The sequence below is a fragment of the Eretmochelys imbricata genome, chromosome 4 (assembly GCF_965152235.1).
Source record: "Eretmochelys imbricata isolate rEreImb1 chromosome 4, rEreImb1.hap1, whole genome shotgun sequence".
NCBI classification, from domain to species: domain Eukaryota; kingdom Metazoa; phylum Chordata; order Testudines; family Cheloniidae; genus Eretmochelys; species Eretmochelys imbricata.
In genome coordinates, this window is record NC_135575.1 from 69097284 (window position 1) to 69385641 (window position 288358).

The window sequence follows — 288358 nt, forward strand, 5'->3', positions numbered from 1 at the left end:
AATGTGATGGGGGGGGGGGGTAAGGGGGATTTTCTTGGTAGTGCCCATTCATTGGATGATGATAATGAGAACATAAATGTAATTTAATTTTGATAAGTAGGTAAGATACTGTTATACAGCAGACTGCCTTTACCCATAACTTGGTCCATTACCTGAGGCCTTTAAGTTAAGATAAAATGGTACTAAATAGGTGACTTAAATCTATCCCCATAGCCACCATCTCCAGATTTTCTTTACTGAGCCAGCAACCAGCCCTCAGCAAATTGTGCATTGGCAGATGATGGCTGAAGCTTGGGTAATGGCTTAGAGAAGCAGGCTTTCATACAGTCTCATGTTAGCACACTTGAAAAGAGCGTCAAAAATTGGAGGAAGGCTTTTGGAGCCTCCTGTAAAGCATCCCTCTACCTCCCTTTGTGCCTAATTTGGACCCATCTTTCAGAAAAGCCCTTGTCAGACTTTAGAAAAAGCCAAGGAGAGAACAGTAGGAAGAATTTCCTTCTCTACCCACTTCCTTTAAGGGCACAGGCCCTGGCCTGTAACTAAGAAATGTATGCCAAAGTAGAAGCATAGTGTCCCATTTAGTGATAGGGGATATCCATAACTTGATTATCAAAAGGGTTCCTAGGTCTACAACTGCATGAACTCAAGAAAAGCCTTTTACTCTAGGGCTGTAGAGGCAGAATGTATTTCTGCCACTAAAAGCTATGTGCACAGATTGACTGACTGTTTTCTGATGCCAGTGGTAACCAGTTAACCCTTTTACGGAAGAGATTTTATTGCCTTCATTACGAAGACTGAGTTGACTGCTAAACTGAGACACTGTTGGTTATTTGGTGTGGCTTAGTGGATAGAATACTGGACTGGGGTTCAGGACACCTGGGTTCTCTTCCCAGCTCTCCCACTGGTCTACTGGGTGACCCTAGTAAGTCACTTTCCTGTGTTTGCGTATTTGTAAAATGAAGATGATGATGCTTATTTCCTTTGTAAAGCACTTTGAGATTGACAGATGAAAAGTGGTGTGTACGAGGTAAGTGATAGTATTTGTACCATTGCTAGCACATTTACACAGGGATGCTCTTGTGGCACTGTCAAATGATTCATAAAGTGGGTGGGCTTCCCCAGGGTTTAGTCTTAAGGGATGCTGCTGGGTCTGGCAGAGACTTGCCAAACAGGCAATAGTTTGCAGGTGGGCAGTTTAACATCTTCAGGTTAAGGGAATTTATATGGATCAGGTATTCAGCCCATCCCTCACTCATAGGGAAATACATAACAATTGAGCTCAAGGCTATTGGAAAAAACCTGACAATCTCATTTTGCTGCATCCTCCCATCCCTGTGGAAGGGACTGGGGACTCTGGATACTTTCATGGAACCTGCTGTGAGGCCCAAGCGTGTCTCTTTTTTAGCGAGTAAGGTCAGACAGTGGATAAAGTACATGGACCTGACTGATATGAAGTGTAGCGATGGTAAATGCTTTGTGTTCTACTGAGCCAAATTGCCAATTCTAATATCTGTAGAAAAAAACCTGCCACGCTGTCACAGTTGTGTGGGATGTTTTCAGGGGCATAGATTTGTTGGTGCAGAAACTCAAGGTAAGATTACTTTATAGAATCCAGAATTCATTTTTCTCTTGGGCTTAGTGGATATCATGTGTGATTTGGGGCTGAGTGGGTTCTTGATTTAATATATAAAAAAGGCTTTCTTGGGTTCAGTGGTATGACCATTAGGCTACAGAAGAGAAGAATGAGGGGGGATTTGAGAGCTGCTTTCAACTACCTGAAAGGGGGATTCCAAAGAAGATGGATCTAGACTGTTCTCAGTGGTAGCAGATGACAGAACAAGGAGTAATGGTCTCAAGTTGCAGTGTGGGAGGTTTAAGTTGGATATTAGGAAAAACTTTTTCACTAGGAGGGTGGTGAAGCACTGGAATGGGTTACCTAGGGAGGTGGCGGAATCTCCTTCCTTAGAGGTTTTTAAGGTCAGGCCTGACAAAGCCCTGGCTGGGATGATTTAGTTGGGGATTGGCCCTGCTTTGAGCAGGGGGTTGGAGTAGATGACCTCCTGAGGTCCCTTCCAACCCTAATATTCTATGATTCTATGACCAAAACCTCCTTGTTGTGCTCAAGGCTAAGTTTTAAGGATCTGTAGTGTTAAGCATGTCTCTAGGATGTGGGGTTTGATTTGCCCTCTGTGTGAGACTCAGCGGGAGGACCAGCCTTCACCAGACTCCTCTGTTACTGCTGTTAGGAGATGTAATTCAAAACTAAACCTCTTGCTGTCAGGATTCCCTAATTACAGGGTATCACTCCTTTCCTTATGACTGAAATGGGAGGCAATGTTGGATACCACGCTAGAAGTTAGTTAGTGGAGGGCACAACTGGCATAGTTTGAAACTGTTGTGCCTCTCTTTTTCAGTGATGGATACATCTTGCAATTCTGTGTTAGTTCTGTTAGGCCCCTCCTAGCCTATTCTTAGCAAATTTCATTCAGTTACTTACCAGCTTTTTTTTGGTATGTAGTCTGGATAGGGGATTTCCTGCCCTGGACAGTGAACTACATTGCATAACAGTAAGTTTCTATTATTAACCAAAACCAAAAAAACTCCCTTCTTGCCAGACAGAAGGCACATGCACTGTTATGGTTTGAACTAAACTGGATTAGCCAGTAATACAGAATTAACCACTCTGTTTCTTAAACTCAAATGAAACAATGCTACAAGGAAGCGAGCTGGAGAAATTAGAGAGGCCTGGAAGATGTTTGAGTGACCTTTCTCTTGTAAGCTGCATCCGTGGCCATCCAGCAGTCTGGTAGCTAGTGCGCATCTCATGTGGCTGGGAGCACAGCTGGCACCTGGGCTCTTAATCAGCCGGAATCTGTGGCAGCTCCTCTCAGAGCTGGGGACCAGGAGGAACCCGAGAATCAGCAAGGAGGAGGGGTGAGTAGTGAGGTGAGGGAGGCAGGGGCTCTGGAGAGAGCACGGCTGGCACCCATGTCCCACTCTGCCTGTCAGGCCCTCCTGGCGGAACCCATGGAAGCTCCTCTCATTGCCACAGGAAGTTGTGAGCCAGCAAAGAGAGGGAGCTGTTCATGGTGCCATCCCAGGGCATGTGGACCCAGCTGTGGGTAGACCCTGAGGCTGGCAGCAGCATCGAAGGCTGGCAGTGCTAAAATGAGCCCCCAGCATCCCATCCAGTACAGAGTAGTGGTGGGGGGAGAGCCTATACTGCCGTTGTGGCTGGGACATAGGTGCCCGGTCTGTGAGTTCCTCTCCACTCCGGGCTCTGATTGCAACTCCCTCCCAGGGACTTGGGGTAGGGGTTGGGAGTAGGGCTGGCTTTGAGGCAGGGTTGGGGAGACCCTAAAATCCTTTCCCCAAGGAAGTCTTGAGCTAGCAGGGAGGGATAAGGGGAGGCAAGGTGCACCTGGGAAGGAACAGTCTGGGGTGGGGTGTCCCCTCAAGGGCTGTCTTTCACATCTTTGCTCAGTTAACCCATCATTCCCTAAGGCTGAGCATCTGAGCATTCTCATTCGTCCCTGCTAAAGGTTTTGTTGCCTGCTCTACACACCCTGCATTGGTTTAACTAGAGATGTGATGATAACTGATCTAGTTAAACTGGTGCAATGTGATGTATAATTGCTCTTAACTCTATTTAAATCTGTCTCATCTGCTTAGCTTGCCTTGGTAAAGGTCCAAACAAAACCTGAACTGATATCATTGATCTGAATCACCAATTGACCTGTGTCCACAGAGCAGGTGTGGAGGTTTTTTGGTTTGTTTTTTTAAACCCAATTTTAGCTGAATTGGTGTAACTTCCATATATAGACAAGTTCTGTGTTTCACTTTGGTGATAGAATCACTGCAAGAAGTTTTTTTTTTTCTACATTTTCTTTTAATGGGATGAATAAAAGGGGCAATAAGCCTTATTCTTCCTGGAAGGACTCGAAAGGCTAGTTTGTCATTGTAAAAGATGTGATGTCCTTAATAGCACTGTGTTTAAACTGACATTTGTGTAAACATTTTTTAAATAATGTATGCTATTTAGAGTCATGGAGAATGTTAGATTAGCTAAGTTTTTCCATGAACAGTTCCATTAAAACAAAAGGCAATATATAAAGCAAATGTATAATCTGTAAAGTTAACTAACTTGACAAAAATCGAGCAGTCTTGAAATAATTTGTAATACTTGCTGCTCACGTTATGCATTTTCAAATAAAAGCGAAACTAGATAGAGAAATAAAAATTTTAATTGTAATCTCATGTACCCTGTGTTCCTTTTTGCTATCGTGTAGACTTCAGCTTTTTAGACTATTATGTAGGTTACACAGGGAAACGGAAATGTCTCCAGCTAATGAAGAGAAAAATGTTTTTTATATTGATTGTAGCCAGAAAAATTACTATAAAAATGGCAAGATCTTACATAGGGAACAGATAGGATGACTATCTGACTCATGCTGACAAACGCAAATTGGTATCAAGTGTCAGTATAGAAAAATGAGCTGGATTTTATTCTGTCTTGCACATCATCAATTTGTCGAGTAAGTTTTGACTGCAGAATCTTTATATGGTAATGATAGAAGAGAGAAACTCATGTTGACTTTAAATTTCCAGGTTGAGAATGTTATTGAGAGAGAAAATGAATATGGAATCCCATGATGTCATTTTTATAGTAATCTTTCTGACAATTACTGTGCTTTACAGCCAGCTGGTGTGTTTACTGGATTGAAGAGCCTATTCCTTCTCCGAATGCTATAAGGATGCTTTGATGATCTGTTGCACTTACATTCTCTTTTAAATGTGACTGCCATTAACATGAAAAGTTTGCCTTCTAATTACTCCAGTGTTTTTCTATGTTTAGACATAGATTGCTTTAATATAGGAAATACCGTGGAAATGTTACTTGCAGAAAGTGGTTATAAACATTGTAATGTTAACCACTGTAGATGGGAGGTGCTCTGTGTTTATAACTAAACTTTATCATGCTCTTTTAATTAGAAAATTCAAAAGAAGTTCTTTTTTTCAGAATGCTGTGGGCTAATTTTCCCCCCGCCCAAACGTCTACGGTTTTTTTTAGTTAGCTTTAGGTAATTGATTTTAATGGTGTTTAACTGCAAAGTTTTAAGTGCTAGAAGCAGTCTTTGTTTTAGCTAGAGGGACTCAAAACAAGTTGTGTACAAAACTTCAAACTAGCATAAGGGCTGGTCTTCAAATTAATATAGCTCAAATAAGACAGGATGTGAACTTAAATCAAATGAATGATGCCTCATTAATTTCACATGTAGACAATTTTATTTCCAAATAAGAGTGCCTTATTCAGAATTAATTTAATCAAAGAGGATTAAGCTAATTCTGGAATAAGAGCGTCCACCCATGGGGTTAATCAGGGGAAAAGAAACTGCTGTTATTGCATCAGTTAGTTGATGACTAAATTGGTATATTTCAGAAGCTTTCGAAGATAGGGGCCTTTCTTCCCCCCATTCCTGCTCATTCATTCAGAGGCATGGAAGCTTCCTGAGGGATCATATCTAATATACAAACAGGAGATGGAGGAGGGGCCACCTGGTCATGTTTTTTCACATCTTCACTAAATTTTACCAATTAAATGTGAAGGCCTCCTCTGCCATTGGAGGAAGAGACCTGTCTGCTAGTATTCACCCTGTAACAGTGTCTTTTTTTATTTTTTAATACATCAATCTCATCATTTGTCCTTTGTTTCTCTTGCTGGTGACACACTCTTTTTGGACATCCCATTGTAATGGATCTGCAGATTTTTCGCTGTGAAGAAGAGGAACATTTGCCTTAGCTGAGAATCACCTTTCTTCTAGCATGGAAGTCAGCAGATCCAGCCCACCCACCACAAGGTTATAGTTCTGAGCGAGACTTCAACTGTTGCCCTCTCCTCCATTTTCTTTTTTGGGCACATATGCACATATTGTATATATCCGCTGTTAATTGGGGTGGAATTTGAAGTTACTCTCATCTAGGAAGGGTTTATATAAATTTGTTGTTATACCTAATAACCTGTGAATTAAGGTTTAAAGGAATTAGCTCTACAAAGCAGGTCTAGAAGGATCTTGAACTGGCTTACTAGATGCATGTTCAAGAGTGTGGCCTCTCCCAGCCTGCTTTGACTGACTGATCTGGTGTCTGCCTCCAAGGAGCTGCAACTATGAGTAAGATCCATTATAATGGAGCTGCAGAGTGTCACTGTAAAGAAAATGTTCAGGTAGGTTTTTTTTAAAAAAAGGTTCCTAATAGGGAGCCTCAGAATACCATTTTAGTAAGCTGTTCTACAGAGTAGAACTGTTCTTTAAGCACCTACACTTAAACTGTTACCTTGAAAATGTGTGTATAGTGGCATGAAAATACCCTGTGCAAAGTGTCATGAGGCATATAATAAAACTCTGCTTACAACTTTAACTATGGATTTGCTACGGAGTAGTTTTGTAATCAGGGTAACTCTTAATTACCATAATTCAAATACACTGACCAATTTTTGACATAAATGGAACAGCTGTGTCAGTCTGTAACTAGTTCATTATTAGAAATGAACAAATAGAATTACTAAACCAACATTTACGTAGAGAGCCTGGACTAAAATACTGGTCTCTCATTCACTGCTCTAAAAACACGGGCTTTTTCCAGTTGAGGTAAAAGAAGCTCTCTGTCATGCTGTCAGCCCTGATTTATATTCTTGAAGCTACATCCAATCAAGAAGGACAGCATGCTCATTGAGAATGACTGGGTCACTATGCTATTCCCTAGCCTACTACACATCGAATGTGATCTTGTCCAAAATTCTTATTTATTTTGCAGCTTTAGAAAGATAAGCAGCAAATCTCAAGGTGAGATTGCTAACAGTTCTCAATAAAACCTTGCCTGAGCTTCCCCTCAGACTGGTTTATGCCCAGAGCTGCTCTCTGCAGGGCTTCCTGTACCTAGCTGTTTTACCTCTGAGAGCCACCGAGCTTTTATTGGTTGCTGAACTGGTTCAAGTGAAACCCACCTAATTTTGTTACTACAGGTGGTCTTTCTTCAAAGAGAGATTTACAGACAACATGTCTGGCTTTAGGAACCTCTTACTTTGCTACAACAATTCCTGTGTAAATTTGCTTAAGAACAACCTAATTTTTTCAAATTATAGACTGTGTGTACTAGCTCTTAAGGAATTTTAACTATATGGCAAGTTTGAAGGAGTAATAAGCTAGTTTTTGCTTTCTCCAAGAGCTTCAAACTGTATGCAAAGCACCAATTGGAATAAACAAAAAAGTGCTGTTTTAATTCCCATTTCCTCAGTGTAACTAGAAAAGAGGATACTCCATGCTGTCCTGCATACATCTTACCAAAAGATATGTGAATTCTCAGGCAAAGTGATAAACCGCACACTCCTAAGATCAAGTAGAACGGTGCATCAGGAAGTACCTACTGCTGTGGAGGGTAGGGTGGAGTCCCAGTCATCTCTAAGGTTGCAACCAAGGTCCAACATAAGCTTTATTTTAGCTGCCCAGCTTTAGCAAAGGACAGTTTTTTTCCCAGAAAAGGTAGGAAAAAAATTGGCCATAAGGTTACCATTCATGGACACTAGTCAAACATTACTTCAGGTTACCCACAATTCCCTACTTTTAAAATAAATGTAGCTCTGTATTTGTATACAATGGATAGAAATGAACATGTCTAATAAAAGCAGTTCAGTCATTTTTATTTTAATGCACTTTCTGTTTTTACTGGCAAAGTTGGGCATGTAGATCTGTTTAAACTATAAAATTTTCTTTACACTTTGGCAAGGCTGGCTTAGATGATTTCTACTGCAACTCTTAAAACATGTTCTCTCAAGGAGCACTGTGATCCGTTGGTCTTGGAGGCAATGGATACCATTTGATAATGTCAGACTGCTACAACTATGCTCTGGATAATCTATTTAAAACAAAGCAGACTATCATATAAAAATGGTGGGGCCCATACTTGCTGGAATTCTGTGCAAAGGGGCTTTTAAAACTTAACCAAAATCTTTTCCTGGGTGCATAGCTTGAGACTATGGGGAGGGGTCAGAAAGATGGAATCCTCCCAACAAATTCAGTTATAATTATGCTCGGAGGTCTGCCTCTGGGGAGAAATGGGATGTCAAAATGTTTTGTCCTGTTGAAGGAATGTCACACTTAAAGCAAACATAAATTTTGCATTTTTGCTTTAACAAACCAAAATGTTTTTTCTTTTGGAAACTCAAATATAGTATATGGTGGTAACATCATTTCTACCACTTAAAATACAGAAAACTGCAGTGGTTTGGGTCATTTGTTTAATACAAATACAAATTTGTTCTACAACAATTAGAAGTTATATTAATTTTGTTTCCCTTTAAAACCCCCCCTCCCCCTTCTTTCAGTACATATTCACTCACAAAAACCAACCGTTTTTGGAAAAGAGAATGGGGTTAAAGAAGTAACAACTCTTAGTTCCAGGTATTACACAGTGTAAAATATTTTCTTCATAGATTGTGTAAATTATAAAAAAGGGCTTGATCTGATGATGGGGAATGTATAGTTATGGACAGGCCAGGAAAATAACCACTTGCTTTCAGCTATAATGCTATGTGAAATAGTACCATTAGACTGGGTAAAAATCCTCATCATACTAACACAAAGGTAAGTGGTGCATTGTCACTGTTTTAAAATGAGTAATTGAAAATGTTAGTTCTGGAAATGGAAACAGATTTTAAGAAACCAGGAAAGAAGAGATCCATGTCCACATAGGGGACAGAAGCATTTTGTTTGTTCCACAATTTCTCACTAATATCTAGTAATTCTGCAATCCTTATCCAAGCAAAACTGCCACTGAAGTTAAAGGGAGTGTTGCTCAAGCAAGAAGGCAGAATTTGGCTTCATATCCATGCAGTCTACCTGGGACTGACCACATCTACAAAAGGGCAGCTCACAATGAGTGTTCGTCCCAGAGATGATCCTGCAGTTCTTAGCCAGTCCAAATTCCACTGAGGTGAGAGGTGTTTTGCCTGAATAAGGACTGCATTTGATTACTGGGCCTAGGCCACTGTGGTTTAGCTACTTATGTATATGTAGGTTTTTACTGATCTTTAACTTCTTCTCAAAATAACATTAAAAGAAAAGCATTAAATTACTACTTGCCAATGAAAAAGGGTGGGTTTTGTGGCACAGAATCCTCACGTGGACTACACTGATTGATTGGGTTCCTACAGAACATTATACTCTCTGATAGACAAGGATGGCAGATGTCCAGTACTTACAGTCTTGACCCATTTTCATGTGAAGTTATTTATGCAAGCCTGTATCCATAACACCTCCGTGTAAATAACCTTTTTTGCTGGAGACAAGTCTTATACTACTAGGTAAATGTGGCTTTGAGTATATAGCTAAATTTCTACCCCAGACCAGAAGAAAGAGCTTTGTGTAAGCTCTAAAGTTTCTTATATCAGTAGAAAGATATAAGATATCTCTTGTCTCTCTAAAAACCATCAAGTCAACTGTAACTGACAGAGGGGATGAAGGGGGGAGAAAGGACTTTAACAATGCTTAAGGCCCTTCAGTTTTTACCAGTTTAACTGATAAATTCCTGAGTTTTACAAAACAATTTTTTTTGTAAGAAGTAGAAGAGACAAGGGCATCTTCTCCTTATGCTGCTGCCTCCGTCTCTTCCACTTCTGGGCCCTGCCCAGAAGGAGAGATGGTGTCTGGGTAGCCCAGTTTGTGAAGCCACTATCTCTGCTTCCAGAGTGGTGAGCCAGGTCAGAAGTATGGGAATGACCTAAATCTCATGCCCACTAAATACATATTTCCAGCGAACGTAGATAAAAGTTAAGGAATTACTTTTCACACTAAATAGGTTGAAAATAAAAAACTGTATCTGACTATCTTTCGGACCACTAGGAGCTTTCTGAAAGTTAAACAAAACAAAACAGGAGCAGTGATATTTACCCAATATTTACTCAGAAAAGTGCAGTTAATTTTTTTCTGCAGATTTTCATCCTTTTTAAATTTTTGTATCAAACTGATAAATTCCCAAAAAAACATTAAACTAAATAAAAACTGAAAGGAAAGAGCCTCAATAAGCTGTAAGGGATTAAAGGCCTAGTCCAAGCCTCCTTAGTCAGTGGGAGAATTACAGTTGTGTTCAATAGGCTTTGGAGTAGACATTAACTACTTCCCTATCTCCTTTCTTAAATTCTCTTTAGGGGACAAGTTCTGTTGAACTATATCTCCTAATATCTCATTCTGAACTGAGACTAAGCCTCAATTACGGAGTACTTGCAAGACAACTGCCATTTAAGGTTAGAAAACTCAGGATAATTACATTCTGCAGGGTAAGTTCTGCTTGGTCATTATATCCACAAAAGGATTTGTTTGATTTCCTGTCCTTCCCCCCACATGCACACGCCAGTTTCCTAAACATGAGATCAAAGAGGGCCCTAGTTTACTGTGGTCCCCAGACTTACCCAAACCAATGCACAGGTACGTCTGGCTACTTTGGCTCTCCTGTCCCAATAATAAACACCACAGCAAGTGGAAGTGAATCATAAAATTCTTTGACAGGTTTCAGAGTAGCAGCTGTGTTAGTCTGTATCCGCAAAAAGAAAAGGAGGACTTGTGGCACCTTAGAACTGTAGCTCATGAAAGCTTATGTTCAAATAAATTTGTTAGTCTCTAAGGTGCCAAAAATTCTTTATATAACTCACCTCTGGACATCATTTTATCTACATTCATTTATCTATTGCACTCTTTAATGTTATTAACACTTCAGTTTTACATGAAAATGCTCAAAACACAAAATTAACAACTGAACTGTTGAATCCCTAATTGCTCAGTCTTATCCTGAACAGAGGATAACTATCCAGTCAAGTCAGAACAGGACGATACTGGCATCTTTTAATAGGTCCACGTATGCTCTTTTGTGATTACCTGAATTACTGAAGCATGAACTCTTAAAAAATTCCACCTTCCACTTTAGCTGTCATTCCTAGGGGGTGTGAGGGTCTAAATTCATTTCATATTCTTTTGTAATGGACTGCATGCTTCAACCTGTAATGCCTCTGACTATACTTTGTCTTTTTCCATTTTGGAGAAAAACTTTCTATATATCCTTTCTACATATATTGGCAGAGAGTTCATGTTAATTCACCACTTAACAAGTATCATTTATTTTACTTTAAGATAAGCAGAACTAAAAGTGTTGTTCCAGATGTAGAGCTAATAATTTGAGCCTTGTGGCGAAATAATACTTGTATTTCATGGGACCAAGGAAGCATTAGAGGCAATTAGAGGACTTGAAGATTACTTGTTGAAATTGCTTATTTTGCAAAAAATATAAACACATATCCAAAAGCATTAAATATGTGCTTCACGTATCCTCAGCTCACATGGCTCCCAAAACATTCAGGCTCCAATGTAGCCATACAACTATGTAATGATTACTTTACGAGATTTAGAAAGTGAGTGACATGGTGCAGGTCTGTTTACTTTGTTGATTTAAGTTTAATGCAAATGACTTTTTAGTGGTGTCACTTTAAGATGATCAGCAAATAGGATGCCTAGTAGTAACAAAGAGATGGAAAGTTGTTGATGTTTTCTGTAACAGAACAGTTATAGCAGGTCTATTTCCAATTCCTCCTGGTCATCCAGTTTAAAAAGGTCATTTTGTCATGTCTGTTTGACACTGTTAGAATTGTTCTCTGTTGTGCTTTCTACACTTCCACTACACCTGGCTGACTAATTGAGAAACTATTTCACAAACGGTCACATTCCATAAGTAATGCATGTTACTTCACTATATCCATTTCCCTGGTCAGGGTTTTTTGTTCTTTTATTTCAAATGCATGATTTGTTTCTGCTTCCTGTAGGGGCTGTGGTGTAAAATGCACACACACCTTCTTCAGTGAAGAAACAATGCCACCTCTGTCAAACTGGCATGACCTCAGAGGTCATTTCTTCAGCCGCTTGCTGTGAGTTTGTACCTGTCTGGGATACTGGCACTACTGCAGCATCCTTGATTTCAGCGCTCTGAATGCAGGAAGGGTTCTTCTCCATTTTTTTGGCAGTGTCCGGGCAGTTTTGAACAAAGATCACTCGATTGTAAGCCTTCAGTCTGCGCCACAACTGAATGTAGACTTTGCACTGGACGTACATGAAGACTAGGCCTCCAGTGAACCCAATTGCTACCACAACCAGTTTTGTCCAAAATGGCCATTCAAGGACACCTTTCAAAGAAACAAGTTACAATTAGTTTCATCATCATTTCATAATGTCTTGCTGATGGCTTGTCTCTTCTGTCGCCTGTATATTCCAGTATTACATAAAACTGCCAAAACATTATTCTTTTCAAAGGATCCCTAATGCTATTTGTACTGTATGTACACAGTCACACACATGAAGTGCAGCTGTTCCCTAGATCACAGAAACAAGATCAGATCCCTAAACATCTAGTACAATAGGGGATTTCTGGTTTAACAAGGAATGCAGGATCAGGTCTTAAGACAGAAAGATAACCGTCCTTACTAGAAACAGATGACATTTTTATGTCCCTTGATTGTACCCATGCCTATAGTACCTCTTTTAAGTAGGCAGAATGTAGTTATCTAGACTGGAATGGCCAGATCACTGGGCTTTGGGCCCTACTACTGAAAAAAATAAATAAAAAGCTTTTCTTTTTTTTTTCTTTTTTTTTTTAAAGTTTGATGGCTGGTCTATAAGGAGACTCAAGCTAGAGTATGTACAGTGTACTGGTCTGCTACACAGTAAGGTGCTGCGTGGACCCTGCTACCATGCACAAAGTTTCATAATGAGCAGTAGCAAGGTCCACATGGCTACTTGGTGCACTGTAGTTTACACCCTAGTTTGCTGCATGCTATGGGTCTGTAAATATACCTGGCACACCCTATTTTATACCTCATTGAACAGTGGCACCTACAATACCAATGTGTTCCCCTGGTATGGGGCTGTAGCATTGGTTCAGTAGCAAATTAGTGGGAAGAAATCACCTTGTGAATAAAACAGCACCATAGCTTTTTTTTGTTCTTTATGCCTCTCTCGTGTATGCTTTTTCCTTCTGCTAAATCAACACATTGCTATTTTCCTACTTAGTTATATAAGAACTTTACAGTTCCTGATACTGTTTTTGCTCATTGCACCCTTTGCTCTCAGTTTAAAAACCAGGAAAAACTCTTGAAAGGTCTTTCTTACTGTAACTGTAGAAAAAAGTCTCCATGGGTGATGACACTAAGGCTACAGAACAGAGAATTTGAACTCCGTAATGATATGAGTAATGCTAAGATGATTCACTTTAGCCTAGAACTAGTCTTAGAACTTTACAAAATCAATTATTGCTATACTGGGAACAGCTTTATAATCACAGGATAATTAACAACACTGCAGCTGCTTCTTCATATGTTTAGCAGTATGACTAAAATGGGGGAAAAACCCTCAGTTGTGCATTACTGCATCAGATCTAATGATGACAGTGTTGGCATTAATACATAATATGCAAGTGTGTGGTTTTGAGATTGCATGTCATATGCCTCTGTGTCAATGCTGCTTTCTCGATATTTTACTTAAAATAAATTTATTAGTCACATATGGAAGATCTTTAAAAATCCTTAGAACATATAGAGTGCAAATCACGATCGAGGTGCTTTAGAAACAGGATAATTAAACTTCAAAGCAATGCTTGGGAGGCATTAGAGAGAGGCACTCCAAGATGGATATGGTGTCAGCTGGAGGATTAGAATCCACAGGTGGTCATCCGCCAGGCTTAGCTGCAACCAGTAGAGCAGTAATTTGAGTTTAATTGTGTTGTTAAACAATAATAGAATACCATTTATTTAAATATTTTGGGTATTTTCTACATTTTCAAATATATTGATTTCAATTACAACACAGAATACAGTGTACAGTACTTTAATTATAAATATTTGCACTGTAAAAAACAAAAGAAATAGTATTTTTTCAGTTCACCTAATACAAGTACTGTAGTGCAATCTCTTTATCATGAAAGTTGAACTTACAAATGTAGAATTATGTACAAAAAACCAATTGCATTCAAAATAAAACATTGTAAAAAACTTTAGATCCTACAAGTCCACTCCATCCTACTTCAGCCAGGTTTCAGAGTAACAGCCGTGTTAGTCTGTATTCGCAAAAATAAAAGGAGTACTTGTGGCACCTTAGAGCCTAACCAATTTATTTGAGCATGAGCTTTCGTGAGCTACAGCTCACTTCATCGGATGCATCAGCCAATCGCTCAGACAAACAAATTTGGTTACAATTTGCAGGAGATAATGCTGCCTGCTTCTTGTTTACAATGTCACCTGAAAGTGAGAACAGATGTTCTCATGGCACTGTTGTAGCCGGTGTTGCAAGATATTTACCTGCCAGATGCGCTAAAGATGCATATGTCCATTCATGCTTCAACCACCATTCCAGAGGACACCTTCCATGCTGATGACGTGTTCTGCTCGATAACCATCAAAAGCAGTACAGACCGACACCTGTTCATTTTCATCAGCTGAGTCAGATACCACCAGCAGAAGGTTGATTTTCTTTTTTGGTGGTTTGGATTCTGTAGTTTCTGCATATGAGTGTTGCTCTTTTAAGACTTCCGAAAGCATGCTCCACACCTCGTCCCTCTTAGATTTTGGAAGGCACTTCAGATTCTTAAACCTTGGGTCGAGTGCTGTAGCTATTTTTAGATATCTCACATTGGTACCTTCTTTGCCAAATTGCAATGCCACAGTGCCCAGCGAATGCCTTTTCTCACTTTCAGGTGACATTGTAAATAAGAAGCAGGCAGCAGTATCTCCCGTAAATGTAAACAAACTTGTTTGTCTTAGTGATTGGCTGAACAAGAAGTAGGACTGAGTGGACTTGTAGGCTCTAAAGTTTTACACTGAGTGCACTTATGTAACAAAAAAAATCCCAAACCTACATTTATAAGTTATACTTCGACGCTAAAGAGATTTCACTACAGTACTTGAATGAGGTGAACTGAAAAATACTATTTCTTTTGTTTATCATTTTTACAGTGCAAATATTTGTAATAAAAATAATATAAAGTGAGCACTATACACTTTTTATTCTGTGTTGTAATAAAAATAGTTGAAAATGTAGAAAACAAGAAAAACAAGAAATTTTAAAAACAAGAAAAGGAGTACTTGTGGCACCTTAGAGACGAACAAATTTATTTGAGCATAAGCTTTCGTGAGCTACAGCTCACTTCATCAGGTGCATTCAGTGGAAAATACAGTGGGGAGATTTATATACATAGAGAACATGAAACAATGGGTGTTACCATACACATTGTAATGAGAGTGATCACTTAAGGTGAGCTATTACCAGCAGGGGGTGGGGGAGGGAAAGAGAGGGGAACCTTTTGTAGTGATAATCAAGGTGGGCCATTTCCAGCAGTTGACAAGAACCTCTGAGGAACAGTGGGGGGGGGGGTGGGCAGAATAAACAAGGGGAAATAGTTTTACTTTGTGTAATGACCCATCCACTCCCAGTCTCTATTCAAGCCTAAGTTAATTGTATCCAGTCTACTCTGAAACCTGTCAAAATATTTAATACATTTCAATTGGTATTCTATTGTTTAACAGTGCGATTAATTTTTGAGTTAATTGCATGAGTTAACTGCAATTAATCAACAGCCCTAGTTTAACCATCTGTTTTTGCTGCTTATGCAACTGGCTTGCCTTAGAAAAGTCTTTGTAAGTGAGAAATCATTGAAATAATCACTACAGAATGGTGTTTAATTACCACAGATTTCCCTGTCATGGAAACTGCTAGTAAGTGCTAACTTTTTCAGGGTGGCACTTTTGAAAGTCAAAGTGACTTTAGCACATGTTCCAGTGAAAGTCAGTTGGACTCCTACTCTTAAGTGACAGGGATGGTCTCCTTATTAAGGAAATGACAGCTACTCCACACACTGACTTAGGAGCTTCTGAAAATCCTACCTACCAGTGATCACTATTGAATGTGGTGTTAGTTTTGAAAAATTACACACCAGGCAATAGCCTCAGCTGCAGTAAATCACTGTAACTCTGCTGAAGGCAGTGGAGCGATGCTGATTTACACGAGCTAGTTTGATTAGATATTTCTGTCATCTCACCAGACCCTGGAGTACGTACGCCAAGAAGAAATAGGGAAAAATACTTTTAATGATTTCCCCCATCTTCCCACTTTATTGGGCTAGCGTGTAACTTTTTGGGTAGTAAATCCGAGTTCTGAATTTCAATATGAAAAAGAGTGGGCCTGCTGTTGCATCACTGTAGGGGATGGGAGCTTTGCAGTTGTCTGTAGTAATCAAATAAATGCTACTATGTGTGGATCAAATTCTGTTTTTGAATGTGCTAATCTATTTCCTCATTGACTTCACTGAGCGCCAAGGGGTGTATCCATAGCCAGGATTTGCTCCCATGTGTTACTATTTCCTTAATGATTCTTGTAACTAAAGGTAGCATAGCATTTGCAACTCTACTAAAGTAGTATACTATACGCATGTTGGCAATATCTGCTTAGTTCAGTAATCCACTGCAGTCTGTTGTAAAACAAATCAGCTATGTAAATCCAGTCCTGTATTTAAATGCCCTCTAGCACAACGAGGCCACAATCCTGACTGGCATACTACTAGTACTGAAATAATAACCAAAACTTTTGTTAAGGTTCTAAATCAGGGGTAGTCAATAGGTGGAGCACGGGCCAAATCTGGACTGCCATATGCTTTTGAACAGACCCCCAAATCTTTTTATTTACTTATTATTTTCTCTGGATCCTGGAGATTGACTATACCTTGATGAAGAAATGTGGACCTTGACAAAAATAGACTACCCCTGTTCTAAACTGTTCCAGTAACTCCTCCCTCTCCCTCACTTTTCCCAGTCTTTGCTTGCCTGGATTCCCACTAGAACTGAAAGTGCTAAAATATCACAATAAAGGCTGCTGTTAGAGGATGAAATCCAGCTGTGTGTAGAGAATGCAGGAAAGGACCTCTGTGACATTTAATTCCCACATTAAGGGCTGCACAGGACTTTCTACACTAGGGTGAATTTCATGCAGCGTTTCCTGCTGGGTCTGGAAGTTTTAACTTGCTTGAAATCTTCTAAGAAAGCCTTTTGCAAGATTTCTACCCCAGTTTTGTAGAAGAGAGGTTTCAATAGGTCAGATGGGCAGCTTAAATCTTTTGGATGCTCTGAACTGAACTTGCACTGAACTTTTTAAGTTTCACTCATCAATTTTTAAATAGTAGCTTTAAAAAAGTCCAGCTATTGAAGTAAAATGAAAAGAATGAACTGAATGGTTTAGTTGTTGTGATGGGTGCATTGAACTGTGATCTCTTTGCACTGCAGGAAAGAAAATATATTCAGCAAAAAACAGGTTTGTAAACTGAATTGTGTGTCCTTTGCTTTGTCATCAAACAAATTCCCTATAATCCTGTTATATATTTACAAATAAAAAGTGCCTTGCTATCTATCTGTATTTCTAATGTTTCCCTCGCCATGTTAGCAATGAAGGAGATAAAGTCACTTACCATTGTCATTGCCTTGCTTAATTTCCTCAGCAGTTCGATCTATTAAAACATACAATGACCAAACAACGCAGGTAATAGCAATAATATGGAATGTAACTGAACAGACTATCTTCCTCCTTTCATTTGTTGTCATCTGTAGTTTCTCCCACTGTAATCAGAAAAGAATTAGAAATTAAGTGGGCTTGTAAAGAAAGCCTCCTTGTCATTCTAGTTGTTCCTGTTTGAAACGAGAAGAAAGACAGGTTAATTACAAAATATTTTTCTTATAACTTATGTCCCTAAGATAGCATTGTAAGCTTCACAAACTTACCTGATGCATTATATACAAATCTACATCAATTCATAAGAACGTAGGATCCTGTGGAAGGAGTCTCACCTCTGATCTCTTACCGCCTTCCTATGAGTTACACCTAATCCTGTGTCTCTGCAGCAATGGCAGATTAACAGTGAGAGGGAAGTCAAAAAGCAAATATTAGTTTTAACTGCAGCAAGCACCCCAAATCTAGAGCTATGAAGAAAAATTCACATCTTCCAGAACTCCAAATGTGCTTGGTTGCTTAAAAACCTGTCACTTAATCCTGGGTAAGACTCTGGATAGATTTCATACAACAGGCCAAAGTCTCTCTTCAGTTGCACCCATGCAACTCAGCTGACTTCAAACTCTGACTTTTCCTTTTGTTAATACTGTATAATTTTTTTGTTTTTTGCCACAGTTCCTCCTCTCAATCATAACAAATTCTACTAAAAAAACCCACCCTACCCTTTTGTCTAACAAACATGTATTTAAAAACAGATTGCCTCTAACTTTGATGAATACTTTTGAAATCCACAGACACCACCCTCATGAATATTAGTAAAGTAGGTGGAAAACATAGTACAACAGTGCCACCTTTCGGATGGTCATATTACTACATGACTGAACTCTAGAGATAATGAGACTTTTCTAGTTGTAGCTCTTTCACATAAAGTATCTAAGCAATGGCACTAACCAGAGGGTAAGTTCAACTGCACAAATTGGGAGGCACGGGGTAGAACTGAAGTGAAAAATAAATATAGAGTAAGATGAGCGGGAAAGGAAATTTAAAGACTTAGAATTTTTCTCTGACAGACATACATGCTCTCTCTCTCTCCAGCTCATGCAAGAAGGCAATTGCTATACCAGTAATAGTTCCTATTTAAACCCATGTCGGGACTGGCACACAAATGGTCATGTTGGTGTCCTTTGCAGGATAGTAATTCCTATATGATGCTGCAACTTCAGTAAATGTGCCAAAAGCACCACTTTCCAAGTGAAGCAATTCTGAATGTGGAAACAGTTATGGTTCTGGGGACGGTGCTCTATATAGGTACAGTGTAAGGCCAGACCTTTGGGGCTGAAGCTTAGGGTGTTAGTGGGTAGGTCAAAGGATGATACAAAAGCGTTCCTCACTCTTAAGGCTTCATACCACAGTTTTACAAGTCAGTGATCTCAGCGGGTTGATGTAACAAAACAACAGTTACAACAATTAAAAACAAATAAAAGCAGAATACTCCCGAGACAAGGAGGTGGAGGAAAAGTCAGGATAGTGTGAGATACAGGCAAGAGAAGGAACCCAGACTCTTGCATCACAGAAGAAAACTAAATAGCCATGGCTTATATTGGTTAAAAATAACAGGTGTTAAAACCACTAGAGCCAACCTTCAAGAATCGATTTAACATAGAAAATAGTTTCTTTTCCCTATTTTCTGTCTGCATTAGGTTTCCTAAGTTATTAGTTCTAGAGTTATTTAAACTAAATCTAGGCTAATAGTGTCTGTTGTTAACAGCCATCAAGTTCAAAGGCATTGAGTGTCCTCCCCCATTAACCTGATTCCATGCTAACTGAAGTAGCTGATAACCACTACTACATAATCCCATATCAAATATCTAGTTCAACTACAGCTGGCTGAAGAAAACACGTGAACAGTTTTGCCAATGCATAACTTTATTTTTAGTCAAAAAAACCCCACCACCCTACCAAAACAAGACACTCCACTGCACACGCTTCTCCCTGTGGGGAGAGGGTGAGAGAATAAACAAGTGACAGATGTTGCTTCATGCACTACTGGCAAGCACTCAGATACTACTGTGATGAGCAAGGTATGAAAACCTGTATGGAATAGAACTTTTAATAGTGAAGAAAACTCCACAGATTTCATTTAATTTATTGCTAGCATCTAGTAGCCTCCACCAGGTCATGGCCCCATTGTGCTAGGCACTGTGTAAAAACAATAAATGATCATCCCTGACCCAAAGAGCTTACAATATAACACTTACCAACAAACAGAACTTCCTTTAACACTGGGCTTTCATTGATAACACGTAGGAGAAACAAACACTCCAATTAGTCTTTTCTCAAAGTTAAACTGGGTATGTAATGTTGTTGATGCCTGAAGCACAAAAGACTTTTGAATCTAACTAGGGAGGCATAAGGGGACAGGAAGAGGGCGAGCAGTGAGACCTTGGGGAAGGGAATGAGGAAGCAGTCAGCCGAAGAGACTAAAATGGATAAAAGTGAGGGGCTCCCTTCAAAGTCAATCTACAACTAGGAGCAGAATTTGGCCTAAGAGGGGGGTGCTGTACTGAGGCTGGTGGAGAAAAAGAGACAGCAGCAGGAAGCAGGACAGGCCAGAGAAACAGCAAGAGAAGTCTAAGGAGGGGGGGAGAGGGAGGGGTTGGGAAAGGCATATTATGTAAAACAAACAAACAAAAATAATAATTGCACCCCTGAGTGTCAATATGGGTGGTGATGGTATGTGCTCCAGTTTCACTCTTGGAGAGATGTTTATACTGTGATTTCACAGTGCTGTATAAGAAGACAGTAAGCTCTTCAGGGCAGAGATCTAAAAGACTACAGAGTGAGTGAAGACAAATGGATAACGGAAGAATGTGGGGAAAGAATGAGGGGTACAACAAATAAATATTATGGTTCTAATCCAGTCCTGCCACAACTCCAGTAAACTCACTGGGGATGTACTTGTTTATACCAAGGATGCTTTGTGTCTTGTGGAATTTTGTGTTACAAGCTTCATAGGCATCTCTCAATTCTCTCTCTCCTTTTCATTTTGGGCAGAGGGTCAAGCGGAGGTGAGTGACAGAAGGCTAACCAATAGAGGAGTGCTATGATGAGGGATTTAGAACTACTCAGGATATTTATCTCCTTGTATTGTTAGACTGATAGGGTACAGCATTTTTCATTTTAACAAATCCACTAGAATATTACATTTTTACTGTGAAAGACAAGATGGGTGTGGTAATAACTTTTATTGGACCCGCTTCTGCTGGTGACCAGCTTCTACACAGAGCTCTTCTTCAGGTCTGGGAAAGGTACTCAGAAAGTCACAGCTAAATACAAGATCAAACAGATAGTTTAGCATAAGTAGTTAGCACACACTCTAAGGGACCATTCATAGGACAAAGTGGTGGTGGTGGTGGGAGGAGGGGTGTTAGTGGGTTATAGAGAGTTGTAATAAGCCATAAATCCAGAGTCTTTATTAAGACCAGTGCTTAATTTGTGCCAGGGCTGAGCCCCGGGCACCTCTGGGCTTGCCACATCAGTTACGACAGTTAAAAAATTGCTCAAGCCCTTGCGCCTCCTTCATTACAAATTAAGCACTGATTAAGACCATGATTTTTAGTGACTAGCTAGGTTATGAATTCAAGCTCCAGCACTTGTCTTTTGAAAGTGGTGTGCAGGTTTCCTTCAAGAATGAGGCCTGCTAGCCACTAGAGGGTGCAATAAGACTGTACTGAGTTCATAAAGTTCATAACAATGTATTGTGAAGAGCATTCAAAGGCACAAAGAAATGAAAGCAAGATTTTGTAACTTTGCACAAAAATAAAATCAACCATAAAAAAGTGTATTGGACTAAATATAGAAGTAGAAACAATGTGCACTGTAGATTTTATGCACACATCCCAAAACCTTTGAAAAAGAAAGAGAACATTTTGTTATTAGCTCATGCCATAGAAAGGTTGTAATAATCTTAGTTAACAGTACACATAGCTCTTTGTTCAAGCTTTTTGCTTCCTCTGTGTTATAAAGACATGATCTTCCTCTGAAAACTAAAAGCTGTTACTGAAGTTCATAATCATTTTTTTTGTAATTGCAAACTAAATCATCATGAGTCATCACAGAAATAGGAATCTAAACAGTCTGCCTACACTGAGTGAGGAAAGGGTATCTAAATAAGACTATGATAGCCAATGTAGTTAACAAGTTCCTTATCCCTGCTGGCTAATCTACAGGAATCCATAGTACTTGTGGGGGCTGGCTATAGGTCAAAAGGCAGCAGGATCAAAACTGCCTCTTTTTATGTCTTTTTGAGGTGATACTGGTTAATCAAAATCACTATGCTAGTTTTATTCAAGCAATTGCTCAAAGACAGGTTTTCTGAAGTATCTAGGGATGCAGTCCCATTTTCTAGAGCAGAGGTGGGCAAACTATGGCCCACAGGCCGCATCTGGCCCGTGGATCGTTCTGCCAGGCCCCTGAGCTCCTGGCCCGGGAAGCTAGCTCCCGGCCCCTCCCCTGCTGTTCCCCCCTCAGCCTCAGCTGACTGCGCTGCCGGCGCAATGCTCTGGGCGACAAGCTCCTGGGGCAGTGCAGCTGCGAGCCCGGCCTGACCCGGTGCACTGAGCTGCGTGGCATGGCTGCCTGTCCTTGTGCAGCCATGCTGCCAATCAACGGTGCTCCAGACAGCACGGTAAGGGAGCGGAGGGTGGGGGGTGTTGAATAGAGGGCAGGGGAGTTCGGGGGGTGGTCAGGGGCTGGGGGTGTGGATAGGGGTTGGGGCGGTCAGAGGGCAGGGAACAGGGGGCTTGAATGGGAGCAGGGGTCCCGGGGGGGCAGTCAGGAAGGAGAGTGGGGTTGGATAGGGTGGCGGGGGGCAGTTAGGGGCGGTGGGTCCGAGGGCGGTCAGGGAGAAGGGGTGGGTGGATGGGGCAGGGGTTGCCGGGGCACTGTCAGGGGGCGAGAAGCAGGGGGGTTCAGATAGGGGTCAGGGGCCAGACCATGCCTGGCTGTTTGGGGAGGCACAGCCTCCCCTAACTGGCCCTCCATGCAATTTCAGAAACCCAATGCGGCCCTCAGGCCAAAAAGTTTGCCCTCCCCTGTTCTAGAGACTGCTTACTATAGACATTTTGGATCAAATTTTCAAAGGGGCCTTAACTCAGTCTATAAAAGTATGGCGGCAATTCAAATTCCCTCCCCTGCACACAACATGTAGGTAAACAGACTTTATGCAAAACAGTTCCATGATCGAGACAAAAGTCTCTCCAAAAGGGCTGCACCCTTAGGATTATAGTTACCATTGGCTCACATTTCCCCATTCCCCTGCAACAGAGACACAGATTCACTGTTCAGAAAGCCACACAGTCCTCATCTAGCCTATCCTGTAGCTCAAGCATTAGCCATAGTATGGAAGATAGAGCCCTGAAAGGGCATATTTCTGCAGCATGCTAAAGGTGCAGTTCTCTGCATCCTTCCACCCCCTCTCTGCATTCAGGGTTTCCCACAATCTTCACTTGGGCCAAAAGGCTTGGCCCACAATAATTTATTCCTACAATTTTGTATTTAGCTACCCACATTTGTAAATTAATGTGCTATTTACATACACAAATGTTTCTCTTGCAAGGGGCAAATAGCTGTACATACAAAATTGAAGTTACAAGTTTGGGGAAAGGTGTCTCTCCTTTGAATGCTTGGAGCAGGAGGAAACTAACCTTCTGTACTGTGTAACAAACTTCAAAAGAAAAGAAGATAAAAAAGAGCTCAGAACACAAGAAATTCAGGTATCGCCAGCAAAGAAATGATAGCGGCTCAAAGACTAGGTCAGTCAGTGTCCTGAGTATGTCATAGCAGCCACTCAGAGGGCTGTGCCACTTCAAAGAGGCAGCTCAGAGACTGTCTGAAGTAGAGAAAGATGGCTGATGCTGCTGAGAAAGGGCTTCTGTAGAATTAATTAATTGTAACTCCTGTATCTTTTTCTGGATCTTTGTTTTCTAGGTTTGGTTAGAGCAGCCCTGGAAAGGGAAATTCTATAGTGATCGAGCATTAAATCTTTTGTGTTTGATGTGTTTTCCTGTTGCATCAATCCTTCTTGCTATATATAATTCTGCAAATAAACATAATAGCAGAATACAAGAAGCAGCACACACCTGCATGGAGCTGCTTCTGTTCACATCTAGAGACAAGGCTATTTTATTACATAGTTTCTGTTCTTTTTTCAAGAAGGTAAATAATTGGGGGGTGGGAGGGAGAGAGTATGTATCCTTCTCCCTGCTCCCACCCAATAATCTCTGCAAAAGGGAGTCTGAAATGATGATTTTATGATGGCACCTAAAATGTGCTATTTCAAATGCTCTACAAACACAAAGAAGCGTGGCCCCTTTCCCAAAAGAAGCCTAATATGATTAGCAGATCATGGATGATCTTTTGGAAAAGACAGGGCAAAAGACCATAAGGACTTTAGCGAGTATATGATGCAGTGAACTGAGCACTCAAGATATTTCAGTGTGATCTGAGTACATAACTTGGGGGCATTTATTTTCTATTTTTTTGGTCAGTTGTCAAAGTGCTAATTGTTTCTGACTCCACAGTAAACCACTCACTAATATCAAACTACCAGCTGGAGGAAAGAATCAGACTGTTTTCAGGAATGGAATGGGTTCACTAGGCAATCCGTGTGGGGAGGAAGAAGAAAGACAAACTAATACTAATAAAAGACAATAGGGGTTCCACACAGGGAGAGCAGAAGAGCTCTGAAGAAATCAGAAGTGTGGCTCAGAGAGGAGAGTTTAGCCTTTGTAGTATGTGAAGCAAAACCAAAGAGGAACTAGAGGTTAGATCTGAAGCAAAGACTACCTTATACCCTAATGCAGCACAAAATACCCTGCTGTACATCACAGAATACTGAGTGTGTCTCTGGCACCTCCCCTTAGGATAATGCAGCATTTGCCAGGTCTAGTGGGTGGGAAGAACAAGGGATAGGTCCATGGCCTTCCCTGTGAGATAAACAGGACCCAAGAGGCACCAGTGCTCAGTAAAGTGTAGGGAGTATATTTGTGCCTGGTTGCTATAAGACAGAGGTGGGCAAACTACGGCCTGCGGGCCACATCCAGCCTGCAGGACTGTCCTGCCTGGCCCCTGAGCTCCCAGCCAGGGAGGCTAGCCCCCAGCCCCTCCCCCGCAGCCTCAGCTCGCCATGCCGCCAGTGCTCTGGGCAGCGCGGTGGCGTAGCTGGCTGCGGCCAGGTGGCGCGGCTGCAAGTCCTGCTGCTCTGAGCAGCATGCTAAAGGTGTGGGGAGCGGGGGGGTTAGATAAGGGGCAGGGACTCCTGGGGGGCAGTCAGGAGACAGGGAACAGGAGCGGTTGGCTAGGCATGGGAGTCCTGGGGGGCCTGTCAGGGGGCGGGGGTGTGGATCGGGGTCAGGGCAGTAAGGACAGGGAGCAGGGACGGTTGAATAGGGGGTGGGGTTCCAGAGGGGTGGATAGGGGTCAGGACCGTCCGGGGACAGGGAGCAGGGAGGGTTGAATAAGGGGTGGGGTCCCGGGGGTGGGGAGGTTGGGGCAGGGCGTTCTGGGAGGGAGCGGTCAGGGAGCGGGGGGGTTGGACAGGTCGGAGGTTCTGAGGGGAGCAGTCAGAGGGTGGGAAGTGGGAGGGGGCGGGGGCCAGGCAGTTTGGGGAGGCACAGCCTTCTCTACCCGGCCCTCCATACCGTTTTGCAACACTGATGTGGCCCTCAAGCCAAAAATTTTGCCCACCCCCTGCTGTAAGATGTGTGTTAGGCTCATCATACCCCCTTCTCTTAACTGTGCATCCAGAATCAGGTCTCTATTGTGCTAGGCACTGTAGACACATACAGAAAGACATGGTCCATAGACTGTATACTCTAAGGCCTGGCCTACACACAGATTTGCACCAGTTAGGCTGTGTCTACACTGCGACTTTCAGCTCTAAAACTTTAGTCGTTCAGGTGTGTGAAAAAACACTCCTCTGAGCAACAAAAGTTTGAGTGCTGAAAAGCACCAGTGTAGACAGTATTTTATTGCCGGGAGCCGTGCTCCTGGCAATAAATCTACCACTGCTCGTTCAGGGTGGTTTTTTTTGTTGTTTTTTTTTTCAATCACTGGGAGAGCTCTCCCCTGGTGATAAAGCGTGTGTACACTGCCCATGTCACAGAGCTGCTGCGGCCGCGCAGGAACGTGGGCAGTGTAGACATACCCTTAGCTAAGCTGATTTAGTTAAAACTGGTACAAATCCCTTTGTAGGCACTCATTTCAGTTAAACAGTGACTTCTTTCACTGTTCCTCATCAACATAACCTAAAATATGCTGGTTTAAACTGAAATCAGTGTCTACACAGACTTACATCTGTTTAACTAAAGAAATGTTAAAATCACACACATTAAATTGGTGCAGCTCTGCTTGTAGAAAAGCCCTAAGATTCTACAGCTTCTGCAGTAATGGTCGCATAGATTATTGAAGAACTATGTTATTAAAATACCTCACTTTGCTAAACACCTTAGTAATGAGATTTTTATCTTCACAGAATTCAGAATGCAGCCTTTTCAAAATAAAGAGCAGTACATTTCTCTTTAAAAATGACAGTGAACTGAAAGAGTTGTACTCGGTTGGTACAATCAGTGCACACCACTTATTAAGCTTAAGAATTTGTAACTTTGTATGTCATCAGTTAGCAGGCCCTTAAATGTGCAAAGTAGGGATATTAAGTAATTGGAACAGATCATCTCTAAAATGCAAAATGAAGTAGCTGTTTCTGTAAGCTGTATCATCAAGAATAATCATAATTCAGTAACTATCCTCACCCCAGTACCTATATTCTAGCACAGACCTAAAAGCAGGAATGTGGAACATTAATATAAGAATGGCCATACTAGGTCAGACCAGTGGTCCATTCAGCCCAGTATCCTGTTTCAGAGTGGCCAGCAACGGATGCTTCAGAGGAAAGTGCAAGAAATGCCACGGTGGATAATTATAGCATCCTCTGCCCATAGCAGGGCCTTCTTCCAAACCAACATCATCATCACCTCCTCATCTATTAGGGATATGCTCATGTCACATTATGGTTGTTTATTTAGAAAGCAATATTAACAGCTTTCTACAATGCATAAACCCTTCTCCCTAAAAAGCCTTTAAGGATCCTCTTCACATGTTGAAACAGCAGTTAATACAGTCTTTGTTCAGTGTGATGTTGCATGATCTAGTGGACAGGGCACTAGTTTTAGCTCTGCCACTGAGCTCCTAAGGGCTAGATTCACATAAGGCCTGAGGCATTTAGCTGCCACTTTAGGTGCCTAAAATCCCAGAATCAGGCCCACTGGGATTCACAAAACTCCTGATCAGTCCTTGTCCTTGAATCCTTTAGGTACATAAAATCACGCAGAGCCTACATTTATTGCAGTAAAATTTCCCTTAGGTGCCTATGTTTCTGCCTCTGAGCGTGTGCACTGCAACCTTACACCAAGGGTCCAGCTGCCTAAGCCCCTGTGTGATTCATGACTGGGGGAAGAGAGGTGTTTGGCCACCTAACTCAGTCCTTGCCTACTGGATCAGCCCCTGATAAGTGAGTTTACCAAAAAATAGCCCAGTGGTTACGATACTCACCGGGAATGTAGGAAGACCTCCAGGTCAAGTCTCACTCCACCTGAAAGGGAGAAGAGATTTGAAGTGGGATTTGCCACTTCTCATGTGAGGGCCCTAACCACTGGCTCATTCAGTATTCTGATGTGGGGCTCCCTCAGATTCTCCCATTGAAGCTGTTCCACTTTGGATAAATTATGAGAAAATCACAGGAGAGGTGCGGAAGGAAAGAACAAAAGACTATAGCTGATGGTTGCAGCACTAGCTTAGAAAGTCGAAGACCTATAGTCCCTCTGTTCCAAATAATTTTATAGGCATCTAACTCCAAGAGAGGGGTAGTTCTGAGCACACAGCGCTTGGCTTAATGTCTCCCATTGACTACCTGACGGGAGGAGCTGCCTAGCATGCTGGCTTTTGTGAATCCCACAGGAAGGGTCCTAAGAAGCTAGGTGCTAACCAGGTGTTTTTTCTAGGCATGTAAAAGTTAAGCAGGGTGACACTCAGCATTGCCATGCCCAAGTTCCTTTGTGAATCTAGCCCCATGTGACCTTGTGCAAGTCACTTCTCGTTTCTGTGAATCAGTTTCCCTTCTGAATCTTTATTTGTCTTGTCCACTTGGCCTGCAAGAAATCTGGGGAATACAGTCTCTCACTATGTGTTTGGACATGCCTAGCACAATGAGTCTCCAGCTGTGGCCGCTTAGTGCTAATGCAATCCAAAAGACGGTCATAATAGGGACTGTGCTGCACTACAGGCCAGTACTGAAGCTCCCGCTATCACGGGGAGCTCAGTGCCACCACAGAGAATAGCTTGGGTGAAATCCAAGATGGATAAGGCTTTCCTCCACATCAGTAGGGAGTGATCTTTTCTGACAAACAGCTAGAAGATGGCCACGTCTATCTCATTACGATATCCAGAAAGGACGTACTCTGGCTGCAGACAAATCCATCGTTCATGCAAAGTCAGAGAGGACAGGCTATATGTGGATAATCCACACAGGAGCGAAGGGAAATGAAATCTAGCCCTGACCCTCTGCCAAGAACCTTCACTCAAGAGCTGCTGCTACCACCCGCTCTTGCTCAACCAGACTCTTGGGCAATCCTTTTTTATATTCCATTGGTTTGTTGCTCACATCTTTGGCTCTTCCCCAGCCAGCCAATTCCTTTCCCTGTCCACTCTGCCATAAAGAAATTACGGCACATCTTTGTGGCAAGATCCCCTATAAGATGTCTCTACAGCATATATCTTTAGGTAAAATGTCTTGCTCCAGCTATCAAATGGAATAACCTAAATTTGTATAGTAGGTCAAACTAACTCGGGCTAAAACTACATAAGTCACAGTTACATTTGTGCTGGAAAGCCAGGCTCACAACAGTTAATCCAAGATTTTAGAGTCCCAAACAAAGCAATAGGGACTTCTGCATTTTATGGCACGTACTGTATGTTAGTGGAATGTTAGTGGTATATCTAATGGCATGTATTATGTCTTGGTATGGGACATATCCAGGTTTTTGGCTGTGATACGCCATTAAGGCTGAACATGTTGTGAAAACCACTTTCAGAGATAGGACCAGCCATGAAGCCCCCTTCCTTCACCTCCTCTAGAACCATGCCAGAGCAAGTCTTTCCACTCTATGGCAATACATCTATCTGCCTCTCAACACCAAGTAATATGGGCACCATCTGCATGGCTGATTATTTTTATGTTGGCATTGGTCTTAAATCTATAATGGTGCAGAGAGCATGGAACAAAGGCATAGTTAGCATGGAGGGCAATGGGAAAGAGGGAGGATGAGTCACTTGCACCGACAAGAGGAATGAGGGGAAAGGGGGGATGGAACTAACAAGATGAATGTTTAACATTGTGACCCAAGGACCTCTTGATGCTAGCTGGCAGAAGGGTGCATTAGGGTTACAGGGATCCTCTGGGTCTGGTATTTACATACTAGTTCCCTCAAAGAGTGTTATGTAAGATCTCTACTGAAAGCCTGTGTCACACTGGTCATCATAGTCTTTATGAAGTGTATGTGCAAATAATATGTAAGGCGGTGTGTGTGTGTAGGAAATTATATTCCTTTAAATCCTTGAAGATAAAGACAAGTCACCTAGCAGTAATGTGCCTCAAGACAGATTGCTGTACTATATATTTCTTCTTTAAACTGAGTCTGGTCTTGCAGGTAACTATTTCAAATATTTCCAATTTAATCTACATACTTGACCATTATTAGTCATGGCATCGTAAGATTACAATTTCTAAGCCCAATTTCTACATTAGTGTACATTTGATTTCAAACAAGGTAGTTGATGTGATCCTCTATCACAATAATTCATTTGATAGAAACTTGACCGATATTTACAGTTAATCCTTTCCTTATAATCTTGAAAAAACCTAGGTAATCTGTTGCTAAGCTTTCTGTTACAGGAAAAATTTATTTAAAATATATCATCTTCAATTACATTGGTTACTTCATAAACTCTAGAAAGTTGATATTCTAATTTTAAATCATATAAATACAACTGAAGCGCTGTATTACTTATTCGGTATCCTCTTTGAGACTTTTGAATTTTGAACTAAACGTATATTTCTAAGTGTTTCAAGACTTCTCTGTTTGCAAACTTTTGCAACATGATTCTATTTCTTGCAGATATGGCAGGTTTGACATACGTTGGACATTGTCTAGGTTTGTGCCTCTTTCCATAACTAGAACATTCTTTCATATGCTCATACATTTTAACTATAATACTTTCACTCTGTTTTCCTCCCTAGACTTGTTCTTTACTTTTTCTTATTAAGTCTGTATTCACATCTATTTGTTTTCTTTCTGAAATGTGCAATCATTGTTGATTAAGTTCAGCAGTTTGGCAAATTCTCCTTTTTTCCCCAGATTTAGATCAGGCTCTTCTAACAGGCTTTTTCTTACATTGATACCTTTTATACCCATCTATATGTGTCTCTCTCTTCCTCTGTCTTGTCTAATTAGATTGAAAGCTCCCTGAGGCAAAGACTATGTCTTTATTATGTTTTATACAGTGCTTATAGCACTTTTGGGTGCTTATTAACAAATTATCATAGTTTTGTTAGCAAGAGACCTCTCATGGATCACCTTCCCCTCTCTACTCACGACACAGCTTGGTTCCCAAAATATTTAATTATGAGACCTGGAACCACCTTGAGATACATGTGCCAAAATTAGAACTGATCAAATCATATTAATTAGATAATTTATTCAAAATTGCAGACATTTTAAATAAAATACTAAAAAAATTATATTTTTCTATTATTTACTAAGTCCCAGTCAAAATTCATGCATCCAGCCATCATCCTGGTGGCTCCAGATCTCCTGTGGCTACTGTGTAATATTAGTAATTCCCTGTAAAGTCTGGAAAATATTTTCACTTGCATTTGCTTTGTGTTAAGCCAATATAAGGGAAAAGGATTGCACTTAGTACTGTATTATGCTAAAAATGTCCTGTTCTCTTCAAATCATACACTTCCCCCCTCCTTTGTTCCATTTGCTCTAGCATCAGAGTAAAACCACTCTTTAGAGAGAGAGAATCCCCTATGCTCGCTTATTTGTTACAGACAAAACTATAAGTAACTTATTTGAGATTTGCTGGAGATCTTATGGTGTAATTTGACCTGAAGGTATTATATTTTCTATCATCAATATAATCCATGCGCACAACTCCCCTTCACATCAATGTATGTTCCATAATATGGATTGAGAGAAGTATTCCTTTGTATGTTGGAAGCAACAATACACAGATAAATACACACACAACAACGAAAGACTATATCTCAAAGAAAGCTTCTACAGAATCCTGACACAAAAGGGAAGTAACTTCATTAGAAACTTTAGTACTCATTCAGGAAGAAGACAGAGTTAAAACCCTCAAATATTTCTGAAAAATATATTTAGCTGAAGCCAATCATTCTTCCCCTCAGTATAAGCCTTACATTTTGCTGAAATACATTCTTCAGGCCTCTTTCTAAATATGCTGAAGTGTCACTGTCCATAATTTCATGACTGCATATTAGGAAACCACGTACAAATCTTTTTTGGGCATGTCTACATGGTGCCTTAGGATGCACCAGAAAGGATGTAAATTCTAATGTGCACCAGCGCGTTGCACACTAAATGGCCCATGTGAATCCTGCTGGCATGCACTAAAAATTCCCTAGAGCACATTAGCGTAGTTCTGAATGAAATGGGACTACATTAACGTGCAGTTGGGAACCTTTAGTTCAGGCATAATTTGATAAGAGTTGGATGAACCTCTAAAAGTTGTCACCCAAACCCCCATCTGCGTCCCTGTTTTTATTTTCATTTTCTGTTCTTTCTGTTAGATGCAAACAACATTGCCCCCAGCCAATTCTGCTCCTTCCTACTCATCCAGTAAATAGTACAGGTGATCCTGAAAATAGCCATTTTTTATGTGGGCATTATTGTCTTCCTGAAGAATAATCTAACCTTATTTGGGTGGGGAAATAGAACCCAGTATTTGATATTCACTTATTCAAATCAGTCTGATTCACAAGAAAGGTGTTGTTTGGGCTGCGTGACTGTATAGGCCAAAGGTCTGTCAGTCTGACATTTTCTCATGCATTTCAGCTTGATCAGGTCAGTACACTTGACTGTTCAAGTACAAGTGTAATATATATATGTTAGATTCAAATGCATGACTTGCCACATCCCAGTGATTGAAAGAGGGGAGGTGCTTTATTTTCTTTAAATTTGACCTTTGCAAAAAATCTGCCAATTTGTCAATAAATAGCTACTCCTAACTCATTGTCTTTTATACTTTTCTCCATGGAAATGATTATCTGATACAATGAAACAAAAACAGCTAAGTGGGACCAATCTGTTCTGAATAATCCAGGGGAGTCCCTCACAAAAGTACACAATTGAGTCCTTCACAAAAGTACAGCCATAACACACAGATGAAGAGTTGAGGTAAGCTTTACATTCTCAAAGTCCTCTAGCAAAGATCTAATATTGTGCTTTTACTTTTCACATAGCCAACTTCTGAACATCATGTGGCAGGAGAGCGAGGTACATATAGAAAATTTTACATCCTTGTAGTGAAAGACTATATTTTTAAACTTAAAAGAAAAAGGAGTTCAATACTGAAAGTTGTAAAATATAGGAAATTAAATATATTATTTTCCCTAATTTAATATAATTTAGACCTAGTGCTGCGAAAATAGCAGTTGATTACAAGAGAAGAGCCATGATATATATTGTAAATGAAATAGTTACATTTATTCCACCAATAACAAGCAAAGCAGATCCAGGCAGACTCTATATATAATCTGCTTCTTAGCTAAGGAAGCCCTCCATTCAGAACTACTCACATGATTTGGAAGTTTAGTTTAAATAATCTCAGTAAAGTTTGGATATTTTCATTTGATTAATTTGTCATTTATTACATTATTAATCAGTATTAGGGTGGCGAACAGCCCTCTCCCATTAAAGCCAATGGCAAAATTGCCATCAGCTTCAAAATCAAGCTCTAAAAACGGAATGTTTCAAGTATTTTTGGAACCATCTAAGAGTCAACAAATAACTAACAGCTTCAGATTTGTTTTAGGTCAAAATTGGGACTGAGAATTGAAAAACTGATGTTTTCTGCTTCTTATGTTTTTACATTTTCTAGTATGGCTCAGTAAATTCTAAAGACCCATGTTTAATATATGACTATTAGGAAATGCTTGACTGGACTCTCCAGCAAAAAGGATGGGGATAAAAGGTCTAGATTCATTCTGAGTTCCACAGGCCACACAACTGAGTAGAGCAGAATTGTAATAATCTCAGCTCCTGCTGAAATGCAACATTTCTGTGGGGAGCACAGTTGGGACTCTGGGCTTACCCACAGCCCCCAAGTGTTTGTTAACTGTGTCACACAATGAGAGTTAGGACTGTACAAAAGGCATTTTACCTAGCCAGATTCAGGTTCAGGTTTCTGTGCAGCAGTGGCTGACATCACAAACATCTAAAGCTGAGCAATGTCCTGAATTCCTTACACTTCCATGAGCATTACTGAGATCAGCCACTGTAGCAGGAGAAATACAGAACTTGGGAATGGCTGATGAGTAAAAGAGGAAATGATTTTTAGGAGCTGATTTTTAAGAAGCTTTATATTATGATAACCAAAGCTTTGGTTGTTTATCTTAAAATAGAGCCCAAATCTCCATGAACAACAAAACAATATTAGAAACAATAAAAGCCAGCTTGTCTTCTCTTCAGGAAGGCTGCTGCACTGGGGTGTCACAGCACAATGTTATGATGTGATGACATTTTGCTAGCATGAAGATATCCTGGGGATGTTTCTAGGCCATGAAAGGTTGAGGGGTCAGATTCTCAGCTGGTGTAAGGCACTGTAAATTGGGAGAGGAGCAGCAGAACTGCCACTGAATAGAACAAAAAGAAATATTGGGATAGGTCGCTAGAGCAGACTTCCCACTGTGAAATATTTATGACCTATTGTTTTTGTTGTGGCACAAGTCATGAGAAGGTTGCACCACAAGAACAAGCATATGTGTGAACTGTTTACATACAAATTAGCAGTAGAGCACAACTGTAATTGCTAAAACACTAGAAGTATAACAACTGTCTGTACAAAACAGTCCCTTGTAACCTTGAGGCATCACAACCGGACATAAATGCTATAGAATTATTTTAACTTTAAAAGCTTTGATATACACATTCTCCCTTGTGCACAGAGTTGTTCCCTATAATGACATGATAGCCAATAAAAAAGTAATAGCTTTGTGCCTTTGTGCATACTGGTGAATTACATATTACAAGAAATGAGTGAGATTTAAGGCTTACAATGTTTGAGCCTCAGTTTACTGTAGGAAAGAAAACACTGATGCTGGTTGCCTTGACAACACTGGGTAGCTGCACCAGAAATCAAAGGAAAATGCAGGACCTTCTGCTATGTCAAGGATTGAAACGTATCCAGCAAATTAGGTTAAAAGGAAACGAATCCCACAGCAAGTCAGTGTTACCAGACCTACACAATATTAGCTATCACTTCTGATCATGGACCTTGTTATAAAGATAATGAAAAGGCCAGGTGGTTTCTACATTACAGCTCAGAGTAATAGGAAGAAAACAGCAAGGGATGCAGTAGTGACTGCTCAAAAGTTTCCTTTTTTCCTAGGAGATACTGCAAGTCAATTCAGGTTCTGAGAGAATCTCTTCTAGTGGGAGGAGTGTTTAGTAATGGACTAGCTTGATTTCACAGCAGGAGCTCACACCGCTCTCTCTGCAGGGAATATCAGTTTCAGCAGTGAATACCACATGGCATGTTCTTAAATAATGAGTGTAAATAGGAATGATCAAAGCGAAGCTATCTTTTAAACAAAAAGAAATCAACATCTTTCAGCATATTTTGCCTTTATTTCAATTATTATATCACCCAATAAAGATTTATTCTCAGATCATCACATCTTGAATGAATCCCTCCAGTAAAATACTATTTCTGTTCTCAGACAGATTCACTTCCTAAAGGTTATTCCTTCTCTGGCTTTCTACTGACCACACAATTTCAAGGCTCCATCACAAAGAAAACATTTTTGCTAATGAAACCTAAATCATTCTCTTCTAACTCTGTGCCCCATGTAAAGGGCTGGCTTGAAACCATATGAGAAGAATGTATTATATAGAATACAAAGATTTTGAGGACACTCATAATGTCACTTTGATATGCTAGATTCTGCACTGTTTCCTGCCTCTATAGAGTCTATGGGTAAGATGAAAAGGAGGACTTGTGGCACCTTAGAGACTAACCAATTTATTTGAGCATAAGCTTTCGTGAGCTACAGCTCACTTCATCGGATGCTGTAGCTCACGAAAGCTTATGCTCAAATAAATTGGTTAGTCTCTAAGGTTCCACAAGTACTCCTTTTCTTTTTGCGAATACAGACTAACACAGCTGCTACTCTGAAACCTATGGGTAAGATGAGACTGCAAATTTTGCCAAACACCTGGAGCAAAATTGTTGTACCCATGAAGGTGAAACAACACAAGGAGTAGTGTGAGAATCTTTCCCTAAGTGTTCGTGGAATGGACTCAGTGAGAGAGACTGGATTATTATTATTAGCAAACATAACATACTGTATACAAAATCTGTAACAGAGTTTTGCCTTAAGATATTTTGAGGGAACTCATTTGTGACCGGAATTATGGCTTTTTATTCTTGCCTCTTATAGAGAGCAATACTAAGTAGATCTTAATCAGTCACCAGCCCCTTCTCTAGGACCCAACAAGCCCTGCTGCAGACAAGGGTAATAATTTGTTACCTATTGCATTAAAACGGAATATCTGCATTTTGACCCAATAGTGAATCTCTGTGTTGAATAACTTAATTCTCCACTAACCTGCCTCAACCACTGAGTCACTCACTAATCTACCCCGTCGGTTCACTGGGAGGACAGCAGTGACTTTAAATTCTTCTTTGGAGAGTCTTGAATGTGAGCTAACCCATTTAAATGAGTTGATTTCTTCTATATATTTTATTATTCTTATTATGGGTTGAAGTTATCATCTGGGGAGAGACCTTTTCTTCTTCTGTCCCAGTACGGGTATCAGTGGGCTACCTAAGGTAATCCCATGGAGTCCACTGATATATGAAAATCAGTAGCCCAAGGAGAACTGTCTAATAGTAATGCTTGATTTGGTATACAATATTAGTATATAAACAAACACAGGCTGCAAAACTAGTGAATGCTTGGAAGAGCTACATCCACAATCTCTAATGGATAAACAAAAACGATCACATTTGTTTGAATATTAATAGTTCTAGACTTGCATTTAATTTGTTAATATGAGTAATGACAGAATTGTCATTCAATTTAAGAAAACCCAGAAACATGCCTTACGTTTTGTAAGGAGGATCATCCTGTAACTTCTATTACCCTTCCAAATAGAAATAAAATGCTGCCTGAATTATTGCATAAACAAAGTTGATAAATTCATTTTTAATGGTTAATGGTAATTACATGATAACGATTGCTCATACTTCCTAAATACAGTAAAAGCTTTGTTATCTGGCATGTTCAGGGAATCGGGGGGTTCCAGTAAGTAAAAATTTCCAGTTAACTAAGAGGGAGGGAGTTTGGGTGCAGGAGGGGGCTTGGGGCAGGGAGTGGGGTGCCTGTGGGTGGAGGCAGCAGGAAGAGCCGCCTAGCCGCACCTCCACCTAGGAGCAGCAGGGACATGTCACCGCTTGTGGGGAGCTGCTCCAGATGAGCGTTGCCCAGATCCAGCACCCTGAACCCCCTCCCGTACCTGAACCCCCACCCTGAGCCCCCTCCCGCCCAAATTCTCTCCCAGAGCCTGTGCCCCACACCCCTTCCCACACTCTCAACCCCCTGTGTCCTTCCATCAGCCTAAGAGCAGTAGGGACATGTTGCTGCTTCTGGGGTGCCATGCAGAGCCAGGTAGGGAGCCTGCCAGGCCCGCACCAACTGGACTATAAACCAGGCTTTCAATGAAGATCAGAAATGCCAGTTTATAGAGTTTTCCGGTTGGTAAAGTGCTGGATAACACAGATTTTACTGTAAATGATTATTTAAAAAGTTTCCAAAGCTAAATCAAAACCAGGAGAGAAAGAAAGTCATATTTGATGCTACAGAATAATCAGTTGGGATAATACATTAAGGGAAAATATCTCATCAGAGAGCAAAAAACTTTAACTAGACAGCAAGATTTAAATATGAGAAGTAATTTGAAATATAATCACAGTGAGAGGCTTTGGGGAAAATCTCCATTTGAAGATATATCTCTGTGTTATGCACATTTTAATTTGATGCTTTCATCCATTCCATATGGATTATTGTAATATGTTGATTCAGTTTATGTTTTTTACTATGCTTCACGCTTCAAATATTGGATTGAGTATATCTGAACTGTAGCTGCTACTTTACCAAGATTCCATCCTTTTTAAAGGAGAATTGAGTTTCTCAAGGGTGGAGCTGTGTAACCTGATAGACTTCAGTAAGGAACACTAAAACAGGTTAATTCTCTCTCTTTAATGCTCAACATGATAAAAAAGGTGAGTTCCTAAATGGGAAACTGAGGGATACAAAGTGGAGATGCTGAATGGAAAATCATCAAGTGAAACAAAAATTGCCTTATAAATTTAAGCAGATATAATGCACATCAGTGGAAATAAACCTGACTAGAAAGAAATAAACCTGACTAGTATTTCAAACTTAACCACCTCTAGGATTCTATAGGTTACTTCAATATAAATGACCAAAATGACAAATCTAAGTTTTATTTTATAGCATATGAGGCCTAGAAGAGACTGGGATAGGCAAACTGGTATAAATTGGCATATGGCCTTTGATTTCAATGGGACTATCAAGTTTGCATCAACTGAGAATCTGGCCCATGGTCCCGTCTGACTCAGACATAACTACTGAAAATCCCCCAAGGTAAGTGCCAATCTGACCTAGGGGGAAATTAATTCTTGACCACACATACAATGATCAGTTAGCCCCTGAGCATGTGACCAAGAACCAGCCAGCCAAGCACCTGAGAGAGAGAATTTTCAGTGCCACCTCAGAGCCCTGACCCTCCCCATCCTATGTGCCATCTCTAGCTGTGACCATCCCTCATTCTTCAGAGAAAGGAGATTAAAAGAAACCCAACAGAATACACTGGGGGAGGGAAGGGGGAGATAAAATCCATTCCTGACCCCTGGAGATGGCTAGATGAAATACCAAAGTATGAGCTTTTAGGACATATGACATAAACCAAAAGTGAACTCCAACACAGTTGAGCCTTGTCCCCCCTTACCACCACAAGCAAGCCCATGATACAATCACACTCATAAATTTGTCCAGCTCTCTTAAAACTAAATAAATTGTTTTCCCTCACAACTCCTATAGGGAGACTGTTCCAGAATCTCATCCTTCTGATGGTTAGAAACCTTCTTCTAATTGTCAGCCTGAATTTGTTTGTGGCTAGTTTATATCTAGTTTTGCTTGTGCCAGCATTCTCCGTGAACTTTAATAGCTCTTCACCCTCCCTGCTATTTACCCAACTGATGCATTTATAGAGAGCAATCATATCCCCTCTCAGATGCCTTTTTGCTAGACTAAACAAGCCAAGCTCTTCCAGTCTCCTCTCTTAACACAGACCCTCCTTATCATCCAATAAGCTGTTCGCTGTACCTCTTTCATTTTGAATTCACCTTTCTTGAACACAGGTAATGAAACTGTACACAGTATTCCAAATTAAGTCTTACCAGTGCCTTGTTCAATAGGACTAATACTGCTCTCTACTGGAAATGACTCACCTGATACATCCTAGGATCGCATTTGCCTTTTTCACAAGTGTTTGACCTTGAACTTTGTACCATTGAATTTCATCCCATTTCTGTCATGGGAGTCTTCAAGGTCATCCAGCTCTTCCTGCATAATATTCTGATCTTCCTCTGTACTGACAATGTGCCCCAACTTTGTATCAGCAGCAAATTTTATTAGCACACTCCTGTTTGTGGCAAGGTAATGAACAATTATATTGAATAAGATTGGTCCCGAGGAGGAGGAGGAGGAGCTCCACTAGCAATCTCCGTCTAGTCAATAATTCACTTTTTAGCACAAGCTATTGCTTCCTCCCCTTGAGCCAGTTCCTTGTCCACCTTATAATGCTTGTACTGATCCCCTTCTTTCCTAATTTAACGAATAATTTCCCACATGGTACCATGTCAAATGCTTTACTGAAGTTCAAGTACTTAAATGTGAGTTTATCACACAACCTTAGACTGTGTTGTAAACAACATTAATGGCACATGGACGTCTGAGGCATAAACCCTCTGAATAAATATGGTACTTCACCAGTCAAGTTAAAGCAATGTTCTTTTAATGCCAATCCTGTTTCATGGTATCGTAGGAATAGAAATGTAGATAAACTGTAAATAGGTTCAGTTCCGATCCTTACAAGCCTGGCATTTGAAATGTTCCAAAGATGCTATTATGAAAACAATTGTAATGGAACATACTGCAATCAAGAGCCAAACCTCCATAGTCTGGTGTCAACCAGGGGTTTGTGAGAATTAGTGGCAAGACTGGTAATAGAATATTGAGCCTTTCACCTTTAGATTGCCACTTCAAATCTAGCCCTAATGGAAGTAGTGAAAATAACTGTTTTAAGCTGACAGGTGTTTGGTGGGGTTAGTAGAGCTGGTGGAATACTTTAAAAAAGCGGATTCATTAATAATGTTTTATTAAACTTGTGTAGTTCAGTTTACTATGACTCATAGACTCACATTATTCATTGTTTGTGAATCCAGTTTCATGCATTTTAGCACATAATGTTTATTCATACGAGAAGCTGGTTCTTCATTATTCACTATTCCCCTATTCAACAAGCTTTAGTCATCCAACAGGGAGCAGAAACAATATTTAGGTGACTGACCACACAATGTGAATAGTAAAGAGCCAAAGAGAACAGCTGTCAAATAATCCATATGCTGAACATTATTCATCAAAACTATTCAGCAAATACTTACAAAGAACAAATACATTCAAAGAAAAATGAAGATGGAGTCATGAATTGCTTCCTAGTCAAAAAAAGGCTAAATAGATACTGAATAGTCCAGCTCTAATAATTAGTTCTCAGATTGTAGTCCATGGAGTTCCCAGGGTTTGCAGAGCCCTTATTAGGGATGAGCAGAACAAAATGTTTTTCAAAAACAAGAAAAGAGGGTTTTATAGCATGTCTTCACCTCTATGGCACTCTCTCGCTCCTGGATATGGCATTGCAGGGGATTTTGCTTCTAGTGCCCGTGGTGGCCACTTTCTCAGCCACACTAGGTCTGCTTTCTCTGGGTCTTCTGTGGCCAATTAGACCTCGTCAAAGGCTTTCTGAAAGTACAAGTACATCATACCCGCTGGATTGTCCTTGTCCACATGCTTGTTGATACCGTGAAAGAATTCTAATAGATTGGTGAGGCATCATGTCCCTTTACAAACGCCATGTTGACTCTACCCCAACATATCGTGTTTAGCTATGTGTCTGATAATTCTGTTCTTCACTATAGTTTCAATCAATTTTCTTGAAGTTAGGTTTACCAGCCTGTAATTGCCAGAATTGCCTTTGGAGCCTTATTTAAAATTGGCATTACACTACCTATCCTCCAGTGATCTGGTACGATGGCTGATTTAAGAGATAGGTTACATACCACAGTTAGTCATGGGAGTCAGCTAACAGTATCCATGAAACAGCATCTCTCTCAGCTAACTGTTCAGTGCCTCATATGCCATCTACTGTGTTCTTGCTGGTCCATTCATCAGTAGAGCTCACTTTTATTTCACCTTATTGGACTGTGTATATCAAACCCCTACCCTACCAGTGGGCCTGATTTTGCCTGGCTTTGAGCACTTCTCTCATCTGCACCTACCACTGTACTGTCTTTCAAGTATTCTCAGGTCCCATGAAATCAATGACTAAGTCACCAGTGGACATAACATACAGTAGAGATTGGATGTAAGTGTGATCTACTGGAAGCTGATGGCACTCAGCAACACTTTGCAAGAGATGATCAAACCCTCATTTGCATGGCTGCAAGACTGAGTCATAAGGATCTGATCCTAAAAGTTGCTAAGCACCTCAGTTTCCAAAGGGAGCTCAACCCAAGATCAGGTTACAATCATGGCTCAGTGTTCTCGGTCACCACAAAACCTGTCAAATAATTGCCTTCTCTTCTCAGTTGCTGAACATTTCCTTGTGTGCACCTCAGAAATCTACCATTTTGCTGGCACTTCTATGCTTTATAATTTGCCTTCCTTAGTGAAGTTCAACAGCTCCGTAGAGCAAGAGGTTGTGTGGGGATCTGGGGGAGCTGACAGTGGCCTAACAGGCTGTGGAATCTGTTAAAATCACATGGAGGTTTGCAATAGAAGGTACCTGAATAGCTGAGAGCCAAGATCCACTAAGCAGAGGGCAGTAGTCTACATGGAGAAGGATGGTCTGGAAAAGATGGGTCTACAGCCGGCTTGGAAAGGGACGGTCACCAAGGAAGCTCTGGAGACCAGTGAGGGGTTGGGGGCGGGAAATCTTTCATATTATGAGTGGTTTTACAATCAAAGCCATATTGTTTTCCTCTTTACAAGGAAAGCTTTAATAGGTTATTTGCGAATACCATGGCTTTTTCAATATTAATAAAACTTCTATGATGAATTAGACAGGAATATGTAAATTGCTTTTCTATACATTTTGCATTGTCATCATTGTATTTTTAACTAATTCCTTTATGTCTTGATGCATTTACAGTCGATTCAGGCAGTACTGAACCAGTCAGTGAAGGAATCAAAGTTTCCACAAACTGCCTGTTATACACCAACTTTTCGCAACATTTCTTAATCCACATTTTCTCAAGCCTGGAAGTAACTATTTCCTATTTTCTACCCTCATTCACTAGTGATGAGTATTCTCATTTTTTAAAAATGTTGTTTAGTTTGCTATTTTACTCCAAAATGAAACTGCACTACAAATGTACAATTGAGCCACAGGCTACTGTACTTCATGGTAACGCACTTTTAGGCTATGTACACACTCCAGCTTAAGTCGGTATAAGTTGTGTTGCTCAGAGGTGTGAACAAACCACGCCCCGAGCGACGGAAGTTACAGTGACCTAAGCGCTGGTATGGGCAGCGCTGTGTCAGAGGGTTCTCCCACCAACATAGCTACCGCCACTCACAGGGGCTGGAATACTTAAGTCAGCGGGAGAGCTCTCTCCCGTCGGCTTAGAGCAGCTGCACCATTGTAAGCTCTTCACCATAGCCAGCCGCAGCCTTACTCTGAACTACCCTGGAACACATACTTGCTTTCTCTCCCACGTCACCCGTTTTTAAAATATATACCTTTCTACACATGGACAGATCCAGAGTTATGGGATAGCCCTATAGAATTTAATAGGGATAACATCAATGGTATAGAAATGTAAATGTAAAAGATTACAGAATTTAATTAATAGAGAATGATAAGTTTTTCTGAACCATCCTATAAATTGTATAGCAGGGCTATAATTTTCTATTCAATTCTATAAGATGGTTGAAAAAGCCTAGAGAAAGATTACCATTTTCAATAGGACTTAGCCATAAGAGCAGGCTCAGCTAGACTGCATGGATAAAGATAGGTAGTCTCTGCGGCCCTCTCCTCCATTAAATATGAAGGTAGCTGTGGCTACACGTTCTAGAATGCTACAGATCATATTTAACCTGAAGATGCCTCTCCTTGGCTACCCTTGCTATAAAAGTCACTCTCTGACCAGTTGTAGACAGGAAATAATTGTTTTGGGGATTCCCAATGAAGTGACTAATCCTGCTATCACTGAGATCAGTTGCAGAACTCCCATCCATTTGAATGGGAATGGGATCAGGATTGCAGTACGTGGGTAGGCAATGCTCTGGCATAGAAAGGGGGGCCTCCATCTGATGCCTTTGAAGGGCTGAGTGGGATTACTGAACAATTTAGAACATCACTGGGACAGGTTAGGACATCTGAATCCACCAAGTTCATGTAGATCGTGTTACTGCCACAACTACCAATGCATATGAACATTCATATGGCTGATCTCTTTGTGATCTCTCTTCCCATTCTAGTTTTGCTTTTGCAACAACATACAAAATAGCTTCTTCATGACTGTATGGTGTATCTTAACATGTAGACAAATGTAAACAGTTAGGGATGGTATATCAGTGATATTATATCAAAAGGATATAATACTCAGGATTCCATTAATGCAAGTAATATAGATAATTTAAAGAACTTCTCAGTATTGTTTCAAAGAAATTCCCAGTAATTTTGGTATGTTGAAGTATTTAGCAGAGAGAAGAATTAACCAGAGAAGACCAGCAAGAAACAGGAGAAAAGGGATATTTCTGAGCCCAAATTACAATATAAAACTCAAACTTTTGTCACTGATTTCAGTGGGAGAACTGGGTCCATATAGTAATACACTGGGTCCATACTGTACATACAATATTGGTAAGTTATGAATTTGGGGGGGAAGGCTGGTTGGCATCTTTTAATATTGCTAAAATAAATTGGGCTTGGAATGCTTCTTTGAGTGGAAAATAACTACTTTCTAAAAAACAGGGACAATCCTTGGCATGTACAAAATCAGAGATATTCCCAAGAACTGGTGATGACTGAGAGTGAGGGGGACATGACTAAAGATGAATAAAGTGTTTGCCATTCAATGAAGAAAGTTAGACTTACACGAATGTGGTTTTGTGTAACCACTCTAAATCTGCCAGTATTCCATATGATTTTCAGAATGAAAGAATTCTGAATGAGAGTTACCTGCTCAGATGTCCGTAGTAATGTTAGTTTTTCATTTCTTTTCATCATGGAAGCTGTAACTTGTATTTCTTGGGCTTTCCACACACCCCGTTTAAATGTAAAGTGGAATTAGGCAGCTTATTTGTTTAAATAACATGCTCTCAGGGTATTCACCTGGGAAACATGGCAATTTTTACTTGTAATTTTGGCAGTTACTTTGGCGACTGAAGTATTGAAACCTATGTTGAAAAGGGAGTGAGCAATTTGTACAGATCATGCCAGAGGGTGTGACTAAAGATATTTAAGTACTCCATCAGATAAAATTTGCATATTAATAAAATTACAAATAATCAGTAATAACTTATTTAGATGTGCTCAATTCTCAGATCCCAGGTTGAGTTTGCAGGGCTGGCAGTTTAAAATAAAGTATTCCTTCTCTGTAACATCACCACCTGTGATAAAGCATTTGCAGATCAAATTAAGCCTTCCATGACACCTGCACAGCCCCAGTGCTTTTTATTAGCTGGTATAATTGATTGGAACTTGCTAAACAATTTCTGTGAATGAGACACAGGAAGGCATAGCATCCGGCTCACTCTCTCCAGGCTCTGTTAACAAGAGTAAAAAGCAGTAAAGCAGTATCTTTTTTCACCGAAGTGGCTCTGAATACAGGGAACACAGGGAACAGGTCGGTTGAGTAAGATGTTATTTTTACATAATCACTTTTCAGAAAACCTCACATGAAAATTAAAGTTTAGCTTTAAATTAGATGCTGGCTCTAGTGAAACTCCAACCACAAAGATAAAACTTCAGTAGGACACAATGATGTATTGGGAGAGGAGGGAAGAGAATCACAAGAGAAAAAAAAGGATATTTCCCTTTTGCAAAAAAATTAACCTCTTCACCTTCTGTATACTGACATTAAACAGACTTTTAAAAGATTCATCCAAGAATATTTATCCTCAAACTGCATACACTTGACTTCCTAGATACCAAATTAGTTAATGTAACCTAATATACCTAATATACATTTATGCATCTAGAAGCATTATTTGGGATACCTCCAGTTTCCATCTCTGCACAAGCATCTGCATAAATCTCAATCAAAAATTATGGGCTTGATGGAGGAATTGCTGGGTGATATTCTAAGGCCTATATTATGCGAGAGATCAGATTAGATTATCGTGGAGTCCCTTCTGGTTTTGTAATATGTACATACCAATATAACACCAAAGCTAAGGAAGAAAAATCTAAACAGCAGAATATATCATAAGAGACAATATTACTGTGTGTGTGTTCTAAGGCCATGAAACTCATTGGACCAGAACCACAGCTGCTGTAAATTGACCAGCTTCTGTGGAGTAGAGCATCACCCCATTGTGTTTATTGCAACAGTAAATCAAATGACATTTGGGAAATGTAAACGTATCTTAAATATGTCAGCAGGTTGTGCAGCCATCTCATCCTTTCAACACTTGAATGTAATTAAATTACTAATATCATACCTTCCGGAGAGGTTTGAGCTTGGTCTCCATTATAAAGTCATATTTGCAGAGTTCACAACAGCGCGTGTCTGAGCTTTTAATCCACTGGTGCAGGCAGGCCTGATGAACAAAGCGCAGGGTCCCTGTACAGCGACATGGTGTGATGAGAGGGCTTTCATCATCTCCCTCACAGTGACAGATCCTGACAGGGAGGACAGCAACAGATAGTAAGGGAGCCTTCCAAGGAGCAAAGCAAAAACACTGGTTTATTTACACTGCTTTTCATTCTCAGACTTGACATTCATAAGACTCAAGGTATATGACCTTCTAGATTAGAGCTCAGAAATGCATTCCTCATTCCTTTCTGACACTTTGAATTTGCTGTGTGATCTAGAGATGAATCAGTAGAAATTATACTCATCCCCCCTCCCTTTGTATGACAAAACCTTTAGGGCCTAGTTCTGTCACCCAAACTCATGCTGAGCAGTACCTCACTCTGTGAGTAGTCCCAGTGATATACTCTGCAAGAGTGACAGAATCAGACCCCAAGTTAACCAGGCAAAGTATGAAAGGTATAGAAAGCCTACCCTGATAATGGCCCAAGGGATAAGGGAGACAGACTTGTGGATATCTTTAGTGTTCATACACTCCCCTTGGGAGAGGCTGAGAGGGGACTGGAAGAGTCACAGCCCTGTCTGTTCTCCTTTCGTCTCTGCCCCTTTTGAGGTAGGTAGCTGCACTATCTGGAAGCACAAAGAATACAACAGCAGCCAGCCTGGCTATGTCTACACTGCTGCTGGGAGCGAGCTTCCTAGCCAAGACAGACGAATTCATGCTAGTGGAGCTTAAGCTAGCATGCTAAAAATAGCAGGATAGAAACTACAGCTCCAGCAGAGACTTGGATAGCTATCTGAGCTCACACTCAGAGCATTGAGTGAGCTTGAGAGTCCAAGCTGCTATTTTTAGCACACTACCTCAAGCACCACTAGCTTGAATCTGTCTACCCACGCTGGGAGGCTCCTTCCCAGCTGCACTGTAGATGTATCCCTTGAGGGTGTTGTGTGTGCACCCTGTGGGGGCTGGCCACAGTCTGATTTCTAGCTGGTAATGGGATAAAGAGCTTTTTTCACATTTGGATCTCTGTTTCAAATGTTTTGGAGTCAGTAGTGTCCTAAAGGTACTATTATTTGATGTCTTTTCTGTGGCCTACGTCAAATGACTTGGTGATCTCAGTCAGTTCTTAGTAAACATCTGTCCACATTAAAAACCGAACCAAAAACCACAATAATCAGAACTGGTACTTACTGACACCTTTGTTGACAGTGTCCCTAGAAAGGCTAAGAATTGTTCTGCAGGTGAACAGAGGACTTTGCTGTAGGGCTGTTCATTAAAAAGAAGTTTAATTTCAACAAACACTCACAAAAACTAAATGGATGTCCTAAATGGCAAACTGAAAAAAATAAGAAGCCACAAGCAATGCATCAAAACCCAAACCACATCAACCTCAAAATAGAGAAGTGGTAACCACGCACTTAGTCCTTCAGAGACATGTGAAGCTTGCAACAGGCAATTAAAATGTAGAAAAGGAACACTTTGTAACTCTTCTGCAAATTCTGTCGCTTGTATGAAAAAACCTAAAGAAAAACTCTTGCCGCAATATACAGACAACTGTGTCCAGTCTGTTCCCTATGAGGGCTGTCATGCTGTATATGTTTTATACTGGGGAAGCTGGGAAGGAGCATCATATCCATCAGGATACATGAGCACCTGACATGAATTGTGAGAAGGGCTAGCAAAGTCTTGCAAATATGTTGATATAACTATTGACTACAACAGTAGCAAATACGCTACCTAGTCTATTGGCAGAAGAAAGAGGAAATTTGAAAGACAAGTAAGAGTTGATTTATGCCAGAAGTGCCATTGAAAAAACTCAACTCCCTTCCGTATCTTTCAACGGCCTGGCCCACAGCCATGAGAAAATTAGTCTACAAAATGAAAAAGCAGAACAGAGTGAGTCTTCCAGATGTACAGCCAGAAATGAAAACGCAACTTAAAAAGAAAACAGTACATGAAATTGAGAGCTGTCTCCACAGTTGGTTCAGTCAGTGATCTGATAATAGTGCCAATGCACTACTCAAAGATACAAATCTTCACTCATGCACACCACTTAGGTTTTTGTACATGTTCAGGCAAGTTCACATTCTACAAAAAAAAAAAAAATCCATCCGTGTTCTAACCTGTGCTAGCCCGGCCAAACTTGACAAATTGAAGCCTCAGCTATTATGCGTCCTCACTGTACACTGACTTTTTACTCAAACCCTCCTGTAAGTAGGATTAATTTTTTTAAATGAATAAACAGCTATTTTGATACAGCACACACATTCCCAAGAGTTGATTAAAGTTTTGTGAATGCAGTTATGATCTTACCTCTTTGCTAATGATAATTTGTAAGTCTTACTCTTTGCCAGTTTAGATAAAAGTTTTCTCCTTCTAAAATGTTACATAAAAAAGCAACATCACTTTCTTTTTAAATTAAAACCATTTCCCAAAGGGAAAATACAAGGCTTTGCTCATTTTAATTCCAGTTACATATAATTTATTTTAAAGCATTTAAGCCATCTAGAAATTAGACAACTAAATTGGGTACCCAAGAGTCTTTTTCAACCATGGTTGAAATCGTTTTACATTATTATAAAAGCTAAAATATAAAGCTAAAATTCCACTGGGATCCGCAGATAAAATGACAGTACTACTTTGAAAGGAACAAAACTATTCTTCAGTAGAAACACTTAATACAAAACACTATCTGAAATATAAATTAAAAACATACAATGAGAAAACAAACATTCTAGCAATAGAAATGATGACTCTAGAAACAATTTTCACTATATTAAATGCTCTTCTCTTCTGTATATTTTTGTTCTGTTTGTAATTTATTGACCCATAAAAGATTAGCTTGGAATGAAGCACAGCATGTCTTGCCTAAAGACAGAGTAAGTAAGTGTGAATGTTTGGCTTAGAAGGATTTGAACCAGCACAGCAATTGACCAGGCCTACCACTGCCCACCTACCCTGGTCATAAATTTCACCTCATGAAAGATTTTCTTCAAGGATGTTGAAAAAAATATTGCATAAAATAATTATAGCTGGAGGGCTCGCAATAGCTATATTTAAAGCTGCCAAAGTTTTTCCATTGTAGCCCCCCATTTTCTGATGCTCATAACTTGCTGAAATATCAGGCTGGCATTTTGCAGGCCTGGTCTCTGCCTGAGGGTTTTATTTTTCTTCTATATATCCTTTTTTTAAATACAGCTGTAGCTAGCTCTTCAGCTATAATTCAAATTTTACATATATGTTATACACACAATTATATAATTTTATATATAAATATATCATTTGATTCTATAAATATAAATACCCCATTGCCACCCTTGAAAAATTGGAATACAAATTGTTTGGGCACTGTTGAGATGAATTAAATGGGGAAAAAATACTCCCCCCTTCCCCCCAAAAAAAGTTTTGCTAATTTTTGAATCGTCCTGATACTGAATTGACTGTGCCAAAAAAAGCAGGCTGAGCTCTTGGAAGGGTCCTAAAGGGGCAGTCCCAGTTCCCACTGACTTCCCAAGCTTTAAATTTGGCAGACAGTCTTCACTTTGGAGAAATTATTTTGACTATACTGGGGAAGATTAGTTACTTGGCTGTGTTAGAGTCCATTTAAAAATCACAATTTGAAAGTGCAAAGAATTTTTTTAAACAATAACAGTTCAATGTTTTAAAAATACATGGACAGAGAACTAAGTTGGCTACAGTGTAAAAAATATACACAGTGATCGAGGCAGGGCTCCTCAGGAGATATGCCTCAATGATTCAATTGCACTCTGATAGCAAGTGGTTTTATAAATATCTTGTAAGATCCACAGGACAGCAACTTTTAATTATGTATTTACAATTATTTCCAAACTATAGAATTTATCCTTTTTCTTAGAAAAACAAAATTAGAAAATATACACACACACACAGAGGAAATTCCATATAAAATACTATATTAAGAGTATTTACAGTTGCATAGTTAACATTACTCCTTGTGCTGGTGCGTTATATGAGTCACATATTCATAAATTCATAGATTTTAAGACCAGAAGGGTCCATTGATAGTCTGGTATGGCCTTATGCACAACACAGACCATATGACTTCCTCGAAGTAATTACGGCTTTAAGCCCAATAGCTGTGGTTGAACTAGACCATATTTTTTAGAAAAACATCCAATCTTGACTTAATTTCAGTGACAGAGAACCCACCACAACCTTAGTAAGTTGTTCCACTAGTTAAATACCCTTACTTTTAATAAGTTATCCTTTATTTCTAATCTGAATTGTTCATCTTCAACTTCCAGCCATTGGATCTTGTTATAACTGTCTGCTAGACTGAAGAGCCCATTATCAAATATTTGTTCCCCATGTAAGTACTTATAGACTGTATTCATGTCACCCATTAACCTTTCCTTTGTTAAATTGAGCTCTTTAAGTGTATAAGGCATGTTTTCTAGTCCTTTAATCAGTACTGTAGCTCTTTGAATCCTCTCCAATTTATCAATATCCTTCTTGAATTGTGGGCACCAGAACTGGTCACACTAGTGCCAAATATTGGGTAACATAACTTTCCTACTCCTACTCGATATTCTCCAGTTTATACATCCAAAGATGGCATTAATCCTTTGGTCACAGCACCACATTGTGAGCTTAGGTTCAGCTGATTATCCGCTATGACTACCCCCCGCTTCCGAGCTTTTTCAGAATCACTGGTTAGAGCCCCTGTGATTGTGTAGTCTTCAGAATCCATGACAAATGACAGGGCAGACTTGACTAGAATGCAGAAATCTAGTCCCCTCTTCCCCCCCGGGATTTCTTGCAACAGTCTTGTTAAGCCCATGGGCCAGCACAGACAGCCCAACAGTCTTTATGTGGCAAAGCAAAGAAATAGTCCCAAAACCAAACTCAATAGTCCTGTGTTGGCCTGCTTGCCTCCCTCACTCCCTCTGGAAGGCTCCTGCAGTCTCTGCAGTGGTTCTGGGCTGGCCCTTTCCTCAGGGAGCAAAGGGTAGGAGGTCTGTTCTTCTCCCTCATCAGCTCATTATGAGCTCTCCTCTTCCTTTTTTACCTGCCCCTTCATTATCTGACAGCGAGTGCACATGTGGCTGAGTGGGTCCACAGCAGCTCGTTAACCTTTGATGGCTCACTGTGGGGTTGGTACCCCCACCACAATCCCCCATCCCGTAAGTATGGCCTATATTCTTTGTTCCTAGTTATCTGACCTTACATTTGGCTTTACTGAAATGCACACTGTTTGCTTTCACCCAACTATCAAAAGAACCAGATTGCTCTGTACCAGTGGCCTGTCGTATTCATTACGTACCACTCCTTCAATCTTTGTCTCATCTGCAAACTTCACCAATGATTATCTCATGTTTTCCTCCAGATCATTGATAAAAATGCTCAATAGAATAGGGCCAAGAACTGATCCCGGTAAGACCTCACCAGGAAACACACCCACTCAAATTGGATTCCCATTTACAATTACATTTTGAGTCCTATGAGGCACTTTTTAGTCCATTTAACATGTGCAGTGTTGATTTTGCATTGTTCTAGTTTCTTACTCAAAATGCTATGCAGAACCAAATCAAATGCTGTACATATGTTTAAGTACATTACATCAAATTACTGCCTGATAATTACATAATCATAAAATATTTCACAAGCATAGAATTGTTTCTACCTTTAGACACACACACACACACACACACAGCATCTGGTGGAATGATATGCTACTCTGTGTGTATGCAAGACAGAATCCATGAAAATTATTTATTTACAAAATGTGCTCCTGCAGAGCCCAGATTTATTTGTTATGCACCAGGAAAACAATTATGAACAATTTCAGTATTGTTTCCATTTCTTATTTTCCATATTTTGTGAAATTTTCTGCAATATTTTATACAAAGCTTTTTGCAAAAACAGTTTTCAAAGCTTTTCATTTACTGAAAACTAGGTTTTAAGTAAGAAAACATCTTTCAGTAAACAAAATAAAAAAGAAAATTTTGAAAATAATTTAAATACAAATTTAGAGAAGAACTGAAAGTTTCAGTAATATTGACAATTTTTCATGGTTTCATATTTTTTTAAAAAGCTATTTTTGACAACTTTTTTTGTGTGAAAAATTTTGACCAGCTCTAAAATGTACATGGAAAGATTGCACAAAAACGGAATGTTAACATATTGCATTATGTGACAAATTGAGTGCATCATGTAATTAAATGAATACACAGAAGAGGACAAAGATAAAGTTGTACCTGCAACCTTAACTGTATCATCTTCTGACTTTTGAGGACATAACGTGCTACTTTAGTTTTATCCTATATATATTACATCCAAAATTATTGTTAAAAGAATATTACTGTCACACGGTCAAGCACTCAAAAATTAGGACACGCCCAAATTAAAATTTCCCATGCAATCTTAATTCATCCCCCTTGTGCTAAGGCATTAAGATAAAATCTCCAATTACTTTCAGAAACAGCTAAACAACAAAAAAAAAAATCACCATTGGACAAACAGCTGGCATGGATTTCAGAGTAGCAGCCGTGTTAGTCTGTATCCGCAAAAAGAAAAGGAGTACTGGCATGGAACATTTCAGCCCCTATGGTTAAAATCTGGCAAAATTATTAGCAACTGAAAATAGGATCTTCTAATAGAAACTGTCAGGCAACCTTAATAATAAGTGTCACCACCTTCACTGCCTATAATTTAGAGATATAGATAGGTTGCAATAGGTTTGTATTTTTCCCTTCACGTGCAGGGTAATAATTTTACCCGCATTAGGAAGAATAGCTGTTAATCTCTGCCCTCATTAGTGAGAACAGCGGTTATCCTAACCTGTCTTTCACTAATTATCTTTACACTTCAGTAGTTAGGAAAATAGGCCAATTTCATTCCTGCTTGTGCAGCAAACAACATATTCCATTATCCTGCATCAGTCTTGCCTGCTTCATCCGAGGGATTGTACTACCTTTGGTGAACAGTCCACTCTCATCAGCTGATTTGTGCAAAGTATTCTGAAGGAGCTTTCTCATTTGAGCCAGACTAGGATTATGACTGAATCAGTACATCTCTACCTACATTATCTTCAACGCAGCATTTGCAGGGTAGCGTTGGTCACATGAACGACCCCCACAACGGAGACTGCAAGCACTTTGCGTCACCAGAACCCCTGAATGGACTTTACATCACAAAAGATTCTGGATACATTTGGTACATTTATGTATAAAGCTATATCCACATGCATAATTTTCTCATCAGGGATTTCTGGAGACAATGTAAACTCTAACGTTGGTGACATCAGAATCCAAAGATAATATAGATTTAAAATAGGTTTGTCTTAAAAGAATCCCTTATCCACAAGATATCCACACTCAAAATATCCTATAAATTGCATTACTCATGGCTACGTTTTTTAAAAGTTGCAGCTAAGGTCTGCACATGAAATATCTAACTGTGGATGCGTTTGTAAAAGAAACGAGCAAAATGCCATGCAATAATCCATTTTCTGCACTCATGTGAGAGTGTGGATACACCAATTAAATGCATCTTTGCAAGAATGTGGCCCTTACATTTGTATTTATTTGATCTTTCACACATTCATTCCTATATCTCAGTCTGGGAAATAATAAATCAAGGTATTTCAGAGGATATTTTGCTTCACTGTATTTCATTCAACTACATAGGGCCAAATTCTTCCCTCATTTACATCTCTGCAAGCCCAAGGGACATTAACAAAGCCTTTCTGAAGTTCTTAGGGTATATCTCACCACAGCCAGGGATGTGAATTGCAGCTCGTGTAGATGTACCCTCCTAGCTTTAATCTAGCCAGCTTGCTAAAAACAGAAGTGAGGACATAGCAAGTGTGGGCTTCAGCATGGACTGCACAAGCCTGCCGGACCCTGGTGGGTACACAACTTACATCTGTAGCCCATGCTGAAGCACATGCCAGTGTGTCCTCACTTCAATTTTAGTGAACTACCTAGGTTAAAACTAGCATGGGTATAGGGTGACCAAAGCAAATATGAAAAATCAGATTGGGGGTGGGGGATAATAGCCATTTATATAAGAAAAAGCCCCGAAAATTGGGACTATCCCTATAAAATCGGGATATCTGGTCACCCTACATGGGTATGTCTATACGAGCTGCAAATCACACCTCTGGCTGCAGTGTAGATGTACCTTCAAAGACAGAAGAGAGGGCAGATACATTCTGTGACAGCATGGTACATAAACCAGCCATCCTGCCAACTATATGGAGCAGCTGAAGAGGTATATGGAGCTGACTTCATGGGGCTGGATGGCTGTAAATGAGGCTAAATATGGGCAGTATGTTTTCATTTGAAATCCCTGTTATTTCTTAGATATGTAAGGAATTCACTGAATACATTAGGACCCGTTACCTTGTCAGCATGCCACAGAAAGCAGCTCCTTGCACACTCTTTTTCTCTACCTTGCTGGCCACCCCGACTAGTTGCATCAGGCTGTACTTGCCTTTGTTCTGAAACAGGCACAAAGGCATCCGATGGAAGGATGCTTCTGCCCTTGGGGACTCACAACAGAGTTCTGAAGGGGGATACACACTATCCAAACTTTCAGGTACTTCCTCTAGAACAGGGGTGGGCAAACTTTTTGGCCCTTGGGCCACATCTGGGTATGGAAATTGTATGGCGAACCATGAATGCTCACGAAATTAGGGGTTGGGGTATAGGAAGGGGTGAGGGCTCCAGCTGGGGGTGCTCTGGGGTGGGGTTGGGGATAAGAGGTTGGGGTGCAAGAGGGTGCTCCGGGCTGGGACTGATGGGTTTGGAGGGCGGGAGGGGGATCAGGGCTGGGGCATGGGGTTGGGGCATGGGAAAGGTGTAGGCTCCAGGCAGCGCTTACCTCAAGCAGCTCCCAGAAGCAGCAGCATTTCCCCCCTCTGGCTCCTACGTGGAGGCGCGACCAGGCAGCTCTGCGTGCTGCCCTGTCCGCAGGCGCTGCCCCACAGCTCACATTGGCCACAGTTACTGGCCAATGGGAGCTGCAGAGGCAGCACTTGGGGCAGGGGCAGTGTGCAGAGCCCCCTGGCTGCCCCTACACATAGGAGCCAGAGGGGGGACATACTGCTGCTTCCAGGAGCAGCTCAGAGTGGGGCAAGCCCCTGACCCTGCTCCCTGGCTGGAGCACCAGAACAGGGCAAGCCCCGGACGCTGCTACCCAGCGGAAGCTTGAGGGACAGATAAAAACATCTGGAGGGCCAGATGCGGCCCCTGGGCCATTGTTTGCCCACCCCGCTCTAGAAGTAACCCAAGAGAATTGTGCCCTAAATTCCTTTTCCAAATTTTTCACAGACTACAAGAAAAAAACCTATCCATGTTCCCATGCTTAGTGGACGTAAAGCCACGCACCTACTGAGAAGAAGATTACATTTGTCCCAGATTTCTTTTTTTTGTGAGGAGAGACTTAAATAGGCAGGCACAATCTGTCCTAAAGTGCAAGGTGTATCCCACCTCAGCAGGGATTAACCCAGTGCGAGGATGAACCTCCAGTGGAACATACTCCTGTGCCATCTCTTCTGCTGCTGGAAGAGTGCATGATCAGAGGAAAGACACTGTTCCACACTAATCCATGGCTGTGGTTTGGGACTCCTGGAGCCATTAGCATCCAGCATAATTTACTGAGCAACACTCAGTAACTGGGCAGAGAGGGACCAGCTCCATTCACAGCTGTAACAGGATCCACGCATTGCTCTATGTACAGTTTGGCAGTCTTGAAAAATCCATTATAAAAATTTCAGTCATCCAGTTGGATGTGTCAATACCATGCATCTTAGGTAACCAATTACACACCACAAATAGCAAATGACTGAAAATTTAGTCTGTGAACAACCCATGGCAAATAATTAACACATTTGTAAGAATCAAACCCAGCTCAGATAATTTGTCAACAGGAAAGAGTTAAATTTGCTCAATAAATTATTCTCTCTGGATAGTTCATCCAGCAGTAGATAACAGCATGTTGAGTTTCTCTCTCCTTCATTTGGCAGACTTGCCTTCTGATCACGCACGCTCTTTTTCTTTCTATTCCAGTTTTTCAGTATAAAATAATCTAAATGACAAATTGGTCTTCCTCTCCCTCTAAACCTTGTCTGAATGAAGCACATTAATTCTGCATACTGAATGTAATCAATTTGTATACCTCTCCTCTGTCATTCCTGCCCTTCCATTATGCTATATAGTCAGCTGTCTCTATCTGAATACAGAAAAACACCTTTTGAAAATGTTGTACCACACTAACATAATTTCATAATGGTTCTGGTAAGGTGCTCTCTTGATTTCTCAAAACGTGATCAGAATAAAGAAGAGAGTCAAGAGCAAAATGTACTAGGGAATGCAGGCTATGAACGATTTATTTTGTTTACAATACTTGTATTAATCTTCTTTCATTATAACTGATGAACAGGCAGTTTAATCATGTAAATAGTTACAACTCATTCCTACCCCAATGCTCTACCAGTGCCACTCAAAATTGGTGCAAAACAAGACCTCATAACACAGCAAAATTTAGGATTAAGGAATCAAGCCCACAACTTTAATAATATAGATTGCAATATACACATCAGCCAATAGCCTCTATGTCTCTGTTAATCAGAGATAAATGCTGAAAGCAACAACTTGATGACCTATTCAAGAGATGCAACCCTTGATTCCTCAATTATAGTTTTACATCAGGTCACTGGTGGAATTCCCCATACCAGTGCATAATAAGGCTTTTCCTACTATATTCTCACATTGTTCATGCCCCTGGCAAAACCTGTGCCAGAATTTTGGGAAAGGAGGCTCAGAGCTTGTCTACACTTAAAATGTTACAGCGGCGCAGCTGTACCGCTGCAACTGTAGTGTTGTAGTGTAGACACTACCTACACAGATGGCTTCTCCCATCAGTGTAAGTAATCCACCTCCCTGAGACGCGGTAGCTAGGTTGACAGAAGAATTCTTCCATCAGCCTAAAGCTGTCTACACTGGGGTTAGGTTGCGGATTTTCATATCTACACCTATGTAAATTCCTAGAGTAGACCAGGCCTCCAACAACCATAATTCCATCATGCAGGACATTTATCTAACAAGCTGCAACGTACCCAGCAGCATCTACATGTCTTATAAAAAACACTGCTTCTTCATTGCACCACACTTTTGCTACTCTAGGTACTAGCCTGAGCTGTGATCACTCTTCCAGTAAAGACCATAATTTTTTTAGAGAGCTGTTACAAACAGGTGAGCCCTGCAAGAAGCTCTAAATGAAAGAAAAAAAAAACACGGAGCAACAGAAGTCTATTCACAGTTAAGATTGTGACCAAGTTTCCATTTTAAGCCTGATGTTGCCCCCTGCTGCCATAAAATCCATCCAAAGAAGTGCTATCAACCTCAAGTTTGGGTAGCTTTCTTTCTAGAAAATTCGAAGTAATTTGGTTAAGCAATTAATTGATTATAAGCACCACCTCCCCCAAAAAACTCTGTTAAACATAGTTCTAACAGCCTTCTAACTTTTTGCTATTTCCCAGTAAAATTGGAAAGAAAAAGAGGACTACCTAGTTTACTGGAATCTCCTAGCTGAGATTTGTGCCCACTGCTAAAACTTAGTTGCTTAAAGTCTAATTTTAGAAGTTATTAACTTTTTTTACTTTGGAATGTTGCTATGGATGCTCGCTTCAGTGAACTTAGTATAGTGTGTCAAAGGATTGCTGACCCAAGCTTTTATTATAAAGGAAGGAAGGGCTTTCTTTTTCATAGTGATTCTTTGTTATAGTAAAGACCCATTATACTGATCAGGCAGCATATAGCGGTCTTAATGTGGGTGGAAACAGCCCTTAGATTCTGCCTCCTTTATACTGGGATCATCATTTTGTTATCAGCTGACAAACTTGCAAGGTTTGCCAGCAGACTTGACAAAATACACTTCGATATCTGTATCTTGAATACTCCTGAGATCGAAGGAAACTATATTTTCTTACCCAATGCAGGTACATCACTGATGTTAAAGTTTCAGAAGTTAGGGCCAAAATCTCAGATAGTGTAAATTAGCCTAGCTCCATTGAAATAAAGGGCTCTGCGTTGATTTACACTAAGCGTCTAGGTTTTAATGTTAATATCCTCATGTGAGAGTTAACAGCTGCAGAAATAAATATATCTCTAGTTCTACAGTTCGTCTCAAGACTAATCTTAGAAGGACTGTTTCTTCCCAAGCTTCTTCTCAACTTTTAGACTGTTTTCCCTTTAGATCCCAACCTGATGTGTATTAAGTGATTAAAGTTCAGAACCAATAAGACACATGTTAATTTTATACATAACTGGTACATGATTATAACTCTTGATTTCACGTAATGAAATCAGGATTCAGAAATTTTATGATTTCAGTTTTATTATTTCATAATTACATTTTCATGTACCCTATGTAATATAATTTACATGATGTTTAAATTACTTATGTCTGCGGTTGATTACAATGCTTCATCTCACTTCTTTTGAAGTGTTTATAATATAGTCCAGAAAGAGTGATTCAAAAAAAAAAAAAGAAAAAGAAATCAAATCTACTTAATACATTCACCAAAACTTTTTCTACTAAAAAGATGATTGTATTAAAGTGATGTTTGAAGTGGATTATGCAGATTTCATTACCAATCCCCCCCATCTAATGATCGCTAAGTATCTCTCTCTGTTCCATTCGCTCCCTGACTATTAACTCTCAATTATCTGAACATATTTGTTTCCATTCAAGAAGTTCAGAAAAATCAGGATTCTTCTGTGCATGTAATTAATTTTTGTTATGGTGATGCATCCTGTCTTATTTAAATGTGTTTTTAAAAGAAATGCATATTTTCAACCAATTACAGTTTAGTATTATAGAAACTGTAAAATTGACCCAGTCCTTTCAACTGCAAAAACCTTTGGGATAACAATTAGAACCACAGTGTAAATCAAAAATCCCTCAGTGCTCCTTTCATCATTAATATCACAACTAACAATCTTCCAGGAGTGTCTCATCTATTGATTCTGAATTAATACCATTTCTAACTAGCACTTCTTCATAATTCCAGTGTTGAAATTCCAGGGATGAGATATTCACCCTGGTCCCAGCTCCTTTACACCAGGCACAAGGGCTGGTAGTGATGTAAAGGAGCCCTAATAGCCCCATTTCTGCCAGGGGGCGGAGTCCCTTGGCACAGGCACTGAGCTGCAGGGCTGCCCTCCAATGATCTTGCAAAGGGCAAGTCCTAGTATAAGGGTGTGTTGGGGGGAGATTCCAGATTGCTGTGGCCCATAAGGCAGCCCAGGGAGGGCTTGCCCTAGGGTTGTTTGAGTAACACTAGGGACTTATCCAGCCCATGGAGCTACCCTCGACAGTGGCTTAAACTGAGTTTTAAACTATCCCGCCCATGATTTCATCCTCTCCCCTTTAGGAATAATATAGAAGCCAAGACAAAGCCCACTGAAGTCACTGAGAATTCTAAGGCTTGGAATTTTACAGTACTTGCTCAGTTAGCCAACACATCACAGGTAGATCAACCTCTCCCACAGCCACTTCATATACTGCAAAGGGATGACACTTCTTGTATCCCCACCCATTCTGCTAGGAGCACATGGGAAACAAAACTTGTAGACCTAATACCATACATACATACATCCTGCCACCAGCAGCTCCAATACTGCATGAGGAAGAGAGGTAAGCTGCTGCAATGAGCAAGTCCTGCATCCTGCATTTCTCCTTGCCACTACCTGCCTGCCCAGCCATCTTGGAATTTGAATAAGGAGGGAACCCACCTGTGATGCTGTATGATTTAAACATGAGTATTTATCTCATTAATATTGTCTCTCTTGGACAATTGCAATATTGTCTCTCTTGGACAATCTTTTTTTGTACAAAGTATATCGTGTAAAGTGTCAATGGAAAAGTTAGGATTTGCTGAGTACGATTATCCTGTTTATAGCATGTATCATTTTTGTATCTGAAGTTGTGAATATTGACTACATAACTGTATTTCAAATACATTTGCCCCTCAGGTAACAGCCACTAGGTAGTTTACATCCAGTCCAGACAGCACATTGTGAATGGACCATTCAACTTGATGTTCCATTAAAGGACACTTAGCTCTCACAGTGGATATAGAAGAAGCTTGTCTCCACCCCATTAGCCAGAATATGAGTAATGGCTACTCCTATGAGTCATCAAAGCATGCAAGGGCATGTGACTTTTTCATGTGACCCTGGACTTCATCTTGTGCCTGTAATTTTCCACAGACTAAGAATAAGAGCATCCTCCCCACATGGATGATGGTATAAAAGACCCTGGAAGCATCTCCATTTTGCCTCTTTCCTGCTCTTCTCTCTGGACTATGGACTTGCACTAAAAGGAGCATTCCAACCAATGGACTGAGGACCTTCCAATCTCTTGGAAGTTGAGACTTTACAAGCCAGTAGTTTATTCCAGCATTGCTATAAACCTGATCCAAGATCTTTGCAATGAGTGTATGTATATGATTTCTTTGATCAATTTTAATTCTCTCCTCCTTCTTTTCTCTTATAAATAAGCTTTTAGATATTAGATAATAAAGGATTGGCAACAGCGTGATTATTGGGTAAGATCTGAGTTATATATTGACTTGGCTATGTGGCTGATCTTTTGAGATTAGAAGGACCCTTTGTTTAATACGTTGGTTTTAAATAACCACACATTATAAAGTCTAGTATCTGGGTGATGAAACAAGGGCTGGTATGCCTAAGGAGACTGCAGTTTGGACTTCTTGTTTACCAGTGTGGTGAGACAGATGTTTGCTTTTGTTTCTGGCTTGGTGTATCTAACAGTAGAATAACCACCAGTTTGGGGTGAGCCTCAGCAGTTTGTCCTTAATTTGGTGTCCTCAGCTGTGACCCACTAAGGCATAGTGACACCGCCATACAATGCAGACATCCACTTCCCTGACCTAACTCCTTGCCCCAGCTAAAGGAGACCACCTCTCATGAGGGGAAGCTTGTTTTACCTCAAGACACTAAGGTGTCCATTCCCCAACCAGCCATCCAGTCTTACACTGTAGTAAACATGCATCACTGACTTATGTGGAAAATTTGGAGGGAGCTCCTTATTAATATGTTGGCAGCACTTTACTCACTCTGAATACACTCTGCTTATGTATGTGTGGTATGCCCTACATGCCAGGATATGCAGTGCAGAAGAGGTGTGACTTCCTGAGCACATACACCTACCCCAAAGTGAATATTTAATTCCTTTTTTTATTCCTGAAAGATACATTTGAATCTATGGACAGAAACTACAAATCAGCTCTTGACTAAATAGCTAAGTAGTTTGTGCCACAGTAATTAGTAAGATTCTTTCAGCTGAAGCAGTATTATCGCATAATAAATCTTCTCCCTTCTGTGTAGCTGTATGCAAATTTAACAAGTAAAATAACTTAGTAGCCATGAAAAATTAGCATGCTTTTCATTTTGTAGCATCCTTCCTAGATGTGCAATCTTCTAGAGCTGATACATCTAGAATGACTGCAAGAAATACAGCACTTCCCCGAGAGTGAGGAAAGGGTGGCCTTATGGTTCTGTTAACATGGCAGCATTTTAAAAGAAGAGGACAGATTCTCAACTGTGCCAAGTTTACACTCCATAGAGCTGAGCAGAGTGGCAGGGAAAGGCGGCTCCTCTGATCCTTTAAATTATGCTGGCTGTAGCGGTCACACACAGACACTGCAGAGCTGCCCAGGCCTCAGGTGAAATGCTGTGTATTCTGCCCCACCCCTTCCTTGTTCCTCCTGATGTCAGGGGAATCTTCGGCTACTCCTTTAGGGTTGCTTTCCACCTGCATTTGTGTGCTCCCTCAACAATTCCAAGCTGGCAAAGTCAGGGCTGAGACTCTGTTCAAGCAATTATCTAATTTTAAACATGCCTGTGATGCTTTCTTTTGTGATTTTAATCACTCTTTGAGTCTTATTTTGGGCTGCATGTGTCTGTGTGTATTTTCAAGGTGAATACTGAATATAGGTACGTGGGTCAGGCAGGTATTAGATGTTGCTGAATATTAACAGGGAGTTTTTTAATAAACGAGAAAGGAATTGTGTATGCAGCAAAATTACAATAGTGGAGACTTCTTACTAATTTGTTGTACAAGAAGAAAACGTGCTTCCCTTATTTTTATAATCAAACCAGGACAAAACACTTGGATTCAACTCAGGCAGTTACGCATTCCAAGCTTGGACATATCTAACAGAATCAGGATGGAGTGGAAACACGGGAATCTACCAGTTTCTACCCCATCCATATCTAATACCAGCACAGCTACAGTGCCATTACAATGAAGAGTCAACAAAATGGGGCAAAGAGCCAGGTAGAGAGATTTGCCAACTTCTCATAAGGGTTCCTGATTCTTTCCTATACCTCCTCAGTGTTAATGTTTACCATGGGATCAAATAGGGCACACCCCTCTCTAAGCTGGGCCGCTCTTTTGTACTACACTTGAGCCTGGGCCAGAGTTTTATGTGAACCTTCAAAAGTTTCATTTCCAGCCTTAAGCCAGGCAAATTTTACACCGCTGTAAAAGCAGCTACGATGGTGGAACCTTAAAAGGTCCTCCTGTAATCTCCTCCTATAACCTCCTGTAACTTTCCTCTCTGTAATCTCCTCCTATTTCCTAGTTTCTGACCCCACCTAATGTACCACACATTTATTTTGGTGCATAAACACTGTAGTGAAAGTACACTTGAGAAACACATAGTATGATAAAGGAAATTTAATCTAACAGTTCTTAGGCATCCTTCTCCCCCTGCATGACCTTCTTTCTCTTCCTTTCCTGCGTGCCCCAGGGTGAGCAAAATGTGGACAGTCATAGTAAAGCTGGGTGGGTGGCCAAAAAGAATCATAGAATATCAGGGTTGGAAGGGATCTCAGGAGGTCATCTAGTCCAACCCCCTGCTCAAAGCAGGACCAATCCCCAACTAAATCATCCCAGCCAGGGCTTTGTCAAGCCTGACCTTAAAAACCTCTAAGGAAGGAGATTCCACCACCTCCCTAGGTAACTCATTCCAGTGCTTCACCACCCTCCTAGTGAAATAGTTTTTCCTAATATCCAACCTAAACCTCCCGCACTGCAACTTGAGACCATTACTCCTTGTTCTGTCAATAAAGAGAAAAATAGAGTCCATACTTGCATCTGAAAACACAGTTTGAGTTTATGTTGGGGCCTGGTCTACCTGAAAAAGTTACACTTGTTTAATTTAAATAATTTTTTAAAATCGTTTTTCACTTATATTCAGTTCATAACTGAATTTTCTTACTATATATGTGTACAGCACCTAACACACGGAGTCTCAATATATGTTCTGGTCTCAAAGTGCTACTGTAATATAAATAATAATAATTATTATTTATTGCAGTAGTAGGCAAGGCCCCAAGTATGGATCGAGGCCCAAACACAAAACAAAATGATGGGCCCTCTTCTCAAGCTCTCACAATGTAAGTACAGGATAAGACACAACAGGCGGATACAACAAACGAATAATGAAAAGGGAACTATGCTGTGGCTTGCCTAACATATTGAAGGGTGTACAGCACATGATCAATTCATAATTATATCTTACATACAGTAATCTGAAGGAACACACTGTCTATACTTCTACTGACAATTTTCTTAACCAGGACCATTGGAGCCTACTGCCAGACACAAAGTACACTGTATCACGCCATGTAGTTTCACAGCACATATTCATTTCCTCATTCCACTTCTGTTTATATTTTAATACCAATTCTTCCCAGAAAAGAAAGAAGATTGCAAGGTTTTCAGTTACTGTACCAATATATTAGGTCTGATTCTCATTTACAGTAAGGCCCACTGCCAGGGGACGCACTGTAAATGAGAAACAGGTCCAGCATATTTTTTTAAAAGAAATATTAACTTTAATGCCTGATTGTCCCCTATAACTTCCTTTTCAATTTACTGATGAATTGATTTACTCAAGTTCACTAAGTTTTCTACCCCAAACTCATATACTGGGTTTAAAGGTGTCAGTAAGCTGAAGACTCAGAACACAATCCTGTCAGCTTTCAGATCCACTGACATGCTGCCATGTACTGATTTAATGTTGTGATGTTGGTCTGAAATCCTTCCCTTTGATAGTTCCCTCAGGTGAACGTCTCTGCTTACCTGGACCTCTTCTTGATGTTACTTTATCCTAATTCTAATCCTTTTAATATGTTTTTCCTTCAAATATTGAATTTATTATTATTCCATGCACTTCCCAGGGTCTGTCACTGTGAATGGTGCCAGACTGACAGCGTTGGAAACCAAAGACCTCTATTCATTCACATAACACATCATGGATAGCAGCAGCACAAACTCCCACACACTACCTGTCAGCATACCTCTGTTCTAAACTGGAAGGTAGTTCAGTATTCGTGCTGTTACAGTTCTTAACATATGTGCCAAGACTGCTAAAGTAATGCCAGCTATAAGGCTGTCATGTGTAACATGCACTGACTTGAGACCAACAACTCACTTCATGCAGGTCAATGAACAGTCCCAGAGAGTAACACATTTCAATCACTTCAGACCAGAGCTGGATTTGAACTGGTCATCTAAGAATGAACGCCTCTGTATCCCATTAGTATTGAGCTATCTGATCTTCCCATTCAATCTCTGGTTCTCGTGCCAGAGTGCACAGTGTCTCAAACTTGGTAGGACAAGTCACCATGCAGGAGGTGGGAATCTAATTCTGTGCTACTAGTGTATTTAAATGAATTAGGTGTCATATCTTTCTTTAGAAATCTTCCTTTATCAACTATTTTGTGCTATGTATCGCTGCCCCTAACAGATAGCTACTGAGCAGTAGTTATAAAAAAAATATCCAAATGACAGCAAGAATCAGGTAAAAGGCACACGTATAATTCACGGCAATAACCAACCAATTCCTTTTGGTAATATCCAATCTTTCTTATTAGAGACTAACCTGCATACTTCTAAATCATCAGACCAGTCATCATATAAAACAGGAATTTTCTGAACTGCATCTGTCACATTGGGCCCTGCCCCAACAGGTTCTCCATTTTCTGGAACTGTCAGAATATCACTGCCAGAGCCTCTCTCTGTAAAGCCTTCCTCGACCACTTTATTTTGTCTAAGGTGAGATGAAGACTGCAGCCCTCGGGGGTAGCTTCTGCCCCTGTTTTTTCCACATTTTCTTGAGAAACTCCTTGCCTCCGGAGAGGACACTGAAGACAGCGAAAGGCAAGATTCTTTACATCTTGAAACCCTTCTCCTCCTGTGATTTAAAGTGTGGTTATCAGAATCAGACACCTCTTGTTTCTTTTCCCCCGTTGTCCCCAGGGTGACAAGTTCAATGGCATTGTTATTTGGAGATCCATCTGGGTTACTGCAAGATCTATTGCTCCTTCTCCCTCTCCTGGGAACTTTGACCTTTTCTCTGGCTCTCCTTCTAGCTTGAGCCCACTGATTCTCATCTGAGGATGATGAATCATACGTTTCCTTGTGCAATGCATTGCATCTGGAGCTTGCAACCATCGGGTACAATTTGCAGTCCTTCCCTTTTCTTTGCTTTTCTGTATGCTCAACATTGTCCCCAATCGCTTTTCTCCGCCTAAACCTTCGTTTCACTTGTTTCTTACCAGACTCCCTACTAGCAGGGGTCAGCACCATGACAGGTGTTGCATGTTCAGACTCATCTTCTGACACATCATGCAAGGTGGTAGATCTAAACAAAGCAGCAGCAAAGGAGAGAGATGGAAAATGGTAAAGAGAGAACAAAAAAAGAGAGAGATGAAAATAGAAACGAGTTGATTTAATAGAAAATATGAGATTGAAAAGGAAACATGACAAAAACAAGAGCTCAAAAGAAAACCCAGATATATGGAATTCATGAATAATGCTAGGCAGAAGCAATAGCTTATGTTCAGCTTACTAGACAAAGAAAAAAACTAATGTTTGACAGACAGATTAAAATGACTGATTAAGCACCTACCTACAGATGTCCTGAGTGGAAGGACATACAGACAACCGTGACTGACTCCTAGGAGCTGTTCCTGTTGTAGGACTGCTTGCCTGTTGAAAAAAGTTAGACAATTTGGAATCTTTGCTCATAAAATACATTGCAGATATTTTACTGCTTTGCCACATGATTAAAAAGTTTAAACAACTGTTGCAGTTGTGCATGGTCTTCTGTTGCAAGCACACAAGTTCGCAAAATACAGGAAGAGTGAACGGAAGTAAAACCTTTTTGAGGAACTAAATATGACTGAAGGGCCGCAGCTCTCATTTGCCCTTGGGTATTTTTTTGTTTCAGGAAGAGGCTTTCATCAGCTGAGATTTCATTTTAGTTCTGATCTACTGTAAGTGTTTGATGGAAAAGAAGGTTGGTTTCTATTTCAAGCAGGCAAATAAGTATGACGATCCTTGTCAGAATGAAATAAGACACATTGACATTGTTGTGAATCAGGATGAGCGCAGAGGCTCAGCTTGCAAACCTGCATGGCATGGAGTGACCAAGCATCATGAATATTAAAACATTTTTTAAAAAGGTTTCCAAGGCAATCAAATCATCTACCGGAGTTGAATGAATATGAAATTGATGAGCCTGAGAAAGTCCAAAGTTCAGGCTGCAACTCTACAGAGCCTATCACATTCTCCAAACAGCAGGAGAGAGAAATTCAATACACATACAAATCTACTGTACACAATTCCCTTCCTAAGGTTGTCACTGCAATTTGCAAAGCGCATCCAGTAAGAAACATGTTTTGATGGTGCTGAGAAGAAACAATTTTGGTCTGCCTGATAGTTTATTGGTAGGGTGGCTATGGGGGATCCAAATTTAGGTCCTGAGAGATTCCTGGTTTACCAGGGACTAGATCAGGGGTAGGCAACCTATGGCACGCATGCCAAAGGAGGCACGCGAGCTAATTTTCAGTGACACTCACACTGCCTGGGTCCTGGCCACTGGTTCGGGGTGGGAGGGGGGGCTCTGCATTTTCATTTAATTTTAAATGAAGCTTCTTAAACATTTTAAGAACCTTATTTACTTTACATACAACAATAGTTCAGTTATATATTATAGACTTATAGAAAGAGACCTTCCAAAAACGTTAAAATGTATTACTGGCATGCGAAACCTTAAATTAGAGTGAATAAATGAAGACTCGGCACACCACTTCTGACAGGCTGCCGACCCCTGGACTAGATTGTGGAGCCAGCACACTTGCTTCTATAGGGAGAGGGAGCAACAAAGTAGCTGAAGTATCTGAACCCTCCCCCTGGCTGATTTGGGGCACTATGATATGGGATGCAATCCTGTGAGGTGCTGAGAACCTTTAATACAGTGGGAGACAGAGGGTATGTCTACACTACAGAATAAGGTCGAATTTATAGAAGTCGGTTTTTTAGAAATCGGTTTTATATATTCGAGTGTGTGTGTCCCCACAGAAAATGCTCTAAGTGCATTAAGTGCATTAACTCGGCGGAGCGCTTCCACAGTACCGAGGCTAGAGTCGACTTCCGGAGCGTTGCACTGTGGCTAGCTATCCCACAGTTCCCGCAGTCTCCGCTGCCCATTGGAATTCTGGGTTGAGATCCCAATGCCTGATGGGGCTAAAACATTGTCGCGGGTGGTTCTGGGTACATATCGTCAGGCCCCCGTTCCCTCCCACCCTCCGTGAAAGCAAGGGCAGACAATCGTTTCGCACCTTTATTCCTGAGTTACCTGTGCAGACGCCATACCACGGCAAGCATGGAGCCCGCTCAGGTAGCCGTCACCCTATGTCTCCTGGGTGCTGGCAGACGCGGTACGGCTTTGCTACACAGTAGCAGCAACCCATTGCCTTCTGGCAGCAGACGGTGCAGTATGACTGGTAGTCGTCCTCGTCGTGTCCGAGGTGCTCCTGGCCACGTCGGCTGGGAGCACCTGGGCAGACATGGGCGCAGGGACTAAATTTGGAGCGACTTGACCAGGTCATTCTCTTTAGTCCTGCAGTCAGTCCTATTGAACCGTCTTATGGTGAGCAGGCAGGCGATACGGATTGCTAGCAGTCGTACTGTACCATCTTCTGCCAGGCAGGCAAGAGATGAGGATTGCTAGCAGTCGTATTGTACCATCTTCTGCCAGGCAGGCAAGAGATGAGGATGGCTAGCAGTCGTACTGTACCATCTTCTGCCGAGCAGCCATGAGATGTGGATGGCATGCAGTCCTTCTGCACCGTCTGCTGCTAGCCAAAGATGTAAAAGATAGATGGAGTGGATCAAAACAAGAAATAGACCAGATTTGTTTTGTACTCATTTGCTTCCCCCCCTCCCCTGTCTAGGGGACTCATTCCTCTAGGTCACAGTGCAGTCACTCACAGAGAAGGTGCAGCGAGGTAAATCTAGCCATGTATCAATCAGAGGCCAGGCTAACCTCCTTGTTCCAATAAGAACAATAACTTAGGTGCACCATTTCTTATTGGAACCCTCCGTGAAGTCCTGCCTGAAATACTCCTTGATGTAAAGACACCCCCTTTGTTGATTTTAGCTCCCTGAAGCCAACCCTGTAAGCCGTGTCGTCAGTCGCCCCTCCCTCCGTCAGAGCAACGGCAGACAATTGTTCCGCGCCTTTTTTCTGTGCGGACGCCATACCAAGGCAAGCATGGAGGCCGCTCAGCTCACTTTGGCAATTAGGAGCACATTAAACACCACACGCATTATCCAGCAGTATATGCAGCACCGGAACCTGGCAAAGCGATACCGGGCGAGGAGGCGACGTCAGCGCGGTCACGTGAGTGATCAGGACATGGACACAGATTTCTCTGAAAGCATGGACCCTGCCAATGCATGCATCATGGTGCTAATGGGGCAGGTTCATGCTGTGGAACGCCGATTCTGGGCTCGGGAAACAAGCACAGACTGGTGGGACCGCATAGTGTTGCAGGTCTGGGACGATTCCCAGTGGCTGCGAAACTTTCGCATGCATAAGGGCACTTTCATGGAACTTTGTGACTTGCTTTCCCCTGCCCTGAGGCACATGAATACCAAGATGAGAGCAGCCCTCACAGTTGAGAAGCAAGTGGCGATAGCCCTGTGGAAGCTTGCAATGCCAGACAGCTACCGGTCAGTTGGGAATCCATTTGGAGTCGGCAAATCTACTGTGGGGGCTGCTGTGATGCAAGTAGCCCACGCAATCAAAGATCTGCTGATATCAAGGGTAGTGACCCTGGGAAATGTGCAGGTCATAGTGGATGGCTTTGCTGCAATGGGATTCCCTAACTGTGGTGGGGCCATAGACGGAACCCATATCCCTATCTTGGCACCGGAGCACCAAGCCAGCGAGTACATAAACCGCAAGGGGTACTTTTCGATAGTGCTGCAAGCTCTGGTGGATCACAAGGGACGTTTCACCAACATCAACGTGGGATGGCCGGGAAAGGTACATGACGCTCGCATCTTCAGGAACTCTGGTCTGTTTCAAAAGCTGCAGGAAGGGACTTTATTCCCAGACCAGAAAATAACTGTTGGGGATGTTGAAATGCCTATATGTATCCTTGGGGACCCAGCCTACCCCTTAATGCCATGGCTCATGAAGCCGTACACAGGCAGCCTGGACAGTAGTCAGGAGCTGTTCAACTACAGGCTGAGCAAGTGCAGAATGGTGGTAGAATGTGCATTTGGATGTTTAAAGGCGCGCTGGCGCAGTTTACTGACTCGCTTAGACCTCAGCGAAACCAATATTCCCACTGTTATTACTGCTTGCTGTGTGCTCCACAATATCTGTGAGAGTAAGGGGGAGACGTTTATGGCGGGGTGGGAGGTTGGGGCAAATCGCCTGGCTGCTGGTTACGCGCAGCCAGACACCAGGGCGGTTAGAAGAGCACAGGAGGGCGCGGTACACATCAGAGAAGCTTTGAAAACCAGTTTCATGACTGGCCAGGCTACGGTGTGAAAGTTCTCTTTGTTTCTCCTTGATGAAACACCCCGCCCCTTGGTTCACTCTACTTCCCTGTAAGCTAACCACCCGCCCCTCCTCCCTTCAATCACCGCTTGCAGAGGCAATAAAGTCATTGTTGCTTCACATTCATGCATTCTTTATTCATTCATCACACAAATAGGGGGATGACTACCAAGGTGGCCCAGGAGGGGTGGTGGAGGAGGGAAGGAAAATGCCACACAGCACTTTAAGCACAGCACTTTAAAAGTTTACAACTTTAAAATTTATTGAATGACAGCCTTCTCTTTTTTGGGCAATTCTCTGTGGTGGAGTGGCTGGTTGGCCGGAGGCCCCCCCACCGTGTTCTTGGGCGTCTGGGTGTGGAGGATATGGAACTTGGGGAGGAGGGAGGTTGGTTACACAGGGGCTGCATTGGCAGTCTGTGCTCCAGCTGCCTTTGCTGCAGCTCAACCATACACTGGAGCATACTGGTTTGGTCCTCCAGCAGCCTCAGCATTGAATCCTGCCTCCTCTCTTCACGCTGCCGCCACATTTGAGCTTCAGCCCTCTCTTCAGCCCGCCACTTACTCTCTTCAGCCCGCCACCTCTCCTCCCGGTCATTTTGTGCTTTCCTGCACTCTGACATTATTTGCCTCCACGCATTTGTCTGTGCTCTGTCAGTGTGGGAGGACAGCATGAGCCTGGAGAACATTTCATCGCGAGTGCGTTTTTTTTTCTTTCTAAGCTTCACTAGCCTCTGGGAAGGAGAAGATCCTGTGATCATTGAAACACATGCAGCTGGTGGAGAAAAAAAAAGGGACAGCGGTATTTAAAAAGACACATTTTATAAAACAGTGGCTACACTCTTTCAGGGTAATCCTTGCTGTTAACATTACATACATAGCACATGTGCTTTCGTTACAAGGTCGCATTTTGCCTCCCCCCACCGTGTGGCTACCCCCTCAACCTTCCCCCCTCCCTCTGGCTAACAGCGGGGAACATTTCTGTTTAGCCACAGGCAAACAGCCCAGCAGGAATGGGCTCCTCTGAGTGTCCCCTGAAGAAAAGCACTCTATTTCAACCAGGTGACCATGAATTATATCTCACTCTCCTGAGGATAACACAGAGAGATCAAGAACGGATGTTGTTTGAATGCCAGCAAACATACACTGCAATGCTTTGTTCTACAATGATTCCCGAGTACGTGTTTCTGGCCTGGAGTGGTAAAGTGTCCTACCATGAAGGACACAATAAGGCTGCCCTCCCCAGAAACCTTTTGCAAAGGCTTTAGGAGTACATCTAGGAGAACTGCGAATGCCAGGGCAAAGTAATCCTTTCACATGCTTGCTTTTAAACCATGTATAGTATTTTAAAAGGTACACTCACCGGAGGTCCCTTCTCCGCCTGCTGGGTCCAGGAGGCAGCCTTGGGTGGGTTCGGGGGGTACTGGCTCCAGGTCCAGGGTGAGAAACAGTTCCTGGCTGTCAGGAAAACCGGTTTCTCCTCTTGCTTGCTGTGAGCTATCTACAACCTCATCATCATCATCATCTTCTTCGTCCCCAAAACCTGCTTCCGTATTGCCTCCATCTGGTGGCTGAACACCATAAAATGGCAAGCAGCTCATCATAGAAGTGGCATGTTTGGGGCTCTGACCCGGAGCGGCCGTTCGCCTCTCTGGTTTTCTGATAGGCTTGCCTCAGCTCCTTCAGTTTCACGCGGCACTGCTTCGGGTCCCTGTTATGGCCTCTGTCCTTCATGTCCTGGGAGATTTTGACAAAGGTTTTGGCATTTCGAAAACTGGAACGGAGTTCTGATAGCACGGATTCCTCTCCCCAAACAGCGATCAGATCCCGTACCTCCCGTTGGGTCCATGCTGGAGCTCTTTTGCGATTCTGGGACTCCATCATGGTCACCTGCAGCTTGCCACGCTGGCCAAACAGGAAATGAGATTCAAAAGTTCGCGGTTCTTTTCCTGTCTACCTGGCCAGTGCATCTGAGTTGAGAGTGCTGTCCAGAGCGGTCACAATGGAGCACTCTGGGATAGCTCCCGGAGGCCAATACCATTGAATTGTGTCCACAGTACCCCAAATTCGAGCCGGCAAGGTCAATTTAAGCGCTAATCCACTTGTCAGGGGTGGAGAAAGGAAATCGATTTTAAGAGCCCTTTAAGTCGAAATAAAGGGCTTCATTGTGTGGACGGGTGCAGGTTTACATCGATTTAACGCTGCTAAATTCGACCTAAAGTCCTAGTGTAGACCAGGGCAGAGTATCACGAATGCTAAACATGAAGGAAAAGTATCCAAGGCAATCAGACCACATTCAGGAGAAGAATGAATACTAAATAGGAGCTGAGAATGCGAAGGATCAGACACCAAAACGTAATGCTGATAAATCATAGGACAGGGATCGGCAACCTTTGGCATGTGGCCCATCAGGGAAATCCACTGGAGGGCCGGGATTTACCTGCAGCGTCCGCAGGTTTGGCCGATCGCAGCTCCCACGGGCCGTGGTTCACCATTTCAGGCCAATGTGGGCTGTGGGAAGCGGCTGACAGACCACCCCTTGGCCTAGAATGGCGAACTGCAGCCTGTGGGAGCTGCAATCGGCCAAATCCGTGGACGCTGCAGGTAAACAAATTGTCCCGGCCCTCCAGCGGATTTCCCTGATGGGCCACATGCCAAAGGTTGCCGATCTCTGTCCTATGATTTATCAGCATTAAGCTTGGTGTCTGATCCTTTACATTCTCAGCTCCTATTTAATATTCATTCTTCTCCTGTATGTGGTCTGATTGCCAGTGGATTTCCCTGATGGGCTGCATGCCAAAAGTTGCCGATCCCTGTCATAAGACCTAGATAAGGCAAATATTATATAGACCATGCAATCAAACTGACTCCTGCATTACTTCGCACGGGGCAGGATGTCAATTTTTATTTTGATCAGGTGTGAATTTTGTACTAATGAAAATAAGGAATTAATAGCCCAAGCTAAAAATTGTTGATAGATGCATCAAGAGCTTCCTGCCACTGCAGCATAATCCTGACCCATAACATCCGTAACGTTTAATGTCTGGGTCTGTCTCGAGCAGGACCACCACTGTGTTATGATGGTTTTTAATATGGACTCAACTGAAAGTTGGGAGCCGAGGTAGGACTTGAAGTAAAGTCTTCATGGGTGAGGGATTCAGTCGTTAAAAAAAATAAAACCTTAGGAATAAAAAATGATATTGATAATGGTGCATGTGAGAAAGCAGGTATGTTAAAACTGCTCTTGTATGGATAAGTCCCTTCCGCCTGTTACAAAACTCAGGTGTGATGTGTCGTCAGGCAGATGTGGCACATTAAAGTGTCTGCCACTGAATGAAAAAGATCAGTCATCAATGGAGAAAACACTTTATGTTCCTTGTCTCTCTAGACAAACAAACATCTTACGTCAACAGTTTTGAAGGAGAAAAGGCAGAGTCAATTACATCTGGGGAAAGAGGATGTTAGAAACAGCTGGCGGCTGTGTGCTGTGGAATATATTCTTCCTCATCTCAACGTCTGTGATAAGCCTTGTTAAGTGATAGATAACTCATGTCTCATGCAGTTTGTGTGACTACTTACTACAGCATTGTCACTGAGTAACAAAATGCAGGGGCCAGTGCCAGACCCAGCAGATGCACAGTGGATAAGGGCATGAGAACAATCCGTCCAGGTCACAGAGCAGCCAAGGAATTGCCATCTGGCAATTGCTCCAGCCCAGCCCATGGGCCCTTACACAGGCTCCCTGCAGGTAGGACAGAAAAGAGATTCCACATAGCAGTGGATCCTCTGCCCTTGGTACTACCGGATCCACCCATATTCTATACCCGCTAAGCTCTGTGGCATGGACACACCTTGCCTGTTCCTCTGGCCTTTTCTTTTTTGGGGTGGGTGGATGGGTGGTGGAAAGTGGTGGCGAATTGTCAGAAAAAATTAAGGACAGTTCTTACACTTGAACAATTACCTTTACATATGTGTTTAGCTGTAAAGAGCTGTGCCCTTTGGTGAAACACTAGAAGTATGAACACAAGAGGTACCAAACGGAATCAGATCACAGGTCAGCTAGCACAACATCCTAAGTTAACTTTAGAGTGAAATTCACCCAATATGCAGAAGGTTTAAGTGGGACTTAAATAATGCACAGACCTTGTGCAGGCCTTCTACACAAGGGAGAATTTGGCTTTGAGCTAATTTAGCTCTTTCTCTGTACATCAGTTGAAATTCACAGTGAGACTGTGAATTATATTATTTTATTCCATATTGGCAACTGTTTGGATTTTTTTTCCTAACAAATTTCAGCTGGTGGATCAGTCACAAACAAATTCTTCATGATTCACTAGCTGAGTAGTGTGACTGATGACTTGGCATCATGTGCCACTGTTTCTGTTACCTGTTTAAATGACCTAACCTTTATAAATTAATTCTGCTTTTATCCAAAATAAATTTCATTTAGAAACAAAGCCAACTGTATGTTCTGATGGAACAAATCCCAGCCTCTAATTGCTTTCTGCAAACATTTGTAAGAGGAACTTCATTTATATAAATGTTTGTAAAACGTGAATAAAAATGGGTGACTCTCAATGTGGCTGAAGCAAAATTATATTTAGAAATGAGCAAAATGTTTGTCAAGAATTGACCTAATCCTGGATTAGTACAAGGTGTACTGAGAGCAGCTCCCGCTGATGGAGAGAAAGGATAGCCCACATATTTAGAGCACTAGCCTGCTACTTCGGAGACACTAGTTCAATTACTTTCTCTACTACAGGCTTCCTTTGTCCACAGACAAGTCACTTTGTGCCTCACGTTCCTATACATAAAATGGAGATAATAATACTTCCCTATTAGAGCTGGTTATGAGATTTCTGAGGAAACGGCATTGTCATCAGAAAATACTGATCCATCTAAACCTAAATGTTTTGCTCTGCTGAGGCCCTGCCCCCACTCAATCCCTTCCCCCAAGGCCCCTGCCCTGCCTCTTCCCACCCCCAACCCGCCTCTTCCCCACCCAGTCCCACCCCTCCCCCAAGCACGCTACACCCTTGCTCCTCTCCCCTTCCCCCCAGCACCTCCAGACGCCGCAAAACAGCTGATGGGCGGTAGGCACTGGGAGGGAGGAGGAGGCGTTGATTGATGTACACCTGAAGAAATCCAAGCAGAAGGCTTTAAGCAAAGCATGAGTGTGACCCTAGGAGAAGCTAAAGAGACAGCTTTGGTCTGGTGCTGGCGAAAGAGGCTTGGGGCTGTCAGGTAAAAAAGTGCTCCTTTTACCTTTGGTTCCTCCTGAGTTTGCAGAAGCAGGCTTTTGTAAATTCTTTATAAATAAACAAGATTGCATCAAAGAACATCCTAGATTCCATAATCAATTTCTACTCCCAACTGGAACATCTTCAGGTCTCTGAATTTTGACTAGCCATTCAGGTCGAAAAGGGACAATGTTGTTCGCATTCACTCAGATGGTTAAAGATGATTTTTAGACTGGTTCATAGTGAGGTTCACTTTCTATTTCTCATACATTAGTAAAATGGTGTTTGTTTGGTTTCCAACATTAAAGGGGAATGTTCAAACCCTGCCAAAACTGTCTCCGTTGAATTAAAAAACCAAACCAAACCTGGAAACATTTTTATGCCCATTATGGTGAAACATGACCCATATGCAGGCATAAGGGCGATGCATCATCTAAGCCTGCAAAATAGAGCTTAAGTAGGATGTAAGTGGTGCACATGCCTGTCATAAATATAAAGGGAAGGGTAAACCCCTTTGAAATCCCTCCTGGCCAGGGGAAAGCTCCTCTCACCTGTAAAGGGTTAAGAAGCTAAAGGTAACCTCGCTGGCACCTGACCAAAATGACCAATGAGGAGACAAGATACTTTCAAAAGCTGGGAGGAGGGAGAGAAACAAAGGGTCTGTGTGTCTGTCTATATGCTGGTCTTTGTCGGGGATAGACCAGGAATGGAGTCTTAGAACTTTTAGTAAGTAATCTAGCTAGGTATGTGTTAGATTATGATTTCTTTAAATGGCTGAGAAAAGAATTGTGCTGAATAGAATAACTATTTCTGTCTGTGTATCTTTTTTGTAACTTAAGGTTTTGCCTAGAGGGGTTCTCTATGTTTTTGAATCTAATTACCCTGTAAGATATCTACCATCCTGATTTTACAGGGGGGATTTCTTTATTTCTATTTACTTCTATTCTTTATTAAAAGTCTTCTTGTAAGAAAACTGAATGCTTTTTCATTGTTCTCAGATCCAAGGGTTTGGGTCTGTGGTCACCTATGCAAATTGGTGAGGCTTTTTATCCAACATTTCCCAGGAAAGGGGGGGTGCAAGTGTTGGGAGGATTGTTCATTGTTCTTAAGATCCAAGGGTCTGGGTCTGTAGTCACCTAGGCAAATTGGTGAGGCTTTTTACCAAACCTTGTCCAGGAAGTGGGGTGCAAGGTTTTGGGAAGTATTTTGGGGGGAAAGACGCGTCCAAACAGCTCTTCCCCAGTAACCAGTATTAGTTTGGTGGTGGTAGCGGCCAATCCAAGGACGACGGGTGGAATATTTTGTACCTTGGGGAAGTTTTGACCTAAGCTGGTAAAGATAAGCTTAGGAGGTTTTTCATGCAGGTCCCCACATCTGTACCCTAGAGTTCAGAGTGGGGGAGGAACCTTGACAATGCCTTATACAGATCTTCCCCTCAGTAGTAAATTTCATTCAGTAAGTTCCCCACAATTTTTAACAGAAACCCAAATTTCAGGTTTAAACTGAACAGTGTTTCTTTAATATATGAATATCAAACTTAAATGGTGTGTGAGGCTCTAAAACTTAGAGATAGTGTTCTTAACATTTGTTTTGATTTACTTATTATTGCCTTTTCAACGTGAATAGCTAGTCAAAATCTGGGGTCCTGTAGGTGTTCCAGTTGGGAGTAGAAATTGAGGAGAGTCAGGTATTTCTTTGATGCAGTTTTGTTCGTTTACAAATAATAATATACAAAATTTGGCGTGTCTGAATACAAAAGGAATCAAAGCAGAAAACAGCTTCTTTTGCTCATAGCACCAAGAGCACTCTTTTCAGCCTGCACCCCTCTGCCCTTCCTCTCTGTAGCTTTCTTCCAGAGTCAGCTGCTCTTTCAGCCTCTCTCTGGCTCTGTTTGTTCTTCTGTTTGACCTCAATTTCTGTGTGATCTCTTTCCCACCCCTACTCCAAATAACACTCAGCCAAATTTTCCTGGGCAGGTTCACACACACCTTTTGTGTTAGATTTGGCTTATGCTTTAACTATGTTAATTGAACTCTGAGTTTACAGCTACCAATCTTAATGTGGTTTTAACTCAAACATAGAAAGGTTTCACCCAGCTCATAACATTATTCATTAAAGGTCAGATCTTGCAGCCCTTACTCAGGTTGAGTTGTGCCTTGGGCCCTGGAGCCTGCAAGCTGTACCTTACTTAAGTCAATGGGGTTCTGCATAGGTGTAGGAGTCCATCTGTGCAAAGCGGCTTGCGGGATAAAAGCCTTAGCTCACACGTAATTCCACTACGATCGTACAGAGTAAGCTGCTACTCCTTGTCAGGATGGTAGAATCAGATTATAAGTTTTTATCAAGAAGCTAAATTTTAATGAATTCAGCCATACAGTTACAGTGACAGAATCATGCAGAACACCATGAAGTTGATTACTTATATACCCCCCTCTACACTGAAAGCATGATAACTTGCGTGGATTTTTCTAATACAATCTCAATCAAGATAATGAATCCTTAAGGGAAAATGTACACAACAGACATCTTGCAAATACATAAACTCTGCATACCACATCTCATTGCTATAATTTTCCATTTGGCACATTATGATTATGTTGAAGTTACTGTATTCGTTGAATGGGTACAAGATTGATACTAAGGTCTCTATTTCATTTGGCATGTAGAATAATGAATTCTTGTAAAGAGTGTATTCCTTCAATAGATGTTTATTTCAGACAGCTTCATTGTATGGTGCATTCAAATGTGGAAACTAAACCGGAGGCCAGCTGCACAATTTTATCATAGCATATTATATCGAGTAGCAGAATTAAAGGCGGTAATTCAAAATTAAGTTGTCTGACAACCCATTTATAAGTAAGGCAGCTCATTTCTCTATGACATGAAGGCTATGAATATGCTGAAGGGACAGTGCCAACTCCAGCTGATTAGGTTTGGCATTTCAAAAATTACTGTTAGAAATCATTCTCTAGTCATCACCTTCTCATGTCTTAACCAGTTTAGATTAATTCTTCTTCAAAAGGATGCAATTCAATTAACAGAGATGACAGGATGTTTTAGTCATAATTATTTTGAACAAGAGCTGATGATGTACTTTACAAACAGAATAATTGTAAGTAGTACAACAAAAAAGCAACAAAAAAGCAGGCTGGCCTATTATCTGACTGCAGAAAATCCTCTAATATCAAGCATCTCTCTCTGCTTTAAAAGGCATCCAGTAAACTACTATCTTCCAGTAAAGACAAAATATTCATGGTAGCGCAGATAGTAATGGAATTAATGTATCGTTATTGCTGGAACCCGAAGAACCTCCCCATTAGCTTTCAAATTGTTTCTAGGTCTTTGGTTTGTATGCCACAGATTCGTAAAGCTTCCCAGAAAACTTGTGTCTTCTGTAACTCAGCTGTACTTTTGACAAACTATTTCTGAAATATTGCACATTTAAGTTCCCAAGAATTTAAGTCACAAGCATGAAGCAACAAGCTTCCTTCTGAATTGGAAAAAAAGGAGCTTTGAGGTGACCTTATGGAAATGTTCAGTAAAGATACATGGTTTCACACTTGCAAAGCATTCAGAACTGAACGGGCAACACGATTCAGATAAATGGTTCATTTGTCAAAAAGATGCAGTGTCAATTGACTCAAAACTATTTGCGAATTTGACCCAAGAGTTTCAGCTGGGAAAAGATTTGTGTATGTGTAGTTTGAATCCCCATCCTAGAGCAGAGAGTTAAACTCAGATTTCCTCTGCCAGGTGACTGGCTAACCAGCAAGCTATAAGCTATACTGCAGTGGGTTGCTCTCAAGTATTTTCAGAACCATATTCTCCCCGATTCTTTGGTCTCCTGCCAAACCAAAAATCATTCATCCAGCTCTAGGTTTAAGCTTTGAATTTAGCCAGGCATAAATGGATAACCCATGCAGAATAATTTCACATAAAGGGTAAAGATATGGCAGAATAGGTGAATAAATTATCCTAAACCTCCCTCTTAAGTAATACCAAAAGCATTTGTATGGGATGCTTGGTTCAGGATGGTATTTGGGGCTATGATAAAAAGGAAGGTGCTAAGACAGAACCAGCAGCAAGTGTGTTGTCCTAGATGGCCTTGTTCAGTCCCTAAAATGACACACACTCTTATTCAGATACAAAGTATACTTTATAGCAGTGATTCATCATAAAATCCTCCAGATTCCCAACACCTGGCATATTCAAATAACTGAAACTTCATGTCCTATTAAAATAATGATACTTTGGAGAATGGATGCCGTAGAGGATCAGCAATGGTTTATGGAGCTTTACACATCTTGATTTGAATGCTGTTAAGGTCAGTAGTCACACAAAGTCATTATCATTTGATGACTGTCCAGAGACCCTGAAATGAGTTTGTGGTGTCAGTCAAAATCCTGGTGGACATGTATCTATACTACACAATCCATTATCATTGTTTGAGACTTAGGGCATGCTTGGTGCTGCATAGATGTAAAGGGAATTTACAATCTAAACTGGACATGGACAGCAAAAGTCCATATTATTATACATACAAAAAACATGCATGGCTCAAAGCCTGAAGAGTAAAACTTCATGTAAGTCCTGTTTAGGTTTTATTTTGCATAATTATAAAAGATGGTTGAAAAAAATATATATTAGCCTATTAAAAAAAATTCTGATAAAAAAATCTGATTTTTCTATGGAAATTTTTTAAACAACATCTTCTTTTAATTTCTGTTACATTTTGGATTTTTTCCTTCACTATCTTTCCCTTTAAACTTTCCCCTTCTTTTCAGTGGAAAAAGAGGAAAAAAACAGAGAAACTGGGGAATAACAGTTTCATTTTTCTTCCTTTTTTCGATGATTGAAATAGGTAAAAAGATGACCCTCAATCCCTCCCAACCCCCTTTATTCAACTGAAAAAGTGTGAAGCTAAGTGAAAAAAATTTGTTAAAATTCTATCACTTTTTAATTTTATTTAACTTTTTTCACACTTTTCAAGTGCAAAGATGTTTTAATGTAAGTGTGAGAAAGTGGGAAAAATCCCTAGTTCTTTCACTTTTATTCCCCCTTTTCCACTAATAAAGAATAGAAAAAGTAGGAATAAGGAGAAAACAGTTGCTTTTTTAATTCTCCCGCTGCTCCTTCTCTCCCCTTTCTACTTTTTTCCCAGTGAAAATGGTTTTCCCCCTTACCCTTCTCTTTCTTTTCTTTTTCTTTTTTTAAATATTTTCCAGTGGATCAAAGGGAGAGAAAGAGGGAAATAAATTCCCCCCAAAACCCTAAACTGAAAATTGAAAATCAAGGTTTTTCAGGTTTCAAACTAATAAAACAAAATTTTAACCAAAAACAAAATGAAATTTTTGTTTTGTATGTTTGTTATCAAAAAGTAGAAAAATGTTGGAAACAAAATTTTCCTGTAAAAAAAAAAAATTGTTTTTGACAAAACTGCATTTTCTGACCAAAAAGGTGTTGCTAGAAAATTTTCTAACAGTCCTAATGGTGACACTGTTACATTGTCTTGCTACTCTCCGATCTGTGGGTGTTTATCCACCTGGCTTGTGAATGCCTTGGAGCAGAGGATTTTCTTCTTTGTTTACACAGACCTAGCACAATGTATTAACCACTATTTATTCATTAAATTAATTCATTCAATATAAAACACCACCATATTGTTTGTACTATAATCAAGGACCAACATCAAGGACAAGGATCAATTGTGCTAGGTGCTGTACAAACAAGACGACAATCCTGGTACCATATGTATGCAGGACTTCAACATGTCGTCATCAAAGGACCTGAAGAAAAGCTCTGTGTGAGCTCGAAAGCTTGTCTCTTACCAGCTTCTTGTCCAATAAAAGATATTGCCTCACCTGCCTTGTCTCTGTGGTTGAATAAATGCACTTTAAAGAGAATTTTGAGTGTATCCAGGCATATTGCTTGGTGTACAAGGAGAAGGGAGGCCTTTCAAGGATAAGGGGAAATATGGAAGAAGGCTAAAAGACAAGAGTGGGCAAATAATAAAAATGAGGTGCTTGTGGGGGTGGCAATGCTTGGGAAGAGTCTCAGTTTTGGGAGGGAGAGTTGGAAGGAATGAGAGCAGAAATATAGACAGGAGCTTGAAGGCAAGATTGAGAAACCAGAATTTGATTTTCAAAAGGCACTGAGTGAGTACCAAGAGCTCCAGCTGAAGTCAATGGCAGTTGCAGGTGCTTAGCACCTGTGCAAATCAAGGCCTTATTGTGTCATTTTTCACTCAAATGAGTGCACCAAGTTTATTTCCAACAAATCAGCATTCAAACACAAATTCTAAGTGGTATCATTATCCAGCTGTTAAAAAAAATTTAAAAACAAATCAAACAGTATGTCCAATTTTGGCACTGGTATTTAATGGATTTCTTATCAACTTCTCTCTTACTGGGGAAAGTCTATTTCCTCAGGGGTTCAAGTCAAAATTCTGTTCATTGTATAAAATCAAGAAAATTGCTAGCTAAACTTGGAATTACCAGGTCTATAGTTTCCATTGTGTGTTTGTATTACAGCAATGCAATTATTCTAAACTATGATTCCTTCTTAACTCTTTAGGACATATTTCTCAGTATTATCATTTTGTTAGTAAAAATGTTGCCTAGCTGCCTGAAAAATTAACTATTTCCTGAATCAGCAGCCTAAGCAACTGGACTTGAGTAAAAGCAAAAGTGAGCACAAATTTAGGTTTCCAACTAAACCAAGGGTTATATGAAGTTAATTCCTGAACTTCCATCTCAAGCAACCTTTTTGTCTAACCATCTCATTCTCCCCTTTCAGCTGCATAATTAACAAACCAGCTTGACAAGTCATTTTGTTCCAAGTGGAATTCTCACAAAGAGCTGAAAGTTTGTTTAAGAACTAAAGCCAAATGCCTTTTTTTGGGGGGGGGGGGGGGGGAGAGAGGAGGGAATGGGGTAAATCAATATTATTATGAATATTTGTATTACAGCAGAACCCCAGAAGCCTCAGTCATATTGGGGAGCCAATTGTGCTGGGTACTAAACAAACTCATACTGTAAAACATGCAGATATCAAGAATTTATGGACTAGATTTATTTACTCTTTCATACCTGTATATACAACTTTTATGTCTCCTAATCCACAGTTGGGGGTGGAGCAGGGAAGCTGAGCAGACTTTGTGCTGACAATGGGATTTAGAGGGATGAGTATCCAATCAACTGGCCGCTTAGAACTGAGACAGAATGGGCTGGAGCATACAACTACTGGGCTCAAGCTAAGATGTAGGGCTCTTCACAGACTTCTGTAAACAAATGGTTAAGTAATACAACACTGAGCTCTTACTTTCCCATGTCTGAGACTTTTATTTCTCAATTGATATAAAAGCAAATAAAAGGCATTTGGAGAACATCCCCTTGCTGGTGGAAAAAAAAAATAGAAAAAATGCATCCTTAGGCAGAACTTATACTGGGACTTAGCAAAGCTCCACTAGTGCTCATTGTGCTGGCTACAAACCTGGGCTTCAGTCCGGCAGGTTGATCCATGAGAGTGGACCCATGGGCCCACGTAGAACAGCTTGCAGAATTGAGGCCTGGCTCAGCAGCAACATATGTAAATTAATCCTGTAAAAATTATCTGGAAACCATGTAATGTTTTCTGATCTAAAATCAAGAGCACTGATTCCTCCCACTTGCATTTCTTCCCATCTGAACTATCCTATCTCTTATATTAGCATACAAGTGCTAGATGGCTCACCTGTATCAATGACTATTAACACATCTAGGTGATAACTCCAATGTGCTTGCCAAAATAGGAAAGCAAGAAAAGGGCAAAGTGCTAACAAACACAATCACAAGATACAATGGTTTGAATTACTTTATCTTGGCTTCGATGCTGAAAAATAAATGAAAAGAACAGCCTCATTGCCTTGTTATTTATTCAGCTCAAGCTCATAGCCATATTTGATGTTGCGAGATTTTGAGTATTCTCCTTGAAAGCTGCTCGGGAGAGCTCTGCAAATAAAACTGGGTTGTGATTTCACTCTTTGTGGGCTAGATTATACCCTTGTTTTACTAAGGGTATGTTTACACTACCTGCAGGATCGCCGGGTAGTGATCGATCTATTGGGGATTGATTTATCGCGTCTAGTGTAGATGTGATAAATCGATCCCTGACCGCTCTGCCGTCGACTCCTGTACTCCACCACGGTGAGAGGCAGAAGCGGAGTTGATGGGGGAGTGGTGGCAGCCGACCCTGTACCGTGAGGACGCGAGGTAAGTTGACCTAAGATACGTCGACTTCAGCTATACTATTCTCGTAGCTGAAGTTGCGTATCTTAGGTCAATCCTCCCTCCCCCACCCCCAGTGTAGACCAGGCCTAAGCCATGTAAGGCAGTAAGGGGGACTAAAGCCCTTTCCCGACCCTCATAAGAACATAAGAACAGCCATACTGGGTCAGACCAAAGATCCATCTAGCCCAATATCCTGTCTTCTGACAGTGACTAATGCTAGGAGCCTCAGAGGAAACGAACAGAACAGGTAATCATCAAGTGATCCATCCCCTGTTGCTCATTCCCAGCTTCTGACAAACAGAGGCTAGGGACACCATCCCTGCCCACCCTGGCTAATAGCCATTGATGGACCTATCCTCCATGAACTTATCTAGCTCTTTTTGAACCCTGTGATAGTCTTATAGTCTCCTACTTGGCCTAATAAGTCCCACATGGATCTTGGATCTGGGTCTGGTGAGGAGTGCAAATCTGCTCTCTGGATACTCTTCTGTGAGTAGAAGGGAGGGGCAAAACCTTGGCTTCTCCCTTCCTACTGCTGGCTGTTTGTGTGAGAGGTGGGAAGTAAACTGCAGCCTTTCAAGGACTGCGGTAATTTATTTGCCCTCAGAGAAAGAGGAGAGCAGGAAAGAATTCCCCAGAGGGAAGGATCTGAGGCACCACAACTCCCATGGCTTCTCCTGAGGTTGAGAGTGGAATCAGATTTGATATCCTTACTCGAGTTGGAATGTGCCTCGATCTACAGATACTCCCACATGGCTAGACTGCCTTTGAGCACTGCCCGGAGACAAAGGGTCAGGCATAAGCTGCACCACCCCAGGTCTTCCATTAGCAATGTGCCTCAGACACATCCCTCTGACTCTCTCTTCCTTAGAAACACCTACAAGGATTTCACTTACACTTTTGAAAACACATATTCACCTTAGGACAGAGACCACGCATGGGAAGGCTCAGCCCTACAGAAACATTTCTGGGAAATCTGGGGTCGGGGGGAGAGAGACATTATGGGGTTATGAAGAAACCATTTTGTATCTTAACGACAGCATTTGCTTCTCTGAAAGCCATAACAATATCATAATTGTACATATAGAAACAAAGGCCCTGTCCTGCAAACTCTCCTTCCACAACACTGCCATTGTCTTCAGTGTGATTTCTCTAAGCAGGTGGCCTGTGGGACCAGTGTGACTAATAAGGGTGCCCAGAGCATGATTCTGTTGATAGGTACATTTATGTAAATCAGGAGTAATACCAAAGAAAACAGTGGAGTTTTGTGAACCACATCCATGTAAATGAGAGTAAAATCAGGCTTGGCTACTCCACAAGAGTCAAAATGGTGACAAAAAATGGTATTTCACAGAAAATATTTTCTATTTTCTAACCTGCGTTGGTTGGGTATAATTTGTCTTAGTTGTGTTAAATTGTAACTACACAAGCCTGCTCAAGCTAGAGCATAACTGCTGAATGTATACTATCAAGTTGTTCATAATGCATATTAAGTGAACAGTATTCTGTCTTTCTTTTTATCTGATTCTGTGTGCATTTTAGTTTAATGTGGAGAGTAGCCGTTCTTCAAAAGTCATCAAGAGGATTTTCCCTTCCATGGAGGGCAAATATTCTGACAAACAGTTCTGTTTGCAAGACTTTTCTTAAAGTCTCAAAATACTTTTATAAGCTGAGCTTCTTGCAGGCACATTGTCTCCCACAACAGAAAGCTGTATTTCATCTACTTCTTTTTTGATCTTTTGTACTTCTGAGGATGCAGATTGAGGAAGTTCCCCTATCTGGGATTATAAAAAGGAAAGAACATATCTGAACAGTGCTATGTTCTCTGTTCAAGAATACTTTATTCTTTTATTTAAAAGAAGAGAGGGCAAAGGGGCTACCAAATCTTGAAAATAACTATGTGAAAGGATCTCAATGCTCCAATAAGGCAAAATGTCGTAAGAATTATGGGGCTGCCACATTTTTAAAGAGACAGCACTGTATCACAGAATGCAGCAAAACATTTTGGGGTCTGTGATGCCGGCTAGCCAGATGCCAGCTTATGCAGTGGTCCCCATGTCTCAGCTGGACACGGACAGCTACATAGCTAGAATCAGTTTGGCTCACTTGTGGGTTCACATTTGATAAAGTAGGTATTAGAATGATAAGAAAGAGTTTAGACTATTGAATGCTTGTGAGTTGCTGCATGCATTAATTTCCTTTGTAATATTATAATGTAATATTTGAGTGGTTGTACTGTGAATTGCCATACAGGAGAGGGACAGTAATTAGTGTGAAGAGCTGCTCTTCTAGCATGAAGAGCTGCTCCTTCCAAAAGAGGAGACCCAGCAATACCAGCTGGGCTAGGGTTGGATCTTACAACTGGAAACTGCCTACATATGGACTGAGATACGGTCTGCAAAAGGACTGAAGACACTTATTGCTTTTCTCCCCTCATCCCCGTGAAGGTGAGTCATGCGAGTGGACTCCTTCCATCAGCTGAGTTTGCACCTCAGTACACATGGTACAAGGGGGATAAAAACTCTAAGCCAAAGGAACTAATGATCTCTCTGCTTCTTGGACTCTGGGTGTGCAAGGTGTTTCTAGACATAAGCAAGAGATCCCCAGCTGTTTATCCTGGGTTAGCCCTAAATGACAAATAGAGCTTGTTGATTACCAAAGCCTATATTACCCTTTGAGATGTACGGCTATAACTCATTTGTGTATTTATGTTTCTTGCTTTAACCTTGTAAATAACTCTCTAGTTTCCTTTTCCTATTTAATATATCTTCATATAGGTTACGATAGGATTGGTTACAAGCGTTGTCTTTGATGAGAGATCTAACATGCAACTGACCTGGAGCAAGTGACTGGTCCTTTGAGCTTAGGAGTAACCAGAGTATTGCTGTGATTGTTCAAGTAAGGGACCATGCATCACTGAGATTCACTCACCTGGGTGGAGGCAGGACAGACCAGAGTACCCAGGGGACTATCTGTGACTCCACCTTAAGGCTATTAAAGTGTCTGAGGAGTTTGCACTTGGTGCAATTGGTTGGTGAAATCTAAGTTTAGAACTCAACCAATCTGGGGTTTGTGCCCTAATTTTTAACAGTATGTCCTGAGGTTTGTACTCATGCTCTTGAGTCACTGTTGGGATCATCAGAGGGTCAATAGGACTCTGTACAGGGAAAACCACCACTTAGCAGGACTGGGACCTTATATTTTCCATATTGCTCAACAATGAAATAGGCACATCAAATCTGATAAAAGTGCATACAATAAAGTATGTTAGGGATAGGCAGACCAAACCGTCAATTCATTGGATTATCATTCAAAAGCCTGCTTGAAAACGGGACATTTACATAACTCAAACAACCTATGCATCATGGTTACTCTGATGCTACCAGGACTGCTTGATACATAGGGCTATGTATATAGTCTTATAGCTCAGGGTATCATCTTTTTCTCTAAAAGTATCTAGACAAGAAGCATATTATTTTAAGGTGTGTGTGTGTGTGTATAAAATCTCTCTCTCTCTCTCACTCACACACACAGAGTTTGGTTTAGATGTGTGAGTACATGTCGCCAACTTGCATGAACTTCAATTGAGTGATAAACTATTGTTTGTATGTTCAAGATAAACTAGGCATTTTGATTACATAAAACAATCTGTACAGCAGAATGCATAGTATTTTTTCAAACACACACACACACACACACCATTTCACTAGATTAGCAGTTTAAAACAGGTCAAGTGTAACCAAAAATAAATTGAAAAATTCATTATTCTATACTGGTAGGCCCTTGAAGTTGAAACATATTCAACACAATTTTATTGAGAAGTTCAACCATCAGGCAGAGACTTAGGAAAACAAATGCTGTTGTCATACACGTTGTGAACTTACTGTAAATAGTACATTCTACAAACAGCCACTGTGTGTTTTCTGAACAAATTCTAATATTTACATCTAACAGGAAAACAAACAGCAATAGTTTTGAATGTTGCTGCATCTAATTTTAACTACATATGCTTTATTAATGTTTGCAAGAACAGGCTATTTTTCTAAGAATGTTTGTCAGCATAGGAGTTTTAGAGTTATAATGGTTTAACACGAGCTACACTCCAGGTCTACTCCATACTTTTTGATATTAACTGTTCTGTTTATCAGCAGGAGTTATCATTTAGGTGACTAAGCTAATATTTACTCTAATGTATTTTAATGCTGGTTTTGTAAACATAATAATAACTGAAGACAGCTTTTGAAGCATAATGACATTTTAAGATTTATACATTTTTGTTTTTTTAAGAAGCCATAAACCGTTATTACATAGGTATAGGATATACTCGCTCTCTTACACATTTGATTAAATAAGGGCCTTATTATACCTCAGATTTATGCATTATCCCCATCGGGCTCAACTGTGAGTTATATTTAAAAAAAGATGGAACATAGCCCTTTGAAAAGTCACAGAATAGATTAGCCATTCAAAGGATTAGTGCAAAATTTGGAAAGGCCTATTAAGAATCACAAACAAGGGCCAATTACCAGCTACATGCTGCCACTGTACTAAGGTATGTGGGATTAAATATTTCTAATCATAAACCACAATCCTACAATTGATAGTGAGCAGATGCAGCAGGTCAGCCTATCAACTGCCCGATGTGACTACAGATACTTTTTTTTTTTTTTTAAAGAACACTCCCAGTTCTGTGAAAAAATACATATTCTTTTCTAAAATCTAAGTCAGTAGTGGTTACTTTCATAAAGAGACTGCTCAGAGCAACCAAAATAAGTCTATTCACAGAATTGCAGGGTGGAAACTTGCTGCCTTATTTAACTGTATCACACCACAGTGCTGGGAAAATGCCCCGACTAAAAGGCGAAGTAAAGGAGGGGCAGAGCCTAGCTCCATCCCATAATACACTAGGTAACCCAGTTAACACTATCACGACCACTTTGCTACAATTATACATTCTGATAGCGTGTACTGCGCATTTTCGGATAGCTGCACTGTTAAGGAAATGTGCTGTTTGCAGCTAGAGAAAAACTACATTATGCATGGCATCTTGAGTTTTGCTTCTATTGTTTAAATCAACCACTTATATTGTGCTATGGTATGCTTCACACTTGCACCTCAGAGTGCTATATAGAGGATAAACTAAGAATTTGAAAACCCAGGCGGAAGACTCTTCAGCTTTGATTGAAGGAATGAAATGGTTCTCCATACTTCTAACTTAGGATGGGTAGAATAGACTGTAAACTATTAAAAAAGAAAACACAAAACTTCCATTAGTGAATTCTACTTGTACCATTTTTTTAACCCCTTAGATAGAAAGCAGTGTGTAACCGGGTATATAGTGAATCTTTACAAATATTCCTCTAAAACAAGTATCTAGGACAGATGCTTCAAAATACCAAATCATGTGAGGTCAGTAATTTGGCATTTTTAATTTAATCATTAATCCAAACATTTAGCAGATATGTCTTTGACATGCCAGTGCCCCTTTTCTTGTTGTTTATAATATCACAAGAAGAGACAAAATTGACAGATATCTGGTGACAAAAATATTAGATAAGGTGAGGTTAAAGATACACCAAAAATCAATTCCCTCTTTCAGTCTCTGTCCATTGAGTGTTACTGTTCTCCACCTTCTAAAGCAGGCAATGAGTATTACCACACTTCATCTTTCTCCCTCCCTCCAACTATAACTCAACTGAGTTTTATATGACAGACCCTATTATAGGCTCCCAAAGAAAGAGCATTCTACTGCCTGTGTTGGGCTTTTGAAAAGTAACCGAGCTGAGCAAAATCAGACAATTTACTTTGAGTCTGAATTTCTTTTAATTGGAAAATAAGCACCTCCCACCAGGGAATTTTTAAGACTTTCTGCATGGAGAGCATATAGCTTCCGTCACTAACTAAGGGGCACTTGAATTATAGTGAACATGCAGAAAGATAATTACAATGTGTTAGAAGCATTTCTCCCAAGAAGCATTTTAGTACAACCAGTCAGTCTCACAAACACATACATAAACATATCCTCAGAGGATTATATTTCTAAGACAAGATTTGTTCCAGATAGCCACAATGGAAAGAAATGAATCCATCAGATCTTTCTCACATCATCATACCCCTTAAATAATTCAGACATTTAGGAAGACAAAGAATAGACACGGAGAAACAACATAGGCAGTGAAGAGAAATATACTCTCCAGTGGTAAGAGGCTAGATACTTTATTTATTTAGATTTAAATAAAGGCACTTAAAAGAATGTCAATCCTAGGAACTATCCGCCCTTCCCAAGAGTTAAAAATACGGTCCCAACTCCCCTTCGCCCCCCCGCATAATTAAAAGAGTAGCACATTCGCCTACACACATACAAGCACCAGGCAGAAAAAAAAAAATACAACCCAAATCTGGATATCTCCACCCCTCGCATTCCGAATTATTTTGTGTTTTCTTATGTATTGGTAATATGGTAGCGCCGGGGGGCCATAATCGAGACTCCCTTGTGCTTGGCACCGTACACATAACATAAGAAGTCCCTGTCCCTAACAGTTTACAGTCTATTATTGCAAAGCTGTGGGGAGAGTACACTCATTGCCCGCAAAGCGGGTCTAACCCTTCCTTCCTCCTCATTCTAACCCCACAAGCACCACACAGCCACATGTTGTAAAAACAAGCACTCTTTTGGTCTTGCCTTACAAAGGGAATTCAAAAGACAATGCAGTAAAACAGATTTCACATCCTGCCCCCCTTTAAAGTGTGCCTCTTACTACAGAAACCAAGGAATGTATCTTGACGGACAATTAATGCAGTGTAAGGAGGGCAGAGTTAGAGTAGCTGTGCACGCTTCTTAACTGTGGCATCTGCAAAAGGCTTATTAGGAATGCTGTGTCTTCATTAATTAACAAAAGACTGATGAAATCCTGGGCCCACTGAAGTCAATAGCAAAACTCCCATTGTCTTTCATGGGGCCAAGAATTCTCCCCATGTGCTTTTTACAAAGAGAAAGCTAACAGAGATCAAGCTGCAAAATACTAGGGTTTACTCAATCATCTACACTGAAGTAAAGCTACTGCTTTGCCTTGTGCGCGCTTGGATTTCACAATGAGCCCGTTATCTCATGTGAGCTCTCTCACAGAAAAGGACACACTATTTGTACTAGTGAAAACTTACCCTATGTGACAGATAGCAATTTTCTGCAAAATCCTGGACAAATCTTATTGAATTAAGTTTAATCCCTTTGGGGTCTATTGTATTAAACATGCAATTGTTTATGTATTATTGGATGTAAATTTTATTGGAGGGGGTGTGTGCGCTAATGTAATTCCTTTGGTTATCAACTCTTTCAAGCTTCATTCTGGGGAGGGGACCCACTGTGTGGCTGATTACCTATTTGTGGTCTCTTCAAAGATCCAAGAGGGATTATCTAAACACCAGCAGACAAAGAAAGGACATTGGGATAAACAACCCGAGTTTACACTGACTCACGACCTTCTCCCTGGATCGAGCAAACAGACAGGACCTCCAGTCTACAGAGGGCCCCAATGTTTAAGGAAGTATTGGAAGGACTTTGGTCTACTGCAGCCCCATAGGACTGGGTTTTTGTTCAGAGCAAAGAGGTGCGATGAACTTTAAACCACAGGAAAACCCCTGGTTGGGGGCTCAACGACTATTCCTGCTGGAGTTGGGGGGTGATCTCTGGTAAGCTTACTATCACATGTATAGGTTCTTTAATTGTTTGAAAATATTTTCTTTGTATTGCTTTTATCTTAAGAATAAAATATGCTTGCTTAGAAAGAGTTGTGTGGTAACTTATATCTGTGAGCAATTACACTGTTTTTAGTCTCTGAAGAGAAGGCAAAAGAAGCCTGTTTAGACAGTCTGTATTTTACTGGGAATAACACAGTGAAAGCAGGGAACTGTTCAGCCTGGAACTACAGGCAGGAGAGAGACATGTCTCCATCCAAGAGAGGCAACAGCCACAGTTGCCAGAAGCCTGAGAAAGGCTGGACCACTGAGGGGAAACACAGATGTAGTTGCCCTCAACCGTTAGGCCCTATAAGGCTATATTTCCAGTAGCAGTTAGAAACTGTTGTGGCCTCTGGGTATAATTAGCTTCTGAGTTTGTTTTTTGCTTCAGTGTCTTGATATCCTGCTCAAGTGCTTGGTGTCTGAAGTTCTGTGGAACTAGACTAATGTGAAATTCTTCCTCACCAGTTTGCTTCTACATTTTCAGTTAAACTCAGGAAATGAATTTCTATCTCTGCATAAACGAAATTGTTATGTTTTTAAACTCACCTCCAGAGTCCTAGTGACGATTACTACAACCAATGCTAATCTTCTCCCCTCTAATTTTCTGGATCCTTACATCACATAATAACCTGATTAATTACCTCTGTGATGGAGCATATCTACAGTGTTCTTGACAATGCAGCAGTCTCTCATCAAGAGTCTGCAAAATGAACTAACAGAGTAAGCAATAGACCGAAACAAAGATATAAATATATGTGATTGTGTGAGAGATAGAGATGAGAGTGAGATAAAGAAGGGAAAAATGTACAGTTGTTTAAAATGAAACTAGCTACTGCCATATTTAAAAAAAATTAAGTTGACCTTTTGTGTAAGTAACATGGACAGAAAAGCTACTCAGAAAAGACCTTATCAAATGTGTTGCAGTGAAAGACACCACAGAGCAAAGGGTAACAATGAAATTTGACTAGAGCCTAAAAATACTTGACTAATGCTTTGTTAAAGTGGTGAAAATTCTTTTGCACATTTTCACACTAAAATTTTCAATATAATTCTCATTATTTTACATCCCTGAAATTCTACTTTCCTATGAAACCTGGTGAAATGAGTGTTTTAACATAAAAACATGCAAAAATATGAATTTTGAAATGTCTTCAAGGCAAAGTCTCCGACACTCAAAGTTGGCCATTTTTCTTTGAAAAATATCCTTTAATCCTGAAAATGAGTCCATTTTCATTCATAATGGTACCATGTTAAACAATTCACATAACTGGGCAAATACTTAGTGAAATTATAAAAAGTTTCATATTCAAAATAAAACATTGATAAACTCACTTAAGAATATTTCCCCTTTTTCCTTCCCCTCAAATATTTCATTTACCTGTAGACTTGACTTTAACCTGAGTAATCTAGTTATACTCACATGCTATACATCCTGTGATAGCAATAGATGTGCTTAAAATGAAAAACAGGCAATATTCCAATAAGTATATCTGTTAGATTATGTGCAATCCTTTGCTTGAACTTGATAATTACTTGCAAAGGAACTCAGGTAGCAACAGCTGGTGCCTGCTGTGAATGACCTAATAATTCTTCTCTATTCAATCATTAAATGTCTGCAAGCTGTAATGAGACTCAGGTCTTCAGACAGAAATAGTAGTGCACTGAAACTCATTTCAGTGAGACAAAAGGCGTCGAGCATCTTTATGCATGACTGATGTTCACGGAGTTCCCTTCCCTGAGATGACAGGTAATGGAAAAATAAAAAAAAAACAACTTTAACGTTAGCCTTTCCTTCTTTATCCATGCAGATGACCCGTGGTAGTGAATATCTGGCAACCCTAGCAGTACACAGAAAAATCTAGAGTACTCCTAAGCCTCCTTCAGAAGTGCTACAGAAATTAAACATAGTTATTTCACATGGTTAAAAAGACCATCAACCAATTGGAATAGTCCTCGTCTACATTTGCGGCAGAGTGTAGGGTACATGTACACCTCAGTGAAAAGCAGGCTGCAACCACACTGCAGTGTGTAGCTACACATAGCACTGGAAGGCCCTGGCAGGGAGGGAGGCAGCAGCGAAAGGCTCTGGAAGCAGGGTGCTTGCTCCCAGCCCCATGGGGGAAGTACAGAGTATAGAGGTGGGTCTAATTTCCCCCTGAGAACGTGCAGGGGGAAAGCAAGTCCTGTCCCTCCCCAGCCCAGCCGGGACTAGCAGTTAGGAGCCTCTGGGCTGGGGCGCTCTCAGCAGCACAGACCCACCACCACCTCCAGAAACCGTCTGCAGCTGCAGGAAGCTCCAGGGGAGCTGCCTTCAGAGCCCAGCTCTGAAGGCAGCACATAAGTGAGTGTGGCAATCCCACGACCTCCCAACAACAGCTTTGTGAGCCCGCCACAGCCCCCTTAGGGGTCAGGACTAGGGATGTAAAATACTAAACGGTTTAACGGTTAACTGGTAAACTTTAGTCTTACCGGTTAACTGACCCTAACCATTAATCCCCAGCCATGTGGGCCAGCCGGCCAGAGCAGCTCCAGCCCCTCTTCCTTTAACTGGTTAACCCATGAAACAACGCAATTTTAATTATTTAAATGGTTAACCTTTTTAACAGATATTTACATCCCTAGTCAAGACTCCACACGGTTACAACACCCTGAAATTTCAGAGGTAAATATCTGAAAACGTGAACTTGACTAATTTTCAAATCCTACGGACGTGAAATTGACCAGAATGGATTACATTTGGTAGACGAAGCGCTTGGGAATGGACTGCCACTGGAGCTACTGCTGAAAGGAACTTCTCCAGAAACCCAAACAGACAAGAAGGCAGACTGTTTGGGGAGCCCTTGAGGGCTAAGGCTCTAAGGAAAGAACCAGGAAACCTTGTTATGGTGTGTGAGACTGATCTCAGGAAGGGACTACTATTTTTGCACAGAGTTTGCAATAAGAGACATTAATGGGTGGGAGTGTGTTTAATGAGATGACTCAGTTACAGGAACTACCCTAGCTGAAGATAGTTTCCCAGGATTCCTTGAGAAACATAGGGAGTGAGCTGATGTGGCAGGATAAAACTTGGTCTGAAAGGAGAAGGGCACTAGAAGATAGGCCAAATCTATTACAAGTGCAACAAGTGAGCTAACCTGCCCGATGGATTTTCCCTGAAACCAACCACAGTTGACCACAGGCATCAATACTGTGCAAACCTACAGATTGAAACTGGAGGATTACGGCAGATAGACAGCATTAGTTCCATGTGTAGATTATCCTCTACTTGATTTTTAATAACTCTTTTGCAAAAATCAGACCTTCCCCCATTGTTTGCCCAAATGCTTAAGTGTTCGGGGTCATAGAAGTATCTTTCAAAATGTTAGTGACAACTGTTACACATTAGTGATCCATTTCTGTCAGAAAGGACAACAAACAGAAATCAAGAAGAGTATGAAATGTGGGTGAGCATATGAAATGGAAAAATTAACAATGAACTGCCTTCTAAGCCTAGGATAGTATTTCTTCCTCTCCGAACTAAGTGCACCAAGTGACGTGAAGATTACTTCACAAGTTTAAAATAAGCTCTGTGGCTACATCCAGAGCACTCCTTGGCAGATTTACAAAAAGCAGCATTGAAAGAAAACAGATGGATAAGCAAAATGGTTGGGATAAAATAAGAATGACTTTTCCTCTCCAATTCCCTCCCCCAAAAGCCAAAATACAATTTTCATCTTTGAAACACAATGAGATATTTCCATAGGTTTGATTAAAAATATTGTAATAAAAAAATTACATATCTCTCTCTATCTAATGATAATACTTACTAGCCTGGGGTGGGAAGTGCCAAAATAAAATGCCGGGGCTTGGATCTTAAATGGACAAAAGACCAGCGTCTCTCTTGTCAGTGACCTCAGATAGCATTCCACCAATGTTTCTCTCCTGAAGTCTAGCCAGTATCGCACACATCATCATTCCTCAACTGAACACAAAAAGGTCTTCTACATCTTTCTGTTCCTGCCTCAACAGTTTCTTTGTTTACATCTCGGTGGCTGTGGTTTACTTTGGGGAGACTATAGGAAAAAAAACTCCTTGGACTTTCTAGTAAGCCTTCCACAAGGGTGCCTATTGTGGTAAGTAGTTTTGTGATGTGTCTGCTTGGAACTGGACCTTCATATAGTATGGAGAACAATGAATCGATGGAAGAAACCAAAAGCTGTCACCAACATGAGATTTGAACAGACAGCCACAAGTTTAAAGATCCCACATTCTATTATTAATGGAGTTTCACCTGAGTAAGGACTGCTGGACATGACCTGTAGTGACTGGCTTAAATTTTGAGGGTTATGCTCTACACTGAAAGACTAGAGACTTTTTCTTGTTTCAAAATTAATGTTCAGAATAAGTAGAACAGAGCTTGTAATTTTCACCAGACCTCTCACTGAAGTTATAAAGAAGCAGAAAGTTAAACAGTTTGGGCAGATCTACAGCAGGTATAAATCAGTGTAGCTGTAGCTTTATTGAACTCAGTGGAGTGAACTTTATTGAATCTCAGTTTATACTGGCTGAGGATCTGGCCCTTCATTTCATGCACACAGTGGGCTTTTGTTCCCCATTTCCGATTGTGGGATATTCATGACATGGAAAACTTACTAATATGAGCAAAGGAGGAAAGTGAACAGCATTTTGCTATTTGGTATCCTTTCATTAAACAAAATAAATCTCCTTACTTCCCATGTAACACTTATTAAATTGAACCATTTCAGAGCTGCTAAATGTCACTCATTGTGCAGGACACTCAGGCATTTGGCAGCCCTTTATGCATCCCCTCAGCCAGCTGGAACCTCACACATCTGGCTGGGCTCATGCAGGAGCCGTAGTAACTCCGTTTTTGGCCACCACAGACTACTGTGGTGCCTGCATTTCCGGCATTCCTCATTAACTATCCTTCTGTGAATGCCAGATTAGCACAGAGCTCCAGGGTGGGGAAATGGTGGAGGTGATGCAGCAGCAGCAGCAGCTAGTATGGAGGCGGAGGCGACAGGATCAAGGTGCAGCTGGAGTGGAGAACTGAGTGGAAGGATGTAGAGAAGAGGTGGGCAAACTATGGCCCATGGGACTGTCCTGCCTGGCCGGGGAGGCTCACCCCGGCCCCACCCCTGCTGTTCCCCCTCACCGCAGCCAAGCAGTCAGTGCTCTGGGCGGCAGAGCTGCACGCTCATGCAGGGCAGTGTGGCAGCGTGTCTGGCTCCAGCCGGGCATCACAGCTCCAGACACGCTGCTCTGAGCAGCATGGTAAGGGGACCAGGGCTGGGGGGCTGGACAAGGGGCAGGGGACCCTGGGGGGCAGTCAGGGACAGGTAGCAGGGGGCGGTTGGATGGGGCAGAGGTTCAAGTGGGGGGGGGGGCGGTCAGGGGACGGGGGGCGGTTGGATAGAGCGTGGTGTCCCAGGGGACAGTTAGAGGCAGGGTTCCGGGAGAGGGTGGTCAAGGGACAAGGAACAGAGGGAGTTGGATGGGTGTGGCTTCTGAGGGGGGCAGTCAGGGGGTGGGAAGTGGAGGGGGCAGATAGGGGGTGAAGGCCAAGCTATTTGGGGAGGCACAGCTTTCCCTACCTGGCCCTCCATATAGTTTTGCACACCGATGTGGCCCTCAGGCCAAAAAGTTTGCCCCCCATCCCTGATGTAAAGTCTTAAAAGGTGTCAGGCTCTAATGGAAAGTGGGAACAGTGGGTGAGACTACCTCTGTCCCCTCTTGCACTCAACAAGCCTCAGGGTCCACTTCTATTTCTGGCCCTTAGCAAAAGTCACACCTAGTACAGCACTGAGCACGTTGTTGGGCAAGCATTTGTGTGAAGTTTGCCCTGCTGCTGCCCTCTACATAAATTACTTCATTCACTAGGCCTATAAATTGGCACCTTTCACCAGCAATAAACCTACATCATTTTCTAAGGAAACCTTTAGAGTCAAGTGCACATTACATTTATTGACGCTACTCCCAATAACTATTTTATTATCAACCACTCATAAATTGACACCTCTATTGTTTTAATTTATGTATAAGCCATGGATTATCACAAGTACAAAAATCAACTTCTAATGAATATAACTTTTCCCTATAGCTTGGTTAAAATACTTCAGTGAGCAAATTCTTATTGGGGATTCATATATAAAATAAGCAAAATATTTACATACTCAGCTCATTTTGGATTATAAGCAGAAAATATTTTAACAGGAAATATATATATTTCAAATTCCCGTAATTCTCTCTGCTTCTCTCCCATACTCTTTTCAATTAGAATTTGGTGAATTAAAAAAAAATATGGAATTGTTACTGCTAAGTACACGATGAGCTAAACCAATTACACATGTTCCACATAGTTACAGGCCTCCGGGTGTATATCTGTACTGCATCTGGGAGCAAGGCTCCCAGCCTGGGTCTACAGGCTAGCAGGCTCATGGTAGCACTCTAAAAACAGCTGTGTAAGATGGTGCTTAGAGGTTACGGCTTGGGCTGGAGCTCAGGCACTGAAGCCCAAACCCCACCACCCAAACCAGAGCCCAAGTGGCAGCCCAAGCTGCAATGTGTCCACACAGCTATTTTTAGAGCATATAATCCAAAATGAGCGGAACATGTACATATTTTGCCGAATACATAATCAATAAAATGAAACTATTGTACTACCAAGATGTTGCCTTTAATTCAACTGAATATACTACCTCTATGATGGAGAGTCAGAGGTTCAGCTCACTTAAAGTATGGTCCTGCACCACTGAAGTCAATGGGAACCTTTGCAATTGACTTTGATTGGTGCAGGATCACCTTTAATGAAAATAGTCTTGGTTTTTTAATGTTGCTCGAGGAAAAAAATATGCTGTACAACTGTGCTGTTTTGGAAATCATTTCAATTAGATTAGGTTTTGTACCACACTCTAAAGCCATGTATTTTCTTTTTAAAAAATGTTTTCAGGAGCAGAAAATTAATTGGAAACATTGCATCCCCTGTCAAGTATACTCCATCATATTCCCTATTAGTGGAATATATAATGTAGCTGGTCAAATGGAATGACATCATGCTACAGATGAGCAGGAGACAGCCTAAGAAAGGGCAAGTCTGGATAATGTTGCATTGGTAAGCTGTGCACATCATATTTAAAGATCATCATCCAGAAAAACTGGTCTCCACAGAGGTCACTTTAAGAGAAATGTTAGTAGCCGATATGTTCTGCCTTGACACACACTGAATATATTTCTACAATCCCTTACAGATTATTTATGAACTGCTGATGCTGTGGCTTTGTCATAATTTAAAAGTAATTCACGTACTTTGACATTGATAGAAAAATAGACAACTATGTGTTGCAAACTGTAATAGATTTAGTTATTATAACTAAACAGGTTCAAAATTAAGGAGGCACGGAGCCACAATCTCTGGATCCTCCCGAAGTCTGGGAGTATTAGGGTTTTGAGTTCAGTTCAGCATGTAGTAGAGTGAAGTTTGACTCCAAACTTTCCCAAAAGTTCAAAAGTCTTTGCATCTGAGGTATCAGTTGGGGCCCATCTATAATGACACTATTAATATTCACACACACAACACTACGTTTACATAATATTTAGAATTTGTCAAAAATTAAAAAGTGAGGAATTCAGACTTAGGACCAACACATACATAATTGTAATTTCACTGCCAGAACTAATAGTGTCTGTTATTTAGTTCAGTCTCCTATTATGAGAGGTACCTGGGCTCGCTCTTGTTATTATTATTAATAATAAAACTAATACTTTTCACTTTTATAGCCCCTTTCATCTGAGGATCTCAAAGCATTTTACAAGCATTAATTAAGCCTCTAAGAACCCCTTCTACAATTCAACACTGGTCCTTTTCTTTTAGCCAATGGTATGAGTTAAAGGCATGACAGACTAAGTTAAGACTTAGAGTTTGAGGCTCAATTTTGAATTTCCTGGTTTTTGTTGGTTGGTATCTGAAAACATTCAAGTTATTAAACCAATGGTTTTCATCTGTAATTTTCTGTGTTATCGGAGATCTTAAAACATAACAAAAAGGTGCCACAGAAGCAGATGAGAAGAGATACAAAACATTATGCTGCCTTTTGAGCAGATACCTACATACGTAGTTTGGACAGAGTGATGATGTATTTATTAATACTTTAAAGGGTAGATCCAGATTTTGATCTCAGTTACATCAATGTAAATCAAGAAGAAATATGATTACATCAGTTGAGTTCCCTTAGCTTTATATCAGAATAAATTATATCAAATGTAGATCCAATATTTAATAGACAATTCTAGGATAGGACACAATCAGGTAAATATGCATTTTGCTACTGGCACTATACTAATTCTGATATTGTATAATGTTTACCCAACACACTGTTAGGGCTCCCACTGGGTCAGTACAGATATTGATCATTATACATTGGAAAGTAACATACTACTTACTTTATTTTTTTCCTATAAATCTATAATTAAACTCACTAAAAAAGGAATTTGACATAATAGAATCATTACAAAAAGTCCTGAAAGAAACAAGAGACTAGATCATACTATACACTACTGTGGTTTTATCAAAGCCATAGTTTTGTTATACAAGAGCAGAAAAACTGTTTAACCTGCATTTCTTGGAACTGCCATCATGTAACTTAAAAATTACTAGCGTAAGCATTTTCAAATCAAATGTTGCCATGGGGATAAAACCTTTTATTGCAGGGTCCAGCGCACTGTACATTTTTGTTAGAGAAGGACTGAAGACTGTGTTCCTCTGAATCAGGTATAGGATAGGGTTTGAAATTAGATTATGGCTAGTGTTTGGATTTGGCTTTTATGGTGCCAAAACCTTTGGAACTGCTCTTGTGAGATTTCAGTCTTTAGCTCTGTTTTCTGTCATTTTGGACTTGAGATTTCAGCCACGTTTGAACCAAAACCGTAAGAGTTGGTTAAAATCCATGGATCCAAGTCTGAAACAGACACTCTCTTACTGCCCCCAAGAAACTGAAAGGGATCTGAGATTCTACCACTGGCACATTTCTGGCGAGTTGAAAATCCCTGTAGATGGGACTCATATAGCAAATGCTGATACAATCATAACTGCAACATATTGTAAACTTTGGTGCCATCATTCTAGAACTGAGCAAGAAATAATTCTGCCTTAGACCAAAGATGACAGCATATTTCCCAAAGGTATTATACTGAGTGGGAAAAAAAAAAAGATTGTTATGTATTTTAACAGGTTTTACATTGCAATGAAAGCATGGCAGCCTAAAACTACAAACTGGTGAATACAAAGGAAACATCAGAATATGGGTATCTGGGTAGTGGAATAAAATACTACATTACATTTAATAAATTGCTGTGACTTGGAATCCTATATAAAAGTAAATAAATTAATATATTCCACTTACCTTTGAAATGTTACTTGATCGACTTGTAGAGCGCCCTGGTGATTTGTCATTCTGGAAAACAAAATTGGACGAATTACTGAATTAGGCGAAACCCAAACTCTACGAGCTCAGACTGAGAAGAAACTGAACTCTTTAATCTTGACTGTGAACATAATGAGCTCTGTGCATACACTTCTGTGTTAGTCCACACATTGTATACTACCCAGCAGCTCAGCAACTGGCTGCCAAAATTGTTCATACTGTGCACGTTAATAAAAACTGATCATGCTATAAAAAATAGAGGGGAGAAATTAACTTGAATTCTGAATTGCTGTTCAACGTGGCCTCTTTTTGTTGTTTTTCCATGAACACTTGAGCGAAAAGGTTTGAATATGCATTAGTGTTGGGGAGTGCTTGATGTGAACACCCCTATCTGCATGTAAACAAAGGTACACTGAGCACAAATATAGGCATTCAATATTCCCCCTGATCTCTGTTTATGAAACTTCAATCATCCATTTACAGAGAAGAAATGGCAACAACATGTAGCTTAAGTAACCAACCACACACTGTGAACAACAAATTGTGACTTGTCAGAGACAGTCACAGTAAATAGCTCACAAGTACTATATATGCTTAAATATACTAGCATAAAGTGTTTGTTGAATGATTACTAATAATTCAAATTGTGTTTGCAGACAATTCACAGAAAAGGGACTACATTGGCTCAATTAACTGTTCAGCAATAATACTTCTGCGACTCTTGTATCAGCTTAACTTAGTCTGATAAAAGATGCCTTCTCAAATCTGGATTTCCCTTTTCTAAGAATTTTATTCTGAAGCATAGAGCTCATCCAGGTGAAAAAAATACATATTTTATGGAGGTCATAATCTATGCTTTTCTTATCACCCCAGTTGGTGGATTCAAATGCTGGTGTGATATACTGCTAATAAACAGGATTGGTTCTGGTAGCTATTACTTCCCAGAAGAGCTGGATTTGAACCAGGCACTACTAATGTAGGTTTTCATAGTGTTTACTCTAGAAAAAAGTTTTTTCAATTTTCAGATAAATATGGGGACTTGACCCGTTCACTAAGATGTGTTCTTCAATTTCAGACCTAGTCCTACTTGAATAAAGAGAAATGATTAAAAATATACCCTAGCTGTCACCAGGTCCAGCTCTAGGTTTTTTGCTGCCCCAAGCAAAACAATTTTGGCTGCCACCCCGCTTTTTTTTTTTTTTTTTTGCTTTTACATGTTTGCACTTTGCAGTGGCTTTTTTTTTTGACTGTTTAAAATAAAAAAAAATGAAAACAGTGAATTTGTAGTTAGTAAAATAAAACAATTTCCTACTAGTGTACTCATTTAATTTTAACAAAATCACAATTACAAACAATTTGGGTTCAATTATACACTGTAATGAAAAACGTTAGTGTCTTCTTGTGCGCCCAGTTTCTCATAAATTAAAAGAACTATAACTGAGTAATATTTGGCATGTTTCAAATCCGATAAAATTTCATTACGCACTCTATTAGAAATTAATTGTATTATCTCATTTTGTGTATTTTTACCCAAATAATGGGAGTGAATCTCTCCATCTTTCACTCTTCGTATATGCTCAGCCATAACACTATCCAATTTTGCCAATAACTCAACCAATTTCAAAAAATTTCCATTGTTATTCTCATATAAAATATCCGAGGATCCACGGAATGCGAGGCACTGTTTGGCTACGAAATTAATGATTGCCAGTAAACGTTCCAACACAGCTTGCCAATGTAGAATTTCTGAATTTAGTGTACGTTGCTCTACCACATCGATTGTTGTACCGGAACATAATCTGTTTGACAGCTCAATCCAATTTGTCAACGAGCGTAAATGATTTTTTGATGTTTCATGTTCTTTCAAATGCTGATGCAAATTTCACCAGTCACTAAAACGTGCAGTTGCCAGAAGAATGTCCGAGTTACAGAATGGTTTGCAGCAAAAACGAAAAAACTACATCTTTGGTCTATGAATACACTAACCACGATCTATTAATTTGTTCCCTATTTTTCATTTTTTTCTTCATACTGGATGGCATAAATTGACGAGTCAACTCATTAAATGGATATTCAAATGTAGGATCTAGTTTTGAAGGACCTTTTTTCACAATAATCATTAGCATTGTATCAGTAATTATTGTTGGCCACATACTTGGATCCGATCCAGTGTCAGTCTCTCCACCTTCCATTAATTGTTCTTCAGTTTTAGATTTGGATAACAGTTCTTCGTTTCTGGACTTTTTCAGCTGAAGAAGTAAATCTTTGGATGGATTGTGATTGTTTGTCTTTATCAGATAGCGAAGATAATCTTTGGTCGGATTGTTGTTCATCTTTATCAGTTGATAAAGATAATCTTTGGTTCGATTGGTCTTCATCAGTTGATGAATAATCACTTTCAATGCATTGCTTAGAGCTTTCTCCTTGATTGTTGACTTTTTAAAAATACTTATTTGAAGTACGAGATAGTTTTTCTAATTCTTTTTGACGTTTCTCTATTTGTTGCCGGAAAGCAGCACCAGAAAGTCATTTTCGTTTTTGTCCTGGCATTTTAGCCCTATAACCACTGGCACTGATGTGACACAGAAATTGGCGTGAATGGCGCCAATAGGGTGGCACAGTACACACAAGTAATCATGATTCCTGATTTAATTAATCAATAACCGTTAAAGTTTACACATTTACGCACGTTCACATTATGAGTGACCGTGTCATGACGTGACACGATAGTTTTCACATCACGCTCCTATCACACTGCTGGAAATTTGTTTGATCTTCATGTATTATTTTTTTTCCGTACATTGGTGGATTTTTCCGAAAAAAAGCATGGCTGGAATGCCGCCCCTGGAAATGTGCCACCCCAAGCACGTGCTTGCTTTGCTGGTGCCTAGAGCCGGTCCTGGCTGTCGCATGTCAACCTGTTCAACTCAGCAGGAACCTCCCCATTTTATTTGTCATTCAACATCTACCTTATTCCACTCCAGACTGTGGGTAACTGAGCTATTTTTCTTTTCAGCACCATGAATTGTCTACAGTGCAAATATCTTTTCACTGCACTAAATACGTCTTTGTTTTATCTCAACCAGTATTGAGTGGCACAACACATTCATGCATTCCAACAAAACCTACTGCACTTTGTGCTCACTTATATTTATCATTTTGCAGTTGATTTTTTCCCAGGGAGAGAAGAGGAGGCTGGCCTGTTCTCCAATCTTTGTATGCCTTAAGGTTTGGGTGCCAGAGCCTTTTCTTTCTCTAGAGAATTTCCAAAGCAATATGTCCAATTTATTACTAATTGTGTGCCTTGTCCAATTACCATTTCAGTGACATATTCTTCACTGTAACTTAGTTAAATATAGTTGTAATATGTCATTAAAATCAGGTTATATTTTCTACCCTATTTTAAAAATATACAGTCTCAAACATCAGTTTTATATCCATGCCAAATGTATTGTGGACTCTCTGGGCCTACATTCAAGGTACCCCACTTCAACCTCTAAATGGCATGCAGGAAATTATGGGCCTGTACAGAGACCTTCCTACCTAACAGTGGGGAATTGTCAGTGTAGTGGGGTTTGAAACCGGGACCTTAAGTGCTAAAAACATGAAACTAAATCACTTGAGAGAAAGGAGCATCTGTTCTCTCAGCGGTTCCCAAACTTTTTTATTAAGGTGACCCACCAACTGTATTTGGACCCACGAACTGTAACTGCAACAGCAATATTGATTTTGTATTAACTTCACAAAAACATTACTGTCTCCAACATACAACAGTGAAATAGTAGGTGCAGTGAAACCAAAATCAGCCACGAATTAAAAACACATATGAAAAGACTCTGCCAAATTATGTGCTTCATACTGCTAGCACTGAACATAATTCAGAAGATGATGACCTGGAGCGGCTTTGCAAAACCTTTCAATTCTTGGAGCAAGTTTGGAGAGGCAAAGTCTAAAATAATTTTCAACAAGAAATCTGTTGTATTGTTTGGTTTTAATTGCTGTCAGCATGGAAAACCTGTTTTTCACACAGCTAGGTGGTACAAAATGGAAAAAGCTTTTTCTGACAAAGCAGGGTACTCACATTTAATCCCCAAACAAAGTTTCCAATGACTGGGAAGGAAATCTCAACTTCAGAAAACTAATGCACGACAATTAAATGAACTCATTCTCTTCTTTGCTCTCCAGAGAATGCTGATTTTCTGAGTTTACTGTAAATTGGGCCCCAAATCCAGTCAGATTCCATTTTGGGGAAGTAAAATGAACATTTCTGGTGAAGTACTGATAAGTGTTTTTTATTTGACGCTGTCAAACATGTTGTCAGTGCTATTGAAGTATTCTGAAAGAAGTGGAAACGTAGGTTACTTCATTCTCAATTAGAATTTAACAAGTGTGAAGTTTCCTCTGGAAAACTTTTAATTTGTCTTGCAAAAATAGAATATTGGTATTATTACCTTATAAAGATAAATTAAGGGCATTCACTGCATTAAAGATATCTGCAAGATCTGGCCATTCAAACACCATTTCTGAAGCAATGTACCAAATCAGAATTCACTCCTGACAGAAACTACAGCAGTTTGTTTCTAAGTTTTATAACACATTCCAAAACTTTTCCATGAGACAACCAACACATTTGTGAATGAAGCAGGTCAGTATCATCTCAGAACACAAATAGCAAATAAACATGAATTCAAGTGTCTTGCTTTAACAAAGTTTACTACTGTAATGGCACTATTAAAAACTTCATGCTGATCTACATCCATTTGTTTTGTTGCCAGAGTTTCTCAGTGGACAATGCAGTACACTGTGTTAGCATTCAGTACAACTTCTCTAGTGTGTTTCATAGTGGCACTGTATTTCCCTGTCATGACAGCAGCTCCATCTGTACAAATGCCCAAACAGTTTTTCCTATTTATATTGCTGGTGATTATAAATTCATTTAGTAGTTAAAACATTTCCTCCATTATTGCATAACTTGGAATTTTTCTGAATAAAACCATTTTTTTTCATTAAAGTCCCCCTCTCACACAAACCATACAAATGCTACTGCTTGGCTTTTTGAGCCACGTTAGTTGACTCCTCCAGTTGTAGTGTGCATATATCCTTAGCCTTAATTTCTCAAAGACCTGTGTTTTGATATCAGAAGCCATATCTTAAATTCTTCTGTGTACAATGTTGTCAGGCAGTGGGATAGTTTCCAGTTTTCGGGCAGCTTCAGTACCAATCATGACTTCACAGGTCAAAAGCTGCTGGAAGCAGAAGTTGTTCTCTAGTCATGCAAGGTATTTTGTTTTTCATTATCCTTGATTATCTGAGACAGGATGCCCGCAATGGTGCCTCTGACTTATTCTTAAAAAGCAATTTACAAGTTTATCAACTAAATTAGGATATCTGGTGTTCAGATGCTACAGAAATATCGATGACTTCACGGATTCTTTTGTTAATACCTCCACCAAGCCAGGCACTGTGGTTTTTGATTTTCTCTGGAACCTACAAATCCAAAATCAAATTTTCAAGAATTCTCATCATACCTCTTGATCACAAATTTTGGCACTTTCACACTTGGTTCTCCGCTGGCATGTTCACTGTTTGTTCCACTGGATTCTTTACTTGAAGCATGTATACATCTTAAGAAAGGGATCTATTTTTAAATGCACTCATCACTGTTGATTCTTTACACTGGGAGAGAACTTTTAAAGCAGATACATTGCTTGCCTCAGGACTGTATGACAGCTCCTAGCATGACTAGGCACAGTAGATAAACAGTTCTGAGATATGGTAATGAGTAAGCACAGTAGTGCACACAATTGTAAAAGGCATAGCAGCCCCAGACTTTTCTGGGTTTGCACACCCATGTTTATGTTCAGCATAAACACTTCACCTCGACAGTCATTTGTATCACATTTTATATTTTTCCTTTTTTCACAACATGTAAGCTTTTGAAATCATATACATTGATGCTTGTCTATAACTATGGCCATATTCTGTTTCTAATGTAAATATCAGGCATAATCTACAATGTCACAAGTGTTATGATGATATGAGACAGTTGTTAATGATAGTATACAAGAGCTACTTTCATTTTTCAACAGCTTTGAAAAGTTTCATAGGAGATAACCGCAGATAAGCAGCCATATTATTAATGCTCATAATTTAATTTCTGATGCCAAACTTACGCAATTACTCTGAAGTGAAATTTGGAAACTGACACCCTACATCCAAAAAGTATTGAGCTCTACTCTGATGATTGAATAACAGCTGTCCTTGAACACTTTGGTATGCTTACATATTCTTAAAAACCAATTAAAATGGAAATACGTAAATTTAGAACCAGGAAGCAAATCACTGTGCTGTTGAAGGAAAAGCAGTCTGTGTTATATTGAGAATTGCTGTCACCTCCCAGTACCTATTTAAATAAATCCTGAAATATGGCAACCCATCTAGAATCTTCCGGCAGTCCACTGGTTCATCAGGACCCATCGTTTGGTGAACATTGTATTATCTGGAAGCAGTAGTAGGCTCTGTTTCTTTCATGTGGACCAGCCACGAGATGGGGACACAAGACACACTGAAATAATGGGTTACGTTCACAAGTTCTGTAAGCCCTAAAATTCAAATTTATGCACTCACACAGCATATCCACATTTAAGCTGAGTATTTATATTTTGAACTACCAGGTCTGTGAGCACAACTAGCATTCCGGGGTTGTGCAAAAGCTGATGACCTATAAAAAATGGAGGAGCAAATTACAGACTCTGTTTAAAGATCTGGCTCTTGACTAGAACTTTGTACTTCTTTCATGTTAGTCGCTTCTAAGGTGTATCACAGCAAGGCTCCCTTTTGCAAATCTTACAAAAGTGAGTACCACTCCTTCATTTCCCCAAAGGAGAAAGGATTCCTACGCCTGAAATCTCCTGTCATCCACTCCCTGAAAACCACCAACTCAACCACTAAATCATCCATACTTGAAAACTCCAGGTCTACCTTACTGCTGCATGCCTGAAGAGAAAAGAGAAGAGAAGGGAGACTGTGGTAACATGAGCAAATCAGTTATTTCAAAGAAACATTCAGTTATCCAGAAGAACACCAAAATAAAATTAAATAGAATAAAAGTTAAAATTGTTGACATTATGTAGATTAAAGGCAGAGTTCTTAACTCAAGTCCACTTTAAAGTAGGTGGTATGTGCTTATATGGAGAGCATAACAGAGCTGCAATGAAGTTATGACTATAGAAATTTGACCTTAAATGACTCCTGGTGTAACACCATGTGTAATTTTGAAGCTGAATTTCAAAATCAATGGTTTAGTTTCTTGAAATAGGTTTTCAAAGAACTATTTTAGTAGAAGAACTTATTCCCTTTCATGGAACAGTCATTTTTGCTGAAAAACAGGCTGTGTTTTCTGCACACTTGATATCATTTTATATTTATAAGTTATTGTAAAAGAAACAACCATATGTTCAAGCATCAATTTTTATTCTTATTTTCATATATCAGGAAAGTGTATTAACATGTTCTTCCTAATATGTCTCTTGCAATAAAAACAGCATTAATACTTGACAATTTTATAAGATTTCATACCATGAATTAGTCAATGTCTGTAAAGTGCTTTAAAAGGTATAAACTTGTTCACTCTCTTTTAAAAAAAATTCAAAACAAAAGGCTTTTAAAGCATATTATATCAATTACAAACTGCAACACTATGTCTGGAGAGACCTACAATAAAAAGTTCCATGCAGCAGCATTTAAGATATTTTATTATTCCATAACACCAATGGTAAATTATACTGAATTCCCTGTAGTGGTAATTTAATATTAAGCATTTACAGTGTTATTTTATACAGTAAGGCAGTCAACAGGTTTTAAGGAAACTGTGACCCTATGTTTCTGCCTGGAGTTCCACTCCTCCAATTCCATTCTAGACCCTCTCCAAACCGGCTTCTTCCACTTTGTACTCCAGTGAAACTGTTCTCACCAAAGTCTCTAATGACTTCTTCCTAGCTATAGCTGAGAACCAGTACACCATCTCATCCTCCTTGAGCTGTCAACCACCTTTGACACTGACCATGCTCCTCTTCTTGAAATTCTTGTCCTTCCGTGGCTTCAGTCCTCTCCAGATTTTCCTCCTACTTCTCTAATTGCTTCTTCCTCCTTCAGAGGATACTTCTTATGCCCCTTTCAGCTTTCCATTGGGGCTCCACAGGACTCTGTCCTTGGTGTCTCTCTTTTTTCTTTACATATTATCACCAGGTAATCTCATCCACAAATACAAATTCAACTACCATTTCTGTGCACACGAATCACAGATCTACTTCTCGACTCTAGACCTGTCTCCTTCTGTCCAAACTGAATCTCAGCCTGTCTCTCTGACATCTTCTTACAGAAGTCTAGCCATCAGCTCAAGTTCAGCATAGCTAATATAGATCTCCTAATCTTTCCCCACAAACCTACCTCTTTTCTCTACCACTTAGGACAACACCACCATTCTACCTGTCACTCAGGCCCATACCTTGGGTATCATCTTTGACTTTGAACTCTCTGGATCCTCACGTCCAGGCTATACTTAAATCATGCAGATTCTTTTTGCATAATCTCTAAGGTGCGGCCTCTCTTATCTAGCCACAAGGCTAAAACTCTTGTCAGGCTCTCATAATTTTTCATCTTGATTAATGCAACATCTTTCTCTCTGTCCTTAAACAAACAAAATATTGCACCACTCAGATCTATACAGAATGGTCCTGCAAAGATCATTTTCCTAGGCCATTGCTTTGACCATATCATCCCTCTGTTTGCATCCCTCTACTGGCTTCCCCTTCTCTATCACATCAAACTTAAGCTACTTGTCTTCACTTTTCAAGGCCCTTCAAAGTCTATCCCTGCCCTAGCAATCATTTCTCATTCACTATCAAACGGCCACTGTTTACCTCCAATCAGCCATGATGCCAGCCTCCATCATCCACCTGTTAATTTTTCAAACAAACGCCTTCATGCTTTCTCTCATGCTGCCCCTCATGTTTGGGAGTGACTTCCCATAAATGTGCAAGGTTATTTCATTGTCCACATTCAGATCCCTCCGCAAATCTTTCCTTTGCCTACAAAGAACTCAACAACAGTTAGGCTGCTATTTTTCTGTGACCACTACCTATCAACAATGTTGTCTCATTGTTTCCTGTAGTCCCCCAGTGTCTAGCTGTATTGATCTGTTGTCTTTTGTTTTATACTTGGAGTGTAAGCTCTGTGGGGCAGGGCCCATCTTTTTGTTTTATGTTTGTACAGTGCCTAGCATAATGAGGTCTTGGTCCATAACTAGGGCACCTTGGCACTATGGTAATATAAATAAAAATGATTAATAATAATATCCTCTTTGAACCAACCAGTTAGCAAAGATTGACGGTTTTGCAGCTTGTTTCCCATAGGAAGAGAAACTGATGATAGAGTTGCTTTGATTCATTCCTATTTCTTTACAGACAATGTAAATAAAGTCATGTGTCCTTGATCACAGCAGGAACCAACAGGAGACAGGTGTCAGAGTAGCAGCTGTGTTAGTCTGTATCCACAAAAAGAAAAGGAGTACTCGTGGCATCTTAGAGACTAACAAATTTATTGGAGCATAAGCTTTCGTGAGCTACAGCTAGCTCACGAAAGCTTATGCTCAAATAAATTTGTTAGTCTCTAAGATGCCACGAGTACTCCTTTTCTTTCAACAGGAGAGAGTTTCCTTGCTCAACATTCCAAGCCTCCTTTTCTAGCCAACACTCTACCCAGGAAGCCTCTCTCTCTGAGCTTTCTCTCCGGGTCACTCTACAAGTGCTTCTCCGGCTGTCCTTGGCTTTCTGCTGCCTTCTCTGTCTACTTTTGTGGTGTTTCTGGCTACATCTGTTCTCTTACACACAGAACGTCACCAAAAAAAATATTCAGCCCTCTGCATTTGCATTCAGTCCTTAGTGAACCCCCTCTGCTGCACTTGACTGGCCTTGCAGGTGGCCTGTGTTTTGGGCCATGGCTCCTATTGTTTCAACTATCTTACATCAAAAGCAGTTTAACTGCTTCTTACATTTATCCTTAATGAAGGGCAGCTATTATGGTTACCAGCTTCTCCTAATCCCCAGCATAGCAGTTCAAATAAACAAATAATTTTGTAGCTGAATAGCCACAATCTTCAAAGATATGATTATTTAAATGAATGATCAACACTAGAGTCAACACTAGAGCTGTGAGGGACCTGAAATTTCCATTTTGTGGCAAATTCAATTGTTTTGACATTTGTTTTAATTCTGAATTAGAAGAAAGAATTTAGAAATTTCCTGAAAAACAAAATTTTGGAAAAAATTGGTTTGGGTCAATCAGAATATTTCATCTCGATAAAATTAAAATGTTTTGTTTTGATTTAGACATATTTTACTTTTTTATTGTATAAAATAAAAACTTTCAAAAGCAAAAGTTGTTTTGAAACAAAAAATCAAAATGTGCCATTGCAAAAATGTTGGGGGGGATTGTTTCAGCCTTATCAAAATACTTCTTTCCCCTACCCTAATGCCCTGTTTTTTCTAAATGAAATAAGTTTAAATTGATACATTCCCATGTTTCAGTAAGGAAATGGCATTTTCCAACAGAACAATACTGTACTGGAAAATTTTCAACCAGCTCTAGTCATGCCATACTGTACAGCACAATCCAAAGAACGATACAGGACTGTAAAAGCTCCTCTCTTCCGTACACTGAGATGTCTGTGTTCTCAGCCTTTTCCATCTCACATAATGGTCTAGTGGGCTTACTGTCGGGCTAGGATCCATGAATTTCCCAGCCAGGCTATTTATTTGCATCATAGTGCAAGTCACTTAACTTATTAATTAGTATCATCCCCATTTTTAAGGTGATGCAAACACATACTTACCTATTATTGTTATTTCACAGGGGCATTGTGACAATTAATTAGACTTGGTGAAATCACTCTGAATATGTTAAGTCCAACTCATAAAAGCTAAGTAATAGTATGATATTCACATATACAGAGGGCATTTGTTACTTATCAAGGCCTGTAAGTATTTCCGGAGACAACATGTCTTTGATGAAATACCATGTGATGAGATGAACATGAGGAATTTCATTAATGTCCAGCTCCCACTGGAAAATATACAAAAGAACAAATCTAGTGCCGTCAAGAAGTAATGCAAAGAATCCAAAAACTCACTTTGTGCTTTTTCTCTGCAAAAATCAGAGATTTTAATTAAACGTTTAAGATTTGGTTCAGTGTGAAATTTGGCCAGAAAAAGTTCAACTTTACATGCCTGTCTGCCCCACATGAGCTTTCCATCTCAGCTAGTTAACATTATGTGAGGCCCATGTCTGAAGAACATAAAACTGAATACAACTTTCTACTATGCTTTTGCTCTGTTGCTCTTATCTTGCTGCCCGGGGGCTCTTTCATTCTTTGGTAGGTTATTAGGGTCTCCACAGCATCCCTGAACAGCCAGAAGCCAACCCATGATTTAGCTGAACTACATCTCTCTGCAGTCCCTGGCATTAGTCTTGGTAACTTCTAAATAATAAATTCAATTTTAAGGCCATGTATCTGGTTACTTGTACTGGATTATATCCAATTATTACTTCTTGTAGGGTATCACTGTTGGGCAGTCAACAATGGATGCCATCCTTACCCTCTGGCTGCTGGTGGAACTGCACCAAGAATTTAACTCCTTGCCTCCTGTGGCATATATCAGCATCAAATTGGCTTTTGATTTGGTCAACAGGTCAGCACTTTGTCTAGCACTGAAAAGAGTTGGTGTTCCTGATGTTCAGCTAAATCTGGAGTGATAGTCACTGGTATCGGTGCAAGAGTGCATGTTGGTTCACAATGTTTGCCATGTTTGTAAACAACCTCAGGTGCGTGGCAGAGATGCATTCAACTGAATATTAGGACTTACCATTCCACATGCTGGAATCCAGGTGGTCAAGAAGCGTCTACTGACCAAGACTATACTGACAGACAATGTTGCCTTGCTTGTGGAGAAGTCAGAGAATTTCAGCCCTGCTCTCCAAGGTCTATAAGATAAGACCCGCACTATGGGACTGAACATTTCATGGCAGAAGACCAAGGTCCAGAACCTCTGAGCTGGGCCACCAGAATCCCTGGTGCAGGTGGGGTAAAGAACTTGTTAATGCTCTGTACTGTACATCTGCAGTGCACTGTAGGCTGCAAATAGGTCAAACAGTTGCAGCAAACAGTATGTTCTTTCATGAATAGGTCTTGCTGCCCCCTGCATGAAGTCCAGTCTGCTTATGGATGCAAAAACATTTTTGCAGTGAGATAAAAGTTTGGGAGCTATTAAACCTGCTTACTACCCAGGAGTGGGGGAAGCTCCCTAAATGTAGGGGGACTACTGGCACCTGAACCATGGCCCCTTCCCCCCTGAGTCTCCACCCTTGTCACACCCCTTCCCCTAAGGCCCCATTCCTGTGCCATCTCTTCCCGCAAGGCCCACCCTCCTCTGTGGTCCCTCCCCCCGTCACTTGCCCTTATGGTCAGTAAAAAGTGATGGGGCCATTCCGGCACCTCTGGTACTACCTGTATTGACTCAGACACTCTTACAGGCAGACTTGGGAGTGGCTAGAGGTATTCCATATATGCTGTCAGAGCCAAATCCCGGGCATAATTGGTTTAACTTGTGCAATGTAACACAATCTCACAAAGATCTGGCCTTCCTTCAACTGAGGCATTGCATGCTCTTCCGCCATGTTGCCAGATGAACTAAAGCACCCCAGCACAACGTGCCCTCAAATTCTCCATCAACACATGAATGGATGCACACCCGGACCCTACCTGGTGCCACCCACTGGGGCTCCCCAAAGATTTGAGGATTTGTAGGATTGGACCAGATCTTGGAATTTCACTACATGATGCAATGCCATCAACTGTAGTTATTCTGGCTGCTGCAACAATCCTTAGTAGACTATTCATGTTTGATGATGATGATGGTGTAAAAACTACTCTGAATATATGGTTTTGGTGTCTCTCAAGGACACCATTTCTCATTAAGCATTGTTTAAATTATTTTATGTTAAATGTAATTATTATATTACTGGGGAAACCACACACACACCTACAAACATGAATGAAAAATGCTTTTTAGCATGACTGTTTTTGTTTTACCTTACTATTATCCTTCTCCAAAGGAGAGGACGGACAGGAAGGTTGATGCCATCTCAAAAAGGGAAGGATAAGATTTTGCAATAGAGAAAAGTATAGTGAGTCCCAAGGCTTTGGAAAGTTAATGTTATTTTCTAACATTTCAGTTGCAGAAATTTGAACATACTGAAATTTATTCATAGTGGAAATTACTTAGACCTGAGAAACACAAAGGTCTTAACACAAGGAACAGGAATTAATGAGTATTCTTTAAACTCTTTTGAATTATTCTTACATTTGAAATAACCTACCAAGGTACAATTAATAAAATAACGCTGAGCATATCTTCTGAATATCCTCTCTTTCAATATCTTGATTCAAAAGAGTGGACAGATTTTTGACCACCAGGTAAGATCACATATACTTCATGAATATTTGGCAACATTTGCTCCAATTAAAAATAAAAATTGAGACATTGAAATACAATAACTCAAAGAACTGTTTTAATTTCTAACATGTACAAACCTGAGTTAAAAGAAAAGGAGTACTTGTGGCACCTTAGAGACTAACCAGTTTATTTGAGCATGAGCTTTCGTGAGCTACAGCTCACTTCATCAGATACATACCGTGGAAACTGCAGCAGACTTTATATATACACAGAGAATATGAAACAATACCTCCTCCCACCCCACTGTCCTGCTGGTAATAGCTTATCTAAAGTAATCGTCAGGTTAGGCCATTTCCAGCACAAATCCAGGTTTTCTCACCCTCTACCCCCCCACACAAATTCACTCTCCTGCTGGTGATAGCCCATCCAAAGTGACAACTCTTTACACAATGTGCATGATAATGAAGTTAGGCCATTTCCTGCACAAATCCAGGTTCTCTCACTCCCTCACCCCCCTCCAAAAACCCACCCCCATACACACACAGACTCACTCTCCTGCTGGTAATAGCTCGTCCAAACTGACCACTCTCCAAGTTTAAATCCAAGTTAAACCAGAACATCTGGGGGGGGGGGGGAGGAAAAAACAAGAGGAAATAGGCTACCTTGCATAATGACTTAGCCACTCCCAGTCTCTATTTAAGCCTAAATTAATAGTATCCAATTTGCAAATGAATTCCAATTCAGCAGTTTCTCGCTGGAGTCTGGATTTGAAGTTTTTTTGTTTTAAGATAGCGACCTTCATGTCTGTGATTGCGTGACCAGAGAGATTGAAGTGTTCTCCGACTGGTTTATGAATGTTCTAATTCTTGACATCTGATTTGTGTCCATTTATTCTTTTACGTAGAGACTGTCCAGTTTGACCAATGTACATGGCAGAGGGGCATTGCTGGCACATGATGGCATAAATCACATTGGTGGATGTGCAGGTGAACGAGCCTCTGATAGTGTGGCTGATGTTATTAGGCCCTGTGATGGTGTCCCCTGAATAGATATGTGGGCACAATTGGCAACGGGCTTTGTTGCAAGGATAAGTTCCTGGGTTAGTGGTTCTGTTGTGTGGTATGTGGTTGTTGGTGAGTATTTGCTTCAGGTTGCGGGGCTGTCTGTAGGCAAGGACTGGCCTGTCTCCCAAGATTTGTGAGAGTGTTGGGTCATCCTTTAGGATAGGTTGTAGATCCTTAATAATGCGTTGGAGGGGTTTTAGTTGGGGGCTGAAGGTGACGGCTAGTGGCGTTCTGTTATTTTCTTTGTTAGGCCTGTCCTGTAGTAGGTAACTTCTGGGAACTCTTCTGGCTCTATCAATCTGTTTCTTTACTTCCGCAGGTGGGTATTGTAGTTGTAAGAAAGCTTGACAGAGATCTTGTAGGTGTTTGTCTCTGTCTGAGGGGTTGGAGCAAATGCGGTTGTATCGCAGAGCTTGGCTGTAGACGATGGATCGTAACAGAATGCCACTAGCCGTCACCTTCAGCCCCCAACTAAAACCCCTCCAACGCATTATTAAGGATCTACAACCTATCCTAAAGGATGACCCAACACTCTCACAAATCTTGGGAGACAGGCCAGTCCTTGCCTACAGACAGCCCCGCAACCTGAAGCAAATACTCACCAACAACCACATACCACACAACAGAACCACTAACCCAGGAACTTATCCTTGCAACAAAGCCCGTTGCCAATTGTGCCCACATATCTATTCAGGGGACACCATCACAGGGCCTAATAACATCAGCCACACTATCAGAGGCTCGTTCACCTGCACATCCACCAATGTGATTTATGCCATCATGTGCCAGCAATGCCCCTCTGCCATGTACATTGGTCAAACTGGACAGTCTCTACGTAAAAGAATAAATGGACACAAATCAGATGTCAAGAATTAGAACATTCATAAACCAGTCGGAGAACACTTCAATCTCTCTGGTCACGCAATCACAGACATGAAGGTCGCTATCTTAAAACAAAAAAACTTCAAATCCAGACTCCAGCGAGAAACTGCTGAATTGGAATTCATTTGCAAATTGGATACTATTAATTTAGGCTTAAATAGAGACTGGGAGTGGCTAAGTCATTATGCAAGGTAGCCTATTTCCTCTTGTTTTTTCCTCCCCCCCCCCCCCAGATGTTCTGGTTTAACTTGGATTTAAACTTGGAGAGTGGTCAGTTTGGACGAGCTATTACCAGCAGGAGAGTGAGTCTGTGTGTGTATGGGGGTGGGTTTTTGGAGGGGGGTGAGGGAGTGAGAGAACCTGGATTTGTGCAGGAAATGGCCTAACTTCATTATCATGCACATTGTGTAAAGAGTTGTCACTTTGGATGGGCTATCACCAGCAGGAGAGTGAATTTGTGTAGAGGGTGAGAAAACCTGGATTTGTGCTGGAAATGGCCTAACCTGACGATTACTTTAGATAAGCTATTACCAGCAGGACAGTGGGGTGGGAGGAGGTATTGTTTCATATTCTCTGTGTATATATAAAGTCTGCTGCAGTTTCCACGGTATGTATCTGATGAAGTGAGCTGTAGCTCACGAAAGCTCATGCTCAAATAAACTGGTTAGTCTCTAAGGTGCCACAAGTACTCCTTTTCTTTTTGCGAATACAGACTAACACGGCTGTTACTCTGAAACCTGAGTTATTAAAGCAAATATTAGCTTAAGGAACCCCTAGTGAGATCATTCTAGTGGCAACAGGCTGAGCTGCAGAGAACTTCATTGAAAAATACTCTAAAAATGATTGCTGTCTGAGCTGATCAAGTTGGGACAATACTTCAGTATTTCTGCTAGGAAATTCATGCAGCAATATTCATGAAAATACTGAATGGGGTCATCCATCTTCTCTTGATAGTGGCAGTGTCCAGGATTTTGTTACCCCCACAGATAGATATAACTTCCCAAGTGGAAAGTTGCATTCCCCACCATGATACACCAGATAATGAGGATAAATGAGGAAAATTTTAAATTGTGGGGGAAAAGTTGAGGACTCCACTTAGGCTCATTGTCTTGTAAAGAGAAGGTATGATAGCAAGAAAGAACTCTCTAGATGTTTGAGGATTTCACCTCAGTAGATAAAAATAGTAAAGTAGAGTACATTTTCAAAGCTGTGTGAAGTACTGGTAGAGTGAGAACAAATTCTCAGCACTTGTACTTGTTAAGAGTAAGAAATTGATACACATGCCCTAGAATTATGTTAAATATACTTTTAAAATGACTTGCAATGAAAGTTCTGCTTAGAGATAAAGATAACCTTAAACAGTGTAGTTACAGACAGCACTGGGTCTGCAGTCTGAAAAAGGCTCTCCCACACGTGCACGCATGGCACCTGCACAGCAATATTCTATAGATGCAGTTCTAGGTTCATAAGCCATTTCAAGGCCTCATCTGAGGGTGAACTAGCTGGCTTATGTCTGTCAGGACCTTAGCTCCTTTCTAGCTATTGGTGTAGGAAAAGAAGTGAGAGTCAAATGCATCTGTGCTAAAGAAGAAACTGAGAAGATGATGGCAGACCTGCCAGCTGGAGCACCATGATGTCTCACATGTCCAAAATGTGCAAGAAAACTAGGGAACTTTTCCATCCCCTGGGGGGTAGGGGAGGAAATGGTCCAGTAGTTGTAGGAGCCATATTGAAGGATGTCAGAGTGAACAGAAGTTTCTAAAAAGCTCTGATGTGGGCAACTTTGGCCCAGGAGTGCACCAGAGTGCTGAGAGACCAAGAAGGTAAAGATTAGAAAGAATCATGACCATCAAAAATGTTGTACGTTTAGTCTGTTAGTTCTTCAAGGAAGTGTTTTCTGAGTCTATTCAGTATTTTGCTTACAACTCTCTACTAAGAGAGTTGCACCATACTAAGCAATATGAGTCCTATAATTATCTATTGTTCACATGCACCATGACCCTAAATCACGATGCATCATTTCAAAATCATGTACACCTCAATGAATCTTAACAGTAGAAGCAGAAAAAGTTCTCTTTCACTTTTTCATAAATGACACAAACACACAATTTTCTGACTTCAAAATTTTAGAGGTTCACTCACCACTAATTATTACTTACAATTTTAGAAGTTCAGTTTGGATATAAACGTCTAAATATTTGATGTTTATATGAAGCCTGAACTTATTTGAAACTGATCCAGAACTGATGTTGGAAATCTCAAAAGAACAGGCCTTCATGGGAAATTTAAAGCAACAACAGGATTTGTCTAAGAATAACCTTTCACAAAAGATTGTTGGTATTTTCACTTTCAAACCCAATAAAAACAACAGTAAAAACAGTAATTTTTAAAAAAAACTAAGCTTTTTTTAAACCTCATAGGGTAGTTCAATTTGTGGGTTAAGATTGGGTTAGTCATTTTATCTGGTGTCTTATAAAAAAAAGTAAAATATTTTAAAATAGTATCTCAAAATACTACAGCTTACAACAGTAATATTAAAGTGCATTGGGCTACAACTATAAAATACTGTCATTCTGTACAAGGCTATTTGCTGCTTCTTTTTTTTTTCCCTCTGTACAGGACTCGGCAAATTGTCAGCACCAAAACATAATAAATAATGATAGTGACTGCCTAAAATAACTTTTTAAGGTCCCATTTATGTATAAGAACTATTAGCCATCCAAAATGAAAGCTGCAATGTAGATAAAATTACAGCTCGGAATCTGTCTGCCTCAACAACCAAAAAATGAAACATCAGGATTGCTTTACTTTAGCTCACAGGCTTACATGGTACAGTTTAGACCCTTCACTTTACCCTACCAGCTCCTTTCGTGCGTGAGAATAATACACCTTCAACACTTCTCTGGTGTACTCTTGCAGTGTGTGACTAGCATCCATCAGATGGCCCACTGTACATGGTTTGCATAACATGCATTCCTTTGAATTTAATAAAGTTGGTAGATTCTGGGATGAGCAGAAGGAGGAATCTCAGGAACCCAATGTGTTAAAAGTTTAAAGTTAAAAGTTTAATAAAACCAAAAGGAGCAAATGGGGTGGTTTCCTTGCTTACCTCTCATCTAGTGTTATCACTTGGTACTCATCAAGAGATTGAAAAGAGTAAATATTTTTCCTTTTGGTATGAACCAAGCTGCAACAAATGGCACATAGTTTTCAAAAAATTCCAGAGCAGGATTCTTTGGACTCCCTGCAAGATCTTCCCCTTCTTCCTCATTACACAAGCTGAACGCTACTGCATAGCATCAATATGCTTGGTACATAGTTATGAAACAAAGCATAAACATTTCCAACAAATGCAGTAAATATGGGCTTGTTTATGGTTGTGCGACACATGAAGAAATTCCCCAGTCCCTGACCATTCCTCTCTTGAGGTCCATGGATCCACAGGATTTGTCACAGTGCAAGGAAGACAATTTTATGGCAAAATTTGCAGCAGATAAACAGACAGATCTCATTCCACACCTACCAGTGTTGTATTCTGCAGATAGCCATTTCAGGGAAATTATTTCTTCTTCAGCATTTACTCAACAAGTAAATCTACACTGCCACTACTGAAGGGAAAACTAGTGCCAAATTAATAGAACACTTCTTGATGCTATTTATCATTACACCAACCCAAATAGTGGGCCAGAGCCTGATAATCTTCCATTGAATAGTACCTTACTTCACAAACAGTTCTATTGAAGTCAATGGACACCTTTGGGAAAGTAGGGTGCCAATCAACAAAGATGGTCAGAATGTGACCCAATATTTTTCTGATTTGAAACTGCTAATTACAATGTAATGAGACTCGGAGCAATTTACCTCACAGGCCAAACTGAGTCAATACTATACGTACTGTTACAGTGTGAGGGTTTCACAGTAATGCTTTTGCCTGCAATTACAAGTACAATTTTCATGCTACCATATTCAGTTACTATCCCTGCATTACTCTGAAGCACAAGGTCAGAAACTGCATTCAAAACAGAATAAATATATCCTTGACTTAAAAACAAAAGAATTATCCACTAGTGAATGTTGAAACATTAGTGCTTTTCCACAATATAATCAGGTAAAAAATAATCACATAGAGCACATAATGGGGAGGTTTCAGTCATGCTTTAAAGTGAAATAGACATGACTGTCCAAAAAAAAAAAAAAAAAAATCAGATGTGTTACCTCTGAACAGATTCACACCAAGAGCTATTTTTTTGCTTTGTTGTATTTTATCCATGTGGGAATTTTGTAGCAGTCCTTATCAAAACTCCAAACAAAATAAATATAAAGTTTCAAGGAGAATTACTGACTAAGTCCAATACAGTTTGATACATAGACGTGATACTAATTACGTGTCATGTAACTAAGTATTTTTGACTGATCCCAGGATAAAAAGCCTGTGAGAAGCTTTTATTGAAAAACAATTACTAGCACTACACAATGCTTATGGGTATGACACTATAGGAATAAAACCAAGGGAAGATACCAAAGGCTAGGATTGCAAGAGACCCATGTATGGGGGTAGAAGAGCGAACAACAATCTCTCCACACACACACATCTTGCACAGCTGTGCATGGGCCTCTCTAAAAAAAATCTCTTGCATTTTGGGGAGTGTAGGGACTGTTTGCTCCTGCTCCCTGCCAGGGTCAGGATGCCAAGAAGGGGTGGGGGAGGATTGGAGACATGGCCGTGATCCCCCTCTGCATCAACCTGTGCACAAGGAAAAAACCTGAAGAATGATCTCTCTGGTCCTCCTCCTGGGCCAGTGCAGCTCTGCAGCCTCCTCTACTCAGGACAGCAGTGAACGTGCTACAGTCTAGTCTCACCCTCAAATGATTGAGATTGCCAACACCAGAGAAGGGAATTAAGGGGACATATAATATGCACAGAAAGTAAACATTACAGCATTACTCATATTCGGTATTACTCAAATGCAATTTTCTGCATCTCTAACAAATTTCCCCACTTTTATCCCTTGGATGTAAAGATTTCAGGATAGATCTAAACAATAATCAACACGCTGCATGGCCGTTTATCTACTGCCTTCTTTGATATAGACCAGCACTGTGAATTGCAGCTACAGATGGGGATTAACTAGTGCTGTTGTCCTTTTCCAAAAGTAAAGCAGCTTCCTTTCTTCCATCTCTTTCCCAAATGTCACCATCTATCACAGCCGGTGAAAACCAACACACCCTTCAATCTCAGGATTAAACCAATATAACAGAACATTTTTTCACCTAGTGATGACAATCTTTGTTCCACACTATGTGGAATGTTATCTACATTCTGAGCTTTAGACAGCTTTGACAGTTGTGGCACAGATAAATGTTGAGTCACAGGTCCAGTGTGTGTTCATTGACAGAAGAAAGGATTCCTATCCACATTTATCTAGCTCTCCTATGCCCTGATTTAAAGACTAAGATGTGATGGAAAGCATGTTATTGTGTAATGGTACATTTATCCTTAGATGCCATTTGCCATCACTGTATTGCACGAAACAAATGGATTGCAATATCTCAATACTGTTAGTAAACATGTTGGACACAAAACATAGTTAACTCAGAGTGCATTCCATACTAGCACTATGACTGAAAAATCAAGGAAATCACTAATTAGGGCACTATTATCACTATTCCTTAACACCTACACATGATAACACCCAAACACATTCAGACAAGCCACCACCAGAGGAAACTTCCTGTCACTTCCACCACATAGCTAATTCCTCACAGTCACACCAAAACTCCATTTCTACTTCAGCCTTTTTCAAGAAAGTAACAACATATTATAGGTCAGAGTTAAGGTTATGCATTGGAGTGTGATGTTGAGGAACTGGATATGTGAACTGTGGGTAGTTGTCAATTGTAAGTGGAGAGCAGAGATAGAGAGCGTGCTCTGCCAGTATTTTTCTATACAAATTTCAAAAGGAGAAAAGAAATCAGAGGAAGACTATAGATAAGAGTAAACAAAAAGAAATTATCAGATTGAATGTAAGTGACATACACAAAAGAGGATGAAGATAAATGGCAGGTACTTCACAAATGCTGATTAGATGGAGAAATACAATACAGAAGATTAGATTAATAGACTTGATTAGATAGACAAAGAATAATGAAAGAAAGAAATGAAGAGTGAAGGAGAGAGAGTGAAAGCAAACTTATTAAATATCACAATTGTCCCTACTACCTTCAGGACATACTGTCTCAAAAGGCAGAACCATACATGAAGTCACAGATCATTCTTGAGCATAAACCTATTTTTAAAAGTTTGTCCTATACACAGTTCTTTAAGACAAGGAGTGAACTTCAGGGAAGTAAGGGGTAGTCATATAACTGCATTAATTTTAGCTTTCAAAGTGGATAACAGGAGCAAACTGCACACAAGAAAAGATCATATTGATATTTAAATACATAGATCATCCCTTTCTTATTTATTAACTTTCATATCACATATAACAACTAATTTTGGCATACACATGGTTTTCATAATACTGCAGCAATGTTCTGGTTTTCCTATATAGCACTATTTGCCAATATATTTCTCTGCAACAAGAATAAGCTTTCTTCATTATTCATCCATCTAAATACAGTCTGTTTTATTTCTCTATGGCATCCACCACATTAATCATAGCACTGTAGTTATAAAAGGTAGCAATATAATTTGTGATAGATTCCTGCATGTCAAAACCACCTTCTGTTACTTGCTTGCTAATGTCTAAATTACCTGGCAATTATAAATGACCTGCATGATTGCACGAATATTTGATTTACAGTAATTTATTATTGGAGACCTGCTTGGGGAGCTTCGATATTTGGTGGCTGTTGATAAAGATAGCTTATGTTGTAAAACTGCAACTGTAGCTTTCTTTCTTAGCATTGGTTTCAGAGTAGCAGCCGTCTTAGTCTGTATCCGCAAAAAGAAAAGGAGTCCTTGTGGCACCTTAGAGACTAACCAATTTATTTGAGCATAAGCTTTCGTGAGCTACAGCTCACTTCATCACTCGCTTTTTTCTTAGCATTGTTCATCTACCGAAAATCAAGACAAACACCTTGGGTAGGCACAAAAACATTCAAATTGCTCAGTAAAATGTAGCAAATGTAACAAATAGCTTGTGGGTTTAAATCTATTTTCCTAATTTATTAACATTACTTCAACCTCATTTTGTCCGCTGCAGCATAAAAGGCATGCCTTTGTGTCATCACACATCCTCATTCTGGATCAAATATTAGTCGTCTGATCCAGTAAAGTAAAGCAACTAGTTACCTCTTATTTTTATGTATGAAGGAGTTCACTGTGCCTACAGTACTTCCCCTTCTAATTAGGCCTGATATATGTAGGGTTGCCAGGTATCCAGTTTTCAACCAGAACACCCAACGCTGGTGCAAGGATATTTTGCGCCCTATGTGAAACTTCCACCTTGTGCTCCCCCTCCCTCCCCCGCACATCGGTTCATTGAAGGGCAAATCCCAACGAGCCATTATAGCTCTAACTACACCTGTTACCTCTTGATTATTAAAAAGATATTTCTTAATGATCAGTAATGAATACAATCTTACAATACAAGGGCAGAGGGGATATTTTATTATTGGGTTATAAATCTTTTTCTCTTATAATATAGATCATACATGCTGCTAAGAAGGAAGGTCTTGTGTGTGAGTCACATGCCTGGGAGTAAGCAGATCCATGTTCTATTCCCAGCTTTTCCTCAGAATTCCTGCAATGCACAAATTCTTCTCCCTTGCAAGGCACCTCAGAGGAACATCTAGAAGAGCTAGCTCCTAAATAGACATATCCTTGGGCCAACATGACACCCATATGCTTCATTTTCAATTGAATAGGCACATTACCTCCCAAGAACTCCAGAGAGCAGGGATAGGGCGTGTGCATGGCACACCATCCCTAGAGGACATGCTACCATATTTGCAACCAATGTGGAGAAAGGTGTAAGGGGAACATGACCAAGTCTGCAGCCCAGCACCTTTTGAAGGAATTTGTACACCGAGGGTCCCCAGAGTGAGTCCCTTAAGCAGGACTACTTGCAACCATGTTCTATGTGTCCTAGGGTGCAGGACAACACAAATCTGTCAGTTTATGGTTCAAGAGCACTTCAAATGCTATTACATCTACTAACTGATGATTAGACAATACAGCACTGAAGCACTTGCATAACTTCAACCATGTGAGTAATCCTGCTACGTTTAACGTTACTCACATGCTTCAGTGCCTCTAGCATGGGGGCTGGAAAAATGCTGCTACTCTGGATGGAGTTATGTATTGCAATTCCTATGGCACTGTGTTTCAAAAATATTAATATTAAAGATTTATATTGCTAGAGGCGTCAACCAAGTTGGGGCCCCATTGTGCTAGGAACTAAATTCATACACAGTAAATGATAGTCCCCAGGTGTTTACAGTCTAAAGACATGATATAACAGGTGCATAGGCAAACAACTGGGCAGGTTGTCAGTGGTGCATATGACTGTGGGGTGTTTCTTTTAGAAAAAAATCCAAATTAATAAATAAAGTCACTTGGCATAGCCTACCAAGAATCAACTTTGGAGTTGACAAATCCCACTCAGTTAATTGCTCATCTAACTTTCAGCAACTTTCATGAAAATCTAGGCTCTTTCTTAGATAAAAAAATGTATTTCTCTCTCCCCATCCTCTGGAAACCTAAATACTTGGTGGCTTAATTGATATGAGTTCATTGTTTTTCATTTAACTTTCAAAATATGCTGTGCAAATATTTGAGTAAAAGTACCTCAAAAGGTAGAAAAGGGCCAAAAAAAAAAAAAGGTTGTTTTTCCATACTCATCTTTCAAAATCATTTCTTTCTTTGTGAATTTTTAACAATATTAAAGTTAGTAAAACAAGACTTTTTTAAAGATGTGATGGTCCAAGTATAAACAAACTCACTTTGTATAAACACATTAAAATACTTTATATTTACTCCTCAACCATGTAATTGATCTTTTTTTATCTGAAATCTGAAAAATATTCCCATCTTGCATAATAAACTATAATCTAGGCAGGGCTTCTTCTGAATTCTGTACCATTGTTCTGGAATGTAACCAAGATTTTCAGTGGTGAACACAGAATCTGCTTTTCAAACACAAAACGCCAAAAATGCAATGTGATGGGATATCAAGTTATTGAAAATCCTAAATATGCATTTATGTGCTGGCCCCCGTGCACCCTCCCCCCCCCCCGGTTTCCCACCCCCGGGGGCTCCTGCAGCAGATGTATGTGGGCAGCGGCCCCCGTGCGCCCCCCGGCTCCCCCCTCATCGCGCTCGGGCTCTGCAGCTCCCAGGAGTGTGAGCTGCCGCTGCCCCTCCCGGAGTAGGCTCAGGGCCCTGTGCCCTGGCAGCGGCTCACACTCCCGGGAGCCGCAGAGCCCGAGCCGGGGGGTGCACGACCGCATGCATCAGCTGCAGCCTGCAGGAGCCCCCCCGGAGGGGGCGCCGGGCCACAGCCTGGGCAGGAGGGGCAGGGGGCTCCCCTCTAGCAGTGCTGCCGCCTTTGCAGGGCTGCTCCCCCCTGTGCTGCGCTGGCTCCTCCATGGCTGGGGCTCACTGCCCCCGCAAGCCGATGCTCTGGCTCTCTGGTGCCTCCGGAAGGCGGCTTCTCCCTGCCAAGCCAGGGCAACGCTTTTTGGTGCCCCCAACCACTTGGCACCTGAGGCGACCGCCTAGTTCGCCTAGTGGTTGCACTGGCCCTGAGAACACCCAGTTGAAAAGGGACCATGGCGGCTCTGATCAGCACTGCCAACCGGGCTGTTAAAAGTCCGGTAAGCCCGCACCCCAAACCCCGCCCCAGCCCTGAATGCCCCCCCCCCAAACCTGGAGACCCCACCTGCACTCCAAACCCCTCATTCCCGGTCCCAACCCAGGGCCCATGCCCCCAGCCCAGAGCCCTCACCCCACCTTACCCTGCCCCAGCCCAGAGCCCCCTCCCACACCCTGAACCCCTCATCCATGGCTCCACCCCAGAGCCCTCACCCCCTCCTGTACCCCAACCCACAGCCCCCTCCCGCACTCCAAATTCCTTGGCCCCACCCTTGCAGCACACCAAACCCCTCATCTCCAGCCCCACCCCAGAGCCTGTACCCCAGCCCTCACCCCCCTGCACTCCAACCCCCTGCCTCAGCCCAAAGCCCCCTCCCATACCCTGAACCCCTCATCCCTGGCCCCACCCCAGAGCCTTCACCCCTTCCTGCACCCCAACCTCCTACCTCAACCTGCAGCCCTCTCCAATACACCAAATCTCTTAACCCTACCACCCAGCCTGGAGCCCCCCCTGCACTTCAAACCCCTCATTCTCAGCCCCACCCCAAAGCCCTCACCCCCAGCCGGAACCCTCACCCCCTCCTGTGCCCCAGCCTGGAGCCCCCTCCCTCACTCTGAACCCCTCATTTCTTGCTCCACGCCGGAGCCTGCACCCCCAGTTAGAGCCCTGACCCCCTCTTGCACCCCAACCCTCTGTCCCAGCCCAGTGAAAGTGAGTGAGGGTGGGGAGAGCAAGCCACCGAGGGAGGGGGAATATAGTAAGCTGGGGGTGGGGCCTCAGGAACGGGGCAGGGCTGGGGCAGGGCTACAGTGTTCAGTTTTGTGTGATTAGAAAGTTGGCAACCCTAGATATATGGCATGAGAAATTGAAAATCTTTTTAACTCTGATATCAAATTTCAGATTCCACTTTTCTCCTTGCTCTGCTGAACAGAAATGTAATACAGCACACTGTTATATTGTTCAGAATCACCAAATGGAGCTATTACAGATAGTATTACAGAGGTCTTTTACGGGCTGTATAGTGAAATATTGAAGAAATGTTTATTGTTAGTTTGTTATAATTCTGTATTCAGTAGCTATACTCACCATCACTAAATTCTGTCTGTTACCTTAGGATCTGATCCAGAGGCCATCAAAATCAATCAATTAATCTTTCCATTTACTCCAGTGGACTTTAGTTTCTGTCTGAATTATTATTTTTTATTATGTGCAGCTGCTGCTTACAGGATATACCACACACGCAAACAAAACCATGACATGGTGCCAAAACATTATGTAAACTGAGAGAGTCCATATAGACAGAATATCTCAAAAATACATTTTATGGCAGATCTAAGGCGGCTCTTTAGTTATCATAAAGAACTATTCGAAGATTTAGGTAGTAACTTTGCAAAGTCAAATATTCTAGAGGTTGTGAAACAAAGTCTTCAGTGGGAAAAATACAAGGACTATTGCATTGTGAAGAATACGCACCCTAGAGACAAGAGAGGAACCCCTCATTCCTAGGCAAGATTATTGAGCAAATCAGTTCTAGCAACATCTCACCTCCACCTATAACCTGCCCCCTCACATTATGGCTTCAGGCAAGGTCAGAGCACTAGAAATGTTGCTGGAGGTGAAGGATGACCCCACAGCAATTCACAGAGATGAAACAACTATGCTAATCCTGCCACACACCTGCTTTTGTCCCTGTTGAACAGAGACCCACCTATTCATTCTGTCATGAACTGATGGAACCTCAATAAAATGGCTATGGCTTCCATAGAACTCTCACACACAAGTGTCCTACAGGACTGAGACGTGGCTGTCAGTCTCCTTTTCATTAGCATCCTGAACTCTGATCAGGATAAATTTGAACCACCACGCGGAATCTTGAGCTAGTTGTCTTTAGGTCCTGATAAACTCTTAGTTCTCTGGATATTCTAGGATGCAGACATGAAATTAACTTATTTTGCACACTGGAGTGTATTTTCTCCTTAGTTTTCTCTTATTTGAGGTGTGCCCTTCCACTGTTTAGTGTATTTTAGAGCTCACACTAGCAGTTGATGGATTTTTCTCCCCTGAACATTCTACCCTCATAATCACCTCCCTGTATTGTACTTCCCCTGTATGAATGTTCCTGATGGTCCACACATAAATTGCAACAAATTGCCATGATCAAGAGTAGAGGGAATCATAGGAAAAGAGGTTATCTTTGTCATTGTCTTTACATAAACTCCTGCTTCCAACTTTGAATTCTGAGTGTGACACACATTCATCTTTTCTCTATGAATTATAAGTATATTTGCATTCTTTAACTTGGAAGACAAATTAATTTGTTTTGGAAGCCAGAATAATTCACTTTGGATTCCAGAATGTCATAGTAATTGGCACACAATAGTCAATTAACATCAGAGATGAAAGACTCTAGGTGGCCAAGTACTTGTCTAACAGCCAAAATACATTTCAAAGGAAAGAACATTAATTAAATACACAAGGTCTAGGTGGCTCAATTACAATAGAGCTATAAAACACTTACTTGATTATTTTATGTACTTTAGCATCCATTCTTCATACCATATTTACTGATTAGAGTTTTCTTTAAAGGGACAATGAAGACATGAACCAAGTGATGAAATCAAGTTTCTCATAAGTAAAGGGGATGTGAGAGAAACATGGCTTTATTACATAAAACTCCCTATTTTTAAGGAAAGAGACCTGTTGGAGGGCTGCACCTCCAACCTGCTTTGAATTGTCCAATGTGGCACATGCTGTTTCCAAGGGATTACTCATTAGGGTGAAACTTTTACTGAAGAAGCTTGATGCTTGTCTTATTTTTCCTTAATCTTTTCTATCTTTAACACTATTCCTTTCAGTATAAATTAAAATGAAGAAATGTGCACCCATAAAACATGTTACTATAATTATAAGGATTTATTTTAATTAGGCATCCCCACCTCAAATACACAATACACCCAAAACAGGATTCAAACAATTCTTAGTGCAACCTTTGTCTTGATTAAAATACTGTAACAATTAAAATAATACCACCATTGATAACCTATGCAGGTACTTTTCATCTGTATATCTCAAAGCACTTTACTAAAGTTGGTTAGTATTATTACCTCTGTTTTACTCATAGGGAGGCAAGAGTGATTAAGTGACTTGCTTAAGGTTACACACCAGTTCTGTGGCAGCTAGTTATAGAACCCAAGTCTCCTATTACCTAACCCACTGCTTTATCTACTGGGTGCACTGCTTCCCATAATTAATAATTGCTGAGAGCGTTTGCTTCTTCATCCAAGGCCTCCCTGAGACTGTCACTTTTTGTAGCATGGAAGGTGATGCTGTTGAGCAAGATAAAAGATTTCCCCATCATCATCATACTGGAGATCACCACTTTTACAAATTCTGTTCATGAATAAAAAAAACCCATGCAAGAATGCAAAATGAATCTGACAGTTCTTATGAGGTTTGGAGACTTATTTCCAAATGCACAACCTCAGAGGACTTTAAAAATAGCTGATCTGGGCTAAATGAGTTATCCTGGGAATTATCCCATAATACCTTTTACTCCTCCAACATTAGTGGATTTTAGTGGGAGAGTTGTCATTCTTTTATAGGACTGAAATCCTTCCTTTTTTGCCTGAGAAGAGAGAGAGGGAAAATGGGAGAGGGAATAAACACACACACAAGGTATAAAGTGTAGTAAGATTATAGTTCCAGAGAAAAGTACATTGTTATACAGGCTTCCCAGACTGCAGCCTCATGGCCCTCAGGTGGTGTAAATCAGTGGACCTCTATTGACTTCAGTGTCTATCTTTGTATTACACAGAGTACAGCATTCCCTGAAGAACCTGCAAATTTAGTCGCATTCACTAGCCTCTCTCCATGATAAAAATAAAGTACCCTGACTGAAATCCAAACCACAACTTGTATTTAAATTTCTTTACTTTCACTAAGCTGTTTTTCCCTCCCTTATGCTGTATGGTGTGACCCTTATTGACCTAATTGATTCATTATACCCCTCACTATTAATTAATTATTGAATCAGTTGGTCTCTTAGATCTGTCCTATTTATAGTTCTACAACAATAGAAACCAAAGCCTTTTAGCAATCGTGCCCTTTGACTACGAAATATACTTCCTCATGCCATTTGTAATGCCCATTCTGTGCGGCCGTTCAAAATTGGGTTGTTGTTGCTTTTAACTCTTCTTAACTGCTGAAAATTTCATAATGTGTACAGCACTCTGTGGCTTCTTTGGGAAGAGTGTTCTAGAAATGTAAATTGCTATTGCTGATGGGCCAAATTCTGCTCTCAGTAAGGTGAATTTGGAGCACAGGTAAACCCTAATGTAGCAAACACCAAGTAACTGAAGTTTACTTACATCTAATTAAGTTGCAGGAGTGGAGTTTCAGCCCTGAAGCATACCTAAGCTGTTCTCAGGGTGAGCTTAGCGGGACTGAAGTTCCCAGTTAGGAGACGCTTTCGGTACCTTGTGTATTCCATTGGTTTCACTGGGACTATTCACGGAGTTAGGTACTATGCATTGTGTAATGGGGACAGAACTAGGTTCTTAATTGTCTGACCAAGACCTAGGCAGGCAAAGTGTCTTGTGTGCAGCACTCATTTCTCTCCAGAAGTGCTGCTTACATGAAAGAAACCTAATAACCGTGTTTGTAAGCAAAGTGTTTGGGTTTATCAGGAAGCCAGATATAGTCAAGCAGGTGGGTGCAGCACCAATGCTGACGTGGAGCAGAGAAGGTGGTAGGTCTGCGCTGCAGTCAGAGGTTGTGACTGTTTGAGTAACAGAACAGTGAAGCCATGTCAGTATGCACTTCAGCAGCCTGTCCAGAATGCTGCATAATTACTCATACTGCTAGCCCACACTGAAGCCCATACTCGATAGGGAACTCATCCTGAAAGAAAACTTTTTGAACCTCCTCTTCTGGCCTTAAAATAACCCCAACCTCTTCAACTCATCATCAGAAGCAAGCTCCCCACAGACCAGGACAAACCAACACAAAGCGGCACCAAACCCTACTAGAAAAACAGATGCAAAACCCACAGACATATCTCCACTGCTACAATGATCAAACCCCACCCCCCCACATACACACACACACACCTTTCAAGATCTGTGGGTCCTACACATGTCTATCACAACTGTGGTGTACCTCATTCAGTGCACTAAATGCCCCAATAACAACCAACTTTGTGGGTGAAACCAGACAATCACTAGGTATTCAAATGAACTCACACAGGAAAATGATAAAAGACAAACACCACATCACCTGTGGGTGAACACTTCTGACAAAGCGATCACTCTGCATCTGACCTCTCAGTCCTCATCTTCAAAGGAAACCGCACAACATTTTCAAAAGATGAGCCTGGGAGCTTAAATTCGTAATGCTGCAAGACACTGAAAATCATGGACTGAATAAGAGACACTGGATTTATACCCACTAACAACCCTCTATCCCAGCTGCCTTGCAGTAGTAGAATTTGGCTGTGCCCACCTCCTCGGGAGCAGAGCTGTGCCCAAGCTGTGACCAGGAGCGGAGACGCGGCCAGAAGCAAAGACCGGGGGCTGCAAGCGGGGGCCATAGCGGCAACCAAGGACTGGGGCCAGGGGCAGGCTAGAGTGGAGCTGGGGGCAGAGTGGGGCTGAGTGGCACTTCCTTCCTGCCCTCTTCTGCTGCACCCTTCATTCCTCCACACCACCTAGGAGGGCGCACCCCATAGTTTGGGGACCACTGTCATAGATGAACAATGTATTTGGTTTTGTTTGTCTTTATGGACACTAGTTGTTAAAAATTATCATTGAAATTAGTTATTTACTCATTCATGGCCATTTTAATTAATGTTTTAAATTGCAGTTAATAGGTTAAGTTTTGCCTCTTTCTGTTGCTGTAGAAAACCATGTAGTCTGGCTGGCTCCATTTTATCTCTTTCTCTGCTGTCTCACTTAGGAAACCTGCATCCCTCAAATCAGCAATAAAATTATATTCTAATCACCATTCCCAATCTGAATAGATATCACATTTTTCTTTTTTTTATTAGACGGCATCCTTAAGGGGATAGTTTCTCCAGGTTTTTAATCTGCAGTTTATCTCCAGCTTTCTTCATGTATGCTTTGTAGCTTCCAGAAAGAATGTAAGACCATCGGGCAATGCTCCTCCAGCAGTGCCTGGGCCAAATCCTCAGCTGATATCAATGGAGCAGTTTACATGAGCGGAGGATCTGCCTCATCCACATGGTTTGAGATAATTTACACTTTGCAATATGTGGCTTGGAGCATATCTTCAGTAAGGTGGATTTGTGGAAGCCTGGCCTCAATGCCTGTATAAATTGCACAAAAATGTGACTCAAGTTGTAATCAAAATGGAGAGGATGTTCAAAGTAATGATTCATGATATATAACATATCAGTAAACCAATGCATTGCCCTTAGCCTAATAACATAGCACAAATACACAGGAGATGGTGGACACCACTTGACTAATCTGAGCCATCTACACTGGGTTACCAAATTAAATGCCTACCATTGTATGGAAATTTCTTCTTACTTTGTAGATAAAATTGTGCCTAGTTGGGAAGAAAACTCTGCCTCCATATGGCAGAGCAGTATAATGAAGGAACAAGTTTTCTCTCCTTAGAGCATCAGTCACTGTTACTCTAAAATAGTGAATATGCTGTGAACACTTTGTGCAATAACTAGAGCTGGGAAAAAATTTTCAGAGAAAATTTGTAATAAACAAGTGACCTTTTTCAGAAAAAAATTACTTTGTCCACTGTTGGGTTTTGTCTTTTTTCCCCAAAAAAGCTTAGTCACAAATTTTAACATTTTTTTTCCAAATCAAAATAGTTACCAACTTTTCTCTTTACCAAAAGCTGGCTTTTTGATAAATGAAACATTTTTATAACCATTTTGATAAAAATTTCAATAATGTTTTTAATAAAAATGCCACTAAAATAAAAAAAAATTAAAAAGGGTGTACTTGGATCCCTGTGAAATAACTTCAACATTTTCCACCATTTTTTGAAGGCCAGTGGAAAGAACTGGACTCATTACTGAGATTAGCAATGCCTCTTTGGTGGAAGACTGGTGGCCAGCTTCTTAAAGAACCATATATGTAGCTGTTGCTCAAGCAATCATTCCCTGGTATTTACAGTCTGGCCAAGTGCTGCCCTTTATCTAATAATATTTTATTCTCAGTTAAAACTAGTTGAAAGATTGTGATGGACTTGCAGGTCACAGGAGGGGTGAGCAGGGCTTGCTTTTGGTTGACTGCATTTCCTTCTTGCTGCATATTCCCAAAGAGAGGTGATGGAAAATTGCTCTTTCCTTTAAGAGGGAGTTCTTATGTTCTGCAGGGTTCAGTCTCATCTCCCCTCTTGTTTAAGAAGTATATGGGCCTCTTGGAGAGTTAGGGATGACCCCTGCATTGTAGTGTATTCAGTATGGTATGGATACCTAATTGTATATTTCCATCTCATTTGATTCAGTCAGAGCTGTTGAATGCCTTACCTAGTGGCTGCAGTGTTGTTATAGAGGAGAGCTCTGTGTAAGCCCAAAACCTTGTGTCTCTCACCTACAGAAGTTGGTTCAATAGACGACATTACATCATTCACCTCTTCTCACTAGTGTCTGTCCAAAACTGGAGCATGAAAGATAGCTAGCTGAGGCTCAATGAGGATAAAACTGAAGTGATGTTGTTCGACTAGGGGAAACAACTGGAAGATGGGGTGAAGATAATACCCATCTCTGATTAAAGGTGTAGCTACGTTTTATTGTTGTTTGAGTTCATAATTTAAGGCTGGTTTCCCCGCTACTGTTAGGTAACCAGTTAGCAGCAATTCATAGAATCATAGAATATCAGGGTTGGAAGGGACCTCAGGAGGTCATCTAGTCCAACCCCCTGCTCAAAGCAGGACCAATCCCCAATTAAATCACCCCAGCCAGGGCTTTGTCAAGCCTGACCTTAAAAACTTCCAAGGAAGGAGATTCTACCACCTCCCTAGGTAACACATTCCAGTGTTTCACCACCCTCCTAGTGAAAAAGTTTTTCCTAATATCCAACCTAAACCTCCCCCACTGCAACTTGAGACCATTACTCCTTGTCCTGTCCTCTTCTACCACTGAGAATAGTCTAGAACCATCCTCTCTGGAAACACCTCTCAGGTAGTTGAAAGCAGCTATCAAATCCCCCCTCATTCTTCTCTTCTGCAGACTAAACAATCCCAGTTCCCTCAGCCTCTCCTCATAAGTCATGTGTTCCAGACCCCTAATCATTTTTGTTGCCCTTCGCTGGACTCTCTCCAATTTATCCACATCCTTCTTGTAGTGTGGGGCACAAAACTTGACACAATACTCCAGATGAGGCCTCACCAATGTCGAATAGAGGGAAACGATCACGTCCCTCGATCTGCTCGCTATGCCCCTACTTATACATCCCAAAATGCCATTGGCCTTCTTGGCAACAAGGGCACACTGCTGACTCATATCCAGCTTCTCGTCCACTGTCACCCCTAGGTCCTTTTCCGCAGAATTGCCAAGGCAGATATTTTCTATTTACTTACAATCAAAATTTCCTGGTCCTTTATTGAGTATGATGCCATCCATGCCTTTGCCACCTTTAGATTAGGTTAGAGCAACAGAAAAAACTGATGGTGTTAACAGAACTAGTGAAGAACACAGTAGCTCATTTGTTAAGCAGGGCATCTCCCCATGAGCATATTACACTCATGGTCTATGATCAGCACTGTTTGCCTACCAGTTTCCAGGCTGAGTTTTAAATGCTAGTCTTAACCCAGGGGTAGGCAACCTATGGCACGCGTGCCAAAGGCAGCACGCAAGCTGATTTTCAGTGGCACTCACACTGCCCGGGTCCTGGCCACTGGTCCGGGGGGCTCTGCATTTTCATTTAATTTTAAATGAAGCTTCTTAAACATTTTAAAAACCTTATTTACTTTATATACAACAATGGTTTAGTTATATATTATAGACTTAGAAAGAGACCTTCTAAAAATGCTAAAATGTATTAATGGCACGCGAAACCTTAGAGTGAATAAATGAAGACTCAGCACACCACTTCTGAAAGGTTGCCGACCCCTGTCTTAACCTATACAGCCTTAAATGCTCTAGGGCCTGCCTGCTTGCAAGATACTGTACCCTCACAGTTCAGGTCAGCAGAGGTGCTCATGCTACAGCCCTCTAGAAAAGGCAGCTGCCTACACAGCTTTCTGTCAGTTTCCCTCAGCCTTGGAACTCACTCCTCCCCTTGGTCTGAAACAGCCCCAAAATGCTGACCATCAGAGCATGCTGCTAAACCCATGTAATTTTTCCTGGCTCTTGGGGAATGATTGGGGAAAGGAGGTATGAGAGTGGTGAGAGGATTTGGGATTCTTTTTTTCTGGCCATTGCTGGCTAGATTAATTGATAAACTTGAAAATCATAACAATGATATTTTAAAAATATTCTTCAGTGTGCCTACATCCTGGGATAGAGGTTCTCATTTTTTGTATGCAACCCTAAGAGGATTCCCTAAACCTTAGCATAAAACCCTACTTCCTGTCATCATTAGTTCAGTCAACTGTTTTTTGCTCAATGTTATTTTTATTGATATACATTATTGACCAAATGTAGACTCTCACAATTACTAACCAGTTCTGTGTTACATGGAAAAATCAACCCAATCTTTTTTTAAAAAAAATCTAGAGCTTAATGGAGAAACTTTGATGGAACCATATTCTGCCAGAATATGCTATTCATCAAAATAGAAAACCAGAAACAAAAAGTTCTGACATTGTAAAGTGCTGCCGAAACATCCTGTTTTGACATTTTTGGAATGGAACATTTTCATTTTTTTTAAACAACATGTTACTTCAATTTATTTTATTTTGTACGGTATTATAGATTATAAATTAATAATACAAAATAAAAAAGTTAAAATTGAAATGAAGCAATTTTTGTTCTGTTTTGGAATGAAATCAAATTTCAAAGCTTCAAAATGCTTCACTAAATAGAACTTCTGTCCTCTGCACAGCTCTACCTTTTACTTTTGTCTATAATTCGTACGCAAAAGGGTTTTCTCTCCCTTACGCAAGAATAGCCATGTCCCTAAATTCACTGTTTTACTATGTTTGTGACATGGAGATAACTTCATCGGACTTTCAGAGGAATAGTGAGGTAACAGAGAGAAACATAATTCAGAAGTGGGCTACAAAGATATGGAATTATGGGTCCAGTCTTCGGGTATTTACATGAGGCATCTCACTGACTACCGGGTGAGTTAGTCAGACAAAGACATCTGGCAGTGGATTATATCTATCACTTCTTTGTAATGCAGACATCACAGACACTTGCTTCCCTCATTCAATTTCTTTTAGAATATGCAGATATACCAGCAAAACAATTGGAATTTATTATTTATTAAGAAGGGCCATGCTAAACACATTACAGAAAATGTCAGGAATACAGAAGAGACAGAGGAAAGAGCTATATCTCACAAGAGAGGTTGGTGACTCCAGTGTGCCCTTTTTTGCTCTTCCAATTTTACAATTAAGAAGATGCATGAAAACTTAATTTCAATACTCCATGAAGTTTATCAGTCTTTAAAAAGTTTAACTTTATGCTCAGTCATTTCAACATCCACTTTCCCTTTAATCTAATCTTATGCTATTACAATATATGACAATTGGTATATGTGATCCAATAATTCTCCGTGTTAGAATCTGCAACTATGGTTCCTTCTTATACTTACAACAAATAGTTTCTTGGTACCATTCAAAGGTAAAATATTTGTACACTGGTTGGGAAGTTTACTGAAGTGTGGTTCCATCTGGTGGGTCTAGTTGGAAAAGTTGCTGTCCTGATTTAATCTACAGTGAAATGAACCTTTTACAATCAAAGATGACAATGAAATGGAGCGGAGGAACTGCAATGCAGGCACGCAGTGCTGTATATAATTCCCATCAGCTTGCTCACCCATGGAAGAGAGACTACCAGCGTTAGAGGGGAGGAGAGATGAGGATAGAAACTTCAACAAATCTTATGCTTATGACAAATTAATCAAATGCGAAAGGTACTCTTGCCCTGTGGTTTGATGAATACGCCCTATGCACAATGAAAGAAGAAAAAAATAATCCCCAATAATTGCAGGACTGACATATTTTCTCTTTTGAAATGTACACATGCTTACTGATCTCAGCTACTGTTGTCCTTTCTACAAGCAGGAACATGATAATATTTTCCAACATTCTAGTGCTGGTTTTGTTGGCTTGCAACAAGGTCACTTAAGTACCAGATTGAACCTGGCACTTTTGAGGACAGAAGGTTTGTAACAGTGCAAGAAGTTTATTCCCTTGCCTGGCCTATAAAAGGTCTAACAACAGTTAAAATCCCTATGAACATGAACTGCTTGCCCCTTCTTTCCTCAGTGAGCAAACTGCCCCAAAGGGCTGGGAGGAGGTGAACCCCACTCTGGAGCTGACCTAGTCTGCACCCTCCATGAGTGGCACAGAGTGCACTTCCTCTCCTCTCCACCCCATACATGCCAGTGAACTCAGGTTAAACTATGCCTAGAAAGACTAGACAAAGACAAGGGGTTGGGGTATTAGCCAGTAAAAATATATTCAGTATTCTAGCCCATACATTATCCAGAAGGCTAAATATAACCTGAATAATAGCAGCTGTGCTTGTGGGAAGGAGAGCTCCTGTACATTAGAACTCTATATCCATGGGCCAAGCCCCATTGCCTTAATTTTCCTACAAAGTCCAAATGTTTGGCTCCTGCAGCTAATTGGAAAAAAGAAGTGGAGCAGCTGGAAACTTCTTCCCCTGCTCAGGTTCGCAGAGTGGTTGTTGCTTTGTGGGACTCCAGGGTTAGGCGAAAGAATGTGTGTGTATGTGCATAAAAGCCAGATGAGCCCCTTTTAAGTAGCTTAGGTGGTCATGGAAAATTGCTCTTGAAAAACTCAAAACAAAAGCAAGCCTTTAGAGCCAAACCCTCACTTCTGCACCAGAGAAGCTCAGCACTGGGGCTTCAATGTTGCGCTAAACTACTCCAGGGCTGGTGTGAGACCTGCCAACAGATCAGGAAGCTTCAACCAGTTCCTCCTGTTCCACCCCAGGTGCTCAGCAGATACTAGGGGCAGCAGAAAATCTATCCCTCTTCTTTAGGCAGGTAAATATACACACAAGCATTTAAATTCCATCATTCCAAATCCAGGACACAGAGTAACTCATTTCTACTGGATTACTCAGAACTAAGTTCCTATTCTTATAGTTTATAGCACATTACCTTTTTCTGATCAGACTTCTAACGCACTTCTCCAATGGATAAAATTGTTTTATGTTCCTCAGCCTAACTAAGATCAGACAACTTGCATTAAATTTCTTCTCCAAAAAAAAAAACCTCTAAAAAAACCTGTGGTAAAACAGAAGCAAAGAGTGTCTTTGAAAAGTTCAACTCTTTATAAGGTTTTTCCTGGAATTTGAGACAAGATATATTTAACGTCTCCATTTTCTGCCCTCTTTTCTCCCCTACTCTCAAGCGAACATTCTAATGGTAAATGCAAATAAAGATTTTTCCCCCCATAGTTTATTAAGCTATTTATTATAATCAAACATCTGCCTGACTCTCCATTAGGGTGCTGCCTTTACAGACGCTTTGGCAGGAATGAGTCATGTCTGCAAGTTAAATGCTGATCTCCATAGCAACTGGGTTATACACTCTGCAAATAAAACGGGTAATTCAAGGTTATTCCTTCTTTTCTCTCTCCTGTTCTCAGGTAGCTGGAACAATATAAAAAGGGATAGAAAAAACTAATGGACTATTAGTTTTGATTTATGATCAGCTTTAATCATGAGATAGATACAAACCAACATCAACAAAAATAGTATTAAGGTGCTTATTATTCATTCCTATGATATAGTCATTGCAATTACATTAATTAGTAAGGGATTCTTGCTATTCATATGACCATAAGCAGGAGTGCCACTGGAATCCTTCTGCAATTTAGCATTAACAACCATCCCCATTAGGATGATATAGAAAACCTACTCTATGGTACAGTAGTGCCACCCAGTGAAGAGTAAATCATTCCCGCCGGGCAGCTATGGTTGCCCACTGAAAGTAGGAACACTTGTCTCTGTAGAGGATCAAGCCATGCTTTAGCAAATTCATTTATGTTTCCCCAGAAACTTGTTTCCCTAATGACCACTGCACATCTGTCCTCTTTCTCTATATCATACTATGACCACCATTTTCCCAGGGGTATTGAACAAAATTAGAATCTTTTGTGGCCTGTCAATGTTTTCTAAGGATATACCTACACTGTCATCAAATGTGTGATTGCAGCTTGAGTAGGCATATCCATGTAAGCTTCAGTCTCAGTAGCACAGCTAAAAATAAAACTGCAAAGACACAGTGGCACAGATCCTAGCACAAGCTAGCACCATGAGTATGTGTCCGAGTTTCAGGCAGGCTTATAACAGCCTGCATTGCTGTTTCTTTACTGTTGTTTTTAGCTTCACTAGCTAGAGTAAAGCTAGCTGCAGGTATGGCTATCTGGGCTGCACATTACACCTTTCATTGCAGTGTAGACACATATTTTATTTTGCTGGAGGGGTGTTTACTGAGCAACACAAAGCACCCTCTCCTGCTAGAGATAAGTGTGATGCTTCTATGCCTTTCCATGCTCTTTCTGTCCCTGGGGTTGACCTGAAGAGCTCTGAATAAGCTCAAAAATCTGTCTCTCTTCCCAACAGAAGTTGGTCAAATAAAAAATATTAGCGCACCAACCCTGGCATTGACATTCTCAGATACTACTGCTACTCTGGATGTATGTAGTGCTTTGCATATTCAAAGCCTTATGCATGAAAAATAAAATTCACTCTGGTGCAAAGAGCTATCACTAGATTTCTTTGCTACTTTGGCCCCCTTAGTTCCCAAGGTTTAATATCCGTAACTACTGGGTGAGGTTCTGTAGCTTGTTACCCAGGAGGTCAAACTAGATTATCACAACAGCCCCTTCTGGCCTGAAGACATATGAACTTGGCCTTAGGAACCTGACTTTAAGCTCCCATATTTCATACTCTTGGGCCAATTTTTTAGATAATATTTTTGTTTCATTCAGCATCACTCAGTGGTGAAAAATGATGCAAGACACTTTAAAATTTCTGCCCATTTACTGGCATGTGTAACTTTCCCCTTTGCGTGCACAATCATACATGCAAAGTAGGAAAACAATTGCATTCTGAAAAATTATCTTTTTAAAGTACCACTGGGTTTCAGAGTTGAGTTAGCTCCACATTAGGGTGAATGGAGACAGTCCACATGTACCTTAACACTATGGTTTCAGGGCTATTTAAAATAGCATCACATTAATTCACTTTTGGAAGATTATCTTCAGAGCCTGATTTTTAGAAGAACTCAGTACCCACAGCTCCCATTGTCTTCAAGGGAAATTTTAGGAACTCATCTCTTCTGAAAAGTATAAAACCCTATCTTTTTTTAAAAAAAAGTTAAAGCTAGTATTCTGCAGAATTTGAGTCTGTCAGGGATTTAGGTGACTGGAAGTTTGATCTCCCTGATGTAAAATATTCAGATTGATTTCCACTAATGTGCTGTAAATTCAGGGCCAAATCCTGAAGTCTTAACTCAGTTATTATTCAGACTGAGTAAATAGCAGTTTTGCCTGAATAAAAACTGAGTAAGGACTTCAGGATTTGGTCCTTAATCCAGTTTACTCTCTAAATAAGAAGCAATCAGAAACAATCTCTTCAGAAACATGGCTTTTGCAATTCATCTTTTACTCCCAATGAAAAATACATAGTTAATGACACAGCTAGATTTTACTTTATGCTGAATAAAGTGTTGCAACCCATGCTACCATTTCTACTGAAACTAAACCCTCTAATTAAAATTGTTGTGCAAAAAACAAACAGAAAAACCCTACGTAGTAGGGCACTGAATACCACAGAATGATTAATAAATTTTCATTGCTGATATATTATACTTTAAACATGAAGTAGAGCACTTTGTTAAATAAAAAGTGAAATGAGATCAGATTTAATACTAGTCTAGTTGATCAACTGTAATTTAGATTACAGTCTTCCATTTACTCAAACCTAAGGAGCATAGCTCTCAGTAGACTATTATCTTTCTTGCTCTGCCATCAAACATACATTACATGGATTTGCATGGGAGATCTTCATCTCTGACAATGTGATCCATTACTAAGTGCCTGATAAGTTCTGTTTCAATTATTGGGCGGGCACAGCAGAATTCACAGTGAACTACACAAAATTTAACAAACTACAAAGAAACCAGTCTTGTTTGTGAACAGATGCTTCAGGTTTAGAGGTTTCTAATTTAGACTTTTTGATAGCAAGGATATTTTGTAGGTGAGAATGTGTCTACTTCATCTGTTCAACACTTGGAAAATAAAAATTCAGGGTCATGAAGAAGAGGAGAGGGTTTGGAAGGACACAGCTTGGTGATATCATTTTATATCTTGGCACAGGAATCCTTTTTTCCCATTAATTTTAAAAGATTGTGAATATTTTAATGCCAAAACTGTAAATATAAGGAATTTAACAAAGAACAGGTAGTTATCAGTGAATATGTAATGCAGGAATGGTTTGACAGAATCATAGGGAATCTGGGTTTAGAACCATCCCCTGATTTTATTAAAGTTCTGAGTTCTCTAACTGTTGCATCCGATGAAGTGAGCTGTAGCTCACGAAAGCTTATGCTCAAATAAATTTGTTAGTCTCTAAGGTGCCACTAGTATTCCTTTTCTTTTTGTGAATACAGACTAACATGGCTGCTACTCTGAAACCTGTAAAAGCTACAAGGCCTCTGCAAATCTGCTGTAAATACCACTGTAGAATCTCAGTTGACAAAGCAAATGGACATATTCTGGATTGTCACATTGCAGTATGAGAATAATCCGGTAGATACAAAAACAATAGTAGGACATAATGTTCTAATTTACTTTGGAGCTCTAATGGTGCAAGCATGTGATATCGCAGCCTAGCCAGTGACTAAGTCCTCAGACATCATCCTATTCATGCAGCAATGGCACGTCGCCTGAGATCATTATAGTAACACAGCCTTCTTCATGGACCAGTCAGTGAAAAACAAGGGAAACCCAAACATTTAAGCAGGTTTGAGATCACAGCTATTGGAAGACAATGATACACATAAAACACAGTCAGAACTTTCCATACTTCCCCCAGTTCAGAGCTTATCCATGTGCATTTAGTGTTTATTAGAAGCACAAACTAGGTACACATAAATGATGATTATCATCTAAGCAGCAAACACCCAAAATCATGAGTAGAGCTCAAAACTTCTAGTACAGTAAACACTGTGGTCTACCATTTGACCTAAAGGAGAATTACCCTTAAGATTTATATCTTCTTTATACGCTAGTTGCTAGCGGACAAGAAAATAAAAAACACCTGAGCAGTTCTGATTCTACTTAAGAGTCATAGCAGGCATACCCACAAATTGGTACATTATGTTAACAATCCCTTATTCTTTATGAGGCCCTTTTCCAGTCCTGTTGATCTCATCCATCACAAGTTTCAGTAAAGTTTATTCAACACTTCAACTTAATACAGACCTTTGATGAAGGGTTATCATGTAGCTGAACAGAAGCCTTGAATGGGAGATTTCTAAATACCCTTTGGGGTACCAGCTGTTGCATGGTAGTGTGGGAATACAATTTTACATGCTGGTTACTTGTATAAAAGGTCACCAGACACCATACATGATGAGGGAATGGTGCTTTGATAACAGAACTAAATGAACAGGCAAGGAAATGGAAGTAGGTGAAATAGAAAACAGTACATTTTTGTATTAACTGTATAGCATTCTTAACTTGAAATGCCACAAGACCCAGAGCCAATTATAAACTTAAAGAAGGGTTTTAGGAAACATTTAAAGAGACACAATAGGAAAAAAAATTGCTTTGGGAAAAGGTAGAGGAAAGAAGGGAAAATGTATGAATATATAGGCAGAACAAGTGGAAGATAGACTTCAATATGTGGAGAGCTGATGAGATCATGTAAAGCCTGCAAAGTGGACTAAGTAAGCTGGGGAGTAAATGTATGACAAGAGGCAGGACAGAGATAATGTGGATGAAAAACTGTAAATCAACTCAGTGGGTACATGAAAAATGGCTATGTCAGGTCCAGTTGAAAGTTGTGAAAGTTGCACTCCTTGATATTAAAATCCTCCACGGGCTTGCTCCAGAATACTGCTCTCACAAAACTTGTCTGTCCACTCTTTTTGCTTATTGGTTTCTATAGATGGTCAGGAAATGATTATTTTCCCTGCAGAAAATTTTGATTTTAATTGAAAAAAATATCAAAAACCTAAATAATTTGTTGTTTTGGTTACCAAGAAAATTTTCTATTTTTAATTTGCTGGGTGGCGTATGCATTTGTTTTGCTTTGTTTTAGAGGAAACAGATTTGCTTTTTTTACAACATTTTTTTTCTAAAGTCATTTTCTATTGAAAAAAAAGTTTCAAAAGAAGTTTTTTGACCAGATGTATTGGTTTTCTTTCTGTTCTCGCACACAATCAGTCTACAGTAACAACAGGCTCCTCTGTTGGTTTTTTGGTCTAGGACAACCTATTCTATTTCTCTGCCTAATGGACACCCCATCTCATGTCATATCTCACTTGAAAATTTGTCTTTGCTAGAAAAATAGTAACAGAAGAAATACCGTACTGGATCAGACCCAGTGTTCCATCAGGGCTACTAACAGGTGTTTCGGGATAAAGTGTAATTAATCTAGTAGTGGGCAATTATGAGATTACCTCCAATTGAGGAAGTTCTTCCATAACCCATTCTTCAAAAATTGGCATATGCCTGAAGCATCATGGTTTATATCCATATGTGTATTTTATTTTTAATCCTATGCAAAGGATGTAGATTATTTTGTTATCCATACAAATGTCAATTCCATTACCAGTCTCCCTAATCTCTTGGCCTCAATGATATTTTATAGCAGTGAGTACTACCTGTTAATTTTGCATTGTGTGAAGAAAGTATCTACTTTTATCAGTTTTTTAATTTGTTGCAGTTCAGTTTCATTGAATGTCATCTTATTCTTGCATAATGAAAAAGGGTAAATATGAGTTCCCAATTTACCATTTCTATACACATTCTAGTATATAATTTTTGAGACAGTGTGCCAAAAATGAACATAATATTCTTTATGAAGATAATTACAATTGATATATATACTGTCATCATAATACTTTCAGTGTTACTTTCAATCCCATTCATTATACTTACTCACATTTTCTTAGCTTTATTGGCCACAATTATGCATTGATCAAAGGTTTCCATTGAGCTGTCTGCAATTACACTTTGGTCATTTTCCTGAGTGCTAATTTAGAACGCAGCGAAGAATATGAGATGTTTATATAATTGTTTCCAATTTGCATTACCTTGCATTTGTCAACAATGAATTTCAATTGCCTTTGTGTTGCCCATTTATCTTTATTTGTTAAATCACTTGGATATTCCGTCACTACTTTTAGCGTAATCTTTACTAACCTAAAACATTAGTATCATCTGAAAATTTCACTAGCCTACTGTTTCTCTCCTTTTGTAGATCATTAATGAATATTTTAAAAACAGATCCTTGGTAAACTTTTGCCATGATGAAGACACTTGACCACTGAATTTTACTCTGTGTCCAGCCCATACAGGAGAATCAGGCCACGAGACACCTGAACGACAACTTTTATTAGGTACCATGATGGCATTTCCAAATCTAAATGTTCTTTTTTCAACTGAAACTTTTTGGCCAAAATTGTTCAGTTTTGGGGAAATAATTTTCAGTTTTCAATTTTTCACCAAAAAAAATCAACTTTTTTTCCCCATGAGGAATTCCTCACCTTCCCCTTCCCTGCACTCTCCTCCACCTTTCCCTCTCAATCAGCTGTAATTTTCATGAAAGAAACTATACAGATTGCGTTGTAACTCATAAAAATGGACTTTCTGGGTCTGGCGTTGGTACTGTGTCTCAACTTCAGACTAGGATCAAGACTTTCCATAACCAATGTCTTTTCTATACACAAATACCATGGTATCTGGAAAAGTTGTCATTATTTTAGGCAGTTTTCCTTTCCTCCTCTATTCAGAGGGAAGCAAAACAATTAAACATACTGCTTGAATAACCCCCATCTCTAGTATTCTCACTATAATCATAGAATCATAGACTTTAAGATCAGAAGGGACCATTATGATCATCTACTCCTACCTGCTGCACAACGCAGGCCACAGAATCTCACCCACCCACTCCTGAAACAAACCTCTAACCTATGTCTGAGCGACTGAAGTCCTCAAATTGTGGTTTAAAGACTTTGAGGTGCAGAGAATCCTCCAGCAAGTGAGCCAGGCCCCACACTGCAGAGGAAGGCAAAAAAACCCCAGGGCCTCTGCCAATCTGCCCTGGAGGAAAATTCCTTCCCAACCCCAAATATGGAGATTAGCTAAACCCTGAGCATGTGGGCAGCACTCACCAGCCAGATACCCAGGAAAGGATTCTCTGTAGTAACTCAGATCCCACCCCATCTAACATCCCATCACAGGCCATTGGGCATATCTACTGCTAATAGTTGAAGATCAATTAATTGCCAAAATTAGGTTATCCGATCATATAATTCCTTCCATAAACTTATCAAGCTTAGTCTTGAAGCCAGATATGTTTTTTGCCCCCACTGCTTCCCTTGGAAGGCTGTTCCAGAATTTCACTTCTCGGATGGTTAGAAACCTTAGTCTAATTTCAAGTCTAAACTTTCTGATGGCCAGTTTATATCCATTTGTTCTTGTGTCCACATTGGTACTACGCTTAAATAATTCTTCTCCCTCCGTGGTATTTATCCCTCTGATATATTTATTGACAGCAATCATATCTCCCCCAGCCTTCTTTTGGTTAGGCTAAACAAGCCAAGCTCTGAGTCTCCTTTCATAAGACAGGTTTTCTATTCCTCGGATCATCCTAGTAGCCCTTCTCTGTACCTGTTCCAGTTTGAATTCATCTTTCCTAAACATGGGAGACCAGAACTGCACACAATATTCCAGATGAGGTCTCACCAATGCCTTGTATAATGGTACTAACACCTCCTTATCTCTACTGGAAATACCATGCATCCCAAGACCGCATTAGCTTTTTTCACAGCCATATCACATTGGCCGCTCATAGTCATCCTGTGATCAATGCATATTCTGAGGTCCTTCTTCTCCTCTGTTACTTCCAAGTGATGCGTCCCCAGTTTATAACAAAAATTCTTGTTATTAATCCCTAAATGCATGACCTTGCACTTTTCACTATTAAATTTCATCCTATTAATATTACTCCAGTTTACAAAGTCATCTAGATCTTCCTGTATGATATCCCGGTCCTTCTCTGTATTGGCAATACCTCCCAGCTTTGTGTCATCCGCAAACTTTATCAGCACATTCCCACTTTTTGTGCCAAGGTCAGTAATAAAAAGATTACATAAGATTGGTCCGAAAACCGATCTCTGAGGAACTCCACTAGTAACCTTTCCAGTCTGACAGTTCACCTTTCAGTGAGACCTGTTGTAGTCTCCCCTTTAACAAGTTCCTTATCCACCTTTCAATTTTCATATTGATCCCCATCTTTTCCAATTTAGCTAATAATTCCCCATGTGGAACCGTATCAAATGCCTTACTGAAATCAAAGTAAATTAGATCCACTGTGTTTCCTTTGTCTAAAAAATCTGTTAGTGTCTCAAAGAAGGAGATCAGGTTGGTTTGATACGATCTACCTTTTGTAAAATCATGTTGTATTTTGTCCCAATTACCATTGACCTCAATGTCCTTAACTACTTTCTCCTTCAAAATTTTTTCCAAGACCTTGCATACTACAGATGTCAAACTAAGAGGACTGTAGTTACCTGGATCACTTTTTTTCCCTTTCTTCAAAATAGCAACTATGTTAGTAATTCTCCAGTCATATGGTACAACCGCTCAGTTTACAGATTCATTAAAATTTTTGCTAATGGGCTTGCAATTTCATATGCCAGTTTCTGTAATATTCTTGGATGAAGATTATCTGGGTCCCCAGATTTAGTCCCATTAAATTGTTCGAGTTTGGCTTCTACCTCAGATGTGGTAATATCTACCTCCATATCCTCCTTCCTATTTGTCGTCCTACCATTATCCCTAAGCTCCTCATTAGCCTCATTAAAGACTGAGGCAAAGTATTTGTTTAGATATTGGGCCATGCCTAAATTATCTTAACCTTCACTCCATCCTTAGTGTTTAGCGGTCCCACTTCTTCTTTCTTTGTTTTCTTCTTATTTATATGGCTATAGAACCTTTTACTATTGGTTTTAATTCCCTTTGCAAGGTCCAACTTTACATGGCTTTTGGACTTTCTCACTTTATCCCTACATGTTCTGACCTCAATAAGGTAGCTTTCCTTGCTAATTCCTCCCATCTTCCACTCCTTGTAGGCTTTTTGCTTTTTCTTAATCACTTCTCTGAGATGCTTGCTCATCCAGCTTGGTCTACAACTCCTGCCAATGAATTTTTTCCCCTTTCTTGGAATGCACGCTTCTGATAGTTGCAGCAGGCTTCTGATAGTTTCTGCAACTTTGACTTGAAGTAATTCCAGTCCTCCTCCGCCTTTCGATCCACAAGTTCTTAAGTCCAATCCACTTCGCTAACTCATTTCCTTAATTTTTTAAAGTTAGCTCTTTTGAAATCAAAAACCCTAGTTACAGATTTTTGTTTATCCTTCCATTTAGTTTGAACTGAATTAGCTCATGACTGCTCGAACCAAGGTTGTCCCCTACAATCATTTCTTCTATGAGGTCCTCACTACTCACCAAAGCCAAATCTAAAATGGCATCCCCTCTTGTTGGTTCAGCAAGTACTTGGTGAAGGAATCCATCAGCTAACGCATCCAGGAAAATCTGAGCCCTATTATTATTACTAGCACTTGTCCTCCAGTCTATATCTGGGAAGTTAACATCTCCCATGATCACACAACTCACATTAGTATTTACTTCATTTAAAACATTAAAGAGGTCTCTATCCATATCCAGATCAGATCCCAGCAGTCTACAGCACACCCCAAGCACTATCCCAGGGGAGGCTCTAGTAGCTTTCTTCCCCAATGTGATTTTTGCCCAGACAGACTCTGTCTTATCCATTCCATCACTTCTTATTTCTTTACAGTCTACCTCCTCATTAATATACAATGCTACTCCACCACCTTTGCCTTTATTTCTGTCTTTCCTAAACAGCACATACCCTTCAATACCTGTAGTCCAGTCATGACTGTTATTCCACCATGTTTCTGTTATCCCTATAATATCTGATTTCACTTCCTGCACCAGTAGCTCTAGTTCCTCCATTTTGTTACCTAGGCTCCTCGCATTGGTGTACAAATATCTTAAATTTTTGCTGTTTGGCCTCGCTCACATTCTTTACCTGATTAGGCACAGACATTCTACTGTCAGTATCACCTATTAGACTGATATGTACACTACCGTTCCTCCTTATGTCCATTCTCCTACCCACGGCTGTATCCTTTCTTACTTCATTTTCTTCCCTCTCAATGTTAAAATCTAGTATGGAGACTACCTGGACATCTCCGAACCATTTCCCCCAGATTCCTAGTTTAAAGCTCTCTTGATCAGTTGTGCCATCCTCCATCCTAGAAGTCTATTTCCCTCCTTATTCACGTGAAGTCCATCCCGAGAGAACAGTCCTCTGTTCATGAATGCTTCCCAGTGGCCATATATCCCAAAGCCCTCCTTATAGCACCAGTGCCTGAGCCATCTGTTGAGCATCATAATCTTGTCACACCTTTGTTGCCCTTCTCTAGGAACAGGCAGAATCTCACTGAAGATCACCTGAGCCTCAATTTCCTTAAGCATCTTCCCCAGTCTGGCATAGTCTCCCTTGATATGTTCCAGCAAGAATCTAGCCATATCATTTGTTCCTACACGAAGGACAATCAGTGGATTCTTTCCCGCTCCCGTTAGGATCCTCTTCAGCCTCAGGTCCACATCCCGTACCTTAGGACCTGGCAGACAGCACACCCTTCTCTTCTCTGGATCAGCTCTTGTTACAGGCCTGTCTATTCTTCTCAGTAAGGAGTCCCCAGTCACGTAGACCTGCCTTTTCCTGGTGATGGTGCGATTCTCCAGTCTATCCCCTGTTCCCTCTGGCTACAAGTCCTCTCGATTCCTATTGTTCCTTGCAATCCTCTGCAACCCATCCTGTATCCTCCTGGGGCACATATTTGGTGTTATCTCCATTGACTCTTTCCCTCTTCCTATAGGACTAGCTGCTCTTCTCTTCTTCCTTGCCCTCTCACCTTCAGTGACCACCTGCTGTGCCCCTTCTTCATTTTCCAACTCCACAAACCACTATATTGTTTTAGTAACCAATTTATCAAAACATAATTAAAGACCCTATTACTGCTAGTTGAAATATTTGTGTTATTTCATACTGAGTATTTCTCTTTGCTCATCTAATTATCACTTTACTCAATTATACTTAAATCTCTCTCTCTGCTAAAATTCCATCCTACCTGATTTATATTTTTAACATGCTTTTACCTTTTATTTGTACTACTCTTTACAGCCTATTTAACTGCATGGCTTTCTGCACTGAAAACGTAACTGGAACAATTTGCATTTGGAATCTCTCCAACTCTTTTTAGGCATGTTTAACTTTACTGCCAGAGTTCCCCCAAACAAAAATTTCTAAATAAAATGCATTAAGCCATGTCTTATTTCCCCAAAGTGAACTCTCATAAGGTCACAAGTGTTTCTCTTGCTGCTTCTTGTGAATCTCTCAAATCTAATTACGTTGTTATTGAGAGATGAGCCAGATGTGGACTATAACCAAGTCATGGATGGCCAGTTCACCTGCTGTTGTGTGAAAATACCCTCAGGCTTCTCTATTCTATGATATCAGTTCTAGAAAGAGATAACCTATAGAATTCTGGGAGCGATAATATTCACCAAACATTCACAGAGGTACAAAATCAGTTCTGGAAGTACCATATTTGAGGTTTCACTAATGATGGTACTGAAAACTGTTGCTATGCTTACAGCTATTTAGGGTTACTGAAATGCTCATGCAGATGGGTACCTTCATATTACTAAGTATTTTAAATTTCCCGTATGACCTGTAAACTTATCTTTGGTGTTATTACTAGGTCTCATATTTCCCCAAATACAATTTTCTTTCTAGGTAATAATTCACATGTGCTAAGTATTAACATCATTATCATCATCATCATATATCACATCTATACCTACATGGACTGATTTCTAGAGATGATCAAACTGGTTCATCAGAAATAGCAGGAATTCTAATCTCCCTCACAAACCAATCTTCATTCATTTTAAAACCAAAGGTCTCGAGTTTCCGCAGTGTCTGAACAGGCTTTTTATTTCATTTTTGTTTGCCTTTTCACCTCCATGCTAGGGCTAGGACAGGATCTAGGATTGATGAAATACTCAGAAAAATGCTGTTTTTACAGTATTTTCAGTCAGGATTAGAAGCAAGATCCGGTAAATGTTGTGAGATCACTTGTCTATAGGAGACTTTGAAGCAATTTGAGTAGTCAAGATGAGCTTCAGATAAGCACTGGAATTTCTGAATAAGCAGACAATAAAACCTTAGAGGTTTGCTCATCAAAACTCATTTCTTAATAAGCCTGTAATGGTATAGGAGAGCTGTGTAAATGCCTTGAAAAAGTGTTCATTTTCACTCCAACAAAAAAATTTCAGTCACTTCAGCTGTGCTTATTGGTGTCCACTTTCCTTAAATATTCTAACAAATATGTTCAACAAGTATGTAGACAGGGAATTGCATGAAATTTTTAGAGAGTGAATTTCTAACTTGAAATCTGGTATTTGCATAAACAATTTGATCCAAAGACTTACGTCAAAATCAGGGAACAGAACCATCATGTCAGCTCTGTGTCCAGTCAAAACTAATCAACACAGCTTGAATTTTGAATATTAATACTGAACTCCTCACGAACCATAGATGGACCAAGGATTATTCACCAACATTATTTGGAAAATAATTTTTAATTATGAAAGAATTGGAAAAGGATCAGTCTTTACAGACAACTCATGAACAGAAAAAAGGCTAACTTGTCAAATAAAGTATTTACTGTGAATTATTCACTCAACTTTTCTACATATATCTTAACTAAAGGTCAATTCTACTCCCTTTGAAGTGAATGGCAAGATTCCCATTAAATTCAGTGGGACCAGGATTAGGCTCCAAATGATTAGAAACAAAATCTTTCACTGCTCCCTCACAAAGTATTGGCCATCTCAGTTTCCACCTCTTTCATTATTGTAACTGCAATCGCTGGAGTCACTGGGTACTGACCCTTGTCTGGTGATAGGGGAATTAACCTCTGTAACTCTGACCTCAGTTAAGCAACTGGGGCCAGAAAAAAAAAAAAGTTCTTACCAGCATCTCAGAGTGCTACTGTATATGTTTATTACAGTTATCAAGTAATTCAAGACCTTAGTGATCAGACTTCAATCTTAAACCTGAGATCATGGTCTTATCTGTGAAATACTTCCTGTTCTTAATCAATATTTTTTTTCTAATAGCTCTGGAGGTCAACAACATTCAGGAATATGCTGTTTTCTTGAATTCTGTGGCTGGGTTAGGACTCTGAGCTGAAGTTATTAACCCATTCAATGCATTTAAATGTGGGTAAATAATAGAGTGCAAATTATTGCTAGAAATGGCAAGTTTACAGATTCTGGATGTTTGATCCTGCAGCATGCTGTTGTAGTTAAAAGCATGCCAACAGGTATATACAACCAGGACTGGACCTGGAAAATGAATTCTCTCCCAATAGCCTTATGCATCAGCGTTCAGTGCATTGGAAGCAACATTACAGAATCTATCATAGGATCCCCATATATCATTCATGCTGGTTACACTGACTAAAGAAAACCTAAAAAAATGACACATACTTTGTCAGAGAATAATGGTCTCCTTCTGTGGGGAAAAAGCCAGCGTAAATCTGGGACTGAGGTTATTTCAAATTGGGAGATGTTGAATGTGAAACAAACTAATAGAGTGACTTATATTAATGCATCAACTGATTGAAAGAGGCATTTGGCCCAAATATTACAAAACAAAGCCATGTGTTATACTGTAAAAACATGAACACATATAATGTCTTCTGCAGTTTCCACAGTATGCATCCGATTAAGTGAGCTGTAGCTCACGAAAGCTCATGCTCAAACAAATCAGTTAGTCTCTAAGGTGCTACAAGTACTCCTTTTCTTTTTGCGAATACAGACTAACACGGCTGTTACTCTGAAACCTGTCATGAACACATATCAGTAACTCAGTTAAAATGGAACATCCTGCATTTCTCATAAAATGCACCCTTACAACACATCCAAGGCATATTAGTATCCTTATGGGTCAGATGCTTTGAGGGTATACATTTCTTTAAGTCAGTGGAGCTATAAAAATGTACACCTCTGTCCATCTGGCCCAACATGTCAATACTCATTGCTAAGTACTGTTGGCTCCTACTAATTGAGCTACAGTATCTCCACTGGCTTTTAGCAATATAGTGACTATTACATAGGGTATGTCTATATTTTGAGCAGGGTGGGGGTGATTCCTCACTCTAGGAGACATACCCACACTAACTCAGATCCAATTAGCATGCTAAAAATAGAGCATAGCCACAGCTGAGCGAGTGGCGGGAGTTGTTAGCTGCCTCAAGTATGTGCCCATGGTCTCTGACAGACACGTACTCATGGCAGATAGCCCCTCCCACCGAAGACACTGCTGCAGCTACACTCTACTTTTAGCACACCCGCTGCACACAGAAATCTAATAATTTATTACAGTACTTCTACTTACATGTTGCTTTTATTGGTTTTGGCAAAAATCATGTCACTGGAGTGTAGTGCAGGTGGCTTATTACTAATCTAAAATGTAACCTGTTTGTATTGTATTTTGGGCATATCTGTTGTTCAAAATAATAAATGAGATTAATTCATTTATTTGTAAATGGATTTTTATTTGTTCTTCAAATTCTTGATTCATTTGCATATACAAGTTTTCTTTCTGGATAATCTGTCAGTGTAACTGTTTTTATGCAAGAAAGCGACATCATATCCATGCAAAATATATTCAGTGTCAGGAAAGTGTGTTATTCCTAATTATGACATGACATAAATGTACCGCAAACTTTCCTCTAACACTTATCTGGTTATATCTATGGCCCCCATCATTGTAATACCTAACTGTCTTGTGAGTACTTAAAAATATAAACAACAATCAATAACACGTGTCTCTTTCTCATCTTATTTTGCCATCCAAATTGTATTGTACAATGTTAATATTCATGACTTTTTATGAATTGGATTTTTTTATGATTGGCCAGAGCTTGTTTATTTAAATAACTTTAAAGATCATCCTTCCAGCCGATCTGACTAGGTGATAACTGATACCATTTTGTATAGTGGATTATTGTAAAAAGGGAAAAAAATAACTCTGAAAAACTCTTAAAGGGGCACTATTGTGCCCTGTTTCATCAATGCCTCCTTGTAGGGCACAAATTAGTAATAAGGTTTTGACAGTGGACTTGACTAGAGACTGCCCATCCGATATGGAAAATTATGGTTTTACTTTGTAAGAAGGCAGAAGATTTATTTTGACCTGACAGACACACACACACACACATCCTTCTTTTAAAAGTGCACTGAGGATTCAACAACCAGACAGCAATTAAATTGCTGTGGAATTACTGAGAAGACAAGTTTCCAACAATATACTGCACAACATCCACCTTCTAATAGTCCAAGAGAAGTTTATATTCAAATACTTAAAGGTAATGCAACACAGACACAAAAGTACTATCAATTACTCTTTTGCTTTGCTCCTGTGGCACCATACATCTCATCTAGTAATGAATATAAATCAGAAGCTAAGAACTGTACAAAATTGATGAGGGAAGCAAGGGGACACAAGAAGAAACCTATGCCAGTAAAGTTAAGGATAATAAGGATTTTTTAAAAGTACATTAAGAACAAAAGAATCCCAACAACGATATTGGTCCATTGCTACATGGAAATGGTAGAATTAGCAATCATAATGCAGAAAAGGTAAAGTGTTCAATAAGCATTTCTGTTCTGCATATGGAGAAAAACAGATGATATAGTCTCATTGTATAGCAACACACTTTTCATTCCACTAGTATCTCAGGAAGATGTTAAACAGCAGATAAACATTTTTAAATGAGCAGGTCTGGATAGCTTATATAAGTTTCAAAAAACTGGTTGAAGAGTTCACTGGACTATTCATGTTTTATTTTCAAAGTCTTGGAACACCAGGGAAGTTCCAGAAGGCTGGAAGAAAGCTAATGTTGTGCCAATATTGTAAAAGGTAAACAGGATGACCCAATTAATTATAGGCCTTTGAGTCTGACATCAATCCTGGGCAAGATAATGGAGTGGCTGACACTGGACTTTATTAATAAAGAATTAAAAGGAGGGCAATGCAATTAATACCAATCAGCATAGGTTTAGGGAAAATAAATCCTGTTAAACTAGCTTGATATGTTTTTAATGAGATTTCAAGTTTGGTTGATAAAGGTTCTAGTGTTGACATAATATACGTAGACTTTTGTAAGGCATTTGAATTGGTAAAATGTGACATTTTGATTAAAAAACAAACAATATAAAATTAAGGCCAACATTAAATGGATTAAAAGCCCGCTAACTGATATGTCGCAAAACATAATTGTAAACATGGTATCACCAAACAGGTGTGTTTCTAGTGGGGTCCTGCAGGGACTTGTTCTTGGCCCTAAGCTATTTAACATTTTAATCAATGATCTGGAAGAAAACAGAAAATCATCACTGAAAGTTTCCAGAAGACACAAAAATTGGGAGAGTGGTAAATAACAAAGAGGACAGTTCACTGATTCAGAGTTATCTGGATCACTTGGTTAGCTAGGCACAAGCAAACAATGTGTGTTTTAATATGGCTAAATACATCTAGGAACAAAGAATATAGGCAATGCTTGCAGGATGGGGAACTCTATTCTGGGAAGCAGTGACTCTGCAAAAAGATTTGGGGGTCAAGACGGTTAATCAGCTGAACCCAAGCTGCCAGTATGACACTATGGGGAAAAGGGCTAATATCATCCTAGGATGCATAATCAGGGCAATCTTGAGTAGGAGTATCATAGAATCATAGAATATCCAGGTTGGAAGGGACCTCAGGTCGTCATCTAGTCCAACCCCCTGCTCAAAACAGGACCAATCCCCAACTAAATCATCCCAGCCAGGGCTTTGTTAAGCGTGACTTAAAAACCTCTAAGGAAGAAGAGATTTCACCACCCACCTAGGTAACCCATTCCAGTGCTTCACCACCCTCCTAGTGAAAAAGTTTTTCCTAATATCCAACCTAAATCTCCCCCACTGCAACTTGAGACCATTACTCCTTGTTCTGTCATCTGTTACCACTGAGAACAGTCTAGATCCTTCCTTTCTGGAAACCCCTTTCAGGTAGTTGAAAGCAGCTATCAAATCCCCCCTCATTCTTCTCTTCCGCAGACTAAATAATCCCAGTCCCCTCAGCCTCTCCTCATAAGTCATGTGCTCCAGTCCCCTGATAATTTTTGTTGCCCTCTGCAGGTCTCTTTCCAACTTTTCCACATCCTTCCTGTAGCGTGGGTCCCAAAATTGGACACAGTACTCCAGATGAGGCCTCACCAATGCCGAATAGAGGGGAACAATCACATCCCTCGATCTGCTGGCAATGCCCCCACTTACCCAAAATGTGCCCCAAAATACCATTAGCCTTATTGGCAACAAGGGCATACTGTTGACTCATATCCAGCTTCTCGTCCACTGTAACCCCTGGGTCCTTTTCTGCAGAACTGCTGCCGAGCCACTTGGTCCCTAGTCTGTAGCGGTGCATGGGATCCTTCCGTCCTAAGTGCAGGACTCTGCACTTGTCCTTGCGTATCTATCACTCCTCCCAGTTTAGTGTCATTTGCAAACTTGCTGAGGGTGCAATCCACACCATCCTCCAGATCATTAATGAAGATATTGAACAAAACCAGCCACTGGACTAACCCTTGAGGCACTCCACTTGATACTAGCTGCCAACTAGAGATGGAGCCATTGATCACCACACATTGAGCCGGATGATCTAGCCAGCTTTCAATCCACCTTATCATCCATTCATCCAGTCCATACTTCTTTAACTTGCTGGCAAGAATACTGTGGGAGATGGTATCAAAAGCTTTGCTAAAGTCAAGGAATAACATGTCCACTGCTTTCCCCTCATCCACAGAGCCCGTTATCTCGTCATAGAAGGCAATTAGGTTAGTCAGGCATGACTTGCTCTTGGTGCACCCATGGTGACTGTTCCTGATCACTTTCCTCTCCTCTAAGTGTTTCAGAACTGTTTCCTTGAGGATCTGCTCCATGATTTTTCCAGAGAATGAGGTGAGGCTGACTGGCCTGTAGTTTCCCAGATCGTCTTTCTTCCCTTTTTTAAAGATGGGCACTACATTAGCCTTTTTCCAGTCATCCAGGATCTCCCTTTATTGCCATGAGTTTTCAAAGATAATGGCCAATGGCTTTGCAATCACATCAGCCAACTCCTTTAGCACCCTCGGATGCAGTGCATCCAGCCCCATGGACTTGTGCTCATCCATCTTTTCTAAATAGTAGAGGTAATGTTACCCCATATAGGGTTGCTGGGATAGTGTATCCAATTCTGGTGTCCGCAATTCAAGAAGAATTTTGATAAATTGAAGAGGGTGCAGAGAACGATTGAAGGATTAGAAAACATGCCTCGTAGACTCAGGGAGTGCAATCTATTATCTTAAAGAGTAGGTTAAGAGGTGACTTGAATACAGTCCATAAGTACCTACATGGGGAACAAATATTTGATAATGGGTTCTTCAATCTAGCACAGAAAGATCATAACAGTCAAATAGTTGGAAGTTAAAGCTATATGAATTCAGACTAGAAAAGAGGCATAAATTTTGAACAGTGACGGTAATTAACCATTCGAACAATTTACCAAGGGTTGTGGTAGATTCTCCATCATTGGCAATTTTTAAATCAAGACTGGATGTTTTCTAAAGGTTAGTGTCATGGAATTATTTTGGGTAAGATCTGTAGCCTCTGATATACAGGTGGTCAGACTAGATGATCACAATGGTCCTTTTTGGCCTTGGATTTTATCTATCTATGAACCTGTCCTTTATTACAAAATATTTTGTTAATTTTAAATTCAAAAATTGATTAAATTGATTTTTCAGGGGCAGGTTAATCTTGACAGGACTTTTTTTTTAAAGAAATAAATTTATGGTCAATAATAACTTATTCAGTTATTGTGAATAAAATATCATATCAGGGCATTATGGGATTGTCACTTGAGTCAGGAAATAACCCCCTCGCTCTGAATAACAACACTGTATAATTAATAAGATGCATAAAAAGAATGTTGTAAAATTAATTACAGTGCACATCTGCTAATGACTTTCCAAACGAGAAGAGCGAAATAACGTTCTTTGACCTACTCTGCAGATACTTTAAACTGCAGTTTATTATTTACGGAGGATGCCCGCTATCTGTTTGTATTAAGAATTAGATCCATTAACTTCATCAACAATTTGTTTTTTAGGGATGTGGGGAGTAAGTTTGCTCCAGTAAGCCCACGTGTTGTCAACATAAAACTGAAAGGGAATTAACTGGATTTTATTTCTTTTCCTGTATTATCAACAGAATTGTTAGTTAAGTTTCAATTACAGTTAAATTTTTTCTTCAGTTACACTTGTGCAACCACCTTGGATAATTTGAAGATAATGAGGCTGCACATCTGTAACTGAGGGTGATACACAAGCTACAAAGAATCCATTTTGACTTTCAAATCACACTTTGAGTTTGCAGGGCTGGCAGTTACTGAAACATATTTTTACTTGCAATGAGTAAAACTGAGCACATTTTATCTGGAGTCATGTAGACAATACGAACGGAACCAAAGGAAGCCATTTCTACTGAGTCACTTTTCAAATTACAATCAAACTTTAAAAGGCATAAACTCCAAGGAGGGCAAAGGATTATTTAAGATAGTATGAAGGACCATAACATGTGTTAAAAATGAAGAAAGGAAAAGTATTAGGTTGAATATCAGGAGACACTCAATAAATGAGATTCATTAGATGATAGAGTAGTTTCCCAAAAGGAGTGGCAAAAGCTTGGGACTTTTAAAAATAGACTGGACCAAGCATTAGAAAATGTGCTGTAAAAAGCCATCTTGCCCTGTCAGGGGGATAGAGTAGATATTAAATAGCGTAATACAATTAGAACTTTTACACCTCTAATGCTCATGATTTGCATGGTGAGGAGAAAAAACGGATACCCGCCCTTTTGTAACCGACATCAGAAATGCCTAACATGATAATTGAGAATATAAAACATTTTGTATGTATCAAAGAAAAGAGTTCCATATTAATTTAAATGTTACCTTCTGCTATTTGCAGTTTCTGTGACCCTTCAATTTAGTCTTCAACACATATTTCAAAAGGCAATATAGAAGGCAGAGTGGTGCTAAATTGAGAGTTATGCTATGCACAACAGTCATCAGTTTAAAAATTCTGTTAGCAAAATTTGTATAGGAACCCAAGAAGTTATTTCTGTCCCTGTAAACATCTTCTATGTACTAATTAACACTGCAGAACATGCAAGAATAAGCTTTGAGTATGTTTTCTACTGCACTTATTTTTAGAAGAATTACCCTGTCATTATGTAATCCATAAATAAGCATTTCACCCAAAATGAAATCTACAAGTTGTTAAATGTAGTCCAAAATGCCAGGAGAAATTTTAAAATACAATAAGCATTCACTTCAAAAGTTAAAGTCAGGCACTGATGGGACCCCACTATATTTTAGCGTTTCTCAGACTCAATTGCTTACTTCAGTAAAAGAAATGAATATTCAGTTGCACAGACAGTTCCATTTGAACTCAGTATTCTAAAACAATTTGAGAAGAGGACTTATTATACTTGACTATTTATTTATTTAATTTTAAGTGAAGAAGCAAAATAGGTGATTATCAGGAAATATTGTATTTGACGTTGGGTAGAGAACTCAATTTTCGGGAACATGGTAATCGTCACAGAAAGTTGTACTGGGGTTTGATTCATTGATCTTTATATGAAGGAAATACTATACAGAACAGGTATGGGTCACATGCAGCATGCTGCAATGTTATTAAACTAATCCCAAACTAATGGGGGAGGGCAGAGGGAATGTGTGCAAACTCCCCATTCCCCACCATCCCTTTAACTCTTAAGGTATTATGTGGGTCCATAATGACTAGACAATCCAATCTAACCAAGAGAGAGGAGTGACAAAACTCAGCCTTACCCCCAATATCTGGGATTCAGCTCATGCTGGGGTCCATTACACAGTCCTCTCAAAGGGATGAGGGTGTCCACAAGAATGATACAATCTGCATTAGACTTAAAACCACTCTCCATCCCCAAACAATCCAGGCTGGTGCCTTGTTCAGGTTTACCCCCAGATCTGTCATGCACTTAACTTCATCTATGATACTGGACATTAGCTGCAGGTTGCAACAAAGGGTTTTTTTTGTTTTGTTTTGTTTTAATTTCTTTTAGCTACCTTAACTAACTGGTTAGAGCTCTGGGATGCTGTGAGGAAGGCAAAAAAACGCAATCCAACAAGAGCCATTTCTCCTCCAGTGGAAAAATCTCTTCCAAACCTCTGACAAGGTGATGTAACAAGGCCCATAGCATCCCTGGAGATCCAGCCAGGGCACTACACACAGTAGGAGTGGAAAGGGTAGGTGCAACTATGTGGGGTCCGAATGGCCACCCACTCCTGGGAGAGATCTTTTATGCCCAGAGGAGGACAATGCTGGAGACAAGCCAATTAGCTTTAGTGACTCCCCTCAAATTAACTAATCACAACACTTCTCAAAGAGGCATAGCCAATCCGTTCTCCCTTGCATGTACTCAGGCAGTCTCATTAGGTGGGATGAGCTACTCCCATCCACTTCTGGTTGGCTAGAGACAAAAACACAAGTATCTCTCTCCCCATTCTCCCAGCAGAACCCAAGGGGTTTTCTATCCCCTGCCAGTGTGACTAAATCCACCTCTTGTCCCTGGCTCCAGTTGAAACAGAAGAGCAGAATTCTAAATCAAAAGAAATTTCAAAACAAAGCTCCAGACAAGTGACCTGTAAAACCTGGGACACAGACTGATTTAAGCTGCTATAGGGCTATCTGTCAGAAACTCTCATTTAAGTGTTGTTATTTTTCCTTTATTTGACTTCCCACAGCTGAAGTGAACTTTCTAGGGTTTTGCATTAGACTCTGAAGAACAGAGCTGAAGACAACAATGATTTATGCTTCTATAAACCGGCCAGAGCAGGAAAGTTGTTAGATTAAAGGCCAGCCAGTCCCTTAAACAAATAGTGTCCTATTTTATTTTGACCACGTTTCTTCTTTAGGTCATCCATACACCGACAGTAATAATTTTCCTTTGGAGGAGGGAAAAGGGAAAGAAGTTTAGTGGGTAATTCCTTCTTTTCTGCGAGACTTGTTCACATACATGTAACATTATAAATGTACCCACTTCCATGTTTTATTACTGACTTATCCTGCTTGATTACAGGACTACATTATTTTTTGTATCTTGCCCCCCTCGTAAAGCTGCATTATTTACTTGATGTTAACATCAGTCGTGTGGTGCTGTTGGCCACATCATTCACTTCTGATGTGCGGATTAGAAAATAAAGTTAGAAATCTCAGCCCATTTTGTAGCAACACAAAGAAAAGCTGTGAAGAACAGTTTGCATGTTGATAAGTCTATGCTTGGAATGCAAAGGCTCAGCTTGAACCATCTGAATGGTTTATTATTTGTGTTCCATTTCTTCCATTTGTAAGTAAAGGGCAACAATCTAGACTTGATTTAAGCATTTGAAACTACAGCATAATACTAGTGGAAACATATGAGTTAACAGCAAGTGCCTGTTTTCATCAAGAAAATATACTCATTATGGAGAGACGACAGCCTTCACTGTCAAGGTTACAACCAGATTTTATTATAAGTGTTATTTGAACCCCACAGTAACTTAAGCTTGGAAAACCAATTTGGGCTGAAAATTGCCAGTTTTACTGTGTAGGCAGAATTTGAAATAAACAGGTAATTAAAAATGTATCTCAATTTAAAATTTTAGCCTTTGGTTAAAATTTGTCTCATAGTTGTTCAAAAATGGCTTGTTACTACCCCACCAAACTTTTCATATCCTTGAATCTCTTTGCAAACTCCTGCATTGGCTGTCTGAGAAAACTGCATTCAATCACACAAAGTTACAGCTTTTGTCGTGGATTGTGTTATGGCTCTCACTGATGTCAACAGGAGCATTATTCATGGATTATCATGAGAGCAAGATGAGGTGCCAATATATTTGTGCAAGCATGATGCTCTTTGTTGGCTTGCAGAAAGAAAGTAAGCTCAACTGTGGGCTTAGAGCTAATATACTGTCCTGCCTATGGAGTTGTGTGGTTTATTACTGAGCGTTGTTAACCACTCCTTATACATATGCCACTTTATTTGAGAGAGACATTGTGCTTTTATTTATTATGTGGGCAATGTAAAATGAATGATTACTCTAACTATTCATTTCTTGATTTTCAAATTCTGGAGTTTTATAAATCATGCAGTAGGTAGTACACAGTTGTTACTTTGCAATCTTAAAAGGTGGCTAGTTGGTTTATTCTTTTTTTGAGGGGTGGTTGAATTATTGACAAGGGTTATCGTTTTTCTTGACCTTAAACATGAGCAGTTTGATCCTATAAACAGACAGCTAACTTTACTCATGTGAATAATCACATTTAACTTGTATCAAGATACAACTAATCAAATTATGATATACAACTACTAATTTCCTGCCTTATGTCCATTATTGCTCTTAATTGGAAATGATCATCATAATTAATTAAATTATGCTTCATCTGTCAACCTTTTTTAAAAAAATGTAATTCCATATTTTGTTGAGTTGTACCACCTAATCAAATTATGGTTATAGGAAAAGAAAACTCTGACAAATCCTAATTCATACTACCTATTTGTCTAATAAAAATTAAAATGTATAGCAGAACAATCCAGACAAATAACTACATGTAATTATTATTAACCAGTTATGTGCTGCATTTGTATACCCGAGTGCTTTTTAGTGGTAGGAGAACAAAGCACTAACCAAGAAAAGCAAATTTAATACTGTCCTCTCAATACATGTTTCTTGGAAGAAACACATATATGTGCATCTTTTGAAGTACAAAAATCCTCTAGAGAAATCTGTCTTCAAAAGTACACCAAGGTCAATAGCACAAGAAGATAAAAAGAAACAGTTAAATATTTACATCACTGTGCAAAACCATTATCTCAACTATACTAATGAAAACATGATGCAGGAACTAATATTTGTACTGTATAGTTAAAAGAGCATAGGACCAAAATTAAGAAGTGGTCATATTATTAATTACAAAGTAATATGCCAGGTGAAGACAATCATGGTGCTCACATACTTTTAGTCAAGAAATAAGGAATACCATGCCTGCAAGTTGATTGATAAAGAAACTAAAGTGTAAAAATAAATAGGTCACCTGCAGACCTAGCTCCAGGGCTTCATTTCCACCTGACAGTACTTCTCTGCTGCCTTCACTTTTAGCCTGCATCCAGTCCTGTCCTCCTTTACAGCTGCATGTCTCGCTCTTTTCCCTCTTGGCCTTTCATCACATTAAAATCACATCGGAAATTTTAATTATTTTCCAATGAGACTGCTTCTAACGATGTTAAGTGACTCTAGTTAAGCCTTTGAACATAAAGCCTTTTCCATCTTTGTATGGTAACTCAGCAAGTGTCTGAATAATTCATGAAAGCAGATGAACGTCTGCTTCCCCTGTAAATATACCACACAGACAAATAACTACTTTGAAGTAATACCGAGTGTCCGATTTAACCAACCAACAAAAAAATACAAAGCTAAAACTTAAAAGTGGTCCTTAGTTAGCAATAGTTAGAGAAATTTGGGGGCCCAGTACATCATATTCCCTGGGACCCCACTACCGCCCATTTTATCTCAGTCACAGAGTTTTTTCGGGGGGTGGAGGGTGAGTTTGAGACCCTGGTACAAGTGTCTCCCCTTCCCTCTCATCTTCCCCAAATCAGCACTTAGCATAAGGTCTTTAGATACTGCAAACAGGTCTGCATGAATTATGGGCCAAATTCAATTCTCAGTTACACCTGTGAAGTCCTGCTGAGTCAGAGATTTCACTAGTGTAAATGAAAGCTGAATTTCATTCTAGGTAATTTTACAGTACACTATGGACACTAACACTTTGACAAAACAGATTGGCTTAGGATGGACTTTGAGTTGCTTTTAGACTTAATATTTTAGCATCTGTGCATATGTGAGAGATTAGTCATACATTACTGCATTCATTACTCCTGGGGGGAAATTCTGCACCACTGCGCATACACAGAATTTATGTCTCCCGCAGATTTCTTTGCTTCCCCATAGAAAAATGACTTTCTGATGGGGAAGCAAAGGGAAGCCACAACAGCAGTCATGCAACCTTCTCTGGCAGTTTTGGATGCCCAGGGCAGCCAGCAGAGAGATAAATCACTGTGGGGAATGGGGCAGGACTGGGAAAGACCCAGATGGGGACTGTAACTCCCACCCCGCACCAGGCTCAGCTGCTAGTCCCAGCTGGGTTGGGGAGGACAGGACTTACTCTTCCGCTGCACGGCATCTGGGGCTGCATCAGACCCACTGCCAGATTTCTCCGTGGCTGTAGGAAACTCTGAAAACTCCCCCAGACTCCGCTTCCTGCGCCCATCGCTCCTCAGCTTCAGGGGAAGGGATCATTAAATGGGGAGCTGCTCCCCTATCCACTCAACCCCATGCATCCAGACCTCCTCGCACCCAGACCCTCCCATGGAGCCTCACCTGCCCCCACACCCAGAACCCCTCCTGACGAGCCCCACTCCCCCTACACCTGGATCACCCCAATGAGCCATCCACACTCTGAGCCCCAACCAGCTACACTTGTATCCGCACCCTCCTGAGCCCCACTCCTCCAGCATCTGGACCACCCACTGAGCTCCCCACACCCAGACCCCTCTGCAGAGCTCTATCCCCCCCACACCCTGACCTCTCCCTGCTGAGCCCCAAACACCTTCACCTGGACCCTCCTGTGGAATCCCATTACTGTTGCACCCAGACCCCCCAACAAGCCCTGTGCATCCAGATCCCCCAGCACCTGGATCCCCTATTAAGCTGCCCGCACCCAGACTACCTGACACAGAACCCTCTCAACCCACACCTAGATCCCCCCATACTAGACCCCTCCACATTTGGATCCTGCCTTGCTGAGCCTGTCTGCCCACACCTGGTACACCTAACTCAGAGGGGCAGGGCCCTTGCGCTGTATCAGGGTTGGGTGCAGCCTCACCACTGAGTCCGTGTCCTGGCAGGGAGCTGCATAGTGATCTCTCACTTCCGTGCAGGCAGTGGCCTGTGCCTCCCAATGCCATGCTGGAGCCTCCACATTTATTTGACAAATAAAATTTGCAGAATGTTAAAATATTGCAAGCAGATTTTTAATTTTTTGGTACAGAATTTTTAATTTTTTGGCGCACAATGCCCTCAGGAGTAAATTCATAGATAGAACTTTAGTCTTCAGCCTTGAGACACTGTGTTACATTCAGCAAGCACTCTGACACTTAAAAACAAACTTCCATTCTTTCACAACACAGCTTCCTGATGTCCTCAGCAAATACAACATATTTTGCTATCAACATATTCTAAACTTCCCACAGTCTATTACTAAAGAAGCTGGACTATCTTATCAGTCTCTATTACTATTTGTTGTCACATCCCTAGAATTACTGGCAATCTATCACTACTGGCACACTATGTACTTCTATAATATTGTATCCTCTTATTACACTCTTGCATGGCTAAATTCCAGCAGAGTAGATTAGCATTCTGCAGTTAAAGTTTTATCAGCATTTCTCATTTGCCTACCACAGTAGTTTCTAGGCACTGTACATAGGTTCTAGAAAACCGTATTTGCCAAAATGGGACAGTTAATTCTACCTCCTATTCTTTGATATTGTTGTTGGTATCTACAGAACCTCTGAAGGTGCCTTCAGTGCATGTTCAAACAGGACTTTGGAGAGTTAGTCTGTGCTGCCTTAATACTCAGAGCATGCAGACATGTAAAGCTCAATTATGTGCCTCCATATCAGTTCTCTTTTTCTTGATTTAAGGAGCTTCCCAGTGACCTGCGATAGCGTAACAGTTGGGTGTTCCTCCCACACCTAATTAACCGGGATTAGTACTATCACTGTCCATATTCTGGCACCTTTTATCTGCAAGAACAAAAATAAAATCAGTTTGTGCTCTACACTACATGGTACTGGTACCTGCTATAATTACAGGAAAAAGTAAAAAATTCCTTTGTATTGCTTGGCCATTTCTGTATGTCAGATAGTACCATGTACCATATTGCTTTACATGGTTATGTAAAGCACGGCTCTATGGTAAAGCATAAAACTGAGCCCTGGTCTACACTAGGACTTTAGGTCGAATTTAGCAGTGTTAAATCGATTTCAACCTGCACCCGTCCACACGATGAAGCCCTTTATTTCGACTTAAAGGGCTCTTAAAATCGATTTCCTTACTCCACCCCTGACAAGTGGATTAGCGCTTAAATCGGCCTTCCTGGCTCGAATTTGGGGTACTGTGGACACAATTTGATGGTATTGGCCTCCGGGAGCTATCCCAGAGTGCTCCATTGTGACCGCTCTGGACAGCACTCTCAACTCAGATGCACTGGCCAGGTAGACGGAAAAGAACCGTGAACTTTTGAATCTCATTTCCTGTTTGGCCAGCGTGGCAAGCTGCAGGTGACCATGCAGAGCTCATCAGCACAGGTGACCATGATGGAGTCCCAGAATCGCAAAAGAGCTCCAGCATGGACTGAACAGGAGGTACGGGATCTGATCGCTGTATGGGGAGAGGAATCCGTGCTATCAGAACTCCGTTCCAGTTTTCGAAATGCCAAAACCTTTGTCAAAATCTCCCAGGGCATGAAGGACAGAGGCTATAACAGGGACCCGAAGCAGTGCCGTGTGAAACTTAAGAAGCTGAGGCAAGCCTACCAGAAAACCAGAGAGGCGAACGGCCGCTCCGGGTCAGAGCCCCAAACATGCCGCTTCTATGATGAGCTGCATGCCATTTTAGGGGGTTCAGCCACTACTACCCCAGCCGTGTTGTTTGACTCCTTCAATGGAGATGGAGGCAACACGGAAGCAGGTTTTGGGGACGAAGAAGATGATGATGATGATGATGAGGTTTAGATAGCTCACAGCAAGCAAGTGGAGAAACCGACAGCCAGGAACTGTTTCTCACCCTGGACCTGGAGCCAGTACCCCCCGAACCCACCCAAGGCTGCCTCCCGGACCCGGCAGGTGGAGAAGAGATCTCCGGTGAGTGTACCTTTTAAAATATTATATATGGTTTAAAAGCAAGCATGTGAAAGGATTAATTTGCCCTGGCATTCGCGGCTCTCCTGGATGTACTCCCAAAGCCTTTGCAAAAGGTTTCTGGGGAGGGCAGCCTTATTGCGTCCTTCATGGTAGGACACTTTACCACTCCAGGCCAGTAACATGTACTCGGGAATCATTGTACAACAAAGCATTGCAGTGTATGTTTGCTGGCGTTCAAACAACATCCGTTCTTTATCTCTCTGTGTTATCCTCAGGAGAGTGAGATATCATTCATGGTCACCTGGTTGAAATGGAGTGCTTTTCTTCAGGGGACACTCAGAGGAGCCCATTCCTGCTGGGCTGTTTGCCTGTGGCTGAACAGAAATGTTCCCCACTGTTAGCCACAGGGAGGGGGCAGGGTTGAGGGGGTAGCCACGCGGTGGGGGGAGGCAAAATGTGACCTTGTAATGAAAGCACATGTGCTATGTATGTAATGTTAACAGCAAATTTTACCCTGAAAGAGTGTAGCTACTGTTTTATAAAATGTGTCTTTTTAAATAGCGCTGTTCCTTCTTTTTCTCCACCAGCTGCATGTGTTTCAATGATCACAGGATCTTCTCCTTCCCAGAGGCTAGTGAAGATTAGAAAGAAAAAAAAACGCACTCGTGATGAAATGTTCTCTGAGCTCATGCTGTCCTCCCACACTGACAGAGAACAGACGAATGCGTGGAGGCAAATAATGTCAGAGTGCAGGAAAGCACAAAATGACCGGGAGGAGAGGTGGCAGGCTGAAGAGAGTAAGTGGCAGGCTGAAGAGAGTAAGTGGCAGGCTGAAGAGAGGCTGAAGCTCAAATGTGGCGGCAGCATGATGAGAGGAGGCAGGATTCAATGCTGAGGCTGCTGGAGGACCAAACCAGTATGCTCCAGTGTATGGTTGAGCTGCAGCAAAGGCAGCTGGAGCACAGACTGCCACTGCAGCCCCTCTGTAACCAACCGCCCTCCTCCCCAAGTTCCATAGCCTCCACACCCAGACGCCCAAGAATGCGGTGGGGGGGCCACCGGCCAACCAGCCACTCCGCCACAAAGGATTGCCCAAAAAAAGAAGGCTGGCATTCAATAAATTTTAAAGTTGTAAACTTTTAAAGTGCTGTGTGGCATTTTCCTTCCCTCCTCCACCACCCCTCCTGGGCCACCTTGGTAGTCATCCCCCTATTTGTGTGATGAATGAATAAAGAACGCATGAATGTGAAGCAACAATGACTTTATTGCCTCTGCAAGCGGTGATCGAAGGGAGGAGGGGAGGGTGGTTAGCTTACAGGGAAGTAGAATGAACCAAGGGGCGGGGAGTTTCATCAAGGAGAAACAAAGAGAACTTTCACACCGTAGCCTGGCCAGTCATGAAACTGGTTTTCAAAGCTTCTCTGATGTGTACCGCGCCCTCCTGTGCTCTTCTAACCGCCCTGGTGTCGGGCTGCGCATAACCAGCAGCCAGGCAATTTGCCTCAACCTCCCACCCCGCCATAAACGTCTCCCTCTTACTCTCACAGATATTGTGGAGCACACAGCAAGCAGTAATAACAGTGGGAATATTGGTTTCGCTGAGGTCTAAGCGAGTCAGTAAACTGCGCCAGCGCGCCTTTAAACGTCCAAATGCACATTCTACCACCATTGTGCACTTGCTCAGCCTGTAGTTGAACAGCTCCTGACTACTGTCCAGGCTGCCTGTGTACGGCTTCATGAGCCATGGCTTAAGGGGTAGGCTGGGTCCCCAAGGATAACTATAGGCATTTCAACATCCCCAACAGTTATTTTCTGGTCTGGGAATAAAGTCCCTTCCTGCAGCTTTTGAAACAGACCAGAGTTCCTGAAGATGCGAGCATCACGTACCTTTCCCGGCCATCCCACGTTGATGTTGGTGAAACGTCCCTTGTGATCCATCAGAGCTTGCAGCACTATTGGAAAGTACCCCTTGCGGTTTATGTACTCACAGGCTTGGTGCTCCGGTGCCAAGATAAGGGTATGGGTACCGTCCATGGCCCCACCACAGTTAGGGAATCCCATTGCAGCAAAGCCATCCACTATGACCTGCACATTTCCCAGGGTCACTACCCTTGATATCAGCAGATCTTTGATTGCGTGGGCTACTTGCATCACAGCAGCCCCAACAGTAGATTTGCCCACTCCAAATTGATTCCCAACTGACCAGTAGCTGTCTGGCGTTGAAGCTTCCACAGGGCTATCGCCACTCGCTTCTCAACTGTGAGGGCTGCTCTCATCTTGGTATTTATGCACTTCAGGGCAGGGAAAAGCAAGTGACAAAGTTCCATGAAAGTGCCCTTACGCATGCGAAAGTTTCGTAGCCACTGGGAATCATCCCAGACCTGCAACACTATACGGTCCCACCAGTCTGTGTTTGTTTCCCAAGCCCAGAATTGGCATTCCACAGCATGAACCTGCCCCATTAGCACCATGATGCATGCATTGGCAGGGCCCATGCTTTCAGAGAAATCTGTGTCCATGTCCTGATCACTCACGCGACCGCGCTGACGTTGCCTACTCGCCCGATATCGCTCTGCCAGGTTCTGGTGCTGCATATACTGCTGGATAATGCGTGTGGTGTTTAATGTGCTCCTAATTGCCAAAGTGAGCTGAGCGGCCTCCAGGCTTGCCTTGGTATGGCGTCCACACAGAGAAAAGGCGCGGAACAATTGTCTGCCGTTGCTCTGACGGAAGGAGGGGCGACTGACGACACGGCTTACAGGGTTGGCTTCAGGGAGCTAAAATCAACAAAGGGGGTGGCTTTACATCAAGGAGTATTTCAGGCAGAACTTCACAGAGGGTTCCAATAAGAATTGGTGCACCTAAGTTATTGTTCTTATTGGAACAAGGAGGTTAGCCTGGCCTCTGATTGATACATGGCTAGATTTACCTCGCCACACCTTCTCTGTGAGTGACTGCACTGTGACCTAGAGGAATGAGTCCCCTAGATGGGGGAGAGGGGGAAGCAAATGAGTACAAAACAAATCTGGTCTATTTCTTGTTTTGATCCACTCCATCTATCTTTTATATCTTTGGCTGGCAGCAGACGGTGCAGAAGGACTGCATGCCATCCACATCTCATGGCTGCCCAGCAGAAGATGATGCAATAGGACTGCTAGCAATCCGTATCGCCTGCCTGCTCACCATAAGATGGTTCAATAGGACTGACTGCAAGACTAAAGAGAATGACCTGGGTCAAGTCACTCCAAATTTAGTCCCTGCACCCATGTCTGCCCAGGTGCTCGTGGCCAGGAGCACCTCGGACATGACGATGACGGCTACCAGTCGTATTGTACCGTCTGCTGCCACAAGGCAGTGGGTTGCTGCTATTGTGTAGCAATGCAGTACCGCGTCTGCCAGCACCCAGGAGACATACGGTGACGGCTACCTGAGCAGGCTCCAAGCTTGCCGTGGTATGGCGTCTGCACAGGTAACTCAGGAAAAAAGGCGCGAAACGATTGTCTGCCCTTGCTTTCATGGAGGGAGGGAGGGAACGGGGGCCTGACGATATGTACCAGAACCACCCGTGACAATGTTTTAGCCCCATCAGGCATTGGGATCTCAACCCAGAATTCCAATGGGCAGCGGAGACTGAGGGAACTGTGGGATAGCTACCCTCAGTGCAACGCTCCGGAAGTGGACTCTAGCCTCGGTACTGTGGAAGCACTCCGCCAAGTTAATGCACTTAGAGCATTTTCTGTGGGGACACACACACTCGAATATATAAAACCGATTTCTAAAAAATCGACTTCTATAAATTCTACCTAATTTCGTAGTGTAGACATACCCTTAGAGAAATGAACTAATGTTGAAGTTACTGTGTTGGCATTATCTTAGAATTTCTTGATTTTTCTGAGCCCTAAGGATGAGCCCTAAAGATGCAGGGGAATAGAAGATGAACACAACTTCCTTTGATTTGTATTTTGAAAGAAACATATCTGAAAAAAAATAACTGAAAATATGGTAGGTAAAGTGAAGCCAAAACTCCAGGAATAGCTTCTGCAGATAAATAAATGCAGTCTTAGCACAAAATATCTATCTGTTCTGCAGACTTATTTTTTCCCTTGGCAATCTTCATGTACTGACCAGACCCAGCCTTGCTTAGCTTATGAGATCTGACAAGATCACAGCTCATGGCAGTATAGCTGTAGAGAATAGATTTTGTTGTTGCTGTTGCTGCTGTGTTCATTGACACTTCAAGGAATGAGATAAAAGGAAAACACATCAACAAATGATAAAGAATATGAACAGGACAAAGATATTAAACCTTTCCTATACCTTAATGTATGCACATTATATTATATATATTAAATACTCCTGAAAGGAATAAGATTAGTGAAGGTGAAGGAGGGTGGTAGAATCTGGTCCATAATAAAGATTCACCACAAATCTAGAACACTAAGCACAGAGTTTACTAACATGAGTATTCATTACACCCAAACCTACTGTGCTTCAGGAATTAGTCAAGATTAGGACTATTCAGACCAGAAAGCACATATTTTTCAAATCTGTAGCTGCTGTGCTTTCAATTGCAATTGATCCTGATTCCAATAATGTATTCATTCCAGACAACAATTGTATACCCGCAATACCATTATTTGAGTTGGTGCTACAGTTACATTGGAAATTAACATGTAGGTGACATGTTCAGAATGTAGCAGCAAGTGATGTTGAGCAGTGCTAACACTGAATAAGTGGTACAAGCACAGAGATATTTTGCTAAATGTTACCAACTAAGACCTCTAGATTTGAGAGAGAGAGAGAGAGAGAGAGATCCATACTACATCTGACCCCAGTGAAAAGCCTTTTAGAATTAATGGTGACTGGGGATATCTACATCTATGAACATGTGGATAATTACACTTTGGTACATGGAAAAAAACCCAGTAAAGATACTGTGATGTTCATGGTTTTCAAGTAACAGATATATTCAAATATGTCAGTTCTTTTCTTAAAATAAAGCCAGTTTGTGTATCCATGTGTTAAAAGACCACCTGAAACATTCTTAAGTATATGTAAAAATATATTTTCCAAGCTTAAAGAACACAGACAATATTAAATGATTTTCTTTTAATTAAAAATAATAAAATCTCTTACAAAACAGTGCATGAGAGATTTCATCCACAAAAGTGATCCTGTGAGAGAAATCAACCATTTCCAATAGAAATGTTATATCAACCTTAAATGCAGCTTCATGAGTCTGATGCTCTAATTATAGCAATCTCTGGGCAACAAAAGTTTTAATGAAGGGCTGCAAAGAAGTTTTAATTATACCTCCATGTTTCCACACACACAATGTTCTTAATTCCTTTGGGGATCTGAAATGTTCCAATCATGGCCTTAATTTTGGCAGTGAAAGGGGAGTACAGCTTGTGAAGAAAAATCATGTATGATAATCAAGGTGGGCCATTTCCAGCACAAATCCAGGTTTTCTCCCCCACAACCCCCCAGACGTTCTTGTTAAACCCTGGATTTGTACTGGAAATGGCCCACCTTGATTATCATACACATTGTAAGGAGAGTGATCACTTTAGATAAGCTATTACCATCAGGAGAGTGGGGGGGGGGAGAAAACCTTTTGTAGTGGTAAACACCCATTTTTTCATGGTTTGTGTGTATAAAAAGATCTTCTGTACTTTCCACAGTATGCATCTGATGAAGTGAGCTGTAGCTCACGAAAGCTTATGCTCAAATAAATTGGTTAGTCTCTAGGGTGCCACAAGTACTCCTTTTCTTTTTGAAAAACCTAAGGGATGTTATAAAAGAGTGTAGAGTTTTTGAATAGCAACACGCTTTTTTAAAAAATTCACAATACATTCTAGACACCAAACATCACGTTTAAATATAGCCACACTTATTAATCGCCTCTGAATGCTGATGAACCAATATGTGTACATCTCTCACTGGCCCTGATGCAGTCACTTACAGTCCCAAAATAAACCGAGAGAGAACAGAAAACCAAATTGTCTTGAATTTTCTCATATACAAAAACATAAGTTGCTTCCAGTCACCTATTTTCTTTAATCTACTACGCAGTTTGAATTGAAAATAAACACGCAAAATGACTAAACTCATTGCAAACCTCCTACATCATAGGAGCCAATACGTAACATATTTCAAGTGACAGCCATAGGCTGAACACAGCGCTAGCTCAGATATCACTGCCTGCTGCATTATTTAAAAAAGCATCTCTTTGCAAAAGATTAATTTGGGTTCAGTATCAAGCATTTATAGAATGACACTATTTAGAAGTCATTGCATTCAAAGAAGCAAAATCCTCATCTTATGAGCAACATCCATAGGAAAGGCGGGGTGGGAGCATGGGCAGATGCGCAGGTGTTGAAGTGATCAGAGTCTTTGCCACCAATCCAAAACTGGGGCACAAAGCACTCCGGATACTGTACAGTGGCTGCAATTACAGCTCACACAGAATAGTAGCAGCCCAATATCTATCTCTCCCCTTACTTCAATATACAGTTTTGGACCATAACCTCTGCACTATTTAGTGACAGAATGGCCACAGTCCAACCCTACCACGTCCCTGTTCAGCATTCCTATGCAGAGTCAACACAGAGTTGGGCTCTGGAGTATGAAGGACAAGTGTAATGTCCCACTGTGTGCGTTTCTGCCACGCCCTCAAAATACTACTTTTGCCCCAGAGATGAGATTTTTACAGGAAATACTGACAACAGTATTTTATACGATTATTTGAAAATAGGAGTTTTGGTCCTAACTCTGTCCTGGATGAGGGATGCAATCTCCCAAATCCCACTGAAAGCTAGGACAGTGAAACATGTGTATCTGAGGTAAGAATTATCTAGTATGTGTTCATACATCTTTGGAGCATAGTGTATGGGGGAGGGAGGGAAGCTGTCAGAAGAATGCAGAAGGGACAGGGGAAGACATGGATGTTAAAGTAATCTTCCTTTACTTTTTACAACTTTGCCAGGGACTCTTTCAAACACTGCAATAGGTCACATCCCCTGATAACCAGACTACTTGTGATATAACAGATTATTATTTAAAAATAGAGGTTGGGTTGTTTTAATTTGCACCTCCTGGTCTATTCCTGCCCAGAGTCAAGTGTTATATGACGGCTTTTTGTAGATATGCACAAAACTTCCTGTTGACAACATCCATTGCTAAAGGAAAGCTTTGCTATCACACTTCATAGAATCCATTGGGTTTAAATAATTTATTACAATCCATGAGAAAGACAGATTTCTAATAAACAGATAAATATTCATGTTCAGAAATAAAGTAGATCAGAGTGCAGGTCAAGCTGAGAAAAGGGATGATTTTCATTAAAACACAGAACCCAGGAATCAGAAGACCCCAGTGCTAATTATGGTTCTGCTATAGACTTCCTGTGGAAGCTTTGGCACATATTTTCAAAACAGGCCAGTAATTTTCAATGCTCAGCTTTAGCCACACAGACCAAAATTCTAAAGTTTGCATGCCTAGAGTTATGCCCCCACAAGGGCCATTTCAAAAAATCCAGTCAGGTGAGCACCGCCATTTGCATGGCCTAAGAGATTCACTGTATTGTCTTCTCCCACAAAGAATTCCTTACACAATTATGCCAAGCTAGATGGTGGAAGTGAAAAAAAATAGGCTATTATTTTATGTGGAAAAACTTTGAATAAAATTAAACAATTTTTTGAATTGTCATCAAAAACATTTGGTTTGATTAGATTAAAAATTAATTTCACTTATTTGTTTTTTCCCTCCTTCTCTTCTCTTCCTTTCCTGCCTTCCTTTTTCTCCTCTAGGTGGGAAAAAGAAAAACAAAAAATTGTTTCAATTTGAACCAAATTGAATTGGAACAATTTTTCTTCATTTGAATTATAAGAAAACTTTCACCATAATGAAAAAAAAGTAAAAAATTTCTAATGATAATTTTTTTGTGAAAAATGTTGCTGAAATTTTTTGTAATGAGCTCCAGGTAGAAGGTTTTAGAGTAGCAACCGTGTTAGTCTGTATTCACAAAAGAAAAGGAGTACTCGTGGCACCTTAGAGACTAACAAATAATCCCATAAAGAATGCGCCTAAGCTTGTGTGTATTCTTTTTCCCCAGAGGCTCAAGCACTCCATAGCAATCTCAGTGAGCACAAAATAGTTTTTAACCCAGATTGGGCAACACTAGATCATGAATGATCAAATATCCCAGTGTTATGTCAGCCTGTCCCTGGTGGGGTTGAATGCCAATGACCTACAGGTTTCCAGCAGCCATGGGTTTGGTGTCCTTTTCTGAACCAGATATGGGCATCTAAATTGATACTTGGGCACCTACATCAAAGACATATGATTTTTGGAGATGCTCGTTTCCAGATTCCTCAGAAAATCTAGCACCTACATAAAAATAGACTAAGTGTGAACTTAGGTGCCCATCTTTAGGCATCCAAGTTTGAAAATGTAGGCCCCAGAGCCTGATGTTCAGATATTGAGCATCAACAGTCATTTGAAGTCATTGGGAGGTAGAGGCGCTCAGCATCTCTGAAAAATCAGGTCTGTAAAGATATGTAAAATTGAGCACCCAAAGTAGAAGGTCATATTGGAGAATGTGGGCCTTAATCTTTCTATGACAATGTTCATCTGTAACATGGGGAGCATAAAACTCACCTACCTCACAGGGTATTGAAAGGCTCAATTCGTTCATATTTTGTGAAGTATTTGAGATCTGAAGGCACTATTTTAACAGGTCTAACTGCTTTTCAGAATGCATCATGCTACTGACTCTTAGGAGCTACTCTGAAGAAGCAGTTGGATGCTTTGCATACCAATTTACATTTAAATACCCAGAATGCTCTTCCAGCTGTCTACTAATTCACAGCATTTGGGGCATCTCTAAGGAGATATGGAAAGGGTTAGTTGTGCTAGTTTGTCCAGAGAGTTCTTTTCTCCATGATTTGTAACACATACTATTAACTAGAATCACAATGGTGATATCTGTATATGGTATACTAGAAAAGCACCTGCACATTACAAGTTCATTAACTCAACTATGAGGGGACATGACTCACAGAAAAGCACTCGGAATTCTGTTTCTTAATAATTAATCCAGGGACAAACTTAGACACAAGAATATTAAAAAAAGAACATCTGTACTTAGCAATAACCCTGTAAACCTGAAAGCTTCCCTCCACTTCCTCTGCACCCCAAAAGTCTATCTGCAAGTTGTTCCCCACCTGACCCCCATTACAAGTATAAAATTGTGTGGATATCATCACCATGCCCATTCTATCTTTAGGCAGCTGGCAGATTCCTTTTGTTGTCAGGTATGCCAGATTGCATTCAGGTTCGTCTCATTTCTGCTAAGTGAGCAATAAAAGTCAAGTTTTAAAAAGAATGCCTGGAACTTCAATACCACCACAGTAAAAACAAGGAAAAGAGATGTAAAAATCAGTGGGACCAGATGTTCATAGTTACATCTAAACTGTTAGAAAGGCACTAAAAAAAATGGCCTTAGAGGAGAGAATAAAATCTGAAGGTGATCAATAGGCACAAGATTACTCCCCTGTAGTCACCAGTGAAGTTCTGTGGGATCATGATTATAAATTATATTGATCTGCAAGAAGGAGGACCTGCATACTATATAATGTCCAGCTGATAAATTAAATACAATGTTCTTTGTTCTTAAAAAGACATTGCTGAGATATTTTCAACAATTTTCAGATATCCTTTAGATTATAATGTTACTCTTGGAAGCTTGAAAATGAAATTGACTCATTTTTTAAATGTGTATATACATGGTTATATTACAAGCACATAGGGACAAACTTGGAAAGGATAAAGCAAGGTATGAGTTACACCTAGTGAGAGACATAGAAGGCAATAAGAAGAGGTTATTTTAATACATTAGGAGCAAGAGAAAGATGAAGAAAAGTGTAGGTCCTCTACTTAGTGAGGAAGGAGAGCTAATAACTGATGACATCACAAAAGCTGAGGTGTTTAATGCTACTTTGCTTCAATCTTCACAAGGAAGGAACACAAGCCAAAATAGGGAAAGACCAGGTTAAAGAATATTTATAGATAAAATTAGATCAGGTTGAAGGACCTGATAAAATACATCCTAGAGTACTTAAGGAACTAGCTGAAGCAGCCTCAAAACTGATAGCAATTATCTTTGAGAACTCATGGAGTTCAGCTGAGATTCCAGAGGACTAGAGAAGGGCAAACATAGTACCTGTCTTTAAAAAGGGGAACAAACAGAACCCGGGGAATTATAGACCAGTCTGCCTAATTTTGATACCTGGAAAGATACTGAAACAAATTATTTAACAATCAATTTGTAAGCACCCAGAGGGTAATAGGGTTATAAAGAATAATCAGCATGGATTTCTCAAGAACAAATCATGCCAAACAAACCTAATTTCCCTCTTTGCCAAGGTTACTGGCTCAGTGGATAGAGGAAATGCAGTTGACGTGATCTATCTTCATTTTAGTAAGGCTTTTAATGCAGTCACACATGACATTCTCATATGGTCTAGATTAAATTACTATAAAGTGGGTGCAAAACTGGTTTAAAGACCGTACTCAATGGTTTGCTTTCAAACTGGGAGGTGGTAAGTCTTGCATCTGCTATTATTCCATATTCTCATTAATGACTTGGATAATGGAGTGGAGAGTATGCTTATAAAATTTACAGGTGACACCAACGTTGGAGGAGTTGCAAGGACAGGACTAGTATTCAGAACCTGGACAAATTAGAGAATTGCTCTGAAATCAAGAGGATGAAATTCAATATAGATAAGTAGAAAGTATTACACGTAGGAAGGAAAAATCAAATCCTTAACTACAAAATAGGAAATAAGTGGCTGGGTGGTAGTACTGCTCAAAAGGCTATGCAGGTTATAGTGGATCACAAATTGAATGAGTCCACAATGTGATGCAGCTGCAAAAAAAAAAAAAAAAAAAAGTTAATATTCTGCGGTGCACTATCAGGAAGGTTATATGTAAGAGACAGGAAGAAATTTTCCCACTCTACTCGTTACTGGTGAGGCCTCAGCTAGGGTATTGTGTCCAGTTCTGGGTGTCTTTAGGAAAGATACTTTAGGAAAGATGTGGACAAATTAGGGAGAGTCTGGGAAGAGCGACAAACATGATTTAGGAAACCTGAGCTATACGGAAAGACTGAAAACATTGGGCATGTTTAATCTTGATGAAAAAATAAAAAAAAAGATTGAGCAGGGGACCTGATAACAGTCTTCAAATATGTGAAGGGCTGGTATGAAGAGGGTTGTAATCAATTGTTCTCCATGCACATGGAGACAGGACAAGAAGTAATGGACTTAATTTGCAGCCAGGGAGATATAGGGTAGATATTAAGAAAAACTTTCTAACTATAATGGTAGTTAAATTCTTGAATAGGCTTCCAAGGGAAGTTGTGGAATCCCTATCACTGAAGGTTTTTAACACCAAATTAGACAAACACCTGTCAGGGATGGCCTAGGGTTACCTGGGGCTGGACTAGATAACTTCTTAAGGTCCCTTCCAGCCCTACATTTCCATGATTATAGGACTGCTCAAAAGTACTGGGATGCAGGCATTGATTTTTAATGTTTATCATAAAAACAAATAAGCATTTGTTTAAAAAGAAAAGCAAATGTATATGAATAATTGCATGTGATTTATAAAGAAAGACCAGTAAAAAGTTATATTTGTGATCTACCAATCGTCTTGGCCCTTTAATGTTGCCTTTAATTAATATGTCTCTTTACTTTTATTATCTCTGAGAAATCAAATAAAATGGCCTTAAACTATTTCATCAAAAAAACCCACATGAAGATCTTATTTATATTACACAAAATATTCAATCTACTCTACTAATTTTAACAGGAACCATTATTGGTGTTTTGACAATTTGGTAATTATCTATACAGTCATGAAATCAATTTAAATTGATTAATTGAATTGCTTGTTCTTCTGCATTTTGTTTTATCAGCTGCTATTAAAACAGCATAATCATTAATATTTATAGATTATAGAAATTACTAGGAGCAATTATCATATTTTGAAATATTACCCAAACAAAATGTCAAACATGATTAAGTAAACTCAGCTTTTCATAATAAAAAATAAATCCTATTATTTCAGTTTAGGGAAATATTGTGCTCTAAATTAGAGAAGTTTGCCAAGACGAGTATACTCTTAAATGTTAGTGGATTGAATCTTGCCTCCCACCCAACACACAATTTGTGTACATGCTCTTGGTCTGTTGGACCTACATTGGGTTTGAGGTTATGCAGCCTCAGCTTATGGAAAAGGCATCTCTAGACTGCTCTGTTGCCTCTAGTAGAGACTGTGGCCTTTATGCACAGTGGTTTTGAGAGCCACTGGGTCTGTGAGACCACAGACTCACTGGCCACATCACTGCGTCTCTACTCAGCTCCCCTCCCCAGCTTATATGCAAACCTCTGTTACAGAGATGTATGCAAAGGTGATGGTCAGCCCAGCTTTACTACCTACTCAGGGCACGGAATCTGCAACCACTTCAGTCCTTATTGTCTATGTAGGTAGCAAGCTGAGACTAACACCTAATATGTAAAATGTGCTTATTCCAATGTTACCTCTTCTCTCACCAATCCCCTTTCCTATTTGTATGTTCCCAGCCTGCGTCTTATCAAACCTGACTATGAGCTCTTAAGGGTAGAGACTGTCTTGCTTGTTTGTACAGCATCCAGCACAAGAGGGGCCTGACACACTACTGCTAGACAAACAAATAACGAGACTAGAACAAAGTTGCACTGTGTTTGTGGTGGGGACCTTCTATGGTCTCCTAACAAAAGGCAACAATGAGATAAAGAAGAAATAGGTTAGATATTCTAATTTAGCAATAATCCTTAACAGAGGTTCTGCATCAGTCTGGGATCTAACAATACCCTTATGTATTGTTAGAACAAGGCACAACTGACAAGTGGCAATCTACTGTGCTAGCAATATGCACATCACATACATCTTAGGATGTCTTACTGTGATTACAAATACAGTCCTACTCTACGTTCATGACACCACCTAAAGGAAAGAATAAATTAATAGGTAAAATATTTTCTTAATTTCCAAAAATTCATGTTAGTTATCGTTTATTAAATCGAAAATACATTTTAAAAAACAACTGTTCACATTCAGCAGAGCCTCGCTAAACATACATCCCAACTATTCTCTCAGATAGCATAATGGGAAAGCTTCCGCAGTTAATTTTTAGATGTACAAATGTGAAGTCACGATTATGGTTGGGTTTATCCCTACTTGAAGTAATAGAGCTCAAAACACAACTGTCGTTTAAAGTATCCCATGAAAAATTTGCATTATATCCTTCAGATTCTATCCCACATTCAAAACCACATTGATTTGCATATTGCTGAGGAGAGTTTGGGCGACCCCATGGGGGAGAAATTTCAAAAATGGAGCAAGGATGGAAGATGCACACACACACGTGCGCACACACAAACCCCTTCACCGAAGAACAATGAAGTTAGATTTAAAGAAGGAAACACCCTATTAGGGTGACCAGATGTCCCAATTGTATAGGGTTAGTCCAGCTATTCCGGGCTTTGTCTTATATAGGAACCTATTACCATCACCACCCGCCCTCATCCCAATTTTTCACACTTGCTATCTGGTCACCCGTCATCCTATCAACCAATAATTAAGCACTTGGCTAAATCCTAATAAGTCCATTGAAGTATTATACAATGCCAAATACCCATTTTATTCCTTTCTAAAGGAAGAACAAATGAGGAAAAACAGAAACATACAAGTTAGAGACCTATTAGAAAACCTATTGCATCACCATTCCCTTCACTGCTTTTCTGGTATTTTGTCCAGTTTAGTTTTCAGACTCCCAAGTAACGGAGCCTCCACATTTTCCACAGCCAAATACATTTTCTTTATAGTCAGCCTGATTTTTCTTTTCTTTTTTTTTTTACCCCATTACCGCTTCCTCACTTCATGCAAAACACTACAGAATTCTATTCCATCTCTACTGTCTATACCTTTAAAGCATTAGACTTTTAACTGTTTCTTTTATTATCTCCTTAGTCACTTACTCAAGCTATATATTAGTTCTTTTAACCTGTCCACCATCTATCCAGGTAATGTTATGGTCCTCACCTGTGTAGTATTTGAGCACGCCACAGTCATGAATGGATTTTATGCTCACAACTGGGTGCTCTCTATGTTATAGATGGGAAACTGAGGCACAAGGTAGATCAAGAAGCTGTCCAAGGTTGCACAGGACGGAAGCCTATGGCAGAGCTGGAAATTAGACAGAGTTCTACCAAATCCCAGTCCAGGGCCTTAAATACAAGATCATCCTTCTCCCTCTTAGGGTAATCTCTCATGTTTTATACCTTCTGTTGCTCTTCTCTCAACTGCCTGCAGTTTTTACTCAGTCTTTCTGGGAATGAGTATCCAGAACTGCATTTGCACCACAGCTACATACATCTAAGGCTATCACCTTCCTCACTGGGGCAGAGTAATTTTGCACATACAATCCAAAGTTATACTGGGCTTTTTTTGCAGCCGCTTTACATTGTAAACTCATGTCTAATTAAAAAAATTATTTCTGTTGTGGTAATATTTAAAAGCTCAGTCAGGACCAGGGCCCCAACTATAGGGTGTTATAGGACTGTGTGATTCTGTAGATGTGAAAACAGGATTACTTGCCAGGTTGTAGAATCCCCTACTGATAGCAACCAGTGATTTCAGAAGAGTCAGCCGCTAACCATTAGCTTTTGACTGCCTTTCAAGGTTTCTTGTGGCAGTAGTTCTGAAAAAGGAAGGACTGTGGTGGCCTTTTCTCTCCCCTTTGCTCCAAAACCTTCTATTGCCCCTAAACGCCCACCATTTTTGCTGTGGATTCCACCAGACTCTTCCATAGAATGTGGCCCAGCCAAACTGCCGACATCTGCAAACATCAGGCTATATTCTCTGCTTCTTCCAGTCTCTGCTGCACACAGGGAGGGGCTACAAAGAAGCTGATTGCAGTTCCATGATCCAGAGGCTGTTTCTACAGTAACTGTGGCCTAGTTTAAAGCATCCTTGGTGCTGTTCTTATTTATGCAGACTGGCTATGCATCTCAAAGTGCAGTCTGCTGTAGCCTTGGGGGCAGCAGTTTTAGGAAGAAATCACTTGAGACACAGAGAGCTGTAAACCTTAAAAACAGCCATTTATTGCCACACACTGAACTAACCACACCAGCCAAAAGTGGCTGGGTTATCCCTAATAATCTAACTCAGTTGCCATAGCAACAAGATTCTATTACCACGACAACCAAATACACAACATATTCCTCCCCGGTTAATAAGAACATCCCCTAAATAAGACAAACACTAAACTAAAGAAGGAGGGTAGACTGCTGCTGTTCCCGGCTAAACCCCAGGGATAATTTTGCTCCATAACCGTGGGTTCGCCCGAGCTAAAGATCCAGCCATGGAGGCCTTCTGTCTCTAGATGTATTATGGCGGACTTCTGGAGTTGTTGCACCCAAAAATGTCTTGGGCACCAGCCTGACAATGGACTCAGGGTTCATAGGGCGAATGGGTGAGGATGTGGTATCAGCCCATTCTGGGCAGGGGGGTCTCTCTCCTGCCGGCAGGAATGGAGGGGGAAGTCAGGAACAGGTAACTCTTGATTCGATGTTTTGTTGGAAGTGGTGAAGTCAGGCAACTCAACTGCAGATGTGTCCTGAGGACTGGTATGACCTGGCAACAGCTGATCTACATGTCAACAGAGGGCTGGAAGAATTCACACTTGTCTTTACGGACTCATAGGCCATACTCTTCCAGTCTTTGTAGGGTAGCCTCTACTCTTCCAGTCTTTATAGGGTAGCCTCTAAATTCTTTAGGTGATCCTCCTCTTTCCTTCCAGTGACCAGGAAGTCGTCCAGATAGCACTGGACTCCTGGCAAGCCACACAAGATCTGGTCCATAGCCCTCTGGGACAAGGCAGGCGCAGACGTTATTCTGAAGGATAGGCAACCGTATCAATAAAGACCTTTATGTATCACAATAGTCAACTGCTTTTGGGACTGTTGGGGTCATGGATTGTGATGAGGATCATATCTTGTGTGTTTTTCTACAGCACCTACCGTGATGGGGATCTGATCCTGATTGCAGCCTCTAGATGCGACTGCAGTAGAAATAGTGCTGAATCACAAAATATAATACAACAGTAATAATGTTCTGTCACACCTAGGCACAATAGAATGAGTTAAGAAGAGAGTGACTTGGAAGCATTCAGGATAATCTGAGATTTTTTTTACAAGATTTCACAGATTTAGCACCCTGCACTCTGCTTGAATGCTGTAGTTTAGCAGATTTTCTTGCTAGTATTACTTCTGGCAGTGTAAATGTAAAATGTGAATGCAAATTGCTTCTTTATCGCTCTTTGTAAGGAAGAAGCTTGGAAGACAATGCATGTGTTCAAATTAATTGTGTACAATGGGACAAAAGACTTCACGGAGCTAAAATGAGAATAACCTGGTTCACAGTTTCAAACAGGCAAGTTAATTGCTTGCCGCTGCCTGATTTACTAATTTTCTCGAATTCATTTTCACAGATAGCAGGTAGATTGCGACCTGGTAACCCCCTCTTTGTTTTATCATCTATAAACCTATCATGTATAGCCTAGAGCTATGTGTGCTTTCAATTACCCAGCTTTCAAAGGAATCCAGGATTTTTATGGATATGTTAAAAATTAATTTAAGCCCTGAAGTTTCAATGTGAGAATGTTTAAACTCTGCTGAGATGGTCCAGCCTTTTTCTCTTTGACAAAAAGTGTAACAACACATTTAAAACCATTTACACACAAAGATGCCAGTTGTCTCTTTTTCAGTGGAATAGCCCCTGCTACACAAGGGAATAAGGGAAACAAATGACAAGGAGATAAATAGAAAAGAATACATAAGAAATATTTTGGTTTGTACTCAAATACCCTTGTTTGCATGTGACTACAAGCACTCATGTGAGGAACAGCCATGACCCAAACATTCTGTGCAAAATATTCATGTCAAAATTTGTGAACAGGAAATGAAAAGTCGTCAGACATGGTCTAACCAGACAGTCCTATGGCACTTAAAAAAACATTTGTCGACACTTTTCCTGTAACTGTAACTAACTGCATTCAGCCGCTGTATTAAATATATTCCCTGAAGAATTCTGCAGTCTGTAAAAGCCTGTTTAAGGAAATATATAAGTAATTAAGTTAAATGCACACAAGTACCATGGAAGGCTGTGGAGCTGAACGAAACTTCATTGCCTCTTGAGTAGTATCTAACATGGAAGAGAGATCTTTGTTTAATGTGAGCTCACTGCAGTAATATGAATGGATTAGCAAAAGTTCACAATGCCCCATTAGTAACCATCAGCTCTTTGTAAGCTGGACCACGTGGAATAACCACTTGGAAATGCCTTGTCTTACTTCTTCAACCGTCTAGCAAAGTCAACACCTGTAACATCCTTTTGGTTACTTGCATTAAGATAAAGTAACAGCATTCTTTTCTGCGCCATACAATTGTTTTCAGACAGCAGAGATGTGTTCCTTTTCGTGAGTGAAGTAAAACTGGCTGAAGCCTTATGGATTTTATTGTATATAAATTTAGATATTACTTAATACAAAGCTCCTGTACATGGTCACATAAAAATGCATCTTCTGAAGAAAGCTACACTGCACCATAGGGCTGGATTCTTATTTGACTCTACCCACATTCCCCAAAACCAAAGTTTCTGTCATATATCACTGAGATGAGGTAAAGGACTTACAAATAAAGACGTGAGGAACTGAAACTTTTATAAACAGTTATAAATTAGTAAATAATTATCTTAATTTACATAGCTTTTCATCCCAAAATATCCCAAGCTCTTCGCAAGCTGAAGCCTGTAAATCTTTACTTGGTTAGCAATTCCATGTATTTCAATGGGATGGTTCATTTGAGTAAGGTTTGCAAAACTGGGTCCTATATACTGACAAAAATCACCTAGGGATGGACATGGCAGCAATGGGAATCAAAGTGTATAACAATGAAGAAGGGAAATTTTGGGGCAAGGACACCAGGACAAACAGGACCCTGCACTTATCCTTATTGAACCTCATCAGATTTTTTATTGACCTCATCAGGTCCTCTCTGAAAAACTCATATATAGTAAACTGCATGAAACCCAGTTTACCAGCGTCAGAAAAATGAAGGGTGAATCAACCCTGCTGGGGTGTGAACCTGTAGTTCCAAGGACCATGAGGGATTCAGAGTAAGTTAAACTATCTCCTTTCTTATTCCTATGAATTTATGTTTGCTCCACATATTATTCTAAAAGCTACCTAACATAAGTCAGCAGTAATGGTGCTGAACTATAGGAACATGCAGTAACTATATTAAATAGGGTGGCTCCTAGGTTTCCAAAATACACAATTATGAATACAGCATGACATACTCAACTGAATTTTGCATTTTTCAGACATACGGATGGTGAAAGGTGATAAACAGTGTCCAATTTATTATGTCTGTTGAATAATGCTGTTTTGTTTGATTTCCATAGGTGGAATCATTCTGACCTTGGAAATAAGGTGTCTTTTATTTCTTTGTACACTGCAATAGGGAAATGTAAATCAGAGTGAATGGCAAGCTGTGTGGGGAAACTGACAAGCTGGGAAGTATGGGGTATGAAAGGTATTTGTTTTCTTATCCTTAGAGAATTACTGAATTGATAAATATGACTTTATTTCCCAAGGATGAATTCAGCATGTACTGTATATGCAAGAAAGTTCCTACACACCATCAGTGCACTACCTGTAGTGGATTTCAAACCGCAGTCTCTGCATGGAATTTTTGTGGATCTCCTAATACAGCAAAATCAGAAGCTTGTTTTGCAGCCTTGTTAACCTAATTACATTCACCAATTAATTATGTAAATGAGAAAATAATTAACACAACACCTATCTATCTGGCCTTAATCACAGTAGCATCTAAGCACTAGCTTTTGGCTTTAACTACAGAATTTCCTTATGGCAAAGCACACTCAGTATTGATGGTGTTATGCTAAAAAGAGTAAAAACAAACCTAAAGTCTTGGACTGCTATATTCTCTTAACTTGAGCCTATTCTACAAGAAAGTCGGTAAGTAATTACAATATCCCTGATGGAAATCAGTAAGCCAATTATTTCATGTTCAGATCAAGAGATTTTATTTTTATTTTGAAATTAATTTTATACTTTATCTAAAACTAAATCACTGTTACAGTATTCAGTACTTTCAAATAGCTAGGCTGAGCAAATTAACATATTAAAATAATGTTTACAGCATGCTTGCTAGTCTAATCCTTCTGAAAGAAACTGTTCTATGTTGTTTCCCTCAGTATTTTTTGCATTACTATTTATTATATCATACCTAATAAACTGAAAAAGCTCTGCAGCTTCCATGTTGATCTGTGACCTGCATTTCTGCATTAAACTACCCTCATCTGACCTTTCAGTTCACACATATGCATCTTTTTGTTGTTGTTGCTTGTATGCTAAGCAGCCTGATAGAGGTGGATAGTACAGCATATCCCCATTTGCATCAGAGGAAGGCTGGCCTGCACAGATAAGTTAGATATCAACTGGCTCATCCCCTAACTTATGTATGTGAAAGACTGTGCTGCTGGTTGAAAGAAAACAAAATGTACAGGACACGGATCCAAGGCCTCAGCTCATCAAAGCAATTAAGGCTTATGTCCCATTGAAGTCAATGGGATGGAAGCACATGTATAATTGCTTTAATGAATCAAGGCCCGAACTATTAGAACACATACCTTAGAGAGAAGAGAACTTATCATATATTATTATTTAGTGTTTTTATTGTGAAAATGCTCAAAGGCCTGAACTGGGATCAGGCTCCCAAGTGTGCTAGGTGCGTTGCAAATTCACATGAAGACATGGTGCCAGCTCTTTTGCCCCCTAGCACTTACTGCAAACACACACACACACGTAACTTTACAAATCTGCAAAAAGAAAAGGAGGACTTGTGGCACCTTAGAGACTAACACATTTATTTGAGCCACAAGTCCTCCTTTTCTTTTTGCGAATACAGACTAACATGGCTGCTACTCTGAAACCTTTACAAATCTGAACATTCCCGTTTAAATCAATTGGACCACTCACACACGAGTGTTTGCAGAATCAGGGCCTAAATAGACAAGACAGTTGCATATAAGCAAAATTTCAATGGTTTATATCTTGTCAGTTATATTTTTAAAGTTTATTCCCAAACCATCCTCCAGACAAGACATTAGCAGAGAGCATTTATTTCAAGGAGGTTTTTGAGATTTCAAAATAATCTTCAGAACAGAATTACTGTTCTTCACATAGCTTTGCTGGGAGACCCTGCTCCGGGAAGAAGCACTGGAACCAGGCATGCTGGAAACCTTCGGCGCCTGGGAGAGGCCTTAATCCCAGGGAGCTGAGCTGCAAATGAGATGCAAGCCTGGGAAGCAGGATTCACAAGGACCCAACTTCCCAACAGCCTGCCAGGCAGGTTGCCATGAAGCTAGGCAGGTGGGCTCATTTCTGAAGGAGTTTTGTTAAAACTGACTTGGTCCCATAGAACATTTTAATTTTGATTAATTGGCAAATTAAAGCAACATTTTTTTTTGGTCAATTTTTTTCTGACCATTTCTAGTCCACACCCTATATTTCTGTTCAGGTGTCTCAGACAACATGCTCCATCAATGCAGACACAATCTGCTTTTCTTCCACCTTCCCACCTCACGGAAATAGACTCAGGCTCAGCACGTGAAGGGGTGGGGGGTGAAGAATGGATAGTGAAGTGGCTAATCAAATACTGTTTCTATTAAAGCTACTGAAAGAATCTGAAAGCCTCACGGCTTCCTTTGCCACTCCGCACTACTTGCTGTGTAAGGGTAAAATATTCAAAAGCACTTAGGTAACTTAGGAGCTTAGGTCCCACAGGCTTTCAAAGAGAGTTAGACTCCCGAAGGCCTAACTCAGGGGTGCGGGAACCATTTTTACAGTGTGGGTGCTGAGAGCCATTGAACCAAACTGTAAACCCTGTATATGATAGAAACCACTTCAAGCCAGGGGGTGCAGCAGCATGCCCAGTACCCCTTTTTCGAGCACCGATGGCCTAAGCCACTTTTGAAATGGGCTTAAGGTTCTAAGTTATTTGGGCATTTCAGAAAATTTTATGCTAAATCAACACAATTAATCGATCATTCTAACAATGAAATTAATGTAAGTAAAAGATATATCAGATATGTATCCAGTGCTTAAAGTAGTGTGAAAAACTACAATTTCTCATAATCTGAGAGCAGCTGGTTGGCAAAAGTGTACTTAAATTCTGACCTTCTGCAATCATTTGCACCATCCTCTCCCCCACTTTAAGACTGTATGTTTCTCAAGTATATACAAATTAATTACAAGCTATTATAAATGTATTTTTGAGAAACTGTATGCAATCCTATAATTATAAAATGCATCATAATGTATGTGAATAAGGATTTCCTGGCATTGGAGTGCTTGGCCATGTAAACAATGTTCTCAAAGTGGTTTTTAAAATAACATTACAATTGTAACACAATTTAGTGAATTTGATGATAAGGCTGAGGCATTATTTTTAACGTTCACTATTCTACCTAGTATTTTTATAAGAGTACTAGTTAAAAGAAATTTCAACCTTCATTTGAATTTCCCATCAGTTCTTTTTTGTCACTACCTTAATACAACATTTTCATTATTTGAAATATTAACTCTCTCTAAGCTCCTCCCCATACTTTCATAATAATTCCAGGGTAGGCAGCTACTTTGTGAATTTTTGCACAAACGGCCCCCTCAGGCTGCCTCTATCCCAACATAAAGGGTCCTCACTGGGGTCCAGAGTCACTGAGCTCTTGCAATCTCTGCCAAGTGACTCCCTTAAGAGTTACAACTACGGTGATGCTTTCTGTGACCAACTAGGAACTGCCAAATGGACAGCTGATGGATTACTTTGGACAGCTACTACTAACTCCAGTGATTTATACTTAATAGTCTCTATTTCTCGCTATGTTGTTTAGACTTAGTTTTAGTTTTTATACCAACCGTAAGATTTTATATCATCCATTTACTCTGAACAATGCTCTTTAGCGCATTTGGAATAACTCACCATCTTATGCCATATCATCTATCCCTTGTCTTTGTGGGGTTTTTGGAGTAGTTGAACATTGCACCTGTCCTTCATCAGTCTCCCATGTCACAATGCAGTGCACAACCTGCATGCCATATTTGCTGAACAGTTATCTTTACGTTAATATGCTCCTCACAGATAGCCCTATTTACAGGTTTGGCAAAAAGCCAATTGAACTGTTGTGCAAATATTTAATCTGAAAGGTTTTCTTCCTCATAGTACCCCATCCCCACTCTGGTTCTATCTCAGCTTCTTCCCCATTCTAGTGTAATTCTCACAACACATGATAATCATGGCATGCTTCATTGTGTAAGGATCTCACTGTTCTTTCCTAACTGTTCTGCTAATCCTGCCTGGGAAGATCATCTACAGGAGCAGGGAGGAGAACCCAGGGTCCCTTGCAAAGAGGAAATGTTGCTGGATTCTTTTAAAATATGTAGTTTTAATTTTTTTAAACAGATGCTGCTATATAGCTACACAGTCTTCCTTTAAATAATAAGAACAATCTCTTTGACTGAAGTCTCTTAAGTAGCACTTGTCTACTTTGGTAAAATCCACATGGAATTAGAGCTTTCTTCAGCCAAACAAACCAAGCAACCAAAACAGAGCTTAACCTTACTTCAACTTCATTTAATGAAAAATCTTTTCTAAGCAGTATGCAGTCCTTGAGTTTCATACTTCCCCCATACTTCCTGACCCATAGGCTGGGTAAGCCCTTCCTCTGCCTTTTCCCCTCTAAGCTCCTCCTTTCCTAGACATATCTGAATGAGCTAGTAATTCTCTTTCCTGCCTAATTTAGTGTGAAGTTGTGACATTAAGAACAGCCCAAGGGTAGAAGGCAAGGGGCACCCTGATGTCCAGCAGTGTGTTTCAACTGGCCTGACCAGCCCACTGTACCCCAACTCACTACTGTTATCATTTGCATCTAAAAGCTACCCTGTAATATGTCACTGGAAAGCTTATAACTCACCACTTATTCATATCATTGTGTGATGTAGTTGCAACTGATTCAAAGTTATGGACATAAATATAATTCTTAAAATGTTTGCCACTCACACAGGAGCTACCCCGCCACAGACAAAGGAATGCAGTTTTGCCACTGGACAGTTACTTCCAAAGTACGTTGAAAGACAATGAGAATACATTTATGTATCAGATAAACAAAGCTATCAACAAGGGGGAAGAGACAGGTTGGTTACATCCCAGCAGGGAAGAGAAACTTTATCTGAGCTACAAAGACAGGAGAATCTAAACCTCAAATAATAACCAACTGAATCAACTGATTGAATACAATATTAATGTATCATGTAAGTGTGACACTGTATAAAAAATCATTTAAATTATTATTATTGATACCATTATTATATAATTGCAAGAAATCTTGTTCAAAGTGTATCATGTAATGTATCAATGGAAAAGTTAGTCTGTCAAGTATGATTATCATGGTTAAATCCATGTATCATCTTTGTATTTAAAGTTATGCATATTAGCTATGTATTTGTACCACAAATGTGTTTGTTCTTAGGGTGACACCCACAAGGTAATTTACATACAGTCTCTCCAGCCCATTGTGAATAGACTATTCAAGCTTGGTGAGTCATTAAGAAAAATCAACTCTCCAAATAGCTGTTCCTGAGGACGCGTCAGACAGCGTGGAACCAATGGCGACCCCTGTGATTCAGCAAAACATGTAAGGGCATGTGATATGGACATGTGACCTCAGACTCCATCTTTGTCAGTAACTTTCCATACACAGGGGCTGTGGGCTTTGTTTGGGACTGTAAATTTCCATGCATATGGCAGAGGATATAAAAGACACCGGAGACATCTCCATTTTGCCTCTTTCCTCCTCCAATTCTCTAAACTGCGGATTTATAACTAAAAGAAGTTTTCTGAACTATGGACTGAGGACCTTCCAGTCTTTTGGAAGTTACCAGACTTTTGCAAACCAGCAGTCTATTCCATCACTGCTATGATCCTGGTCTATGAACACCAAAAATCACTTGTATGTATATGCGGCAGAGAGTCCTGTGGCACCTTATAGACTAACAAACGTACTGGAGCATAAGCTTTCGTGGGTGAATACCCACTTCGTCAGTTGCATGTTATATGTATATGATCCTTTAACCATTCAATAACTCTCTTCTTTTCTTTTACTAATAAAATCTTTAGTTAGTTTACTAAGGATTGGCTGACTGTGTGATATTTGGGTAAGATCTGAAATATATGTTGACCGTGGGGTAAATGTCTGAACCCTTGGGTAGAATCTTATATATGGTGACTTGGGTTTTCAGTAATCTCTCACTATATTAGACCTATTTGTTTGGATGGGAGCCAAGGGCTGGAATGCCTGAAGGGGACTGTGTTTGGCTTCTTGTTAACCAGTGTGGTGCTATAGAAGCTCTTTTGTTACTGGTTTAGTGAATCTAATTACAGAATACACCACCAGTTTTGAGAGATTGCCCTGTTTCTTGCAATCTGCGCTGAGTGTGGCATTCTCAGTGTGGTCCATTCCAGACACCCAGTCACAGTAAGGTCTTTTACAAATGCCTATAACACACTGGTGATGAATATCATTATAAAATGTATGTATTAATACTACAGGAGGAATTATGGATACTCATTGATATGTTTTCAAGTGTGTGGCCAAATAAAGGAAGGAACAGTGCCCACTCAGACCGGGGTGGGAGGGGCAGGGGGGTGACTATTTATCTGTTTTCTTTGTAAATAAACATGGTAGAATCAGAAACAATGAAAATTTGGGACTGAAGGTGCATTGGGGTCATCTTGTTTGTTGTAATAAGGCTGATGGAAGCCAGAATGGGGCTGAAAAGAGGTTGCTAGGATGAAAGCAGCTGAACCAGAGCTGTGTAAGCACACAGACACTCAGGGTGTGACCTGCTTGTGAAAGTCCCAGGTTGGGGGCTCGAGTAACAAGGCATTGTAAGGTGCCTGGGGTTGCAGGACAAGTGATGATACAACTCCTCACTGATATAGGTTGCACCTTGAACCTGACTGGACTGTCACAGAAGTATCATATGTGCTTTTATGTTTATTATATATTTGTAATTTCCACATAAACCTGTTTCTCTTTCCTCCAAAACACTAAAAGGTATTTCTACCTAGAAAAGCCAACAGAACATATTTGGAATTTCTAAGCCAATCCTTTTTGCAAAAATAGACAAAAAAATGCAATATTTTTTAAAAAGGGAAGGGCTAATATATTATTTCAAAATACAGCAATTTTGTGAATTCTAGCAAGTTCCTGTGATGAAATGCAGCCTGCAGAATTTCAGAGGAAACATTAATCTTCTGGGAATTTAAAATAGGGCTAAAAATGGAAGCTAAATGCAGTTTCTAATGAAACTGCCACTGCCTCTCCGTAACACACATACATAGGTGGATACAAACACACACACACACACACATATATACATACACACACACACACACACACACAAAGCATGGTACCATAGTTGACTTTGGGGAGAATACTTACAGCTGCTATCAGCAATTTAAAGCATACTTGATCTTCTGCAAGATGCAAGAAAATCCACAACACTCATAGAAGTGAGTACAGAGAGATGAATGGATTTACAGGATTTGTTAAACTGGATGGAAATTCGGTAAACCACCAGCACTTAGCTGGGTAATGTTGGAAGTGAAACAGTGGAGCAGAAAAGTTAGACTGGAACAATTCATTTTTGTAAAGATGTAACACTCTTAATCAGACCTTCCCACTCTATAATAACTCCTCAAACAAGGCATAGGAATGAATGTTTATCATGATCATTGTAACAGGGTGTGTCCTCTGCTCCTGAGTTCCTGCACAAATGGCTCTAACACCTCCGGTTTGTAACTGCTGTCATGTAATTTATTTATATTATATCAACTACTAACCCTTTACATTTCCATGCAGCAATTCTATTTATAGTGACATACATTCATCATCCCTTTCTTGCCAGAGACAGGAGAAGGAAGAGATCTTTACATGCAGAGATCTCCCTTACCTGGATGCTGCTGGCCTTTCTTTTTCTCTCTTTCCTATGCACTTCATTCCTGTGCTCCTTTTCTACTTTTGCAGTTAATGGACTAATTATCTCCTTAGCACTCCCCAGCCCTAGCTGATCTAGTAATTAGCCACTCCTTCCCTCAATCAGGCCCTCTCTGGGGGAGCTAATTGGATTTACAGTGACCAGAGTACTAGTTCTCAGCATGGTCACAATGCTATGAAATTCTAAAAGAGAAAATGTGAGGAGGTTTTAGGTGCATTGGATTTAAATATAAAGGACCATAAATGCACATCAGAATTACAAAATCATATAAAAAGATAGAAAAGACCTACTGGATCGCCCAATCCACTCCCTCTTCAAAAACAAAGTCATTCCCTACAGTACATGCAGTGGAACGATGGCTCTTACTGCCACAAAACCTGCCCCCACACCAGCTCCCCCACCACCACCCTAAAAATAGCAATAGAGCAGGGATTGAGCCCATGCACATGATTTAACCCTGCTGAGTAGGCAGAGCTCATTCAGATATGAGGCTCATGACTCATTAAGAACTGTCCAATAGTCCTTGTTCTATCTATTCCACTGGGATACCAAGGACATTGCAGCCTTACAGTTCCATGAACACCTGCAAAATACCTTGCAAAGGCAGGTAAGGAGTGTAACTGGAGTTGGGTCCCAAAGGGTTAGTCGCAAAGACCCATCTACCTCCCCTGGCTACTGAGAATTATCCTCTTCCTGATGGGTTATCCATTCCCAGGTTCCTGATCCATTTTGCTGTTGTATCTGAGCAATATGGCCCAGGCAGTCTCTATAGTTGTCAATATGCTAGGGAGGAACCCATCCCTTACATTGAGCCCACTACCTCCTCTGCATTATACAGTTTTGCCACAAAAGTGGAAAAATTAAACATTCTCTAACAAAAGGTAGAGAAAGAGCTCACAAAGGAACAGTTATACCATGAGTATACTTAAACCAAACAAGGATAAAATTATGGCACCACTGAAGTTGATAGCAAAGCTTACATTGACTTCAGGGGAGGTAGGATGTCACCCCAAGACTCAAATTGTACCCTACTAGTAGAATTAAATAAGTAATAACAATAACTAGCACTTTTCATCACTTTTTATGCTTTAAAAAGTATTTAAGATCCAGAGACTCATTTTACAGACTGGGAAATAGAGCTGCAGAGAGGTTAAGGGAAATCCAAGACTGATTATAATTATTTAATAGTTATTTTGCAATAACACTCCAGGGCCCCAATCCAGAGTGAAACCCCAGCATGCTAACTGCTATATACAAGAAAATACACAGTCTCTAACCCGAGAATTCTACAGTCTAACAAAACAAATAATTTACAAAGGTCTGACATTTTGGCTTGTTCAGAGGAATTAGCCAGATGTGCTGTGTTTTGGACAGAGTCCAGGGATTTATCCCAAACAGTGTATCTGACTTCTTCAGAACATATGCTCAGGAACTGCTCCTCTGCAAAACAATCAAGCAACTGTCCATAATTCCCTGCTTCCTTCCCCTTGGTTCACTTTTTGTCCAAATCACACAATTTACATGCTTATTCTCTCTGACTCCTCTTGTCTTGCATTTTGAGGGCTCTAAATTTCAATCTATACACTTCAGGAGTAATTTGAGACCTTTGCAATGTAGTCTTTTAAAAGTCATCTTATTGCAAAGCCTTACCAACTGGCATTTCATTAAACACATGTAATGCTTTACCCAAGAGCTTACTAATCAATGTTGGAACTTTCTTGTCCTCTGGAACTTTATGAACGTCACATAAAAAATGGCAAAGTATTCTTCAATACAGTCTGCTTCTTTGTACGCAGGGCACATGTCAGGGTTCCTTCCCCACTCTGAACTCTAGGGTACAGATGTGGGGACCTGCATGAAAAGCCCCCTACGCTTATTCTTACCAGCTCAGGTTAAAAACTTCCCCAAGGTACAAACTTTGCCTTGTCCTTGAACAGTATGCTGCCACCACCAACCATTTTAAACAAAGAACAGGGAAAGAGACCACTTGGAGACGTCTTCCCCCAAAATATCCCCCCAAGCCCCACACACTCCCTTTCCTGGGGAGGCTCGAGAATAATATCCTAATCAATTGGTTACAAAATCATCAAAGACCCAAACCCCTGGATCTTGGAACAATGGAAAAATCAGTCAGGTTCTTAAAAGAAGGATTTTATTTAAAAAAAAAAAAAGGTAAAAATCATCTCTGTAAAATAGGATGGAAAATACTTTACAGGGTATTCAGATTCAAAACACAGAAGATCCCCCTCTGGGAAAAACCTTAAAGTTACAGAAAACAGGAATAAACCTCCCTCTTTACACAGGGAAAATTCACATAAAACAAAAGAAACTAATCTGCCTTGCCTGGTTTACCTATACTGGTTGCAATATTGGAGACTTGGATTAGGATGGGTTGGAGAAGACTGATTTCTGCCTGGCCTCTCTCAGTCCCAAGAGAGAACCACATAAACAAAGAGCACACACAAAAGCCTGCCTCCCCGCCCCCAAGATTTGAAAGTATCTTGTCTCTTTATTAGTCCTTTGGGTCAGATGCCAGCCAGGTTAGCTGAGCTTCTTAACCCTTTACAGGTAACAGGGTGTTGCCTCTGGCCAGGAGGATTTTTATAGCACTGTATACAGAAAGGTGGTTACCCTTCCCTTTATATTTATGACACGCCCCTCAAATCACAGATAGGGTGAAACACTGGTTGTGATTTCTTCCTGGAGCTCTAGGAGAAAACAGAGTTAATAAGACACATGCATGTCTAAATGTACTACTAACTGTATAAAGACTAACAATATTTCCCACTTCTTAAGGACGATTTGGACCAGTTGATTCTGGGAAACTTTCAAGGGAGAGTGCATCAGCCACTTTGTTAGAAGCTCCTGAAATGTGTTGCATGTCAAAATCAAAACCTTGGAGAGCTAAACTCCACCAAATAAGTTTTTTGTTATTTCCCTTGGCGGTATGAAGCCACTGTAGCGCAACACGGTCGATTTGCAGGTGGAAACACCGTCACCAAACGTATGGGTGTAGCTTTTCCAGAGCGTAGACAATGGTGTAACATTCCTTTTGTCTGATTGACCAGTTACTTTCCCTCTCAGACAGCTTCTTACTGAGAAACACTACAGGACGGAACTCTTGATCTGGTCCTTCCTGCATTAAAACTGGTCCCACACCACGCTCTGACGCATCTGTGGTTATTAGGAACAGATTGTCAAAGTCTGGGGCCCTTAGCACAGGGTCAGACATGAGTGTCGCTTTAAGCTGATTAAAGGCCTTCTGACACTCTTCGGTCCACTGAACTGCATTTGGCTGTTTCTTTCTGGTTAGGTCTGTCAGTGGGGTGGCGATTTGGCTGTATTGCGGTACAAATCGCCTGCAATATCCAGCCAAGCCTAAGAAGGATTGGACCTATTTCTTTGACTTTGGGACAGGCCACTTTTGGATAGCATCCACTTTGGCCTGTAGGAGGTTGATAGTTCCTTGACCCACCTGGTGTCCAAGGTAAGTCACTAAGTTTAGGTCTATTTGACACTTCTTAGCCTTAACAGTTAGTCCTGCCTCCCTTATGTGCTCAAGGACTTTTTGTAGATGTCCCAGGTGTTCTGCCCAGGAATCCGAAAATACGGCCACATCGTCAAGGTAGGCGACTGCATATTCTCCCAATCCCGCTAGGAGACCATCTACAAGTTTTTGGAAGGTGGCGGGTGCATTCCGCAGCCTGAAAGGGAGCACATTAAATTCATACAGCCCGACAAGTGTGATGAAGGCTGAACTTTCCTTGGCGGATTCATCTAGCGGTACCTGCCAGTACCCCGGGTTAAGTCCAAGGCAGAGATGAACTGGGCCCGTCCCAGTTTCTCCAATAGTTCATCTGTGCATGGCTTTGGATAGTTGTCTGGGAGAGTTACAGCATTTAGCTTATGGTAGTCCACGCAAAAACATATCTCCCCATCTGGTTTGGGAGCTAGAACCACTGGAGATGGCCATGCACTGCCAGAGGGGCAGATAACACCCATCTGTACCACATCCTGGATTTCCCATTCTATAGCAGTTTTAGCTTGAGGAGACACCCGATAAGGTTGGGCTCTAATTGGGTGAGCATTACCTGTGTCAATGGAGTGGTATGCCCATTCAGTCAGTCCTGGGGTGGCTGAGAACGTCGGCGCGTAGCTAGTGCACAGCTCCTTGATCTGCTGTCGCTGCATACGCCCAAGGGTCATGGAGAGGTTCACCTCTTCCACTCCACCAGCACTTTTCCCTTCGTAGTAGACACCTTCAGACCACTCAGCGTCATCTCCTCCCTGGGCTGTAAACTGACAAACCTTTAATTCTCTGGAATAAAAGGGCTTTAGAGAACTAATATGGTACACCTTAGGCTTTCGGTTGGAGGTGGGGAATGCTATGAGATAATTAACAGCTCCCAGGCACTCCTGGACCATGAATGGCCCTTCCCACGACGCTTCCATTTTATGGGCCTGGAGCGCCTTTAAGACCATGACCTGGTCTCCTACTTTGAAGGAACGCTCTCTGGCATGTTTATCATACCAGGCTTTTTGCTCTTTTTGAGCATCCTGTAGGGTTTCTTTAGCAATGGCTAAAGAGGTTTGGAGGGTGTTTTGTAGGTTGGTTACAAAGTCCAGGCCATTTGTTTGATGGTGGTAAGGGATGGCAACCAAGTGATTTACCGCACGAGCTTCCCAAAGGCTTTCCGTAGTTCCTGCCAGGAAATTAGTTCCATTCTGTAAGGATGTCGGAGGGCCAACCTACTCTGGCAAAAATGTCCGTTAGTGCCTGGCACAAACTTTTAGCCCTGGTGTTGCTTAAAGCTACTGCTTCCGGCCATCGGGTGGCAAAATCCATGAAAGTCAGTATGTACTGCTTTCCTCTGGGTGTCTTTTTCGGAAAAGGACCCAGAATATCCACAGCTACTTGCTGAAACGGAACTTCAGTGGAGCGGCTGGAGAGGGGCTTTGACCTGGTCTTGGGGTTTTCCCACTCTTTGGCATACCTCACAAGATCGGACATAGGCAGAAACATCCTTGCCCATTCCCTCCCAGTGGAATGACCTCCCCAAACGGTCTTTGGTGCTGTTCACCCCAGCATGGCCACTAGGATGATCGTGGGCTAAGCTCAAGAGCTTTTCCTGGTACTTAGTTGGAACTACCGACTGTCTCTGAGGATGCCAGACTTCCTGGTGCCCACCAGAAAGAGTTTCCTTGTATAAAAGTCTTCTTTCTACAACAAACTGGGATCTATTAGAAGAGTTGAGAGGCGGTGGGTTGCTCTGTGCCTCCGTCCAAGCTCTCTGGAGGCTTTCATCTGCTTCCTGTTCAGCCTGGAACTGTTCCCTTGATGCTGGAGACATTAGTTCCTCACTGGATTGTGGACCTGGGCTTGGTCCCTCTGGAAGTGATGCAGGTGATGGGGCTGTTTCCACTGATGGTGATCCGCTCTCCACTGGTGCACTCTGGGGTATTTCAGGCTCTGGCTGAGCCTGTTTTGTAGGATCATCTGTTGCTGCTGCCAGTGTAGGCTCAGTGGTGCCCTCTGGTTTTGGAGCTGTAGATGGGGTTGCAAGCACTGGACTCAGTGCTGGCAATGGTTCTGGTGCTGCTTGCTTCACCAGTTTTGGTTTGGGGACTGGCTTTGGCTGGATCTCTGGGACTGGATCCACTACGGCTGTTACAGTCGTTGGCAGGGGATCCAGTTCCACCTCCTCCATCTGGGTCTCTGGTAACACAGACGGGGCACTGGTGGAAGGCTCAGGAACAGGGATAGGTGTGGAAGCTTGCTTAGTCTGGTTGCGGGTGACGATTCCCACCCTCTTGGCCAGCTTTACCTTGTTGGCCAAGTCTTCCCCAGCAGCATGAGAATGGGATAATCATCACAGACAGCAAAAGTCCACATTCCTGACCAGCCCTTGTACTGGACAGGCAACTTGGCAGTAGGCAAATCTAAAGAGTTGGACTTGAAGGGTTGAATCATCACTTGGGCCTCTGGGTTGATTAAGCTGGGGTCCACTAAGGATTGATGGATAGCTGTCACCTGCGCTTCAGTGTCCCTCCACACTGTAACCTTCTTGCTGCCCACACTCACAGTTTCCCTTTGCTCTAAGGGCATCTGGACCTGAGGACCTTTGGTGTGACCCCGGTGCAATGAACTGTAATCTGTTGGGGTTCTTGGGGCAGTTGGCCTTCACATGGCCTGGCTCATTACATTTAAAACATCGCCCAGTTGACTGGTCACTGGGGCAAGGTGGGTTGCTGGAGAGTGGTGTGGTGGGATGATAAGGTGCCTGGGGTTTTCCTTGGGATGTAGGTGGGGCCTTGGGTTGCCCCCGGTGATAGGGTTTTGTTTTGGGTTGCCCCTTCTGATAGCCGCTCCAACTGCTACTAGTTTTTTTTCTTTTCTGCCACCTCCACCCATTTGGTTCCAATCTCCCCCACCTCGATTACAGTTTTGGGCTTCCCATCTAGGATGTACCTTTCTATTTCCTCAGGAACACCCTCTAAGAACTGCTCCATTTGCATTAGGAAGGACATATCTTCTGGAGATTTAACACTTGCTCCCGATATCCAGGCATCCCAATTTTTCACAATGTGGTAAGCATGTCGGGTAAATGAAACGTCTGGTTTCCACCTTAAGGCTCTGAACCGCCGACGAAATGCTCAGGTGTTAGCCCCATTCTGACTCTCGCCTGGGTTTTAAAGAGTTCATAACTGTTCATGTGTTCCTTAGCATTTCAGCCGACACCTCTGCTAACGGTCCACTGAGCTGCGGCCTCAGCTCTACCATGTACTGGTCTGTGGAGATGCTGTACCCAAGGCAGGCCCTTTCGAAGTTTTCTAAGAAGGCCTCAGTATCATCGCCTGCCTTGTAGGTGGGGAACTTTCTGGGATAGGAAGAGGTATCTGGAGGATTGCTAGGGTTGGTTGGTACATTCTGCTGAGCCCTTGCCTGCTCCATCTCCAGTGCATGCTTCCTCTCTTTTTCTTTCTCCTCCATAGCTCTTTTGTGGGCAGCCTCCACCTTTTCCTTTTCTCTGCCTCCACCCTGGCTTTTTCTGCCTCCATAGCTCTCTTTTGGGCAGCTTCCTCTGCCTCCACCCTGGATTTCTCTGCCTCCATCTCCAAGCACCTTAAGGCCCTCTGTCTATCATGCTCTTTTTGTTTCTCTTCAGCTTCGAATCTGGCTAGCTCTAGTTTATTAGCTGCTTCATTGGTAGTCATTTTCCTGTTTTCTTGTGCTTGACTCTAGCTATACCTGAGAGTTAGGGGGAAAAAAAAACTTGTGAATTTCTCTGCAGGAGGTTAGCTACCCTGCCTTTAGGTAGAGAAAACTCCAGCTCAAAAAAGAAAAATCCCTTTGTAAAAAAACTAACACCTGTCTCCAAATAGATAGAAAACCCTCTAGCTGCTCTCAACTTAAAAAAAGACCTCTTCGGGTCTGTGCTTTCGGTTCAAAATGATCTCTGGTTCAAAATGATCCCACCGCTCTGCCACCATGTCAGGGTTCGTTCCCCACTCTGAACTCTAGGGTACAGATGTGGGGACCTGCATGAAAGGCCCCCTACGCTTATTCTTACAAGCTTAGATTAAAAACTTCCCCCAAGGTACAAACTTTGCCTGTCCTTGAACAGTGTGCTGCCACCACCAACCATTTTAAACAAAGAACAGGGAAAGAGACCACTTGGAGACGTCTTCCCCCCAAAATATCCCCCCAAGTCCTACACACCCCCTTTCCTGGGGAGGCTTGAGAATAATATCTTAACTAATTGGTTACAAAATCATCAAAGACCCAAACCCCTGGATCTTGGAACAATGGAAAAATCAGTCAGGTTCTTAAAAGAAGGATTTTATTTAAAAAAAAAAAAAGGTAAAAAATCATCTCTGTAAAATCAGGATGGAAAATACTTTACAGGGTATTCAGATTCAAAACACAGAGGATCCCCCTCTGGGAAAAACCTTAAAGTTACAGAAAACAGGAATAAACCTTCCTCCTTACACAGGGAAAATTCACATAAAACAAAAGATAAACTAATCTGCCTTGCCAGGCTTACCTATACTGGTTGCAATATTGGAGACTTGGATTAGGATGGGTTGGAGAAGATGGATTTCTGCCTGGCCTCTCTCAGTCCCAAGAGAGAACAAAGACATAAACAAAGAGCACAAATAAAAGCCTCCCTCCCCACCCCCCGCCCCCAAGATTTGAAAGTATCTTGTCCCCTTGTTGGTCCTTTGGGTCATTTGCCAGCCAGGTTAGCTGAGCTTCTTAACCCTTTACAGGTAACAGGACGTTGCCTCTGGCCAGGAGGGATTTTATAGCATTGTATACGGAAAGGTGGTTACCCTTCCCTTTATATTTATGACAGCACAGCTTATCCCAGCTGAGCACTCCTTGGATGGTGGGAGTACCTGGGGATAGTGGGATCTGACCCTATTTATCCATTATGCTCTGGGCAGATAGCCTTTCCTTCTCTTTTTCTTGGGTTTTCTTTCTGCTCCAAGGCTTGTTGATGTGCAGCTGCTTCCTTCTCCCTTCCCTGACTCTCAGCTGATTTGCGACTAGTGGCAGCAAATATCTCCAACAGCCAGTGATGGAAAACTAGACAGGGAGGACTCCAAGTTATTACAGAGAATTCTTTCCTAGCTGTCTGGCTGGTGGGCCTTGTCCTAATGTTCAGGATCTAACTGATCACCATATGTGGTGTCAGGAAGGAATTTTCCTTTGGGTCAGATTGGCAGAGACACTGAAGCACGGGACATTTGTCATTTGCACGTTTAAATGATAGATTCTCTGTAACTTGAAGTCTTTAAACCATGATTTGAGGACTTCAGTAACTCTGCCAGAGGTTAGGGGTCTATTACAGGGTCAGTTGAGTGAGGGTCTGTGGCCTGCAATGTGCAGGAGGTCAGACTAGATTATGATGGTCCCCTCTGGTCTTAAAAGCTATGAGTCTATACCAAGAAAAGAAATGAAGGTAGGAATAGTTACAAGCAAATAAAAGAGAAAACATGCATCTAAAAGTCCAACAATTAATCTAGCAAGATACAATCTTTGTTCAAAATGTTTTCTCTCACTCACAGTCTTCCCTCCAGCTTTTTATTGGCTGGCGTGGCCAGGATCCATCACAGAGATCAAATTGCTGGGTTTCTTTATCTTTTTAAAGTGAAAGAAGGATAACTTAGGGGTTTACTCCCCCTCTCTTTTTAGTTCAGTGAATCTTTAAACTGTGTTCTTCTAAAAGGTACTCACAGATAAAGTTGATTAGTTCATGGTGAGTAGAGGAGCCATGAGATCTGGAAGATAAGTCTCCATGCTGGTTCCTTCCTCGCTGGTAGTTACTACTATGCAAATTATCTCTGCCTGCTGCAATCCCCCACGCAAGTGAATAACCCACTGAATTTGGGCCCCGCTTGATTTCAGGCATCTAGATGCCTCTTTCCTTTTTTTTTTTTTTTTTTAAACTATTAAGAGAAACCTGTTTACCAATTCCACCTGACATGTCTCGTCTAAACACCTTTTAGTCACCTATTAGTGAGTCATCCATAATTTCACACAGAGTATTCTTACACATACTTTACAGTTATATTATTTACAAGTGTGTTATTGGTTTTCAAATGACACTGCACAAGGCATCTTTTGTACAAAAATCATTGCAGTAGGTGTGAATACCGGGTGCTTAAGGCCACAAAAGGATTGGGGGAGGGTACAATACAATTAGATCTACAGACATATACATTTCTCATATAGATATATACCACTGTAATTTTTTAATAATTATAAATAGATACATACAATAAATAAATGCCAGCTAACCTCACTGGCCCCTCAAGCTATCATTAATCAGTTGAGCTGGAAATATAATCCAGATCTCCCAATTACAAGTTCCAACTGCTGCCTGCTTGACCGTAGTGCTTTGCTCTGAGATATTCAAATTGATAAGAACTGTAACGGGAATTAAGGACACAATTGGGCTCTAAATACAGATTTTCATGCATTTAAATTATGTGGTGGGGTAAATTCTCTTTAGCACCTGGAGTTCACCAAACATTATCGCCATCAAAGTGAATGGGAAACACACTTGAATAGGATTCAGGGCTCACAAGTTTTGTTTTTCTCTCACTCTCTCTTCCTCTCTCCTTTTACTTTCAGATAAAGTACATTTCATCTCCAAATATAACTATCTTAAATTCTTTGGAATTATATAAACATTAAGTATAACAGTCTGGAATTATCTGGCTTGCTTTTCATCCCAACAGAATATAGTACATGAACGCCAAGAAACTAGTGAACTTTGCCAGGTTAAATAACCCTAAAGGGGCTTTTTCACCAGAATTTGAACCTCTGCTATGTATCTTGCTGCAGCTCTGTATGTTCCCTCTCCTCCTCCAGCACCTCCCATACGACCACATGCCTCTGTAAAGAAACCTGGTTTTAAACAAGTTTCAGAGTAGCAGCCGTGTTAGTCTGTATTCGCAAAAAGAAAAGGAGTACTTGTGGCACCTTAGAGACTAACCAATTTATTTGAGCATAAGCTTTCGTGAGCTACAGCTCACTTCACGAAAGCTTATGCTCAAATAAACTGGTTAGTCTCTAAGGTGCCACAAGTACTCCTTTGGTTTTAAACAATTATTTGCTTTTCTGTTTTGATGTCAGCTCCATGTTTCGACAACTGTTCTCTTCTTTCTGGTTCCCTGTTCTAATGTTTCTTCTTGACATCTCTTTAGTAATGCTTGACTTGAAATGCCTGCCTCATGTAAAACACTGAAAATGTTAAATATTCCTGAAGTGGGAAAACTAACAGATCATTTGTTTTCCTTTAAGGAGCAATTCTCCATCACATTAACACAAAAGTTACAATAGGAATTTCAATAAAAAGAGAAGTGTCTTCATAGAATAAATGCCCAAGTCAAAACAAGTGACAAAGACTGAATGAAACTTCAAAGGAGGCCAATTTAACACTCAATTTCATGTAACTAATGCATATACCATACTGTAACATCTTGGAGAGAGAGCGTCACAAATGTAAGTCTTAACATGTTCATTTTAAACTTAATTAACTGTTACAAAGTTTTTGAATAATAAACCTACAACCACAGTGCATTAAATAAAAAGGGGAAAAAATAAGTTATTTAAGAGGATTACACTATTCATATCCAGCAGGAGCCAGGTCTTGTTTTACATCAGAAACTGGGCTTCCAGCTAGTGTCCTCTTTCCATTTTAGCAAAGAGAAATTGTAAGCATTTCTAAAATTTCATCCACAGTGTATCAAATATTCAACTCAATACTCTTCTAATAGACAGGTAGTGTTCAGTACAGTTTTAAAAGAACTGAATACCCAAACTATTTTTATTGGTGCTAGAGCCATTTGGCTAGGGGCCAGACTCTGCAACCTGTATTGTCTTTACTGTAACAATAGTCCACTGACCTAAATGGGTCTACTTGTATGAGTAACACCTGCAGGTGCAGACCTTAATCAAGTCACAGTGGGGCACATTTGACAGTCTGATACCATTTTTCAAACCAAAGAGAGTAAAAGTACAGGTTTATCTCAGACATTTTCTTATTACTAAGACAAGATGAAGATTGTGGCATGAAAAATGGAATGGACGATGCATGACAGAAAAGAGGGAAAACTGGCAAGTGAAAAACCAAAAATAGCAAATGATGCCAAAGTGATTCAAATATAGAAAGATGATGGACAAACGCTACTTTTCTTAAAATTTATTTTAGCAGTTTTGAGGTTCATCTGCATACCATCATGAAACACAACTTTTCACTCACCAAGGTAGAGGTATGTGAAGCATCACCTGAGACCTCGGGTGTTCTTGTGATGTTTGGGAGTCTGTGAGGGTTACGAGCTATCGCTTGACACCAGCCCAACATTTTCTCCTTCCACTTATCCCTTCTCAATTTCTGAAATTCTGAAAATAATTTACATTCCCTGAAACATTGACACTTTAAGTTTGTTGCGTGCATGCCTTTACACAGCGCTTTAGACTGTGTCTAAACAAGGTAATAAACATTTTTTACAGAAAAAAGTGTAGTTGAAATAAACCATGCAGACGAAAGAGAACTGTATACTTATGATATGTATTACATGCACTAATACTATTTCAGTACCAGAAAATTCCCTTATCTAAAATTAAAAATATCTCTTGCTGAAACATGCCACCTTCTAGGGGAGGTTGTTTTCAGGAATTATATTATAGCCTAGCTGTGAAAATGGTATTACCCGTATGGCTCCCACATTGCCTGAAACAATCAATAGATATCAAATTTCATCCGGGAGCCTTAAAGGTGTGCAGCAAAGTGAGTATAAATCAACTGGGTGAACGTACACACACACACTTTCTCAGCCTGAACAACTTGCATCAGACAGGGGAAATTTTCACTACAAATAGCAAAAATATCAACACACATGCTCTTTTAGATACATTAGCTATATATAATACATAACCTGTATGGAGCAGAAATTGTACCTCACATTTGTTTTAGCTATATTGGCGCTGTTTGACTGAACATTCTATTTTTATCATGGAGATAACTGGAGATCCATCAGTGGTAGTTTTCTAGTAAATGTGAAAAGTCTACAGGAAATGTAATATTTTCACTTGTAAAATTTTACAATCTACTTTTCCACCACACTGCCCAATTTGAAATGGTATAGTTAGGTCTTTAGTTAAATCATTACACTGCCAATTAAATATCAAAAATAATTTGGAGCAATTATTTTTCACAGCATCTGAAGCAATTAACAATCTGGTGGTTTATAACATTTCAAGATTTAAAATAGGCCATTCTATAGCATTATGAAAAGTAACATAAAAAGCTTTTGCTAACAGATTGATGAGTTATTACTACTCTTAATGAGAAATGACTTGAATTAAATGGATCTGAACAATGTAAATGGGGAAACGATAAAGACCTTTCATGAAAATCAAGACCAAAATGTTTAAAAGAACTGCATTCTTAACAACAAAGAAAACTCTGTGTGGGTGTAATTCTATCCATTTTAGATTTCCCTATAATGTTAATCACTGTAGTATCTAAGTGATGAATAGGTAAATCAGATTTACCTGCTGACAATTATATCTTCACACTTCTCGGGTTCTAATTATTGACCTACCAGTTGTCCAAGAATAGATCTCAAGACATAATATTTTGATAGGCATTCACATATCCTGGTATTACCATTCCCAAACCTTCTGCCTTATTTAATGCTTAATTAAAAGAATTAAATGAATGAGGCAGCATTTTTCTATTGGTTAAAGCATGGAATTAAGTCAAGACACTCGGGTAACAGCTGTAGTTCTGTCCTACTTGTGATGGGGTAAATCACAATCTCTTTGAGCATGATAATACTTACCCATCTTTCTTAAGTGTGTTGAGATCATCACTTGAAATGCAAAGTATTAATATAAAATATTCATCTAATCAATGTAACATGCATTTAGTCGAATCCATTTTCATTTTAGTGAGAGAAAAATCTTTCTTGTAGACTCTTTTAGCGATCAATCCTTCAAAGTATGAGCAGTCTGATCCAGCAAAGGATTTACTCATTTGCTTACATTTAAGCACTGGATAATCCTACATGCTTACAGATACGTATTATTTAAGAGCTGTGTTGGATCAGAGTGCTCAGCATCTTGCAGGATTAAGTCTTATAACAAACTATCCATTTTAAATCATGTTTCTTGAATAATGTCAAAAGTAACATGAAATTGGCACAGTTTTGTGTCTTTAAAGTAACATGCAACCATACAGCCCTGTGCACAAATTATTATTAAATCCAAAGGGTAAAATATGTAACAATCAAAACAGTCTACAGGTGCATAAACAGCTGCTGTCCTTAAAATATTAGATAATTAAAAATGACAATATGAGTTCCAAGTTTCCAAAAATTATTTTTAGTGCCTATCCAAACACCAGATTGAAGGATTCATACACAGAATAGGTTCAGGATGAGCAGCAATAATGCAATCATCCCCATACTATCCTTCAACATTCCCCAAACTCTAGTCTGGGAAAACTACCTCTTGGTATGAAAAGACCATCCATAGTGTTCATGTTCATTCTAAAGCCTTCATCGACAATGCAGTAAGGCTAATAATTGTTGTTACGTATGATGCCATTTTCTGGTGTTCTAGATACCGGTCACACTGCTCACCAAGCAATTTTGGAATGGCAGCAAATCTTGATTCCTACTACAGCTGGTCAAAAATTTTGACAAAAAGAACAATAATTTAGTCAAAAAATGCTGTTTTGAGGAAAGTAAAATTGTTTTGTGAAAACATCTTGATTGCTTTGAAATTTCTTGTATTTTCAGTATAGTTTTTAAGATGGTTTTTAAAAAACAATTAAAAATGTTTTGCCACGCCGTACCCCGATTAATGACCGAGTTTTGTCACATGGAGCCATGTGATGTTTTGTGATTGGACGTGGGTACCTATAATTATTGGGTGACAATGCAATTAGTTCCGTTGACCTACATGTGCCAGAGGATGAACTGTTGCTCTCTTTTTAATGGTACTTGGGGTTGGTCTGGGGTGCACTGTGTGACTGATCATTTGCCTGTGCGGTTTCCAATAAGGATGCTTAGCTGTAATTCCCTTCTACACCAATCTCTGGAGAGAGGGAATGGATTCAGGGCTGTTTTTAATTCCTCTGATCATTAAAATTGGTTGTCCCTTGGCTAGTCTCTCGGGGATTCTGGGCAAGCCTTACACAATGTGGGTTGAATCATTTGCTAGTGGGGTTCCCATCTAGGACTTCTCGGCCATGCCCCTCTCACCACGAATACGGATTTTGTTTCTTTGGCTGATTAACCATTTTGTGTCTGTGTCCACATACGCACATGCATCCTTGGAGCCTCGGAACAATCTGGCTTTTCTCCATCCTCTACCCACAGATGCACTGAATAAATAAACTCAAATGGCCTATCTTACAATTTATCCTCTGGGCTGAAATGTAGGAATCGATCACCAAATTGCTTCATTGTTTCATGTTTTTCCTTTTGACAGTTTTCAATTTGAAATTGGTGAAATTTTTCCTTTTATGTAAGATGTTTAAATTTAAACATTTCATTTCATGAGAAAAATTTCAAAATTCTGAATTTTTTTGATTCAGCTGATATTCCTCTTTAATCAGAACTAGTCACTGCAGACTTGTATTGGATTTGAGAGAGTGATGTAGAGGCAGAAATCTTCATTGTCCATTAGACCCAAGATCTATGGTCTCCTAAATGCTTGTACACAGACATTTTTAAGTCCCAGCTAGCCCAACTTTTTTAATCTTTTCAACAGTTCCAAAATGTTCACTGTTCCACTTATTGTGTGTCATTGTAAACATGAAGCAAGATTTGTATCCATGAAGCCCTGTTTACCAAGTGTCTAAATAACATTTGACCCTTTGCTGAAGTTTAAGTGGTCACTTAAAAAGAAAAAGAGCTTTACTCCACTGGCTATTCATATACAACTTGAGCAATTCAACGATCAGATTAGGAGAAAAGTAAATGGCAAAGCTGTTCATTCCCACAGCCATTCCATCAAGATCTTATTTTAAAGTTATCATGATTTCAGCTAATAAATGCAGTGCTTAACTTGTGCCAGGGCTTACCAGACCTGAGCCCCGGCACCTCTAGGCTTGGCAATTCATAGCCCCAGCCTCTCTGGGCTTCCCATGTCAGTCATTAAAGTTTAAAAAAAATTGCTTGAGCCCTGGTACCTAATTGCTTGAGCCTCAGCACTTCTTTCATTACAAATTAAACACTGAATAAATAGCCAAGCGTACTGAGTGATATAAAAAGCTGAAACAAAAAAGTGAGCCCTTGAGCATGAACATATTTATATAGTGGTGAGAGAGCTAAGCACGTAGATCTTATCTGATCAGCTTGAATAAGTTGAAAAAACTTAAAAGCAATAAAATGACTGGTGGCTGGGTCCCTGAGGCACTAGCCTTCCCTCACTCTAGGCCAGATCATGAACCCCTAATTCCCAGTGGAGAACAGTGACTCATATAAGTAGTCCTACTGAAACTAATGGAACTACCCATATGAGTAGATGCTTGACAGGGTTCACAATCTTACCCTATGTGCTTGATACATTACATGGTTGCAGCCTTGGCTACAGAAACTTACAAAAGCCAGGAAAGCAGACAGTTTAAATACATTAGTCACCATCTCAAAGGTAGATTACAAGGCTAGTATTTAAACATTGAAGTTAATTACAGTCTAGCCACAATGTCAATAAATGTGTGTTAAGAAAGCAGCACTGAGACACAACTAGTGATCACAGAAACTAAGCTTTCACTTGTTTTTAATAAGCTACACTAAGCTTATTACACTATTTATTTATTTATTTGCTTACTACACTAAGGGCTTGGCTACACTTGCGAGTTTCAGCACAATAAAGGAGCCCCGGGCACACTAGCTCACTACACATCCACACTGGCAAGGCACGCGTAGAGCACTCTGACTCCGCAGCTACAGAGCTGCTGGTACTCCACCTCGGCGAGTGGAATAACGTTTGCTGAGCCCCCGCTGGAGCGCCACGGCGCCAGTGTGGACGAGGTGTTGCATTACTGTGCTCTGATCAGCCTCCGGAAATGTCCCATAATCCCCTTAAGTCAAGTGGCCACTCTTCTCATTGTTTTTAAATCACTGTAGGAATCCGGATATGCCCTTTGAAAGCTTCGTTTCTGACAGCCGGCTGCTTATCTGCTCTGAGACAAAGCAACCATTAGTGTGGAATGCTGTGTGAGAGAGAGAGGGGGAGGGGGAGGAGGAGTCTGCTGCTGTCTGAACTTACAAGACAGCATGCTGATATGCTCTCAGCCCCCCACAAACCCACTCTCTCCCCCCACATACACACAACACACTCCCTGTCACACTTCACCCCACCCCCACCCCCATTTGAAAAGCATGTTGCAGTCACTTGAATGCTGGGATAGCTGCCCATAATGCACCACGCCCAATGCCACTGCAAGTGCCACAAATGTGGCCACGCCAGTGCGCTGGAAGCTGTCAGTGTGGACACATGGCAGCGCTTTCCCTACTGCGCTCTACGAAGGCTAGCTTAACTCAAGGCGCTCTACATATGCAAGTGTAGCCGTGCCCTAAGAAACTTAATGTTAAACTTATCTTGTCCTGTTTCAGGATGTCAGTCTGATACCAATTTTCAAATCAAAGAGAGCAAAAGTACAAATGTATATAATACATTTCTTTATTACTAAGACAAGATGAAAATCGGCAGGGGTTCTCCTAGGGTCAGATCACAGAACTAGGTTGGAAGTTTCATTATCTAAAGGCTCAAATTCACAAGACTCTATGTCAGCATTATCTCACATCTTAAAATAATAAAGATTGTGTCTGATTAATCAAACTATTAGGTACATTTTGATTCCAGTTACATTACACTGAAATCTATGGAATTACTGTAGCTTCAAAATAGCTGTAAATGAGACATAATCGTGCCCTATATTTGTCTTTTCATTCAAAGCATATGCACACTATACAGTGCCATACTGGGAAAAATAATAGCCTAGTCAAAATAGTTTTAATCCATCATCTTAACAGTCTAATGTTAGTGCTTTGGCAAACAAATGCACTTTAAGTATGGTTTTATCAAATACAAAATACAGATAGCTCGTAAGAAAATTGCATGTGTGTCCTGGCTCAGTGGTTTAATGCAGTCTTTTCAACCCTGGAGATCTGGGATGAAATCCTAGTTCCATTGAAGTTAATGGCAAAACTCCCATTAACTTCAGTGGGGCCAGGATTTCACCATGAATACTTATGTCACAGTCAGTGTTTTTGATGGACTTACTTAATAGCGAACAATTATTTGTATCAATTAACTGTCAAATTTGTTCAACTGTCCTCTCAAATTTTCTTGAGAGGACTTGGCCTTGGACATAGTTGTTTTGCTACAGGTATAAGAACCCAGACTATACCATATCCTTATTTATAAAGCACTGTCAATGTACACACAGTTTTACAAGACTAAGACATGGCCCTTACCCTATAGATCTTACAATAATATGAGAGCAAAGTTCACATGTGGTGATATACAAAGACATCAGTGATTGGTAGACAAATCTAGTGAGGTTCTATGGAAACATGGGCCTTACGGAGGAATTTGACTGAAGGAGTTAATCACTTTTGTCAGTGCCAAATTCACACAAGAATGAAAAATAAAATATTTATAAAAAAACAAAAATTATGCTAGTTTATCTGTCTCTGCATACTCAAAAAGGATGACAATTATGTATGAGATCAAAGACTTTTTAAACATCTTATGTTGTAAACAACATCAAGGAGGGTCATTTATTTAGGTAAGAAAGCTCATTTCAAATCAAGAAGCACTTGACTAATGAACTTCTCTATTCTGTGAAATGTAACTGGCTAAAATTCAGTTATTTTTGTTAATAAACAATTATTTTAGTCGGACTTTGGCTAAGGTTACAATAATATCTCATCAAGCTTTTATATTGCTTGGTTTTAAGATAGTTACCTTGGCATTAATTCCCTGCCCACATTACACTTCATAGGGTCATTTTATACTGATATCATCTGCCAACTCTGTAAGAATACCTAGTGGAAGTGCTACCAGAGTGAATTTTTCCAGGGATTCCTAAGTGTATGGGATTAAGGAAAAATCCAACAGCTCTAGGGAACCATGTACTTGTCATGCTTAGGATGCCAATTCAGCCTGAAAATACAAATCTACACAACACAGGTACACACAAGGTATCTGTCACAATACACAGTTTGTATCTGATCACAGATAAACTTCAAAGACAATATAGTCTGGGAAATATTGAAACAAAGTTACAGTGCACAACTATATACTCTTGGAATTTGGACCTTGACGGAACTGAAAGAAGACCATAAAACACAGGCCACAGATGTGGTTCAGTGTACAATGTATCTCTTAAAATCACTACACTGTGACTCCTGAGGGAATTCTGCACCACTGCATACGCTCAGATTTTATATCCCTCACAGATTCTTTTTCTTGGCAGAATATAGATTCTGTTGGAGACGGGCTGCATTTATACCTTTCACCCACTGGGGGCTTCTATGCAGCCAGCTGCTGGAGAGGCTGCGTTCCTCACAGCAGGGCAAGCTGAGGAGACATAGAACGGACAGAGCGGAGCAACTGGGACTGCTGGGGGAGGTCACAGACTAGGGCTCAGAAGGGCTAGTGGGGGGGACAGACTGGAGCATGGGCTCAGGAGCTAGTGGGTTGACAGAATTGAGCCAGGAGCTGAATGAGAGGGGGCTGCAGGGCCGCCACACGGGGACAAGGTCAGATGTGCCTGACTGAAGGGGTGAGGCTAGTGGTCTGATTGGGGAGGCTCCCCAAATCCCTAACAATCCCCCCCCCCATCACAAAAAACCTGTTCCATACTTCTCCCAGCCACACCCAACAATCCTCCAGGTTCACTCCCAGGCTTCTTCTCAACAATTACTTCCCTCCCCCGCAGCTCCTCTGTTACCTCTGACTCCCCCAAGTCTCTGCACTGCGGCTAAAGAGAAATAAGTTTCTGTACTATAGTTTCAATAAATTATAACTCACAGTTCTGTATTAATATGCCTCGTAAGGAATTTGTGTGTCAAAAAAAAATTCTTGACTATTTTTGTCTGTATTCTTCCAGACATACTTGCTGGCAGGTATTTTGAAATAAGTTACCAAAATAATTGAAACTGGCATGATTATATTGTTATTCTGACAAATAAAATATGCAGAATTTTGCAGAATTTTAAAATATTGTGCATAGAATTTTTATTTTTTGACAGAATTTTTAACTTTTTGGCTCAGAATTCCCCCAGGAGTATACTACGAGTGTGATTTAAATATCTTAAGGAGAAAGTAGTATTTCAGACTAATTAGCATGTATATGAAACAAGGCCTAAACATGCCAAAATCAATGTTTGTCTAATCTGGAAAAAAACTACCCACCTCTTTCAGGATTACAATTAGATGTAGGCATTTTAACAAAGGCTGAATTAAGACAAAACATATCAGAGGCTGCTGCTATTTCAGTCCGTGGTGAGATGTTATGAATGGCTTAAAACATTAGGAAATGAAACACACACACAGTGTTCTTCCATGCATAAGCTAAATGGCTCCCTTCTTTGCATTGTAACATTCCCTCTGGCAATCAGTGTGAAGGCATTTGCCCAGCACACAAACACACTGCATGCCTTGGCACACTTAAAAAAGACTGCCAAAGAGGCCCAGGGCTGCAGCGTTAAGTGGGTCTTAAATCTACACTGAGATGCACTGGCTGTGCTACCATATGCGAACAATACAGTACCTGTTGGTTATGCCTGTCTATAGCCTGAACCTTACCATTCCTTGACTTTCATGCACACATTATTCTAATTGACTCAAATAAAATTCGCCAGATTCACTAAAATGCTCTAGCTGCATTGTGCTTTTCTGGTGACATACAGCAGCCATACATTTTACTTAACTAGCTAGCTAATCTTGGTTTAGACTGCCTTGCATTGCTGGAGTTAGTGCAAAGCAGCCAGAGCATAACAGTGAATCCCAGCCCTGTATTTCTGAAAAGAAATCATATTTTTCAGGTTTGAAGATCATTTCTAGTTTTAATCTCACTAATACAGTGTGTCAGTGACAAGTCACTATTGTGAATTCATGCAACACGCAGCAACAGTTTTGTAATACCTTAAATCCCATAGTACAATTTTGTAGTGAATTTTCTTATAATTAGAAGAATTAGTTGTAATAAACCCAGATACCCTCAGTGGTAACCGTTGATAAACATTAACCTCCTAATGACAGCCACAGTACAACAACTGATCCTCCAAATGAAGGATACATTTTTTGAGATGTAGATAAGATCGGAATTCCTTCCTTCCTTAATATGGTTTTTAGTGGCCTCAATGGATGACTGCCCCAGAAAATTTGAATTATCCTTGGTTACCTTCTTCATGGCTGCTTTCTATGTTTAGATAAAGAATAAGCAAATAAATTACCACAGGTTGCCAGCAACAAAAATAAATCACACTGAGAATGGTCAGAACAGCTATACAATATCAAATACCCACAGAGATATGATCTATCAAAATAGTTTGGTCAAGCCAAACTAGTTTTCCTTACACAGGATACTGTAAGTCAAACTGCTTTGCACTGTTAAGTATGAACTGATTTCTTTAAGAGCTAAGGATCTGATTCTGATACATTCAATCACAAACATTAGTACCTGGCTCCGGGCGAATACCATTGGGGCTACTTGGGGAGTAAGGCCCTGATTCAGCAAGGTACTTAAGCACATACCTAACTTCAAACATCTACTTAACCCATTGGCTCTGTCATGTAATTTATAACGGATGGAAATGGTATGTTGTTTAAAAAAAAATACTGTAGCATGGGTCTTTGGGGACATTTCCAATTGCATAAGGAGCAGACTTCCTTTGTGCAATGAGCTTGAAACCTATGTATAGCCTCTTCTTCCTAATTTGCTCCATAACATCACTTTAAATATGAAGCAGGTAGTACATACTGATGAGACATTCTTGCAAATAAAAACCTGGCTTTAAATCTGATTCAACAGATTTCTAGATATCCCCTTTTCTGTTATGTTGCATCTTAATAGGAATTGTATCTAACATAAAACAAAAAACAAAAACAAAAAACTACGTAGGCCAGAGTCCAATCCCTTTACTTAGTCAGTAGTGATACCACCTTAGACCCCAATTCTGCAAGCTACTTTAGCACGTGTCTAACTTTAAGCATGTGATCAGTCTCACTGAAAACATAAGGTAAGCCACCTCCTTTTATAATCAGAAACGCCTCCAAAAGATGCATGCTTGAATATTTAATAGATTCACAGAGTTTAAGAAGGGATCATTAGATCATCTAGTGACCTCCTGTAAGTCACAGGCCACTAAATTTTACTCAGTGACCTCTGTATTGAGCCCAACAACATATGTTTGGCTAAAGCATATCTTCCAGAAAGGCATCCAGTCTTGATTTAAAGACAAAGAGACAGAGAATCTACCACTTCCCCTACTAGTTTGTTTCAGTGGTTAATCACCCTCCCTGTTAAAAATGTGTGCTTATTCCCAATTTGATTTTCTCTGGCTTCATCTCCCAACCAGAGATTCTTTTTATGCCTTTTTCTGATAGATTAAAGAGCCCTCTAGTACCTGGTATTTTATCCCAGTGAAGGTACTTGTACACTGTAATCAAGTCACCCCTCAATCTTCTTTTTCATAAGCTAAACAGATCAAGCTCTTTGTGTTCCTCACTGCAAGGCATTTTCTTCAGTTCTGGAATAATTTTTGTGGCTCTTTTCTGCACTCTCTCCAATTTTGCAACATCTATTTTAAAACGTAGACACAGAACTGTAGGCAGTATTCCAGTATAGTCTCACCTATGCCAAATACAGAGACAAAAATCACCTCCCTACTCCTCCTCAGTACTTCCCTGTTTACACATCCAAGGATTTCATTAGCCCCTTTTACCACAGCATTGCACTGGGAACTCATCTTGAATTTATCCACTATAATCCCATAACCCTTCTCAGAGTCACTGCTTTCTAGGCTAGGTCCCCCACCCCCGCACTCACACACATCCTATAGGTATGGCCTGCATTCCTTGTTTCTCACTGTATAAGTTTGAATTTTTCTTTATTAAAAACACATTTTACCTGAATTGACCTATCTTACCAAGCAATCCAGGTGGCTCTGTAAGACTGCCCTATCCCCACAATTATTTACTACTCTGCCAATCTTTGTGTCATCCACAATTTTTTAAAAATCAGCAGTGATTTTATATTTACTTCCAGATCACTGACGAAAATGTTGACATGTTGGCTTAGTACTCTCCCCTGCAGAACTACATTAGAAACAACCCCATTCAATGACAATTCCCCATTAACAACTCATTTGTGAGATCTGTCCAGTTCTTAAGCCATTTAGCATGTGCTCTACTGATACTGTGTACTGCTAAGTTTTTAATCAGAATTTCAAGTTGCACGAAGACAAATGACTTACAAAAGTCTAAGTATATTACATTGACACAATTGCCTTTTTCAACCAAATTTGTAATCTTATCACAGAGTGAAATTAGGTTTGTTTGACAAGACCTATTTTCCATAAACCATGTTGACTGGCATTAATTATATTCCTATCCTTTAATTCTTTTTCAATTGAATCCCATATCAGCATTTCCATTATTTTGCCCAGTCTAATGGGCCTATGGTTACCTGAAAAATTCCACTGAATTTTCTGAATATTGGTACAATGCTAAGAATCTCTCTACACTGCAGTGTAAGCCCACAATTCAAACTCAAGCTTAAGCCTACACCCCACCCTCTCTCTACACACAAATCATGCTAACCCAGGGCTTGAATCCAGGATCCCACAGACATGGAGGGTCTGAGCCTGAGTCTAGCTGGGACCCCGGGTTCAAGCCCTAGTGCTTTGAGGTGTAGAAGCAGCCCCACTGGACTCGTGCTCTGGAGTCCACCAGAAGTATCCCACAATCCTACGAGCCAACTTTCTTTGTCCTCTGGACAGTCAAAGTTTGGTGGACAGTCAAGTTTTCCCACACTACTCCATAAACAAAGGGCTAGAGTGGCCACATTTTGAGGGAGGGGCACTAGGAAGTCTGGGATATGGGTCATTAGACTCAGACCTGCATAATACAGTGTATTTGCTGGAGCCCAAGGTTGGAACCCAGGGTTCAACAATTCCTAACCGGGGGTTACAAATGAATGTAGATGCTCAGGCCTTAATTAACAAATCCAGAGTCTGCTAACTCAAGTTCTATTAACCCTGGTCTTACATTGCAGTGCAGTCATACGATCACTCTTCCATTCTTCTGAATCTCCTTGGTATGCCAAGATTTATTAAAAATTAACATCAGCGAGCCAGACATCTTTTCAGCCAATTGAAGTTATCTGGGCTGGATGACTTAAAAACATTTATCCCTTGTAGATATTGTTTAACATCCTCCTTAGTTGCTAATGGACTATAAAGTAGTTCATCATCCTCATGTGATACACACACTACATTCTGCTTCTTTCCAAATATAGAACACAAATATTTAGTGAACACTCTATTTTCAGCATCACCATTACGATTTTGTCCATCTCCAGGGCCTATACCATTGCTAGGATTTCTTTTGCTCCTAATATACTTTAAAAAAACCTCCCTCTTATTGTCTGTAGCCCTGCCAGCCATGATTATTTCCCCTGACATCTTTAGCTTTCCTTATCAACGTCCTGCATTTAAAAACATCCAATTTATACGGACTACTATATATTTCCTTTTTTCCCCACTTTTGTTATATATTGCTTTTTTATTTCTAATCCCCGCTGACGCTTTATTAAATAGCAGCCTAACATTTCCACGCCCTCTAATTTACACAATAGAACAAAATGGCAAACCTTACTCATGGAAAATATGTGATAATGTGAGGGAAACAAAAAGCAATGGAACATGGTCCAAAGTGTACCAGCACCAATCATGTAATTAATACAGAAATCAAACTTCATTTCAAGATATTCTAAGCTGACACCCCACAATGCTGCTGTTTCTAGATTTTCTTTTTAATTCCTGTGTTTCCTGTCAGTGAAAGTCACTCTTTTGATCCCTGCTTTCTATAGCTGTTCATCTAATACTATATAGCACATCTGTATTCATTGACTTATGAGTTCAGAGAATTAAGAAATGAGTTATATGGAATTAAATACCAGTTCAGCTTTTATTTTGGATAGCTGATAAAACATCTAATTCCCTCATTTGTAGGAGTCCAAAATAATTGGAATTCATTAGTAATATTTGATCACTAGTAGAACTTTTATACTGGAACTTGCCATCAATCAATTTAAACAAACAAAACCATACTTTGAAAAATATGATTAATTTAAAAGAAGTTTCTTCAAAAGAAGGTCAGAAGAAAGAAAAATTGTTGGAAGATCTGGCTAAGGATTGGATCAAATCTACTAATTACTTGACACAGTTCAGTTGGTGAAATCAAAAATCAAAATAAGAAGTTTGGGGAAACAATCATTTTATTTCTTGTGGTTAAAAATGGTCTCAGTATTCTTCTGATTTTCTTGGACTGTATCTGCTCTGTTTCAGTGTCTTTCTCCCTGATCACAAGTTTCACCTTGAAGTGAAGATGAGTGGTTCCCTCGTGCTAAGGACACAATCAGTGACACTCTGATTCATATCAAACATGCCAAAAAGTGTGTACAAACATTGAAACACATACTAAAGTAGATAGTTAAAAGTGATCTTTATAGGAGGAATATTGCATGAAAAAACACACATAGCAGAAACAGCAGTGATATGCACAGAGGGTCTAGCGTAAGTCAGAATTTTTTTTTTTTAACATACAGAGCTAATTCTCATTTTTTTCTTTACCTACCTACATTCTAAAATACTTTAAAACCAGTCTATCAGAAAAGAGAAGAGATTCTTACAAGTTTTCTTACAATCTTACTCAGTGAGAAATAGCCTTTACCTCAGAGTTTATGTAACCCAGTTACAATGAAGGCATGAGAACATTAAAATGTGGGCAGATCTGTCCTCACATTTCTTGAGCACATATTTTTTTGTATAACAAATCAATTGTAAATTCGAATGCAGTGTCTGGTACGCTGAAGTACCTAGAACTACATGCAATAGTCTAGGTTTGGTCTCATCTCATGTGACACTTAATAGAAACTATTCAGTCTTTTCTCTTTCCCAGTAAAACCTCTAGCATCATTATTGCATTCTTAACTTTAGTGCAATCCCCAGAAGGAAACAACGCCTAGCTAAAGGGAGATAATATTGATATTAACAACCTAATGGCTACATATTTCAGACCAAATTCTTCCCTAATATATGTGGATGCTGCACCTTCTGATATCAATGAGAGATGTATCTGATTATGGCAGAGCTGATTTTAGCCCATTATGTTATATGCAATAAACTACTCAAACTTCTTCAACTGATGTGCCTTTTTTATAGGCTAAATAGAAACCTATATAGTGGACAGTAGTGGCACACTCAGGGGATGAGGGGGTGGGGAGTGAGGGGAGCTTGGCTGCCAGTAATTTTTCCCCATGAGTGCTCCAGACCCAGAGCACCCACGGAGTCGGTGCCTATGCGTACAAATATGTATGCAAAGTTCACCTGTAATTATGCATAAAATTATCACAATTGTCATGCATTGTTAGTTGGGCTCCTATTAGCTGTATGAGTGCACATTTATCCAATTAGTACATACAGCTATGATAGCTGTAACCCAAATGTGGATGAACTTAGGAATGGATGTGGGCGAAACACTTAGCAAATGGCTTAAAAAAGTAAAATAAAATTAAGAATGTTACAAAACATTCTCACAGCCACTGTTTCTACTTCCCTGAAGTTATCTAACTTTAACAGATTCAATTTTTCTTTTCTGTTTACCTAATTAAAACTCAAACTAAACACAGAAGATTAAATTTCTCAGGGTTTGTCTACACATGAAAATTAATCCAATATAAGGTAGATGTACATTTAAAATGTATAACTATTCCTGATTAACTCCATTTGAGGACACACTTATTCCAGAATACAACTGTCCAGACATGGAATTAATCAGGAATAACTATTCCGGAATAAGCCCTCAGACAGAACTTTTTGACTTAATGCCCATTCTTTGGAAGTAATATTATGTTTATTCATAATGTGCCTGACCAAGTAGATGTTGAGCCCATTCTCCTGAAGCTAATGGGAAGACGTAGCTGCTCTGCACCTCTCAGGTCCAATGAATGGATGTTAAGAAAATGTATTTGTCATCCTGAAAAACCCATAGAGACTGAACTTAAATTTTCCTGCTGAGAGCATTGCATTTTCAGACATTTCAGGTGAGATCAAAACTTGGTTCTACTGGATGAGATCTTGCTGTTACATATTCTAGTATTTTTCCCCACAGAAGAGATGTGGAAGCAGTGCATTGTTCAAAAATCAATACTTAGGCCCTGCTTCTGCAGATAGCTCTGCGTGGATGGACTCCTTGAAATCACTGGGGCACAATGCAGGTGTGGGGCACAATGCAGGAGCACGGCTCAGCCTGTGAAGAAACTCACTGACTGTACAAAGCCCATATGTAGATTTTCTCAGGACATGAATCTTGGTCAATCACTGTAAACCACTGAATTCTGAAAGACCATGGAAATTATAAATACTTACAGACTTATCCTACCCACCTTAATATACACTCAGGCAAGTTAACTAGATGGGATTTTAGACAGAGTTAGTCTATTTTTCTTTGTACAATGTCAAAAACTAAACAAATAATTACTAATGTAAATATTTATTTCTTTTACTCTCACTGCATAAATTAATTATCCTTGCCCTATATTCATTGTTTTTCCTCTCCTGTAAATTGTTTCTAGTGTACCAACATTTTTCTGGTACACTGAAATACCTAGAACTACACGCAATAGTCTAGGTTTGGTTTCACCAGTGATGTACTGGGATGTACATTAGTGATGTACACTAATGGGGCCTGTGACATGATACATTTGTGCATTGTTGTAACAACCAGGCAAGGTACTAACAAACTTCAACAGGACTTTATTTTTAAAGTAGAAACCTCTTTACCAAGCTGCTGCTGCACCCTCGTAGCTCTTACTCCGCCTCCTCAACTTCCCCCGCCTCCTTCCTGTTTCCCGTCCTTTCAGACTCCCAACAGCCAGTGCTCCCAGTTCAAATAATTACAAGCAGCATCTAAACACCACATGCATGTAGCCAAAAACAGTACTGCTATTCCCAGTTGTGATACTGCCTTGCAACCCCATATCTGCTTTGATGTCCACTGCCAATTCTATGTCTTTTTTGGCATTACTGTTTTCTAAGTATTTCCCTCGCGTGGAGATGAGTGTTTGACAGTTTTCCCACTAGTTCTCATCATACTTCTGACTCAATACCTAACCTCATTAGCGGTATAGCCCTAGTTATGACTCAGAAGAAAGACCTGTCAATGACCTTTGTGCTCCCGCACACTCAGAAGGTGTTTATTTTGAGTTTGAGGTGAAGCCGCAAAAGCACTAAGCTCCTTTGGAGAGGCTTGGCTACTGCCAAACAATTTCACACCAGATGAGAATTATCTATCAACACCGACACAATCATGTCAACAGCCAGTCATGTTTTCCCACATCCTGTCTGAAAAAAGGACAGGGAGTAAACCAGTGTCCCCTCCTCAAGTTGTTTCTCAATGACACTTAATCTGTTATTTTGAATTGTATAGTGTGAATTTTGAAAGCTGAAGATACTAAACTGTTGAGAATATGAACTTTTTTAGTTTAGACCAGATTATCTGTTTGGGAACTGCATGTAATAAGTCAAACATCTCACAGTAAAGAATTGCTTAGTAATTGCCTCTCTCTTTTGTTCCACCCTCCCCCCCCCCCCCCTCCGAGACATACACAGTTGCAAATAACCCTGAAGTATCAAAAAATTTATGTTGTTAAATGCAATTTTGATTGCATTTTGGAGAAGAAAGTAGAAAGGGATTTACTCAAATTCTTATTTTCACAGATTAAGAGTGATTATCTTTTTTGCAGATCATTAATAAAGATGTGGTACTAGACACCTACTACAATTTGGTACATTGTCATTTATCACTACCCTTTCTTTAGTGTCCTTCAGCTAGTTTCAATTCAATTGACAGTGTTAATAATTGGAATTAAGATTTTGTGAAGCACAGTGTGAAATGCATTAATAGTATGGGCCAAATTTCAAGGTGCTTGTAAAATTAGATTTAGTAGAGATGGAATTCTCCAAAACAAAGAGCATGCAAAAGAGTCCATATTATGGATCATTGACAAGAGATATTGGGATTTAGGGAAGCTGTGGATGAAGAAAACATACAATGGTAGGTCTATAAACTGTGCACCAGAATGTACCATTTCTCAATCTCATTATTCTCCTCCTTTAAGGGCCGCTCTCTAGCTCCCTGGCTAAATCTGGTGAAGTATCTCTTCACATGCCATTTCCCATCCCGGCAAGCCAAGATGTGCAAAGGTTGGAGGCTGTGACACTAGCTCTGCTGCTACATTGGCTAATTTCAGCTGGTAGCTGGAGCAAGTTATGAAGCTGAGATGCCAACACTCAAGGAGATGGAAGGTCCATCATTCCTGTATTCACTTTTTTTTTTCTGTCTAGGATAACTGAAATAAAAAAAAAAGATTTATTTTCAAAGGGCTAGGATTCTAGAATGACGGTCTTTTTTAAATGACACTCACTTTTTCCTTTAACCAGGACACTGTAGATTACTTTAAATCCACCATATTCCATCTTTGCATTTCTCTAGCCATTTGTTCTAAGAGAAAAGTGACTATGCTGTTTACTGTAGACAGTTCTACTTTCTGTTAAGTGCTTATAGGTTCCCAATATTTGTTCCATTATTTCACTTGAAATTATTTACATATATAGGTATCTATGTACCCCTCAGGCCGATTCTTTTACAGGTTTTTTTTCATTGGTTGGCTGGCTGGCTGGCATGGGCTTTGTTTTTGAATGTTTTGCTTGTTTTTAGAAGATCAGTACCATAATGAAAGATTTAAAGACTGAGCCATAGTTTTCTGAAGTCATTCAAAAGACTCCTATTGTCTCAGTGGATTTTGGATGAGACTAAACCTTAGCTTCATATTTGCATTTTCCTAATCCTCCAGTAACTCCTTGGTTCTCCAAGACTATTCAGAAATAACTGCCAGTGGTTCAGTAAGTTTGTGAGACCATGGCTTGTCTTCACTACCAGGGTAAGTTGACCTAAGTTACACGACTCTAGCTACATGAATAACATAGCTGGAGTCGACTTACCCTGGTGTCTTCTCTGAGCTGCATCAGTTGGAAAAGCTCTCTGGGCAACTTCCCTTACTCTTCTCAGAGAGGTGAAACAGCGCGGTCGACCAGAGAGAGCTCTGCCTTCGATTCAGCGGGTCTTCACAAGACCCGCTAAATCGACCACTGCTGCATTAACTGGAAATCATCTTGCCATCTTACTGTAAATGGTAACATTATTTAACATCTCTGTTATTTGGTCTGAATTAATACATAAATTTAGACATGTAGAACCAAAGTCTCTGATGACTACAGTGGATCTGTGTCAACTTACACCAGCTCAACTTGGCTCAACACTCAGTTTATTTATTAGCAGCTGATTGACATATCCAATTAATCCTTGATGATACCATAAGACAGGACCTTTTTTCCAAAATTCCTTAGCAGCTGTTTCTGGATATTTAATATGTTGTGTAAAGATGATAAATGTGATAATACCAGACCTCAGGGCTCAGTAGGATTGCAAACAGCATTGCTTTCTTCTCACTCACTTCAAAGGTGTCTATCTGCTGAGTCCTACACCCATCTCTTTGAATTTTTTGTCTATGAACGTTCAAATAAAGTATTTCACTAGCATATATGCCCCACCAAATGCCTCGAACTTCACCTCAGGCACAACATATGGTAGTATTGCGCACTATTAGGGGCAAGTTCATTGCAGGTACTATTTATTATGGATAAAATAATCACTAAGCAGCCAGAGTTTATTGCTGTTGTAATGGTTTATAAAATAGACTGAAGGAATGAAGGAGCAGTCTGAATATCTAATATTCCAACCCATGCAATTAAGCAACAAAAACAGCATAGCTCCAGCCTATTATTCTTTACTAAATATTTTCCACTTTAAATGTCAATTTTACATTTTTGTTTTGACAGATAAAAACAAGCCAGGGCACGCAGTTGTTGTAAGAGCAGCATACTCCTTAGTCATAAACTATTGAGGCACGTGGGTGGGTCTCACATTTACCGGAATACCCTAGCATGTGCAATTCCTAGCATAAACCATTTTACGATATCAACCAAAAAAGCAATATTTTTGTAAAATATTTTTACTCTTTGGAAAAAAAACACAGAAAGATGACAACTTGCTATTGCCAACTGAAGCCCCTAAATAGGGTATAAAATGGTCTTTTATCCATTAATATTTGACAGTTTACCTAAAATCTAAATTATGCACTAGTAAGATGAACTTCTAAGCATTTCCCGTATGTCTGATATCAACACATTTGACCATGAAGTTTTAAATTACAACTACTAATTCTAAACCTGCAACAACTCACAATGACCATTTCAGTGAAAGCAACAATATTAGTCATACTAGCAATAACAGAAACCATAACGTTTAGACCATGGTTTAACACTGGAGGAACAACTTTAAGGCTTGATTATTGTGTAAGACACAGTTACACAGTGTGGAACTATGTTTCCCATTAGTGGCTGGCTACACAGAAAGGTTTATGAGTATACTACTTCCTTGATCTAATACATCAGGCAGTGGAAGCTCATACTTTTAGATCCAGAGACCCTGGTTTCCAACCCTACTGCTGAGAATCCACCCAGAGATGTTGCATTACCATTACAATCTTCTGTTTTCTGGCCTCCATGCCATTCACTGGTCTGTACTAAGCTCAGCTTCCTTGCCTGTCATTCTGAACTTCCCTGTTTAAAGCTACAATTCAGCAAAGAGACTGAAGTAGGATTACTCACATGCTTGAAATTAGCCCTGTGCTTAAGTACCTTGCTGAATCAAGGCCTAATTAGCTGCACCTTCTCCACTGCAGCAAGTTCAAGTATTTTGCCATTGCCTTCAAGACCCTGCATAATTCCATCCTTCTACTTACCACTCTGACACTTTTTGTTTTGTTCCTTCAATTCCCTCTAGTGCTGCTCTGACAAATACATCAGAGGTTCTTCAATGTTACTCCTATATCGGATACTCTCTCTGAGACGGTCCAGAGGACCATTATCCTTTCCTCATTCAAAGCCTTCCTGAAAACCCAAATCTACTGGGCCACCTACATGTAGCTAGTGAAGATTGAAAATGATCATTATATAAATTAAAACACAATCTCTTCCATGTTTAATCTTAACTCTAAATTCTCTAGGTTTGCTGTGCTTTGATTTTTCTATTTTTTTAAATCAGTCATTTACCATTAAGGTTAACAATACACTGACTCAATCTTAAAGTAGTATTTTATCTGAAAACTTCTCTCATCTAAGGTAAGAACGGACATCTCCTTTCAAGCCCTGCTTCTTTCAGTGTATGCAGAGAAATACCCAGTACTTCCAACAAACTTTCCTAAGATAGATACATGTGAACATACTATTAGACTGTTGTGTCCACACTGCAATATCCAAGTAAACACACACAAAGAACATTTTTAAACCCTTATAACTAGGACAAATCTCAACCAATTTTTACCAGACCACCAAAAGTCACATCAGCCACCTAGGAATATCTGACACATTTGGTTGCTACCATTTAGGCACTGGAGCTATTCAAGGGGGAAAAAACCACACACACACACACAAAATGAGAAAATCAAAATAATATTTTTCCTCACTGCTTTCATTTTTTTAAATGGCTAAACCAAAGGGCTCAAAACAAATTTGTTAAATATTTGTCTGAAAGGTAAAAAAATCAACAGTTATAACTTGCAGAAAAAGGTCCTTACTCGGTGAGTAGTCCCACTGAAATCAAATTTACATTTGGGAACATGAACAACTGCAAAATGAGCCTGAAGCAAAATCCTGGATTTAAAAACACCATATCTGTAGGTGGCTGGACTGTATTCAATTTTAACATCTATTTTAAAAGCTAAATTTAACTGCAGCCCAGCCACCTAGAAAACACAACATTTCAGGAGGAGCGAGGGGGAGAGGGGATGCATGGGTTAAAAAATGTATATAGTTCTTGGCTGCTAAAGTATTTACTTTTAAAAAATCTTAGAGATGGAAAAAAAGATTTTTAGCCTCTATTCCCTTTTCTGTGTGTCTCATTGCCTAAAGGACAACAAATCCAGATCAAGATCCTGATAGTCATATGGAAATAGGTAAATACATTTCCAAATTTAACCAATGGAAATACTGCCTTGAGGGGGATTTGATTGGGACCTGTAATAGCAGAGGATCTAAATTTTCTGCTTTAGATTATACACCCAAATTATAAACTGTAGAAAGTAAACAACACTGCCTTCTTGAATAGCTGCTTTTTCTCAGTTTCTTCTTTATCCAAGCAGCAATTCGATAACATGTGAGCAACGTGTTTACATCCCTCATTTTATGTCCCATTTCCACCTCTCATGTCAAATCAACCATATCTTTGCACTCCTTTCTTCTACCTTCTTTGCACATGAATATTATGATTGGGGATGTAATTACTTGACTACATTGGGCAATAAGTCAGATTAATGGGAAAATATGTAACCTTAAATATATGATTAACTAAGATAAAAAATTATAGAACATTTCTTATATTGATATTTTGTAGTGATTAATAGGTTTTGAGTAAGTTGTCAGAATATAGTTAAGCTTACACAGATGTTCCCTGTTTCATCAACAGGTTGTTTCATCATAATTCATAGTTCTTATAACTCAACAACCAACCTTTTCATCCCGCTAAATTTGTGTGACTACAGAGGAGGCAGAGAACTAGCTCTAAATTGAAGCCACATACATATGCCAAACTTCAGCAGAGGAAGTTTCTCTCACTAAGTTATAAGCCCGAGAAAAAAGGGGCTTAGAATGGAAGTGTCTTAGAACGACGTGCCACCTCAACCTTATCTACAATGAAGCTACTGCTCTGTTAAAAGAAGGATGCTTTTTCAGAATTTTCCATGAGGCAGCAGATGTTCTTTACAGTAAAAAAGGACTTTAAAATTATTAAAAATAAGTGCTTCAAGTACTAGCCACGCTACATAATGGAATATGTTCTGCTTCACTTAAGCAGAGTGGAAACTTGTTCTGTAAAGAGAATGCAAGCACAAAGAGGCACGGTATCACAAGCGATAAAATAACATGCAATTCTCATTGCTATTACCAATAACAACCGTCAGCTTAAAAAAAAGGAGACAACAGAGTCCATTAAAATGAATGGAGACGTTCTCAGAAGTATTACCGTGTGTGCTTGAAATGTTCAGAGATTAGTGAAACAAACATCAAAACATGTAGGTGAGATTAAGGTCAAGCACGCCTTCAGTCACTGTGGAGGTTCAACACTGAGGCTCCAGAGCTATACAGTGACTACATTAAAGCCAGAGGATGCTAATTATATAAATGAAATTAAATATTAAGACAGTAGCGTATAGCCACTTTTTTGACATCCATTATTGAGGAAGTCCATTTAACAAGCTATCAAAATGATATCATGGGCTCTCAAAATACCGAACATGGCATTAGCAGTGGTAAATTTATCAGCTAGGACTTAGAGTGATTTATATTTACTAATTGTCGGCCCTCCTCAATAAGAAAATCTCTGAAAAACAATTTCCATCATAAAGCAATTTGCATGCATTTGTAAAAGCACTCTTGAATTACTAATCTCTTTCTTACGAGATAAACAACTAGCACGTAACAGACCCACAGCGCCATTCTCACAACTTGCAGCTGGCTTTAAACCCCCTGCTGATGGTTCAGACTGACTACTGAGTCTTTTTATTTGTAAGGATTAATTAACTTGTTTCCTCAGTCATCAGTGAAACACCAGGTTGTGCTTCTGAAATAGACTTCTGAAAATGAAGCAGTCTGTCTAGTTTCTGATTGGTCTTAACTAACCAGATAGAAATAACATGGGATTTGATAGCTTTGGGTAGGTTGATTCCCCAACAGCCATTCTAACTGATCACAAGGCATCACTGCTAGTCTACTGTTTCCTCATCATTCTGTGCAAGAGATCCTAGATACAAGGGGATAGAGACAAATTCCAGTTCTCAGTACAAAGCTAATTTGAATAATCTATATTTGATTTAATAACTGCAAATTAACTGAAGTATATGGCTTAATGCCTCTTAAGAGGGAAATGGAATAGCTCAAAAACCTGGTAATAGTATACAGAGCTTTTTACTTCTAAGTTAAACTCTGTCCCAGGATTGTAGTAACTAAAAGTCATTATTACTTAAAGGCTTTCAAGTATCAGGGGGTAGCAGTGTTAGTCTGTATCCACAAAAACCAGGTTTCTGATATAGGGTGGTGTTTATGTGACCATCTCTTATTTGCACTGTAGTGTCCAGGAAGTAGATCTCTTGTGTGGATTGGCCAGGCTGAGGTTGATGGTGGGCAGTGGTGAGCTGGAGCCGGTTCGCACTGGTTCACGCGAACTGATTGTTAAATTTGGAAGCTGGTTTACAACTGGTTGTTAAAGGGGTGGGCAAACTCCAGCCCGCTGCCCACACATGGCCCGCAGGACGATCCTGTCTGGCCCGCCTGAGCTCCCGGATGGGGAGGCTCCCCTGACCGAGAATCCCTTTTTAATTTTTACTCACCCGGCGGCACTCTGGGTCTTCGGCAGCACTTTGGCAGCGGGCCCTTCACTCGCTCCGGGTCTTCGGCGGCATGCCCTTCAGTGCTGCCGAAGACCCGGAGCGAGCGAAAGGACCAGTTCTTCAGATTTTGGCAGCTCATTACTGATGGTGGGGTGGAAATTGTTGAAATCCAGGTGGAATTCTTCAAGGGCCTCCTTCCCGTGGGTCCATATGATGAAGATGTCATCAATGTAGCATAAGTAGAGGAGGGGCACTAGGGGGCGAGAGCTGAAGAAGAACTAAAATTCATTTGCAAATTTAACACCGTTAATTTGGGCTTGAATAGGGACAGAGAGTGGCTGGCTCATTACAAAAGCAGCTTTGCCTCTCCTGGAATTGACAACTCCTCATCTATTATTGGGAGTGGAATTCCACCCTGATCGAATTGGCCCTGTCAACACTAGTTCTCCCCTTGTGAGGTAACTCCCTTCTCTTCATGTGCCAGTATATTTATGTCTGCATCTGTAATTTTCACTCCATGCATCTGAAGTGGGATTTTTGCCCATGAAAGCTTATGCTCAAATAAATCTGTTAGTCTTTAAGTTGCCACCGGACTTCTTGCTGTTTCTAAAGGCTTTCAGTGACTTTGGAGATACATAATATTCTCCATCTACCTGGTTTCCTATACTATGTCCATCATCCTGGTATCCAAGCACCAAGGAACAGTTATGGTGTCTCTTGTCAGGAGCAGCTAATAAAAATCAGCCCCACAAAGGAAACTAGTTTCAGTAAAAAGCTCAGTTACTGGAGAATGACACTAGGTGGTGTCTTTGCAGGTAGGGCTGAGGCTCTCCAGCTGTGGAGGAAGCTTGCTGTACCAGCACCTCTGCTGTATCTGTTCTGTAAATTGAGAGAGAACTTTATTTTCCAAAGGCTGCCAGTCTAGCCTCTTTAATAAGAACTAAATTCATTTAAAGATTTAAAAAGAAAATATGGTACAAGCCATTAAATTTTTCAGTTTTGCTGAGGTAACTGGCCAAATGCCTCCGAGACATAACTCTAAGTAAGCATGGTTCAGAATTAATTACATGTATGTGCCTGCTATAGAAATAATCATCATATAAAGTTAATACTATAGATTTTGCCATAAATTTTTCATCAAAAATCAAGATGCTGTGGACTCAGCAGATGTGAGACCAACAGAACAACTGCTCTGCTACAGAGCAAGCTAAGTGAGCAAAACATACTCTTCATTCTTTTATCCACTTTTCTGCTCACTGTGGATAAGAATGAACATGGTGTTCAGTGTTGATTTTTATACCCTACTAAGCTGTCTTGCCTCCTTTTTTATAATTTTTTAAGTGTAGATTTTATATAGACTGTTGCTTATTCCTCCACCTTTGAATGCCTGTCTGAGTACATTGTGTAGGTCTTATGGGGCATATTTTCTCCACATGTCTAATTGTATGTGATATTTTCCTTTGTATTGTTGGTTAAATAGAGATTAAATAAAGAAGTGGTGTTGCCACAAAAGCAGATGCTGGTTATTTCTGTTACACTGCATGATGAGAAAGATTTTACGTTCTGATTTCAAGAACAGTATTTAAACTAAAACAAAATCAGCCTGCTTCATAAAAGGCAGCTGAGGTTACAGGTACTGTGTCCAACACTCAGAAGATGAAAGTTAGAGAGCTAATGGCCCATTTTTCAGAAGTGCCAAGCACCTACATGTTGCCAGTGAGTAGTGTAGGTTGGCCCCTGAAAATCAAGCCACTTATTTAGGTGCCTTAGGCCTCAGTCCAGCAAAGAATTTAAGCCCAGGGTTAACTTTCACTTCAGTGTTTGAAAATTTTCACAGAAGTAGGAATTTCATCACACAGAAATAGTAATCTATCATTAAAACAATCTACTATATCTTAGAGGACAGCTATTTTTGTACCTATCCTTAAGAAAAGACGCTAATGGTGATCTTTGGAATTACAAATCAACAAACCTTCCTTCACTAGGAGGTAAATTATCTAAAAACAATAATTAAAGAAAGCTATACATATTAGCATTCTTGGAGGAAATCAAGAAAATAATGGATAAAGAAGGGGATATATTTGTGCTTTCATAAAGCCTTTGATTAAATCCTTCTCAAAAGACTTTTGAAGCAACAAGTAATGGGTGATAGAAGTTGTTCTGTAATGGATAGGAAATTTTAAGAGACAGGCAACAGTAAGTAGGAATAGATGGTCAATTTTCAGTATGAAATAGGATTAACTCACAGATGCATAAAGAATTTCTACTAGGACACCTTTATTTGTATATTTGTTATTTAGTATGTTGCATGGGGGAGGCGGGGAGCTACGTTAACAGAACATTAACATGCAATCTTAATTCAACTTCCTTGTTGTATTGCATTATAATACAATCTTTAATTACATAATCATACACATTTTTTCCACAAGACCCACTGAATGAGCAGATTCTCAATATTTTGTTTTCTCTGTGTTGTTTGATGTGTGGCCCCACACCTTATTTACTGCTCTGAAGAGAAACCCTGCTCTGAAGACAGAATTATTGATTTTCTCAAAGGCTTTTCCATGGCATTCATCATAAAGTAACAATGTTTCACAAACACAAATTCGTTTATCTTCACAAGACTCTTGGAGAAGGAGAGAGAGATATTATCCCCATTTTACAGATAGGGATCTGAGGCACAGAGAGATGAAGGCAACAAATGTCCACTAATTTTGTGTGCCCAATTTGAGATGCCTAGGATCTGATTTTTCGGAGCATGTAGCATTACACAGTACTTAATGTGCCCAAAATACAACTCCCATTGACTTCAGTTGTGAATTCTCAGCACTTCTGTAAATCAGATCCCAGGGTTTCAAGTCAGTCACCGAGAAAATAAGAAACATAGAATTAGTTTCCACTTGTGAAAAGTTAAGTTTAAGTGACTTGCCCAGCATTCTACAGGAGCTCTGTGGCAGAAGCAGGGATAGAATCCAATTCCCTAATGCAGCATCCAACTGCCTTAGCCATGAGATCATCCTTTTTCTTCATTCAACCCGTCTCTTTCATTACACACCTTCCAATTTTGGCAACAAATGAAGTAGGGTCATACAGACCAGTCTCTATTACTACAGAATCCCAACTGATCCCCTGAGCAGGTCCATTATGTGCACTGAAAGAAGCAGGGATGCCACTGAAAAAAACAGTATGTGAACATGTATCATAATGCATATACACAAGTAATCCTAATTCTATCAATTCCTAACTTTTGAGTGCTTGACTTTACAATCTCACTTTTCTTACCCTGATACTCATTTTCCACCTCCAGCTCCTCGTCTCATTATTCAGGCAGCCCCTTTCCTCCCCCTGGCTCCTCATATGAGCTGACTCTCTACACAGATACCCATCCTCCAGTCACTCGCTGGCCCACATTCCCCTCCCCACTGGTTCCCAGTTCCGATGTGCTCCCTTCCCAGATTCCTCATTCAACCTCACTGTTCCCCACATGCAATCTCTATTCCCAGCTATTTCTGTTCTCCCTCTGCACCTTTGCTCCTTGTCAGATTTGTCTCCCCTCAACCTCCTTCCACCTACTTTACTGGCTTCCAATCCCAGTCACCTTGCCCAATCAGTTCCAGCCTCCCCTTTTACTCCAACTCCCAGTTCCCCTCTTCTCTCCTTGCCACTAGCCTCTAGTTCCAGTCATCCCCTTTTTCCTCACCCCACTGGTCCAGCTCTTGTCCCCTCTGCATTTAAATCAGGCAGGTTCTTCCTTTACACTGCCTGGGCCCAAAAGGGAGCATATTGAGAGCACAAGAGAGACAAGCTCCCTGGTCTCAGTTGCACAGCCCAGCACACAACAGCAGGGAACTGAAATTGCAGGGAAGGTCTATTTCAACCCTCAGCTGGAGCATGCTCAGTATGGATGGAATCTTCAGAGATGGTAGCTGTGATGCTCTAAAGAGTTCTACAGTTCTATTTTTAGTGTACTAGCTCCATCAAAACTAGCGCAGATATGCCTCCCCAAACTGGAATTTCCAGCTCCAGTGTAGACATACACTATGGGATGACCTTTGTAAGGCTGCCAATGCCTGATTTGGGGAATTATACCCCTGGACAGCAAAAGGGCTTTCCTGGTCCCTTTTTGCTGCTGCAGCAGTCTAAGACCAGAATGGACAGACTCCCCATATGGTATTAAAGGTATTTTCAAATAGAAGTATCTCTAGACTCCAAGAGGACTAGCAATGCTTATAAACCACAATGATAGATTATGGACCAGCAGCTCTCGTTAAGAATGACTACTCTTCTGCCAGTGCTGTCATGCTCACTAATGTGTGTACCCTTTCTTAAGGCTGTCTAGAAACTACAAATGTGTAGCTTGAATACCCGTGGATCCTTGGCCCTGTACTGAAGTCCCTGGTCCTGCCCCTGACTATTCTGTATCCTCACTAGTCACAGAGACACCGGGGAAGGAAGCAGTATTTCTGTGGCTCCAACCCATCTCTGGATTTTTAATTAGCTTGTTCCCCTCCCTGCATTTTTGCACAGAAGAGGAGAGAACAAATAAAAGTTTCTAAGAGTTTGAACAGCAAAAAGTTATTTAATGTCAGATTTCACTATCACATTAGGCCTAATTACGAGACTCAGTTATCTAACCTAAGAAATGACTTGATGAAATTGGTCATTCCAACAGAGCGAGCAGGACATTTTACTTGTACACTATTGGGAATACAGCTGGTGATTTTATGACAGTTTTTACAAGCTTTAACAAAATGTAGACTTCACCACTTCCAGCACATCCTATAAATTATGCCAAACTCCCCCACAGAAGACAAGATCATCAACTTCTAGAATTAAGAAATGGTCCAGTGGAGCTTATCAAGAACGTTCTCAGTATATATGGGGGGACAAAGTCTATAAGCCATTTCATTATTTTCTCTCTAACTTCAACAACTTTCTGTTAAGGATAAAAACATCATGGATAATTTCAGATAGAGCTTCAAGTTCTGTAATGCAAGGGGAAAAACACTAATTGACCACATAACCCGTCTCTAAAAAACACAACATGGATTTATTTAAGTTAAATAACTGCACTATATTGTATCTTTTTCTGGTAATTGCTACATTTAAAGACACTGTGGTCCTAAGAACAATGTACAGGTGAGTCGCATCATACGCGCATTTAACTTATGCAAATTCAAATATACGCGCTCAGCAAAAAAAAGAACAACAAAAGATACCTGTAAATAGCGCGGGCGATTCCGCCCACCACTCCACTCAATAAGCGTATGCCCCGGAGTGAGCGTGAGATGGGAGACATGAATCTGCTGTTCCCTCAGTCGGTCTCAGTTCCCACATGCCTCTCACTGTGTGAGCATCTGGCCGTGCTGAGTGTGATTCTAGTATTTAAAGATACATATATTTTGTACAACATGGCCCCTAAACGCAAGCCAACTACTTCATCTGGTGCTCAACCGAAGAAACAGCGATCTGTTCCAAAGCTGGAGGAAAAACTGGCTGTGTGGGACTTATTGAGAGACGGTATGTCAGTCTCCAAAGTGGCGTGTAAATATGGCCGCAACGAATCTAGCATCCGTGCCATCAAGATTAGAGAGAGAGAGAAATTCGTCAAGCCATGGCATCAAGTGCTCCAATAACTGCTAAGGTGACGAGCCAGGTGCGTGATAAGACTTTAGTGAAGACTGAAGGCTATCTTCTGGAACAAGTTTTTAATGCTGACGAGACTTGGCTCTTCTGGAAAAAATATGCCCAACTGCACTTACATTTTGAAATCAGAAAGACAAGCCCCTGGCTTCAAAGCAGCTAAAGACTGTGTGGACTGTGTTATTTTGTGGCAATGCGGCTGGGCATTTATTAAAGCTGGGCTTGCTCTACAGGACGGCAAATCCCGTGCCCTAAAAGGCAAGAACAAAAATCTCCTGCCTGTGTTCTGGCAATCAAATAAAAAGACTTGGGTGATGGCAGCATTATTTCTGGATTGGTTCCACAAGTGTTTTATTCCAGAGGTCAAGCGGTCCCTCGAAGAGAAAGGACTTGACTTTGAAGTGTTGCTGATTGTAGACAATGCTCCTGGCCACCATGCGGCACTCCAGTTTGTATATAACGACGTTGAAGTCTTCTTTCTCCCCCGCAATACCACCTCTATCCTCCAACCTCTCGACCAAGGCGTGATACACTGTTTCAAGGCCACATACATGAGGCTTACATTCTCACGGATACGTCGCGCTATGGATACTGATCCCAATCTTTATGTGATGGAGTGTTGGAAGTCCTTCAACATTGCCGATTGCATCACTTACATTAAACAGACAATGGATGCAATCAAGCCTGAAACAGTCAATGCATGTTGGCGAAACCTATGAAAAGAATGGGTGAATGATTTCAAAGGTTTCCCGACTATTGACAAAAAAGTGAAACGCACTGTTCAGGTGGCCAGGAAAGTGGGTGGTGATGGCTTCGTCGACATCCTTGAGGAAGAAATTGAAGAATTGAGAGCCATAGAGAAACACTGACTAACCAAGAGTTAGAGGAACTGATAAAATTGTCTACAGAAGACGAAGATGACGACGACGAACAGGAAGAGCCAGCAAGTTGGAATCTTCATAAATTTGCTGAAGTGTTCCAAGCAGCGAAACACTTCAATTATTTAATTTCTGAATACGATCCCTCTATGGAACAAAGCCTCAAAATCACATGTAGTATTACGGACGATTTGAGACCGTATCAAGAAATGTTTGAGCAGCTCAATAGACAACAGCGACAGTTGCCAATCACCATGTTTTTCAAGGAAAAACAACCAGCAGCAGATGAGTCTACGCAATCAACTTCTCAAGCTGAACCAGAGCCAACCACTTCATCTATGACTCGCTCTCCATCACCCAAGCTCTCCATCACCTCCATCTCCTGGATCGACATCAAGCCCTGACGACCCCCCGTAATTAAAAATACAGTACTGTAAAATTATATTTTGCATATGTACCCTTTATTATATACTGTACATTACTGTATACATTATACATAATACTGTACAGGGTTGTATACACAAAACCATGTAAAGTATACTTACTTTATGAGCGATTTAAGGGATTTTCAAGGGTAATTTTGACTATACGCGATTTTCGTCTTACGCGCTACCTTTAGAACCTAACCCCCACGTAAGATGGGACTCCACTGTAAGTACTTAACCTTGAGGAAATAATAAAACCTTTATCTCCACACAATCATGGTTAGAGTTTTAACTTTAATACATATTTCATGTGGTCAATAAGTATTTTTGTTATGACACACCCATGAGCTTCGTCCCACTGTGATTAATACAAACGACACTTCTTTTGCTATTGGACTTTGTACATGACTAAGAAAGCGTATCTTCGAACAATAAAATGTTTTCTAAGGGGAAAACAGTTACATTTAGTTCTGATATAAATCAGCATTTTTTCTTGTATTAACTAGAAGTGAATTGGGCCCGAGTCTAATTTAGCACACCTCCCCAGTCTCAGCTTTTCCACGTTTATATATTTCATCAGATGTTGAAATCAGATTCCATAGATAAAAAGAGTTATGCTGGACTCTCTCCTGTAATGTAATTCATTAGATCATTAACTCACTGAACAGCATTTGAAGAATTAAGGACTTCTAACAAAGTATAAAGTTGTGTTTGTGTAATTCAGATTAAATCACTTCAAAGGAGCTTGTGCCACAGTGAACAAGATTAAACCGCTGGCATGAATATATTTCTGGGCATCATCTTCTGAATCTCTCTGCTACAGCTACAGATAAAGCCAGCCTCTATTTTTACATAGAGCATGATAAGAGTCTGCTTATAAAATTACTTTCACACTCCCAGTCCTTAAAAAATAAAATAAAATAAAATATACACTAAGAGAAGATATGCTGATGTATCTCTGGTAATGTAAGTTTAAAAACATTGCCTTTGTGATAGCCTCTGAGAAGCATAAAAGCTCAGAGGTCAATGCTCAACACACCCCATAGTCCTCCTGATTTAAACAGGCATTTACATTCTCTCTCTCTCTCTCTCACACACACACACATACACACACCCCTGCTCTTTACATTCATATTCTTTTAGCTGATTTTTTAGCTAACGCTCTAATTGTGATTCCCTAAGTAATTATAACCACCTGCTTTCAGTTGCGCATAACTATCTGAAATATTCACCTTCTGAGGTGATATTCAGAGTTTCTGACAGATTTTTTTTTTTAATCTGGGGAAAATGGCATTTTTTAGAACGCAGAGAATTATACTTGCTTGTGATATATTTCTGAACAGTATCAAAACAAATTGAGATAGAATGCTGAAGTTTGTCAGGAGAATGCTCCTTTCTTGAGGAGGCATTAGTCTTGAAATGGCTGATTGATTGTTACACAGAGATTTCACAGGAGGGTTTACTTCATTAATTTTTACTATGACAGCTAGAGCAAAGGGGAGAGGAAAATGTTGACAAAAATTAAATTTTGAGCAGAATTAAAATGTAATTTCACTATATTTGTTTGTTTTCCAGCCAGTTCTAACAATAGTACACTTGATCAATAGCTACTCAACATTATAAATAGAAGAGCTTTCACTGCATTCAAGCACAGATACTTTTAAATCATAGTAAAAACTGTGGTAAGTTCTGTTTTATTCAAGGTACAGTTACATGGCCTTCTTTGAAAGAGACAGAAAAATAGGCTAATTTAATACACAGTTTAGCATGCACTCTTTCATTCAGAATCTAATCCTGCACCTCTTGAAGTCAATGGTCCATTGATTTCAACGGTGCAGGGTCAGACTTTCACTGAGCTATTTCACACGGGTGCCTAGCACTACTGAAAATGGTGCAAGGCACACATCTGTCACTGTGACATGCCATCCTGGTTTCACTTCTGGCATGGTGGTGTGTCAAGTCAAAATGTGTAGACAAAAGCACAATGTCATCTTTTTGATTTTCTCTTTCCTTAAAAGAAAAAGCCCATGATATTCCATACTGAAAATATATTAAATGACCATGAAAGCTGAAAGATTAAGTGACCAAAAGTTAAAAAAATGCTAAAGGTAGCCTGTGGTTTTCTTCTGAACTGTGACTCTGAAGTTCCATTGTGGGATTCTATGCCGATTGTTTCAGAATGACTTGCCATGAAATGCGTTCAGTTTGCATGTGAATAGATGGTTTTTCTAACTGCCAACCCCGCGAATTCAACCTCAGCTCTGAAGAGAAGTCCTTTTTTTTCATGCATCAACACCAGCAATAAAGATTGTACGCCAAATTATGCTCTCTGTTAAATCCTTGCAACTCTAAGGTCTTTGATGGTTTTTGACAGGTGTTACTATTTGGAGCTAGTTAAAAAAAAGTTAATGATGTACAATAAGGAATAGAATCTAGCTCCCTCCCTCTTGTGTTTTTAGCTCCTGCCAATTTTAAACGGTAAAATGTATTTTTGTCGCTAAAGACAATGGATGCAATTCTGAATGCATGCAGAGAGCACATCTGTAGAGTGAACAGATCCCATTTTAACTCCCTTTACAGAGTAGAATCACTCTTCTCTCTTGTACATGCCAATTATGATACAATTTTTAATTACATGATCACATACTATTATAGTGAAAGAAACATGCATCATTCAATTAACAGATTTGAAAGTACATAAGGCAACAGATAAAGGGTCCTGATGATTCTGCAAAATGTTCTGTGTAATTACATAAATGTAAATTCAAAGTAACTCCATTGAAGTACTACACGTGCTTAAAGTTATGCACTTTGAAGAATCAGGACCTAAGTGAGGTAATACTATTCAATGATCATATGACAAAAGTCTGTGTCATGCTTCATATGCTCAAAGGAGCCTGTTATCCGGCGTAGATTTTAAAATTTACACCGGATATCTCTTGGGGATGATCAGGCAGAAGATTGTAATTTATTTTCCAATGAACAAGCCAGTTTCCAGAATGACTGCTTTACCATTGATAACTGCTTTGTCCACTCACTTGTTTAATAAATGCTGTTCCCCCCATGGGAAAAATGTTATGCAACCTTTGTCGATCTGAAATCAGCTTTGATTCTGTTGACAGAGGTCATCTCTGAGAGAAACTTGAGGGGGGCTAGCAACTCTAGGCTACTTTATCTCCTGAGTGCTCTTTATAGCCAAATAGTGGCCAAGGTCAGGACAACAAGGTTAGCTAACACTATATCCATTGCAAAAAGATGTCCATCAGTATTGGTTATTGGCCCCTTTCCTTTTCAATTTTTATATTAATGAGGTGAGGGCTTCAGAAGGGATGTAATATTTCCCTCCCAAAATTCTGAACCAATTTGTATCAGTCCTACTTTTTGCAGACAACATGGCTTTGCTATCCCAAATTACCCGAGGCTTGAAGCAAATGTTAAAGGACTTTAGCTCTTATTGCCAGAAGGAGTGCATAAGCATAAACTATCAGAAAACTAAAGTAATTGTTCTTGGTCGCAGGCCGAGGCTTCCTAAAATGGATGATTGATGGCCATTATATTGAGCAGGTTAGATTTTCCCCTATTCAGGTATTTGTTTTGCATATAATGGCCAACGGCCAATAAACATATTGAGGTAGCAAAGAAAAAGCTTTACATTCTATGCAAGCAGTTCTGCATTTTATTTGGGTCGATGAGCGCAATTTAATCACTCCAACTCCTAGAGTTTTCAAAGCTAATGTCTGTACCCAAATACTTTATGGTGCGGAAATCTGGGGCTGGAAGAATCTTAGTAAGTAGAGATTGTGACAAACAAATTTTGGAAGAAAATACTTGGCCTCCCAAATTACATCCCAGATCAGGGCAGAGGTAGGGGAATGCGCTATTTTGACCAAAGCCCGATGCCTTTATATTAATCATTGGCTCCATATTCCACATATGGATCAACAGCACATTCCAAGGTTATGTCTGGAAGAACAGCTCAACGATATCCATACCCTAAAGTTCCCTTGGCTTTTGCAAGTTCAGTATTCCCTCCATTCTTTTGGGCTTTTTGGAATTTGACTTAGGACAGTAGACAAAAGTATGAAAACCTGAATTAAGCTCGTTGCAGAAGATGTGTGCAAAAAAACTGGATATGACAATTGTTCAGATAACATATCTCTTTGGCTTTCTCAGTTAAAGAATGTTATGAGAAATATTAGAATATTTTGAACAGCAGTATGTTAAGGAGGGCCTTTACAGATCTCGATTTCCAAACTCTGCAGACAGCCTATTTGGAAAGGGAGATGTACTGGTATGGAGAAATGTAATTGTCTTTGCCCCTGTGTGTCTGGTCAGTTTGAAGACTTAACACACTATTTATTTCCTTGTAACCTGTACTGCCACCCAAGAAAGAAATGGTTATCTCCCTTCCTGGCCCAGATGCCTTTAACCATATCACTTCAGAAATCAGAATATTTGCTACACACTGAAAAATATTTCAGATGTGCAGGCTGTCATCTTATTTACCTGGTTTGCCATAAAAGAGAGGCTACTTTTGACCTGACTGGAATAGTGTATCCTAATATTTTTGTAAATCTTATTTTCACATATTGGTGTAGATGGGATGATTTTACTGGTATAATTGATTTTAGGGAAGTGTTAATCTTGTTTTTAAATCTGTGTTCTTAAAATTTGGATTTTTTTTGGGAGTTGTGTCAATTTAAAAGAATTATTGTATTATACTCAATGACCTATGGCTAATACACTATGTTAATAAATTTGTAAACTTTATATGTTCATAGGGGTAGAGTTAAGGTTGAATTTGTAAACTTGATTTTGGCATTTCATTTTTCTTCAGTGCTTACTTGTGTAACATTAACATTTTCAGCTTTTAGTATGTAACAGTAACATAACAGCTTTCAGTATGAACTGTAAATTATTGCATCTTTATATATGCATAATGAACAACTTTAGGTAATCATTGAGTTTGTACTTCTATTGCGTATATGCACACATCTGCATATGTACACGGAAGATAGTATCAGACAGCATGCAGATATCATGGTGATGGGTAAATGATAAAATGAAATGCTAAGCAGGGATTCCTATGGTAAACATTTAACAACACAAGATGTCATCCTCAAATATTTCTGTGCATCATCCAACATACTTTTCTATTTCAGAGCTGTGAGAATGTCATTTTGAGATAGTCATGACTAATAATGACAGGCTATTATAAAAGGAGAAAAAGTTTAGTGATAACAGTAAAATGTCACCGTAGTGATGACTGCCATACTCTTATTTGTAAAAATGTATTGCTAGAAATAAATTATTTTTTTCCTCCCTGGAGTCATTATTCTAAAGGTCTCTTGTAAGTTAGACCTGCTGTGGCAGCTTTTTGGATATTTTTCCCTTTAAAAAATGTTGATCTTAAAACTTAAAGAATTTATTTTAAAATGACTGTTAAAGGTACCTCAAACATAACCTAAATTGTTGATTTCTCAAAGCAACTATTTTTCATCTTTTCAAAGAAAAAGCAGTAAATATCTTAGCAAGACATGATTTTGAGAAAACTATTTTCTCCCTATAAATATAATCACAGTGAACATTTTCTCCCTTTAAGACGCAGGGGAATTATTCACTAAAACAACATACATTTTGGTTTAGAGCATTACAGGTTTTTTTTTTGTTTTTTTTTTAAGAAACTTGCATAATATGTGCAAACCCAATTTATCAAAGGAGAAAAACGCAGCAACATAATGTTTCATATAAAATTGCTATATGAGTGTTGCAAGGTGTTTATCTGCAGCAGCTTCTGTACCAAAGCTCTGTTGTTCATTATCAGCAGCATTGTGGGAATCTGCTGAATTCAAAATAAGAAATTGAGCAGATAAAATATACCAAAAGTATGTGTCACTTACTTTTCGGGACCAAAACAGCTGAAAGAAGTTGCAGGGTGTGGGGCATGACACATCAGAACTATAGATTCATAAACTAGAGTAAGATAATACTTAGAGTAACTGCGAGTGCATGATGCCTAACTCTCAAATTTTAATGAGAGTTACACTCATTCATCAGTGGAAGAGTGTACACTAAAATTAATGATGGCAAAAGTATTCCTCTGTGAAGCTTTATAGCTCCAAGAGTGAGGGTACCCAAAGACCAACTTCTATCCTCCCCAGTGGCAAACAATAGAATATTATTTTCCCTCATGCCTCACTAGTTACAATTCAATATGAAATATGATGTTTTGTCATACAGATAGTCCCAGGCACTTTATGATAAAATTAGAGAGACAGATTGAAAAAAAACAAGCAATCTCTACCAGTGTCATTCAAACTAATGTATTTGTGATGAAAATCACATTATCTCCAGGTTAAATGATGTAGACTTGTATTTATCTGTGCAAAACAACTTGATGGATGTATTAGCAAAGTAGGAACCATGAAATAATTCCCCAGTAGCAAGCAGCTGAGATATTATTAAAAGAGAGTTTCTATACTATGTACAATACATCATAGGTGTTGAGAAAGAACTGTGTTCTAAGGGACCAGTGAAGTTAATGGGAGCTGGATTGGACCCTAAATAAGCATAATATTTCAGAGGTGGTTGCAAGGGTCATAGTCTACATCATTCTGGATATTTATCAGTCATCCACTCATGTGTTATCTATGCATGATCACAGTACCTCTTTATTGAGTATTTGTGAAGTTGAAGGTGTTTTGGAATCTTAGACTGGTGAAAATTGAATCAGAACAACTGCTTGGACACTTAACTATTTACCTTCTGCCACACAATAGGACCCTAAGAAATAGAGCAGGACATGAGAGTGTTCTCAAAATTTGAATTCACATGGGAAACATCTATCTTGGAGGTCCACATGTTGAACAGCTGCTTTTCTGTCCTAGGTTTGGACAAGCAGCCAAAGATTTTTAGAAGTTTTCTGTAAGTTAGCCACCTATCTGTGCCTACTTGAGAGTCAATAAGATGGAGCTGGAAATCTCATAAGAACAGGCTTTTCTTCAAAATGTTCAGTACTTCCTGGTCAGGCTGCAAATACCATCTGAATAGCCTTCTTTTGCGTATTCTGGCCCTCAGCCATAACCAGGAACCACAAGGCAGCATAGCAATGGAAAATAAGGATAACAAAAAGTTAACCAAACCTTTCCACATCTCAACAAAACATCTGAGTTTTGGACAGTGGTTATGGTCAATTCTTATTTTATCTAAAAGGGATCACCCCTTTTTATCATTAGGATGAGAAATAAATGGAAAGAAAAATACCCCACAACTCAGACAGCTCGGGTCCGTGACTGACAAAGTGCTATGAAAAATAAGATGCCTGAAACATCCTGGGTGTGTCAGATTAGAGCAAACTGCCTGAACTAAACCTTGGGGTTTTCATTCAGTTGAAAGAAAAGGAAAATATTTCCACTAAGCTTTTGTAAAGTGTGTTTCACATCACTCACATGTTTCTGACAACATGCCACTGAGTATAGTCTACTGAGTACTGTGCTGAGAGAATACTAATCAGCCTTCTTTCATTCTTTACATATGCAGCTATTAAAATCTATACTTCAGTGAATGACTGATAGCTGAGCTGTGGAATTACAGGAGGTTGTTTAACATCAGCTTGAATTCCAGTGTATGCATTTTACTACTAATATTTACATGACGACATCACACAAAGATTCTTGAGAACCAGCAAGGGAATGCACCCACAACAGTCACTTGTTCATACAGCCTTTAGCCCACTGAAATCTCCAGCAGCCTTCCTTCACTGCTCAGGATACATTAGTACATTTTCTAGCTACCACCAAACTGCACCTTCCTCCTCGTCCCACTCCCCCCAAAATAAGAACCTGTCTCTCTCCTTCCTTCAGGATTGCTTTAGATCAACAACTCATCTGTAGATCAGATGCAGAATAAAACTAAACCAATGGGAAAATATAACTGCTCATAAAAAGCTATGCAGAAAAAAAGAGGAAATGGAAGGATAACTATACTTGCAAGGATAACTATCCTTGCTGCTACAGCAAGGAATATCTCCTCAGGGTATTATGTAGGCAAAGGTGATGTCTGGTGTCTGCATATCTCAAGGGCCTTAAAGTTAGTCCTAGTGTGAGATGGTATTAAAATGTGTGTTATATGAGTATACTCATGGGGATATAGAGTTGCTTAACCTCTCAGAATAATTACACCTACTCTAATCTCTTGGAAATATGCTATTGTGGACCAATGAGAATAGAATATAATTTGGTTGGGTGTTTTATTATTGTTCGTTTCATTTTGTTTTTTCAGATCATAGAGTCTCATTCTTGTTCATTTTAAATTTCTTCCCCAACATAAAACATAACATAAGAACAGCCATACTAGGTCAGACCAAGGTCCATCGAGCCCAGTATCCTGTCTTCTGACAGTGGCCAATGCCAGGTGCCCCAGAGGGAACGAACAGAACAAGTAATCATCAAGTGATCCATTCCCTGCCTCCCTTTCCCAGTTTCTGATACCATCCCTACCCATTCTGGTTAATAGCCATTGATGGACCTATCCTCCATGAACTTATTTAATTCTTGATTGAACCCTGTTACAGTCTTGGCCTTTACAACATTCTCTGGCAAGTAGTTGCACAGGTTGACTGTGCGTTGTGTGAAGAAATACTTCCTTTTATTTGTTTTAAACCTGCTGCCTATGAATTTCATTTGGTGAACCCTAGTTCTTGTGTTATGAGAAGGAGTAAACAACACTTTCTTATTTACTTTCTCCACACCAGAAATGGTTTTATAGACCTCTATCATATCCCCCCTTAGTCGTCTCTTTTCCAAGCTGAAAAGTCCCAGTTTTATTAATCTCTCCCAGATGGAAGCCATTCCATACTCCTACTCATTTTGTTGCCCTTTTCTGAACCTTGTCCAATTTCAATATATCTTTTTTGAGATGGGGTGACCATATCTGCACACAGTATTCAAGATCATAGAATATCAGGGTTGGAAGGGACCCCAGGAGGTCATCTAGTCCAACCCCCTGCTCAAAGCAGGACCCATCCCCAACTAAATCATCCCAGCCAGGCCTTTGTCAAGCCTGGCCTTAAAAATATCTAAGGAAGGAGATTCCACCACCTCCCCAGGTAACACATTCCAGTGTTTCACCACCCTCCTAGTGAAAAAGTTTTTCCTAATATCCAACCTAAATCTCCCCCACTGCAACTTGAGACCATTACTCCTCGTTCTGTCATCTGCTACCACTGAGAACAGTCTAGATCCATCCTCTTTGGTAGTTGAAAGCAGCTATCAAATCCCCCCTCATTCTTCTCTTCCGCAGACTAAACAATCCCAGTTCCCTCACCCTCTCCTCATAAGTCATGTGTTCCAGTCCCCTAATCATTTTTCTTGCCCTCCGCTGGACTCTTTCCAATTTTTCCACATCCTTCTTGTAGTGTGGGGCCCAAAACTGGACACAGTACTCCAGATGAGGCCTCACCAATGTTGAATACAGGGGAATGACCACGTCCCTTGATCAGCAGGCAATGCTCCTACTCATACATCCCAAAATGCCATTGGCCTTCTTGGCAACAAGGGCACACTGTTGACTCATATACAGCTTCTCATCCACTGTAACCCCTAGGTCTTTTTCTGCTGAACTGCTGCCGAGCCATTCGGTCCCTAGTCTGTAGCGGTGCATGGGATTCTTCCGCCCTAAGTGCAGGACTCTGCACTTGTCCTTTTTGAACCTCATCAGATGTGGGCATACAATGGATCTATATAGAGGCAATATAGAACTATCCATAATGACTCCAAGAACGCTTTCTTGAGTGGTAACAGCTAATTTAGACCCCATCATTTTATATGTATATTTGGGATTATGTTTTCCAATGTGCATTACTTTGCATTTATCAACAATGAATTTCATCTGCCATTTTGTTGCCCAGTCACCCAGTTTTGAGAGATCCCTTTATAGCTCTTCACAGTCTGCCTGGGACTTAACTATCTTGCGATCCTGCAGAATGCATTCCAACATATCATTTCAAGGGAGCAAGCTAAGACATAAAAGTCTTGCTCATAGTTAGCCCCTCCTTTACCGTGATTACTGTGCTATATATTTTTATTTGTTTAAAAACTTTTGAAAATAGGAACAATAATAATATCTAGTGTACTGTTCATGAATAAATTCATTCAGTAGGACTGTTCTTTATTAAAATTCTTTGTTTCTCTGGTACTATCAAAGCAGAACTGAAATCTAAACATTCACTACCCCGGAGTATTGACTCTCCCCCAAATCTTTATGGCTCTACCACACAACTATGATGTAAAAGTGACTTGGGATATAGCTACACTGAAGCTGGGAGGTTTGATTCCCAGTCCAGGTAGACAGACTCATGCTAGCTCTGCTCAAGCCAGTGCTCTAAAAATAGTAGTGTGGATGCTTTTACATTAGCAGTGGCTCAGACTAGCCACGCAAGTCTAAGCCCCCATGGGCTTCTGGGTCCCATGGGCTTCTGGGTCCCAGCTTGGGTGGCTAGCCTGAGCCTCCACCCAAGCAGCAACATCCACACTGCTATTTTTAGTGTGCTAGCTTGAGCAGAGCTAGTGTGAATCTGTCTCCCTCCACTGCATTCTAGATATATCTTTAAAAACCTGGCCTTAAGTGCCTAAAGGTATCTACACACCTAAAGATGCAGAAAGCTGCCTATTGTGATTTTCAAAAGCATTTAGGCACCTATCTGCATCTTCAGGTACCTAATAACTTTTAAAAATATGGCCCTTAGGAGCCTAAATCTCACTGAAAGTTAATGGGATTTAGGAACATTAAAAAAATTTACCCTGTAAACTCTTTGAGTCAGGAATCGTTTCTTGTTCTGTACAGTGCCTAACACAATGGAACCCCACTCATGAAATCCCACCTTTCTTACTTGGTGATTAAGACTCTGCATACACTCACCCTCACATCTCTTCCTTTAACTGGTTTGTATTGTACACATCCAATTTAGGGATAGATTGCGGCTTCACCACACCCACACTGAGTAAGAAGCAGTGTATAGTTGTGCTGCTTCAGGGAGAGCCCAAGGCCCAGACTGTAGACTCCAAGCATCTGGTTCACAATCTGGACATTGGTACTACCCCTGCCCCAAGGGAAGGTCAGGGTAGTAATCTGTTTCTGCCTTATACCCCCTTTCTCTATTCCATGCCAGTTCAACTACACTGGCTAGTACCTTACATCTATGTGCACATGTGCAGAGTCAAGGCTTCAGACAGACACTCTCCAAACCTTCCTGACCCATCTGCAGATAATGTGGAATAGTGGCTGCTTCTCCTTGTGGTACGCTGTAATATAACTAACCCTTGCAGGGAAGTTTGGGGTACCTTACCACAAAGCATGGATCTTGCCTCAGACTGTATTTTGTATGTGCCATGCAAGTCCATGGCACAGTATATAAGCTGTTAATAGTAAAGCAAATGTAACCACTATTTGTAGTCTATAGTATTTGCCAAAGATGATGACAGTGGGAATAAATAATGTAAGTTATATTTTAGAGATACCAGAGGGTGATTTGGAAGGGAAAATATTGCAGAGTACAATTGCTAATACAAAATAAAGGGAATGATTTCCAGCGTTTCAGCTCTGCCACAACATGAATATGACTTTTTGCTAAATTATCTATTCCAAATACTGTATATTCCCTGCTCTTTTGCTTCAGTGGCTTCTCTCACTTAGAGGAAGACATCCTCAGTAAATTCATATTGATGTTCATAAGTGGGCTGAGAAAGTTTATACTGCTATTGTTTTCTCCTGGAAATGTTGATTGGCACCTGTGTACACCTTTAAATGGTGGTGGAAAGGAAAGGAGGCATTTGAATAACAGTTCAAGGAAGTAATCATTAGCATTAATTTTCTTCTAAATAAACAAAATACGGTTCACCTTTTTAAGCAGATTTTTTGACAATGATTCAATCTTTTGTGAAGTAAGCTGGCGTTCTTAAACTTGACACCATTAGTTTTCTCAGCTTAAACAGTGCCAGCCTCCACTGTCAGTGAGATTTCATGTTTTAGATGTCTTGAAATTATATGACAGTAGAAACTGTATTCATGACTTGGGTCTTGATGCTTGAAAGCATTTAAATTTTAAACGAACAGAGAGAATATCAATCTTCATAAAATAATGGCAGAAGCAGTTAAGTTTACTGAATGGAATGTGAAAACTCCTATCATGGCTTGGAAAAGGACTTAAAAAGACGTGTGCATTAAAGGAACGAACGCGGGGTGGTTGGGACTCCTATGATTGATATGGCAGGGAGCCAACCCCACATTCTTAACCCTCCTACGAGGGTGGGGGTGGATGGTAAGGTCCTAGCAATGGATTTGCCAGAGGGACATGGATGGAAAAAGAGGGGGAGCTGGTAAAAGGCCCCTGGGTAATTATGGAACAAACATGGGGTTACCTGCACTGTACACTGTTATCTGCCGGGTAGTCCCAGACCTCTAATAAAGTTGCGGCCTGATCAAACCCATGTCACATGTCTCCTGACTTCTTTCGGCATAACCAGACAATGGTCAGACAAGTTCCGCATGTGGAAATGTAAAGACAAACTCTCTCCAATGCCTACAGCCAGATACAATATACTTGTCCAACTAGCTGTAGGCGTTGGAGAGAGTTTGTCTTTACATTTCCACATGCGGAACTTGTCTGACCATTGTCTGGTTATGCCGAAAGAAGTCAGGAGACATGTGACATGGGTTTGATCAGGCCGCAACTTTATTAGAGGTCAGGGACTACCCGGCAGATAACAGTGTACAGTGCAGGTAACCCCATGTTTGTTCCATAATTACCCAGTGGCCTTTTACCAGCTCCCCCTCTTTTTCCATCCATGTCCCTCTGGCAAATCCATTGCTAGGACCTTACCATCCACCCCCACCCTTGTAGGATAGCCAGATACAAAATACTTGTCCAACTAGCTCCTCTGTCAGGAATATTAGCTTTTTAAAAAGAAAAAAGAACCTAGAAGGATCATAGCCGTCTAAAACCTATCACCAGCAGAAGCCACAAGGAGCTCACTGGTTGTTAAGAATGGCTTCTACTTCCTAAAGGGAATGCCAACTTAAACTGGCACAGTCACTCACAGAAAACAGTTCGCCATCTGGAAACTCCTGCTGCACCAGATCAACAGCCAAGAGAGACAACAGCAGCAGAACATCAGTTGGAAACTGCTTCCAACTTTTTTCATCCCACAGTCCATAGTTCAAGGCGGCCAACTGCTGTTAGAATCACAGGCTGTCCTTCACGGAAGCTGTTCATAATGGAAATGTGAAATTCTATGAACATTAACATTAATTCTATTAAACTTAAACGTGAATTCTTTGAATTGCAATAGTTTCTCAAGAATGGAAGCCCTACAATTTAGTCATTTAAAATGTATCTGCATTACAAATAGGTCTAAGATATAAAGTTCAGATCCAGATCTGGATCTCCCAATTTTCCCTAAGTCCAAGGGGGGTTAGTTTGTAACTTCATTCAGGATAATCTCTAACTCTTGCCACCATTCAATAATTCATCTTTAAAAGATAGCATTCGACATGTGATGCAAGACACCACTGTGGAAGTAACCAAGACTGGAAGATTATGGAAATTTGCTTAGACTTAGAAAATGGCATTTCAAATTTGGGAGTGAGAACAAAATTAAACTAATTGCTACTACTCACTAGAAAAATATGCAAAGTATAACTAGCATTCTGTTGAATATAGATATATCAACACTGCCCTATTCAGCAAAGAATGTACATTTCACACTGTGGAATTTTGCTGAATAAAGCCAGAAATTCAGGAGACTATCTGGATTTTTATGAACACTACACTGTCTCTGGATTTTTTTAATCTTTAAATTGATGAGAATTATAAAAATTACTGAATTTTTTTTAAAAGAACTGTTTAGTCTCAACAGCAGTCAGTCATGGAGGCATCAAACATGATTTAAGATTATTTCAGTGTTAAATTAGTTTTTAGTTATGGAGGGACAACAAAGTTTAAATGTTTATTAGGAGAAACAGAAAGCCAACTATTCTCAGTAGTAATGGAGATGACTCCCTTGGTATTCCCTCTACTTTTCTTAAACTATGTTTACTATCTAAATTAATCTCCTTGAGGATTAGGCATTTAACAAACTAAAAACCACTGGAGCAAATCACAAGAGTATAATCCATTATGGTGTTAACATTTGCCACTATGCGGTGAAGCCAAAGGACCATTATCCCCTAGTCAGTGTACATTATCCATTGTAATGTTTGTTTATATACATACTATAAGAGTGAAAAGCAATTAACAGCTAAGACTAAACAATTTTTTTTTTTACAGTAGGATGCATTGGTGAATCCCAAGGATAAATAGTAAGTGAATCCTAGGACTTCGAGGATGTTTAGGGAAAATAAATACCTCCACAGAATCTAGATCACAGAAAAAAAAAGGTTAAGTAAAAACAGCAGTATACTGAAAAGTTATTAATGTTGCATAGGTTATTTAAAAGTTTTATCTGAAACTGAAAAAACAAAATTATTTTGTGTGGATGGAGAAAGTCACAAATGTATTAATTTAGAAAATATTCTCCTTCCAACTATTATAAAAGATGAGTTGTAAAACTGTATACTTCTTTTAGTTATATGCTCTAGACTGTAGATAAATGTTATATACTGTAATTCTATAGCTATAATTACCAAACATCTTGTTTGGCTGAATATTTTAATGTATCAACACCTGCAAACGGGCTAGGTATTTCAAGCAAAAAGTGACAGCCTATTACAGTTCTGTAGTATCATTCAGAATGATTTTGATTATATAACCAAAACCTAAGGCATGATCCATGATCAAGTCAAGTAATATTTTTTGGTCAGCAAACTTGCATAACATAATAAGCATAGAAGGGGTGACTCTCTATTGATCCACACCCTAAGAACCAGAAACGAAGGGACAAGTTGGAAATGCCACAAACTGGTCTCCACCCCATCAATAATGTGTTCCAGACCCGTTTCTTCCTACCACCACAAGTGATCAAGGATCCCAAACCCATGCAACCAACCTCTCTCCAACCTCTGTATTCCCAGCTCATGCTACCATACTCCAGTTCCCATGATTTCCTCATGTCAGGATTCCCTCTGGGACCTTTTTCCACTTTACTTCCCAAAAACTCAGTTTGACTCCAGACTTTGTCACTCAGGTATTTTTATTTGGCATATAGCAACGCTTCGCTGAGTTAATCAGGCTCAAACATCAGGGAGGTGGATGCAGGGTACATCACAGCTCCAAAATTACAAAGAAACTCTACCCCATTACATACATTACGTATCTCATTGCCTTTACTATAAATTGCAAAAGACATTTTTGGATGGTTTAGTTACTTTACAAAAAACAATGTGCTGTCCATACTTGACCTCCTCTTTACCACTTCTCTACATTCCTATCTTATCTTGTTCATTGTTATCTTGTTTGCAGTAAATGGTTCTCTGGGTATCCTCCCTCTTATTTTAGCTGGTCCAGACATTCTGTCTTTTTAAACTGATGATCTGTTTACCTCTCAAATTCTATCTTTCAGGAAATGGGGCCTCAGTCTGTGTGTTAGTCACTCATGTCAGGCCATGCCTCAGCTACACCTGAGGGTGCATAAAATCTGTCCCACCTTCCCCTAGGGCCTATCATGGGTTGAAGAGAAGGTTACCAGTCAACACCATCCATCCTCAGCTCCCCCTCTGCCCAAATGACTTCAAAGCATTGTGATCCAAAAGGAATCAGAAGGTTATTCAAAAGCAAGAAACAGATTGGATTAAAAATTCTAACAACACAAAACCCTCTTTTATGCTGCAATGATGAAAAGTCTCAGCTGACTTCCTTAAACTTGAGGAATGAAGTAAAATAATATACGAATCACACATGTTATTCTATGCAAAGGATCCTTTCCCTAGGGCCTAGAAGTTGTGACATAACAATATCCTCATCCAAGAGTCCATCTCAAAATTAGGTTTTGCAGCTGGATGTATAAGAAGTTATTGTTATGCATCTGGCTGATGGAGCTGAGCCTGATTATTTTTCCCTTCAGTTTATACGTTCAGTGTCCATTATGCCTATTCCTAGTTTTGAGGCAGCACAGTGTCTCTATGTTTTAATGCCAAAGTAAAAAAAAAAAAAAAAACACATCAGCAACATGCCTGATAATCTAGGAGGAAAAAACATTGTGCAGCAACAGATCCTGTGTTTATCTTTTACGTTCACACAAAGCACAGAATTCCAAATCCATTAAGACTGGTCCCATTAGATAATTCTTTTTTTCCCCTCAACCAAATAAATGCCCTTAGGCTTCAGACTTAGTGATTATACATGATACCGGAGAAGCATCAGCTCAAGCTGCAAAAATCACATTACAAAATATACAGAATGAGGGTCTGCTGCAGGAATAAGTTAAAGCCCAATTAATATCTTTGTCTAGCACTGATGGATGAGACAGCAGTATACACTCCCAGGACATCTGAAGCCAGTTCAAGCAGTCCAGAGCTTGTTCGGTACCAGACCATATGCTCTAGAAGTGTCCATATAATTAACATTAGACAAATAACTCCGCTCTTCACAACAGATTAACTGTAGGATGTGTTTTGTTTTTATTCCTCCTGAGAACCACATAAAACATTACAAATTACTAAAGGTTTACAATCCATAATTTAAGGCATTTTGTTTCATATGGTTTAAACCATATCTGGTAAAGATTATGCTCCTGAATATGCCCATTATTCAAAATGGTGGAAGCTATACTTTGTTTAAATGAGTCAAAACTGTCTACAATCAGAATGCAACTCCCATCAGTTGTTAAGGTTCAGAAAATCCACTTTAAAAATATCAACATGTGAAAAGTCAGAATGCAAATCTGCTGAAGAATGAGCATTTCGTTTTGGGAGAAAAGAGTTAGGAACAAAGCCAAATTTTGCCCCAGGGATGCAGCAGTCCACCAGTTTTTCTTCTATATGAAATTTTAGGAAAGCTTCTTATATATGGAAATCTAACAAATCTTGCAGGGCTTTTGCCTCTTGCTGTTCAGCTGCTGTGTTATCCAACTAATATTACAATGGAATGCTCAACAGCCATGCTTAACTTATATATGATACATTCACAAACTCAGAAAAGGCTAGGATGAAAAAGAGTCACAGTCTATGTCAACTCAGCTGTAAGTCTCTGATAGCTAATCTGTTCTATCATATTATACACACACACACACTCATCATCATCATGGTTGCAAAGAGCAGCACTCAAAAGTCACAAAATGCCAGAATTAAGGTGGTCCATGCAACTTTAATTTGGCTCCTTTGTGCATACGTATTATGAGACTGTCTAATTACATAATAATTATTTTTCCACAGGATCTCAGCCTCATTCAGTGCACAGGATGGACAGCACTCATTGAATGGGTTCCTATTCAGTAGATCTTCCTAACCTCAATCAATGTATGGCCCCCTGCATTATTTACTGCATGCCACCCAAACACTGTACTGCATACAGAATTATTAATTTCCTCATGAATTTTTCCATGTTACTCATATCTGAGTTCTTTACAAACAACTAACTTAACTTCACAACATCTGTTTGAGGCAAAGTGGTGTTACCCCCATTTTACATGTGGGAAACTGAGGCTCAGACTAATGCCAAAAGTGTCAACTAATTTTCGGTGCCCACTTTGAGACATCTAGGGCCTCACTTTTCTGAATACTTAGCATTTTATCAGAGCTGAGCTCCCACTGATCTCACTTGCAGTTGTGAGAGCTCAACACTTCTGCAAATCAAACCCCAGGTGTCTCAAACAGGGTGCCCAGAAAAGGAGGAACATACCATGGTCACCTGTGAAAATTTTGGCTTAAGTGACTTCCCCAGCATCACATAGGAACTCTGTAGCAGAGGCTTGGCGAGAATCCAATTCTCCAGGGCAGCATTCAACTGCCTTAACCATGAGACCATCTTTCCTCTTCCTGTAGATCCCAGATTCATTCACTACACACCTTCCAACCTCTGCAACAGATGAGATTGGGTCCTATAGAAAACAGCCTCCTTCACTACACTAATCTGAATCACCCAGAGGCCAATTCATTTTTTGCACTGAATGAGTCAGGGGTCCTGTGAAAAAAAATAGCATGTGATCATGTAATTAAGACTATCATAATGCACACTCACAAAGGGACCAAATTAAGGTTGCACAGGTAATCCTTATTCAGACATTTGAATGCTTGACTCTGGCAACCTTAATGTCCAAGTATTTTTTAATGTAATTTTCTAAGATTTTTTAAAAATTAAAACTGAGTCAACACCACTGCTATCCCCTTCCCAAGCTTCTGACCATCCACCATTCTGCTCGACTCCTGCTCCTCCCTCCACATTTGCTCCTGCCCATGTTTCCCCACCCACCGATCTCTGCCCTTCCCCCTAACAGCTCTGCCCCTTTCACCCTGCTCACACTCCCTCATCCACAGCTTGTCCTTCTCCCTCCTCTCTTCCTAGTCCCTCATCTTCTGCCTTCTCTCCCAGCTCCAGTTCCTAATTCCCATCACCTCCAGACTCCTACTTCCCTTCCCCTCAAGCTTCTGTCCCTGTCACCCTACACTTTATTTCTCACCCTTCCGCATTCAGGTAAATTTGCTTCCTCCATCTCGCTACCCAAGCGCCAGCAGACGGGGCAGTGAGAGCACAAGGAAGAGAGTCTCTCTGCTCTCAGTTCCACAGCTTAGTGCCATAGCAGCAGGAGCAACAATTGCATGGAAAAGCCTGCTCACACCCTGCTCCTCTCAGTTAAAACATCTTAGTCGGTCCAGGGGAATGGTTTACACGCAGTCCAGTCAACACATAGGAGTCGAGAGCATGCCCAGTGCAGACAGGATAGTTAGAGAATTTAGCTGCCAAACTAATAAATCTCTAATGAGCATGTGTAAATTGCCATTTTTCCACAGGCTTCCACATTGCCCAAATTTGGATATATTTTCATGGGGATGGCAAAAGCCCCTGACCTAAAGGCAACCTGCTGCCAAATTTCAAGTCCCTACTCAAAAGCATAGAGCTATGCCACTAGAGCTTCTCAAAAAAAAAAACAGTTGTACGTTTGTTTTATTTTGTTTTTTACACGTGGATAAAACATATTTCTGCTTACCCTTAATTTGAGAAACATATAAACCATTTTAGCTGACTTCCCCCACCACCACCACCCCCGTGCAAAGAAAAAACAAAAAGCTCAGCCTGCGGCAGACACCTACCATGGAAAATTTCAGACCAGACAAAGTTAGCAACATTATTATCAACTAAAAACTAGGTCTTTATTAATGGAACATGTTAGGTAGCCTTAACAATAGACATTGCTAACTGCACCTGTGTGTATATTTTCTGGCTTCTTTAAAAAATAGTATTTTCTCTTTTAGAGGCACTATTCACTTATGTGAAGAAACATTCTGACCTTACTATAACAGCAATAATCTTTTACACGTAATAATAAAACTTTGCCCTTTCATCTGAGGACATCAGTATACTTCAAAAACACCAGTGAATTTAGTTTTTAAAGGTCCTCTGAGATAGAAAGAGGTTATTGTTCCCATTCTATAGATGATAAAACTGAGGTAGGGATGTTAAGAGACTTGCCCAAGGCTACACTGAAATCCCATGGCAAACTTGAGAATAATTGAACCCAGATCTCAACCCCCAATCTTGTTCTTTAACCTTATTTGTCTCCCTATACATTACATCCTCTAAAGATTTCACACTGTGAATTGTACAGTGAAATACATAAATTAAATTACCACAGCATCCAAAACTCAAGGTCAGCAGCTAATTAATATGATGGACATATTTACCATTACCATATTGTGATATAATAGCAGGTATTATGATACTAGTAATGTGAAATAAATATACATTACTTATTTGTCCTGAATCGCTTGATTCAAAGTCTGCAACCTATATCTAGAATTTAGTCAGTATTTTGAAGTTCCACTTCTAAAAAGACTAATGGGAAGTAGGATACAGATTCTGTGCAAATCATTAAAAATACATAATCAGAATGAGTGAAATCTAATGAGGTGACATTTAGAAATGCTTATCAACAAGTTTCCCATTTATTTATTCCATGTACCTAGATGAAAATAAAAGTGAACCTTTTAAATACTTGATAATGAGCTTCATTCTTTCCTGTTCCATAGAATTTTACCAGCTTTATTTGACATTGTTCTATTTTTAATTGTTTTCAGAGTTTGAGTCCATGCTTACAAGCTACACATTAAAAGATGAAACTCTGAACAACTGAATCCGGTTTCAGAGATTAGCTTCACATGCTCAAACTTTTCATGACAATAGATAATGGAAAGAATCCATCCTCCAGAAATGGTCCCCTTAAAGTGCCAATCAAAACAACACTATAGACATCATTCCTTTGGCACTTATAGAAGCTAATAATGATTCTGAAATGTGCATGTCCAACATGCTGGCTGAGTAGCACCCCAACACCAGGGTTTAGTTGCATTCACTCTTCTTTGTGCTCACCATCCATCTTGAAGTCACACCTACTTCCACCCTCCAATGATCAGACAAGAAAAATACTATTTATTAGAAAAATACTAATAAAAGGTAATACTATGACTCAGAGCATTGCCAGAATGGCCATTGATGTCAAGGAGGAATGGGTCCCAAGAGCATTATTTTCTGCCTGGCTCCCCAGTTCTCCTGAAATGGAATTTTTCAAAAGTTTCCATTCCACAGAAAAAGTTGCATTTCTGAACTTTCATTCCAATTCAGAATGTAAAAAATTTCAGAAATGCAACATTTTCCATGGAATGTAAATTCCAGTTTCTGCACAGCTTTATAGAATAGTTTTTATGCTTGGCGGAGTTAACCGCTTAACTAAAAGGCTCAATAAAGATTTTCAAATTTCAGCCTGACTTTAATCAGGCTTCTGCTTTTGCACCCACACTTTTGCCTTTGTTTGTAATTTATAGATGTGATTGAATTTTAAGTTTCTATATACCTGATTTTGAGGTGCAAAAGTGAGGGCCTGTGCTTAATCTGTGTGCCCTTTGTGTTCTTAATAGTGCAGTAAGTGGCCAACTGGTAAAGTTGTCTTAATGCACAGTACACAAAATGGTACTTAATGTGTTTACCTCTTGGCCCAGTAGTAGCCCCCATCCCATGACTTAATAGAGGTGAAAACAATGTGGGTTAGCCCTTTGGCTATTTAAGGAGCAGCAGCACTTCTAGATGTTTAACATTTATATTGCTATACCGCTTAAAGACCAACTACACTTCTCTTGGATCTGCCATGCAACAAAAATCATGCTGGTGCCCGAGATGATCTGAAACCACACTGGGATTCTGGAAGGACATCTTCAGCAAGAGGGAGGAGACTGTTCAAAAGGATATGAGCAAGGATCTTCCCGGCAGTGGAGGGGCAGCAATACCTCAATAATTCCCGCACATTGACTCGTCCCCTTTCTTAAAAATTGTCACAATATTGGCATTCTTTAGGTTAGGTGAAATTTCCTCATTAACCCAAATTCTAACAAGAAGTTGATGACATTTTTGCATGAGTACTATCCCACCAGTTTTGAAGACCTCCTTGGGAATGCCATCTGGGCCTAGGGCCTTGTTGTTTCTAGTCTCAATGATGGCTCACCAGGTTCTATTATTGAATGCCGAGGAATGGACTCAATGGCGGCAGCTGAGACTTCAGATTCACAATTCAACCAGCCATTGCTTATGGCGTTTACTGACCTAACAAGGCCTTTGATTCCATCAATCGTGAAGCATTATGGAAGGTGCTGTCTAGGTTCAGTTGTCCATTGAAGTTCATTCATGGTTACTTCATGATGGGATGACCGCCACCATCCTCAGTGATGGATTGAAGATGGAACCATTCACCATCCATACTGGTGTGAAGCCAAGCTGTGTTATTCCTCCAACCCTTTTTTCCATCTATCTTGCCATAATCTTGATTCTTATTCATGACTGCCCTTCTTCTGGAATTGGGATTGAGTATTGTATGGATGACCAGCTCTTCAATCTGCAACATCTTCATTCTAAAACTAAAGTAACCGAGGCTGTTCTTACCGACCTTCAGTATGCTGATGACTGTGCTATCCTTGCACACACTGAGGCTGATTTGTAATCCACCCTAGATCTCTTCTCAGGTGCCTATCATAGCCTGGGACTTTCCCTCAACGTAGAGAAGACTAAGGTGCTCCACTAGCCTGCCCCAGCAGACGTTGTCCCTATTCTCCCACAAATTGTCATCAGCGGTGAACCCCTGTAAAACGTTGAACATTTCCCTTACCTTGGTATCCACCTCTCCCAGACAGCCAATCTTGATATGGAGATTGAACATAGGATCCGTTGCGCCAGTGTATCCTTCAGAAAGTTGCTCCATTGTATCTTTATTGATAGAGATCTGCGGATGGAAACTAAGATCCTGGTCAACTATGCAGTAGTCATCCCCACTCTTCTTTATGGGTGCAAGAGATGTGTGACATACTGAAACCACCTTAAGCATCTGGAGTGGTACCAGCAGCACTGCCGTAGGAATATTGTATCAGATGGGAAGACTGTCACACCAATGCCAGTATTCTCTCTGCAGCTAACATCACCAGTGTTGAGGCAAAGATTATGAAACATCAACTTTGCTGAGCTGGTCATTGGGTGCAGATGACTGATACTCATCTTCCATAGCAAGTCCTCTTTTCTCAACTTAGTCATGGTAAGAGACCCCATGGGGAACAGAGGGAACACTACAAGGATAACCTGAAAGTCTGTCTTAAGAAGGGAGGCAATTCCCCCAGGAATTGGGAAGAGTTGGCTGGCAATAGACTGAAATGGTGTCGCATCAAGCCTCAGTCCGTTTTGAAGATAATCGCCTTGCTCAAGAGGCTGAGAAATGGCAGAGGAAGAAGGAAAAGGTACAGCATCCCGGCCAGCAGTTGTGCTTTCTCCAAGCAACTACCTATCACATATGTGGAAAAACCTGTAAAGCACAAATTGGACTCCTCAGCCATCTTAAGTCTCATTAATGACTTTCCCCCTAGCAGACATCATATTTGTATAGCCGACGAAAGACCAACTAGCAGGGTCCCATTATATTAGGCATTGTATAAATATATAGTAAATGACAGCCCCTGCTCGAAGTGCTTACAATCTCAAAATCTTGGAGCCAGATTTTCAAATGAACATATTTATGCCCACGCAGCATCTGATGTATGCACATATATAACAGGGTACACACACACCATTTACACGGGCACAAAACTGTGCTTTTAAAAACCTGATTGTTAAACAGTAGAACTGATAGCCTCAAGGGGGAACCCAAATTGAGCACCCCTCAACTGGAAGAAGGGTGGACTGATGAGGGGCCTTACCAAGTGAAAGATAAACCGTCATTTACATTATTAACATATTTGGTCCCCTAAACTCCTGTTGAATTCAGTGGGCATTGAGGATGCTCTGCACCTCACTTTTTGATTCTTGGCCCAATCTTTTAATGTTAATGGTCTGAATCCTTGAGTCTAACCCTCTTCAGCTTCACTGAGCGTTCACAGCTGGCAACAGTGACCAAATGTCACTGTTCACAAATTTCTGCAACACATATGTGGGTGAGCTCCATGCAGTGGGTCGCTTGTGGAGATACCACTGTAGGATTGAGGCCTTAGTGAGCAAGGCATAGTCATGTGCTGCCTGTTACCCTCGGAAAACTATAATTAATCAGTGGGAGATTTCTGCAACCTCTAAATACCAACAACTCAGTTCTCTAGTTTATGCCAAAAATATTTACCCGTCTGTTTAAAAAAAAAAAATGTAAAAAATTGTCATTTTTCTTTTCCTATTTTTTCCAAAGTGCCAAATTCTTCCTTAACTGCAGTGTTGAACCCAAAGTGTTCAAAAACCATGAGTCATATTCCAAAATTCATGAGACTGTATTTTAAAAATAATATTTTAAGCCATTTTGGATTCTTTTTATTTGCTGTTTTTTGAGCTATTAGGGTTCATGTTTTCTAATTTTTTCTCCATAAGTGCTAGGGCTAGAAAGTTACTTATTTAAATAAAATAATGAAATCGAGATTGTTATGTGATCAACTGACTCCAAGAACTGAAGCTTTAAGAAAAGCACAAAATATATCCACTCTATATAAAATTGTGAAATATGGCAATTGTAAATTATGACAATTGTAATCCTTAAAGTGATGCTGTAGGGTCCAACAGTCTTTCACTGTAAGGCAGCCAGTTTTGGGGGGCGGGGGGTTAAACGAGTAAAAGCGCTAGAGGTCAGTAATTCCACCTCTCTGTGACTGTAAATCTAGAACTTTGCTTCCAGGTCAACTCAGCTCGGTGAACTAGGAAGTGTTTAACTGCAGGGATTTGAGCTGCCTGTAATGCCTGCATAATGCCTTTTGTTCTCCCAGAAGATTATATCATCAATTTTTCAGTAATTTTATCTAAAAAAAATTCCCTCCTACTATATTAAGATATATGATTGCCTTTTGTAGAAGTATTACAAATTTTAGTTTAAATATTATACATCTGATTAGCTGTACTTGGAAAAACTGAAGCATTTAGCAGAATTATTTTTTCAGAATACTTTATTATGCAATACTACTGAGCATGATGTGTTTTTTCTTGCACACTCTGCTACTCTGATCCTGTAAGGAGCTGAGTGCTCCTGTGCCAGATGGAAAATGCCAAATGAGATTTGCATGTGTTCAGCACCTTGTAGGATCAGGTTCCATATAATGCTGTCCGTGGAAATATAGAGTGTCCTACAGAGGATATAAGTATCAATTATGTTATAATCAGTCCTGATTCATTCGTATTTGATTTATCTGCACATTAGGTTAGTGTACCTGAATATGTACAACATATGGCAATCAGTCTTACAAAAATCCACTCTCTGCACCATTGATTTAGCAAACTGAAGTAACCAGAAAAAAAATGTTTTGCAAACTCCTCAACCCCCAGAGCAGGTGAACGAGGAGAGCTAGGGAACAGGTGGGGCTTTGACTCCATTCTTGTTCTACAGACACACAATGCACTGGCCGACACAGGTGAGCTAGCACAATGGATATGGCATGGGCCAGCAGCAAATTACTACTCCCAGAGCAAGGAGATTTGGATCTCTGAGAGGTGTATCTAAGCCAGAACGCTTCCTGGAGATACTCCTGGGGCAGGGGGAGTGCAGATTATGCATTACCCGTTGGTTGGGGCTATGCTAGAGGCAAAATCTGTCTTCACACAACACACTAAGCAATGAAACCTCTAAATTACACTGATGTTACAGATATCCTAAAGATATCCTGCCTTGGTTGGAGTATCAAATATAGTTCCTTTGTCCAATACATGACATAGTTGTAATGAAAGAGGCAACTTGGACATTCCTTAAATCCCTGTGTCAATATAAGGATCTGAGGGTGCAGGTCCAGAACCCAGTGCTCTGGAAGATGCTGGTCTCCGACACTCCCACGCCGCCAGGAAGGGAGACAATTGAAACAGCACCTCACTACTCCTGGAAGGTCAGGCCCCACAGGAAGTGCTCTCAGTTGGGGTTGCTGGTTTGTCTCACACCCACCATTTGAGCCAGTATGTGACCCAGTTGGCTGGTTTGAGCAACTGTGCAGACTCCCTGTTTCTGCTGCTTCAGATCCCATTCTTCGCTTATTTGCTGTGATCACATCCAACCCTATTTCTGGTTCCTGCTCCACTCCCATCCAGTTCCTGCCTTGCTGCTGGCTCAGAGCCTGAGCCTTGCCTTAACTCTGGTTCATACTCTACACCTTGATCCTAAACGTCAGCTCCAATTTTGGCTCTGACTCTTGGCTCCAGCTCTCACCTGAAGTTCAACTCCTGACCCGGCTTCTGGCCTTCATTGCTGCCCTGATCACTAGACCTGACAGACACTGCTCCAACCCTTAGACCAGACCAACTGCATTCCAGTTCCTATTTCTTGTCCAGCCAATCCAGACAAAAAAAAATTGTTTACATTTGCAGAAGATAATGCTGCCTGCTTGTTGTTTATAATGTCACCTGAAAGTGAGAATAGGCATTCGCATGGCACTGTTGTAACCGGTGTTTACATAAAGATATTTATGTGCCAAATGTGGAAAAGATTCATATGTCCCTTGATGCTTCAACCACCATTCCATGTTGATGATAGGCTCTGCTCGATAACAATCCAAAGCAGTGCGGACCTACACATGTTCATTTTCATCATCTGAGTCAGATGCCACCAGCAGAAGGTTGATTTTCTTTTTTGGTGGTTTGGGCTCTGTAGTTTCTGCATCAAAGTGCTACTCTTTTAAGACTTCTTAAAAGAATGATCCATACCTCATCCCTCTCAGATTTTGGAAGGCACTTCAGATTCTTAAATCTTGGGATGAGTGCTGTAGCTATCTTTAGAAATGTCACATTGGTATCTTCTTTGCATTTGAGTCAAATTTGCAGTGAAAGTGTTCTTAAAACAAACAACATGTGCTTGGTCATCGTCTGAGACTGCTATAACATGAAATATATGGCAGAATGTGGGTACACACATTTATAATAAAAAATAATATAAAGTGAGCACTGTACACTTTGTATTCCCGTGTTGTAATTGAAATAGATACATAGAAAAACATCCAAAATATTTAATAAATTTCCAATTGGTATTGTATTGTTTAATAGTGGAATTAATCGCAATTAATTTTTTTGAGTTAATCATGTGAGTTAACTGTGATTAATCAACAGTCCTACTTTTAACTAAATAAACAAAACAGGAGTTTAAATGGTACCTTCCTAACATAGTTGTCAAACATTAGCTCAGTTCAGTTCTCAAACTGGCTAAACGGACAGAACTTAAATATGTAAGGAGAGACAAACTCTGGTTCCCTCATTCAAAATGGAGAGACATGGCCCCAACTGCTAAAATCCCCCACAACTCTTTCATTGTGTGAATGCTAAGAATGAAAAGTTGTGGAGGAATTTAATATCTTGGGCTAAAATGGATTCTAGACTACCAATCTGCCCAGGCCAAATGCTTTGCAATCTCTGCACAAGTTTACGAATTCCAAAATTGGCTTTGTTAACGTGACAATCCCTACTGGACATATGCAAAAGCAACAACAATTAAAGCATAACAAGCCAGTCTGACTGAAGAGCAAAAACCAACCAAATCACAATGTGAAATTCACTTTGGGATGGTGTTGGGAATCCTGCCTGATCTCAAACAGCAAATAACTGAGCACAAAGCACACTAAAAAAATTGACAAAACGAACATAATCGACATGCAACTACCAACCCAATCACAGCGAGCACAATAGATCAAGAGGCACCAAACAATGACTGGATATACCCAGGAGAAGGATTTAAAAAAGGCCTCTGGGTAGTCACAAAATAATGAACTCCCTTGCTATTGCAAATGGCCAACCACAACTCAACATGGGTGTGATGGTCAAGTGTTCATCCCATCCTCTAACCCAACTCCATGTGAAGCACTTAACACGAAAAAAAGAGGATGAAGGTCTCCTCACCCCCTTGAAAGCTTCAAGAAGGTGTCCTGCCAGCTCAGGTCAAAAGCACCATCTTAGTGAGTGGAGTAGGCTTTTACTTGCTACTATTCTAACGACTCCAACCGGTTTGCATTACTGTTCTATGAGCATCTGCAATAAAAATTGAAGTCTAAACCTTTTAGGCCATGTTTTCAAATGTGGTCACTTACTCTGTTACAACAGATTTTGAATGCCCAGGTACAGTGGGCTCCCTCAAATGTTTCTTCCATTTTAAACATTTCTAATGGTTTAAGAGAGATATTCCCTATTCCTCAAATGAGAAGCAACATTGGAACCCGTACTGTCTTTCAAAACAGAATTTTTTTAAGTGCGACCACTGTATTGTAGACATAAATACAACTTTTAAGAAAATAAAAGAAGAAAATAGAAACTGAGGCCCACACTGCTTATTTTGTAAGCACAAGCATGTTTGTGTGCAAAATGAGTATGTACACAAATTTAGTAGGAAAAACTTGGCCCGCTCATCAGAACAAATGACCCAGTCAGTTCAAGGAACATTCCCACTATTACAGTGGGAAAATAAATGATTTTAAAAAGGAAAAATATCAGAGAATACTGTGCAAAACTACCAATTTTCCACTTTGTTAATGTAAAAATGAAAGTTTCTGCCAGTTTGTAAGAATTCACTAATTTGGTCAAGGGTAAAAGGTGACCATTTCCACTACTGTACTGTATTCATAGTGTGACAGGGTTGGGCCAGATGGCTACAGGAGAGTGATAGAAGGCAGATATATTAGCCCCAGGTTAAGCAGGTCCCTTTTCCCTGGATAAGGTAACAGGGAAGGTTTTTTTTGAAACAGAAAGAAAGTTTATTGGTAACGCTTACAAAATTACCAAAAAAAACAACTATGCAACAAAACAACGCAAACAGAAGGTATAACACAGCAGCTTTCAGGAGGGAGAAGTGTTCAGGCTAGCCTGGGCCCAGAGCGGGGGGGCTTCCTCGACACTCGTGGTCTTCCACCCTCCTGAGTTACCTGGTGGCCCAGAGCGGGGGGGCTTCCTCGACTCTCGTGGTCTTCCACCCCCTCGAGTTACCTAGTGCCGCGCCCAGTGTCACCGATCCTCCCTCTCCTGAGAGTGCCCGGTAAGATGGGCACGGCCGCGGGGTGGGCGGTTTAGGGGTGGGGGGGTAGACACCCATGTATTATAGGACCCCTCCTAGATGACAGGAATGATGGTATCCACAGCGGCAACGGCTGGGGCTGGCGTCTCTCGCTCTTCCCCTCAATCAAAGGGTCAGACGGAGGGAACCGGATGGGGTCACCGAGCAGAGAACTCCAGACAGCGCCCACCGCTCCTCGAAGGCGTCAAGGGAGTCGGTGGACGCCGCCCAGAGGAACTCCGCCCGGATACGTGAATGTACTGAGGATCGGAAAAAGGCCCCACAATCGCAGGACGTTTCATGGGCCAACCTCCTCTCTCTGGTTTTATAAATGGCTGTTTTAGCCAAGGCTAGGAGGAGGTTGACCAGAAGATCCCGCGACTTTGTGGGGCCACGGATGGGAAGTGTATAGATAAAAAGGTGAGGGGAGAAATGAAGCCAGAAGCGTAATAGAATATTTGTGAGGAGCCGGAAAAGGGGCTGCAATCTGGCACACTCTAAATATACGTGCGCCAGGGTTTCCCTCACATTACAGAAAGCACAAGTGTCCGGGATGGGGGTAAAGCGTGTCAAAAACACGCCTGTGCTCACAGCTCCGTGAAGGAGCCGCCAACTGATGTCCCCGACGGGCCTTGGGACCAAGGTGGAATACAGGCTGGCCCACCGAGGTTGCTCACCCTCCAAAGGTGGCAGGAGGTCCCGCCACTTCGTATCGGGGCGGGACACCAGGGTGTGGGCGTGAAGGGTGTGAAGCATAAGTGTATATAAATATTTCCGTGGTGCAATTTGAAAGCTAATCGGCTGCAGTTCGTGCAGCCGGCTTGCAGTGAAAGGGTGAGGGGTTTGTTGGGATCTATGGGGTAGGGGCCCGATGGAAAGGTCCGGTGGGCCTGGGGTAAGGGATGGGCGGGGTGCGCCCTTGCACAAGGCTCAGCTAACATAAGCCCGAGCAGCGGGGGTCAAGGCGGCCTTCACCTCCTGAAGTACGCGCCGGGGGGTACGGAGGCTGGAGAGCCCCATGCGCCGAGCGAGCGTCAGGGGATCCAGCCAGTCTCTCCGGTCGTAGTCCAGGAGGTCTCCGACCCTCGTGACTTCCGCCAGGACCAACCTCTGGCGCACCGAGCGGGACTCCGCCACCTGCACACAAAGCCGGGGGTTGTGTAGCAGGGGCTCCGTGAGGAGATCTGCTCCCACGGTGGCCGCCACGGACCTGGTTGTTAGAAACAGTTTCCAGGTCCGGAGGAGGTCCTGGTAGAAGACCGGCAGCCCGGAGAGGTCTCGCGGAAAACCCCTCGGAGAAAGATAAAAGCGCTGCCGGTCGTATCGAAGCCCTTGGAAGCGGCGCAGGAAGGCGTGCGCCAGTGTGCTCCACGCCGAACTACGTGCACTATAAAAGAGCCTCTGCAGGGCCTGGAGGCGGAAAACGCGGACCTGAGTGTACAGACACTTCAGGCCCTGCCCTCCTTCCTTCAGGGGTAGATGAAGAACTCCAACAGGGGCCCAGTGCATTCCTGACCAGAAGAACTCTAAAATCAATCTCCGGAGGTGGGTCAGGAAACCCGGGGCCGGGGCCAGGGTGTTGAGCCGGTACCAGAGATAGGGACAGGACTAGTTGGTTAAGCACCAGTGCTCTCCCTCGGAGGGAGAGACATCGGAGTAGCCTCGTCCATCTCCGGATCCGCTCTATCACCCCGCCCTCTAAATTTTGCCAGTTCTCCGGCAGGGAAGAGTGCGTGGCGGAAAGGTAAACGCCAAGATAGAGCAGTGGACCCGCACTCCACCGGATGGTCTGAAGTGCGGGTGGGAGGGAGCCTACCCGCCGCCAGTCCCCTACCGCCAAGCCAGAGCTCTTGACCCAGTTGACTCGGGCGGAGGAGGCTGCCGAATAGATGGCCTGGCATGCCTCCACTCGCACCAAGTCGCCCGGGTCCTGGACCACGAGGAGTACGTCATCGGCGTACGCCGACAGGACCAGCCGCAGCTACGGCTCCCGCAGCGCCAACCCTGTCATCCTCCTGCGGAGGAGACAGAGGAAAGGCTCGATCGCCAGAGCGTACAATTGGCCTGAGAGGGGGCACCCCTGCCGCACTCCTCGCCCGAAGCTGACCGGTTCAGTCAGGGTCCAGTTGAGCCTAACCAAACACTCTGCGGAGGCATACAGCACCCGGAGAAAACTCACAAACTGAGGTCCGAATCCAAACGCCTGCAGAGTGCTCAGGAAGTACCCATGGTCTACTCTGTCGAACGCCTTCTCCTGATCAAGAGACAGGAGGGCGAACGACAGACCATCTCTCCGCCTGAGTTCCAAAAGGTCTCGGACTAGAAAGAGGTTGTCAAAAATGCTGCGACCTGGGACAGTATAGGTCTGGTCTGGGTGGATCACGTCCGCCATCACGGACCCTAGCCGCAGCGAGATTGCTTTCGCTACGATTTTGTAATCCGTGCTAAGGAGTGAGACGGGACGCCAGTTTCGTAGATCGCGGAGGTCCCCCTTCTTCGGCAGCAAAGCGAGCACCGCTCGCCTGCACGACAGAGGGAGGACCCTGCTCTGCAAGGACTCAGCCCAGACGGTGACTAGGTCTGGGCCGAGAATGTCCCAGAACGCGCGGTAAAACTCCACGGTCAGCCCGTCCATGCCCGGAGATTTATTGGTGGGCATGCGACGGAGGGCTTCCGAGAACTCGGCCAGGGTGAGAGGCAGCTCTAGTCGGTCTCCGTCGCCCACGCTGACCGTGGGGAGTTCCTCCCAGAGCACCCCGCAAGCGCCAGGATCGGTCGGGTCCGGGGAGAAAAGGCTTGTGTAGAAGTCATGGGCCCTCCCACACATCTCCTCCGGATCCGTGAGGGGGGTGCCGTCTTCCGCAAGAAGGCAGGTGACATGTTTCTTGGCCCCCCTCGTTTTCTCCAGGGCATAGAAGAAGCGGGAGCCGCGGTCCATCTCCCGAAGGAGGCAGATGCGGGACCGAACGAAGGCACCTCGGGCCCGGTGGTCCTCAAGGGCCCGGAGCTCCTCCCGCTTCTCCCGGCACGCTCCGCAGAGGGACGGGTCCTCGGGATTGGCGGCCAGGCGCCTCTCCATCTCTAAGACCTCCCGTTCCAACTGCTCTATCGCCGCATTTCGCCGTCGGCTGGTGCCCCGAGTGTAGTCACGGCAGAAGAGCTTGGCGCGCACCTTCCCGAGATCCCACCATCGCCGCACCGAGGGAAAGGCACGCCACTGCTCTCGCCAGGCCAGCCAAAACTCCCGGAAGGACGTCACAAAGCTCTCGTCCTCCAACAGGCTGTTATTAAAGTGCCAATAGGCCGGCCCCGGTCTCTCTGCATGGAGGGAGACCGTTACGGTGACTAAATGATGATCGAGAATGGGGCCGGCCGAATGGCGGAGGAGTGGGCCTGTGAAAGATGGAAACGGGATAAGTAAATATGGTCCAACCGAGAGTGGTGTGACCGATGGGCCTCCACCCGGACAAAGGTGAACGTGGAGGTGTCATCTGGGTGATGGTCATGCCAGACGTCCACTAGGGAGTGATGGTCAACTATCCCTTGGAGAATATTCGCAGCGGCCGGACTCGGTTCGGCCCCTGAGCGGTCCCGTTCCTCGAGGGTAGTGTTAAAGTCCCCTCCCAGGACCAGGCACTCGTGGGAATCCAGGGTGCCGAGAAAGTCGGACACCTGCTGATAAAATTGTGGCCGCCCGGAGCTCATTTGCGGGGCATAGATGTTAACAAGATTAACCACGAGCCCCTCCATACGGACTCGAAGGTGCAGCAGGTGGCCCGGCACGGCCTCATTGACCCCTAGCACCTCAGGCCGTAGGTTGGGGGAGAACAGGGTCGCCACTCCAGCTTGCCAGGTCGCGAAGTGGCTAAAGTATACCCCGTCCCCCCACTCCAGCCGCCACCTGTCCTCAGCGGCCGGGTCCGTATGGGTCAGCTGCAGGAAAACTACAGAGTACCTTCCTTCCCGAAGGTAAGAGAGCACCTGGGACCTGCGGAGAGCCATCCTACAGCCCCTGGTATTCAGGGTCGCAATAATAAGAGGAGTCATGCGGAGGGCTGGGGGGGTGGGGGCCTCGCGTTGGCGGGGGTGTTCAGGGCCCCTGGCGGGTTGCGCAGCAACCCGTGACCCATCCCGTGGGTGAGTAGATCGCGTCGGAAGCTGCGGGCTCGCTCGTAGGCCGCAGCACCACGCCTTCCTTGCCCCCTGCCCTCCTTTATAAGGGCCCTTGTGGCCTGGAGGATTTGATCAAAGTCCCCCCATAGCTGAAGAGCCAGCTGTGCCCTATCGCGGGCGCCACGGGTGTGCTCTAGGAACTTCCGTAGCGCATGCCGCAGCTCATGGGGGGTGGGGTTACAATTCCCGAGGTGTTCCCTGATGGGCCTCTTAATACAGCTTCGTGGTCCGCTAAGGCGGGTAGACAGGGTGCGGACCACCGACGGGGCATCTGACAGGCTGGGGTTATTAAATTCATTTCACGCCTTGGGGTGGAGGGGGATGCCAGGAGAAAAATTGCCACTCCTAATGGGTCGCGGCTAGAAAGTGCAAAGACTGCTCCCTGGGGGGAATCTGCGAAAGGCGGAAAGGAAATAACCCCAGGGGCGGCATTAACATTGCAGGAGGAGGGGACTTGGGCAGGGGTGGGGGCAGGGGTAAGGCTCTGGGGTGCAGGAGGCAAGCAGCTAAAGGAAAGTGCCTCCTGAGCAGAGTCAAGGGTTAAGGGGTAAGGGAGGGGGCTCCCAATAATGCTAGGTGCTGGCTCCATGGTGGTCTTAGCGGCCATGGCATCAGGTGGTGGACCATCTTCTGCAGGGTGCTCACCCGGGAAGGCAATTAGGGGGAGGGAGCATAGGGAAAGGGAGGCTGGGGTAAGGCTGCCCAGCTCGAGGCCAGCCGGCAGCAGATCATCCCCTCCCTGGGTGACCGGGGTCAAATCTAGGGCCTCAATCTCCGCGTACACGGGGGAGAGGCCAACTCCTGCCACCCCGGGGGCCTCTCCTCTAGGGCCTGCCTCAACGGTCGCCTCGGGGTCCGCGGGGGGTTCGGGTAGTGTCCAGGCAGAAGGGGCGTCCTCAGAAGTCTCGGAGGGGGGGGATCTCCCGTGGAGGGGGGATTCTGCCCTCCAATGCCAGTCCGTCTTCCCCTCCCGACACCAGCGGATGGATCTCGCTCATGGCTGTGGCGGGAGGCTCGATAGCAGTGCCTCCTTTCCTGGTCTTCCGGGGGGCTTCCGCGTCGGGTGGATGCAGCGGAGCTTGAGCCTTCCGCTTGCCTCGCTTCCCCTGGACTAGGGTCCAGCCCTCCATAGCGTCATCTGGGGGCTGGTTAGCAGGGGTCATGTCGGGGGGCGGAGGCAATGGTTTAGGGGTTCGGGGAGGTAGCGGTGAGGCAATATGAGGGGCGGGGGTTTCTCCTTGGGGAGGGCCCTCTCCTATACCCGATAATATCCTTGCCACACCCTCCTCCATAGGCTCTGTTGGATTGGTACTAGCAAGGGTGGAACTCTCTTGCTCGCCCGGGCGTTGTAGGGAAGGTATTTCTTGGGCCCGGACGGAAGCAGCGATGGGTCGAGTAGGAGGAGGGTTGGTTTCAGGTGCTGGGCAGCCAGGGGCGTCGGCAGTGACGGGGCCGATGTCCTGCCGGGTCCCGGGGGTTTCGGGTGCCCCTCCCCCCCGGGCCAAAGGTAGCACTGGGCCTCTCCGGTAGAATAAAAAACCCGATAGCGGGCTCCCTGGTAAGGGACTAGAAAGGACCCCTTGAGCGCCTCTTCGTCACGCGCCCCTGCCGGTGGTAGAAGCTGCACTTGCCGGCGGAATGAAACAATGTGACGGAGGGTGGGGTCCTTGCAGCCCAACGGGAGAGGGCTGATGACAGAGACAAGTTTCCCCAGGGTGGAAAGAGCGGGTAACAGGACAGTATTGGGTAAGAAGAGAGGAACGGAGGTAAGGACGAGGCGAACGCCCAGGTCTTCTAACGGTTCTAGGGGGACAAACACCCCCCCCACCGTCAGGCCCCTCTCCACCGCCTCCTGGGCGGCATCCTCCGAGGCTAAGAAAAAAACGACCTTCCCATACATCTTGGAGGCCGCCACAATAGCCGTGGGTCCTACCACCTTCGCCAACGCCTGCACGTATGTCTCCACGTGGGGCGAGGCGGGCACCAGGAGGCAACGGACGCCGTGCTTCCTGGTCAAGGCGGGGAAAGGGCCTCGGCCGCTGGTGATGGTGGCGAAGGCGGGGGTGGGGGTGCGAGATGACGAGGCGGCAGGCAGGGGGGAGCCCGCTGCCGCCCGGGCATACGTCCTGGGGGCCGGGAGAGGGACAATCGCAGAGCTGGTGGAGGGAAACGCAGGGAGGGGCGCCACGGTTGATGACGAGGCTACAGCGGTGGGGGCAGCCCCTGCCATGGAGGGCTCAGTGGTTTTAGCGGGGTCCTTTCCTTTCCACCCGCCCTGGCCCTTCCGGCGAACCGGGGGGGGGGGGGTTCCTAGAATCTGGGGGGGCGGTGGGTGCAGCAGCAGCGGCAATCACCCTGGTGCATCCTGCTACCGGTGCCCCAGCAGGGGGGGTGGCAAGTATCTTGACAATAGTGGTGGGGGGGGACCTTGGGGGTCGGGCAGGGGTGGTGGTGCGGGAGGGAGAACTAATTTTATTAAAGCAGTCTCGCCCCTCTCGTTCCCCGCCATTGTGAGCAGGGAGAGACAGGGAGACACCGGAAGGAGTGGGGGGGGAGGGGAGAAGCGGAGTAGCCCCTCCTTCCGCTAGGCTGCGGGCGGGGAGGGGGGGAATGCCGAGGGGATTAGACTGGGGGAGGGGGGGGAAAAAACAAAATCGGGGTCCAGTAATAGGGGCAAGCTGTGGGATAAGTAATCCGGGGTGGGGGGGGTGCAGACCCACACACGTTTGTCCAAAGAGTCTCGGTTGTTCGGCTGTTATGTCCGGTCCGGAAGGCAAAGTTCAAAGCGAACAGCTGGATCCGAAGGGAGATGGCAGGTTGCCAGCAGGGATAGACGGCGGGGGGGCCGTGACAGTTGTAATAACGATGGGGGGGTAGGGGCACCTATGGATCGGGGGTGGGGGTCTCCACGCACACCCCCTGTGCCGCCACAAACGCAAGTAATCACAGTCAAACTCCCCCCCACGAGAGTATAATTCAGAAAATTACTCAGTCTTACGGCCCCCTTCACGATGATTTATAGCTCTCTTGGATTATTTCTTCTGTCTGCTGAAATCTTCTTCTCCGGCTGTGTTCGCTGTGTTCCAAGGCTTCCGGCATGCTAAGAATGTTGTAAAGTCCGAGCTGCTGGCAAAACGGCTGGGTCTGGGGGTTTCCACTCCCCCCTCCGGACAGCAAAATCGGCAATCTTCCCCCCCTTCTCTGGGGGCTCAGCTGAGGCAAATAGCTGCGCCCGAAAGCAGGCATGGGGGGGGGGGGTGCTGGCAAACTAAAGGCCGAAGCACGTAGACGGGAAAAAAAAACACAAAAAATAAAAAGAAAAACAAAAAAAGTGTCTGGCCCGGTCGGGGGGGGGGGACTAAGGCAGGAGCAAAAAGTAAGAAAAATCCGGGCCAGGGGGCTTTAGGAAAGAATAGAAAGCAGATAGCTGAGGAGCAAGCAAAAGACGTTCCGTTTCCCAACAGGGAAGGTTCCAGAACAATCAGGAACTTACTGGAAACAATTAAGGCAGACAGGATGATTGGAACACCTGCAGCCAATCAAGAAGCTGCTAGAATCAATTAAGACAGGCTAATCAGGGCACCTGGGTTTAAAAAGGAGCTCACTTCAGTTTGTGGCGTGTGTGCGAGGAGCTGGGAGCAAGAGGCGCAAGAGGCGCAAGAAGCTGAGAGTGAGAAGGCATACTACTGGAAGACTGAGAAGTACAAGCATTATCAGACATCAGGAGAAAGGTCCTGTGGTGAGAATAAAGAAGGTGTTGGGCAGAGGCCATGAAGAAGTAGCCCAGCGAGTCGTAGCTGTCACGCAGCTGTTACAGGAGCCACTGTAGACAGCTGCAATCCACAGGGCCCTGGGCTGGACCCGGAGTAGAGGGCAGGCCCAGGTTCCCCCCATCCCTCCATGCCCCCAACTCCCTACTTGATACTGGAGGAGTTGAACTGGACTGTTGGTTCTACCAGAGGGGAAGGTCTCTGACCTGTTTCCCGATCCGCTAGGTGGATCAGCAGAGACTGTGGATATTATTGTTCTTCCTTTTCCCCAGGTTGGCCAGTGATGAGGCTAACTGAGTGAATAGCAGATCTGAGCCACGAAAGTGGCCAAACTGAGGACTGCCGTGAACCTCTGAGGCAAGCAAATCCGCCAATAAGCGCAGTACCCACCAAGGCAGAGGAGGAACTTTGTCACAATAGCAAAAGGGACAAAATTATGTTCTGGCAGGAAGTCAGGTTTTCATGCAGTAGTCTCAGGCAAAACATTGCTATTATCACTGAAAAATGGCAGTTTGTCTCTCTTGCTCTCTTTCCTTTTCCTCCCCACCTCATCCCCCACTGCCCCTCTAGCTCCTTACACTGTCTTCCATGAGAAACAAAGAAACTATGATATCTTTGAGATGAAAGCACAAAATATTTAGCTTTTGACAAAAATTGCAAAAATACTTGAAATGTTAAATAGAAAGTATGAAATGTGCCAACAGATATTTTTCAAATACCATTTTTCAAATTGTACAGATAAGAATAGACTAGGGATAGAGGAAGCAGAGGGTGACTGATAAACCTTGATTGCTGTCCAACATGCTGAAATTATTCATACAGTAGTAAATGTTTGTGTGTAGAATTTGTCAGGTTTAAAATAAATGGAGCCTCATAAAAGAGCAGGAAAAAAACCCAAACCACCTCTAAGTGATAGGAAGCTGCATGTCATATTGGTAGCTTCCACTGAGAAGAAGGTGAATATACCACACATACCATTGCATCGGAAAAAGATAATGCATTAGATATAGAGACAATTTTTTCAGTGCCAGGCTCAGTGGATTATTCCCACCCATTATTACTAACAGATGTCGCAGTTCTAAGCTGCAGTATACAGAAGTGAAAGTTTACTCCAGAGATTTCTTCTGCTCTAAGAATAAGTATCCCAGATGAACTCCACTCAAGGAGGAATTGTAAATTACCTGTAAAAAACACTAAACTGCCCTTAGGCAAAAGGTTTAGAGCCTGATTGAGCACTGATTCAGACCTGATTTCTACAGTGGAGACGGTAAAACCCAAAACAACAAAACAAAAATGTGTGACTTTTCCTTCCATTTACATACAGTAAGGTGAGTAATGAAATGCAATCAATTAATAGTTTGCCTTTCAAATTTTTTGGTTACATATATTTTTCTATAATTCGTAAAATGTTACTCTTTAGGACTTTCAATTAATCGCAGTTAACTCATGCGATAACTCAAAATTAATCGCAGTTAATCACAGTTTTAATCAAACTGTTAAACAGCAGAATATCAATTCAAATTTATTTAATATTTTTGGATATTTTTCTATATTTTAAAATATATTGATTTCAATTACAACACAGAATACAAAGTGCACATTGCTGACTTTATTATCTTTTATTACAAATATTTGCACTATAAAAATGATAAACAAAAAATAGGTTTCAGAGTAACAGCCGTGTTAGTCTGTATTTGCAAAAAGAAAAGGAGTACTTGTGGCACCTTAGAGACTAACCAATTTATTTGAGCATAAGCTTTCATGAGCTACAGCTCACTTCATCGGATGCATCGAAAGCTTATGCTCAAATAAATTGGTTAGTCTCTAAGGTGCCACAAGTAAACAAAAAATAGTTTTTTTTCAATTCACAACTGCAAATACTGTAGTGTGATCTCTATTGTGAGAGTGCAACTTACAAATGTAGATTTTTTTGTTACATAACTGAACTCAGACACAAACCAAAGTAAAAGTTGAGAGCCTACAAGTCCACTTGGTCCTACTTCTTGTTCAGTTAATCGCTAAGAGAAACAAATTTGTTTACATTTATAGGAAATAATGCTTCCCAATTCTTATTTACAATGTTTACCTGAGAGTGGGGCATTCGTATGGCACTTTTGTAGCTGGCATTGCTAGGTATTTACATGCCAGATATGCTGAATATTTGTATGCCCCTTCATGCTTTGGCCACCATTCCAGAGGACATGCTTTCATGCGGATGATGCTTGTTAAAAAAATAATGCATTGATTACTTGGGGGAGAATTATATGTCTCCTACTCTGTTTTATCCACGTTCTGCCATATATTTCATGTTATAGTAGTCTCGGATGATGACCCAGCACATGTTGTTCATTTTAAGAACGCTTTCACTGCAAATTTGACAAAACACAAAGAAGATACCAATGTGAGATTTCTAAAGACGGCAACAGCCCTTGACCCAAGCTTTATGAATCTGAAGTGCCTTCCAAAATCTGAGACGGACAAGGTGCTTTCAAAAGTCTTAAAAGAGCAACACTCTGATGCAGAAACTACAGAACCCGAACTACCAAAAAAGAGAATCAACCTTCTGCTGGTGGCATCTGACTCAGATGATGAAAATGAACATACCGCTGTCTGCACTGCTTTGGATCGTTATCAACCAGAACCCATCATCAGCATGGATGCATGTCCTCTGGAATGGTGGTTGAAGCATGAAGGGACATACGAATCTTTACTGCATCTGGCACATAAATATCTTGCGACGCCAGCTACAACAGTGCCATGCAAACACCTGTTTTCACTTTCAGGTGACATTGTAAACAGGAAGAGGGCAGCATTATCTCCTGCAAATGTAAACAAACTTGTTTGTCTAAATGATTGGCTGTACAGGTTGGAGGACTGAGTGACTTGTAGGCTCTGAAGTTTTACATTATTTTGTTTCTGAATGCAGTTTTTTGGTACATAATTCTAGGTTTGTAAGTTCAACTTTCATGATAAAGAGATTGCACTACAGTACTTGTATTAGGTGAATAGAAAAATACTATTTCTTTTGTTTTTTTACAGTGCAAATATTTATAATAAAAAATAAATATAAAGTGAGCACTGTGCTCTTTGTATTCTGTGTTGTAATTGAAATCAATATATTTGAAAATGTGGAAAACATCCAAAAATATTTAAATAAATTGTATTCTCCGATTGTTTAACAGTGCGATTAATCACAATTAATTTTTTTAAAGCGCTTGACAGTCCTACTTTTTTATTACATTATAATTATCAATTTTTTTAGTGCTGACAATGTGCTCATTGCTATATAATACACAAAATAAAGTCAGCACTTGCCTGAAATATCTTACAGTCTAGGAGATAGACACACAGGAAGAACAAGGGACACTGTAGAAGATGCAGAAGTGAGGATCACATGGTATGTTTTATGGGGTTGTGGGTATTTAATAACTATTTATAAATGTAAACCATTGGGGACTCTCAGAAGCGGATATTTAATTAATTGTATGGTTGAAATTAGCCACTTGGTCAGTGCTGAAACAGTTGCCTTTAACCAGAACTGGATTTTTGGACTTACTAAACTTTCAGCTGATGGAGGCAGTTGCTTCCTGGTAAGAGCTCCAGATCAGAGACCAATCTCAAAGTGAATCTTAGAATGCAGGGTCTGATGCTGACTAAATACTGTGCTCAGTAGCCAATACAACAAAGAGAAGGCTATGCCTAACTTGTTCTAGAAACAAAACAAAACACAAGCACAGGGAATGGGGATAGAGGAAAATGAAGGAAGGACTGACCAGAGTAGAAGCCCCCAGAAATAACCTTACCTGGGAGCCCTTAAAGGGCCCCTTTTACTCTCGTTTCTCTGGAATATTCTTGTGTTCTAGCTGCACTTTTCCACCCTCAAAAAATATGAGGTGTACTAGGTTTGAAACTGCACTTCAGGAATCCCCTATATAGTTGGTACATCATTCAACACTGAAGAGATTTTTAAAAACATATATGTAATTGCTATATATAATTTCCCACTTCTAGTGGGGAAGTTTCAATGTATGCAATTAAATAATAGAAAAGCCTTAAAAGTAATAATCTTGCTAAAGTCATGAAAAACACCTCACCATTTCTGTAGCAAAGGTGCAAAGCACAAACACATGGATTCAAACCTCCCAGTTTGTTCCCAAAGCTGGAGTTATTGTTTCCATAACAAAACTGTTTATAATGGGGAAAGAATTGTGGGTAGCATGGAGAGCACATTACCAGCCTTCCAATTTCCAGATCAAAACAATCAAAACAGCTCCACTGAAGAGCCAGATTTACGCACCAGAACAGTGTTTGGGGTAGACCTCAACTATGCCCTTGCCTAGAACGTTAGGCCATAATCAGGCACCTCTCTGAAACACAAGTGAATGAAAGAGCACCATCCAATATAAACAAAAACAAATGTATTAGCTAATGAGGGGAAAAAGCTTCCACCATTTATCAGCAAAGCAAATATTTGTTGTGCATATTTGGACAAGCAAACTTTTCCTTTTATTGTTCTTCTTACCATTGACCAATTTATACTGTTATTCCAGCAAAGCACCAAAATACACTATATCTCAAACTAAGCAGGAAAATACCATTTGATCTTAAAACTATTTAAAATCTCAGACAAATGTTGAATTGAAATCTAAATGAAAGTAAATCCAAAGTAAGGCGTTCTTCATACATTTTTAAACTTAGACTGAACAACCCACTTCAAGTGAATGCTACTGGGAGTTCCAGAGCCATCAGGAATTACAGACTTTCTCCACAAGGCTTGCAGGCAAACTTTAGAAGCAGCAAGAAATACTCCTCATCAGATTTTAAGCACTGACTATGAATGTAGAGAAAGAAGGCAGCTAGTGAGATATGGGCTCTAAAGTTTCAACTGTTTATCAGTGAGAAACGCAATTTTAAAAATCGATACTCTTATTTGGCACACCCCCAGTACATGATGACTCAAATGGGTGAAAAGTGCTGCTATCCCCTCCTTCTCCTAAGGAGCCTTACCGTCATACTCGGTAGCCACTGGCACTTATGTAGTCTTATCAGGCAAAGCAGCCAGTGAGGAATGGTGATAGTTCTAGAGGAAGCTAATAAAGGCACAGCAAGCAATCTGCTATTTCCTGACTGCTAACCGAAGAACTATTTGCCATTCAAAGGAATATCGAGCAGCAACAAGGAGTCAAAAAAGGTTAGAACAAAATAACTAAGTTTTCTTTTTTCAGTTTCATGAAATTTGCTGACATCCAGGCCCCCCATAACTGACCAACACAATACTAATACCAAAACTGCAGGACACGAATCAGAAGGTTTAAATAAGGATTTACCTTTACAAAGCACCTTACATCTAGAAGAATCCTAAGTACTTCACAAACTAACTTACAAAATATACTTACTTTAATTACAAGAAGTGACTGTAACTTAGCTACATAAAACTACATACAAATTTGGTCAGGAAATGGAGAATAGCTTATAATTGCAGCTACAGATGGAATTCAATGTAACAAGGTAATTGTTGAAATTGGAATGTGTCCAAGAAAATTGGGCTAACTCCCCAACTCTTGTGAGAAGTGCCATAGGACAACAATAGATGTCAGAGATTTGGTTTTATGTCTTATCCAAAAGATGGCACCTCCAGCAGTACAGTATGCTCTATACCAAGCTGGAGCATTTGCTCACCACAGACTAAAAAGAAATAGTGTTGCCTAGAGTTGCCAACACCATTTTCTGCAACCCTAGTTAGTATGTCTGAGTACTTTGCTCTATCCTCTCAGATAAAAATAATCATCTTCAAGCGTTTGTGATTTTGTAACCCTCGACCAGCTGGTCTACAAGGATAATAAAAACTCCAACACTTCTGGTAACTAATTTGTATGAGTTAGCAGGCAATAAATGTAGAACAGCAACAAGGCTGCCTGTTAAATTACACAGATGCCAACACTGGGAACAGAATTTAAGAACTTCAGCAACACAAGTATCTGCCACCTAAGCTGAAGAATAATTTCATTAATTGTCAGTAGTATTAGGGCTTTGGTATCCTTGCCCACATGCTAAAAGGTGACAAGCATCAACAATTTAGAAGGCCTGATTCCATCCAGCAGAGAGGACGACCATGGTACTCTGATATTACCTCATTTTTATTAGTACCTGATTAATTGCATCCGCAATTTTCAATAACCTAATTTAGGCATATCAGAAGCTGCTCTGATTTTTCCCCTTTAGTAATCATTAAAATAGTTGTTACACTTAATTACGTAAGTAAAACCATGTACCTCTTCATCTTAAAAATTACATTTAAACATAATTTATTCTAATTTTGCAACTGACAGACAACATATATATTTGTGATTTTTACTACTGTACTTGTTTTCATTAATACTGAAAATGTGACAGGTTTCGAGTACCAAATAGTCCTGTATGTAGTTCCCAATTAACAGTGAAAATACGGTACAGATGTACATGAACAAATCATTTTCTGTAGAATGCAGCTAAATATATGCTACTTACCAAATATTATCATTGTATTTTTAAAAGGAATCTCCCTTTTTATTTGAGTAATTGTAGCTTATGTAAAGGGAATCCACTTTATGTGCAGAAAGAACATTCAGCTACCAGCATCCTCTTCACAAAGCTTGTCAATAACTTCTAAGCTATTTGTGAGCTTTAAGGTAAATGTTAGCAGTTACTTTAGCCTGGCATTTCAAATAAGTGTTAGCAATTACTCTAGGTTGGCATTTGCAATCACCATTCGATGTCAGCTTGATTTCTCACTTGAACAGAGGAGATCTGTTTAGAAAAATAGTATATGCTCTTTACACTAAATTGATGCAAAACATTTCAGTGACAGACTTATTAGAATGCAATTCTCTTTTAAAATACAGATACAGACTTTACAAAAAACATAACATGTTCAAATTCAAATATCATACTTTCTCAGGCTCCCTGTTGGCCAAATTCTGCCCCCGCTAACATTCCAGAGCTAAAAAGCTGCAGATCTGTCACCATTCTGATGTATATGAGATTATATGGCATGGGAGAGGGGAGAGAAGCATTGATGGGACACAAATGGGGACTCAGCATCCCCTTTGCACCACAGAATAATGTGCTGGTATATTCCATGATAAACCATGGAAGAGAGATGGCACTTATACAGATGGATGCACATGTTCCTACAGACCATGGGTTGTCATCACAGATGCAGAGCAGCTATACTGACTGGTGTTCCATACCCTGTTGTCAAACTGGTGCGAAGGAAGGGAAGTTTCTTCTTCCCTCACCACTAACCTCTTTACAGCAGTGGGTCTCAAACTTTTTTACTGGTGACCCCTTTCACATAGCAAGCCTCCAAGGGCGATCCCCCTAATAAATTAAACACACTTTTAGATATATTTAACACCATTGTAAATGCTGGAGGCAAGCGGGGTTTGGGGTGGAGGCTGACAGCTCACAACCCCTCATGTAATGACCTTGCGACCCCCTGAGGGGTCCCGACCCCCAGTTTGAGAACCCCTGCTCTACAGGAATTCCATGAAAAGCTTTGTCCAGGGGACTAGTTTTTGTCCTGTAGCTCTGCCTGGGGTAGCATAGTCTACAGGAATATTAATTTGTAGCAGTCTTAAGCATAAAATTAACATTTACCAGTAAGCTACCAATGGTATTTCTTCTTTGCAAAGAATGGAAAATAACCATGGAAGCTCTAATGATGTGGTACAGCAATTGCTTGTAAATGTTAACTGTTTAATGATAGCTACTATACCATTCTTCAGGATCTTTTGTTTATTAATCATCATGCTAAACAATATATTTTAAAACAATGCTTCACTTTTAAAGTAATTTATTGCAAACATTTTACAGCAATGGCATAATTTAATTTGCAAGTTACTTTGCGGTAGATCACAAGATTGACTGACTGATGTCTATCATTTTCTTACTGTACGTATCAAGGTTATCTTTTCATATGCGGTTACTCAGAAATAAGCTCATGTTATTTTTGATGTATGCTGATGGGCAGTCATTATGTTAATCATTTTAATGTTATATGTCCTGCAATATTGCATTTCCAGAAAATATTAGCTGAGTCACAAATGTAGAAGATAGGTACAAAATGTATCAATGCCAGGGAAAAAATTTGGTTTGGTTGCGTTTACCATTTTTTCTGGTCATATCATGCTACTTATCGTTATCCTTTATAATCACAATTCATACATTCACCCAGTAAAGAAAAAGAGGGAGAGTTTGTTTCCCACATTAGCAGCAGTAGCTTGCTATTCTCTGTAAGCTCTATATTGGTGTTACATATTGTGTCAGATAAGCTTCATTTACTTGCTTTGGCTAAACTACTCTAACACATACAAATGACATTTTCAAGCTCTTTTTTCCTCCTGGGGGCAATCCATGCCTGTGCAAAGTCAGGCACAGATGGAGACTCCTTATGGGTAACCCTAAGTATCGGCCCCCGGTTAGTCAAAAGAATTTATCGTAAGGGAATGTAAGCATCTCTTGCTCATCTACCCTGGGTTTTTGGAGACACCTCCATAGCACTTCTTTAACCTGGCATCACAGGAAAGGAAGCCCAACAGCTCTCCAGCACAGCTACACAAGTACTATCATTAGGAGGTCTATTCTGCCCATCTCAACTCATTGATGCCTAGATTTTCAAAAGTTTTGACAAGTTTACGGTGCTCAACATCAGATAGCGGGGCCCTAATTTTTAGGAGTGTTGTGGAGTCACAGCTTCAATTGATTTTAACAGTTCAGTTGGGACAAACACACACTGAGGCCTAAAACATAACTGGACTCCTCTGAAAACGTAGGCTTTAGTGTTTTCCCATTCGCATGTGGGATGCTGCACATACAAGTTAGGCATACCTAGGGGTTTTTGTTTACTTAGAGTTTTTTTTTTGGGGGGGGGTTGAAATGAGTGCCCAGAAATTTTATATTCTGTATATAAATCAGAATTCTAATATAACTATAGGTCTCTCAGGGCCTAAAATATATAGTAGCAAATTCATCTGTCTTGCAATTTCCCTGAAGCCAATGGAATTACATCCAGAAAGAATTTGGCTTGTTCTCATACACAGGCGTAAAGGCAAAATATTTATTTGCACTCCAGCTTTTCAGAAAAATGTACATTGCAAAAAATCAGTGTAACCATGGAATATAAAAAACACACTTACAAGTTTTACAAGGGCTGTCTACAACCACCAATTCGTTCCTCATTATTTGCAAGTACTCTTTTTTACACAGTGTTGGCAGAGGAATAGATTGAGAAGGAGGACATGTAAAACTTGCTCAACTAAACCTTTTGGGCCAGAGCCTGTCCTGCATTCCTGAATGCAAAGCTGCCCTAAAGCTAGTGGGAGATTCTCCTTGCCTTGAGGAGATGTAGTACACAGCTATTGTAGTAGCTCCGGTAAAACCCACTTCTCCATGCCACAAGCGCATGGGATTGGCTGTGGAAAAGAGAGTGTGATTGTGTCCCCCCCATTCCCTGAAAATCCCTGGCTGTCCGAATAGTCCCTTGGGGAGCCTTCAGGCTACGATAAATTGCTTCTCAGAACAATACCAGTGCCCCGTGGCCTCAGGATTAGGATGGTAGTGCAAAAGTGGCCCAAAGCCACTTTTGTCCTCCACTTTTCTCCTGAACTGCACAGTGTGCACGAAGAATGGACCTGGCTCTTTATTATTTACATTTTACGTAGAACCCTACTGCTAACCATGATTTCAACAATACACAGTGAGAGAAGCTGACCAGAAAATGTGTTATGTGGCTAAAAAAAAGTTGAGCATCTTTGAATTGCACCCACACTTTTACTCCCACAAAGAAATTGCACAACACGCTCTCAAGAGGCAGGCCACATTGCAAACATATCCTCATATGTGTATGCTGTGTTGGTGCTCCCAATATTGCGAGAATATTCATGTGGTTGAGGACTCTAAGTAACCCTGCACTTAATGATATTATTGAGGATGTCTCAGTATCAGCCAACCACCAGTCTTAAAAGTGAAAAATCCTTTACTGAAATAAAACATTCGGGGGAAGTGCTCCCAGGAGAGACTAGAAACATGCAGCAGTAGGTCTTGAACTTTGTATAGTTCTGAGGACCTTCTGTTGGCTAAACCAGTATACAGCTGCCCTTCACACTATTACACACTGTGAGGCTTCTCTCACTGCAGCCAGCCACATGAATAGACAGGAACTGAAAGGTTCCTCCATCATCTCTAATGCAGCAATTGGGGAACCCAAGGGAATTCCCTACCAACCACTTGTTAGACCACCTTTTATGCACACATAGTAGCCAGGGATTATAGAGCATCTTTCGGACTCTACTCAGGGAATAAGAAGGCGCATTTCCCTGTTCTACTAAACTAGCTTTCTGGTTCTACCACCCAAGAAGACCTTTCTGATGGTTAGAGGACAGTGGCTTTCAAAGACACTTTCCCAACAAATAAAAAACACAACCTGCTGGTGGAAAAGGAGGGGAAGCGGCTACTCGAGGCTCCTAAAAACCCAGAGGAAGGATAGAGGGTATCAATATACCTCTTGAGCCTAGCAGGAGGGGAAGGCTTCTACTGGAGACAAAAATAAGATGTGGAATGGGATGGGATTGAGGAAGGTTTCTAGGTGAGAGTGGGAGAGAACAGAGGATAGAGAGAGAGAGAACAGCTGGCAGGACAAAAGACCTTTTCTGTGAACCCAAATATTAGCCCACTTCAGCACAATGCTGGATATCAGCAGGATATCATCAGATACCCACAAACACAGAAGGATCAAAACCAAGCATACATTTCAGATATGCTTAGGGTTTTATCTGAACAGTTTCAATTGCCCTGTTCAACGGCCTTCAGCTCTGGAAAGACATCCCTACCACATGATCTAAAGGAGAATCTCCACTAGCAATTAGTAGTGTTAGGTCTTTTATCCTGCGTAAATTGTGGCCACGGGACAGAGGGAGGACCATATAGTTGAGCAGATCAGACATGCTGTCCAGCAGAGGGCAGTTTTGAATATGCATTTTAACCAATACTCTGCAACAAGCACAATTTTTTGCAAAAAAAAAAAAGAAAAAAAAGTAAAAACTAATTAAACTTTCATGAACCTAATAAATTCTGCAAACTAGTGTGCTCTTCCCAATTACACATCTGTATGAAAACCAGCAAACATTTGTACTCAGAGGCATCTGATTCTTTCCAAAATGATTTGATTCAGCCCTTCACCGGACAAAAATCACCCACAGTGGAGCACAAGACAATTCTACTGATTCTAGTTAACTCTGTGTGGACGTTAAACAAATGTGTTACTCTGTCAAAAATAATTTAAATCAAAAATTAAAGAAAGCTAATTTATTCTGTGTATCATTTTACATGTTAGATTTTCATATATGAAATCTTAATTTGAACACCTTCCACTTCAATCTTTATCACTATTATGGAAAAAATTAAAATAGCACAGAAAACTCTAGGCATTATCAAGTTTGATAAACACTGATTAGCACAGTGCATTTGGAAAAAGATACTTTTTTTCACTTCTAGGGGAAAGACATTGTCAAGGATATTCTTCACTGAAATTTAAAATCAGAAAACAACGACTGCTACATTTGTCTTAAGCCAATTACCAGACCAAAAGAGTTTCTCAGTCTAAAATCAGTCAATAAATTAACCAGCATTTTCCACCATCACACACAACCCTGGAAACATCAGTCATCTGTTAGTCTCTAAAATTATTTATTGAGAACAAAGTCATACAAATGATTAAAAAAGGGAGGTTGTAAATACCACTTCTCTTTGGAAATTCAGTGAACTTTATTACTTTTCTCCCAGTTCATCATTAAAATATTCTCATTTGTTTTCTCCACACCCACACTTGTTTTCCAGATAGAAAGATTAATATCCAGAACAGAAAAAATGTTTGTTAAAGATTAATTGGGAATATATACCAAGCAAAAATTGTTTAAGGGGGCTGGGCAGCTTTAGCTGCTACAGTATTTATTTTTCATATCGTCTCAGCCTCGCTGTTTTGTAAGGTGTCACCTACTCCTAATACGTATTTTAAGCTAGAATCTCTGCCGCCCACTCACAATACACTTTTCAAAACTTAGAAACAATTGTGGAGATATTTACATTTTTTTTACATTTACATTTTTACTTTTTCATTATATTATGATCCAAGAATATTCTCTTAAATAGGCGAAACCTGATTATTAATACTGGCGGAATAATATTTTTTGCTTTTTAATCCTCTTTTTCATGAAAGGCTGGGGACAATGGATGAAAAACAAAACAAACGGATGCATTTTAAATGAAAATGTAGACTAATTTGTAGGCTATAGAATTTGTGCCTATATTTAACACAAGGAGTACATGCATATTAGTGAAACAGACGTTAACGTTAACATAATAAATGTTTTCCCTTAAAGAGGACTCTTTCTAGGCTATTCCTTCTCCCCTCCCCTCCCCCCCCCCCCAAGAACTAGGAACAAGAAACTAAAATGTTCAAACTGCCTTGACATCTGAAAATCTGCACGTGTATACGGAATAATATCCATTGTCTTTCAATGCTAGTGGGCTACATACCTCATAAAAGAGTTAAACATTTAAATATTTAAATGAATCGTAACAAAAACCATGCTACTGGCACTGCAATTTGCAACCTCCTCTTTCAGCAATAATCCCTAAATATTTATAATCCGCCCCCCCCCCCCCCAATTCAGAGATGCATTTTAGTATATTGTTATTAGTTTTATAGGAATTCAATTTCGGTCTACTAAAGCATGCTGTGATCATGTGTAGTGCTGGTCCAAAGCTACAGCACAGTACATCCTGTTGAGCAGACAGAAATGCTAGCTACTGTGGATTGGCTTTTCCTATTGTATCAAATCAAAACCTTCCTCTTACCTCGACTTCCTTGCTCTTCTCTTTGTTTCTGCCCATTGAACTTCTCCCATTGCTGGCGGTCTCCCGCGCTGGGACTACAGAAATCTGTTGGAGGGGCATTTTGACAGTGCTGCAGGTTGCCAATACCTGATTGGATGCCTTATATCTTCACTCCCCCTGAGTAGCCCACCTGTATAATTGTTCATATCCTGGCTTTGCCAAGCTCAGTTTCTAAATAAAAAGGGGAAAATAGTATTTGAGACACTGTAGCACAAGCCAGTCTTCCATCAAAAAAGTAAAGCAAACCACATTTGGGAAAGAAAAAAAACTGCACAACATAATAATCCAGAGAGTTTTGCATTCTCAGACAGACGAGTTACTGTGAGTAATAACTACTCTGCCTTGTCACTGGTGCACCCCTTTCTCCCCCCTAGAGCATTGTGGGAGACCATTCAATTTCTATGCTTCCTAATAACTGTCATGGAAACCAAGGAAACCTAGGTCTCACAGGCCCTTATTAGCAACTGCTTCCCTTTAATGGCACAGACTCCCACATTTGCAGCGGCTGCCACTTCTGCTTTTGTTTCCTGGCTGATTCCACAGGAGTCCACTAAGCACCCAGAAACACTGCATCGAGCTGACTAGGTAAATAGGCATAAGTCTGAAAGGCTTAGTGTCCTATTTTGGAGCCAAATCTCCTCCTTGAAAAGCACGGACAGCTTGCTGTGTCCTTCGTGCGTCCACAATAATCTGTTTAGGTCAAAGGATCTGCCTCGAAGTGAAGCGCAGCAGTGAGCGAATGAGGTGCAAAAAGGAAGACCAGACCGGGAGCAATTGCAAATGTGCCTTTCAGTGGTTGGTAGTAAGAAGTTAACCCTTTCCCATACCTTTCTTTCTCTGAGACAGCACCAGAAGCAAGCTCAGCAGGATAAGTCACAGGCACAGAGCAGAGCACACAAGGCAGTTTTACACTTACACATGCATTCTGAAAGGTCATTTGCATGAATGTATTACACCCAATAGCTGCTGCTCCTCTCAGGTTCCAGAAACAAAACCAAGGGAACGGTTTCTTCTCCCCACTTTAAACTACAAAACAATAGAAGCAGTCCCCAAGTGTCATATTGCACAAAAGGGTATGGAAATTAAAGCTGTTTTAGAAATTTCTCCCTCCTAAGAGTGCTTTGTTTGATATATCTATTTCTAAAAACATTTTTTAAACTTCTGAAGGTATAAGAAACAACTAGCCCAGAACAGAGAAAATCATATTCTAAGCAGTGTTTTGATAACATAGTTATGGATGCAATAAAGAAAAATCTAGACCAAGCAAGGACCACCGTCTTTTATGGGCAACTTACACATTAAGTAATATGTGAACAGGCTGTACCACACGTGTTTCAAGATATCCTCAAACAGGTAGTTGAGTTTTTACTTATATCAATAAGGCAGCTTATGTACATATATTGGATCACATTATTTATTATTTTGTGAAGAGATTCTCTTAACACCTTTTTCTTTACTGTGTCAACTACTATCTCTCACTTCACTGGATTAAAAAAGCCTACTTGAAAGAACCCAAAAATAAAAAAGTTAAGGCCTGGTTTACCATTGCATTACTCCAGTTGTGCACCAGTGATTTCAGTGGAGTTACACTTGCAGAAAACTGGAATAACGTGAAGGTGAATGAGTCTCTTAGCAGTCCTTTTGGAAGGCATACATATGTGTTACACCCTTTCTGTGGGAGCTGCACAAAATATACCAATATGCAGTGGAGACATTTACACTAAATACAAATGAAATCTATTTGCACTCCCAAATTTCCTTTAAACTTTTGATTCCTTTATTGGATTTCCACATATTTACATTCAATTCACATATTTTACATTTTAAAATTAGTTTGAAAAACTCAGACCTCGAAACACATACAGCATCAGAGGGGAATCTTTTCTGAACTCGGAATATAAACTAGAAAAATATTGGCTTTTAAGCAAAGCACAACTAGAAACAGTTTACGAAAACAATTCTATACATGGATCAAGTACTTTAATGGCATTTTGAGACAAGTAATACTGTTTTCAGAGTAGCAGCCATGTTAGTTTGTATTCGCAAAAAGAAAAGGAGTACTTGTGGCACCTTAGAGACTAACCAATTTATTTGAGCATAAGCTTTCGTGAGCTACAGCTCACTTCATCGGATGCATTCAGTGGAAAAAAACTGAATGCATCGGATGAAGTGAGCTGTAGCTCACGAAAGCTTATGCTCAAATAAATTTGTTAGTCTCTAAGGTGCCACAAGTACTCCTTTTCTTTTTAAGTAATACTGTGTATACCATATTGTTGAGCTTAGTGTATTCATATTAAGTAATACTGTTGTCTAAGGTTAACAAATCCTTATTAGCCTGTCAAAAGTTTTAAGCCTCTAGACAAACTATCTTCCTGCTCTTAAAATCTATAGGATTAGGAGAAGCCGTGAATCTAGGTCTGCTTTGTCATGAAAGTCATCCACCTCCTACTTAAAGCAACAGCAGAACTGTATTATTTGAAAGTGAATTTTCTAGTAAAGAGCAGAGTCCACATATGCTTCTTTAAGTAAAAAAAAGAAATGCTAACTTCGCTTTGGATGCAGTACCACTCTAATTCTTCATTTTAAAGAATCTGTATTGAGATTCAAATCATACATGTCTAGGTTAACCAGTAATCCATTAAAGCACATGCAGATCTCTCTTAGTTAGCCAGAAAAAGAGCTTATAGGGTATGACAAGCAGTTCTTGGTAAGCTTGACTTTTTCCCCCTCCCCGCAAGCTATTTAGTTTATGAACCCCCAGTTTATTCTAAAACAGAAAGTCAGATCTAAAATCGAGGCAGATGCCTTTTATAGGCACAAGTTAGTTGCTGTACTGCAACTAAAATACACCCCATCCTCCTCTTTTTCCTGAAATGCCAATGACAGATTTTAGGATGGAATATTTTACCCTTTCAGTGGCTGTCCCATTAATAAGAGGAAGCCTATTGTGACTTCTTTGCCATGTGTACTGTGGTGGGGTCTAGAGCTGATGTTCTCACTATGTAAAGTATTTATTCACAAATTTCAAAATGTAGTATTTTAAAATATATTAAATATTTATTTCTAAGAACACCCCATGATCTCTGAACAGCAATATCCTATCTAAAAACTTCTTGGAATGATAATATTGATTTGAATTTCTAGTGTATTTTAGCCAGAGTGACTCTTGGCTTTCTGAAGTGATTTACAGACTTACAGATACACCCAAGAATCACTTCACATCTCACTGAAATGTAGTTTCCTCTGGGGTTAAACACTGCACAAAAGAAGTGCAGGATAGGAAATGCAACTACAAGGGAAATATTAGGTAGATGGTATGTAAACTGTGTGCGAGATTTGGAAACCCTTCCCCAACCTGAATAGACCTTTATGCCATGAACAGGCCCACTGAAATCATTGAGACTTAAGGTGGCCAGATGTCCAGTTTTCTACCGGAAAGTCCGGTTGAAAAGGGATTTGAGGGTGTCTGGTCAGATCTACTGACCCGACACCCCAAGTCTGGTTACTGTGGGTGGGGGAGGCACACGGTCATCAACCGGGCCAGCCCCTACTCAGCCAGGGCCACCTCCCACTTGCATCGGGCAGCTGCAGCTTCCAGCCCCAGCTCTGCAGGCAAGTCCCTCCTGACCCATGCAGGGAGAGGGGGAAAAGCAGTGAGCGACAGAGGGAAGGGGGAAAAGAGGAGCAAACAGGAGGTGGGGCCTCACAGTGGGAAGCGGCAGGGCAGGAGCGGGGCCTTGGGGGAAGAGGTGGAGCAGGGGTGAGGCCTGGGGTAAGGGGTGGCATAGGGGCGGGTCCTCAGGGGGAAGGGGAGCTTCCAGCACTCCTGCTGGAGTGTCCGGTTCTTAAATATTACAAAGTTGGCAACCTTATGGAGACTACTTATAGAAAAAGATGTTGTTATTAGGATCATCAGCACCTGTTCTTGAGTTTCCCACATTGGAACTAGGCTAGAAGATTGGAATTAACAACACTGCTTTTACAAAAAAAAAAAAAAAATCAAAACACCGCTTTGTGCCATATGTCTGGCAGATTCTGGCTGTGTAGTCACCATAACCAGACTCAAAGGGCCATGCTAGTGCAAGAGGAATGTAGCTTCCAAACAAGGAGTGGTTATAGGAGAGGGGCATGACTAGGATGCTCTTACACTGCCTCAGCCTCCTGCTGTGGTTACAGCTTCTTGAAATCTTTAGTAGCTCCTTTGACCAGCCTTGCACTCAATAGTTCCAGGAAAAGGTAAATAGAAAGGGGAAGTTTAAGCCACTTTTTGCAATCCCTCATTCAACTTGTTCTATGCCAAGTTCAGATGGACCAAAGTATCTGCTTTAGAACTTCCAGTTGTCCAGTGCTCTCAACAGTATGCTGGGGTATGTGCTTGTTAAACTGACCAGTCATCATGGACCAAAACCTTGAACACAAAGGAAACCATAAATCACAAGAAGTCAGGCCTCAATCCTGGCTCCACAGAAACCAGAACTGTTCACTGTTCAGAGGGTCTGCTTCGTTCTTCCACATACTGAGCCTTGGACGGTGAATGCCAAGTCAGGGCTTATGGAGAAGGAGTGTGATCCATATGATTGAGGTTGGATGTGATGGATGCTCCTTTGGCCACTACTTACACTCCCATGCTTGGATCAACCACACTCTTAGTACAAGTAATCAGATTTACAGGAACACTTGCGTGGCCTGAATATTTTTCAATGCTAATTTACACCTGGCTGGAGAGCACAAAAG

The 288358-nt window shown here is 40.8% G+C and overlaps 1 protein-coding gene across 2 annotated transcripts; it reads right to left on the minus strand.

Moving 5' to 3' along the window:
• Window positions 1-10919: 10919 nt before the first annotated feature.
• Window positions 10920-203693, minus strand: MARCHF1 (membrane associated ring-CH-type finger 1). 2 transcript variants are annotated; one of them, XM_077815424.1, is made up of 7 exons: window positions 203592-203693; window positions 99652-99702; window positions 65060-65139; window positions 64031-64792; window positions 44974-45154; window positions 17542-17689; window positions 10920-12220 (listed from the first exon to the last, which is right to left on the minus strand). In XM_077815424.1, the coding sequence occupies exons 1-7, from the start codon at window positions 203691-203693 to the stop codon at window positions 11922-11924; spliced, it is 1623 nt and encodes a 540-aa protein (XP_077671550.1). In that variant the 3' UTR covers window positions 10920-11921. The 2 variants fall into 2 exon arrangements, with proteins under 2 accessions (XP_077671550.1, XP_077671551.1); XM_077815425.1 differs by lacking the exon at window positions 64031-64792.
• Between the last annotated feature and the right edge of the window lie 84665 nt (window positions 203694-288358).

What these genes read in the sequence shown, in the direction of transcription:
- MARCHF1 (XM_077815424.1), bottom strand. Translation starts at nt 203,693, where the DNA reads ATGTTGGGCTGGTGTCAAGCGATAGCTCGTAACCCTCACAGACTCCCA. An exon ending in AGCTCAAACCTCTCCGGAAG is followed by an intron (nt 17,690 to 44,973) that starts GTATGATATTAG and finishes TTCTGATTACAG; the next exon opens with TGGGAGAAACTACAGATGAC. An exon ending in TAAGCAAGGCAATGACAATG is followed by an intron (nt 12,221 to 17,541) that starts GTAAGTGACTTT and finishes TTTCTTTGAAAG; the next exon opens with GTGTCCTTGAATGGCCATTT.